Below are 263,896 nucleotides of genomic sequence, written 5' to 3'. Positions count from 1 at the left end.
CAGTCAAATTCTAAATGCAAACCAGACTGGAGTTTAGAACTCCTGCAGCGATTCAGGCTGAGATGATTGGCTGCCACCAATATCTGTGTGCTCGGTATCATCCGCAATCTTGCTAATCAGACCGCTATGTTTTCTTCCACGTCATTTATATATATTACAAACAGCAGAGGTCCCAGTACTGATCACTGCGGAACACCACTAGACCTCCATTCGGAAAAACACCCTTCTACTGCTACCCTCTGTCTTATATGGCCAAGCCAGTTCTGAATCCACCTAGCTAGTTCACCCCTGACCCCAAGTGATTTAATCTTTTGCACCAGTCTGCCATGAGGGACCTTGTCAAATGCTTTACAGCACTGCTGGCTAGAGAATCGAGTTCAAATTACCTAGCTAAGTAACTATTGACAGTTGGCCCGAGACTCAAAGAAACTTATCCTTAACAGTAAATCTTAGTTGTGTTCTAAATACGACCTAGACTAGATTTTAGAAAAAGATTAGTTCTTAAAATTTGAAGTTAAAATTTCCTCACTCACCAATTTTCCAAGCTCACATTCTGGATAGCTGCATTCAGTGACCCACTGCGCCCTCCGTGTTTGCTTACTTCATGCGCTTAGCAAGATGACCTCTACTTAGACTAACTAGCTGAAATTCGACAGAGGTGAGTCAACACTGCTGATGCGAGGATCTATTCAAACTAGCTACCAAGTTAACTAGCTGCAGTTGCCTCACCTGTGGAGAATTTATTAATCCCTCAGGCTGAAAGTAACTTTGACAGTAAATTGCAGTCAAATTCTAAATGCAAACCAGACTGGATTTTAGAACTCCTGCAGCGATTCAGGCTGAGATGATTGGCTGCCACCAATAACCTTCCTGTGTGCTCGGTATCATCCGCAATCTTGCTAATCAGACCGCTATGTTTTCTTCCACGTCATTTATATATATTACAAACAGCAGAGGTCCCAGTACTGATCACTGCGGAACACCACTAGACCTCCATTCGGAAAAACACCCTTCTACTGCTACCCTCTGTCTTATATGGCCAAGCCAGTTCTGAATCCACCTAGCTAGTTCACCCCTGACCCCATGTGATTTAATCTTTTGCACCAGTCTGCCATGAGGGACCTTGTCAAATGCTTTACAGCACTGCTGGCTAGAGAATCGAGTTCAAATTACCTAGCTAAGTAACTATTTACAGTTGGCCCGAGACTCAAAGAAACTTATCCTTAACAGTAAATCTTAGTTGTGTTCTAAATACGACCTAGACTAGATTTTAGAAAAAGATTAGTTCTTAAAATTTGAAGTTAAAATTTCCTCACTCACCAATTTTCCAAGCTCACATTCTGGATAGCTGCATTCAGTGACCCACTGCGCCCTCCGTGTTTGCTTACTTCATGCGCTTAGCAAGATGACCTCTACTTAGACTAACTAGCTGAAATTCGACAGAGGTGAGTCAACACTGCTGATGCGAGGATCTATTCAAACTAGCTACCAAGTTAACTAGCTGCAGTTGCCTCACCTGTGGAGAATTTATTAATCCCTCAGGCTGAAAGTAACTTTGACAGTAAATTACAGTCAAATTCTAAATGCAAACCAGACTGGATTTTAGAACTCCTGCAGCGATTCAGGCTGAGATGATTGGCTGCCACCAATAACCTTCCTGTGTGCTCGGTATCATCCGCAATCTTGCTAATCAGACCACTATGTTTTCTTCCACGTCATTTATATATATTACAAACAGCAGAGGTCCCAGTACTGATCACTGCGGAACACCACTAGACCTCCATTCGGAAAAACACCCTTCTACTGCTACCCTCTGTCTTATATGGCCAAGCCAGTTCTGAATCCATCTAGCTAGTTCACCCCTGACCCCATGTGATTTAATCTTTTGCACCAGTCTGCCATGAGGGACCTTGTCAAATGCTTTACTAAAGTCCATGTAGACAACATCCACAGCCCTTCCCTTATCAATCATTTTTGTCACCTCCTCACAAAACTCAATTAAATTAGTGAGACATGATCTCCCTCGTACAAAACCATGATGTCTGTTGCTAATAAGACCATCTCTGAGAATCTTTTTCAACAATTTCACTATCACTGACATCATGCTCACTGGCCATTAATTACCCGGTTTATCCTTGCTATCCTTCTTAAACAACGGGGCAACCTTGGCTATCCTCCAATCCTCTGGGATCTCACCTGTTGCCACCGAGGAAACAAAGATTTCTGCTAGAGGCGCTGCGATTTCATCTCTTGTCAACCTCAATAATCTGGGATTGATGCCATCTGGTCCTTGGGATTTGTCTACCGTAATGCTTTTTAACACACCTAACACTACTTTCCTTGTAATAACGACCTGTTCTAAAGTGTTTACACATCCCTTTGAGACACCACCAATCAACATGCCCCTCTTGTTTGTGAATACCGATGCAAAATACTAATTTAGTATCTCACCTACTTCCTTTGGTTCTGCACATAATTTCGCTCCTTTGTCCTTGAGTGGACCAACTCTTTCTCTAGCTACCCTCTTGTTCCTAATATACGTATAAAATGCCTTGGGATTCTCCTTAATCTAGTCTGCCAAGCACATTTTGTAACCCCTTTTTGCCCTCCTAACTCCCTGCTTGAGCTCTTTTCTACTTTCCTTGTATTCTTCAAGTGCTTCATCTGTTTTTAGTTGCCTAGACCTCACGTATACATCCTTTTTCTTTTTGACTCGACTCGCAATTTGCCTAGTCATCCACAGTTCCTGAATCCTGCCTTTCTTGTCTTCCCTTTTTCCCGGCACATGCCTGTCCTGCACTCCCATCAACTACTCCTTAAAGGACTGCCACATGCCAAATGTGGATTTACCCTCAAACAGTCTTTCCCAAACAACAGCCTTCAAATCCTGCCTAATCTGGTTGTAGTTAGCGTTCCCCCAATTTAGCACCTTAACCCTAGAACAACACTCGTCCTTTTTCATGAGTATCCAATAGCTTACGGAATTGTAGCCACTGTTCGCCACATGTGCCCCCACTGCAACTTTGATGACCTGGCCGGGCTCATTCCCTAGTACTAGATCCAGTATAGCCCTCTCTCTAGTCAGACTATCCACATATTGTCCCAAAAAACCTTCCAAGACACACTTCACAAATTCCTCACCATCTGGACCCCTAGCCCTGAGGGGATTTCCAGTCAAGGTGAGGAAAATTAAAGTCTCCCACTACAACAACCCTATTATTTCTACATCTATCCAGAATCTGCTTACATATCTGTTCCTCAACTTCCTGTGGGATGTTGGGATGCCTGTAGTACACCTCCATCATAGTGACTGCCCCTTCCTGTTTCTGAGTTCTACCTACAGTGCCTTGTTACTTGACTCTTCCAAGGTGTCCTCCTTCTGCACAGCTGTAATATGTTCACTAACCAGTATTGCAACCCCCCCCCCACCACCTCTTTTACCTCCCCCGCTATCTCGCCTAAAACACCTGTATCCCAGAATATTTAGCTGCTAGTCCTATCCCTTTTTTAACCAAATCTCCATTACCACAACCACACCCAGCTTCCACGCATGAATCAAGGCTCTAAGTTCATCTGTCTTACCTGTTATACTCCGTGCTTTGAAGCAGGTACACTCCAGACCTCCAGGCCCACTGAGTTTGACATTCAGCTTTACCTAACCATCATCCCTCTTGACCCATTCTGGCCTCAAAACTGCCATATTGTTTGTCCTTCGTGCAATAAAGGATGAGCTGAAATTTCTCCCGACAAAATATTGGGAAGACAGAAGGAAGTCCCCACCACAATCTCCATTCCCCAGCCATCGACTCCACCTGTCCCCCCAGCAACTGGTTGAGGCTGCACCAGACTGTTTGCAACCTTGGCGTTGCATTTGACCTTGAATGCTATTACTGAGACCGTCTATTTGCATAGCAGCATCGGCCAATTCTTCTGCTGCTAAAAAACCTCATCAATGCCTGTGCTACTTCTAGATTTTGATGATTCCAATGCACTCCTGGCTGGCCTCCCACATTCTACCCTCTGCAAACCCAAAGTCATCCAAACCTCTGCTATAACTTATTCAAATTCCCTTTACCCATCGCCCCTCTGCTCAATTGCTTACTCTGGCTCTGGGTTAAGCATCACCTTGATTTTAATGTTCTCATCCTTGTTTTCAAAGCCAATCATGGCCTCTGTCAGCTCCTTAGCTCTGCCATTTCCTCCAGTCCCATAATCCTGCAAAATGCCTGACCTCCTTCCTGATGTGAATGATTCCATGGCACTAGTTTGAAAAGCTTTCTCTCCAGTGCTTTGGTCGCCACAAGCAAGACCACTAAAAACATTACTTCACCATTGGTGACCGTGCTTCAGCTGCCAAGAGCCTAAGCGCTAGAATTTTCACCCTAAACCTCCTCACCTCTCTACCTCGCTTTCCACCTTCATGACACTCTTTGAAACCAACCTCTGACAAAGGTTTTGACCTTCTGCCCTAATATCTCCTGATGTGCCTCGGTGTCAATATATATTTTGACAATGCTCCTTTGAAACATTTTACTACATGAAATCCACTCTATTAACTTTATAAGTATAAACGTGCTGTTGTTATTGTACTATCTTGCCAGCATTCGCAATACAGAGTGGCCTGACCAGTCTCTAGGCCAGATGAAGATAGAACCATGGTGGAGAGCACCACCTCAGTGTTGGGGCTGGAGATAGGGAGAGTGGGGGGTTGCTGCCGGCAAATATGGTCAGATGTGGACAAGGACATGTGAGTAGTAGCAGCTGAGGCTGTATTTATGCAATCCACCCATCCTGGCTCCGCAATTAAAACAGAAATTTATATTTTCAGTTCCTCTTTGGGGCCTCTTCGATCTTTTCAGTACCATTGCCTCTTTAAACCTCTAATGTTGCTGTAAGCGGTAACGTCTTTGGGAAATATGCAGGGGCGAGGCATCCACGTCACTTTGAATTAAACTTCACAGTGAATCAATTGTCACAGCTTTCATACATCAATGTGACCCACCCTGGAGCACCAAGTAACATCCAATAATGGATTTGCGCAGTGATTTCAAATAAAGTGATGTTCTAAAGTCACATGGGTGAGATTTGCACTGATTCGAAATAACTTGTGAGGAGGCTGGTGAATTCACTGGTTTTCCATCATCCATATTAGCCAAATATCCTGGGAAATCCTTTCTCACTTGGCATTTGCCTACAATATCAAAATAAAATCAGCTACCATTATTATTTTTAAATTCTGTATAATTTAGACCACACTCTGTCTCCAACAGAGCGCCACAGACAATAATCTGATCTTGCGCTTCAGTTGCTGAAAAAAAACTTTCAAGCTTCTCTCTTGCGTTTTGTAATGTCCAAAGCCAGCAATTTGGAATTACGGTATAATCCCCTGTCAGACATCCAATATCCTCTGTGCGTATTTACATTATGTCTCTCTGATCTCCATCTTCAATATTAAATGTGAGTAACTTTATTGTTCAACGAACCTGGCCCTCCACTCTAGCTAGTCTCTACTAAATTGGGATAGTTTGAATCTTTGGCAAGGAGATATTTTAATCTTTCAACCACTGACAGGATTCTCCGTCCCGCCGCACCCGTTTTTGGTACGGCGTGCCCCCCCCCCCCCGCCAGCAGCGGGATCCTCCATCCCGCCAGCCAGCCATTGAGGGCGTGAGTGCACTGCTAGCGAAATGGAGGATCCTGAGGGCGGAGAATCCAGCTCCCCATCTCTGCATTTAATATAAATAGTTAACCTCTTTGCCAATTTCTGTGGAAGATTTGATTGCCTATTTATCTCTTTCAAATAAATAAACTTAGGTTTATTATCTCTTTTAAAGACCAACAGCATGACAATAAATTACAATTTTATTCTATTTGTACTGATTTCTTGGGCAAAAAGGAATCAACCTATCAAACTAAAGGTCTCATTGGTACATTGCTAATACTAATGTATTCCCTTTTCTTTGCTAATTTTAGTAAATTAATAGGATAGGTGAGTAAAAAGGGAATCAGTAGGATGTTGGTTGTAACGGGAGCTAAACATCCAAATGGGCAAGTTATCCAGATTCAGCACTGAACATTTCAACAATAAACTAACAAACTTAGTGAAAAGTGAGTTGAAAAAGTGTATTTATCATTTGATATGGCGGTTCGAAGGTTACAACATTGGATTAATAATCTTATGGTCGTAGGTGTGGTAAAATGGCTACTGGCCTGAATTTTGGGCCTGGTATACAATTGGACACTTTAAATTGAACATTTTGAATTGAACCACAGTCAAAACCACAGGCAGGCCTGATGGGAATTCGAACAGCCAAGTTCGAATATACTGAAGGGAGACAGAAAGCTGGGGCAACTGTGGGCCTGTCCTGTAAACAGGAGATCGGAAGATAATCGGTCCCATTCAAATGGATCGATTGTTGTGGCTTGCCCAGACTTTCTGGCACCTAGATTTTCTGCTGTCGCCTTACATGAGGTAAGGTTACGTGCAGATAATGCACCTGAAGGTGGACCCCTGGGGGTGGGTTCTTGGTGTCCTGCAGAGTTGCAATCGGCAACTCCATTGGGTATTGTCACCCCTGGCCTGAGGCCTCATTGGCCCTCAGCCAGAGAAACTTCTGGAAGGGTGCGAAGAGGGGGATAAGAAGAGACATTCAGAGATGCTTCCCAGCGAAGATTCGACATGAAGACAATGGAGAGGGCTCGACATCAGATCAGAGAACGGACGGAAGAGGGTTCGAGACTACCTTCGCAGAAGAGGGCTCTGAGATGACTGAAGCTCGATCAAGTTCATTGGCATGGGTAGTATTAAAATCTTGGGCAGATAATATTTGGGAGAATAACTATTTTATTGTGTTTGTCAATACATTTGGGTTGAATTGTGAACCTTTGTCAGTCCTTTGTAGATCTCGCAAATAGGGTGAGCAGGGTAAAAGGTTTGAATAATAAACTGGTCGAAGCATCTGGTAATTTACAAACAGCATAGGTTTAAATCCACTTGATTCAATAATGTCGTATAGAGAAAAGAATGTTCTACCCAATACGTCTTCTGGCCTGCATGTGATTCCAGTTCGATTGTAAATGCTAAACTCCCAAAGCATTCTGAAGCTGTCAACTCAATTGTAAAACAAGTGCTGCAAAATACAATTCACCATGACCCAGGCATCTGATGGTATCAGGATAGAACTCATGCTATGCCAACAAATTTAACTCTGTATAGTTTACTAGGTGATTATACATAAGTTGGGAGGGTGTTATTACTAACTAGTCAAGCAACAGACCAACAGAGTCCTACTTACAGAGTCCTACAGTGCCAGCATGGCACTGCCAGGGTGCCAGGCTGACAGTGCCAAGGTACTAGACTGGCAGTTCCAAGGTGCCATGGGTGCCACCATGCCCACTGCCCAACAACCCGGGGACCTCAACTCCCCAGCAAGACCCCCCCAAGGTGCCATCTTGACTGGTTCATGACTTTGTGAACCAGTACCAAATGGCGCGCGGTTGAGGCCTTGCTGCTGAGGCCAGTGAATCCCTGGCCCCAGGTGAATTGGGTGAACCCATATTTAAATGAACAGGCACACATATTTAAAGGTGGCCTGAAGTTTGTGTACGGACAAATGAGATGAGATTACGGAGATTTGGGTTGCACAGGGGAATGAGGCAGGGGTGTCCGCTGTCGCCATTGTTGTTCGCACTGGCGAGAGTGTCCTTATGGGGCCAGTGAAGTGGCAGGGGATCGGGAGGGGGAGTAGGGAACACCAGGTGTTGTTGTACGTGGACGACCTGTTGTTGTTTGCGTCGGACTTGCTGGAGAGTATGGGGAGGATCATGGAAATACTGGAGAGGTTTGGGGTCTTCTCGCGATACAAGTTCAATGTTGGGAAGAATGAGGTGTTCCTGGTGAATGTGGCGGTTGGCGAGCCAACCTGGGGGCATTGCCATTTAGGGTAGTGTTATAACCTGCCTGCTTACCATTGGCTGGGGACTAATGACAATCCCACAATCCTGTGGGAGTATGAGCTTCCCCAATGAGGGGGGGCGGAGAAATCATTAGCAGACTCCCTGTATAAATAAAGCTGGCCAGTTTGGAACCAGCAGGAAGGAGTGAGCAGCAAGCGAAGTTGCTGCTGCTGTTATGTACATATATGTTATTGTAAATAAATGTTATTTCTTTGTATCCTTAAAACTCGTGCTGGATTCTTCGTGGCCCTCACAAAACTGGCGACGAGGGTTAAAGTGAATAGCTATCTACACTGCTGAAGCCACCTCCCTGGATTTTTGTTGGATACAGGTTGGAAGTTGTTTTCTATTACACCATGCCTCTGGACGGACGTTTGGATGTTTTTGATGCTGCGCTGGAAAGCTGGAACCAGTACGCACAACGGATGCGTTACTATTTCCGGACAAACAATATCACCGAAAACGAGCGCCAGGTGGTCATATTGCTCACCGCCTGCGGCCCGCATATGTTTGGGGCGATTAGGAGCCTTACGTACCCAGCTGCGCCAGACACCAAAACGTTTGATGAATTTGTGAATTTAGTGGGGCAACATTTTAACCAACCCCGTCCACAATAGTCCAACTTTACCGGTTTAATACCGCTGAGAGGACCCCAGGAGAATCCCTTGCTGACTTTCTATCCAGGCTACGCAGGATTGCGGAGTATTGTGACTATGGTGAGGTCTTGTCAGAAATGTTACGCGACCATTTGGTTTGCGGTATTAACAATGCGGCCACCCAGAGAAAGTTGTTAGCTGAGCCAACATTGACTTTTCAACAGGCCATTCAAATAGTATTGTCCCGAGAGAGCACAAAACGAGGAGTGCAGGAGCTACAGGGAATGGAAGTGCATGCCTTGGGGCGCAGCCCCTTCCTTCCGAAAACGTCCCCTCGCACTCCGCACTGGGCGAGGTGACGTCCGGATCGACGCCAGTGGCCGTCGGACATTCCTCCCCGAAGGGAGCCTTCTCCATGCGTACTAAAAGACAAACGCATCTTCTCAATTGTTGCGCAGGACGTTGTGTCTGGCATCTTATGCACCTCTAGCCATTTAGACTGGGCGTCGATTAACAGAAGGAACATGGATCCTTGAAAAGGGCCGGTGAAATCTGCATGCAAGCGTGCCCAAGGCCACCCTGGCCATTCCCAGTGATGTAGGGACGCGGCCAGCGGAAGCTTCTGATGCTCCAGGCAAATGGAGCAGTTTTGGGCCACCTTCTCAATGTCGGTGTCAAGGCCTGGCCACCAGACATAACACCGGGCCAACATTTTCATTTTGGTCACACCTGGATGCCCATTGTGCAAGTCTCTTAGTATCAACTCCTGTCCTTTTTCCGGAACAATCACACGCGTCCCCCCCAAGAGGATGCCGTCTTCCACGCTGAATTCTGACAGCTTGGAGGAAAATGCCCGCAACTCGCCTTGGAGCTGTCTATGCTGCCCACCATACAGGACTATGTGCCGAACCTTTGACAGGACTGGCTCCGTCTGGGTCCATTCACGGATCTTTGATGCCGTGACAGGCAAAGTGTCCATAAAATTTAGGGTTGCAACCACCTCACCGGTCGTGGGGGTCGACATAGGGCCGGTCGATAAAGGCAATCAGCTCAGTGCGTCAGCATTCGCTATCTGCGTTCCTGGTTTGTGCTCCAGAGAATACTCGTATGCAGCGAGCAACAAAGCCCAGCGCTGGATCCGTGCGGAAGCAATGGGCGGTATTGGCTTATCCTCTCTGAAAAGTCCCAGCAGAGGCTTATGATCAGTCAAAATAGTGAAGTGGCGGCCATACACGTACTGGTGGAAACGTTTCACCGCAAAGACCACTGCCAGGCCCTCCTTCTCGTTCGGCGCGTACTTTTATCCGCTGGAGTCAATGTGCGGGAGGTGAAAGCTATCGGCCGCTTGGCGACAATTGTTGTTTTACCCGCTGGAAAGCGGTTTCTTGCGGCTGACCCCAATCCCAGGTGTGATTTTCTTTAGCAGAAGGTGCAACAGGGCCAGCGTAGTTGTCAGATTGGGGAGGAACTTCCCGGAATAGTTTACGAGGCCGAGAAAAGAACGAAGATGCGAAGTGTCAGTCGGGGCGAGGGCCTGTTGAATCGCGCGCACCTTCTCTGCGACGGGGTGCAAGCCTTCGCGGTCCACCCGATAACCCAGATGGACTACTTCCTTCGCCTGAAAGACACACTTTGTGTGACGTAAACGGACTCCAGCCTCCGAAAAGCGCCTCAGGACAGCCTCCAGATTTTCCAAATGTTCCTGCTCCGACATCCCTGTTCGCTTGTGCGGCGACTATAAACTTACGGTGAATACGGCTTCCCCACTCTTGCGAGGCATTGGATATCGGTCGAGTGGGGAAGCCGTATTCACCGTAAGTTTATAGTCGCCGCACAAGCGAACTGTGGCATCTGGCTTCATTACAGGTACAATCGGTGCTGCCCAGTCAGCGAAACGGACGAGCTTGATAATACCCAAAGTCTCCAATCGAGTGAGCTCCCTTTCTACCTTCTCGAGCAAGGCGTAAGGCACCGGGCGCACCCGGAAATCGCGTGTTGTGGCTCCTGGTTTGACTTGGATACGGGCTATGGCCCCTTTTATTTTCCCAAACCGGGCTGAAATACATCTGGGTATCATCCTAGCACCTCAGTCAACCCTCCAGAAACTGTTTGGAGGATGTGCTGCCACTGCAACTGCAAATGGCGCAACCAGTCCGGACCCAACAGGCTGGGTCCATGGCCGCGCACGACGATAAGTGGGAAACGCCCCTGCTGGCATCCATAAACAACAGGGGTCATCGTAGTTCTTGAAATGTCCAATGGTTCCCCCGTGTAGGTGGCCAACCTGGCCTGTGTGTCGGTTAATGTAAGGGTCTGTATACCCTGCTTGATGCGGTCGAATGTCCTCTGGGCGATCACGGAGACCGCTGCACCAGTGTCCAACTCCATCTCAAGCGGGTGACCATTGACCCGTACTGTCACCTTAATGGGGGCCACACGGGGAGCTGCCACATAATGCAGCTGCAGGCAGTCGTCCTCCGTCTCCATGTCCTCAGGAGTAGTCGCCGCAGGTTCATCCACATGGAAGGTACGGCCCCTGGGCTGGTCACAGTTTCGGTCGGAATGACGGCCTCCCCATGACCGGCGTCCGCGACGGGGTCGGCACCTACAAGTCTGACACGGACATGGCTCCTCATACATTGGTTCTGGAGAAGTCACACACAGGTTTTTAAATACACATAATGCAGTATATCCAAAATACCTACATTCATCACAAGACGATGTTTCCTCTTGTGGGAGAATCTCGAACCAGGAATCACTGTTTAAAAATAAGGGCTCTCCCATTTAAAACAAAGATCAGGCGAAATATTTTCACTGAGGGTTGTGAGTCTTTGAAACTCTCTTCTTTAAAAGGTGGTGGGTGCAGAGTCTTTGAGTATTTTAAAGCAGAGCTAAATAGATCTTTAATAAGCAATGATGTGGCGATGCTGGCGTTGGACTGGGGTGAGCACAGTACGAAGTCTTACAACACCAGGTTAAAGTCCAACAGGTTTGTTTCGATGTCACTAGCTTTCGGAGCGCTGCTCCTTCCTCAGGTGAATGAAGAGGTATGTTCCAGAAACAAATATATAGACAAATTCAAAGCTGCCAGACAATGCTTGGAATGTGAGCATTAGCAGGTGATTAAATCTTTACAGATCCAGAGATGGGGTAACCTCAGGTTAAAGAGGTGTGAATTGTGTCAAGCCAGGACAGTTGGTAGGATTTCGCAGGCCAGATGGTGGGGGATGAATGTAATGCGACATGAATCCCAGGTCCCGGTTGAGGCCGCACTCATGTGTGCGGAACTTGGCTATAAGTTTCTGCTCGACGATTCTGCGTTGTCGCGCGTCCTGAAGGCCGCCTTGGAGAACGCTTACCCGGAGATCAGAGGCTGAGTGCCCTTGACTGCTGAAGTGTTCCCCGACTGGAAGGGAACATTCCTGCCTGGTGATTGTCGGGCGATGTCCGTTCATTCGTTGTCGCAGCGTCTGCATGGTCTCGCCAATGTACCACGCTTCGGGACATCCTTTCCTGCAGCGTATGAGGTAGACAACGTTGGCCGAGTCGCACGAGTATGTACCGCGTACCTGGTGGGTGGTGTTCTCACGTGTAATGGTGGTATCCATGTCGATGATCTGGCACGTCTTGCAGAGATTGCCATGGCAGGGTTGTATGGTGTCGTGGTCACTGTTCTGAAGACTGGGTAGTTTGCTGCAAACAATGGTTTGTTTGAGGTTGTGAGGTTGTTTGAAGGCAAGTAGTGGGGGTGTGGGGATGACCTTGGCAAGATGTTCATCTTCATCAATGACGTGTTGAAGGCTGTGAAGAAGATGTCGTAGTTTCTCCGCTCCAGGGAAGTACTGGACGACGAAGGGTATTCTGTCGGTTGTGTCCCATGTTTGTCTTCTGAGGAGGTCGGTGCGGTTTTTCGCTGTGGCGCATTGGAACTGTCAATCGATGAGTCGAGTGCCATATCCCGTTCGTACAAGGGCATCTTTCAACGTCTGTAGATGTCTGTTACGCTCCTCCTCGTCTGAGCAGATCCTGTGTATACAGAGAGCTTGTCCATAGGGGATGGCTTCTTTAATGTGTTTAGGGTGGAAGCTGGAGAAGTGGAGCATCATGAGGTTATCCGTGGGTTTGCGCTAAAGCGAAGTGCTGAGGTGACCGTCCTTGATGGAGACGAGTGTGTCCAAGAATGCAACTGATTTTGGAGAGTAGTCTATGGTGAGTCTGATGGTTGGATGGAACTTATTAATGTCACCGTGTAGTCGTTTCAGTGATTCTTCGCCGTGGGTCCAAAGGAAAAAAATGTCATTGATGTATCTGGTGTATAACATCGGTCAAGGTCCTGTGCGGTGAGTAGGTCCTGTTCAAACTTGTGCATGAAGATGTTGGCGTATTGGGGTGCGAATTTGGTCCCCATGGCTGTTCCGTGCGTCTGGATGAAGAACTTGTTGTCGAAGGTGAAGACGTTGTGATCCAGAATGAAGCGGATGAGTTGCAGAATTGCGTCTGGAGATTGGCAGTTGTTGGTGTTGAGTACTGAGGCTGTTGCAGCAATGCCGTTGTCATGGGGGATGCTGGTGTAGAGTGCCGAGACGTCCATTGTGATGAGGAATGTTCCTGGTTCAACTGGTCCATGATTGCTGAGTTTCTGTAGGAAGTCAGTCGTGTCGCGACAGAAGCTGGGCGTACCTTGTACGATGGGTTTCAAGATGCCCTCGATGTAGCCAGAGAGGTTCTCACACAGGGTCCCATTGCCTGAAACGATAGGACGGCCTGGTGTGTTGGCCTTATGTATTTTCGGGAGGCAGTAGAGATCTCCAATTTGGGGAGTACGTGGGATGAGAGCACGTAGGGTGCTCTGAAGACCTGGATCCAAGGTCTTGATCAGTCTGTTAAGTTGGCGGATGTGTTCCTTGGTCGGATCTGCGGGTAACTGTCTGTAGTGTTCTTGGTTGTTCAGTTGTCGGTATACTTCTTTGCAGTAGTCCATTCTGTTCAGTATGACATTGGCCCCTCCTTTGTCTGCTGGTTTGATGACGATGCTGCGGTTGGTCTTGAGAGCGCGGATGGCATTGCGTTGTGCTTGGGTGACGTTCGGGGCTGTCTTGTGAATGCGACTGATGAATCTGGCATTGACGCGACTCCTGACGGCTTGAGCATACATGTCGAGTCTAGGGCAGCGGCCTTCCGGAGGGGTCCAATTCGACTCTTTCCTCTTCGGTTGCCGCACTGCAGATCTCTCGGTCTGCTGTTCCGGTTCATTGGTAGTCTGCTTGGGTTCGCCCTCAAAGTGCTGAGGACGGTCACATCAGCACTTCGCTTGACCGCAAACCCACGGATAATCTCACGATGCTCCACTTCTCCAGCTTCCACCCTAAACACATTAAAGAAGCCATCCCCTATGGACAAGCTCTCCGTATACACAGGATCTGCTCAGACGAGGAGGAGCGTAACAGACATCTACAGACGTTGAAAGATGCCCTCGTACGAACGGGATATGGCATTCGACTCATCGATCGACAGTTCCAATGCGCCACAGCGAAAAACCGCACCGATCTCCTCAGAAGACAAACATGGGACACAACCGACAGAATACCCTTCGTCGTCCAGTACTTCCCCGGAGCGGAGAAACTACGACATCTTCTTCACAGCCTTCAACACATCATTGATGAAGATGAACATCTTGCCAAGGTCATCCCCACACCCCCACTACTTGCCTTCAAACAACCGCGCAACCTCAAATAAACCATTGTTTGCAGCAAACTACCCAGCCTTCAGAACAGCGACTACGACACCACACAACCCTGCCATGGCAATCTCTGCAAGACGTGCCAGATCATCGACATGGATACCACCATTACACGTGAGAACACCACCCACCAGGTACGCGGTACATACCCGTGCGACTCGGCCAACGTTGTCTACCTCATACGCTGCAGGAAAGGATGTCCCGAAGCGTGGTACATTGGCGAGACCATGCAGACGCTGCGACAACGAATGAACGGACATCGCGCGACAATCACCAGGTAGGAATGTTCCCTTCCAGTCGGGGAACACTTCAGCAATCAAGGGCATTCAGCCTCTGATCTCCGGGTAAGCGTTCTCCAAGGCGGCCTTCAGGACGCGCGACAACGCAGAATCGCCGAGCAGAAACTTATAGCCAAGTTCCACACACATGAGTGCGGCCTCAACCGGGACCTTGGATTCATGTCGCATTACATTCATCCCCCACCATCTGGCCTGCGAAATCCTACCAACTGTCCTGGCTTGACACAATTCACACCTCTTTAACCTGGGGTTACCCCATCTCTGGATCTGTAAAGATTTAATCATCTGCTAATGCTCACATTCCAAGCATTGTCTGGCAGCTTTGAATTTGTCCATATATTTGTTTCTTTAATAAGCAAGGGGTTGAAAGGTTATCACGGGCCTTTGGGAAGGTGAAGTTGAGGTTACAATCAGATCAGCCATCATTTCATTGAATGGTGGAGCAGGCTCGTAGGACCGAGTGGCCTGCTCCTGCTCCTAATTCATGGCCTGAAGTTTTCAATTTCACACTCCCCCCACCCCTGCCCCCCCCCCCCCCCCCAAAAAAAAAAACAGCAGGGGGGAGTGTGAATTTCAAGCCCATATGTTCGTACGTGCATTTGTATATAACTCGATGGACCGGTATCCGAAATTCCTGAGCATAATCGATCTGATTGAAATTACTTTAGTCTTGGGGAAAAGCCCAGGGACATATCATTGCATCCACAATATCGGTAAGCCGTGGACACTGGATCACTGGAAACTCTTGATGTGGACTGGAAACAGAAGGGAAAATTCGGAGTACTAGGGGTATTATTTCCAGATTTCTGTGCTAAGCATAAGAAAGATTTGGGGTATTTGAAGGCGCAACCTGCACAGATACCAGGTTCCCCAACACTAAGCCAATATCCAATTAAGGCAGTGGCTCTGAGAGCTGTAGGCAATATAACAGAAGATCTAAAGGAACAGGGGTGGTGATGGAAACGGCCCCCTGTGCCAATTCACCTATTTGGCCAGTTAAAAAGCCATACGGATCATATTGGCAGACAGTCGATTACACCAGCATTGAACGCAGCCACGACACAAACTCACTCAATTGTGGCTAGCCCATCCACACTACGAACGTCCCTCCACCCCGAGCATAAGGATGGCGCAAGAGGGAGGGTTTCAAATTCCTGGGACATTGGGACCGGTTCTGGGGGAGGTGGGACCTGTACAAATCGGACGGTCTGCATCTGAGTGGGACCGGAACCAATGTTCTCGGGGGTGTGTTTGCTAGTGCAGTTGGGGAGGGTTTAAACTAATGTGGCAGGGGGATGGGAACCGATGTAGGAAGTCAGTGGGGACAGAAACAAAAGGCAGGAAGGGAGAGTGTGTAAAGCATGACCAGAGAAAGCAGGGCAGAGAGCAAGGAAGGTCTACATTAAACTGCATTTATTTCAATGCAAGGGGCCTGACGGGCAAAGCGGATGAACTCAGGGCATGGACGGGCTCATGGGACTGGGATATTATAGCTATGACTGAAACATGGCTAAGGGAGGGGCAGGACTGGCAGCTCAATGTTCCGGGGTACAGATGCTATCGAAAGGATAGAACAGGAGGTAAGAGAGGAGGGGGAGTGGTGTTTTTGATTAGGGAGAACATCACGGCAGTACTTAGAGGGGATATATCCGAGGGTTCGCCCACTGAGTCTATATGGGTGGAACTGAAAAATAAGAAGGGAGAGATCACCTTGGTAGGACTGTACTACAGGCCCCCGAATAGTCAGCGGGAAATTGAGGAGCAAATATGTAAGGAAATTACAGATAGCTGCAAGAATAATAGGGTGGTAGTAGTAGGGGACTTTAACTTTCCCAACATTGACTGGCACAGCCAGAGCATTAGGGGCTTGGATGGAGGGAAATTTGTTGAGTGTATTCAGGAGGAATTTCTCATTCAGTATGTGGATGGACCGACTAGAGAGGGGGCAAAACTTGACCTCGTCTTGGGAAATAAGGAAGGGCAAGTGACAGAAGTGCTAGTGAGAGATCACTTTGGGACAAGTGACCATAACTCCATTAGTTTTAAGATAGCTATGGAGAATGATAGGTCTGGCCCAAGAGTTAAAATTCTTAATTGGGGCAAGGCCAATTTTGATGGTATCAGACAGGAACTTGCAGAGGTAGATTGGGGGAGACTGTTGGCAGGCAAAGGGACGGCTGGTAAATGGGAGGCTTTTAAAAATGTGTTAACCAGGGTGCAGGGTAAGCACATTCCCTTTAGAGTGAAGGGTAAGGCTGGTAGAAGTAGGGAACCCTGGATGACTCGAGATATTGAGACTCTGGTCAAAAAGAAGAAGGAGGCATATGACGTACATAAGCAACTGGGATCAAGTGGATCCCTTGAAGAGTATAGAGATTGTCGAAATAGAGTTAAGAGGGAAATCAGGAGGGCAAAAAGGGGACATGAAATTGCTTTGGCAAATAATGCAAGGGAGAATCCAAAGAGATTCTACAAATACATAAAGGGGAAAAGAGTAACTAGGGACAGAGTAGGGCCTCTTAAGGATCAACAAGGGCATCTATGTGCAGAGCCACAAGAGTTGGGTGAGATCCTGAATGAATATTTCTCATCGGTATTCACGGTGGAGAAAGGCATGGATGTTAGGAAACTAAGGGAAATAAATAGTGATGTCTTGAGAAGTGTGCATATTACAGAGGAGGAGGTGCTGGAAGTCTTAAAGCGCATCAAGGTAGATAAATCCCCGGGACCTGATGAAATGTATCCCAGGGTGTTGTGGGAGGCCAGGGAGGAAATTGCGGGTCCCCTAACAGAGATATTTGAATCATCGGCAGCCACAGGTGAGGTGCCTGAAGATTGGAGAGTGGCGAATGTTGTGCCCTTGTTTAAGAAGGGCAGCAGGGAAAAGCCTGGGAACTACAGACCGGTGAGCCTAACGTCTGTAGTAGGTAAGTTGCTAGAAGGTATTCTGAGAGATAGGATCTACAAGCATTTAGAGAGGCAAGGACTGATTCGGGGCAGTCAGCATGGCTTTGTGCGTGGAAAATCATGTCTCACAAATTTGATTGAGTTTTTTGAGGGGGTGACCAAGAAGGTAGATGAGGGCAGTGCAGTAGACGTTGTCTACATGGACTTTAGCAAAGCCTTTGACAAGGTACCGCATGGTAGGTTGTTGCAGAAGGTTAATGCTCACGGGATCCAGGGTGAGGTTGCCAATTGGATTCAAAATTGGCTGGACGACAGAAGGCAGAGGGTGGTTGTAGAGGGTTGTTTTTCAAACTGGAGGCCTGTGACCAGTGGTGTGCCTCAGGGATCGGTGCTGGGTCCACTGTTATTTGCGATTTATATTAATGATTTGGATGAGAATTTAGGAGGCATGGTTAGTAAGTTTGCAGATGACACCAAGATTGGTGGCACAGTGGATAGTGAAGAATGTTATCTAGGATTGCAACGGGATCTTGATCAATTAGGCCAGTGGGCCGACGAATGGCAGATGGAGTTTCATTTAGATAAATGTGAGGTGATGCATTTTGGCAGATCGAATCAGGCCAGGACCTACTCAGTTAATGGTATGGCGTTGGGGAGAGTTATAGAACAAAGAGATCTAGGAGTACAGGTTCATAGCTCCTTGAAGGTGGAGTCGCAGGTGGACAGGGTGGTGAAGAAGGCATTCGGCATGCTTGGTTTCATTGGTCAGAACATTGAATACAGGAGTTGGGACGTCTTGTTGAAGTTGTACAAGACATTGGTACGGCCACACTTGGAATACCATGTGCAGTTCTGGTCACCCTATTATAGGAAGGATATTATTAAACTGGAAAGAGTGCAGAAAAGATTTACTAGGATGTTGCCGGGACTTGATGGTTTGAGTTATAAGGAGAGGCTGGATAGACTGGGACTTTTTTCCTTGGAGCGTAGGAGGCTTAGGGGTGATCTTATAGAGGTCTATAAAATAATGAGGGGCATAGATAAGGTAGATAGTCAACATCTTTTCCCAAAGGTAGGGGAGTCTAAAACTAGAGGGCATAGGTTTAAGGTGAGAGGGGAGAGATTCAGAAGGGCCCAGAGGGGCAATTTCTTCACTCAGAGGGTAGTGAGTGTCTGGAATGGGCTGCCAGAGGTAGTAGTAGAGGCGGGTACAATTGTGTCTTTTAAAAAACATTTAGATAGTTACATGAGTAAGATGGGTATAGAGGGTTATGGGCCAAGTGCGGGCAACTGGGACTAGCTTAATGGTAAAATCTGGGCGGCATGGACTGGTTGGGCCGAAGGGCCTGTTTCCATGCTGTAAACTTCTATGATTCTATGATAAGGTGTGCACGGTATTGAATATTTCATTCCCCTGGATCCTGATTCCCAATCCAAGTTTGCGTTTACTGTAAGGAATCAATAATACACCTGGACACGAGTCCCACAAGAGGTCGACAACAGCCCTGGTGTATTCCACCAGAACATGGCCAAGGCTATAGAGAAAATTGATTTGACTGAGACAGGAGGAGCCGGATTCTCCGTTCCTGAGACTAAGTGTTGGCGCCGGGGCAGGCTGAGTAGAATTTTACGCCAGCAAAACTGGCGTCGCACCTGGAACAATTCACCGACCGTTAGGTGACTAGCACGATCGATTCCAATGAAAAAAGGTGTCGGATTCGCCGGGGTCAGGATTGGCACTCGAGAGGCTGACAAGCTGCAGCCACAGATTAGCAGTCCACTCCCCACACACACTCATCCCAGCCAACAAGATGGCACTGGTTGCTCTGGAGTGCACCAATCCTGCTGATGGGTCAGCTGGGGCCAGAGGGCACCTAGTGGGGTGGCCTGGGGGGGGCACCTATATGACCCGTGGCCCGAAGTTCACAGTGGGCTGACAGCGGTGTACGCAGCTGCAAGTGTGCCCTTCCGGCTGCAGCAATGGTGTTCCACGCCCCTCCACCCCGACACCACAGCCCACCCCCTGCCCACCTCTGCTACTCCCCCCAGCCATGGCAGAAGTCCCCCGGCCAGCGGCACTACTGTCAGCACACTATGACGATATTGGACACTTGCCATCGCCCCTCTCTCTCCCTCAGCAGCCACGGCAACTGTTTCATGATTTTTAAAAGCACAAGAGAACCTCGCCGTCAGGAATCTGCCCCAGTGCAGGTGGAGAATTGTAGAGGCCCCAGAGAATACTGGGTTGGGGGCAATAATGATATGTAAATTGTGTTTACTGCAGAGTGGAACGCATTGACGTCACTGGCGAGACACTGGTGGCCACGATTTTGGTGTCAAACCGATTTTCCGCCCAATCGCCTTCCCCGATTTCAGCATTGGCCGAAGGAGAATCCTGCCGAGGTGTTTTACTGCAATATGTAGTTGAAAATCTGTTGACCCTCCATCCCATCAGCCGGCCAATGGGGTTTCCCATTGTGGGTACCTCACACCGTCGGGAAATCCGCAGGGGCGTGAGTGCGCTGCCGGCGAAGCGGAGGACCCCGCCGACAGAGAATCCAGCCCTGGGTGTCCCTACTTGCTGATGATTTGATGTTTTATTTTACGGGCCCGGTCCCCACTATGGGCGAAATAACAGAGCTATTGAGTAGTTTTGCTTCTTTTTCAGGATACAAGTTGCATATGGAAGAGAGCAAGTACTTTACGGATAATCCCAGTTATTCCCAGGGAAGGGAGCCAATTTAGGGATGATTCCTTTTCACCTGGCCAGCTCTGTCTTCAGTGTCTGGGTGTCCGGGTGGCCCATGGTTGGGCCCGGCTCCATAAATTGGACTACTCAAGTCTGGTGAATAAGGTTAAGTCCGATAACCTTCCCCTGTCCTTGGTGGGTAGAGTTGACTATATTAAAATAAATCCCAAGGTTTTTGTTTCTCTTTCAACGTCTTCCTCTTTTTCTCTCGAAACATTTTTTTGTGAGTGTTAATAGGTTGATCTCATATTTTATATGGATGGGCAAGAACCCAAGGATCCACAGGGTAGTTTTTCAAAGGGACAGACAGTCAGGGGGGGCCTAGATTTGCCAAATTTGTTTTTTATTATTGGGCAGCCAATGCTGAGAAGCCATGATGTGGAGATGCCGGCGTTGGACTGGGGTGAGCACAGTAAGAAGTGTTACAACACCAGGTTAAAGTCCAACAGGTTTGTTTCGATGTCACTAGCTTTCGGAGCGCTGCTCCTTCACCTGAGGAAGGAGCAGCGCTCCGAAAGCTAGTGACATCGAAACAAACCTGTTGGACTTTAACCTGGTGTTGTAACGCTTCTTATAATGCTGAGAAGGTTCTGGGATGGTGGAGTGACCCCGGTTCCATATGGGACAGATAGAGGCGAGGTCATGTAGGGGATCGAATCTGGGTGCACTGGTGATGGCCTCGCCTCCGCTTCCTCCGGCAAGATACTTCTTGAACCCGGTGGTCATGTCCATTTTAAGGATATGGAGACAATTCAGGCAGCATTTTAAGCTTGGGTCCGATTCGAGGATGGCCCCTGTTTGTGCCAATCACCTATATGAGCCATCAAGACTGGCCGTCACTATTGGGGAGTGGGGAGGGAAGGGACTTGAGAAATTCAGGGATTTGTTTGTGGAGGAGTGGTTTGTCAACTTGGAGGAATTGTTTTGGCGAAGTTTAGGCTTTCTGGGCCGAACTCGTTCAGGTACCTCCAGATAAGGGGAGGGATCCTCCGTAGCCCGACGCCAAAATCGTGTTTGGCGATCGGGCGGAGAACGGTCTTTCGCGCCAAAATTTGTTCTGGTGCCGGTTTGACGGCAATTTGCCATGCTCCGCCCACTCCAAACTGGCGCCATCGTGACGCGGCTGCAAGCCATTTCAACGGCATTGCCGCGTCATTGGCCGGCCAACCGCGATGGTCCACCCCGATGAGCCGAGTTCTCGACGGCGCGGGGCACGTGGGGTCCCAGCGGTCGGGAACCCGGCCTGCCAGCTGCAGACCTGTGCCCAGCGCAGCCACACTCAGCCGGGATCCGTGCCACTGGCCGGGGGGGGGTGGGGGGCTTCTGTGAGGCTAGGGGTTGGTCAGGGGGTGGGCTGTGGGGTCGCAGCTGGCGGGTTGGGTTCACGCACGGCCGGCGCCATGTTGTACAGGTCGCCAGCCGCGCATGCGCGGCCCGGGACCCGGCCATTTTTGGCGCGGGAGGCGGAGGTTTCACCTGGCGCCGGTGCTAGCCCCTCACTGGTGCCGGAATCGGTGAGGGCTTCACACCGATTTTTGGGTCGTAAAAGACCATACATGCTCCAATGGTGCCGGCACGCTACCGCTGAAATGGAGAATCCAGCCCAAGGAATTTTGTACGAAGGGCCTTCCCGACATTTCCCATGACACCACCAAAGTCTCTGATGGAGAGCATCCATTCGCTGGCGGGATTGGAGGAGGATAGCACTTCCCACGTTTACGGGCCGATTCTGTTGGAGGATTCGGATGAGTTGAAGGTGAAGTGGGGGAGGGAGCTTATAATGGGCGAGGAGGTGTGAAGTGAGGCCCTTCATAGGGTGAACTCCACGTGCGCGGCTTGTTCTGATCCAGCTTAAAGTGGTACATAGGGCACACCTGATCAAATCTAAAATGAGTGGCTTCTTTCAGAGATAGAGGACAGGACCGAGTGGTGTTCCAGGGGTCCAACCAACCACACACACACATATAGAACATAGAACATAGAACCGTACAGCACAGAACAGGCCCTTTGGCCCTCAATGTTGTGCCGAGCATTGTCCGAAACCAAGATCAAGCTACCATCCCTGTCATTCTGGTGTGCTCCATGTGCCTATCCAATAACCATTTCAAAGTTCCTAAAGTGTCCGACTCCACTATCACAGCAGGCAGTCCATTCCACAGCCTAACCACTCTCAGAGTAAAGAACCTACCTCGGACATCCCTCCTATATCTCTCACCCTGAATCTTATAGTTATGCCCCCTTGTAACAGCTACATCCATCCGTGGAAATAGTCTCTGAACGTCCACTCTATCTATCCCCTTCATTATCTTATAAACCTCTATTAAGTCGCCTCTCATCCTCCTCCGCTCCAAAGAGAAAAGCCCTAGCTCCCTCAACCTTCCCTCATAAGACCTATCCTGCAAACCAGGCAGCATCCTGGTAAATCTCCTTTGCACCCTTTCCAATGCTTCCACATCCTTCCTATAATGAGGTGACCAGAACTGCACACAAATGTGGTCTCACCGGGGTCATGTATAGTTGCAGCATAGCCCCGCGGCTCTTAAACTCAAGCCCCTGTTAATAAATGCTGACACACTATAAGCCTTCTTCACGGCTCTATCCACTTGAGTGGCAACTTTCAGAGATCTGTGGACATGAACCCAAAGATCTCTCTGTTCCTCCACATTCCTCAGAACCCTGCCGTTGACCCTGTAATCCGCATTCAAATTTTTTCTACCAAAATGAATCACCTCGCACTTATCAGGGTAAAACGCCATCTGCCATTTTTCAGCCCAGCTCTGCATCCTATCAATGTCTCTTTTGTTCTCGTCTTGTCCCAAACTGGGTCTCCTTCTTTAGCACCATGTCAGTGATTCTAAATACTGAGCATGGCAGCGTGGTAGCATAGTGGTTAGCACAATTGCTTCACAGCTCCAGGGTCCCAGGCTCGATTCCCGGCTTGGGTCACTGTCTGGGTCACAAGTGTGGAGTCTGCACGTTTTCCCCGTGTCTGCGTGGGTTTCCTACGGGTGCTCCGGTTTCCTCCCACAGTCCAAAGATGTGCGGGTTAGGTGGATTGGCCGTGCTAAATTGCCCTTAGTGTCCAAAAAAGTTAGGTGGGGGTTACTGCGTTACGGGGATAGGGTGGTGTGTGGACTTGGGTAGGGTGATCTTTCCAAGGGCCCGTACAGACTCAATGGGCCGAATGGCCTCCTTCTGCACTGTATACTCAATGATTCTATGAGTAGCGGCAAGGAAAATATGGGGCGTCATTCTCCGACCCCCCGCCGGGTCGGAGAATCGCCGGGGGCTGGCGTGAATCCCGCCCCCGCTGGTTGCCGAAGTCTCCGGCACTGGAGATTCGGTGGGGGCAGGAATCGCGCCGCGCCGGTTGGCGGGCCCCCCCCCGCTCGATTCTCCGGTCTGGGTGGGCAGAAGTCCCACCGATAAATTGCCTGTCCCGCTGGCGTGGATTAAACCACCTTTTGAACGGCGGGACAAGGCGGCGTGGGCGGGCTCCGGGGTCCTGGGGGGGCGCGGGGCGATCTGACCCCGGGGGGTGCCCCCACGGTGGCCTGGCCCGCGTTCGGGGCCCACCGATCCGCGGGCGGGCCTGTGCCGTGGGGGCACTCTTTCCCTTCCGCCTCCGCCACGGTCTCCACCATGGTGGAGGCGGAAGAGACTCCCTCCACTGCGCATGCGTGGGAAACTGTCAGCGGCCGCTGACGCTCCCGCGCATGCGCCGCCCGGGGATGTCATTTTTGCGCCAGCTGGCGGGGCAACAAAGGCCGTTTCCGCCAGCTGGCGGGGCGGAAATTCCTCCGGCGCCGGCCTAGCCCCTCAATGGAGCATTCCGCATCTTTGGGGCGGTGCGATGCCCGTCTGATTGGCGCCGTTCTGGGCGCCAGTCGGCGGACATCGCGCCGTTTCGGGAGAATTTCGCTGGACTGTATAATTTGAAGAGGTACTGTATGGACCATGATGCCTGCTTCCATCCGGCACAATATACACAGCTTCCAAGAGGAACAGTCGAAGAATGGATGAAGAAACCAAATATCTGGATCACTTACCAAATAACCACCCAGACACGTTGAACTAAAGTTTGGAGAGTGCAACATCACTGTGTACAAAGCCTGAACGAAGGGTATTGGCACCCCAGTTGTAACAGGGAAATACGTTTGGTAGCACCGGGACATCTAGTTAAATTGGCACAACGTTCGTGTGCCCTTGGGTGGAGCCCCATAGGATGAGTATTTAGTCTCAGCAGGGAACAAGCACCTCAAGTGCGAATTCTCTCTGATATATCCCAACACCAAAATCATCTTACTTTACCAATCAGCATGGACACTAGTAGGGGAATTACGATTACGGGAATATATGATAACATGACTGGGTTGGACTCATGGTACTGTGGGGGCCGACCCAACGATATGGAGGGCACTGAAGTTCATACCATAAATATTAGGCTGGTTGGACTGATCTACTACCCTTCGTTTGGGAACCAGGTCTGGATTGTCAGTATTGCCGGATAATGTGTAAACATGTAATGGATAGACCTGGTTGTTATAATACAAGATGTTATAACTTAGTACCTGTGGCTATCGGAAACCTACTCAATGTCCAGAAATGGTAGAACTCCCCCAAGGTGGATTAGCTAGGGTTGTGAGGGTAAAAATTCTACTACATGATGTGAAGATGGTGTCCTTCGGGGTAACTTATAATGTTTCAGGGCTGTTCGAAGTTTTGCATTCCAAGTGTCAATATCACCCCAATACCATTGAATGGGCTACAGTCCAGCTCATTGATGATTATATCTACAGAATTGATCCAAAGACCCGAATACGAAATAAAAGGAGCATATTGGGAGATATTGGGGGATTATTTGGAAGTGAAAAGTCGGTAGGCCATTGAGTGCAACTGTTTGAATTGGACAGCTACTTCTCTTGGGTTGTCACAGAATTTGGGAAGGGACTGCAGTATGGAAGTTATAGAACCGGGTATGCACTGACGGCTGTAGATTTACAGGGTGAGGGGCTTCTACAAACACTTAAGCAAGAAGCTAAAGGAATGATTAAGACTACTGAGACCCAAGCCAAAGGAAGGGCATGTCATAATCTGGCCCGGGACCTGATAGAGAGGGTTAGATCTGACATTGAGGATTTAAGATTTGGAACGATTCCCTGACATTTATTTGTTTCACTGTACAAACTACATTTTCTTAACATTCACCTGGATAGACATGCATTGGTGGTTACCCAACTGGGTGGGGGCTCGGTAAAAGGCACCATAAAATCACTGTCGTAATTCTATGATTCTCCATGAAAGGAAAATGATTGTGGCTGTTGGAGACCAAGTATCTCAGCAACAGGATACCACCTTGCTAGGGTTGGTGTGGTGTGGTCGTGTTTGAAGTACCTAGCACTCAAACATGTTGGGAATGTTGAATGAATGCAGGGATGTACGTGGCAGGTTTGCAGGTAAACATGAGCAACTTGGAGGAGATTGGAACCAAGCCTGAGGGACAAAAAGACAATTCCAAGGGGAAAAAAAGCTTTATCCTGGGGTCAATAAATTACCAATGGCCATTTCCTTAGACAACAAATTCAATTAAGCTGCAATGCTTTTTTGCTTGTGAAATATCCTGGCCACAACTGTTGCAGTATTATACCTTCAAATCGGCATAAAATTAAATCCGTTGTCTCTTGTTTTAATTTTTGTAATTCATTCAGATTTACTTTGGACTGAAACTCACTGTATCTATTCATTCAATGTTCCTGATTTTGCAGTGTTGATACAAAAGCAGATACGCCAGTTGTGTAGTGTGAAAGGCTCTTCAACTATATGAGCACAGCATTCGCAAAATAAACTAGCTTCTGGTTACTTACTTCGCATGGCGGAAACTTTACAACATGCCTACGAACAAAGTTGGATGTCATCACCAACACAGCTAAAGTTAAATGCTAACCAATCAATGTTTCATCGGATTGGATTGCAGTACGTTATCCGAAACACAATCTTAGGGAGCGATCTAAAGGAAAAGTTTTAAAGTGGGAAAGCGAGCGTGAATTGGCGGGTGACCTGCCGAGACTGCCTCCAGTATCCAACGGCAATTAGGATCGGTAATGATGCCCACGGGCTTCACGTCAGAAATGACTGTCCCGCCAGCTGATTCGCCTGGATCACACCCAGCAGCTCCCCACTAATGAGGGGGAGCAGCACTTAAACCAATCCCGCAGAGCAAACCCGGACAGCACGCAGTCATGCCACCCCGACCAGCTACAGGATGTTTGTTGGTTGCTGCCTCTGTGGTGTTGATGCCTCCAATGTTCGGATGCTGAACCCTTCACCCCCCCCCCCCCCCCCCAAACCGGGGCATCCCTCACCAATGGCAGCCGATCATCCTCCTACTGGGCCCGTCCTCCTCTGGAGGCTCCCCCACCCGCCCCGAGCACTAGGGCAGCAGCACCAGTGCCCCCAGGCTGATTACCAGATTTCAAAGCTGACTACTCACCTCATCTGATCCCCACAGGGACGTGTTCCAGACGTAGGTGGACATTGCCGAGGTGCCCAGAGCATGATCCAGTCACTGAGGAGCATCGCCAATGGCGTCAACACCATGGTGCAGACAACGGGGAGGCGCCAAGACTGGCAGAGCCAAATGGCGCAGAGGCCCCTGGAGTTCACTCCAGCTGCTCCTCCATCCCATGGAGACCCCAGGATCCTATGGACACCATCCGGGAGGAGTGAGCACTGGAGACTGACCTGGTGCCTGCCATCAGGGAAACAACGGTGGTCTCCACCACACCCGAATCCCCCCCTCCTGACACAGGCGCATCTCAAGGTCAGCGGGCAGAACAGAACTGGCGATGCCAGTGACACCGGTAAGTCACCTGGGGCCCTCTGGATCCAGGCCCCGCAGAGGACACTTGCCAAGGGCATCAAGCGCCACAGGGCACAAGAAGCAGCAGCTGCCCCCACCTCCAATGTGCATCCTGGGGACACACCTACACATAGCGGCAGAGCACAGAAGCTTAAGAAGATTGAGGATCACTGAGTGGGCACAGGGTGAGTGGGGGGGCGGGGGGGCACCTTCGGTAGCTAGGGACGATGGAAGTTCAAATATTCACCATCAAACATCTAAAGCCTGAAACATGTGAAACCTCTGCTCACATTATTCTGCATAGTGGCCTGGCTGTACTGCCCCCGCCTGCTGTCCTCCGCTACCTCCTACCCCTATCCCCTGGGCAGTGTGGTCCTATAGCAAGAGCCCCTGACTCAGACACCATGCGGGTGATGGGTGTACGCGCTCTGTCAGCAGAAAGACAGGAGTCAGACTTTGGCATTAACTGAGGAGCTTCAGAGTTAACCTCACAGCGCGTGATCATCACTCTCCTGCCTTGTGTAACAACCTCTGGGACAGCAGCTCCAGTGTCCTAGGCTGCATGCCGGAGATTGGAAATGGCTACTCACCTCCTCAGTTCCCCTCAGCCACTATTACGGCAACTTCCCATATATAAAAGGGAATGCTAAAAGACGCACGCGTGATCTTTCTCGGAGAGCCGGTTAGCTCCTGGGAAGCCGTTAGATTGCACTCACATCTTACGAATGAGATGGAGATTAGTCTTAATTGGGCTCAATTGGTGTCTCGCCGCGTCTGGGTGGTTTCCGGAACCCACCACAGGGAGCGGGACGGTTAGATCGCGGACCGATTTGTGCCCGGAACAGACCCTGATTTTGGGCTCTCCATTATTTAACCAGCACACCAGAATTGGTGCCAGGCGCAACGCAGCTGTTAAATCACGCCCAATGTCTAAAAGCATTAGAATTGTGCTTGAAGATATTCTCAAGAAACAAAGGCGGGAGAGGTTACTGAATTTGCATTTTCCTGTCTTCCCTCATCCAAAGTGTCAGTCACCGATCCACCCAGTGACACAGATAAAATTAATTCAAAATTAATATTTAATTCATAAATTTAAATAATGACACTCAGACATTAACTTCACTGTGCAAATGCACCTTTTTCATACATTAGATCAAACTCGATTTGAAAATATAAACACAAAGAAGTTGATTTGAAAGGTTTCTTTTTACTGTTTAAAAGTTGTCTGCCTATTCAGCATGCGTGGCGAATGGCTGGTGCCAGTTCACCAAAATGCCTGTTCCGCCTTTCCAACCAATCAGAAAGCTCCTCTGTGATCTCATGGTGATGCAAGTTGAGATGCCCGGGAGCAGAGCATGGGAATCTGGTGCGAGATTCTCCGACCCCCCACCGGGTCGGAGAATCGCCGGGGGCTGGCGTGAATCCCGCCCCCACCGGTTGCCGAATTCTCCGGCACCGGAGATTCGGCGGGGGCGGCAATCGCGCCGGTTGGCGGGCACCCCCCCCCCACCGCCGCAATTCTCCGGCCCGGATGGGCCGAAGTCCCGCTGCTAGAATGCCTGTCCCGCCAGCGTGGATTAAACTACCTACCTTACCGGCGGGACAAGGCGGCGCGGGCGGGCTCCGGGGTGCTGGGGGGGGGGGGGGGGGGGCGCCGGGCGATCTGGCCCCGGGGGGTGCCCCCACGGTGGCCTGGCCCGCGATCGGGGCCCACCGATCCACGGGCGGGCCTGTGCCGTGGGGGCACTCTTTTCCTTCCGCCTTCGCCACGGTCTCCACCATGGCGGAGGCGGAAGAGACTCCCTCCACAGCGCATGCGCGGGGATGCCGTGAGCGGCCGCTAACGTTCCCGCGCATGCGCCGCCCGGCAATGTCGTTTCCGCGCCAGCTGGCGGGGCGGAAATCAGTCCGGCGCGGGCCTAGCCCCTCAAGGTTAGGGCTCGGCCCCCCAAGATGCGGAGGATTCCGCACCTTTGGGGTGGCGCGATGCCCGACTGATTTGCGCCGATTTTGGCGCCGGTCGGCAGACATCGCGCCGATACCGGAGAATTTCGCCCCTGATGAACGATGCCAAGCGAACTTGGTGCCGTCAAACAATGGGAGGCTGAGAGTAGAGTGAGGGAAGGCCGCCATAAGTAACTCAACTCTGAAGGTTAACTGTGGGGAGTGGGGGAGGGCACTAAGCCGCAGGCTCGCCTAGGGCAGCAAATATCCTTGCACCTGCCCTGTGCATGGTTGCGATGCGTTCATCCTGATGAAGCCCTTCATCTGACTGACTGATTGTTGATATTTCCAAAATTAGTCCATAATTACAAGATACTACTTCAGAGCGTTACATTTCACCTGACACACAGACAAACTCGTACATTGAGCATTCCTTAAGGAAGCGATGAAACGTTGGATTTAGAGCAAGGTCAAAATTGCTACACATCGACATGTTTTGTACTTTATTAAGTATTTTCAGTTCATTTATCATTTCTGTCAATTCTAGCTGCAAGTTGTCATTGCCTCCAAAGCAGATACACTGGGTGAGGGCATGAGTAACTGAACTTAGATTCCAGCTTTATATGGTGATCTTTTAATAAGATGGACAATTCCTTTAGGGGGATTCAAAATTCCTAATAAAAATAATACATATTAAGGTAAGTAATTAAATTCCGTCAATAGCATTTGATGGCAATACGTGGAGAATACTAACACTTACAGAAATTATCTTCCTTTCTTTGAGTAATTCTTGTTCCCAAGACATTCAATGTATAATGTTCTGTACCACAATAAGAGGCTAAATTAATGCAAGTATTTTTGCACATTTATCATGGAATTTATCATAGAATTTACAGTGCAGAAGGAGGCCATTCGGCCCATCGAGCCTGCACCGGCTGGTGGAAAGAGCACCCTACCCAAGGTCAACACCTCCACCCTATCCCCATAACCCAGTAACCCCACCCAACACTAAGGGCAATTTTAGACACTAAGGGCAGTTTATCATGGCCAATCCACCTAACCTGCACATCTTTGGACTGTGGGAGGAAACCAGAGCACCCGGAGGAAACCCACGCACACACGGGGAGGATGTGCAGACTCCGCACAGACAGTGACCCAAGCCAGAATCAAACCTGGGACCCTGGAGCTGTGAAGCAATTGTGCTATCCACAATGCTACCGTGCTGCCCCCAAAATCTCAGGACTGTCTGGAGGGGTTTGCCTCTGCTTAAAATAGAGAGCAACCTGATTTCACCAAGGGGAAATGTTAGCAGGACCTTTACATTGTCCTTTAAGAAGAATAATTTATGTTGCTATTTCTCTTCCCACACTTAGTGGTGCACAAGGCAGACTTTCATAGAATCCCTACTGTGTAGAAAGAGGCCATTTGGCCCAGGAGCCTGCACCGACCCTCCGAAAGAGCACCCTATCTAGGTCTGTGCCTCCACCCCACCCCCGTAACCCCACCCAAACGTTTGGATGCTAAGGGGCAATTTAGAATGGGCAGTCCACCTAACCTCTACATCTTTGGACAGTGGGATGAAATCCACGCAGACACGGGGAGAATGTGCAACCTCCGCATAGTCACCCAAGGCCAGAATTGAACCCAGACTCCTGGAGCTGTGTAGCAGCAGGGAACTGTGCCACCGTTCCCATAGCAAGTTTTTACATGGAGCAGGTTGGTAGAGGTTTATAGCTTGAGGCGCACCATTCCACACCAAGCATGGCTGACCACGAGTCTCTCCCACTCTTACCACCTGCCATTATAAGGATTTTACAGGTTAATACTCAATCGATTCCAAAGCTTCAGGCTCAGAGGCAGGGACGCTACCCACTGTGCTACAAGACCGTCCCGCAAGAATAACTTATAGTTATTGTTTATTCCAGGTATGTCAGTAGCTATTACATCCATGAGAGATAATAACCTGAAAGCTCAGATGTTGGATAATGCTGCATAGATTTACAATCCCCTCCTAAATAGAAAGCATATGAATTCTGAGTGCAAAGCTGGTAACAGTTAGCCAGCACGGATAAGCAATTATGAACGTATTAAAATGATAGGGAGAAAAAGATCAGGGGCGAAATTCTCCCGAAACGGCGCGATGTCCGCCGACTGGCGCCCAAAACGGCGCCAATCAGATGGGCATCGCGCCGCCCCAAAGGTGCAGAATGCTCCGCATCTTTGAGGACCGAGCCCCAACATTGAGGGGCTAGGCCGACGCCGGAGGAATTTCCGCCCCGCCAGCTGGCGGAAACGGCCTTTGTTGCCCCGCCAGCTGGCGCGGAAATGACATCCCCGGGCGGCGCATGCGCGGGAGCGTCAGCGGCCGCTGACAGTTTCCCACGCATGCGCAGTGGAGGGAGTCTCTTCCGCCTCCGCCATGGTGGAGACCGTGGCGGAGGCGGAAGGGAAAGAGTGCCCCCACGGCACAGGCCCGCCCGCGGATCGGTGGGCCCCAATCGCGGGCCAAGCCACTGTGGGGGCACCCCCCCGGGGCCAGATCGCCCCGCGCCCCCCCCCCCCAGGACCCCGGAGCCCGCCCACGCCGCCTTGTCCCGCCGTTCAAAAGGTGGTTTAATCCACGCCGGCGGGACAGGCAATTTATCGGCGGGACTTCGGCCCATCCGGGCTGGAGAATCCAGCGGGGGGGCCCGCCAACCGGCGCGGCCCGATTCCCGCCCCCGCCTAATATCCGGTACCGGAGACTTCGGCAACCGGCGGGGGCGGGATTCACGGCAGCCCCCGGCGATTCTCCAACCCGCTGGGGGGTTGGAGAATGACGCCCCAGCTCCTTTTTCATCAAGTCTGCCTCATGCTCATGATGGCTGATGCATCACTACCAAACCCCTACCCCTCTGTCCCCTGACTCCCTCCTGTGCCCATGTAACCCCCTGGGAGAATCAACAAAAAAGAAAAAAGCCTAGAACCAATAAGGGGCAGAAATACTTTAGAAAATTCCTCTCTGACTCCCTCCAGTGTTCTTTTTGTGCCTATCTGAAGTTATACTTGACCTGAAAGTAATTGATGCTAACTAGGACAATTACAAAATGACACTTCTAATACAGCAACAAAGAAATCAAAAATTCTATCTATCCCCTGCAACAACGTATGAACTGAATAATTTGCATTGACCTAATTTTATGAATTTTTAAAATACTAATTTCCATGATTTTGTTCACGTCTAAGGCTAGAAAAGTGGGAGAATAATGGACCATCTTTTGAATGTTCACACCACTGTGTGCTCCCTGAATGGGAGCATTTAGATTTAAGATGAATGGATTGACACATCTGTTAAAATAGCAGACAGTGGAATGCCAATTAATTGTATCAAGCATTTGCTTGTATGTTATTCATGTGAACGGTAATTTCTAGATTGTACTTCATGGCACAGTACCTTACACAGGTTCTTAAGTCTATGCTTTTCTTTTGCTGATGACTGAAGTAAGGAGCCAAATAAACATGACAGTATAACAAGTTAGAAATTTGCCAAATATACACCAAACACCAGAGTCAATATTGTGCAGTACACATGACTAAGTTCAGCTATTTGCCACAGATTGTGATCATGGCCCTATTAGTGATTATTTCTCTTCCCATAAGCATTACAATCGTAATGCTTTCCAAAACTAAGTCTTGCGAGCTCTAACAGTTTTCAGATCTTCCAAACTTCAGTTAAATTCTGTTTTCTCCTCCCCACCCCACCCACTTTGACGATGTGGGTTTGACAATGGGATTGTATAGTTCTAATTTAACCCCTTCTCTTCCTCGGAATTCTACTTTTGTTTCATACTCTGTTCCATCCATTTTCAATACAAGTCTGTCGCAAATGTTTTTTTTCTACGATGTAAATAATACATCTTGTGATGAAGTAAAAGTTTTAAATCATTCAGAATTAAATTTTCACGCAGGCAAAATATTTTTTTGGTTCGGTTATAACTGACCTGTCTGCCAAGGGAAGAAGGTTTTATTAAGTCACCTTTCACTTTGAAGCTTATTCCTTCTACTGATATGTTCGAATGCTCAATTACAAAGCTAAGATTGTGTTTGAAGATTGAAGAGGTTTTTTCATCAGAAAGCTGTGTGAAAAACGGCACCGAAGACCCGAGCTCGATCCCAGCCCCCGGTCACTGTCCGTGTGGAGTTTGCACATTTTCTCCGTGTCTGCACGGGTCTCTCCCCACAACCCAAAGATGTACAGAGTAGATGGATTGGCCACGCTAAATTGTCCCTTTATATGGAAATATTTTATTAAAAAGTTTTTATAAAAAGAAAACTGTGTGAATTGAAGAAACTGATGGCACCCTTGATCAGAAGTGGGGTACATTTGACCTTTATGCTTGTTAATACTCGATAGGTTCAGAGTCTTGGCACACAATTTTGACTGGAAATTTGAGTGCTTCAAACTCAGGTTTTATTCAACATCTCTCAGCAACTCCAACGTGAGTGTTTTAATTAAGAAGTGCCCATTTTGTTCACAGAGCTAATTTAACATTTTCACAAACACGGGGCCGCAATAAAGTTGCAGCACACTGCCTCAAGAGTCATCCAAAACTTTTCATAAAATGGACACAATGTGCACCCCCAAAGGATTATGATAATTTCCTCAAGACCGCAGAGTTTGTGTCCCAGCCCCTCTCCAGTGAAGCCTGATCTATCGTGTTTCTAGGAAATACCGCATTTCAAAGAAAACGTAAAAAAAACCAGGGGCGTCATTCTCCGCCGGCGGGAGTCTCCGTTTTGCCGGCGCCCGGGGGTTTCCCGACGGCGTGGGGCTGCCCCACAATGGGAAACCCCATTGACCGGCCGGTGTTACGGAGACTCCCGCCGGCCGGTCGGGGCAGAAATGTGGCGGGGCGGGTAGGAGAATTTCGCCCCAGAAGACCATAATCTAGTGCTTTGCTTCAGCGCAATTTAATCCACACTGGTAGTGGAGAGCTTTAGAGCTCTTGGTCATCTGTCACACGTTGGGACAGATGAACAAGTTTCTTTACAGGAAATCATTCTTCGATGAATAAACCAACTGCCAGATGGCGATGTGTATAATACTTGACTGTAAAATAGTCAAAGACATTCTTTGGATGGCCCCTTGTGCATGTCAAACCTCAATTTTCAACTCCATTTGAACAATGATGTAGTTCTTAACAGCAGTCAAAGTGTTCTCAGAATTAAACAGCGGTATCTTATTTGATCAGAGCAAACAGCTAATGTAATCTGAAAAATCCACTTGTCTGGCATCTTCAGCGATCTTTTATGGAATTGGCAGCAGGAGGTAATTTTTTGACATTCAGTTTTTTTGTTGCATTTTTGCATGGTTGGTATCGCAAAATATGGGAAAGTAAAAATTCTCACATTCATCCTCATTCCAGCAGTGCCTGTCGTGTTATGTACTCTGGGATAACACAGGCTGCAACTGGATGCAGCTTTAACCAAAAGATACTCCAGCCCTTGAAGTTAGTTCAATCTGATTTATTGAACCAGTAGCACAGTTAGCACAGTTCTCTATGAGTTCGACTCTCTGCTAACCTAAGTGTGGTTAGTCTGTCTGACTGAAACACACTAGCTCTTAGCCACGTGCTGGAGGTGTGATACTGTACATACACCCTGATTCACTCTGTAGATGTTCATCAGTGGAAAGAGGCAGAGTGTGAGTGCCTCGTGCCTTTTATAGTGAGATACCACCCCTGAGTGTCCTGCCTGCTCATTGGTCATGTGCTGTTCTCTGTGTTCATTAGCTGCCTGTCTGTATATCATTATCTGCATGTCTGCATATCATGACAGTGCCCATTTGGAAGGTGGTTAGCAAAGCCAAGCAATTTCCCATGGAAAGTTGAGGGGACAAGGAAATGAGATATTGGGTGCACACTCAATACTGGTTTAGCACAGTGGACTAAACAGCTGGCTTGTAATGCAGAACAATGCCAGCAGCGCGGATTCAATTCCCGTACCGGCCTCCCCAAGCAGGTACCGGAATGTGGCGACCAGGAGCTTTTCACAGTAACTTCATTGAAGCCTACTTGTGACAATAAGCGGTTATTATTACTAGGGCCCTTCTAATATTTTGCACTTAGCAGCAGTTATAAAGGTTGTGAAGCCCATCTTAAACTCACAGTTAGCGCTATTAAAGCAACAGAGGAAAGTAACAGTCTTTCAAGTGGATCTTTTTACACTCTTAAACAATGATACAAGAAGCTCTGATATCAATAAGACCAAGAGGTAACCTGACGGAGATCTTTCTGAATTATGAAGGGGGTTCAATAGGGTAGGTGCAAAGAAGATGTTTCCACCTGTGAGGAGTCCAAAACTAGAGGCCAGAAATATAAGACTGTCACTAATACTGGAATTCGGGGGAAATTTCTGAGTGATCCAGAAAGTGAAACCGACTACCACATGGAGCAGTCAAGGTGAATAAGATAGATAGCTTTGAGGGGAAACTAGGTAAATACACGAGGGAGAAAGGAATAGAAGGATATGGAACATAACACTGACCTGATTTCTAAGTGAGTTTGACACTGCCCTGATTTCAAAGTGAGTTTGAGGGTCCCCTAAACCTCTCATCCACAGACAATGTCACCCTCTGCACACATGGGCATTACCCCATAACCCCCAAGTGAGGACACCCCGCTAAGGGGTTGTAGAGGGCCCCTTTCCAGGGCTCCCCACTCCCCCTTTCAGGCCCCCCCCCACCTTTTAAGACTCCCACCCATCACCCTCCCAACCTTTATGAGACCTTTTCATACCCACCCTTCCCCTCCCCCCTCCATTCTTCATACCTCCCTTATCCCCTCTTTCATGGACTTGGCCCCCTTAGATCCCAACCCTTGGCAGTGCCACCTGGACACCCTGGCAGTCCCCTGCCAACCTGATAGTGCCACCCAAATGCCCGGCACTGCCAAGGTGCCCAGGTGCCAGAAGAGCTAGGGTGCTATGCAGCCATGTCCCCGACCACCTAGGGGTCTCAAATGGCCTGAGAAATTCCCAGGTTATGTTACGCCTGGTCCATGTTTGCATGGACCAGTACTAAACGACACCTGGATGAGACCTTGCTAGGGAGACTGTTAGTTCCCGGGTGCTAGCGGAATCTGGTATATGCATACTTAAATGAGCCTAATGCTCATTTAAATATGCTGATCTGGATCTTGCCCAGTGCAGGTGAGGTCCAGATCGCGACATCTCGTGAGGTCCGTTTTTATCTCGCAAGATGCCTCGAGCATTGCAAAGCTCAAAAGAGGCCTCTCGTGAGATTCAACGGCCTCTTCATGCCACCAAGTAGAGCAGACGGGGCTGGTAAATCACGCCCATTTTTCTTCTTATTCTTTCTATCTCTTTCTCTCTCTCTCTTAATCTAATCTATATTTCCATCTCCTATCTTCTTTTTTTGAACTTAATTCGATTCTAATTAACTCGATTTCCTTCTCTGTCACTCCTGTTTCTTTTGCAACACTTTAACCCACTGGATAAGAAAATAAACTGTTGGTGCTGCCATTTGTGTAGGTCCCAGATGTCTGATTGCCCTCACTGTGCCAGCTTGCTCCCCCAGTAACATCCAGGGCAAATTGAGCTGAAGGATAAGGGGAAAGTTCTATCTGTGAGGACATGTAGTGAGAGACAGCAAAATGTGAGCTAACACTGATTCGCCAACTTTTCTCTGAGTTGATGGCTTTGAGCTTTTTTTAGGTTGATGTATATCAATTTACCCATTGCCAATTGAAACAACAATGGTTAATGATCAAGTTAGTTATTAGAAAATATCGGTTTGTTGTGTTAGTGGTTTAGTGGAGCTGAGTGTGGAAAGAAAGAGAAGGGGTCATCTGAATTCTGAGATCAATTGGTTAGAAGATGGTTTGAGGATTAAATACTAAATTCAAGCATTCATAGATTTGTAAAGTATTAGGATTATCATGCCATGCCTGTAAATATAATTGGACAGCGGACAGTGTAGTTTTAAAACAGACAAACAATCTGAATGATGGGGGCTGTACCTCTCAAAATTGTTCCCAGAAAGTCATGTGACTTCTGTTTGTGGCTTCTGGACAGACAGAGAAACAATGGGGTAAATGTTCTGTTCTCGTCTGTCCCTATGGGAATTGTCGAGGCTGGACGGACAATTTCACGGACTGTTTCAAGGTCCAATGAACTCAGGCGGCAATTTCCAGTCTCGGAGGAGGCACGGCAGAACAGCGCCAGGGTCCCAGGTTCGATTCCCACTTGTGCAGAGTCTGCACATCCTCCCCGTGTCTGCGTGGGCTTCCTCCGGGTGCTCCGCTTTCCTCCCACAGTCCAAAAATGTGCGAGTTAGGTGGATTGGTCACGCTAAATTGCCCCGTGGTGTCCAAAAGTTAGATGGGGTTGCTGGGTTACAGGGATAGGGTGGAGTCATGGGCTTAGGTAGGGTGCTCGTTCAGGGACCGGTGTAGCCTCGATGGGTGAAATGGCCTCCTTCTGCACTGTAAATTCTATGATCTATGATCAGAAAATCCCACCCAATATGTTTAGGAAGTTAATTAAAATGCGAATGGATTTTCCAGGAGATAAAGACTGCCCCTTACCATTTCAATGGAAGGGATTTAAAAGACAGTGACTACCAGATTTGTCGGTCCCATGAAGATGGGATATCAGATAAAGCCTTTTACAAAGGGAGCCTACAAGACCTGGAACCAGTAGCATATAGGGATCACATCTCAGTGGGAGAAAAGAGCCTCGTCTAAAACAGATCGTCAACTCATGTAGTGAGAAGTTCTAATTCATTTACCTGCAAGATTACATTTCTTCTCTACAGGAGCTCAGCCACAATTGTGTCTGAGGATTAACAAGGACATTGGCCACCTCCCCAGATAGGTTTGGTCATACAATGGGTGTATCAACAATCCCAGTGTCCATGTAATTGGCTGGAGCTGAGGTTATTGAGATATAATGAGGGACAATTGATAATCCATCAACATTCCAGTTATCACTAGTTCACAGAAAGCGGAGAACTTCCAATCTCCATTTGTCTTTAAAGAATGAAGCAAGTGAACTTTTGAGGCATCCAATGCTTTTCAACCTCCATTTTAAATGTTTAAAAGAAGTGGTTTGTTTCTCGTTATTCTATAAATAATCTAAGTGCACGTTATGTCTTTAGAACTCATTATTTCATGTGTGTATGTTTTCTTGTTTCGGGAGAGTTTGCTGCGTTTACATTTCAGGTTCTGTGAATGCTTATTGTTTCTTTTGATTTCATCTTACTAGAAAGCTTCTTTGTGTCGGTTCTTTTAAACCACAAAGAGGCTGAAACACTCGTTCTCAAATGTACATATCTTTGAAGTCAGACGAGAGGTGAGAAAAAGGGGAAAGTTATCTTACCACCTCTCCCTGTCTGTAACAGCATATAGCATAATAATGTATAATAATCGTTATTAGTGTCAAAAGTAGGCTTACATTAACACTGCAATGAAGTTAGCAACAATGATGAACCACACACTTAAATAATATCAAGCTTCACACAAACTGGTAAAATTTACCTTGGATTTATCCCCTGTTGAAGGCTCTTCCATATATGAGAACATTTGTGATATTTTGTTGATCCTTTTTTTATGGATCAAACTTTTAGGGAATGTTTTATTCTTATTCATATCATCTATCAATGAATCATCCATGGCCTTGTACAAATCTAATTGGAGGAAATACAATATTTTTGTAACAAAATGGTGGGTGAAACCCGGTGACATATTCAATCTTGGCCGGGATTCTCCCCTACCCGGCGGGGCGGGGGTCCCGGCGGGATGGAGTGGCGGGAACCACTCCGGCGTCGGCCTGCCCAAAAGGTGCAGAGGACCGCACCTTTAGGGGCCAAGCCCTCACCTTGAGGGGCTAGGCCCGCGCCGGAGTGGTTGGCGCGCCACCGGCCGGCGGGAAAGGCCTTTGTCGCCATGCCAGCCGGGGCCGAAAGGACTTCGCCGGCCAGCGGAAGTCCGCGCATGCGCAGGGCGGGTGTCTCTTACGCGTCGGCCATGGTGAAGGCTGTGGCCGAGGCGGAGGGAAAAGAGTGCCCCCACGGCACAGGCCCGCCCGCGGATCAGTGGGCCCCGATCGCGGGCCAGGCCACCGTGGGGGCACCCCCGGGGCCAGATCGCCCCGCGCCCCCCCCCCAGGACCCCGGGGTCCTCCCGCGCCGCCTTGTCCCGCCGGTAAGAGAGGTGGTTTGATTCTCGCCGGCGGGACAGGCATTCCAGCAACGGGACTTTGGCGATTCCCGCCCCCGCCAAATATCAGGTGCTGGAGAATTCAGCAACCGGCGGGGGCAGGATTCACGCCAGCCCCCTGGCAATTCTCCGACCCAGCGGGGTGTCGGAGAATACCGCCCCATGCCACTGACGATGAGGGTACTGAAAAGTAGATGCAAATGTTACTTATTTTAAAATAATAAAAACAGACTCTACTGTTTCATGTCAGACATTACCTGTAAGTATTAAAATGTCACAGATATGTTATTAACTTTGACTGCAGGAGCGAAGTGTAAGAACTCGATGGGCTGAATGGCCTCCTTCTGCACTGTAAAATCTTATGAAAATATGGGGCGAAATTTTCCGACCCCCCGCCGGGTCGGAGAATCGCCAGGGGCTGGCGTGAATCCCGTCCCCGCCGGATGCCGAAGTCTCCGGCACCTGAGATTCGGCGGGGGCGGGAATCACGCCGCGCCGGTTGGCGAGGCCCCCCCGCGCGATTCTCCGGCCCGCGCCGAAGTCCCGCCGCTAAAATGCCTGTCCCGCCGGCGTAAATTAAACCACCTACCTTACTGGTGGGACAAGGTGGTGCGGGCGGGATCCGGGGTCCTGGGGGGGGGTGCGGGCCGATCTGGCCCCAGGGGTGGCCCCACGGTGGCCTGGCCCGCGATCGGGCCCACCAATCCGCGGGCGGGCCTGTGCCGTGGGGGCACTCTTTTCCTTCCGCCTTCGCCATGGTCTCCACCATGGTGGAGGCGGAAGAGACCCCCTCCACTGCGCATGCGTGGGAATGCCGTCAGCGACCGCTGACGCTCCCGCGCATGCGCCGCCCGGAGATGTAATTTCCGCGCCAGCTGGCGGGGCACCAAAGGCCTTTTCCGCCAGCTGGCGGGGCGGAAATTCATCCGGCGCCGAACTAGCCCCTTAAGGTTGGGGCTTGGCCCCCAAAGATGCGGAGCATTCCGCACCTGTGGGGCGGCGCGATGCCAGTCTGATTGCGCCGTTTTGGGCGCCAGTCGGCGGACATCATGCCATTTCCGGAGAATTTCGCCCATGATTTTCATGTGCACACATGATTATTCCTTGCCAACAATACTTGTAGATAATATCTAAATTTATTGGGTGTAAAAGACAAGACTATTTCTTAATATGTAACAAAAGGAACAATCTCAACTTTTCCAAGCTTTTAATACATATTTTTAAGCAGTTTACTCCTATTCATGCTACCCAATGCAGAAATGGTAGCAGTTGCTTCACAGCTCCAGGGTCCCAGGTTTGATTCACGGCTGGGTCACGGTCTGTGCGGAGTCTGCCCGTTCTCCCCGCGTCTGCATGGGTTTCCTCCAGGTGCTCCGGCTTCCTCCCACAGTCCAAAGATGTGCGGGTTAGGTGGGTTGGCTATGCTAAATTACCCTTAGTGTCCAAAAAATGTTAAGTGGGGGTTACGGGGATAGGGTAGACACCTGGGCTTCAGTAGGGTGCTCTTTGTAAGGGCTGGTGAAGACTCGATGGGCCAAATTGTATCTTTCTGCACTGTAAATTCTACGATGATTCTATGAGGATGCTTTGATTTAAAAAATCTTTGAGAGGGGTGCCCCTTAATTTTGTTTTTACAACCTTTAATTTGGACCTGTATGTACCTGTCCTGAGATCTTATGGTGTAGTGGGTGGCGACCTTGTCTCTGAACCTGACGCACCAAGTTCAAGGCGCATCCCAAGGACTTGATGGCCACGGAAGATGCGTTCATAATGCAGCCAAACAGGTGGAGTATCACCCTGTAAAATCCATCCAAACACTTGGCAGGTGGGAAGGATAAGAGCTGGAAAGATTCCTGGGCAGCTATACTTGTTGTGGAATGGCGCCCCTCTGGCGACAGATCTGCTCCAGGGAAAAACTAGCTATGGTTTGCCCTGTGCCATGGTGCAAGAGCAAAGCTGGTCAATAAGAGGTGCAAAGATTGTATTTTTATTGCTTTGAATCAGATTGACCACAAGAGCAACCAAATTATTGCTTGCTTTTTCTCTAAAATGTCAAGAAAGCAGTGTTTGCAGTTTAAATTTTTGTCCTGAACATTGCACAATGAGAACTTCCCTGCTTTCCCGTAAATAGCACAAGATCTTTTTCATCCACCTGAGTGGACAGACTGGTCCTTGCTTTGTGTCTCATTTTTAGGTAACTCAGAGAAGTGAGGCTATGTTATTCTTCGACAGGATAGTCCTTTACCTGGTAAGGGGATCTTTATTTAAAACTGAGAAATTTCATTTATTACATTGTTAACCTTCTCTATAGTTAATTTTTAAAAATTGTTAATTGGGGTTCTAAAACTGCATTTCTCTACAATAGTTAGCTCTAACATACTTTTCAAACATAATTTCTTCATTTATGAATTCAATTTAACCAATCTGCAATCAATCATTTCATAAGCATCTTAGAAGAATATCTAATAGGTTTATTTTATCAAACTGAAAGACTTTGGGCTGGATTCTCCGATTTTGAGGCTACGTCCGGAGCTTGTGTCTAGTATTACGACCAAAATGTCGGCGCCCCCCACTGCACCGATGCTCCGCCCGGTGGGGATCTAGCTGCCGCACCAGTAAAGCCCCCGGCTTTCCATGCAGATACGGAAGGAGAACTGCCAGGTCATTGGACGCTCATGCGCACGGCAGCAACCTGCAGTGGTCGTGCCGTACAACATGGCGTTGGCCGCGCGTGGACCCAGCCTGCCAGACAGTGCCCTCCTGAAACCCCCCTCGCCACCCCCAGCCCTCGCCGAAGCCCCCCTGGCCAGCGGAGCGGCTCTCCCCACCCACTGTGGCGGCGCTGGACACAGTCCGCAGCCGCCACGCGAGGTTAACAAAACCTCAGGCCACAAATGATCCACGGCGTCGGGAAGTCGGCCCTTTGGGGGCGGAGCATCGGGGAAGAGCCGTCAGGTGACGTCCCAACAGCGTGCGGCGTACTCACCGACGACGCTGTTCTGGAGGGGGCGGAGCATCCGAAAACAGGCGCCGCCCCCGATTTCAGCTTCAATGGGTATTCTCTGGCCAATCGCCGAATGCGATTTCGGCGTCGGCTATCGGAGAATCCCGCCCTTAGTTTAAGAAAAAAATCCAATTTTTCACAATGTTTAAGTCTACAGTTAGGATGGTATTTGTTTTGGAAATGCATTGCAAGGAAAGGCATATCCATTGGTTATTGCTGCTGTGAATCTAGTATATCATACATTTTACAGCCACAGTGCCTAATATCAGCATCTTGGGGGGGTCACCACTGACCAAATGACCTGGACCAGCCACTTGAACTGTGCGATGAGTAGATCAATACCTGACCCTGACAAAATCTCCAATCAGGACAGTGGTGGAAGACTTGTTTGCATTTGCGACCGTCTGCTATGTCAGAAATGACCATTTGAATTTTGCAGATCTGGTGGGCCTGTTCCCAGCTCTCCTCTCTTCACTGATAGATATATCCTACATCCCAGCATGGTGGCACAGTGGTTAGCACTGCTGCCCCACAGCTCCAGGGACCCAGGTCCAATTCCGGCCTCGGGTGACTGTCTGTGTGGAGTTTGCATTTTCTCCCCGTGTCTGCGTGAGTTTCCTCCGGGTGTTCCGGTTTCCTCCCACAGTCCAAATATGTGCAGGTTAGGTTGATTGGCCCTTAGTGATCAATGGCCCCTTAGTGTACAAAAGGTGAGGTGGGGTTACTAGGTTTAAGGGGATAGGGTGGGGGCCTGACCCTGGGTAGGGTGCCCTTTCAGGGGGTCAGTGCAGACTAGATGAGCTGATTGGCCTCCTTCTGCACTGGTGATCCCTGGTGATTCCCGCCATTGGTAACTTTCAAGTGCCATTTTACCGTGCAGAAGGCAAAGAGAAGAATCTTTTGTGAATAGTTAACATGTTAGGAAATGGCATGCCACTTTAATGGTAATAAAATACCACAATAAAAACAGAATGAGGTAACAATGTTTTGCATTCGTCTTTATTTCAATACCTCAATAGCAACTTAATGTTTCTCAGTTTGTTCTCGATACATTTGAGTAGATAATGGGGCACCGAGCCTGCACCAACATTTGCACAAGTATGTCTAGTGTAGGTCTGGTAGTGTAGCAATCTGGTTGTCACATTTACTATCCTGTTTTCCCAGGTTTCTCAGAACTGACTTTCATTTGAATCTAGTTGAAAGTAAATATAGAATGATGATGCTCTGTGGTTTGGGCCAATAAATACTTTGAACTGCAAGGACAAGGCAATTTCCACAGACTGGGCTTCAGGTTCCTGGAAATAGGTAAGAGGCAGACAAGAAGGTTAAAGATGCACCACAAAGGCCATTTGTATGGACTTTAGTAACTGGCTTCATTGTGATGTTAGACGAGGGCTGAGAATTGCTTTATAGTCCTTGGGAAATGTAACAAGAGAATAATGACAAGGGCGGTGATGGGAATAATGAAAATAGGGAGAAAATGGGTAATATTTGCCTTTTTGATTAATGGGAACATTTTGGATTAACTGAGGACAGAAACGAGCATACATTCTCCTCTGGGAACCTGTGCCAGGATGCAGTTGAAGAAAATAGGATATTAAAAGTGCCTTCCCCGATCGACGGTAAGGAATGTGTATCATCTCTTCGGAATGTCATTAACCTAGCGTTCAGTAGATTTCACGCAAGGTTTAGAGTAGAGAGGGCAATTAGGGATGGGCAATAAATGCTGACCGAGCCAATGATGCCCACATCCTGTAAATGGATAAAAATAAACTATAACCGAGATCCTTACTGTTGCTCAAAGTCAGATGGTGCTTCGCGGAGCAAAGCAACTCTCTTCGAGCTCTCCCCCTCAGACCCTCTTCCTATATCTCTTATACATTGTGCATTTATGTATGTCCTATGCTTTTTCAGTATGGAATGATGTGTCTGGACTATACGCAGAACTATACTTTTCACTGTGCCTCGGTACACGCGACAATAAATCAAATCAGTGCGTCTGTCTCACGTTTTACTTCATCAGGGATGACTTGATGCAGCCGCTGGGTATTTTATTCTGTAACAAATGTTCCGTGCCTTGAGGAACTTAGCAAACCTCCCTGAATGAGCAAAAAAAACAAAACACTTTATGCATACTTACTGAGATTGGAAAGTGGCACAATTATTTGAACGATTCTACACTTCAGGGCGGCAAAACATGAATACTTCCGTCAAAAGTCTACAATTCTGTACCGTACAGTGGTAGTTCGACAGTGAGAAAACAGTTTCGGCTAAGAGTAAGAATGAATATATTTTTATTTGCAACTTTAAAAGATTAGCACGTGGAATGTAAAAACATCCTTGTAAAATGAAGACAGTCTTGACTGTTTATGCCAGGGCTCCCATTGGATCCCAAGCTGGAAGGACTCTGGGTTCCTGCTCCATTATTTTCAGAATCTCCGCTGACACATACTTCTTGTCCACAACCACCTCGAAGACGTATTCGGTGAACCAGTCGTCTGATAAAACTAGGTAACCTTTTTAAAAAAAAAAAGAAATGAATGAATGAATCTTCCGGCAGGGGAATATTGCTGCTCTGAAAACAGCCATGGAGAAACAAAGGAATTCTTGTAAAAATCTGTTATTCCTTTACCTGATAAGCGCATTCAAAATACAGAACATCTTGACCTTGTACATCTCCTCCTCATACTAAGGAATCTAATTACTCTTACCTCCTGCTGCTGGAATGCCAGTGATATTCCTTGATTTATATTTTTTCACCAGAGATATCAACTGATAGAGATTTTTGTTTAAAGAACTTGAAGTACATGTCCGTTTTGTTACTCTCAAGTCACTCACTACCCAGGCACACACACTGCGCCAAGAACTCCATTTATTTTTTCACCACTCTAAAACTATTATGGGCCAGGGTTTAGAGAACGCCAAAGTGTATCATGGAGTTCACCTGACCCACAACTTTGAATACATTTTGGTTATGGGGAGCACAAGGGCCCACTTTACAGGTGTGATGCAACAGAGATCTAAAGTATTTTTTAAACAAAAACAATGTTTATTCTATGAATCCAGTTAACATTTTATAAATACACAGTAAACATCTTATCAACTACCAACCCTGATACTCCCCCCAAAGATACAATACTCTATAGGTAACCCTTAGTAACTTTCCAAACAACATCCATAAGTCAAAAACCGTTTTTAACAAAGACAGTAGGTTTGTATTCCTTACAGAAACAGGTATTACTTTGAAATCATCAAGTGATCTGGAGACATTCTTTAGCCTGCAGAGAGAGAGACCCAAAATACACCTCCTTGGTTTGAATGCAACTCCTCAACTGAAAACGAAACTAAAACTCAGCTACAAAACAGCTTCCAGCTCAAAACGAAAGTAAAAAGCAGAGCTAGAGCCCAGCTCCACCCACACACTGACATCACTGCAGCCACTTGAGAAGACAAACATTTCTTAAAGTGACATTCCCATGACAAAACTAATCTGTCTTTTCCGGTAAGATTATCAAGTAGAATCATAATCAATTCCCTTTATTTCAGCAATTAATAAATTTGATGTGAAAATTCAACATTCCAATTAAAAAAAAAAAAATACAAGGTCCATCTTTAAAATGCTTGGGGAATTGTAATCTTTCATACCACATTCACATACTGTGGAATATAGTTACTGTTGTCTTCTGCTGGAAGCCGGCCAGTTTTGTTGCCTCGTTTTAGATTTTTTCACCTGACACTTGTCAATTTTAAACTTAAGGTAATGTGGTTCTCATGTCATTACTCAGATGCAAGTTACAGTTCAAATCTCCTCTACATGGCCAAAGTAAGGAAAACACCCCACAGCTGTTTCCCTGAGGTAAGTTCAGTTTAGTCTCTTCGCACACTGAACTAACCAAATCTGTTGTGCCAAAAATGAGCTGTTGCTGTTGGGTGAAATTCTACAGCTCCACCCCCCCCCCCCCCAAACGGGTTCCCCCACGGCTCGTCATTGGCATCATCCAGTCCCACTGAAGTCGATGGCCATCGTCGAGGAACCCACCAGCGGGCAGGGCTGGGGAATTCTGCCTTTTATTTCAATGTTTTCTAGAGACGATGCCTTATCACAAAAGGTAGAGATGTTATAATTGAGGTGGCAAGGTGGTTAGCACTGGTGCTTCACAGCGCCAGGGACCCAGGATCAATTCCGGCCTTGCAGTGACTGTGTGGAGTTTGTATGTTCTCCCCATGGCTGCATGGACTTCCTCCCAAACTCCAAAGGGTAGGTGGACTGGCCATGCAAAAATATTGCCCCTTTGTATCCAAAGATGTGCAGGTTAGGTGGGGTTTGAACAGGAGTCATCCTGGTTAAGGTGCTCTTTCAGAGGGGTTGGGTCTCCACTGTAGGGATTCTATGGCTTTCAGTCCTGAATTTCCTTAGAAGTGTTATTAAAATTAACCCTCCCACATTATCATAGTTTTATCAGATACTGACACTATTATTGGGCTTTGAAGTAACTTGGGGTTTTACATTTTCTTTCTGGGAATTTTTTTTCTATTGCCTGCTGAAGTATATGGGCTGATCTATGAAACAGAAGACACTGAACCCGCCTCAAGGTGCGTTGACAGCTTTCTCTTTTCTGAGGGACTTCCTGACGGGGTCTCTTTTCTGGAGGGGCTTCCTGACGGGGGTCGCTCTTCTGGGGGGGGGGGTCTTCCAGGAGGGGTCTCTGTTCTGGGGAGGTCTCGTTATTAATGAGGTCTGTGGGACGGTCTCTTTATTTAGGATCTCTCTTCTCTTTATTTAGGGGGTCTCTGGGGGGTGTGTCCTTATTTAGGCAGTCTCGGGAGGGGGGGGGGGTCTCTTTATTTACGGGGTCTCTGGACAGGGTCCCTGGAGGGTCTGGTGGGGGTGGAGTGGGCAGGTCTTGCTTTTTATGGTGGTGGGGGCCTGGAGAATAAGGTGCCTGGCAAGCTAAGTAGTCATTGAGGCTCAAGTCGTCATTAAGACCCATTTGCGCCTGGCTCTGATCCCATTTTCCTTCACAATGCCGGATTATCCGCCTCGTCGGTAACTCCACTACCAGCGGCGCGAGGGGGAGAATTTCACCGAATGGTTTGTTACTTTAGTCCTAGGACATGGTTAATATTTTTACACTATAGAGAAAATCTCACTTGATGAGGTTTTAAAAAGAAAAGAGAGTAGCTCTTGTCTGGAGTTGGCCTTTGGTAGGTTTGCCAATAATTGACAGCAGAGCAAGTCATGATTCTGAAGCTAGCATTCCTGCAACTGTTCCCTCAGGTTAATACTTCAGCTATGTAAATGGCACACACTCATTCCACAATAGGTGTCAGCTTTTACGGTGCAACGTGAACAAAAAATATTGTTCAATAAATTCTTCCAGTACTCCGACCGTTAAAGTTTATTCACACATAATTACTATTGTAACACAACATTCATCCAGAACAGGCTCTAGGGTTTCTTTTTGCAGCGCATTCCATTTATTGCATTGAATTAATCTATTTTTCTACTTGCAACACTCTTAATGCAAAGGGAGCATTTTCCAAGAATATACATTTTCAACTCTTTGGGCAGGATGTTTTGTGTCGATGGAGAAGGTTCACATTGGCCGCTGGTGAATCTTCCGCACCCGCTACACCACCGGTGAACCTGCTGTAGTGGTCACCATCTCATAGAGTCATAAAGGTCTACAGCGCCAGTCAATAATAACCACCTAACTATTCTAATCCCATTTTCCAGCAATTGGCCCATAGCCCTGAATGCCTTGGCATTACAAGTGCACATCTAAATACTTTTAAATGTTATGGGCGTCTCTGCCTCCACCAAACTTTCAGGCAGCATGTTTCAGACCCTCTCCACCTTCTGGGTGAAAATGTTTTTCCTCATATCCCCTCTAAACCTCCTGCCCCTTACCTTCAATCTATGCCCCTGGTCATTGATCCCTCCGCCAATGGGAATAAGTTCTTCTTGTGTACTCAATCTGTGCCCCTCATAATTTTATACATCTTAATCTTGTCCCCACTCAGTCTCCTCTGCTCCAAGGAAACCAACCCCAGTCTATCCAATCTTTCTTCATAACTAAAACTCTCCAGCCCAGGCAACACCCTGGTAAATCTCCTCTGCACCCTTTCCAGTGCTATCACATCCCTCATATAATGTGGATTCCAGAACTACACATAATACTCTAGCTGTGGCCTAACCAATATTTTATATAGTTCCAGCATAACCTCCCTGCTCTTAAACTCTATGCCTCGGCTAATAAAGGCAAGTACACCATATGCCTTCTTAATCGCTTTATCCACTTGTCCTCCGACCTTAAGGGACCTGTGTACATGCAAAGCAAAGTCCCTCCGATCCTCGGTGCTTCACAGGTTCTTGCCAATCATCATGTATCCCCTTGCCTTGTTTATCCTGCCCAAGAGCATAACCGTATACTTATCCGGATTGAATTGCATTTGCCACTGATCAGCCCATGTGACCACGCCGTCTATATCCTCCTGTAGTTGAAGGCAATCTTGAATCCAATAGAGTTATGATCACTGTTTGCAAAATGCTCCCCCACAGATAATTCAACCACTTGTCCAACTTTGTTACCTAAAAGTAAGTCCAGGACCTCTCTTGTCGGACCTTGTATTTAAATATAAAGGCTTATAAAGTTCTCCTGGACGCATTTTACAAATTCCGCTCCCCCTGAGCCTTTCACACTATGACTACCCAATTAATGTTAACCTTGGAAGATTCCGCCAGCAGAAAGGACCAGAAAATGCCATCCTTTATTGCAGCACGTGCTAAGCATTTGCTTAATGCACCCTTTACTGATAATTAACAATTGTTTTATTAAAAGAAACTTCTCTGTTCCAGAATGTAAAACCTGATTCCTCGATTAGGTCACTGATTTACTTTTCCCTCATTTGATGCTCATGTGATAGTTTGGGTGAAAAGTAGTTCAGAACAAACTCAGATGACACAGTTATAAGTATGCTGAGCTCTGGATTGCTGTCTATTGAGAGGAATTTGGAGAGGGAAGTTAGAGGTTTCAGCTGAAATAGGGGATTAATGAAAGAAGAAAAGAAAACTTTTGTTCATATAGCGCCCTTCATAACATCAGAATGACCTAAAACACTTTATAGCCAGTCTCGTGAAGTGTAGTCACTGTCGTAATGTAGGAAACATGACACACCGCAAAATCCCACCAACAGCAGTGTGACAATGACCACATCATCTGTATTAGTGTGTTCTTGATTGATGGAGGAATATTGGTCGAGAGTCCGGGAATAGACTCCCCCCCTTCAAATGCAGCCGTGGGATCTTTTGTTTTTACCTGAAAGTTGGCACCGCGACTGCACTGAAATGTCAGCATTTTGTGCTCAAACTCTCTGATAGGTCTTGAACCGATAGCCTTCTCACTCAGAGGTAAGAATGCCATCATCTGGGTCACAGCAGAAACCTAGAGCGAAACTCTCCGTTTTATTCCCTAAGTGAGGTGACGGGCGGTTCCAGGGCAGCCGTTCCTGCTGGCTGGAATGGCGTGAAACTGTGCCCAATTCAGTGCTTGGAGCCTCATTAATTATGCACGAGCAAGCATCTCTCCCAATCACCTGGCGGGTCGAGAGCGGATACGTCCACCCACCATTAGCAGGCGGGTTCGGAGGTCCCAGCGGCATATTTAAACGCCAATGCAACACACGCGTATCACTCTCTCCAGCCCACTTGTCTTCACAATCGTGCAGGATGTCAACAACCCAGAGGCAAACGGCTAGCAGCCTCAAGAGGTTTCAACAACCATGTTCTCGAGGCCTTGGACCGAGGCCTTTGGGCACAGAGGCATGTCCTCTATCCCAGGGATGGCTCGAGGAAGCACAGCAACATTCTTCTCCGGCCTGGGAGACCATTGTCCAGGAGATTAGTATGGCTGCCAACAGCACCAGAGGTGCCACATAGTGCGGGAAGCGGATGAATAACCTCAGCTGCTTCACCAGGATAAATCCTCTCTCAATTCACTCCAGCATCAAACTTCCAGCATGGCATCATGTACTCAAATGCCAAAACTTTAAATAAATATTATAACATTTCTCAAACTTGTGTAACAGTTTGGAACAACATACTTATTGGTTATCACTTTATGTCCTGCTGTTCATTGAATTCCAAAATTACTTAGAAGCAGCATTTTTATTTTGTCTTTTGCTTGGACTGTGAACCAGGAACCTGGTAAATATCCTCATGAAAAGTGGAGTTTTACAAAATTGCTACAGCATTTGGATGTCTTCCATATCGTAATCAGATAACTTCATGGAATAGCATTTTTCAGCTTTGAGGCTAATTATCCAAGCTACTGCAACACACAAATATTCAGAGCCCCAGACTAAACATCGGACTTCCTACTGGTCAGGATCTTCATTCAACAAATTATGACCCTTAATGAATAAGGCATCAGCCTAGGAGTCAAATTAATAGCTGTCATCAGTTATCTTACTTCCGGCATGCTACTAATTATTAATTAATTTGACAGAGGCTGATATGCATTAGGGACATATTTGTTACATTACAGGGCAGCAAAATCCTAATCAGTGGATAGTCTGGGGATTTGATTATTTGTGTGTTGGAATAGCTAATAGCTTGGACAGTTTGCGTTAAGATTAATCTAATGAGGCACATCTTAATATGAAAGGGAAAATTGCTTCTTGTCACAAGTAGGCTTCAAATGAAGTTACTGTGAAAAGACTTCCGGTTGCGGCGATGCACTGCTAAGCCGCACGTTTCGGCAGCTCCCGTTCTAACGGACTTTTGGGCTCTTTTGTGGAGCCCCAATGGAAATTTTTTCAGACCAAACCCAGTGTGGGGTGACGAAGGAAGATGTCCCCCGGGTGTGTATGGAAAGGACCAGTGGCAGTGGCCAGATTGCGATGGATCCTTTGGAGCAGCGGCAGAGACGAGAAGGAAGAAGCTAGATGGCGGCGGATGGAGCCCAGATGACATGGGGCCCGGACCAGCAGGAATTCCTTCGACGGTGTGTGGAGGAACTAAAGAAGGAGGTGCTGGCACCAATGTTATTGGCAATCGATGGGCTGAAGGAAACACAAAAGGTCCAGGCGATAGAGCTCCGTGGAGTGAAGGCAAAGGCAGCCGAAAATGAGGACGAGATACAGGGCCTGGTGGTAAAAACGGAGACGCATGAGGCGCTACATAAGAGGTGTATCGAAAGGCTGGAAGCCCTGGAGAACAGCTCGAGGAGGAAGAACCTACGGATTCTAGGTCTCCCCGAAGGAACAGAGGGAGCTGATGTTGGGGCTTATGTGAGCACGATGTTCCATACGTTAATGGGAGCTGAGGCCCCAACGGGCCCCCTGGAGGTGGAAGGAGCGCACCGGGTCCTTGTGAGAAGACCAAAGGCGGGAGAAATACCAAGGGCGATAGTGGTGAGATTTCACCGCTTCACGGACAGAGAGGCTGTTCAGAGCTGGGCCAAGAAGGTACGGAGTAGCAAGTGGGAGAATGCGGTGATACGAGTGTATCAGGACTGGAGTGTGGAGGTGGCGAGAAGGAGGGCGAGCTTCAATCGGGCCAAGGCGGTGCTTCACAGGAAGAAAATAAAATTTGGGATGCTGCAGCCGGCGCGATTGTGGGTCATGCATCAGGGCAAGCACTACTACTTCGAAACGGCAGAGGAGGCATGGACCTTCATCCAAGAAGAGAAACTGGACTAGAACTGAGAGTCTGATGTTGGGGGGGGGGGGGGAAACAACGAGGTTGTGGTACAGAAATGTAAATTGGGGAATGGGAGGTTTATATTATTGTACCGATAGATGGAGAATCTCTCTCCTCTCGATTGGGGGACACGGAGAAATGTGGGCGCCGGTGGAAAAAGGGACTGAGAGGGGGGATGGGGAATGAGGGAGCTGCGCATAGGGGGCGGGGCCAATAGGAAAGCGCGGGGTTTTTCCCGCGAGGGAGATGATGGCGGGAAGATAGGCGCAGGAAGGAAGAGAGCCCCACACGCAGGGGGGTCAAAGAGAGAACGGGGAAGCCGGGGTCAGTTAGAGTTGGCTGACTTTCGGAAGCATTATGAGGGGAGTAACCATGCTAGAGGGTGATCTAGCGGGGGGACACACACGACTAACTGGGTTGTTGCTACTGAGTGCAAGGGGGAGCTGGCAAGAGAAGAGGTGGTCGGGACGGGGGGATAGGTGGGTGCGCGGGTCCCGGACGGGGGGTTGGCCCAGAATAGGGGATGGCTAGTCGGCGGGGGGGGGCCCAATCCGGCTGATCACGTGGAATGTGAGAGGCCTAAATGGGCCGATTAAGAGGGCCCAGGTGTTCGCGCACTTAAAAAGACTGAAGGCGGACGTAGTCATGCTTCAAGAGACGCATCTGAAGGTGACGGATCAGGTTAGGTTAAGAAAAGGATGGGTGGGACAGGTGTTCCACTCAGGGTTGGACGTGAAAAATAGGGGGGTGGCGATACTGGTGGGGAAACGGGTGCTGTTCGAGGCTAAGAATATAGTGGTGGATAACGAGGGCAGATATGTGATGGTGAGTGGTAGTTTGCAGGGAGAGGCGGTCGTGCTGGTGAATGTATATGCCCCGAACTGGGATGATGCGGGATTTATGAAGCGGATGCTGGGACGTATCCCGGACCTGGAGGTAGGAAGCCTGGTAATGGGGGGGGGGGGGGGGGGACACACTTTAATATAGACCGGTCAAGATCCAGGACCGGAAGAAGGCCGGCAATGGCCAAGGTGGTCAGGGGGTTTATGGAACAAATGGGGGGAGTGGATCCGTGGAGATTTGCTAGGCCGTCGGCCAAAGAGTTCTCCTTTTTCTCCCATGTCCACAAGATATATTCCCGAATAGACTTTTTTGTTCTGAGTAGGGCACTGATCTCGAAGGTGGTAGGAACGGAGTACTCGGCCATAGCCGTTTCAGACCATGCCCCGCACTGGGTGGATCTGGAACTAGGAGAGGAGAGGGAGCAGCGCCCACTCTGGCGACTGGATGTGGGACTATTGGCGGATGAGGGGGTCTGTGGAAGGGTGCGGGGGTGTATTGAGAGATACCTGGAGGTCAATGACGATGGCGAGGTTCAGGTAGGGGTAGTATGGGAAGCGCTGAAGGCGGTGGTTAGGGGAGAGCTGATCTCCATTAGAGCCCACAAGGAGAAGCAAGAGGGCAAAGAAAGGGAGAGATTAGTGGGGGAGATTTTGAGGTTAACTCTACACAGACTTAATCTGACGCGGCTGGTGGAGCAAATGGAGGAGGATTTCAAGAGGTGGGATATGCTGCCGCTCTCATTGGCGGGCAGAGTGCAGGCAGTAAAAATGTTGGTTCTCCCGAGGTTCCTTTTCGTGTTTCAGTGTCTCCCCATTCTGATCACAAAGACCTTTTTCAAAAAAATAAACAGGAGCATTATGAGCTTTGTGTGGGCAGGGAAGACCCCGAGGGTAAAGAGGGGGTTCCTGCAGCGTAGCAGGGACCGAGGGGGACTGGCGTTGCCGAGCCTGAACGACTACTACTGGGCCGCCAATGTGGCGATGGTTTGTAAGTGGATGAGGGAGGGAGAGGGGGTGGCGTCGAAGAGGCTGGAGATGGCGTCCTGCAAAGGAACGAGCCTAAAGGCGCTGGTGACGGCGCCGCTGCCGCTCTCCCCGAAAAGGTATACCACAAACCCAGTGGTGGTGGCAACCTAAAGGATCTGGGGGCAGTTGAGGCGACACAAGGGGGTGACGGGTGCCTCGGTGTGGTCCCCGATCAGGATTAACCACAGGTTTGTCCCAGGAAGGAAGGATGGACGGGGGGGTTCCAGAGCTGGCAACGAGCAGGAATTAGGAAACTGAGGGACCTGTTTATAGACGGGTCGTTTGCGAGCCTGGGAGCGCTGGAGGAAAAGTATGAGTTGCCCCAGGGAATATCTTTAGATACATGCAAGTGAGGGCGTTTACGAGGCAACAGGTGAGGGAATTTCCGCTGCTCCCGACACAGGGGATCCAGGATAGAGTGATTTCGGGGGTCTGGGTCGGGGAGGGCAAAGTGTCCGAAATATATTACGAGATGAGAGACGAAGGGGAGGCGCTGGTAGAGGAGCTGAAAGGAAAATGGGAAGAAGAGCTGGGGGAGGAGATTGCGGAGGGGCTGTGGGCTGATGCCCTAAGTAGGGTAAATTCCTCGTCCTCATGTGCCAGGCTTAGCCAGATACAATTTAAGGTTCTACACAGAGCACATATGACGGGAGCAAGAATGAGCAGGTTCTTCGGAATGGAGAACAGGTGCGGGAGGTGCTTGGGAAGCCCGGCGAACCACACACACATGTTCTGGTCGTGTCCGGCACTGGATGAGTACTGGAGGGGGGTGGCAAAGGTGATTTCAAAGATGGTGAAGATCCGGGTCAAGCCAGGCTGGGGGTTAGCTATATTTGGGGTAGAGGAAGAGCCGGGAGTGCAGGAGGCGAAAGAGGCCAATATTCTGGCCTTTGCGTCCCTGATAGCCCGGCGAAGGATCCTACTTATGTGGAAGGAAGCGAAACCCCCCCGGCGTGGAGGCCTGGATAAACGATATGGCAGGGTTCATAAAGCTGGAACGAATGAAATTTGCGCTGAGAGGATCGGCTCAGGGGTTCTCCAGGCGGTGGCAGCCGTTCCTTGACTATCTCGCGGAACGTTAAGGGAAAATAGATCGACAGCAGCAGCAGCCCGGGGGGGGGGGGCACTATTTTTTACTTTGTTAGTTCACTATATTATTTAAATAATGTTATTTCTCAGTTATTGTATTACTTTTATGTTGATTTGTAAAGCGGAAAAAGTTTGTTTGAAAACTTTAATAAAATATATTTTTTTTAAAAAAGAAGTTACTGTGAAAAGCCCCTAGTCGCCACATTCCGGCACCTGTTCGGGGAGGCTGGTATGGGATATAGTTGGATTAACACTATTTGATGGTGTATTTGATATCAGCATTTTACACAGTTGAAACCAACAACTGTCCAAATGGGATTTGGTCATTTAGTCATTAACACAAGATGACTAAATGGTTGAAGAATTTTAATTTTTTTTTAAGCTGTTGACCGAGCTCGTTAAACATTCCATCCCGTGTACAGCTCTCTCCTTCCCAACAACAACTGCAACACTCCAGCATGGAAGTATAGAATGTAACATGGGTTTTTTGTTGCTTTCACTAAAGTACACTGTAGCCTAGGTTTTATGTCATGAAATCAAATGGGTTTTCCTGCCTCTGCCCACTTGCCAGGTACTATTCTTCCCACAAGTTTGAGAACTTTATAAAGATCCAATATAGTACTTGGCAAGTTTTATACCACAAAGGAACCTTACATTCACTTATTAAGAATTGAGGACTCAAACATTGCTGTTGTTGAAAAGAATCCAGAACTCTCCGAGAAACATGTTATATTAATACCTAGTTCAAAGAATTGGGCATAAAATAGCATCACACACCCAGACAAAATCTGACAAGAGGGAGAGGAGAACAAGGGTCGTCCCTCAGAAATATCGAAGGTGGTGGGGTTCCGTGTCCATGGGGTTATTCCTTCGTTTGATTTTATTTTTTAACATCGGGGCTCAGTTTCTAAAGATCTCTCAGGAGCCGAAGTTTCTGGCAGGGCAGGCTTTGAATCTCCTGGATTTTGCTTTTCCAAGAGAGTGTTCAAAAATTCAGCAGGAAACGCCAGCAGCACTGCCGGCGGGCTACACATCTCTTTTCCTGCCTGAATTAACACTCATTTCGGAGAAAAAAGGAGAAAATTTCATCCATTATGTCTGAACACCCTGGTCCAAATATGCCCTCCTTCACTTTCCCTTTTACTTGAAGGTTACACTTAGTCCTGACTCCCGAAATGCAACGCCTAAAGAGACGGAATTGTGATTTGTTGATCTTCTTATAGCAGCATGCACTTCCTGTCTACTTTTCATATTATAAGATTACTATTTATAATGGAAACTGGCTATATACAATTGTCATCCCATGAATAAACTCGTCATTGGAAACATTAGTGTCACTAATGGCAGAGGGTGTAAGTACAGAATGACAAGTTCATATAAACAGTTTCCATCATAAATGTGGCCAACAATTTATAATGGGACTGTAAAAATACACAATGTATAACTCTAAAGTGGGAACTAAATTGCATCTCCATAATCAGAGCTTAGTTAACTCAACCCATTAATCTTTCCTCACTTAAAGACTAACACATGGGGCACGATCTACTGGCCACATTATGCCGGAAAGACAGCGCAGCGCGACGCAGCCATTGATGCCAAGAGATCTCTCTTCCGGGATCTACTCGGTTCTCCACACCTCACAAGATGTCGCAATGAAATCACACCCAATGTGGGCAGATCACCTTTTAGGAAATCTGCATATTAGAGAGACAGCGAGTCTAACTCTAACATGCACTCCCGCGATCTAGCCCCTTCGCCCTATAGACCTCAGGCAAGCGCCGTTCAGTGCTGGACTCCACCAACAGAGACCAGATGCAATGGCACTTGTGGGGGTCTCCTGGGGACTGGAGGCCCCCAGGTGCTTGCCCTCAGGGCAGGGTGGCACCCTGGTACTGTTGGTGCCACCCTGGTGCCTTGGCAGTGCCACATGGGTGCCAGCCTGGCACTGCCCAGGTGACATTGCAGGCAGGGGCACTGCCAAGGTACTAAGCTGGCATTTTTCCCACAACGGGGATCGGAGGAACCCCTTATAGCTGAGTTATGGCTTTGGGGGGGGGGCTCGGTGCTCACGTTGGGTGGGGTTGAGTGATTGGGATGCCATTCCGACGAGCGGAGCTCCTCAGTGCAGAAAACAGGACTATGTGCGGCCTCGTTAGGGGGTTCCCCGCTGAAGCCCCGAATCTACCCCAACGGGAACAGAGTCCCATTCAATAGCGTGGGGATACTTGGCACTCCAAGTGCCGGGAAACCCCAGGCTAAATGCACCCGTTCGGAGACTCTGTTCCCATTCGGGAACCAACCAAATTGGTTGTTGTGTTTCCACGTTCTGGTGTAGTAACTATGCCTCAAAAGACATTAATTGGTTGTGAAATAATTTAGGATCTTCTCGGGCGATAAGGTGTGAAATTTTCTTTCAAAGTTTCTTTCTTTTGATGAGGGTCACCATTTCAATCGTTCAAACTACTAATGGTAGATCTACTGGGCACAGGAGAGGAGATGGAAGTCAGGGGAAAAATGATAGGACAGCAACATTACTTGACATTAGCACGATTCATAACAAACCAACCTCTTCACATGTAGAGCAATGTAAGCCAGTTCCCATTTAATGGGGTGTTTATAATTAACTTTTAGAGTTGGAAGAAATACAAATGATTTTGGATGCTTGTTCCAAATATTTACCATTCTATAAACTCTCGGATTACGAGTGTGTGCCTTGCTTGTGCAGTACTGTAGAAAATTTCACACCAAGACTGTAGAATGTTGAACTACATAGCCAAAACATCAGAATACAAGTCATGGGAGGTCATGGTCAAACTATACAGGACTCTAGTCAGACTGAAAACTTGAGTACTGTGTACAGTTCTGGTACTGTGTACAGTTCTGGTCACTGAGAAAAACAAGGAGATATTCAAGTGCTGGCAGAATTTCGAGGAAGAGTCATGAAGCTTATTCCTAGCAACGTGCCTGAGTTATGAGGAAAGATCGGGGAGACATGGGCTTTACACCCTGGCAAGCAAGCATCTGAGAAAGGATCTTTTGGTGTGGTAAACAGTCAATACTTTAAGCTCGGAGTGTAGGACAAAGAATCAAATTGGCCCATACCTCTGAGCTCCAGAGTATTCTACCTGCGGGTACACCAAAGGTATAGAATCATAGAATTTACAGTGCAGAAGGAGCCATTCAACTCATCGAGTCTGCACTGACTCTTGGAAAGAGCACCCCACCCAAGCTCATACCTCCACCCCATCCCCATAACCCAGTAACCCCACCCAACACTCAGGGCAATTTTGGACACTAAGGGCAATTTATCATGGCCAATCTACCTAACCTGCACATCTTTGGACTGTGGGAGGAAACCAGAGCACCCGGAGGAAACCCACGCAGACACGGGGAGAACGTGCAAACTCCGCACAGACAGTGACCCAAGCCGGGAATTAAACCTTGGTCCCTGGAGCTGTGAAGCAATTGTGCTAACAACTGTGCTACCGTGCTGCCCACGGTAAGGATGCATGGTAATTTCCTGGGAAGTTCAAACCTCCGATGGGCAATTTCCCTGCAATGGGAACCTTCTGAAAATCTGATTTAAATCGCAAACTTTGGATGATTCCGACTGTGTTATAGCAATAATTACTAAGTAACAGTTAGAAGAAATAAAACCACTTCTAGCTTTTGGGTAACGATTGTACTGACCTCTACCAGGACACCTACCACCCCGATTACATCCTACCCTCCTCTACACCCCCAAACCGAAAAAGGAGTAACCCTCATGGGACTCCCTCTGACCCCACACTCGAATCCACAATGGGATTATGCCCACGGGACTTCATGCCCTCGGCCCCTCAAGGATCTCCCATTAAACAACCCCACCCATACAGGACCTCACAACCGACAAATCCCCCACCCCCACGGGAACTTGCGACCAATGGCCTCCCCCAGACCTGCACAGGAGTTCTCGACCGCTAGCTTATCACCCCCCCACCCCCCCCCCCCCCCCCCTGACTAGCACTGGACATCCTGACCGACAACCCCCCGCATCTCCTCCGGTCTGCACGGGACCTCCAAATCATCGGAGCCCCCCACTCCCAAATGCCAGGGGCCTCCTGTCAATTATGCTCTTTCCACTCCGACTGACCCTCCTCCCCAGCGACGAATATTCTCCCATTGCAACAAATGCCCTCCGCTCCAAACCCCTCCCCTTCGACTGTCCCCTCCAATGACGAACCCTGTCCCCTCAGTCTGACTCTGTCCCTGACTGACCCCGCCCCCTCCCTAATACTGATCATCACACCCATGATTGGCCCATCCCCACCCTACCTACTTAGCTTCTCTCTGGCCTGGACCTTTAAACGTATTGACTTACTTAACTAATGCTCTTAAAATGGAGATGTGGCTTATTTGCCTTTGACTCTTACAAGCCTCGACGTTAGGCACTGCACGATCACACCCAGCCTGAGTTGGAAGGTTGGGCAAGACAGGAGTGCCTGCATTTGAATGTACCAAATTATGAGTAGAGTCATAGAATTCCTGAAATCATGTCTCAATGAGATAAATGTCCCAATGATCTGTTTGGTGATGTTAGGCGAGGGACAAATGTTAGTCAGGGCATTGGGCGAATTCTTCAAGCAGTCCAACTGGAATTTTTATTTCCACCCGAGAGGATAATTAAACAACTTATCCAGGAGATGATTCTTCTGAAATGTCAAACGCTGAAATGTCAACCTAGATTATTTGCTCAGACCAGGGGCTGGAGTGAACCCACACCCTCCTGACTCATAGACAATGTAATTGTGCCAAGACCTAAAAGTTGTTAAATACGAAATTACTTTTGAGGCCAACTGTAACTTAACCACAGGTTATTCAGCCATGTTCAAGTGACACTGCATATAGTTTCTGTTTATACTGGGAGTTAATTCTGAGTCTGTAAGCACCAAGTGTGTAAAGACTGACTACTATATCTGAATGGCATTAAATGGCATAATCTCAAAGAACTGTAGTACAATGTTATAAAAGATATATAAACTATTGAGTGATATTTTCAAGTTATTCAAATAACTAGATTATCTTCCGGTGAATAGTTTGGTATGCATGCAGGAGAAATCTGGGATACATTAAAGCAACTTGTCAAGTTTGAGTTGCCTTCAAGCGTCATAGTTTCACTAATATTTGTCTGCGGGTGGGAGTTTCCAGCCCTTCCCATTGGTGGGATTTTCCGATCCCAACAAAGGCAACCACCTATTGCAGATTCCCTGGCGGTGGGATTGGCGAGCCATGCAAAACGCCATTGACATGGAGGGAACTGAAGATCCCATCGGAGGCCAATGGCCCTTCACAGAGGAGCTGGAAAATCCTGGAGGATTTTCAGAGTCATGGAGACTCTGCACTTTATCCAAAATGGCACCAGGACCCTGGATCCAGAAGTTCCACCCCATACCATTTCCGTCAGTAAGGGTGTGATTTGCACATGGATGAAACCCAAAATCAACAGGGTCATTCGAACTCAGTGCTAATTTTAAAAAGTAGACATGAATAAACGGTGGATATGGTCTGTGGAACTTCAAATTATTTAAAACCCCTCCTCTTTAAATTAAAAAAAAAGCCTGCTTTGTCTCCAAGTTGAAAAAAAATGGTACATACTTTGGGAGATGTGCATTCAGACCTTGTGTAACTCCTGATATGCAGACATGAGTATGACCAAGAAATGTCTGCTGGGCTGACTGCCTGTTGTATGCAAATGTCTCCAACCCTAAGTTCAGGGTGGAGACTTGGGCTTAATACAAGGAATTTACCTTGAGAGTTACCCAGGAAAATGCTAGAGACATAGAACTTGGCCTAACATCTAGTTAACTCTACAAATGGCCGCAACCCCCACCTGATCTCCCAATTAAACCCCCCCCACCCAACAATCCTCCCAATTTGACCAATCACTGTGAGCAGATGCTTACCCCCCCCCCCCCCCCCCCAACCTGACCAGACTACCTCCGACCTAGCCTGACCACCCACCTGACTCTTCTACCTACCTCACCCATTCACTCACCCTCACTCATTCATTAGAAAATTGGACTGGACCTATCTGAATCTAGCAGCTAGTGCTCTCCTCTCCTATCCCCAACTCAGCTCTGCCGACAGCACTTTGATGGGAGATGCTGTGTTGCCCATTTCTCATTCAGCTGGGATTGGAAGATCCCTGAAGAAAATGGAATGGAATGGCCATATAATGTTTGTTGTGTGCCATCCTGGACTTTGTAGCATTCCCTTATTGTTTTCCTGTGCATTAATGGGAGGTGAAATGCTTCTGTGGAATGTAACATTTTAATGTCAAAACTCAGAACTCCCAGGTCATGTATAGTACAATAGGTAATGGAAACTACAGATCCCAATATATGTGCTATAATTATGACAACTGAAATGCGGTTATTCCAGTCCCGCCAACGGTGAACTCCATGGGCACGGGTGGATTCAATAGGAAATCCTATTGATGGCGGGGGGATCAGAAGATCACGGCACCGGCCAATGGTGGGCCGCTTCCCCTCGCCAAGAAACACACCATGGGGGGGGGAGGGAGGTGGAAAATCCCTGCCTGATGTCTCAAAGTTACTATTGATGTTGCCCACAATGTCTTTCTCTTCAACATTTAAACAATTCCACAATTTCTAAGCTTCAAACGTTAACCAATGCTTCCATTCCTCCTTTTTAAAAATAAATTTAGAGTACCCAATTAATTTTTTCCAATTAAGGGGCAATTTAGCTTAGCCAATCCACCTACCCTGCACATCTTTTGGGTTGTGGGGGTGAAACCCACGCAAACACAGGGAGAATGTGCAAACTCCGCACGGACAGTGACCCAGAGCCGGGATCGAACCTGGGTCCTCGGCGCCGTGAGGCAGCAGGACTAACCCACTGTGCCACCGTGCTGCCCCTATTGCTCCTTTTTGACGTGACCAACAAATCATTAATTCAATTTTGAACTCCTCTTTAAATTTCCCCAAAAGGCTGCTTTGTTATGTTCCCTCACTGTACTTTTAAAATTCTCATTGTTATTTCGAAATTAGTCTGTGACCTCCTCTCCCTAAACTCTGCCAGTCCCCGAGATCTGTGTTTCTGTAATTCTGGCTTTTTGAATATCCCTTGACAGTTAGCCAGGAAATGCTGACCATGCCTGATTGATGGTTTCACATATCTAGGCTTCACAGTCCCCAGCAATCTGTCACTCGAAGCTGAAATCAACACACACATTGTAAAAGCTGCAGCTGCCATGTCTGAGCTCAGTTGAGAAGAGTGTGACACAACAGCGACCTGACTGAGAACACTAAACTGAAAGTCCACCAAGCCTGCAGCCCCGCTACACTCCTTGACAGTGGCGAGACCTGGACACCTTATGCTCGTCAGGAGAAAAGACAGAACAGTTTCCACACACATATTGCTGAGCCGACAACATCTGTGCTGACTTGGCCACATTCACTGATAGTTGAAGATCCTATACCTAGAGACCTTCTGTACGTGAATGGGTCACTGGCTCACAACCACCTGAGTGTCCATATCTCTGCCTGAATGACACCTACAAGCAAGAGATGACGACACTGGACAATGGCACTGACAACTGGGAAACAGTTGCTCTGGAGGCTGATTGTTTGGAAGAGCATTCGAAGAGGTGGGCAGAAACAAACAAGTTAGCTGGCTGAGAAGAGGGCGCAGAAAAACAGAGACTAGCGAATTGTGCACCTTCGCAGCCCACTGCCTTCCCCTGCAGAAAAATGTAGTGGAGACGGTTGGGTTAGAGTGGGGCCCTGAACCACAGCAGGCAATGCTTAACACAGAGCTGACCTCCGCAGCGCAAACCATTGTCCTACAAGTCGGATGACTGACACTGGAAACCAGATATTTCACTCATGTTTTGTCACAGAATCACAAGCCAAAACTCAGCTTTCTCAAGAGCAGCTTTCAGGAACGCTCCACCTGGTGAAATGCGACGTGAGTCATGCTGGTAGTGAGACGGTGAATTCCTAATTTACAATTTGGTGCTCTGGGCATTAGGCAAGTAGAGTTCACGCACTGTCCTTTACTGACAATTCTGTTAAAACTACAGAAAACAAAAAAACTTTTAACACAGACATAATGGGCCAAAATGCAGCGTTGTGTGCTGTAAGATTATGAATAAGGGGTTTGGTATTTATATAGTGACTTTCAAAACTGCTAGACATATCGGAGTGCTTTACAGCCAATGGCGTGTTAGTCACTGTTATGATATGGCAATAGCGGCAGCCAATTGGCACACAGCAAGCTCCCATAAACAGCAACGTGGTAATGGCCAAGTAACTGTTGTTGTGATGTCGCTTGAGGGGTACATGTTTGGCAAATTTGAAATGGTGCCATTGGGTCTTTTACGTCCACCTCAGAGAGCACACAGGGACTTAGTTTAACATCTCCTCCAAAGGAAAACACTTCCGACAGGGCTGCACTCGCTCACACTGCACTGGAGGGTCAGCTTTGAACCTTGTGCTCAAGATCTGGAGTGGGACTTGAACTGGGAACCTTCTGATTTAGAGGTAAGGGTCCTACCAGCGAAGCCTTTAAATTTTCATTCAGATGCCCATTGATGCCAAAATAACCCCAGATCTTCCTTTTGTTTTCTTTCACTGGTGGCACAGTGGTTAGCACTGTTGCCTCACAGAGCCTGGGACCCGGGTTCAACTCTGGCCTCGGGTGACTGTCTGCGTGAAGTTTGCACGTTCTCCCACTGTCTGTGTGACTTTCCTCCGAGGGCTCCGGTTTCCTCCCACGGTCCAAAGATGCGCAGGTTAGGTGGATTGACCATGCTAAATTGCGCCTTAGTGTCAGGGATATGCAGGTTAGGTGAGGTTATGGGGATAGGGCGGGGAAGTGGGCCTAGGTAAAGTGCTCTACCGAAGGGTCAGTGCAGACTCGATGGACCGAATGGCCTCCTTCTGCACTGTACGAATTCTATGAATCCATGGATATTAGAAGAAAGAGAGAAATAGAGATCCAGCTCTGAAAATATCTGTTACGAACTCCATCCAATGAAGGCCAAGTAGAATGTGGCAATACCATGTCTGATGAGTCCAACAGCTTGAAGGAGGCAGAGGGGGAGGGACACGACCGAGGCCCTATGTTCCATTATAGCTGCAACTAATTCCACTGAAAAATCATAATCAACTATTTTTATTAGATTGACAAATCTTCCTGTGCTACGATAAATATTTGAACAGATTCCAAATCAAGTATCCAGCTTGGCATTTCACAGTATTGCAGAAATATCTATTGGCACACTCATCTCCACAAGTATAGTGGACACAGGAATGATTGCAAACCTCGAACCTGCCATGGTTTCAAATATCTGCCAGCCAATGATTGTTACTGATCAACATATCATCCTGCCGCTGACAAGAAATGTCCCGAGGCCCGAAACAGAAATACCTTCACTTGCAAGATTATTTACTACTGTGTGTAGATATTTCTCTTCATTTCCTACAAAAACAGGATGCCAGCGCGCAATCAGAAGGTTTTGAAATTGAAACAATAAACATTTTCCAAAATTGCAATTAAACCAGCAATGGGGGTGGGGGTGAAGACGGATGCCCGCATTCCCAACTCCAAGCGGCTGGCACTACATGCACATGTTGTGCTCTTCAAAACCGTTGTCCGATACAAGATCTTGCCAGTTTTGGGTTGGGTTGTTCCGTGCGGATCAGGCCGCATGGGCTCAAAGGTCGTTCGCAAGGCAGGAAAATTAATCAACAACTAGTTTGGTACAACATCACGCCAATGTAGTACCTAGCCGAACAAACTGTTTTATTCATTTGATAAAAATTAAAATTTGCACATGGCTGCTTATAAAAATGCGCGGGTTTCAGACAACTTCCAGTTATCATATTTAAAAAAAACATTGTACCTGTAATTCAATTTGCTTCTGCCTAAATTAAAGAGATGAAATTTTGCCTTACACTATGAATAAGTGGACCTTCAATATTTTCCCTTGTTACACCCTACATTTATAAAATGCCCCAAACCGAAGCGATTTGTTCTTTATCTTTCAAAATATATTCCTGTAGCAACAAGTTCCAATATCAACCACGGATCACATCCTTTCAACCTGATTAACAGCCAGCTACAAAAGCTTTTAGAGATACTTGGCATTGTGCTGTTTTGAACTAAACAACCAAAGCTTTGGGGGGGGGGGGGGGGCGGGGGGGGGGATGCTGGTTTGAATTTGAACAAAAGCTTGGTAGTTAACCGTTCCTTGGTTCATTCTCCATGGCAATGCCTTGATCAGGGTCCACTTGCCAACCAGTCGGCTCTCTCGTCTCATGCAGGGTAAATTGTTTCTCCCATTACTATTGCTATTCTTGCGAGCTGTCCTGTTGAGTGCGAGATGAAAAGCATTGACAGCATGTCTCATTTTTTCAGCAATACCCAAGCTCTGTACCACCAAACAACTGTTTTCTATCTCTTCCGAACAGAGTAGAGTTAACAGTTGACCATGTCATCAAATGAACATTGAAACTGCTCTTATCAAATTTGAGTCTCTCATTTAAATAAACTAGTTGACGTCTGCATTATGATTGTATTTGGCATTTTGCAATTGTTTAATTTTTGATGAACTCTTTGGACTACTGCTTAGTTCTTTTTGCAAATTTCAAGCCACTGGCACATTTTCTGCCCTGAGGCACCAGTGAAAATGGCCAAAGTTGATTTAAGAAGTGGAATTAAGTTTCTCATCTCGCAGGACAGGCACCCTAGTGACCTTGACATTGATCGTAATGAATTGGTTCGAGAGGTTGGCCATGAGGCACATCAACTCCCTACTCCCAGAATGCCGAGATCCAATTCGCATACCGCCACAACAGGCGCCATCTCCCTGGCCTTACACTCATCCCTGGAGCATCTCGACAACAAGGACTCCTACATCAGACTCTATTTATTGACTACAGCTCCGCCTTCAACATTATAATCCCAGCCAAGCTCATATCAAAGCTCCAAAACCTAGGTCTTGGCTCCTCACTCTGCAACTGGCTCCTCAACATTCTGACCCACAGACCACAATCAGTAAGAATAAACAACAACACCTCCTCCACAATAGTCCTCGATACCGGGGACCCGTAAGGCTGTGTATTTAGCCGCCTACTCTATTCCCTATACATACACGACTTCATAATTTGGCTCCAACTCCATCTACATGTTTGCACGGCCATAGTGGGTCGGATCTCGAACAACGACGATTCAGAATACAGGAGAGAGATAGAGAACTAGTGGAGTAGTGTAACAAGAATCTCTCCCTCAATGCCAGCAAAACTAAAGAGCTGGTCATTGACTTCAGAAAGCAAAGTACTGTACACACCCCAGTCTGCATCAACGGGGCTGAGGTGGAGATGGTCGACAGCTTCAAATTCCTAGGTGTGCACATCACCTAAAATTTGTCCTGGTTCACCCACGTCGACGCTACGACCAAGAAAGCACAACAGCGTCTGTACTTCCTCAGGAAATAAAGGAAATTCGGCATGTCCACATTAACTCTTACAACCCTTTACAGGTGCACCATAGAAAGCATCCTAACTGGCTGCATCACAGCCTGGTATGGCCACTGCTTGGCCCAAGACCACAAGAAACTTCAGAGAGTCGTGAACACCGCCCAGTCCATCACCCGAACCCGCCTCCCATCCACTGACTCTATCTACACGTCACGCTATCTTGGGAAAGCAGGCAGCATAATCAAAGACCCCTCCCACCTGGCGTACTCACTCTTCCAACTTCTTCCATTGGCAAGAGATACAAAAAGTCTGAGAACATGCACAGATTCAAAAACAGCTTCTGCCCCGCTGTTACCAGACTCCTAAACGACCCTCTTATGGACTGATCTGATGAATACTACACTCCTGTATGCTTCACCCGATGCCGGAGTTTATGTGTTTACATTGTGTATCTTGTGTTGCCCTCTTACATATTTTCTTTTCATGTACAAATGATCTGTTTGAGCTGCACGCAGGAAAATACTTTTCACTATCTCGGTACCCGTGACAATAAACAAATCCAATCCAATTGCGCCTGAACAAAGTGGCTTGCTTGGCCACTTCTGGGACACGCCTGGGAGACCTTGCAGGGCACTGCACCAGGCATAACAGTACCTTGGGGGGGGGGGGGGGGGGGGGGGTCCGAGGTCATTGGAGGACTGGGTGGTCGGGGACAGTGCAGGGTAGCACTCTGGCTCTCAGACAGCGCATTCCAGATCTTAACCACGCGGTGTGTGAGAAAGCCCGGTCTATCCTTAAATAAATATACATTTAGGTTTAAACTAGTTAATGGGCAGATGGAAATTGATATTGTCTTTATAAACATGGCAACAGAGAATAAACACACCAAGAATTTTATCTTTAATAGTGTGCTCCCTCAACATTCCACCAGCATGCCGAGCTCAATTCTTTCTAGAGGGTTTTTATTTATTGTGTCCATAAACACAAATTAACGGCAAATAGGTCTCATTCAGATAAGGAAAGCAAACGCACTGGTCACCACCTGGGCTTTCCCTTGACCTGTGTAGGCACCAACTTGAACCTTCTACTCTGTAGGTCTCCCCTCCTGCACCCAGATTCTTGCTCGAGTTCAGTTCTGCTGGTGCCAGTTCCTCTTTTTGGTACCCTGTCCGACTAGTCATAATTCACATGCAAGCCTTGGTGTCAAACATCCGCGGGTGAGTCAACTTCAGAGGTTTGCTAGTCAAACTGAATCCTGTTCGCCATACACATACGGACGTCAAGCAGAGATCAGGTTTAAACGATCCAGATCAGGATCCGCGCCTGGTCCTCTCCTCAATAATCCAGGGGGCAACTGCAGCACTTTTCCAGGCCCTTCTGTGGAGACCGCTTGACACACCAATTGGGGATCTGCCTAGTCTGTATTGCTCAGTTACTGGTACTAATGTTGTCTTTTATATTGAAAAGAATCCAAGAATGTGTTTTCAGCTTTTACCTAGCCTTCAGGTTGCTGGTATGAAAGACAGAGGCTTTTGTGGCTGTGGCACACATTAAATGCAAACATTTTTCATCCAACCTAAGAAAGCATGTGTTTGGAAAACCATCCAGCTAAAATTCCCTTTGCTTCAAAAATATTACCTGGAAAGAAGGTCTTTTTATTTAATCTGGTTAGCTCGGGATAGTCCAAAGATGTGCAGGTTAGGTGGATTAGCCATGCTAAAATTGCCCCTGAGGTTACAGGAATAGGCCCTAGGTAGGATGCTCTTTTGGAGGGTCGGTGCAGACCCGACGGGCCGAATGGCCTCCTTCTGCATTGTAGGGATTCTATGATTCTCTACCTGGCTCAGCAAGTTCACCCAGTCAATAATTGCTCGATACAGACCAGAGGCACCGTAGGAAGATGGAGCTGTAAAAAACACTCATGAGGCTACAGCTACAGGATAGTGTGTAGTTCTGGTCCCTGCACTATAGGAAGGAGGTGATTGTGCTCGAAGGGGTGCAGAGGAGATTCACCAGGATGTTGCCTGGGCTGCAGCATTTCAGCTGTGAAAAGAGACTGGATATGTTTGGGTTGTTTTCCTAAGCAGAGAAAACTGAGGGGAGGCCCTATTGAGGTGTACAAAATTATATTGGGCATAGATAGGGGAGATTTTAAAAATTAATTTAGTAGAGATGTCAATAACCAGGGGGCATAGATTTAAGGTGAGGGGCAGGAGGATTAGAGGGTACTTGCGGAAAAGCTTTCTCACCAGGGGGTAATGGGAGTCTGGAACTCAATGTCTGAAAGGATGGTGGAGGCGTGAACCTTCACAACATTTAAGAAACATTGAAATAAACTCTTGAAACGTTAAAGTATACCAGGCTACAGACCAAGTGCTGGAAAATGGGATTAGAATTGATGGCTGGTGCAGCCACGATGGGCTGGAGGCCTCTTTCTGTGCTGTAAAACTCTATGACACTCTGATACTCTGATATCAAATTATAGAAGATTCACTTGGTTTCAATCTCCATGTCATTGCGCCACCTTTGAACCTTCCTCAAAGGTAGCCATGTACTACTGCATATGAATAGGAAAGCAAATTTTATTGGAATCGGTTTTACTAGCTTCATGTAATCTAGCCAAACATTAAACTTTCCAAGTCTTGCTATTCAAAATCCCCGCACTCCAGCTGATCAGAAAACTAATTCTGCAGGTTTTATTTATGAAAAGTATTTACAAAGCTTAGGTTTACAACCTTCGAAAGAAATTAAATACTGATATATATTTGTCATGCGTGCAAATGAAGGTGTGCATTTACAAATCATATAATAAAACCATGGGCAAGATTTTACACTCTTCCTCTCTCCCCCCCCCCCACTCCCCCCCCCCCCCCCCCCCCCCCCCCCAAAAGGAACCCTGCCACCCAAAACCAGACACAATTTCACACTTGGGCAGGGCATTGGTGGCAAACCCACCCTTTCATCTATTAAGGTCCGTATGCGGCCACTTACTTTGCCCAGCCTCAATGTTTAGGCTAGGAGGAGTGGGTAGGGTGGGAAAGTGACATTAAAAATGTCTCCATCTTGGGGCGTGTATGCTCACTCTGAAGTGAGACTTGGGGTGCCCTCCTCTGGGACATTGGTGCTCCAGACCTCCAACCGGCCTACCCCATCCCCCACCCCAATAGCCCGATCGTCCCCCCTCCCAGGATTCTCCAGGAAGCACTGTTTCCACACAAAAGGTACTGTAAATCTGCAACATTTTCCCCCAAAAGCTACTGAGATTGAGTTAATTGAAAATTTCAAAACCCATATTGGTGCATTTTTGTTAGACAAGGGTACGAAGCGTTACCACCCAAGGCAGGTAAGTGAAGTTAAGATAGATAGTCATATTCTGATTTTATGAAGCATCAGGTTGAGGACTCCTGTTCCAATGCAACAAAAAATGAAGAGGAGGTAAATTTTGATACAAGTGGCTTCATCCAAATGTTAATGTTGAATCTTACTTCCATTATTCATTATTTTGTGTGTGATGTATAAATGTCACAAAAATAACAATTTGAAACTATTGAGTGCAGCATTCTGCAGAACCACATTCCTGATTGCAGCACAGATTATCCTGATCCACGCACAATATTTTTTTTGTTAACTATACTTTCACCGGGACTCAAATTGTGTGATATGTATCAATCTAGATATATATATTTTTCAAACTTACCTTTGTTCCCACTTTCCTCGCCCCATGAATTCTCCACTCTCCACTTTTCAAATTCAACATGATTTTCATCCTGTACGCAAGAATAAAATATCATCAATATTTTAGTTATATTATTCAATGGGAATTGATTTAATGAACAGGTAGTTTTGGAATAGTGTGGTGCAGTAATCTTGTCCACAGATTGTGAAGAATTCTCAATTACAGACAACACAAAACATACACACGCATACTGCACACGTGGAAATAGATTTTGGGGAGCTTTGCTCTCAACTGCTCAAGTTTTGCACGTCAACCTCAATCCTTTCCAGGTCTGTGAATACAACCTATATTCCTTCTGGATTTATGAGATTTGGTGTTTCAGTGGCCATGGTTAGCAATGACATTAAACACAATTTCAGTAGCAAATGAGTTTCAAATCCTTCTTAGGTTTTGTTTTTTGTACATTTAAAAATGCCACATCCCCCACCACAAGAGTAATTTTGGAATCGCTTATCGGCCTTTTGGCTAAGGTGAGCGTGGGATCAGGTGTAATGCCTGGATCTGGTATGTCTCCGTTGTGGGGACCATGAATTGGATTCAATTTGAATTGTTTTTTGGAGCAGGCAAGGAGCTGGCTTAGGTGCTTGCCCCTGTCCACACTCTGAGCTCTGGCTTGGTAACTCAGAAAAAGTAATATAAAAAAAAAAAGAGTAATTTTGGAGCAAAGTGGATAAAATACAATGGAAGATTAGAGAATCAAGCACTGCAACACAGAAAGAAAACAGCTAATTAGAAATGGATTTCAAACTGTATCAAATGTGAAGTATCAACTATCAAACAGCATATAAATAGAGAAGATAAATCATATCACTTTCAATGTATGCTACAAAATTAGCCTGAAAAGACATACATAAATGGCTATTCCTTCACTGTATCTGGGTTAAATTTGTGGATTGGATTGGATTTGTTTATTGTCACGTGTACCGAGGTACAGTGAAAAGTATTTTTCTGCGAGCAGCTCAACAGATCATTAAGTACATGGGAAGAAAAGGGAAGAAAAGAAAATACATAATAGGGCAACACAAGATATACAATGTAACTACATAAGCACCGGCATCGGATGAAGCATACAGGGTGCCGTGTTAATGAAGTCAGTCCAGGGTCATTTAAGAGTCTGGTGACAGTGGGGAAGAAGCTGTTTTTGAGTCTGTTCGTGCATGTTCTCAGACTTCTGTATCTCCTGCCCGATGGAAGAAGTTGGAAGAGTGAGTAAGCTGGGTGGGAGGGATCTTTGATTATGCTGCCCGCTTTCCCCAGGCAGCGGGAGGTGTAGACGGGGTCAATGGATGGGAGGCAGGTTCGTGTGATGGACTGGGCGGTGTTCACGACTCTCTGAAGTTTCTTGCGGTCCTGGGCCGAGCAGTTGCCGTACCAGGCTGTGATGCAGCCTGATAGGATGCTTTCTAGGTGCATCTGTAAAAGTTGGTAAAAGTCAATGTGGACATGTGGAACTCCTTCGCAGTTCTGTGGCAATATCTGCAAAATATGGGGTGGCTCTGCTACCACCACCTTCTCAAGGGGAGCTAGGGGTGGATAATAAATGCTGACCTTGTTGGTGATGCCGTATCATGAGAATGCATTTTGTAAAAATGGAAATGAGTGAAAACAGATTTAGAATAAATATTAAGAAACACCTACTTGACTGAAGAATGATTAAATATTCAGAATAAATTATCCAATGAAGTCACAGACAAGAAGAATGGGTTACTCAAAATGTAATTGCTCAACACAATGGAAGAGTTGATGTCCTAGTGGAATGAACATAGAATCATAGAATCCCCAAAGTGCAGAAGGGGGCCATTCAGCCCATCGAGTCTGCACCAACCCTGGGAAGGAGCGTTCTACCTAAGCCCACTCCCCTGTCCTATCCCCGTAACCCCACCTAACCTGCACATCTTGATACACTAAGCGACGATTGATCATGACCAATCCACCTAACCTGCGCACCATTGGCCCCTGGGAAGCAACCAGAGCACCCGGAGGAAACGCACGCAGACACGGGGAGAACGTGCAAGCTCCACACAGTCACCCGAGACTGGAATTGGTTATAAAAAATGATTTTGTTTTGCATCGCTGAGCATTATTTTGTCTATTTGAGCCACTGAGCTCAAATCAACAAAATGTACAATATAGGAACTTAAACATGAGATCAAGAGAACTGTGGGGAGATACTGGTGCTTCTTTCAAACATAGAGAAGATACCGAATAGCAGCCCATACAAGTGAACAATATTTTCCCCAATCAGTAACTGAACAAATCCTTGTAGGTCCAGAATTGACCAAATATTGTAAGTTTCACCAATTGTTTCCTAAGGAAGTTTGTGCATAACTGAGCAATACTGTTTAAAGCTGAAATGTTAATACATGCAAATTTCATTGCTCTATGATAAATCTTTGCGAGATCGCATACACAAGGCCTTTATTTTCTACAGTTCATAAGGAGGAGCTTAACTAATTGAAAACAAACAATTCTTACGGGGTTTAACAGGGAAAAGCTTCCCCCTGGCTGGGTAATGTAAATCTAGAGGTCCCAGTCTCAGAACTAGGGGTCAATCATTTAGGGTTGAAAGAAAATTTCTCTGTCAAAGGATTGTGAATCTTCAGGATTTTCTACATATCTTTGAGACCGAGATTGATTCTTTTTTGGATACTAAGGGAATCATAGTCATACAGTACAGAAGAGGCCCTTCCTATAGTCAGGCGACCAGAACGGTACAGAGTACTCCAGCTGTGGCCTGACCAAAGTTTTGTACAGCTCTAACAATATCCTCCCTGCTCTTGTAATCTATGCCACAACAGGTAAAGGCAAGTGTCACATATGCCTTCTTAATTACCCTATCAGCCTGCCCTGCCCCCTTAGGGATCTGTGTACAAGCACCCCAAGACCCCACTGTTTCTCTGAGCTTCCTAGTGTCCTACCATTCATTGAGCGCTCCCTTGTCTTGGTACTCCTTCCAAAGTGCATCACCTCACACTTTTCAGTGTTAAATTGTACCTGGCACTGATCTGCCCATCTGACTAACTCGTCTGTATCTTCCTGCAACCTAAGACCTTCTTCCTCACTATTAACCACCCTGCCAATCGGCCTCCAGTCACACAAACAACCTTCTACCACCAGCCTCTGCCTAAGCCAATTTTGGATCCAACTTGCCAAGTTACCCTGAATCCCATGTGCTTTTACCTTCTTTATCAATCTCTCATCTGGGAGCTTGGTGAGGTTTTGCTGAAATCCATATAAACTCCATCAACTGCACTAGCCTCATTAACACATCTGATCACCACCTTAAAGAAATCGTCAAATTGGTTAGGCATGACCTTCCTCTGACAAAGGCATGCCAACGATCCCTGATCAAACCTTGCCTTTCCAAGTGGAGATTGATTCTTTCCTTCAGAATTTTCTCCAATAGTTTCTCAACCCCTGATGTGAGATTCATTGGTCTGTAGCTCCCTGATTTGTCTCTACCACCTTTATTGAAAAGTTGAAGCACATTAGCTGCCCTCCAATCCTCTGGCACCTCTCCTATAGCCAGAGAGGGACTAAATATTTGGGTCAGAGCCCCTGTAATTTCCTCTCTGGCCTCCCACAGCTGCCTGGGATACAACTCTTCCAGACCTGGGGATTTGTCCACTTTTAAGCCTGCCAAAACCTCCAATACATCTTCTCTTCCTATTTAAAACTGTTCAAGAACCTCCCAGTCCCTCTCCCCGAATTCTGTACCTACATTCTCTTTCTCCCGAGGAAAGACTAATGTGAACTACTCGTTTAACACCCTACCAATGTCTTCCAGCTCCATGCACAGATTTCCCCTTTGGTCCCTAATGGGCCCTACTCTTTCCCTGGTTATTCTCTTCCCCTTAACATGCTGATAGAATATTTTGGGATTCTGCCTGATCTTACCCACCAGTGCTTTTGCAGGCCCCCTCTTTGCTCTCCTAATTGTTTTCTTAAGCTCCCCCTGCACATTCTATAGGCCACTAAGTCCTCCGCTGATTTGTTCCCTTTGTACCTGCTGAAAGCCTCTCTTTCTTAACCCGTCCTCAATATTCTGAGACATCCAGGGTGCTCTGAGTTTGTTGCTCCTATGTTTTACCCCAAAGGGAACATTTTGGTCTTGTACTCAACCCCATTTCCTTTGTGTACACCCCCCACTGCTATGTGGTGGATTTCCCCACAACAAGCTGTTCCCTGTCTACTTCCGCCAGATCTTGCCTTATTTTAATAAAATCTGCCTTCCCCCAATCCAAAACTGATTTTTGTCGACCACCTTTTTACTTTTCCATAACAACATAAATCGTACTGTGTTGTGGTCGCTATCACTAAAATACTCCCCCACTGCCACGTTGAACACCTGTCCAGCGTTGTTCACCAGAATTAGTTCCAGCACTGATCCATCCCTTGTTGGACCTTCTGCATATTAACATAAAAATGCTTTCCTGCATACATTTAAAGAAATCTGCCCCCTTTAAACCCTTTGCACCATGAGTATCCCAATTAATGTTGGGCGAAGTTGTAATCCCATAATATAATTACTCTATTATTATTTTTACGCACCTCAGTGACTTGTTTACATATTAGCTCATGTATTGCCCGCTGACTGTTTGATGGACTACGATACACTCCCAGCAATGTGACTGCCCCTTGTTATTCATAAGTTCTACTCAGCCTCATTTGAAGACCCTTCCAAGATATTGTCCCTCGTTAATGCGGTAATTGATTCCTGAATTCAACACCACCTTCTCTTTTACACCCTCCACTGTCTCGCCTGAAGATCCATACCACGGAATGTTGAATGCTAGTCCTACCCCTCTCTCAACCATGTCTCTGTAATGGCAAAATATCATAATTCCACATGTTAATCCATGCCCTAAAATCATAATACTCATAATACTCCCAGCATTAAAGTAGAGGCCATCCTGCCTTGCTTTATCCCTTGGAACTCAACATGGCTGAACTCCCTCTGTCTTGGTTTCTTTACTATTAAATGCTGTATTGTACTAACCCTCCTGTGTCCCCTCCCGCTGGCGAATTAGTTTGAATTCCTCCCAACAGCACTCGCAAACCAACCCGCAAGGATGTTGGCCCCATGTTGGTTCAGAACTCTGACTTATCATCGACCCCCTTTATGAAGATCGCGCTATTTCTCTCCACCGCGGGGGACCACGCCATCCACATCTACAACTTCCTTACGTTCGCTGACGGCGAAGACAAAATCAAAATCAAAATAGTCCTGCTGAAGTTTGACAGCTACTGCGACATTGAAGTGAATGAGCGCTTTGAACGGTACGTTTTCCAACATAGGCTTCAGGGTAAGGATGAACCTTTTCAGTCCTTCGTCACCCATCTCCGCATCCTAGCGCAGTCATGCAACTATGACTCGACGGCTGATTCCATGATCAGATCGTTTTCGGGGTCCACTCCGACTCCCTTCGGCAGCAGCTCCTGAAAGTCAAACAGTTGACCCTCTCTGTCGCTATCGAGACGTGCGTTGTCCATGAGCATGCTAAGAATCGTTACTCCCACATCAGGGCGGCAGAAACGGCAAAGCTGGCCTGCCACGAGGCGGAACGGGTGCAGGCCATTGCACAAATGCAGGGCCTGAGCATCGAGGAGAGTGGCCGTTTTGCACGCACTTTTGCATGCGCGCCACGACCGAGTGGACGACGAGTCCGATAACCCGACTGCGCAGGTGCGTACGCCGACCGACTGCACTGCACATGCGCGATGGCGCACGGAACGCACTGACGTCGGCGTCATGACGTGTCCAAATTGTGGCTCCGCCTACTTAAAGCGGCAAAGTCCGGCAAAAGGACGCCGATATCTACAATGTGGCAAGCTTGGCCACTACGCAGCCCTTTGCAAATCTGCTCCACCGCTCAGTAGCCAGCGATGCCAGTTGCGGCGCAGAAGGTGTCCGTTCAATACAGCAAGGCATGCCAGATTCCGATCCCGACAGCACAACAGACCCTGATGCTGAGTGCCTCAGGTCCCCATACCAGGGGGGCATCATAACTACACATGCGCTGCCTTCCACCACAACAGCGAAACGCCTCTCGATCCTCAGTGTGGACCCCGACGACGAGTGGTGTGCTGTCCTCACAGTTAACAAGGCTCGCATCCGATTTAAACTGGACACCGTCGCATCAGTGAATCTCATCTCAAAATCCGACCTCAACACCATCAGCGCCAGACCAAGCATTCTTCCACCGGGCTGCCAGCTCCTTGACTACAATGGCAATGCCATAGCTGTCATTGGCTCCTGTCAACTAGGGATATCCAACAAGGCGATCAAGGCAACACTGTGGTTTGAAATCGTCGGGCCTGACAGAGCGTCCCTGCTCGGTGCTCGAGCCTGCAAGCTCCTGAACCTGGTTCAGCGAGTCCACACCATGTCATCATCACCGGCAACGGCCTCGCCTGATGGAAACTTGCAAGCCGACATAAATGACATTATCACGCAGTACCACAGCGTATTCGATGGAATGGGCACGCTGCCATACTGATATAAAACCCTGCTCAAGCCGAACGCCACCCCTGTAATTCATGCACCACGCCGGGTGCTGGCACCCCTCAAGGATCGTCTGAAGAAGCAATTACAGGACCTCCAAGACCAGGGCATCATATCGAAGGTCACAGAGCCAACAGACTGGGTCAGCTCCATGGTCTGCGTAAAGAAGCCATCAGGGGAGCTTCGCATTTGCATTGACCCTAAGGATCTAAACCGCAACATCATGCGGGAGCATTACACGATACCAAAACGTGAAGAGTTGACCAGTGAGATGGCTCATGCCAAATTCTTTATTAAGCTGGACGCCTCCAAGGGTTTTTGGCAAATACAGCTGGATGTGTCCAGTCGCAAACTGTGCACGTTCAACACCCCGTTCGGTCGCTACTGCTACAACCGAATGCCTTTTGGGATCATATCTGCCTCTGAAGTATTTCACCGCATCATGGAGCAGATGATGGAGGCCATCGAGGGTGTGCGAGTATACGTTGATGACATAATAATCTGGTTCACAACGCCCCAGGAACACATCGCTCACCTCAAGAAGGTATTCCAGAGAATTCATGAACATGGTCTCCAGCTCAACAGGGCCAAGTGCTCATTTGGTCAATCGGATATTAAGTTCCTGGGTGACCACATCTCGCAGCAGGGCGTGCGGCCAGATGCCGACAAGGTCTCGGCGATCAACGCCATGAAGATCCCGTAGGACAAGAAGGCGGCCCTCCGCTTCCTCGGGATGGTCAACTTCCTCGGGAAATTCATTCCCAATATGGCATCCCACACCACAGCCCTCTGCCATCTCGTCAAGAAGTCGACGGAATTCCAGTGGCTGCCCGCGCATGACGAGGAATGGCGTGAGCTGAAAGCAAAGCTCACCACAGCCCGGGTTCTAGCGTTTTTCGACCCAACCAAGGAAACCAAGATATCGACTGATGCAAGCCAGGACGGCATTGGGGCGGTGCTCCTTCAGCGAGATGACTCCTCGTCCTGGGCTCCAGTGGCGTATGCCTCCAGGGCCATGATGCCCACTGAGCAACGATACGCTCACATTGAAAAGGAGTGTCTGGGCCTCCTGACAGGGATAGTCAAGTTTCACGACTACGTTTCCGGCCTGCCAAAATTCACGGTAGTAACGGACTACAGGCCTCTAGTCCATATAATCCAAATGACATGATACCTCGGTTACAACAAATTCTTCTTAAGCTACGCCGCTACGACTTCGAACTTGTCTACACGACAGGCAAAGAGCTGATCGCTACAGATGCCCAATCCAGGTCCATTACCACACCATGTGAACAAAGTGACTTCATCTGCCACATAGAAGCGCAAGTGCAGTTGTGTGCCACCAACCTTCCGGCCTCTGACGAACGGTGGTCCAAATTCGTGAGGAGACGGCCAAGGATCCTCTGCTGCAGCGTGTGATGCAGCACCTTACCAATGACTGGCAGAAGGGACAGTGTCCCCAGTTCTATAACATAAAAGACGACCTGACGGTGGTGGAGGGAATCCTTCTGAAACTCGACAGGATCGTAATTCCTCAGAGCATGCGGGCTATGGTGCTGGGCCAACTCCATGAGGGTCACCTTAGTGTCGAGAAATGACGACGCAGAGCTCGGGAGGCAGTCTATTGGCCGGGCATCAGCCAGGACATTGCCGACACAGTCCTCAACTGCCCTACCTGTCAGAAGTTTCAACCAGCTCAACCCAAGGAAACGCTGCAACAGCACGAGATCGTGACCTCTCCATGGTCCAAAGTAGGTGTAGACCTTTTCCACGCCAAGGGGCGTGACTACGTACTCTTGGTTGACTACTTCTCCAGTTACCCAGAACTGGTGAAACTGTCCGACCTCACGTCGAAGGCGGTAATCAAAGCCTGCAAAGAAACGTTCGCCAGGCACGGGATACCGCCCACGGTAATGAGCGACAATGGTCCTTGCTTTTACAGCCAGGAATGGTCTGATTTTGCACAGTCCTGCAACTTCCGTCACGTAACCTCCAGTCCCCACTACCCGCAGTCAAATGGGAAGGCCGAGAAAGGGGTCCATATTGTAAAGCGGTTGCTGTGCAAAGCTGCAGACTCAGGCTCTGACTTCAACCTGGCGATGTTGGCATATAGGGCAACCCCTCTGTCCACTGGGTTGTCTCCAGCGCAGATGCTCATGAATCGCACTCTGAGGACCACAGTTCCAGCCATCCATGTTCCAGACCTTGACCACCTTACGGTCTTACAGAAAATGCAGCAGTCACGGGCCCAACAGAAGGCCACATACGATGCTCATGCCATGGATCTACCCGAGCTGGCCCCAACTGATCATGTTCGTGTCCAGTTGCCTGAGGGCGGCTGGTCAGCCACAGCTGTTATGATCAAACAAGTGGCCCCAAGATCGTTCCTTGTCCGCATGGCTGATGGCTCCCTGCTACGGCGCAACAGACGGGCACTGCGAAGAGTTCCACGGCCACTATCTGACCGAAGTGCCCCGCCGCCTACGATGCTTCCTCCGGACGTACCCTGCCACGAGGCCACCGATCTACCAGCAATCCTGCCAGCCCATGCGACCACCGCGATGGCAGCGATCCCGCCTATCCACGTGCAGGCGGCTCCTGATCCACCTCTGCGGCGATCGACAAGAATTTGTCGCCCGCCACAAAGACTGAATCTGTAGACTGAACCTTTGTACATTTGGTGACTTCATCGATTTAACCTCTGTAAATATTGTTTCGTTTGCCATGTATCTGCACTATCGACACCTTCCTATGTATCTACGTTCATTTAGACACATTTTGTATATAGTCAGGCATATATATATATATATATATATACACACGCACACCTTAGTATTTATTTGTCTAAAAAAAATAAAAAGAGGTGGGGGGGGAGATGTCATAATATCCACTCATGTATATAATGAGATGCAGACAGGCAATGATTGACACACAGGATGATCAGTAAGCACACAACACAGTGCAGCCAATCACCAGACAGGACACTACCACTATAAAGCCAGAGGGCACTAGATTTCCCGCTCTCTCGGGACCCAGCCACTGAGACAGTCAGAGTCCACGAGCTAGCAAGTGCAAACACCATGCCGTAGCTAGTAAGTCTGGTCAGGCTACTACAAGGTCTCCAGTCAGTTCAGTATAGTGTCGACCCACAGCTGAATATGTATATCAGTTCTATCGTTGAATAAAACAGTGTTGGATCTTCTCCAGTGTTAGACGTCTGTTTCTAGCTTCCCTGCATCGAGTGCAGTCCACATCGAACCTACCTGCCTAACACATCAGGACGGGAGTTGCAAAGGCCAGGGTGAGAGGCAGCATGGGTTTTACTGGGTATAAAAGATGTCAAAAGTTGGTGCCAATGTGATCAGAGAGTGACAGTTTGCTGCAGAATCATGGTAAATGGAGGGCCAAAGGTTAAACAGTTTTGTGCCTTGATGCCGCAATATTTTCCGGATGCTCCCAATAGTTTTGCATTCTCTGAACCCAAACTTTAGGTAGCTTCATTTGCATTGCAGTCTACGATGCACGGTTCTAAGGGTCTAGATCGCCATTTTTCAGTCTGATCTGTAATCCAATCGACAATAAGGATCTCCATTTACACTCGGTCTGATGTGTGGCAGTGAAGCAATGATCGGTTTGCTTTAACTCTATAGTTGAAGTGCAAATGCACCCTGCAGAACCATGGGCGCAATTCTCTCATCGGGAGACTAAGTCCCAAAGCCGGAGTGAAAACCGGAGTGTTCCACTCCGGCGTCGGAGGCCGTGCCCAGCCCCCTATTCTCCCGCCTCTGGGGGGCTAGGAGCGGCACCGCGTCATTTACGCGCGGCGGGCCTTACGCGGCGCCGCGTAAATGACGTCACCCGTGCATGCGCATTTGCCGTCCTCCCCGCGGCCGCCCCGCAAGAAGATGGCGGATCGATCTTGCGGGGCAGCGGAGGAAAGGAGGTCCTCTTTCAGAGAGGCCGGCCCGCCGATCGGTGGGCACCGATCGTGGGCCAGACCCCTTTTGAGCCCCTCCCCGATGCAGGAACCCTCCTCGCCACCCCACAGGCCGCCCCCTCCCCAGCATTCCTGCGCTGTTCCCGCCGGCAGCGACCAGGTGTGGATGGCGCCGGCGGTAACCTGTCGCGTTGGGCAGGCCGCCCGGCTCATCCGGGCCGGAGAATCGCCGCTCGCCCATTACCAACGGCAAGCGGCGATTCTCCCAGCGGCCAGCCGTGATGTGCGCCGCGCCGGTTTGGCGGGGGTGGGAGAATCGCGTGCGGGCGTCAGGATGGCGTGGCGGGACTCGCGCGGCGCCGGACGATTCTCCCACCCGGCGTTGGGGGGGGGGAGGGGGGGAGAATTCCGCCCCATATTCCTTTCAAGAAAAATAATGTGGAATTGAAAGTCGATTGAAATTTAGTCCAACAGCTTTATCAATTTTATGGATGCCTCGAGAAGGTCATTGGGCCTTCTTGACACTGGTCAAAAACACATTACATTCCTGAGCCTGGCATCTAGTTCCTCAACTTGGACATTGGAAAGATCAGATTGTGACAGTCGGGGAAATGAAAACTTCCCAATGTGGCAGAATCGTTCCTCAATTGGAGGGCGAGGGGGCACAGTGCAGGAAGAAAAGGCCGAAATCTAGCAATGACCTAAATCTGTCCCACACTGTGACAGTTATATATCACTATTAAATGGGCTTTCTCTTGAATAATCACACACCCCCCATCAGCTTTCTTCACCACAAACGCAATTTAAAGGTTAGCAGTGATTAAAGGGGAAAAATAATTTCAGGAAGCCAGTCACCAAGTTCCATTTCAACTACTATTAGCAGTAGCGGGTCACATAATCTATTTATCTTCTGATTCCATTCAAATGGCTTACAACAATGTTTGCACGGAGCTCTGTCAGACTAATATTAAAGAGCAGATTCCCTTTAATTGAATGCAGATTTCACTCATGTTTATCTGTTATCCACTTAATTCCATTACAAATCTTAATTCCATTACAAATGTAACATAGATGATGGTCACGTCAGACAACGCCAACTGGAGCGTTACACAAAGAGGTTAGAGTGATTTCCCTGCTTTGTTTGCAACTAATACTTGCTAGTGTCCCCCCCCCCCCAAAGATTGGATAAACTTGGCTTGTTCTCACTGGAATGACAAGTGTGGGGAGGCAACCTGATAGAGGTCTACAAAATTATGAGGACATGGACAGAATGGCTAGTCAGAGGCTTTTCCCCAGGGTGCAAGAGTCAATTACGAGGCAACATAGGTTTAAGGTACGAGGGGCAAAGTTTAGAGGATATGTGCGAGGGAAGTTCTTAACACAGAGGGTAGTGGGTGCCTGGAGCTCACTGTCGGAAGAGGTGGTGGGAGCAGGTACGGCAGTGACGTTTAAGCGGCATCTTGACCAATACATGAATAGGATGGGAATAGAGGAATACAGACCCCGGAAGTGTAGAAAGTTTTAGGTGAGACGGGCAATATGGTCCAGGCAGGCTTGGTGGGCCGAAGGGTCTGCTCCTGTGCTGTACATTGTTCATTGAGTGCTGAATTAGAGCCACTTTTGAGCTGCAGGTGCCATGTCCACAGGGAACTAGAACATACAGTGCAGAAGGAGGCTATTTGGCCCATCGAGTCTGCACCGACCCACTTAAGCCCTCACTTCCACCCTTTCCCTGTAACCCAATAACCCCTCCTAACCTTTATGGTCACTAAGAACTATTTATCATGGCCAATCCACCTAATCTGCACATCTTTGGACTGTGGGAGGAAACCGGAGCACCCGGAGGAAACCCACGCAGACACGGGGAGAATGTGCAGAGTCCGCACAGACAGTGACCCAGCGGGGAATCGAACCTGGGACCCTGGCGCTGTGAAACCACTGTGCTAGCCACATGTGCTACTGTGCTGACCAACTCAACTGCCAAACTCATTTGCCATAGCACTGAGAAAGCCAGCAGAAAGAGAGGAGGTTCATCTCATTAATGCAGGCTAGATTTGAACCCAGGGCACAGAAATATTAGTGGCTCACTGACTGTGCTACTTAATTGTTCATGTGAACAATTAGTCTCATCTCATGTGATGAGCTAACAGTGATGTGCCTACTATTAGCGCCATCTGTAGCCACCTAAAATGGCTGATTCCCTATTAATTTGGCCAAAACCTGATGTAAAATGGCTAACCGAAAAGGCTGATGGGAAAAGCAGCCAACAGGACACAAACGGACAGCTGCAGACAGAATAGCATATTCGGCTCTGGGGAAGTCGGCCCAGATCGATACTCAAGACTATTAGCAGCACATCAACCCAGACATCTGCAGTTTAATCGGCTATCCCCGGGAACAATTGCAACATATTAGCAATTGAATGCCGGGCCAGTCCTGTCAGCGCCTGCAGTGGCCAAAACAAAGACAGGTGAACGACCACCCCCCGATCGAGGAATCGCCCCGTTATTGGACATATCGAACCCAGTGATTGGGAACAAGTCCAATCACTTGGGACTCAGGGTCAAGGGCCGCCCCGAGAGGCGGGAAGCCCCTGGGTCCTATAAAGTGAGGGGCCACGTTCAGATCTCTCTCTCTCTCTCTTCCTCACCTGCTCGCAGCCTTCGCAAGAACCTTCAGCAAAGAACCGTAAGTTTGACTCCAGCGATCGCTACCAGATAGAGATTCCTAGCCATCGACCCGTCTCAGCCTTTTGAATCCCGCATGCCAGATCCAATTCGATAAGCCATTCGTTTCCCTGATCTGGTGGGCCCTTCCTAAAGTTAAGTATTGGCCAGTAGTGGTAGGTTTCAATATAGATAGTAGGATTATTGTGTATTAGTTGTTGTATATAATAAATGACCGTTGATTTCAATCTTACTAAGCGGTGTGCTGACTTATTAATCATAACTTGAGCTTGAACCACGTGGCGGTATCAGAAAGATACCTGCCGACTCGTGAGCAAAGGTGACATAATCAGAGCTAATAAACTAAGGCTAAAAAGAGCAACATAATTGGCGACTCCGCGGGGACCCGACATAGAAGTGGAAAACCACTCTGGGAGAACCCCAGAAATTTGAATAGAATCCAATCGGAAGCATAAACAAAAAAAACCCCACAAGTGTTCAAGCGGTTCTGGTTAATAATTCACAATTCGGAAGTGTCTGTATGCATGCGTAACTAACAGGTTTATAAGGTAAAACTGATAGATTTTTGTTGCGTCAAAACTGTCGGAAGTCTGTATTTTCGGAAATGAGTGTAAGCCGTACCCGCATCTACGACACCACCTTAGCCCCCTGTTCCGAATTTGAACGTAGCGAGCAGATAAGAGAGATGGCCATGCAGGCAATGCAACGCCTCATGAACCCCGAAGAATTTGCGGTCGCACCGATCAGCAGCATTAAAGTAGGACAGTGTCCCATTTGGGAAGTGGAAATTCGCAAATTTCTACAGGGCAAAGGATGGCCCGTGTGGAGCGGTTTCTGTAATAATGACGACTCAGGTCCCAGAAGTATAGGGCATACTTGGTGGGAGAACATGAGTGAAATTCATAAGAAAAGCTTAGCGAAAGCGCGCAAGCCGATGGCAATCGTGTCCTGCATGGCACAATTGCGAGGCACAGAGGAGGTCGTCAGGACGCTCCAAAAAGAAATAGAAGGCATACATCGTATGAGTAAAATCGATGTATGCGAGATGGAAAAAGAGAACCTGGAATTGAAAAGGCAGTTAGAAGCCAAGGACGAAGAGGTGGCTGACGCCAAACGGGGTCACCAGTCTTGTCTGGCGCATTTAAGCAGTTTTCAATCCCAGTATGAGAAGGCTTATCAGGACACGCAGCGTGCAGTCCTGGTTAAGAAAGAGACAGAGAAGCAGGTGGAGACGCTACAGAAGCAATGTAGTGATCTCAAGGCAGCCTTGAGAGCGCTCCACGCTGCAACCACGGAACAAAGGCAGAGTACCTTAGACCATGCGAAGTGCCGAAAGCAAATTGCAGACCTGCAAGCAATGCTTTCTGTCCAAAAGGGATTCCAAGACACCTTTGGGGAAAGTTTAGAACAGGAAGACGGCCCTGATTGGGAAGAACTGCAAGAGACAGCGCAGATATATGTTCAGGGAACATGTGCGCAGGGAAAGCCCCAAAGGAGGAAAGCACCCCCACCCCCCACACAGCAGGTAATACAGGCTCCCATGAACCCTGTAACAACCCACCGCACCGCCACAGCAGACGAGGCGGAAGTCTTATATTCCACCCCCCTCACAGTGACCCAATTATGGGACGCGTGTGCTAAAATCACACCGTACCTCCCCGCTTCAGACCCACACCATTTCTTTGCCACCGTCAAACACCAGGCGACCTTGTACGGCCTGGATGAGAAAGAGCAGGTAAAGCTCACGGTCCTCAGCTTAGACCCATCGGTCGCAGCAGCCCTTCCCGACTCACAGAATGTAGGAGGAGGCACCCTTGCAGAAATGCATACCGCGATCCTGGATGCGATCGGGTATAACCGGGGCGACCCCGTAGATGGCCTAAATAAGTGCAGACAGAAAAAGTCTGAACACCCCACAGCGTTCGCAGGACGCTTGTGGATTCACTTTGAAGCCGTTTTCGGAAATGTAGACCGTGCCCATTTGTCCGCAGACAATATGGCCAAATGGACCCGCACCCTTATCTCCCATGCCATGGAAGCAGGACAGAATGCCTGTAGTAATTATGACCCCTTGGAGGAGGCTCATAATGAGAAGTGGGTGGTCAAAAGATTGTCCCGCGTTTGGGGACAAGCGGCTCACAGTAAACCCGCAGCTAGAACCCCTGAGGAAAAACAAGCCGCCGCAGACGTGCAGGCAGTAAGAACCACTCTTCACAACCCCGCCTGGGTAAACGAGGGAAAGAGAAGCCCCCCAGCAAAACCGCAAGAGTGCTTCAATTGTGGACAGTTGGGACATTTTGCCAAAGGATGCAAGGCCCCTAAAAAACCACAGAGAGCCCAACAGACAGGCACTCTCAATAAGAAAAAGGCAGAGCCCATACATAGCGTTAGCGCCCAGTCCGATCAGACAGACTTGACCGGAACGGACTGACGGTGTACAGGCTCCCCCAGCTGGGTCTGCGATACCCTTTGGGATAGGTCAGGATGACCCGTAGTCGCAGCAAAGGTTAGGGGACAGCCGATCGAGCTTCTCTGGGACACAGGAGGGTTCCGCACAACCTTAAATTCCTCCACACTTGGTAAGGACACGTGGCCCACCACAGCCACTATCACCCTCAGCGGCTTCACAGGCCACTCACAACAGGGACATATCACAACCCCTGTACCCATCCAAATCGGCACCATTAATACAAAACACCCCGTAGTGTTAGTCGACCTGCCCCCAACAGCAGAGCACATTTTGGGGATTGACTTCATGAATTCTCATCACCTCTCTTTCGATCCAGTCAACCAGTGTGTCTGGAAGATGGCAAAATCCGCTAGAGCCCCCGCAACGCTCAATATAGGGGATTATATGAACAAAATTAGCGCAGTAGGCGAGTTTTGGTTCAACCCCACCACACTCAGCACGGACCGACAGGTTAGGGCAGTCCTGCAAAAGAACAGGGCAGCATTCGCAACCCACAAACACGACTGTGGACGGATGACCAGTTCCGTACAAATAACAGGACCGGACCCTAGACCCCAAAAGCAGTACGGATTCCCCCTAGAAACAGAGGGAGAAATCCTCAAGGTTATAGAAAGTTTATTAGAGCAGGGCGTCCTAAGATCGGTAGCCTCAACTAATAATGCCCCGATTTGGCCAGTAAGGAAGCCCGACGGATCATGGCGCTTGACCATTGATTATCAAATATTAAGAAGTTACTGAACAGAGGTTAACATCCATAATAATGTAAGCAGCTCTGGATTTAGTTTCTGAGTGTTTTATTATAGAAGCCAGGTAGCTGATTACTGATTAGTGATATATAAATAAATAGCTTTTTTTAAATTTCACTATATATTTGAGTTGGTCACTTGAGCAGACAATTCAATTTATTGTCTTGAATGCAGTTTTCATATTCATAGAGTATCATTATCGAATTATCATAGAATTTACAATACAGAAGGAGGCCATTCGGCCCATCAAGCCTGCGCCGACCATGCTGCACGTCTCACCTAAAACTTTCTACACTTCCGGGGTCCGTATCCCTCTATTCCAATCCTATTCATGTATTGGTCAAGATGCCCCTTAAACGTCACTGTCATACCTGCTTCCACCACCTCCTCCGGCAGCGAGTTCCAGGCATCCACTACCCTCTGTGTTAAGAACTTCCCTCGCACATATCCTCTAAACTTTGCCCTGGAAAGAGCACCCCACCCAAGCTCACGCCCCCACCCCATCCCCGTAACCCAGCCTAACCCTTTTGGACACTAAGGGCAATTTATCAAGGCCAATCCACCTAGCCAACACATCTTTGGACTATGGGAGGAAACCGGAGCACCCGGAGGAAACCCACGCAGACACGGGGAGAACGTACAGACTCTGCACAGACAGTGACCCAAGTATGGAATTGGCATAGGAAGTGTCCATTTGGCCCACTGGGTCCATGCTGGATTGCATTCCTTTCATTCCGACCGATTGACTACATAAGACTTTTCTGAATAGTGCAACTGATGGAAGAAAGATTTCATTAAGTTCGCGCTGCTTGCACAAGCATGAGCAAGCAAAACTCAATTCTCCCTTCAGCACATCAGACCCACGAAAGGCGGTGTAGAATTTCACTATTTAAAAGAGGGACCTGTTTTTAGCCACATAGGAACCATCGATTTCCAAAGAAAACCTGGGGCGGGATTCTCCAGTCCGCCAGCCGCATTTTCCGGGGCGGCACACTCCCGCCGGCAGCGGGATACTCTGTCCCCGCAGCCAGCCAATGGGGTTTCCCATTGTGGCCACCTCACTCTGTCGGGAAACCCACGGCCGTGGGTACGCTGCCAATGGACTGGAGGATCCCGCCGATGGAGAATTCCGCTGCTGGTCTATAGAAGTGTCAAATATAAAAGTGCATTTGCAAAGTATTTGCAATGATGCCTATTGACGATTGCTTCAGAGATTAGGCCATTCACCTATGGGATCTCCTTAAATCAACTCAGGTTTGGTCTGAAGCATTTTGGGAGTGTTTGTGCATTTAAGTTGTGGCTACTTCAGATGAAGAAAATAAACTGGACTCTACTCTTGTCACAAGAATCAGGAACCAAAAAACTTTTTTGAAACGAAAGGAAGTTTTGGAAAGGCAGCAGCGTAAACATGCATGGCAGCCTCCTTATACCATTGAAAAATGGCACCACTTTTTACCCCTCTACACATAGGAAGGTAGAACCATACCCCAGGATTGTCCAGCCAGGTCTGCCAGCAGTCACTCACCACCCCGACTTGGAAATATATCGCTGCCCCTTCACTGTGGCTGTGGCAACATCCTGGAACTCCCTCCCTAACAGCACAGTGGGTGTACCTACACCTCAAGGACTGCTGCGGTTCAAAAAGGCAACTCACCACCACCTTCTGAAGGGCAACCAGGGATGGGCAATAAATACTGGCTTAACCATCCACGCCCACATCCCGCAAATTAATTTTTCTTGTCCTGCCGATGGCAACCCCCTGCCATGGGTTCCCCAAGGGCAGAGGGTGCGAACAACGATAAACCCCATTTACAGGGTGCGGCCAGAAGATCCCACCTCAGGTCAATGGCCGGCTTCCTCCACCACCACAAAACAAGCCATGGGGGGAGCAGAAAATCTGCCCCTAGATTGTGTCCTCCATGATCCATAGAGATGTCAAATATAAAAATACTTTTATAGCTTATTTACAATGATGCCTACAGCTGATTGACCCAGCAAAATATAACAAATTTACTAAATTTAAATTTTAACACGTTAAATTTTAAAATAAATGAGTAAGAAAACCTACTAAAATAGCTATTAGCAACATTTTATATTCAACATGATTCAAAGGGTAAAAGTGAGATTGATATTTCTTCATTGAATCTGATTTATGAATGGCCTTTGAGGTTTATTGTACACTTATAGTTGCATTAGTAACTTAATTGCATTGACTCACCGGGTCGTTTATTTTAGAAACATCTTTATGTTCTATTTTGCTCGCCCCTCTCCAATTCTGTTGCCAAGAGTCAGGCTGCATGAGCTTTACATGCACGCTACTTGGCAGTGTATTCTTGTGTCAGCAAGTAATATTAAATATTGTAATAAGGAGCTTACAGTTTCAATAGATTTCTTCGTAGTTCATTTGGTTCACGCAAACATTAGCAAAAGGGCATACAAGGCGCAATCAAAACAAAAAGTCACACTATTGACTGCAATGGTATTGAATTCAAATTCAATTGAAGGTTAAAAAAAGGAACAAAAAGTGCAAAATGCGATGATATGCTGAGGAATTGTGTATACGTTGGTAAAACTTATAAAAACACAGGACAGTCAATTGCACGCACACACACAAACACTCCCCGCCCCCTGCTTCTTTGAAGCTGAATGTGCACAGGGGTCAGACATCAAAACCAATGTATTCATGTTTTGCAGAACAATGTGCACTATTGTGAATGAAATAGTGGCTATACACTGTCGTCAACCCCCCCCCCCCCCCCCCCCCCCCCCCCCCCCCCCCAACTCTCTGCTCACCTGCGTAAACAAAGCCTGGGGGAAACAGTTAACCATTGAGTGCAAGTTACCTTTTCTGAGAAGCCAGTTAGAACCATAGCGTGAGTCATCAGTGATTCGCCGTACATCAGCCTATCTGCTTTGTCCAAGGTACTCAGCGAAACTCCAAATAACAGCTCCCGGTTAAGGCTGCAACAATTACAAAGCTTTGTGAATGGCTCGTACGTTTTGACTGTTAAGAAGCATTTACTTTAACTATCGTTCGGTCTTATTTTTATTATTTGGTTTGCCTTTAGCCTTTGCCATGTACCTTTGTCCTTAATCTCTGTAACAAGGCACACTTGTGTGCCCATGCAAAAATAAATAAGGACTATTTGTCTAGGCTGTTTGCTAGCAGGCAGGAGTGTTAGTCCACACCAGTTCTTGCATCAATGATCAAAATTTTTTAATATAAACCTTTCTGTTGCAGGACGTACATGAGGGCAGAGTACCATTAACCTGGTATATTTGTCACAGAAACAAATCTTATGCCTGTGTATTATTTCAGAAAAATAATACTAATCATAACATTGAAATTAGAAGCTGCACCTTTATACTAAAACTACTCTCATGCTTTTAAATTACTACTGGGATATACAGTACTTCTGCAAAGTATACGGTCCATATTTTCCTTGCCGCAACTGATAGAATCATTGAGTTTACAGTGCAGAAGGAGGGCATTCAGCCCATCGAGTCTGCACCGGCCCTTGGAAAGAGCACCCTATCTAAGCCCACACCTCCACCCTATCCCCGTAACCCAGTAACCCCACCTAACCTTTTGGACACCAAGGACAATTTAGCATGGCCAATCCACCTAACCTGCACATCTTTGGACTGTGGGAGGAAACCGGAGCACCCGGAGGAAACCCACGCAGACACGGGGAGAACGTGCAGACTCCGCACAGGCAGTGACCCAAGCTGGGAATCAAACCTGGGACCCTGGAGCTATGAAGCAACTGTGCTAACCACTGTGCTACCATGCTGCATACTGAATGAATGCTTCCAATAACAAGTACTTGATTATTACTTCCTGATACTTACTGCAGTAAGTCATCTCTTGGATATCTCAGAAATTGTAATCCATGTGGGCAACTGAATTTCAAATATCCCTTCCTATGATCAGGGCACTTCTGTAATTTCCTCTGCTCCCAGGAAGTTGCCTTCCTTAAAGCAAGCAGTGGTTTTGAGTGCATTCCATGGTGGGAGTCCGGCCACTCAATTTACCAGTTAAGGTGTAGGGGTCTACACTTGTGTACTTTACAATCGATCAGCGCCAACTCATTTATTCAGCTGTTAACCCTGCCTATACTTAACCACTCATGGCAACTGTGCATCTACTTCACAGCTTCTGATAGATTCAGTTGAGTGAAGCTTTGTCAGCACTGGAGTGCGGCTTTGGACTGCGGTAGAGTGCTTAAGTTGGAGTCTGGCGACTGAGGGAATTTAAAGGTTAAATTAAGGGTTAATTCAGTCTAGTCTTTTTTTAATTGCGCAATTAACTAAAAACTAATGTTTGGGTTGGAAAAAGGTATGCTTTAGTCAAACATCAAAACAGGACTTATTCAAGTTCTGATTGCAGCTGCAATTAGTTAGATAACTGGCTTAAACAGGTTTCCAGAGGTTAGATTCAGTTGAGTACAAAAGCAGGCTATCTTAACGTGCTGGTCTGCACTGGAGTGCAGCTTTGGACTGCAGGAGAATCTTCAAATTGGAGTTTGGTGACTGAGGGAGTTTGGTGACTGAGGGAGTTTGGTGACTGAGGGAGTTTGGTGACTGAGGGAGTTTGGTGACTGAGGGAGTTTGGTGACTGAGGGAGTTTGGTGACTGAGGGAGTTTGGTGACTGAGGGAGTTTGGTGACTGAGGGAGTTTGGTGACTGAGGGAGTTTGGTGACTGAGGGAGTTTGGTGACTGAGGGAGTTTGGTGACTGAGGGAGTTTGGTGAGGAGGGATCAGGGCGCCTTTTCTACCTCGCCTCAGAAAGAAGAGCATCAGCCTTGCTAAGTAGGACTTGGTGAGTAGTTCTATTGTCCTTAACATACCCTAAATGGGATGAAGTAAAGGGAAAGAATTAAGGGTAAGTCATGGGAGGGCAGCTTGGGAATTTTATTGTAAGAGAAACAGATAGACCTTTGTGTTTCTGCGGCTGCAGGCACCGCACCAGGGTGGTATGTTGCCTCCCTGGTGCCAGGGTTAGAGATGTCAATGAGTAGCTACGGGACATTCTGAAAGGTGAGGATTGACAACTAGAGGTTGTGGTCCAACGAAATAGGCAAGAAGAGGGGTGAGGTCTTGATAGCTGAATATAGGGGGCTAGGAAATGATTAAGAAGCAGGAACTCAAAGCTAGTATTCCCAGTACCACGTGCTAGTGAGTGCAGGAAAAGGAGAGTAGACCAGATGAACGGACAGCACGGTAGCATAGTGGTTAACACTATGGCTTCACAGTGCCAGGGTCCCAGGTTCGATTCCCGCTTGGGTCACTGCCTGTGCGGAGTCTGCACATTCTCCCCGTGTCTGCGTGGGTTTCCTCTGGGTGCTCCGGTTTCCTCCCACAGTCCAAAGATGTGCAGGTTAGGTGGATTTGCCATACCAAATTGCCCATGGGTTAGATGGGGTTGCAGGGTTACGGAGATATGGTGGAGGTGTGGGGGTCAAGTAGGGTGCTCTTTCCAAGAGCCGGTGCAGACTCGATGGGCCGAATGGCCTCCTTCTGCACTGTAAATTCTATGTGTGGCTGGACAGATGGTGCAGCAGGCTGGCAGGCCTGAGTGGCCTACGCCTGCTCCTATTTTCTATGTTTCTGGAGCTGAGTGAACACAAGAACACGTAGTACTTTTAATCTTAAAATCAGCGCTTTTTCTTTTGTAAACATTGCTGCACCTGGGCGAAACTGTGACACCGTCATTCGACTGGGGTCAAAGAAATGTGAAAGGTGCATGCCGAAATACTTGCATCGAGAAAATAATTTCATAACATTGGTAAGAAACAAACCAAGATCCTGTCTGATCAAAAAGAATTGGTATTCAAATTAAATCTTCTTCTCTTTTTTTTTTTGTTTCTTTTTCTAAAATTTCAACTTTGTGCAATCCACAGTAGTTCTATGGTTTATGATAGAAGTAACTCAGGAGTTCATAAAAGGAGTCTGGCCCTGATATTAAAACAGAGCTGGGTTATGGGCAAGAATAAGGGGGATGGGTTGAATTGCCTGTGCTGAATCTGGAAGGAACTGTAGCGGGTTGGAATATCAAATTTCAGCATGACTGTCTAATTATAATTTTACTTACAGGGTTTTGCGTCCCCAAGGTCGCGTTACTGCAAGGTATTGTCACGAGAGGGAGGGCATAATTTCCCCTGGCAATGGGGGAACGGACCAGTTTGTTCAGTTGGCTAGATGGTTAGCTGTACCATGGGGGTCGGTGAACAGTCTTTGAGGGGGGGGCATGTGTTAAGTGGGGCTATTATCTAGACAAAAAATATCTTACAATGTTTAGCAATGGTTTCTACTATTTTTAATCTCGACAGCACAACTTTATTTGTTTCATGGTTAGATACTTACATTTTGGGATCATTAATCCCCAGCTTGCTGCAAAATCCCTTTCCAACATCGCATCCAAACCAGACTGCCTAAATATTAAGTTAAGAACATTAGAAAGAAAGTTGGAAATTGCATTGTTATTGCAGTGGTCACAGCCTTGGGTTGGCCCAAAATGCAATTGCAACCAATGAGCTGCTTTTGAACTATAGTCAGTACCGTAATGTAGGAAACACAGCAGTCAGTTTCTGCACCGCAAGCTCCAACATGTAGCAATAAATAATCATTTAGATCATCTATTTTAGTGGTGCTGGATGAGGGAATAAATACTGACCATGGCACAGGGAGAACTCCCCTTGTCTTTATAATAGTATCACCGGGTCTGGTTCTTAAACCTGGGGTTTAACCTGCAAGGTAATGCACCGCTCCCTCAGTGCTGCACTGTGTCAGCCCAGACTTTGTGCTCAAGTCTCTGGAGCAAGACTTCAATCCGCCATCTTCTGGCTCAAAGACACAGTCCCACCATTGATCCCAGGCTGACGACACCTATCAGTATTTCGAGAGATCCATTACTCGTCTGCCATGTAAATAAAAGTGTCATGTTTGGTTGGCATTAGGTCACGGTGTTAGCAGAGACTGGCGTTATCTCTTGGTGTTATCAGGACCCTGCGCCAGAGACTTTACCCACAGGAGAGCCAGTACAGGGTTTAGTTTGCATGACAGAAATTGCGGTCAGAGGCGGGGCCAGAACAGAAGCTGCAGCTTTAGGTTGACGCATCTGCAAACCACTGAGCTTGGACTGGGAGAGCGCCTGCTACGGGAACAGCATGTGTCAGCACCAAGGGAATGAACAGCAAGGAAGATAATGAAGCGATAAACATGTACTGTAGTATAGAGTGGAGCTGGATTGGACGTGGCATGTCAGGTCCCACAGATGTTCACAGACTGTGAAAACGGGGCAATAGAACATGGAATCAAAGAAACGTCCTATCAATGTGTTATTTAAGAAAAAAAGACATTGCAAACCCATTGTAGTCATCAAGAAGAAGCAGCACAGAAATAGAAAGCCTCTTTTGTCATTAGACAAAAATCTCATTAACTTGAAACAATTTCAAAGCAATGTTCTAACATAACCTGAATGTGGTTTCATCGGAGTATGGAGGTGGTTTTGGAGTAGCTTTTTTGGAAGACAGAATGGTTGTGATGTTTTCAATCTCACAGAGCCATCTTCTGGTTTAGGAGGTGACTCCAAACGCAGGAGGGGAAGGAAGAGTTGGGACTGAGGTTGCTCTCTTTGTAAAAATTCAGTCAAGTGACGTGGGCCTTGCTGGCTAGACCAGCATTTTTATTGCCCAACCCACATTGCCCCTGAGAAGGTAGCGGAGAGCTGCCTGCTTGAACCGCCGCTGTCCATCCACTGCAGGTACAGCCGCAGTGCAGTTTGGGAGGGAGTTACAAGATTTTTGACGCAGCAATAGTGAAGAAATGGCGGCTTAGTTCCAAGTCAGAATGGTGTGTGGCTACGAGGGGAACTTGGGTGTTCCCACGCATCTGCTGCGGTGGTCTAGGCTTCAGGTTTGGAAGGTGTTGTCAGGAGCACTGGTGCATGTTGTAGATTGTACATACTGTTTCCGCTGTGTCAGTGGCGCAGTGAATGTTGAAGGTAGTGCCTGGGGTGCCAATCTCGTGAGCTGCTGTGTCCCGGATTGTGTAGAGCTTCTTGACTGTTGGTGCACCTGCACTCGGCCATGCAGGAGGGGAGGGTTACTCTCTGCAGAGGTCGGGATTTGTCCTGTTTCTTGTGTACAGGACATACCTGGCCAATTTCAATTTTCCACATTTGACGGGTAGATGCCAATGTTGTAGTTGTACTGGAACAGCTTGGCTAGGGGTGCCGTTATTTCTGGAGCACGTCTTCAGCCAGAATACCGTCAGGGCCCGTAGCCTTTACTGTATCCAATATTTCTTGATTTCATGTGAAATTTGAATTCAATAAAAATCTGGAATTAAAAGTCTAAAGGTGACAATGAAACCAATCTGGTTCACAAATGTCCTTTGGAAGGAAATCTGTTGTCCTTACCCCGTCTGGCCTACATATGACTCCAGATCCACAGCAATGTGGTTGACTCTTAAATGCCCTTGGGGATGGGCAAGAAATGCTGACCCAGCCAGCGACGCACACATCCCATGGACAAATATTTTTGTGAAGATGGAACTGTCTCCAATACGGTCAAAGACAGATACATCTGCGACTAGTAGATCGGTGACAGAGGTCAAAGAGGATTTTCCTCTTATTGGTTCCCTCACTACCTGCTGCAGACCCTGTCTAGCAATATGTCCTTTAGCGCTCAATCAGTAGGGGTGTTACCAAGACACTCTTGGATGTTGATGTCCCCCAGCCAGAGTACAATCTGCACTCTTGCCACCCTCCAAGTACTGTTCACCATGGTGGCGTACAGGTTCATCAGGTAAGATGGGGATCGTAGGTGGCAGTCAGCAGGAAGTTTCCTTGCTGATGCCTTGGCCTGATGCTATGCGACTTTATAAGGTCCAAAGTTGATGTTGAGAACTCGCAGGGAAACTCTCTCCCTACCATACCAGGTTTCCAGTTACAAAAACAATCTTTGATCATCACCCTCTGCCTTCTGCCACTAAGCTAATTTTGGGTCCAATTTGCCCTGGATCCAATGGGCCCTTACCTTCTTGACCAGTCTCCCATGCGGAACCTTGTCAAAATCCTTACTGACGTCCCATGTAGGCTACATCAACTGCACTGCCCTCATCTTCACACCCTAGTCACTTCCTCGCAAAATTCAATCACATTTTTAGACATAATCTCCCCGACAAAGCCATGCCGACTATCCTTCATTTAGTCTTGCCTCTCCAAGTGGAGATTAATTCTGTCCCTCAGAATTTATTCCAACAATTTCCCTATCACTTGACGTTACACTCACTGGCCTATAATTACCTGGTTTTTTTTTCCCCCTACTTCCTTTCTTGAATAATGGCACCACATTATCTGTCCTCTGGCACCTCTCCTGCGGTGAGAGAGGAGCTTCACTAGTCTGTGGGGCAGCTCTCCCAATGTTATTAGTAAGGAGGACTTTGCAAGGTGGACAGGGATGAGTTTGCCTTTGTCGGTTCCGGTGCCCAGGAAAATTCCGGGTGATTTGCCAAGTTTCATTCCGGTTAAGACTTCATAGAGGTTTGATACACCTGAGTGGCTTGCAGCATTTAAGAGTCAACTACACTGTTATAGGACTGAAGTCATATGTAAACCAGATGAGGCAAGGGTGGCATTTCCTTCCCTCGAAGACATTAAATGAACCAGGTGGGTTTTTATGATTTTATTATTGAAACTAGCTTTTGTAATTCCAGATTTATTAACTACATTTAAATAGTACCAGCTGCTGAGGCGGGATTTGAACCCCATGTCCCCACAGGAATAGACTGAGTCTCTCTATTACTAGTCCAACTACCGCCTCGGCCTTCAAAGGCAAAGACTCCTGCTTGACCTAGAAGGAGCAGACAAAATTCATTCACTGTGTGGCTTACAGACCCGAAGCCCAAGTCGGCAGCATGGTAGCACAAGTGGATAGTGCCAGGGTCCCAGGTTCCCCGCTGGGTCACTGTCTGTGCGGAGTCTGCACGTTCTCCCCATGCCTGCGTGGGTTTCCTCCGGGTGCTCCGGTTTCCTCCCACCATCCAAAGACGTGCAGGTTAGGTGGATTGTCCATGATAAATTGCCCTTTGTGACTAAAAACGTTAGGCGGGGTTATTGGGTTACGGGGATAGGATGGAAGTGAGGGCTTAAGTGGGTCGGTGCAGACTCGATGGGCCGAATGGCCTACTTTTGCACTATGTTCTATGTCTATGTATAAAGGTGTAACTCTTCCTCTTCTACTCCCCCCCCCCCCCACTATTGGTTAGAATTTCAGGGCAATCAGTTTATCTTTAAAAATTTGTGACATCTGTGTTAGAAACCCACTCCTATAATCTAACTGCATTGCAAATGGACCATTCCATTAATGACTTGGATGTAGTATATTCTTTTTTGATCTTCGGTAGTCCAATCTTCTTCCTCACTCCCAAGCTTGTTCACATCGCAGCCAAGAGGACAGACTGAAGATCTGCTCCGAGAGGAGACCAGGTTAAGCAAGAGTATCCCAGCGTGTCCAGTCTTCCAGTGGTTTCCTCTAGCCCTGGGAGATGCCAGGTGGAAATACGGTTTCCCAGGTTTCTACTCAAGCCTTCTAGATAACTGAATCATTGAAAGATATAGTGCAATACATTAAATAACGGAGGCACATTGGCCTGACTTTTCCCCCCTGGGCCATTAAACAGCACCTCCTTATAACCAACATTTAGAAACACTCTGACTTTGTAAAGGTTTGCAGATCAGGTACCTGCTCTTTGCCATTCCACAAGTTGCATTGTACTTTGGAGCAAAAAAGTTTAGATTTTACGACAAAATTATAGAGGTTAAGTGTAAGAATATGTAAACCTCTCCAGACTTGATGGAAGCAGCAGCCAAACGCTTTAACTCCTGAATGGGCTGGTTGATGTATAAAGTGCTCTTCGTATTTATCATGTTATTTAGGAAATCGACCGTGTACAGCTTGTCAAAGGGGTTGAACGTTCTCGGGTCATTAACCAGGCACACCTACAAAACATAGAGGAAAAAAAAAATCAGTCTTTAGCACATTGGTCAGCAATTGACCAAGTATTTAATCACCCAAATCTTATTAATTGAGTACAGCTACGATCTCATCTAGAACATACAGTGCAGAAGGAGGCCATTCGGCCCATCGAGTCTGCACCTACCCACTTAAGCCCTCACTTCCACCCTATCCCCGTAACCCACTAGCCCCTCACAACCCTTTTGGTCACTAAGGGCAATTTATCATGGACAATCCACCTAACTTGCATGCCTTTGGACTGTGGGAGGAGCATTTTTTTTTATGCTTGCTATCATTAGCACGGTAGCACAGTGATTAGCAGTTGCTTCACAGCTCCAGGGTCCCAGGTTCAATTCCTGACTTGGTTACTGTCTGTGTGGAGTCTGCACATTCTCCCTGTGTCTGCATGGGTTTCCTCCGGGTGCTCCGGTTTCCTCCCACAGTCCAAAGATGTGCAGGTTAGGTGGATTGGCTGTGCTAAATTCCCCTTAGTGTCAAAAGGTTCGGTGGGGTTATTGGGTTACGGGGATAGGGTGGAGGTGTGGGCATAGGTGGTGTGCTCTTTCCAAGGGCCAGTGCAGACTCGATGGGCTGAATGGCCTCCTTCTGCACTGTAAATTCTATGATCTATTAGCACTATTAAACGTGGACTATTTTCTGGTGTTAGCCTAACTAGCATCATGGCGCTTTAGGCAACGTTGAATGCCTCTCTGGTACACAATGCCTTTTAATTTTTCTGTAAGGAGTTTTCATTTTTATTTCCATCGGTGTAGAAGATATACTCAAGGATTGACTTCTTTGTGATGGCTAAAACTTTGCACCCTGGGGTAAGTAGGGACAGAGTATTCGCCGGTGGTTATTTCGAACCATGCGCCTGTTTGGTGGAGGAGTTGCGGGAAGATTTGGAGGCACTGCTGGGTTTGGACGAGGTGTGCACTGCTTAGGGGAAGATGTAGTCTGGGAAGGAACCGTGCCAGATGGATTCCCGGTAGAATTTTGTTGGCCCCATTGTTGCTGGAGATGTGTAAGGACTCACTGTCAGAGGGTTCCCTTCCGGAGATGTTGGGGCAAGCTTCTATCTCCCTCCTTTAAAGAAGGTTCAGGATCCGACGGAGTTTGGGTCGTATCGACCCATTTCTCCACTTAATGTGAATGCAAACTTCTAGCTAAGGTTGTGGCGTTAAGGTTGGAGCGGTGCCTCCCGGAGCTTGTGGGAGAGGACCAGACAGGCTTTGTAAAGAGCAGGAAGCTGTCGTCTAATGTGAGACAGCTACTCAACGCGGTTCTGTACTGGAAGTGGGGCCAGAGCCAGAGATAATTATGTCATTGGACGCAGAGAAGGCCTTCGATAGGGTTGAATGGAGATACTGGTTTACAGTTCTGGGGAAGTTTGGGACTGGGTTTGTGTCGTAGGTGCGGTTGTCGTATGAGGCTCCGTTGAGGGGTTGCCCGTTTTGTGCACTGGAACTAGTTTTCGCTATCTGGAGGTTCATGTGATGCTGGTCTGGACTGGGCACGGCTTCACAAGCTGAACTTTATTAGCTTGCCGAGTACGGGGAGGGCGGATTTGCAGAGATGGCACAGCCTTCCATGGTCTCTGGCGGGCTGGATGCAGGCAATTAAGATGAATATCTTGCCACGATTCGTGTTCTTGTTTTAGTGCCTTCCGGTCTTTCTGCTGAAAGCGTGCCTTCGGGGTCAGGAGCAGTGCCTTCGGGGTCAGGAGCAGCTCGTAACAGGGTTCAGGTAGGCGACCGTCTCGGATTCGGAGAGGGGTCTTGCATAGGGAGCGGTGTGGGGGGGGGGTGTGTGTGCTGGCACTGTCGAACTTGTTGTTGGGCAGCCAAGGTGTTGGGTTGGTTCGGGACATTGTCCGAGTACGAATGGAGTCAGGGTCATGTAAGGGGTCGTGTCTGGAGGAATTGGTGACGACCACTCTGTTGTTCGCTCCAGTGAAGTATTTGTCGAAGACGGTGGTCATCTCCATACGTCATGCTGCGCAGGGATAAGTTTGATTCAGCTCAAGGTGGTGTTCAGAGCGCATCTCACCAAGGCCAGAATGAGCTGTTTGAGGGGGTTGAGGATAGGTGTGAGCGGTATTTGAGGGGGCCTGCAAACCATACGCACATGTTCTGGTCTTGCCCCGACTTGGTGGGTTTTTGGGGGCCTTTTTTAAACACCATGGGCGAAATTCTCCGGTATCGGCACGATGTCCGCCGACTGGCGCCAAAAACGGCGCAAATCAGTCGGGCATTGCGCCGCCCCAAAGGTGCGGAATCCTCCGCATCTTGGGGGGCCGAGCCCTAACGTTGAAGGGCTAACGTTGAGGGGCTAGGCCCGCGCCGGACTGATTTCCACCCCGCCAGCTGGCAGAAGTGCCCCGCCAGCTGGCGAGGAAATGACATTGCCGGGCGGCGCATGCGCGGGAGCGTTAGCGGCTGCTCACGGCACCCCGCGCATGCGCAGTGGAGGAAGTCTCTTCCGCCTCCGCCATGGTGGAGACCGTGGCGAAGGTGGAAGGAAAAGAGTGCCCCTCACGGCACAGGCCCGCCCGCGGATCGGTGGGCCCCGATCGCGGGCCAGGCCACCGTGAGGGCACCCCCCGGGGCCAAATCGCCCCGCGCCCCCCCCCCAGGACCCGGGAGCCCGCCCGCGCCGCCTTGTCCCGCCGGTAAGAGAGGTGGTTTAATCCACGCCGGCTGGACAGGCATCCTAGCAGCGGGACTTTGGCCCATCCGGGCCGGAGAATCGCGGGGGGGGGGGGAGGCGACCGGCGCAGCGCGATTCCCGTCCCTGCCGAATATCCGGTGCCGGAAAATTTGGCAACCGGCGGGGGCGGGATTCACGCCAGCCCCCGGCGATTCTCCAACCCGGCGGGGGGTCGGAGAATCTCGCCCCTGATCGGCAATTTTAAATGTGGATTTGGAACCCTGCCTATTAGTCAGGATATTTGGGATGTCGGACGAGCGGAACGGAGGATAGGGGTGATGGCGGACGCTTTGGCTTTTGCCCGGGGGTGTATCCTGCTGAGTTGCAGACAGGCGACATTGCCGAGTGCTGCAGCATGGCTGGGTGACTTGATGGAGTTTTTTCCTCTCGAGAAGGTTAAGTTCACGATGAGGAGAGCGGTTGATGGATTCTATCGCAGATGACATCCCTTTTTATTGCATTTCAAGGATCTGGTCACTGTTAGTGGGGGGAGGGGGGAGTTCTATTGGGGAGAGGTAGTAAGGGTTGGGGATGGTTGGTTATACATGGTTTGTAATTTTGATTGTTAATTTGTATGAAATGTTTTTATTTTGTATGAAATGTTAAAAACTAATACAAATATTTTTTTAAAATAGAAATTGTCATGCCATATCCCCAGTCGCTTACTTCTGGAAAACTGATATGTCTTAAAATGATTTTACTTCTGGTCAAATCTTACAGAAAGGAGCTAGAGAAATACATGAGGGAGGAAGGCACAGATTGATATTATGATAGAATTGGGTGAAGAATGGTAGAAAGCTCAAGCGGAGCATAAATGCCAACTTCGACCAAATGGCCTGTTTTTTGCACTGTGAAGTCCATGGCTTACAGATCATTGGTTCTGACTGGTCAAGAAATGAGTTGGTGTTGGGCTGTCAAACAGGAGACGTTTTGTTAAAGTAACACCTTTAGCTGCAAGGACATCATGGAAGTAACAACTCCACAAAGTAATTTCTCCTACCTTGTCTTCCATATTGTAAAATGGCTTCACATGTTTTCTGTAAAATTGAAGAGGTGTCAGTGGCCCAATCTTCTTGTAATTCTTTTCTTTATCTCGGAATTCCCAGGTAAAAGTTTCCGGAGGGGTGCCCAGGCAAATATTAACTATTCTGAAGACCTGAAAAAGACGTCCAGCACCACTTCATTAGCAGGTAATGAAATCGCAGAAGCAACCTCTAAAACAGGAGGAAAATGTTCTTTTATTTTGGGACAAAATTTGGCAACAACATGGGTGAAGTGAGTTTGCAGAATGTGTAAGGATCCATCCATGGAGCTTAATGTGGAAAAATGTGAAATTATCCATTTTGGTGGGAAGAATTTACTTCCTGAAAAGGCAGTGGAAGCAGAGTCTCTGAATATTTTTAAGGAAGAGCTAGATATTGGGTGAAAGGTTATTTGGGGCAGGTGTTGAAGTTACAATCAGATCAGCCATGATCTTAGTGAATGGCGGGGCTGCTTCAAGGGGCCGAGTGACTTACTTCTAATTCGTACGCGTCACAAATCAGGTTGTTTAAATGTCCAAACTACCAACCAGTGGAAGTACCTAAAAATGCTTCCCCGGTGCAATCTTCTGCGGACATTCTGTCATGTTTTTCATCACATTTAGAGAGTCGGCCTAGGACCTCCTACCTATCACCACAGGGCCACCGTCACACACACACACACACACACACGTTGCCCCTAGCTCTCTACCCCTCTCCCCTGGCAATCCGGAGAGCCTGAATAAATAGGGCTTTCAGCTCTATAAAGTGTACGACCATACACAGATGCAGATGTAACCTGTGGCCACGAGCAGATTGAAGCTGAAGAAACAGTCAAACCTTGGAGGCTGAGTTCCAAACTACCGTTGACACATATTGGAGGCTATGAAAGAATAAGCCTCGGGCTAAAAATTTGGGAGACAAAAGGACCTCCACCAGACTGCTCCTGCAATGCAACACTGCCTGCCTGCTCCACCACCAAACCTCTCCACACCCACCAAGATCCTCGATGAGCCATTAGACAACGTGGATCATTTCTCATACCCTGGGAGCCACCTGTCAGCGAGGGAAAACACCAAGGATGAAACTCAACATCGCCTTCAGCGTGCCAGCGATGACAGAGACCTGAATTTTGGCACCAAACCCATGATGTACAAGGCTGAAGTCCTATCCACCTGCCTGTATGCTTCAGAGGTACTTGACAACATGCAGCAGACACCTTAAACCACTGGGGAAGGATCAGTGAAGTTGCCGCAAAATCCTGTAGGTAGTCCAATATCCGTGCCCTCTCTCAGGCCAACATCCCCGGTATCGAGCCACTGGCTATGGTTTATCAGCCATGTTGGGTGTGCCGGAGAGTCCACATGCCTGACACAAGAATCCCAAAGCAAGCTCTCGACTCTGAGCTTTGCCATGGCAAGCAGTTACCAGGAGGGCAGAGGAAACCTTTCAGTGACGTCCTCAAAACCTCCCAGAGAAAACTGCAACATCCCCACATTCTCGAACGTCCAAACTGGAGCAGAAGCATCGGTAAATGCGCCAACCATTTCAAACATCTCAGACAGGCCCCGGTGGAGGCCAAGTGCAAACAGCCCAAGGAGTGCACCGAAATCCAAGCACCCCACCCACCTCATTAAACACTAGCTGCGTCACCGGTGGAAGAGTGCGCGGGTCCAGCACTGGACACCTCAGGGACTCACAACCCCGGAGTTGGAAGAAAGTCCCCCTCAATCCAGAGGGACTGCATAAGAATGCTTCAGTGAGAATACAACCTTCTCAGGTCCAGCACGGTCGCACAAGTTGGGCAGCATTGTAGCACAAGTGGATAGCACTGTGGCTTCACAGCACCAGGGTCCCAGGTTAGATTCCCCGTTGGGTCACTGTCTGTGCGGAGTCTGCACGTTCTCCCCGTGTCTGCGTGGGTTTCCTCCGAGTGCTCCGGTTTCCTCCCACAGTCCAAAGACGTGCAGGTTCGGTGGATTGCCCATGATAAATTGCCCTTAGTGACTAAAAAAATTAGGCGGGGTTATTTGGTTACAGGGATAGAGTGGAAATGAGGGTTTGAGTGGGTCGGTGCAGACTCGATGGGCTGAATGGCCTCCTTCCGCACTGTATGTTCTAAGTAAAGATGGGAACGGAATTCAATTTAGCCAGTTGTGCTCATGTTCAGAGGGAAAAAATTCAATAAAAATTGGAAAATAAAAGCAACATGCTGCGAAAAATAAAAATATAAATTCAACAAGAATCTATTTTGAGAGTTTTTGTTACTGCAGTTTTGAAGTGTTAGCAGTGACCCTGGGTTTCTCACACCAGTTCTCTATAGCAACATTAGATGGTAATTTGCATGTATGTAATTGAGTAATTTGCATGTATGTAATCGGCGTCTACCAGTAATGTGAGACTGCACTGTACAAGCAGGCAGCTTGCTGGACAAAAAAAAAATCACCATTGCAGTGCACTGCCATGTTAGATGTTACACCAGTGACGACACACCAAAACCTCTTCATTGGTTACAAAGTGCTTTGGGAGAACTCAGGGACTCTAAGCAGCAGTGTCAATGCAAATTATTTCTGTCAAAAGGGAGCACGTTTCTGAGAGAACATTTCCAATTCTGGTAGATGGAAATTTGTGCGGCTATGGACTGCTAAAGGCTGCGATTTTTTTTGTTGTTGCTTTGTTAGAGAGCCGGAGAAGAATTTTGCATGAGATGTCTTTCTCAAATTATATATTTTTTAAATCTTTGCCTCAAGGATATCAATGATGTGTGGGGGTAGGCTGCTTCGATGGTTGATAATACATGCAAATCTCTTTGCCCATTGGCTCGGTTGTAATTTGAGTTAAATTTACCAGACTTTCCATAGAATTATATTGTATTCAATGTGACATCCAACTGCAAGGCTGCAGAATAAATAACAGAGCGGAATCCCCGGGCCTGCGTTTTGTGCTCTGGTGTCAAACGTCCTGCCACTGGCCAGCGGCAGGAGCTTCTGATCCCGCCGCTGTCGATGGGATTTCCTGTTGTTTGCACCCATCACCACCTGGGAACCCGTGACAGGGGATCGCCATCAGCAGGACCGGAAAATCCTGCCCGTACGGTCGATTTTCTAGATTACAGCCAGAGTGTAAAATTAGTGCGGATTTCAATGAAAAAATGAAATGAAATGAACTTGCAAGTGCTGGTGTTTCCCATGTATCTGCGGCCCTTATCCTTCTCAGTGGCAGAGGCCACAGGTTTGGAAGATGCTGTTGAAGGATGCTTGGTGAGTTACTGCAGTGTGTTTTGTAGATGGCACACACTGCCAATGTGCATTGGTGGTGGAGGGTGTGAATGTTTGTAGATGGGGTCCCAATCAAGCAGGCTGCTTTGTCCTGGATGGTGCCAAGCTTCTAAGTGGTGTTGGAGCTGCACTCATTCAGACAAGTGGTGGGTATTCCACATTTCTGACCTGTGCCTTATAGATGGTGGGCAGGCCTTGGCGATCAGGAGCTCCGAACTGCTCATGTAGCCACCGTATTTATATGGCTAGTCCAGTTCAGTTTCTGGTCAATGGTAACCCCCAAGGATACTGGTAGTGGGGGATTTAGTGATGGAAATGTTATTGAATGTCAAGGGGAGATGATTAGATTTTGTCTTGTTAGGGATGGTCATTGCCTGGCACTTGTGTGGCAGAAACGTTACTTGCCACTTGTCAGCCTAAGCCTGGATATTGTCCAGGTTTTGCTGCATTTGGATATGGACTGCTTCAGTCGCCCATGGTGCTGAACATTGTGCAGTCATCACGAACACCCCCACTTCTGACAGAGGGAAGGTCATTGATGAAGCAGCTGAAGATGGTTGGACCTAGGACATTAATTCAAACTCAGGAATGGAAAGTAGCTTTCTCGTGAAAACGTTTCTTAAATATATCTATAACAAAGTGAATAGTATTGTAGTAGACCCACTGGTACTTCTTTTCTAATCTCCTGCAATAGGCCTAATTATAGAAAAATGATCTTTAACATTTTAAGACTGATAAGGAGCAGACAGTTCTTTACCATGTCTTTAACTGTTTTATACAGGGAATTATTGCCAAGGGTTGCTTTACTATATCAGTCTTCAGCCCAGTCCACTGGTGATTCTGTAAGTCATAGCAAATTACAGGTAATAAAAATAATCCCCTTACAGGAAGTTGCAATTAACAATAATGATCTAGTGCACTTTATCCACAGTCATGGTATATAACTGGAATACTTTATGTTGCAGACTTTTACTCCAAGGGGAAGATTCTCATAAATTCATAGAACTGCAACTGTATCATCTTCTTGCAGATTAAAGGGGTGGAACGTTTGAGCTCCATGGGGCTGGAGAATCCTCCTAGGCAGCATTCAATTTATCAGAAAATGCAGAGGTCTTGACACTGATGAAGAAACATTACATGTGACTCTCCGATAAGCTGGCCACTGCTCCAGGGGCCCCAAATGTGCAGAGCTTTGGAAAGATCGATCACATGTCTCTAATAACCTGAAGCTTTCCTGAGAGAACGCAAGGAAAGTGCTTCTACAACATCCCAAATTCTCCCACAGGTTGATTTTTACAAAGCCTAAAGTGTGCTGTTTTAATTAGGAAACCTCGGCTGGAGATTTCTGTGAAGAGGCTCAACGAGGCTGGAGAAATATAGGGGACCAAAAAAAGGATTCATTTTATACAAAGCCATAATAGTATCTATGTAATTGCCCTATAGAGGGAGATCCTCTATGGAGGATTGATTATTGAAACAAACATAACTTTGTTGGAATAATAATCCTTAATAACTGACATTTTTCTTTTTGTTATATTCTTCCATGGGATGTGATTATTGACAAGGCCAGCAATTTGCCAGTCCCTAATTGCCTTTGCTAGGCCATTTCCGAGGGTGGTTAAGAGTCAACCACATTTCTGTGGGTGGCACAATGGTTAGCACAACTGCCTCAGCCTTGGTTGACTGCCTGTGTAGAGTTTGCACTCTCCCAGTGTCTGCTTGGGCCTCCTCTGGGTGCTCCAGTTTCCTTCCACAGTCCAAAGATGGTCATGCTAAATTGCTCCTTAGTGTCCAAAGAGGTGGGGTTATGGGGGGGATAGGGCGGGCAAGTGGGCCTAGGTATGGTGCTTTCAAAGGATTGGTTCAAATTTGGACTGTAGGAATTCTATGAACATGTCGGCCAGACTAGGTAAGGACGGCAGATTTCCTTCCCTAAAAAAAGGACACTAGTAAAGCAAATGGGTTTTTACAATAATCAATAATAGTTGGACTAATCACCAATATTGCGACCAGCCTTTTATTCTAGATATTCCAAATTCCTCCTCTGCCAGGGTGACCTATCCCGAATATAAGCCTGGACCTCTGGATTAATAGTCCAGTGACTTGTACACTACAGCACTGTCTCCCCCATTCAGTTCGAAGTGCTGAATTATTTCAAGAATACTCCAAGCCAACACAGAGCGTTCAGAACTCTGCCAATCACCATTTTCCAAATTTACTTATATGGACCAATTGCAGATATGGAATTTTTAGTTTAAAGCCAAGGCCATTCACACGAAGATCATAGCACATGGAGGTAAGTGACAAACATTGTTAGGAAAATGATAGGTGGCTTTAAGGGATTTATATTTGCATTGGTAAACATTTTTAAATGGGTTTAATTTAACGTTTGTGTGTCTGGTAAGGTAAAACCTATGGTTAGACTCCTGCTGGACAAAGGTGTTTCTATGTGTGGGGAGGGGGGTTGATTAAGTTCCAACTAAGCTTAGAGGGCTCCGGCGAGATGAATAGATAAAAGGCATAAGCATGTGGGGGCTGCTTAGCAACTGGGGTCTTGTAGTGCAGGTAAGCTAAATTTTAAGTTTTAGTTTAGCTAATTTCTTGGCAGTTGGAGACCGGACCTCGGGGAGTGAGCACCTCTCAACTGTCCCAGATGGAAGACTGGGCAGGACTTGACCTGAAAGAGGTAGGCTTCCTAACGTACAAGTTACAGTCTAGATTACCAGGGAATTGGGACAAAAGGAATGTTTTAAGATGACTGGAGTTAAGTGAACAGAGACCAAGATATTGTTCAAAAGAGGTCAAGGAAGAATAAATAAGTGTTTGGAGTTAAAGAGAGAATTGCAGTAGCCAGATTCACACAGCCTTCAAAAAGGCAAATGAAATGCCTGATGCCATTTTAATACAGTTTGGGAATCGAGAGTTAAAACAACTGAGCAGTTTGCACAGCAATCAAGACGAAGGAACCCTAAAGGGGTTGGTGTACAATCCTGGACTGGATTTGCTGCTAAAACAGAGCAAGCTTTGTTTAATAATAATAATATTATTTTTATTGTCACAAGTAGACTTACATTAACACTGCAATGAAGTTACAATGAAAAGCCCCAAGTCGCCACATTCCGGCACCTGTTCGCGTGCGCGGAGGAAGAATTCAGAATTCTCAGCTGGTACGGGAATTGAACCCGCGCTGCTGGCCTTGTTCTGCATTACAAACCAGCTGTCCAGCCTACTAAAAATGTCATTTGGAAAACATGGTCTGGATTTCAGAATGTAAACCAAGGGAAAGCATACTTATGGGAGATGATTTTTTTTTTTTTTTAAAAAGTGTTTTTTTGGGAGTGGGGCTTGGAAACTCTTGCATGACCAATCATCTGGGGGGATTCTGAGGAGACATCCATGAACATTCACTTGGGGTTCAAAGTGGAGCGTGTATTCAAATACAAAAGATGACTGAGCAAAAGAGACTGTGTTAATGAGGCCATGCAGATTAAGATGGATTTAGTAATCAGTGTTAATCCTAAAACCTGTGTGCAATTGTTAAACTGGGAGTAAAAATATATATCATAATCCCATTTCTTTTATACTTAACAATTTAATTTTCTTTGTTGTTATAACTAATTAGCAATCCTGTGACTCTGTTCCTCCACGTTTTATAGAAGTCAAGGTCTTTTGAGCCAGGGTTCCATTCTGGGATCGGATCGTTAACACTATGCCCATCCGTGGAGCATCCAAGTTTCTCTCTTCTTGCCCATTTTAGGATTAGAACAAGTTTTCTTGCAATAAAAACATGGCTAGCACAGTCCCTGCCCAAGTCATGTATGCTTCGAGCACATCATACCTCAAACCATTTCCGTTCTTACTGGATATTGATTCACACTTGCTTCGTAGCGGTCGTCCACGAAAACCCAGACTACATTTAATCTTCTTGCACCTAGCCCAGCAGCAGTGAGTGGTACCTCTGCTTCTCGCTGTTTGTCATTTGTGCGCGAGGTGTCGATCTAGCATTAACTTGCAGTCATTCATTTACAATAGTTCACCAACTATTCAGTCAACCATTCAGTCAACCCCTTGAAACTGTCAATCTTTATCATTTGTGGAAAGGTAACCGCCTACATTTTGTCAAACATTGAACTTGTGGTGAAGGGGGAAATAAAAGCTGCAATTTCCGAATGACAATAATACCTAACGAACAGTGCCTCCTTGTATGAAGGAATGTGCTCCTTCTTAAGGGAAATTCTATGAAATAACACGAGCCAAATGTGGTGTTTTTGTACGAAATAGTACAGTTGTTGAAGAAGGGATGTGTTTGTTCTTAAAGTAAACACCATTAGGTGACACCAGCCAAATGCGCATTTCTGATATTCAAAGGTATCTAGCAATGTTTCTTTGCGTTAGATTTTTTTTAAGGAAAGCATTCTTCACAATGTTACGCAAAACTAGTGCTTGAAGGGGTTACGTTCGCTGCCCACTTCCAGTTACCATTCCAAATACTATTCGGATGTTTTATTCAATACTATAAAATATAAAACTGATTTTGTTTTTCAAAAGAAGAATCTCTGCTGCAAGGAAAAGGGACAAGCCTAAATTGCACCTGTAAAAGTTTACAGGAGTAGAATTTAGTCATTATTGTACAGTTTCGTGGATAGAAAATGGAGGACAACAGTGGCCAATTTTACATGACCTGCAATAAAGAGGCTTGAAAAACATTCAGCAATATTTATTAAGGCCACGCTAGCATCAGTGCCTAAAACCAGTTTTGGGAATCTCTCAAGAAAACCAGAATGCCAAGGGGAGTAGATGTTGGAGATGTATATGGATACGGCCCGGCAATTGATTGCCGCTACAGAGATGAGCACTTTTTTTTCTAATGTCCTGTGGAGTCAGGTGGCGCATACTTGGTGATCGTGACCAGTCTTGTCCCACTGTCCTCCACCATCCCTCAACAAGATACTTAGCGGAGGGCTGCTGTTGGGAGGGGAAGTGCCCCTTCAGCTCCAGACAAATTCTGACCCCAATATTCACCAAATCTCAAAGACAGGATCTTCTGCAGCTCACCTTTCAGCCCATTTTGCTTCATCCTGCCAGAGTGCCGTCTTAAAATTCCAATGACACTCATCCTAGCAACCTGCTGATTACATTCTATGTAGCAAAATCATGGTATCGGCCCAAAAAGCAACAATTCCTGCATGAATCGTGTAATAAGAATCAGACACGATGACCCTGGCAGTTTACGGTGATCAAATGTACACAGACCAGTTGTGCCAGCATCATCAGTTTCTCTGACAATCAGCAATTAAACTTGGGTCATTCCTGCTCTCTCTGGCTCCAACTGTACACCCAAGTTACTGAGGGAGTCAATTTGACGTATGTCAATTTGTTGTACATGCAACCAAAATCAATTTGTCTCAAACTTAAAAATGCTGCTAAAGTTATAGTAACCAGTGAACTTGGAGGTGCCATCATTATGAATGATCTTTTTGCCATTCGGCTACCCAGTATATAGATGGTACTTTTGAAAGTGATTGCACGTCCAATGGGAAATGTACGGCATAATCCGAATAATGAAAACAAGGACTCAAAAATAGAATTAAAGTCAGCACAGCAGCAAAGATTCGCTAATAGTGTCTAACTAATGGGCAGATTTAAAACTACAGATTTATCTTAAAGCAAACAGCACAGAAAAATGTAACTCTGGGGAGTACAGAATGCTCCAGGCTATGCAAAGCAAGTTTGTGGAAATGCTTCAATAAAAGAAAGAGGTATAATAATTACCCGTTCTTTGACTAGTTATTGATCTCTACCACTGATCTAGGTATAAAAATTACCCACTGCACAATCTGCTTCTCCTTTCTTATCCGAGTGCACAGCCAGAGACACAAAACAAATGTCTTATTAATGTCATCCCAAATCTTGTTTTGACAAATAACATCAACCTATTTAGAAAAAATACACAGAAGTTAAACTATTCCAGAGGGTATTCTGGCATCAATTAATGTCATTCCTAATACTGACGTGAAATCACTGATCCCACTCATTTTTCACCCACGCAAATATGGGCTCAAAAGATAATCCTTTTACTCCTCAACGGTTCACTGCTTTCGTTTTATTTATTACAAATCCAGGGGAATCTAATTGTATGTGAGATTAAAAATTCAATTTTGGCTCTGCATGGAAAATATTGACTACAAAATGACAACGGCTGTAAAGTGGATATACAACAGGTCATTCAGGTCTACGGCAACATTTCTGGCTTTAATCCTCTAAACTCGTCACATTTTTGAGATGACCGATAATGGCTCCAATTAACATTTATTCACAGGTGGCGGGGCTACCCCAATAGCCCCAGTCAGTAACTCCACAGCTTAAGTGGAGCTAAGCTAAACAAACCAGAAAAATCGGAGTGTGATCCATTTTTCTTTAAAAACCACACACACAGAAAATGCCAGAGACATGTCAACAGCTACGGAGAAACCAGTTACGTCAGATGCAAAACCCTTCTTCAAAATCCATCGTTTTTGTCGAGCAAGCTGCTCTTTCCCCAGATGGCGCTGCAAATGGCCTGAGCAATGTGATAGTGGAAGGAATGGGTGAGGAAATCGAGCCTGCTTCCCTGCCCTTGGCTGTATATAGGAGCTACTGCTGGAGAATGTACATGCACAGACACTGGAGCGGGTCGACCGTGATGCATCCTCATTTATCCAGTCTCAGTGATGCCAAGCCACCTACTGAACCTCACCCCAGCACGAATTGGTGATGGATTGAAACAAGAAAACAAATGGTGATTTTGCAAAAATTACTTACTGGTAGAAAATGCGGTTGAATTATGAGGTCTTGGGCTGATTTTTCAATCTAACCACTAAACTGATGAATATGAAGTTACATAAGCAACTATCACATTGTTAGTTAGGTGGTGCCAAGTTGCTACTCAAGTAGTGGCCAACCCAACAGTTAATACTTAGGCTGTTTCATATCAAGTGCATAGAATATAGCTGCAGAATATTTTACAACAAATTTTGTTCCTGCTGGCTCTGCTGTTAAAGATGAAGCCTGCCACATGTTGGACCTGCGTGATGGGCTTTTTTCTTACAGCAGGAACTGCAATGAAGTCGCAAGAGGGTGTTTGTAGACATTAGACACTACACTGCAGTCACTTATAAAAAAAACTCTATATCCAGTATTTATTGGAGAAGTTAAACCCTTCAGTTCTGCCTGTGGGAAATAGTTTGCCAATTTATAAAAAGATACCACAAGGACACAATCGGTCAGCAGGGCCAGCTCTCAAGCAGGAACTAGCCAGGTGCTAACTCTCAAGGCCTGTATAACAATGTGGTTCAATCTGCCACTTGCTCTGGCTCCAGGACGTCTGTTGATAACGACATGGAGGGGCGATTGGTGGCATCCATACCGCGAGAGGAGCCATTGAAACAGCAGGGAGTATCACATGGATTGATAGCCACAGGTATCGGACCACCGATATCACTAATTACAAGTCAACATACGTGCCTTTGTATTGATTGGATAGTTTAATTAAGCATGTGGACCTCATGCTTGGGGCAGCAGGGTAGCATTGTGGATAGCACAATTACTTCACAGCTCCAGCGTCCCAGGTTCGATTCCGGCTTGGGCCACTGTCTGTGCGGAGTCTGCACATCCTCCCCGTGGGTGCGTGGGTTTCCTCCGGGTGCTCCCGTTTCCTCCCACAGTCCAAAGATGTGCAGGTTAGATGGATTGGCCATGATATATTGCCCTTAAGTGTCCAAAATTGCCCTTAGTGTTGGGTGGGGTTACTGGGTTATGGGGACAGGGTGGAGGTGTTGACCTTGGGTAGGGTGCTCTTTCCAAGAGCCGGTGCAGACTCGATGGGCCGAATGGCCTCCTTCTGCACTGTAAATTCTATGAAAATTCTCATATACTATGCATGATGTAAACCTAATCGATAATTATGATTGGACATAGATAACTAGTGACAAGTGATTGGTATATGCTCCTCTGTAACTTAATGTGAAGTATAATGATCTGTACAGGGCGGGAAGCAGAATGGTCTCATGTGCAAGCTACGTACACCACCAGCCCAGTTATAACAGTAATAAAGGCCTTGTTCAAACTCCTAGAGTCTTCGTTTGGTCTCTCCTGAGCGTGAGAGTGAAGTTACTACAGTCGAATAACTCTACAATTTTCCCCACTACAAAATATTTTAAATGTTGGCGGGAAAAGTACTGGAATAGGTAGAAGCCACACTGTGGAACACCTTTATTCTTGAAAAAAATATTTAGGGGTTGGCAGAAAATACCTCTAGCTAAAAACATTTAGTATAGACACCCCAAAAAAATGTTTTTTTTCTACCTGCTTATCTATGCGTGCTACTTTAACAGATTCTACAGTGTCCCAAGATGTGCAGGTTAGGTGGGGTTAAGGGGGAGTGGGTCTAGGGGTACTCTTTCAAATGTCGGTGCAACTTAATGTGGCAAATGGCCTCCTTCTGCACTATAGGGATTCTATGAAAGCTCCCACAAAAGATAACCAACTCCATCTAATTATTCATGTGATATTAAAAAAGGAAAATATAACCTGAATTGAATCCTAGTTTCCTAAAACTAAAAATGGTCATAGCTAAATCACATGAAATTTGTAAGTCATTTACCAACAAGGCGATCTTTCTTTCCTCCCCCTCTTGTCAAGGTACCTCACCACTATCACACACAAGTCTCCATTTTTCATACAATGCAGGGAGCATTCTGTCACCGTGGACAACATGTTTTCCTTTCACCTAATATCGGTACACTTTCCATAAAAGCTCTTTGCAAACATCACTCATGATTCTCCCCTCCTCAGTTGTTTATGTTGCACACCTTGACCCTGGAATCTTAGGGGAGGGGGGGGGGGGGGTTCCTGGGCTGGTTTAGCACAGGGCTAAAGAGCTGGCTTTTAAAGCAGACCAAGGCAGGCCAGAAGCACGGTTCAATTCCCGTACCAGCCTCCCCGAACAGGTGCCGGAATGTGGCGACTAGGGGCTTTTCACAGTAACTTCATTTGAAGCCTACTTGTGACTAAGCGATTTATTTCATTTTTATTTTTCATTTCATCCATCCTTTGATCATGAAAAACAGGACTTTGCAGTGTTTGCATCAATGACAGGGCATATCACGATTTCCCGTCAATTCCGTTGTGAAAACTAATGTAAACCTTCATTCAATATTGTATTACATAAATAATATCCTAGAACACCAGGAGTCTCAAGTCCTGGTATATCAGATAGTATTGTACAAAGCAGCTGCGATTGTCTGACTAACTGTGACTAGGCCCCTAAAGTAATAAAGGAAAACAATAAAAATGCAAAATTTTGCAGGTGTTGGAAAGCCAAAAGAAAAATAGGACCATAATGTGCGTCAAAGTACAAATGAGCTTATGTTTCGAACAAAGCCCCTTCTTCAAAACAATTCTGAGGAATGAACGGTATCCAAAGCATTGGCTTGTCTGTCCTCTCCACAGATGCTGACACAGCTAACAAGGCCAGTTCAAACGAACACCAGGATCTATTAATAGAGTTTTACTTCGCAGACTTTAAAAAAAAAAAAGAAAATCAAATGCCCAACTGTGGAAATCTGAAAAAACAAATATAAAATACTTGAAACAGAAGTGTGTATCAATGGAAAAAAAAGTTAAGTGGCAGTTAACAGAACAGCTGTTACATCTTGTAGATGTAACCCTGTTTGCATCACTTCAGTTGTATCGAATTTTAGTCCAATTTCCATGCAGCTTCAGTTACCCGTCTGCAATTTAAGAGATGGAATATTTTTCAGGCGATTTATGATAGCCATTGCAAATTAATCAAAGTTAGAAAGCCCAATAGCTGGCCAGCATGGTGGCGCAGTGGTTAGCACTGCTGCCTATGGCGCTGAGGACCTGGGTTCAATCCCGGCCCTGGATCACTGTCCGTGTGGAGTCTGCACGTTCTCCCAGTGTCTGTGTGGGTTTCACCCCCACAGCCCAAAGATGTGCTGGGTAGGTGGATTGGTCACCTAAATTGCCCCTTGATTGGAAAAAATAATTGGGTACTCTAAATTTATTTAAAAAAAGAAAGTCCAATTGCTCTCAAAAAAACAAATGGGTAATTGTAATGTAATTCACACTTCTTAAAAAGTCTCTCTGTCCATCCATCATCTTATGCTACAGGCTATATTATCTCCAGGCCACCACACTAATCTCTAAATTCACGTGTTTTACAGTGCTTTCACACCCAAATTCACTGTCAGTCTGAAGAGATCTTGGTTTTGCACAGGTGCTCAACTTGGGATGTGTAAACTGGGTGTGACAAAATCAGCCAAATCTAAACCGAAGCAGCTTGTTCAGGTTCAGCCAAGGTATTGAACTCTGTATGTACACAGCAACAATTGAAAGATTGGTGTGAAGTGAAATTGCTTCACACCAGTGTCATGTAAATTCATCATCTGATAACAGTTTTAAATCTGCCATTTATGGATCAATGCTTTCATTTAATCCTAGAGTTAACCACATGTTGTTTGCTGTTACATAATTACAAGACATTTAAAGAATGTCAAACTTCTTCCATTGCCCCTGCTGCAAGTAAAAATGTATGGATAAGCTCTCTCTTAAATCCATTTACAAGCAACATTAATGTGACTTCCATATGGATTCCACAGTTTCAGTTTAAATATAGCCGAAGCAACTTCGGCAATAATGTGCAGGAACAGGAATGGTTGGACATTTCTCAGGTTTTTCTTCAGGTCAGTGGTGGTCAAATACAGTTGTAAACATGGCTTTTAGTTTTCACTCACCGTATATCCAGGCTCAAAAAGCTTTGTTTCAGTATTTGCTGCAAAAGAACTACAATGCCAGCGGTTTTCAAACCGAGCAAGCTGGCCCTTCATTGAACAGACAGTGTAACAGATAACCTAGGGAGGCACGGTGGCATAGTGCTTAGTACTGCTGCCTCACAGCTCCAGGGACCTGGGTTCAATTCTTGCCTCGGGTGACAGTCTTGTGGAGTCTGCGCATTCTCCCCATGTCTGTGTGTATTTCCTTCGGGTGCTCCAGTTTCCTCCCACAGTCCAAACATGTGCAGGTTTAATGGATTGGCCATGATAAATTACCCCTTACTGTCCAAAAGGTGAGGTGGGGTTACGGGGATAGGGCGGAGGCGTGGGCTAAAGTAGGGTGCTCTGTCCTAGGGCTGGTGCAGACCTGATGGTTCGAATGGCCTCCTTCTGCACTGTAGGGATTCTAAGTATAATACAAAATTCCAACTGATTTTTCAATGTAGTTACACTTTACTTTTCAGATATAATTCTATATTTGAAATTCAGAACACAATTATTAATTCGATAGGCAGTAAATAAAAAAGGGTTCAAATGACAGCCAGTGGCACATCAGTTAAAATATCCCACAAGTGCCTGACCTTTGAATATTTTTTAAATATAAATTTAGAGTACCCAATTATTTTTTTCCAATTAAGGGGAAATTTAGTGTGACCAATCCACAGGGAGAATGTGCAAACTCCACACGGACAGTGACCCGGGACTGAACCCGAGTCCTCGGCACTGCTGTAAGCAATGATTCTGAGAAGACTGAAAATGCACGCATGCATTCCAAGAATTTAGTGGCTGGATTGTTCCACTGAAAGGCTTATGGCACCTCGGGACTAATCTTCAGCGGGCTTCTTGTGAAGAGCAATTGAGATGTTTAACATTCCTAATTATTTCCTTAAGTGTCCATTCAGTAAGAATCTCCTTAGTTTCCGGTCTCCAGTTTCAGGAGATCATAGAATCTCCACAGTGCAAAAAGGGGCCATTCGGCCCATTGGGTCTGCACCAACCCTCTGAAAGAGCACCCTACTTAGGCCCACTCCCCGCCCTATTCCTGTATCCCCACCTAACCTGCACATCATTGGACGCTAAGGGGCAATTTACCATGGCCAATCCACCTTACCTGTACCTCTTTGGACTGTGGGAGGAAACCGTAACACCCGGAGGTAACCCACATAGATACAGAGAGGACGAGCAAACTCCACACAGTCACCCAAGGCTGGAATTGAACCTGCGTCCCTGGTGCTGTGAGGCTGCAGTGCTAAACGCTGTGTCATCTGCCACCCTAAGTAGGCATTTAATTGCAAGAACAAGGGTAAATCAGGAAACTTCAAAACAAAAATAACTTTTTGGGACCCTATTTGGGACCTCTTGTTCCTTATTGCTGGGTACAAAAAGGTGGAGCCTGCATAATTGGCTACTGTACCTCAATTTTGCATTCGTAACCCTGACTCACATACCTAAACACCCTTGCACCTGTTTCAGGTGTGCCGATTAGTTTCCTATTTCAGAGGTCCCTCTGAATATTGCAGACATTGAATGTCTAAGGAGTGGCAAAGGCATCCTCTGACCAAGGTTCACTTAATGAAACATGGGTGAACGGCCATATAGCAAACCAGAAGGTACCAAGCAGTGCAACAAGCACGGAAAAAGAAAAATTAGAGGGAGCATTATGCCCTGGCTGCAATGTTCATCTGCTGGCCACTGTGTATTTTTCAGGCAAAGTGTTTGGTCACCCCTTCCAGTTGCCTCAGGATTTGTTTCCTCTCACACTTCTGTGAAACACTTTGGGACATTTTCCCCCATTTATAGGCACTATAAAAATGACAGTTGTTGTCTACCTAACCAACGATCTGCAGACAATACAATATGTTTGAGATGCCCAAATTAGGGCCCTCTTTGTGCAGCTTGCATACATCAAATAGGCTTTTATCTTCAGCAAAATTAATAATAATTATCACCTATATTGTCACAAGTAGGCTTATATTAACACTGCAATGAAGTTACTGTGAAAAGCCCCGAGTCGCCACATTCCGGCGCCTGTCCGGGTACACAGAGGGAGAATTCAGAATGTCCAATTCACCTAACAGCACGACTTTCGGGACTTGTGGGAGGAAACCGGAGCACCCGGAGGAAACCCTCGCAGACACGGGGAGAACGTGCAGACTCCAAACAGACAGTGACCCAAGCCAGGAATCGGGACCCCGGCACTGTGAAGCAACAGTGCTAACCACTGTGCTACCGTGCTGCCCCTTTCGAGAGCTCACCACGGCCAGAGAGATAGGATGACGGGGTTTCCCATGATCAATAACTGCCCACTTAAAAAGGTCTCAATTGGGGCAAGGATGGGCCGTGCCCCCTCTCTTTCTTCCCCCCGCCCCCCTCCACAAACCTGCCAGCGGGGGAGTGTGATCGTCATGTCCACATTTCTAAACAAAACAAAGGAGCGTTTTGTTGAATTTGGTGCTCAAGGTGATTGACACCAATGTTGGGAGTTTTTCCCACTTCAGATACAAATATGGAATAAATTTCTCTCTAACGCACCTCAGTTCCAAAGCAATCAGCACCTATTAAATGGGAACATAGGAACTACTGGATGAATAAAAAGCACTGTCCATATAATGCACCGTCTCCTGCCCTGTCCTTGTGGAGTTTGCACATTCTCCCCGTGTCTGCATGGGTCTCACCCTCACAACCCAAAGATGTGCAGGGTAGGTGGATTGACCACATTAAATTGCCCCTTAATTGGGAAAGAAAAAGATGGCGCATGGCTTGGAGGGGAACTTGCAGATAGTGCTGATCCCTGCATCTGCTGCCCTCGTCCTTCTAGGGGGCAAGAGGTCAGGGGTTTGGAAGCTGCTGTTGAAGGAGCCTTAGCACAGAATCAAACAATAATAGAGCTATAATTAATCATTGTAATCAATCTCTATCACGTAGACAAGGAAAACCCCAGTGGAAGTTTTGAGAATCATAGGTCTTTCTGCTCTTACCATGTCCCATCTCAAATTACTCATACTGTGCAGCAAAATATTAATATTCTGAAAAACTAATTTGCATTTACATTAATTATCTGCTTCCACTCTCTTCCAAGGGAGCTTGTACCGTAGATTTGACAGTCACTCACCAAATGTTTCTGCAGATTCGTTTTGGACTCACCCACTCAACTGCAGGCGATGTTCAATGGTTCTTCGGTCTGGATAAAGTCTGTGATATATATACATTACCCTGTCTTTATCTAATCATATCACTTCTCACAGAAATAAAAGTTAAGAACATGTCCAGATAAACACTCCTCATAATCCAATTTCTCCATCCTCTTAATAATAATGCTTGTCCTGGTTTGCTTCCTTCCAAAACCTCAAACATCCTCAAAAGCTCCAATATTCTCAATTATGACCAGAGCTGTGTACAGTATTCTTTTTAAAAAATATATATTTATTCAAGTTTTTCAACAAATTTTCAACAATACCCCCCCCCAAAAAAAGAAAGCAACAAGAACACAAGTAGAAATTATACATTGGATTTCCCCCATATACAGTAACCCCCCCATATAACAGTAAAAAGCACAAATAGGGGAAAAAAAACACCTTAACCCAAACACCACCCCGAGAGAACCCCCCCCCCCCCCCCCGCCCCCGCCCACTGGGCTGCTGCTGACCTCCTCCTAACGCTCCGCGAGATAGTCTAGGAACGGTTGCCACCGCCTGAGGAACCCTTGCACAGACCCTCGCAAGGCAAACTTTATCCTCTCCAGCTTGATGAACCCTGCCATGTCATTGATTCAAGCTTCCATACTGGGGGGCTTCGCATCCTTCCATAGTAGCAAAATCCTCCGCCGGGCTACCAGGGACGCAAAGGCCAGAATACTGGCCTCTTTTGCCTCCCGGCTCATCCGATACCCCAAATAATGACAATCCCCAGCTCGGCTTGACCTGGGCATTCACCACCTTGGACATAGTCCTCGCAAAACCGCTCCAAAACCCATCCATGCCAGGCACGACCAGAACATATGGGCGTGATTTGCCGGGTTCCCCGAGCACCTCCCACATCTGTTCTCCACTCCAAAGAACCTACTCAATCTCGCCCCTGTCATATGCGCTCTGTGAGTAACCTTGAACTGTATTAGGCTGAGCCTGGCACAAGAGGAGGAAGACTTCACCCTACTCAGGGCATTAACCCACAGACCCTCATCTATCTCCTCCCCAAGTTTTTCCTCCCTTTAACTCCTCCACCGAAGCCTCCTCCTCTTCCTGCAGCTCCTGATAAATCGGCGAAACCTTGCCTTCTCCAACCCATACACCCAAAATCACCCTTTGATTTCCCAGCGGGAATTCCCTCACCTGCCGCCTCACAAACGCCCTCACTTGCATGTACCTGAAAGTGTTTCCCGGGGGTAGCCCAAACTTCTCCTACAGCGCCCATAGGCTCGCAAACGTCCTATCAATAAACAGGTCCCCTATTCTTCTAAACCCTGCCCGATGCCAGCTCCGAAACCCCCCATCCATCCTTCCCGGGACGAACCGATGGTTCTCCCGGATCGGGGACCACACCGAGGCCCCCGCCTCGCCTCCACTGCCCCCAGATCTTCTGTGTCGCCGCCACCACCGGACACATGGTGTACCTTGTCGGCGAGAGCGGCAGCGGTGCCGTCACCAGCGCCCTCAGGCTTGTGCCCACACAAGATGCCATCTCTAACCTCTCCCTCCATTACCCACTTACGGATCATCGCCACATTGGCTGCCCAATAATAGCCACACAAATTTGTTAGCGCCAGCCCCCCCCCCCCTGTCCCTACTATGCTCCAGAAACACCCTCTTCACCCTCAGGGTCTTATTCGCCCACACAAATCCCATGATGCTCCTGCTTACCCGTTTGGAAAAGGCCTTGGGGATCAGAATGGGAAGGCACTGGAACACAAAGAGAAACCTCGGAAGGACCGTCATTTTTATCGACTGCACCCTACCCGCCAGTGAGTGTGGCAGCATATCCCATCTTTTTAAATCCTCCTCCGTGTACAGTATTCTAAGCGCAGTCGCACCAATTATTTATAAGGTGGAACAATGATCTCTTTATTTCAACTCAATGTTGCCCTTTTATTACCTCGGCATTTGATTTGGTTTCCTCATTTGCCACCACATATTATAGTGATAGCTTCAACTTATTGTCCATTAAACCCACTACATCTCTTACAGCTCCATAGAATCTTTCTGCATTTTTCTCCCCAAGTGAAGCCCTTTGTATTTCCCAACACCAAATCTCATCTCCAACCAGCCTGCCCAATTCTCAAGTAAATTCAGAACCAGCTCCCCGTCCCCGGTTCAGGTTTGCCTTGTATCATTTGCCAGTTTCGCTACAATGTTCATGACTTCGAGATCCAAAATCATTTTTGAAAAGGAGGAACCAAAATCCTCGTGGATTCTACAGGAAACGTTCTCCCAGATCGATGTCAAAATCCTTGTTACCACACCCAATGGAATTCCATCAGTCCACTGTAAAATATTTCCACTGATTCAACTTCAAATCAGCCTTTCCCAGAGGAACTGTATCAATAGCCTTCATTGAAATTCAATGCCACTGATGCCCGGTCTTACCACCATTAAGATTCTTTGGCACACCCTTAAAGAAAATGAGTAAATTAGATTGACAAGATCTCCCAGTCATGGACCCATTGCACCGGTGGACTTAGATAGACAAGACCTCCCAGTTATGGACCCATTACACCAGTGGCCGTTTCTCACTTTCTGCGAGGGTCCAGTGGCCTTGAGATAAAACTACTGATTAAAGCCTCCTTCATGCAGTGGTTCCAACTGTACTAACACGGATCTGAAGCTAACCAAGCTCATTCTGCTTAGAGCTCTGACAGGAAACAAAAGAGGCTTTCATCTCATCAGTCCCAGACTGGACTGTAAACCACATCTCCCCGATGAAAGGCCAGTGTGCAAACCCACTTTAAGACTATGTACAGAGTGTTTGAATCCAAAAGTACATTCTTAAAAGTACAGGTGCCAGTGCTTGAACACAGCAGGAAGATCCAAGGGGCCACATAAAATCCTGCTGTTTTACTACGTCAGCTGCTACACAGCTGTGTTTACCAAGTTTACAGTACAAACGCGGACAGAATGCAGGTCAACCACAAAGAAACCACAACCTGCAGTGCTTTATTTTTCCCTTTCAGGTCTAATTTTGCACTCTTAACAACGGAAACATTTCCTTTTGCCACCATCGATTCAAAGCTAAAAACAGAGTAACAATGCATCAACCCTAATTAAACATGTCCAGCATGGTTACTGGAGACCACCTCATAAAGAATGGTCAATTACCCCCTTGATATGAGCCCCAACCACCAGTAAACTGTTAGCAGCTTTCTGTTGCATAGTTGTAATATTTTCCTACCAGCAGTTGCTTGCTAATTAAGTTATGCATGAATTCTACATGGAAAATAATAAAACGGACAATTATTTTTTTACAAAAACAAACATGTGTCAACCACAGTAGCATTCTTGTCTTGGAAGCCATAAAGGTTGTGCCTACCAGCCCCCTTTCAGAAATTTTAAGTACAGGATCAGCACGGTAACACAGTAATTAGCACAGTTGCTTCACAGCTCCAGTGTCACTCCCGGCTTGGGTCACTGTCTGTGTGGAGTCTGCACATTCTCCCGGTGCCTGCGTGGGTTTCCTCCGGGTGCTCTGGTTTCCTCCCACAGTCCAACGATATGCGTTAGCTGGATTGGCCTTGATAAATTGGCCTTAGTGTCCAAAAAGATTAGGAAGGGTTACTGGGTTGCGGGAATAGGGTGGAGGTGTGGGCTTAAGTGGGGTGCTCTTCCAAGAGCCGGTGCAGACTCGATGGGCCAAATGGCCTCCTTCTGCACTGTAAATTCTATGATCACGGCTGGCATTTCAGTGCAGTACTGAGGGAATGCTGCACGGTGAGAGGTGCCATCTCTCGGATGACACATTAAACTGCGAGGAAGTCTGTCTTCGCAGGTGAAGGTAAAAGATACCATGGCACTATCTCAGAGAGAAGCCAGAGTGTCCGGCCGGTAATCTGGCCAATATTTCACACGCAAACCCAACACTAACAAAACAGATTATCTGGTCATACCAGTGGGATCTTGCTGTGCTCTGACTGGCTGCCATATTTCCCATATTACAACTGGAAAATTATTTTCTACTTTCATCACCCTCCTGTCATAATATGCACCCATGCACATCATGAGGTAATGACAGGCAGTGACAGACACCCAGGTTAGCCAATCAATACACAGGACAGAACACAACCAATTACCAGACAACACAATAGAGGGGGGTTCCTGCTATAAAACACACGAGGCATCAGCACTCTGCCTCTTTCCACTGGTGACAACTGTAGTGACAGTCAGGGTGTATATATCAGTCAACACCTTCTACACATGGACCAGAGCTAGTCTGGTCTAGTTAGTTAGAGTTAGTACACTTAGAGTAGTAGAGTGTCAACCCACAGACAGCTGTGTGCATTGTTACAGAAGTTCAATAAATCGTATTGAACCAACGTCTAAGTTTGGTATATGCTTTATCATCCAGTTGCAGTCTGTGTTACCCCAGGGTAGATAACACGACATGATACGAGGAGTCTACTTCATCCAAGTAATTTACCTTGAATAAATCCGTGACGACCAGCAAGTGCCTTCCAGCGGCATGGAGAAGATCCAGGCCCCTCCACTGCTTCGAATCTCCGGCAATCTCGGCGACAACTGGCGGGTCTTCAAGCAGAAATTCAGTCTCTACATTGAGGCCTCGGGCCTCGAGGATGTGTCCGTGCCAGAAAAATGGCGCTGCTCCTATCGACTGCGGGGGACCAGGCCATCCAAATCTTCAATTCGTTCACTTTTGCCGACAGCAAGGACAGGACCAAGTTCCAGACCGTGTTAGCCAAATTTGACAGTCACTGTGAAGTCGAAACGAACGAGAGCTTTGAGCGCTATGTCTTCCAGCAACACCTTCAGGGTAAGGGTGAGCCTTTCCAATCCTTTCTAACTCATCTCCGCATATTAGCGCAATCCTGCAACTATGGTGACACCGCTGATTCCCTCATCAGGGATCAGATCGTGTTCAGGGTCCACTCCGACACCCTGCGGGAGCAGCTCCTAAAAATAAAAAACATGACCCTGCCAGTCGCCATCGAGACGTGCAAGTGCATGGACAGGCGAAAAGTCGCTACTCCCGCCTTAAAATCGGCAGAACAGGACCAACTTGCCTGCCACGAGGCAGAGTGTACAGGCCATCGCCCGAATGCGGCGCCTTAGCATCGATGAAGGCGGCCATTTCACGCGCTTTTCTCAGGGCCCCACGCATGCGCACCACGGGCGGGAGAACAAAGCGGCCGAAGACCACACTGTGCATGTGCGACGACGCACGGAGCGTTACGACGTCAATGTCATGATGTGCCCGAACTGCGGCACCGCCCACTTAAAGCGGCAATGCCCTGCAAGATGCAGGAGATGTTTAAATTGTGGGAAGCCTGGACATTATGCAGCCTTGTGCAGGTCTGCACCACCGGTCGTGGGCCAGCGATCCCAGTTCCAACGCAAACGTGTGCGAAGTGTGCAGCAAGGGCTGCTGGATTCTGATACTGTGGGCACCACGGATCCAGAGGACGACTGCCTGGAGTCCCCATATCAAGTGGGCATCATTACTACGTGTGACAAGGCCTCCTCAAATTCAGCAACATGCCTATCTATCCTCAACGTGTATTCTGTGGACTCGGCTTCTGACTTTAACCTTGCGCTCCTGGCATACAGGGCAACCCCTCTGTCCACCGGTATGTCTCCAGCACAACTCATTATGAATCGAGACCTGTGGACGACTGTTCCGGACATTCATTTAACAGACCTGGATCACCTCCCAGTGCTGCAAAAGGTGCAGCAACTCAGAAACCGGCAAAAGCTGACGTACAATGCTCATGCTACTGATTTGCCTGTGCTCTCTCCGGATGATGCTGTTCGCATCAAGTTGCCTGGTGGAGGCTGGTCAGCTCCAGCTGTTGTTGTTCGACAGGCTGCTCCCAGGTCGCTCGTGGTTCGTATGGCTGATGGCTCCATTGTCAGGTGCAACAGAAGGGCACTACGCAAACTTGCCTGCCCACCACCAAATCTCATGTTTTCAGCTGTCGTTATGCCTTCTCCGGACACCTCGCTCCATGGGGCCACCAATCTGGCTGCAATCCCGCCTGTCGTCCCCACCTCCACCTCTCAGGTGATCGACAAGGATCCGACGCCAGCCCCAGAAATTGGACTTATAGACATTTCCTTTGTACATATTATTCTGTATCTGCACGCTAGACACCTTACATTTACATATGCATTCACTCGCCATTTGCTGTAAATAGTCCTATCTGTATATATGTCGTATATGCTCTAAGCAACCGATGATTTTTTTTTAAAAAAAGGGATGGATGTCATAATATGCACCCATGCACATCATGAGGTAAAGACAGGCAGTGACAGACACCCAGGTTAGCCAATCAACATACAGAACAGAACACAACCAACACCAGACAGAACACTAGAGGGGGGTTTCCTACTATAAAACACACGAGGCATCAGCACTCCGCCTCTTTCCACTGGTGACAACTGTAGTGACAGTCAGGGTGTATATATCAGTTAGCACCTTCTACACGTGGATCAGAGCTAGTCTGGTCTAGTTAGTTAGAGTTAGTACACTTAGAGTAGTAGAGTGTCAACCCACAGCCAGCTGTGTGCATTGTTACAGAAGTTCAATAAATCGTATTGAACCAACGTCTAAGTTTGGTATATGCTTTACAGTCTAACTGCATCCAGTTGCAGTCCGTGTTATCCCAGGGTAGATAACATGACACCTCCCACCAGATCATATGACAAGATCACAAGTGTCACAAAAGAGCAGCTGGTGAAGGCGGCTATTCATTCCACTGCCCTTCCATGGAGGCCTATAGGTCTCTACTCCCAAGATAGCATCTTGAATGAGTTAAAAGACACACACCTACTCAAGATACAAGAATGACAGTTTTGAAATGTGGAATTGGAATGAATAATTTCAGGAGGAATTGTGCCATTTGCCAAATTATGGCAGAATTTCACGAAAATTGAACCTTCACTTCATCCCAGCAAACGCACATCCAGAAATCTTGGGTTATTGTACTGGTCAGCCGTTCTTCCATCATTATAAAACTTGAACCGACTCCATGAACATTTCTAGGGCAATTCTGTAAACGAATAATTGCCAGCCACAAGGTAGCTGCAGGCCTCAGCCAGTACAGCAAGGTTTTGAAGTCTATCCCAACTCTTGCCAACTTGTAAACAGAGATTCTGTGAATCTCCAGGTTTCCAATGAGATGTTGGATTAGACTTCCTGTAATGGTTCCACTTACAGAAACTATAGCACTGATTGGAGAAATTGTGTGCCCCTGAATAAAGCCAAGCTGTATATATGTAACAAAATAACAACTTGGATTTCCAGAACACCTTTCACCACCTCAGAGATGTCCCCAAGTGCTTAACAACTACTTAGGTCCTTTTGAAGTGTCGTCACAGTTGTAAAGTAGGAAGTGCAGCAGCCAATTCTTTCCACAGCAAGGTGTTTGACGGCCGCTGTGCTCAATGTGGGAGACCAGCACTCTCTCTAGCAACTTTTACAATGGCCTTAATGTAATTTCCAATTGTTGTCACGTGTAAGTATCCTGGCTGAGATGCTCGAGAACTGCAGGTGAGAGCTGTGACTAATCCAAGCCAGTACTCCATTTTTACAAAGAACATTTGCTGAGGTCAATCTTAAAATATATTGATGTGGAGATGCCAAAGTTGGACTGGGGTGGGCACAGTAAGAAGTCTTACAACACCAGGTTAAAGTCCAACAGGTTTATTTTGAATCACTAGCCTTCGGAGCACAGCTCCTTCCTTCACCTGAGGAAGGAGCTGCGCTCCGAAAGCTGGTAATTCGAAACAAAACCTATTGGACTTCAACCTGGTGTTGTAAGACTTCTTCAAATATATTGCTTTCAATTTCAGAGGGAGGAGGTTTCCCACCACCAGTCACTGGACACCAAACATTGAGGTTGGGTGGGGGAAAGGCCCTTAAGTAGCCAGTTAAGAGAGGCATGGGCGGACTTCCTGTCTGAAGGCCTTGCCCACTCCACTGTAAAATTGTGTCTGGGATGGGACGGGCGGGTTCCCAGGGGGAATCTCGTCCATGCTATTTTACACTCCGCCCCGCACCTTGGTCAAGGGCGCAGGATTTTGGCCACGCAGATTTTAAGGAACACGGAGTCATAGAATTATATAGTACAGGAGGCAAATAGTCTGCTTATGGCAGTGGCCACTAGACAGTCTGCATGAGGAGATTGTTCAGAAAAAGCCCAAACCATAACATTAAACATACTCACCATGTCCGAAGCACTATACCACCAACAACGCAAGCTAATCCTACGGAGGACTGTTATAACATTGCTTCAATGCTAAAACGTTCTGAAAAAAGTTGATCATTCTACAGGTTTATTCCAACAAAATATATAAATGAACTCTTTGGCTCTGCATGCATCTCTAATTATCGGCTGAAAGCAGAAGAAACTACTTTGATAATGTCGGCTTTTGAAAACCGAAATGCCTTTCATTATTTCCAAATGAACAGGAACGTTCCTGTTGCTTTATTCACTGCTCACGCAAGCCATCCTTATTAGCCTCTCGGAATAAACTTGTCCAATTAGTGTCAAATTATGGGTGAGTTTGCACTGCATTGCTCATTCAAAGCCCTTTTGACTTGGGGTATTTCTTTTTTTTAATAGCTATTAAATAAAAGCTGTCTTTCATCCCATCAGCTAAAGTAGCTTCCAAGGCAAAAGTTACAGCTTCACTCTTCCCAGTCGGATATCATATGGAGACTTAAATTGTACTGTGAATTATTCCATCGTTAAAATAAATTGTTTTCTTCGATGACCAGCAAGTGTGCGGTGAGTTCATTGGGCTAACAGTCGCCAAGAAGCTGTAGTTCAATGGTCTGTGCCACTATTTATGGTTTAATTTCTCTATGCGGTTTATGCAGCAGAAGCAATTCTAAGCACTTTAACACACCAAGCACCATCTGTTCCTTTTTAGGATAGTAAAAACTTAAAACCATAATAGCACAGCACTCAGGTCTCAGTAGACCACACCAGACTTCCTCCATTCTCTCCAAGACACAGCAGAACTGGAAGTCAATCATTAGCGCCTTGAAATCCTGCGGCCGGTTTAAAGTTTACACCTTGACACATCACGATAAAAATATTTGCCATGAGTGTCTGGGTAATGCACAAAAGTACTTAACTAATTATTAAAGCTTTAATCTGGGGCTCTTTTACCTTCATTTGCTCTCGGGCAGGTGACGTTGGTGGGACTCATTCCTAGTTGTTCAGAGTAGGCAGTGAGCTAGTTTCTCATTTGAATAGCTTATCAGGCTACTCTGGGGAGACCCCATGATTCCATCATGTAGTGCAGGACCGCAGGTGGTGCTTGGGTGAAACCAGGTATTCCAGGACGAGTCGGGTTTTTACAACAACCCAGAAATGTTTCAGGTTCAATGACCCAAATTTGAAAAAGTTTGATGAAATTATCAGCTGGATGCAAATTCATGTCTTGCTTTAAGAGGTGGCAATCCAGCAAAATCAGTACGCTACCATGTTGCACAAACAATACTTTGGTATTACTTTGTCATTTAACATGTGATGATATACATCACTGTAAATACACACGGGGTTAATGTAAATACACTATGACTAAGTAAACACTAGAGGGAGCACCAGAGACGTCATGACATGCAGACATACAGCTAAAGAACACATAGAATAGGACATGACTAATGGGCAGTCAAGACGCCCAGAGGTGACACTATCACAAGGAGGCATTACACAACCCATATATAAAAGGACAGGGCACATATGCTCTGTCTCTTTCCACAGGCGACACTTAGAGAGTAGGACAGGGGCAGATCAGAAGCATCACACCCACCACGTGGCTTAGAGCAGACTGGTTAGTTAGACTGAGTTACCTATAGCAAGATTAGCAGGAGAGTCGAACTCACAGAGAACTGTGCTGATGGTTCAATAAATTACATTGATCTTTTGGTCAAAGCTGCATCGAGTTGCAGCCTGTGTTATCCCAGAGTACATAACACAACATAACATACCAAGATGACAGGAAGTGATGCAGTATAGCAGAGGGGGGGGGAGCAGTGCTTCTGATTACATACACATTCCATTCAGTGGAACCTGGACCAACCAGATTTACATTGGATGCACCGAGACTAAATGAACTCTGGCAATCTTCACCACACAGGCCTCAAATTGTACAGTAACACTCACAAACAATATTGTTTGAAGTCACGACCATTCTTCAGCACAGAGTGCCTCCTCGATTCCAGCATTTTTTTTACTACACCAAGCCAGACACTCCTCTCCGCACCCCCCCCCCCCCACCCCCCCCGCACCCCGCCCGCCACGCACACCTTGTTGGACAGTATTTGATTTGTAGGGTGTAGACAATACAGGAAATAACAATAATACAGGAAACAAACAGCTGGGGCAGTGAACTGTTAGGTGTGAAAAACGTAGATATAGGAACAGGAGTGGCCCTTTCAGCCCCTGGAGCTTGCAATCACCATCCAATGAAACCAGGATTAATCTGTAACTTACGGTCATCTCCTGAGCTCCACAACTCTTAGTGCACAAATGAGGAAAGAGGGTTTAATTGTTACAGAATGTACCCCCCCCCCCCCGGCGCCATTCCTATGGGAAATCCCTCATTTAAATTTTCACACTCTGTAATACTGAACAGTGATCACATTCATTATCTTACTCTGCCATCTACTGGTTAGTCCTGAAGACTACAGCAGTTAAAATAACCACATCACGGCCTATTGAGTGAAGGTCATCTATGCTGAATAACTAGAAGGTCTGACCCTAATTTTATTCCAAAACTTAAGAGTGTATTCAAATTTACCAGGTTGTGTTCACATTCTTGACTGGCTGTGTGTTTCAAATTCATACCCAGTACGGTAACAGTTATATATCCTCCGTCACTGTAAAACTACAAGTGCGCGGAGTGATTTCATGTCTGGATTACAATGCATTTCGTGACCATATAAAAAAAGTACGACATAGATACAAATAGAGAAAGGATTAAAGAAAGAAGAAAAGAACATTCCTTCCCCAAAATAACACCTCTGGTGGCCTTCATTATTAATTATCTCATTGTACAGCATCTTGCACAGAAAGGCAGCCGGTAAAAATTGAGCTCAACTTTGCGTCACTTAGGAGCGGGTGGAAGAATGCAAAATGAGAGGAGCCTTCAATATAAAGGTCACCGCAAACAAATGCGATAAGAGATTCAGTGGAAACCTCTTCAGAGGGTGTCAGAGTCGTTAGAAAGTGGAACTCGCAACCACAAACGAGAAGCTGAGGTGAGGAGTACAAATGCATCTTAAGAGCAACCTTAGTGTCGGAGGTAGAAAAGGAATGAAATGCTGATAGGGTTAGATAACGGAGGACGGGTACAGACTTAGGTGGAGCTTAAACCAGTTGGGCCAAATGGTCACAGACGCTGTATCATATAATAAACAAATAAAAAAATGGTACACAGGAGGATTTTTAATATAAAAAACAAAAAAGGTGATAAATATGGTGAACACTAAGAGCAAAAATTGTTAATGGGCTTAAGGAGGAACCAGACAGGTCTTTGCCCATAAATCTGGTGCAGGGTTATTAGAAACGCAGTGAACGAAGAGGTGGGTTAAATAGATCCAAGATCTTCTGCTTAAACTGGAGCTACATAGCCCAAATTTTGCAGTCTCTGGATTGTTAGACATAGGAGGCTGGTTGGAAGATAAATCCTGACTCACAGGCATACATGAAAATTTCCCCTCAAAGAGAAAGTTCAGAAAGGCATCATTGTCTATGTTCACAAAAGCTTGGATGGAAGAAGATGGTGGCAAGGTCCAGATAATTAATAATCTTTATTGTCACAAGTAGGCTTACATTAACACTGCAATGAGGTTACTGTGAAAAGCCCCTAGTCACCACATTCCGGTGCCTGTTCGAGTACACAGAGGGCGAATTCAGAATGTCCAATTCACCTAACAAGCACGTCTTTTGGGACTTGTGGGAGGAAACCAGAGCACCCGGAGGAAACCCACACAGACACGGGGAGAAAGTGCAAGATGGGAATCGAACCTGGGACCCTGGCGCTGTATAAAGCTACAGTGCTAACCACTGTGCTACCATGCCGCCCATCAAGTTAGTGTGGAATTTGAACAAGGAGGGCTATGCACAGAAAAAAAAAGTTTGCTTGCCTGGGACAAGTTCAAAACCCGCCTCACCAATGATGGAATGCTGGTAGATGCACCAACAGCAACGTGGCAGTTTGGTGGTCTTACTTGTGTTGTTCAATCCTTGTATGTGTTCGCGGGATGGCGGCTTCGCTGGCTAGGCCAGCATTTATTGCCCATTCCTAATTGCCATTGAGAAAGTGGTGATGAGCCGCCTTCTTGAACCTCTGCAGTCCACTGCGCTGTTAAGGAGGGTGGCAAAAGAAAAATCATTCCTTATGGGAAGAAACGCGTGAGTATTCTCACTAGCAACATTGGGCCAATGGATCATAGATGTGTGGAATGAACTGGATCCTAATATTGTTCAAACATAATTTCCGAAATGTTAAAAGTCCTGTCTTCAGCGGTAAAGAAGATGAAGCCAAAGTTACCAGTACTGCTGATGAAGATGAGGAAAATCCAGACGATGATGTTTTACAATCATGGATACTGGAACAAATCCAGGCAATTTGTTTTGGATTAAATGTACATAGTAATGTTATAAATGTAGCAGAGTTAATATGAATTCTCAAATGTTGTTGGTTTTTAATTTTATTCCATTGTGACGGTCATTTTTGGACCCAAGTTAAGCACCCGTCATCTGAACTGAGTGGGCCATTCAGCCCCTTAAGTCTACGCCACCATACAGTAAGATTGTGACCTCAGCTCTACATTCCTGTCTACCTTTGAAGCACTCGTCAGTGAAGAATCTATCTAACACAACTTTAAAAACATGCATTGACCTGGCTTCCGCTGCTTTCTGAGGAAAATAATTCCACAGCCTCACGACACCGGTTTCTCCCCATCTCCATGGGCGGCACGGTGCCACAGTGGTTAGCGCCGCTGCCTCACAATGCCAGGGACTCGAGGTCGATTCCGACTTCAGGTGGACTGTCTGTGTGGTGGTTGCACGTTCTCCCTGCATCTGCGTGGGTTTCCTCCGGGTGCTCCGGTTTTCTCCCAGAGTCCAAAGATTTTCAGGTGAGGTGGATTGGCCGTGCTAAATTGCACCTTAGTGTCCAACGGTTAGGTGCAGCTATAGGGGAGTGGGCTTGGGTAGGGTGCTCTTTCAAGGGATGTGTGCAGACTGGATGGGCCCAATGGCCTCCTTCTGTGTTAGGAATGGGTTAAGAGACATTCCAATTACATGACAAATAGATGTTAAGTATCCAATAATTGACACTGATGTGTAAAGGGGTTGCAGGTGGCATTTGGTTTGTGTGGCGTGGTGATAGAGTTTTGTACAGAGTGTGTTCAAGGAAAATAAAGGTGTTTGGGAGAGGAACAGAACTCTTGACTCTTTACTCAACAGCAGCCTGAAGCTAACATTCTGCACTGCAGGGATTCTATGAAATTAGAAACCCTTTGTTATTAAACTATGTCGCCTAGTTCTAGTCTCTCCCACAAGGGGAAAACATGCTTTCAGCACTCACCTAGCCAAATCCCATCAGGATCTTGTACATTTCAATAGGATCACCTAATTTCTTTGAAACTGAATTTTTCCTCACAAGTTAACTTGCCTCTTCCCAGTATCACTCAAACCAACATTCTCGGAACTGCTTCTAATGAAATTCTATCCTATGTAGGGAGACACAAACTGTACACAGTACTCCACTCGTGGTTTCCCCAACATCGGTGCGAATGCAGCAAAATTTCCCTCCCTGTAGATTCCTTTTCCCCCGCAATAAACAACAAAATTCCTGGGCGGCACAGTAGTTAGCACTGCGGCCTTGCAGTGCCGAGGACCCGGGTTTGATCCCGGCCCCGGGTCACTGTCCGTGTGGAGTTTGCACATTCTCCCCATGCCTGCATGGGTCTCACCCCCACAACCCAAAGATGTGCACATGAGGTGGATTGGCCACGCTAGATTGCCCCTTAATTGGAAAGAAAGAATTGGGTACTCTAAATATATTTTAACCCTCAAGAGCATTGTCAGTCAGAAATCTAGGTGTACAGGTCCACAGGTCACTGAAAGGGGCAACACAGGTGGAGAAGGTAGTCAAGAAGGCATACGGCATGCTTGCTTTCATTGGCCGGGACATTGAGTACAAGAATTGGTAAGACATGTTGCAGCTGTATAGAACCTTAGTTAGGCCACACTTGGAGTATAGTGTTCAATTCTGGACGCCACACTACCAGAAGGATGTGGAGGCTTTGGAGAGGGTGCAGAAGAGATTTACCAGAATGTTGCCTGGTATGGAGGGCATTAGCTATGAGGAACGGTTGAATAAACTTGGTTTGTTCTCACTGGAACGACGGAGCTCGAGGGGTGACCTGATAGAGATCTACAAAATTATGAGGGGCATAGACAGAGTGGATAGTCAGAGGCTTTTTCCCAGGGTAGAGAGGTCAATTACTACGGGGCATAGGTTTAAGGTGCGAGGGGCAAGGTTTAGAGGAGATGTACGAGGCAAGTTTTTTTACACAAAGGGTAGTGGCCTGGAACTCGCTGCCGGAGGAGGTGGTGGAGGCAGGGACGATAGTGACATTTAAGGGGCATCTTGACAAATACATGAATAGGATGGGAATAGAGGGATACGGACCCAGGAAGTGTAGAAGATTTTAGTTTAGACGGGCAGCATGGCCGGCACAGGCTTGGAGGGCCGAAGGGCCTGTTCCTGTGCTGTACGTTTCTTTGTTCGTTGTTCTTTAAGATTCTATTTTCCTTCCTAATCACTTGCTGTACCTCCACAAAATTGAGATTCCTATACCAGGACACCCAGATCCCTCTGTACTGCATTGTTCTGCGATCTCTCTCTATTTAAATAGTATACTGCATTTCTATTCTTCCTGCCAAGTGGACAAATCACATTTTTCCACATTGTACTCCATCTGTCAAGATTTTGCCAACTCACTCAACCTATCTATATCCCTTTGCAGACACCTCATGTCCTCTTCACAACTTACTCTCCCACTTATCTTTGTGTCAGCAGCAAATTTAGCTATCATACATTTGACCCCTTATTCCAAGATGTGGGGATACCGGCGTTGGATTGGGGTGAGCAAATAAGAAGTCTTACAACACCAGCTTAAAGTCCAACAGTTTTGTTTCAAATCACTAGCTTTCGGAGCACTGCTCCTTCCTCAGGTGAATGAAGAGGTGGGTTCCAGAAACATATATATAGACAAAGTCAAAGATGCCAAACAATACTTTGAATGCGAGCATTTGCAGGTAATTAAGTCTTTACAGATCCAGAGAGAGGGGTAACCCCAGGTTAAAGAGGTGCGAATTGTCTCAAGCCAGGGCAGTTGGTAGGATTGGTTGGGCTTGCAAAATCCTACACCCTCGGCTGCCCAAATCTCACCCCCCCTCACGCCCCTAGTAACAACACCCTGTAACCCAACCCCTTTACTAAACCAAACATATGCAGACCCCCCACTCCGCTTCCGAGAGCTAGCTCGCCCAGCTAGCTTGGTGGCCCCCATCCCCGGCGCCAGATAGTCTCACACCTATTGTCCCCCCCCGCTCATACAAACAAACTCCAACATCAAACAATCCCCACACAATTGCCCAACAGAAAAACACCAAGATCAAAACAAGCACACCTCCATCCCCCAACAGTGCAAATGAAAACCTTAACTCACTCAGCTCTACTGCTGGTCCCAAATCAATGCAAACGGTATCACTAACATCTTCCATGAAATGCAAAACGAGAAACATTTTACAAAAACAGAGAAACAAAAAGAAAAACAAGCTCCTTCTTTTAGTTTTACTTAACGAGACCTAGTCCTGATCCTTATCTTTGTCTTCGTCCATTACCCTGGAGATCCTTCTGGGACCTCTCCCTGGTTTGCAAACTGCACCCCCTCTCAACACCCCCCCGCCCCCCCCCCCCCCCAACCCATCTTACTGGGGCATCTAGAAGATAATGGCAATCCACATCAAGTCTTCTGGCCTGCTTTTTCACACTTTGCCCTTCCTTGATTCTGCACAGGACTGGTTCCTGGCTAGAAGAAGGTAACATGACCAAACTGCGCACGTACAACCATTTCCCGGCCAGTACTTGCGCCAAAGGAACAAGGCCGTGAGGGAACTGGAGTTGACAACCTCAGGTCAAGGCGAGTATTTGAATTTCATCACAATGGGACCAAGAGATACGCACACCGTAGGTGTTCGATTATGTTTGATGTTCATATGCAGTGGTGAACATCATGAATGGGGCAGTGATCCATGATTGCCACTGACCACAACACCTGGGCCAATGCTGGGTGCTTTATGGCTGCCCACGAACCGTTCACCGACTTGACGTGCTACCCATGTTCAGCCGCATCTTCCGGTCCTGGCTGAAGCAGAAATGGGCGGCACAGACTCTCCAGTGTAAATCCAGCGACCATAGGAAAGGTGGGGGTGGGGAGGGGGTGGGTGGGGGGAGAGGAGCGGACAAGCCCCCTTTTTATGACAGCAGCTGCTGTATTTAGGTGTTTTTAAAGGTCAAGTCTTTTCACGAATGAGTGTGCATAAGTGAACGGGCGAGGGAATGATCAGGTCGTGGGTTAATCAGTTGATCAGGGGAGGGGGTTGGAATGGTGTCACTTTGGCTGCTTTAACTTACGGTTCCAAATTCACTCCAACAGCTGCAAATTCAAAAATACATCGACTTTGCAACATTCACTAACAAAAGAAGCTCACCTCCTCAATCATATTGTCCTTTTCAGCCGAGAGTTCATCCTTGGATGATCCATTTTTCACCAGCTTTCTTAGGCGGCTACAATATTCTCGCAACTGGGCAGCAGAAAAGGAAGTAAAAGGATCAATTGCAACAGTTAACAAAGATCAATAAAAGAATGAGAATTGCATTTATATAATGCCTTTCAAGCCCACAAGGCATAGGCACTTTACAACCAGCTAATAGAGTACTTTTGGCAGCGTAGTCACTGCTGTAATGGCAGTCAGTTTACACACAGCAAGCTCCGCCAAACAAATGTGTGACAATGGCCAGGTGGTTTTCCCACCCACCAGCGGGATTTTCCTGTCCTGCCGACAGCTCGCCACAATTTCCGGTCCCACCACTGCCCTGACTGACAGAGCTGTAAAATTCCACCCCATGAATAGGAATAGGCCATTCAGCCCCTTTAATGTCTCCTCCTCCCTCCCAACCCCTTCCTGGTCTCTTCCCATTTGGTCACACATATATCAATATTACTCTTCTTTTCTTCCCCCATCCTCCAAATATCCTCCTGACTGTTGAGACCAAGACATTGCGATGTGGCAGACTGAGTGAAATCTTCCAGTAGTTTTCTGATCGCAATCATCGGCCACAGGGCGGAAATTTGCTCCCCTTCACAAGATTTCGGCTCGGAGTACGATTGTCGAAAACATGCAGGAAATATAGTTCAGCAATCATTTCAAGTTTATTCCTACCTTGTGATTCAGAACATCATCCATGGCCTTGCTGGCTTCTGAACTATGAGATTCAGGGAAGCACTTCTTTGGCATAAGTCCATGTTTCTCTACAAGGCAGAGAAGAGATTTGTTTTTCAATCCACATTCATTTTGCTTCCTCATTTTACTCCGTCAAGCTCAAAATGGAGGTCTCTTACTTAATTGATAATTAGAAGTTTTATTTCAGATTTTCAGCATCTGTAGCATCTCTCCCTACCTCTCAGCCCTTAATGTGTCAATCTAACAGTTTATGGAGATACAGTCACTTGCTCAATCCCAAAATTTCCCTCGCTGCATCTGCTCCCACTTTCAGCAACTTATAAGAACATGAGTCAGCCGTTCAATGGACATCATGAATGATCTGCAATCCAACTCCATACACCCACCTTTGTACCATTTCCCTTAATATCTTTAGTTATCAAATATCTACCACTAAGATTTTAAATTTACAATATAATCTAGCATCCATTGCTGTTGTGGAAGGGAGTTCCAAACTTCTACCACCCTTTACTGAGAGAAATGTTTCCCAATTTCACTTCGGAAAGGTGTGTTTCCAGTTTGTGGACTATGTCCCAGCCCTACAATCCCCAATCTGTGTGAAGATTTGCTCAATTCCCCTTAACTGTTCCCCGTAGTAGTTTGCAATGGAAAGTATCAGTTAATTTGCAAGTCTAACTAACAGTGGATACTGTTCATTACCAGATAATCATTTCAGTTTTAATACAACAAAAAATAATGGGTCTTACCAATGAGATTGACGAGCATACCCCACTGTCCTCCATCATTTGTGGGATTCGATAGCAGAAATTGCAAAAGTCTACCATCAACGGGTTCTTCTTCTTTGCCAGTCCTCTGGGCAATCTCAACGAACGCATTCAAGTAGTAATAGCAACGCTCAATCTGTGAAAAGGAAAACCATTGATGTTTTAAAATATTATACCTCAATATCACAGGTTTCCATGCTGGCAAAGATTATCACTATGGATACAGTGCCTTGAGCATTCCCTGTCTTTTCTGTATGGGGCAACATGGTGGTTAGCACAGCTGCTTCACAGTGCAAGATACTTGGGTGACTGTGTGGAGTTTGCACATTCTCCCAGTTTCTGCGTGCGTTTCTTCCGGGTGCTCCAATTTCCTCTCACAGTCCAAAGGTGTGATGGTTAGGTGGATCAATGCGCAGGGTTACGCTGATAGGGTGGGTGGGTGGAATATTGATTCAATATATTCAGGCATGTAAACAACCCGTTACACAAAGCTACATTCGCTCCTTAAATCAATCAGTTTATCCTGTCCCTTTCTAAGGTTTTTCACTAAAAACAATGAAATGTTTAAAAGATGCATGAAATAGTTTCATAATACCTTATCCCAGAAGAACAAGTAGGATTGACTGAACTCAAATTCTTCAATACAAAATTCCTTCATTAATGGAATGCGGATCGCATTGAGGCAGGAGAAAATCCAACATCGCCCTGGAAATATTTAATGTAAACAAAAAATTAATATGAATAATCATAGTCTTGAGCGGTGGTGGAGGGTAGATGGGAAGGCAAAGAGTGGAAAATTGCTCTATAATCATTAAGTGATTGTATGCACCTGTCCAACCACGATCCTATAGGGTGCATTCCATTTATCAAGGGTAGGGAGATATTAACAATAATCTTTACTATTGTCACACGTAGGCTTATATTAACACTGCAGTGAAGTTACTGTGAAAATCCCCTAGTCTCCACACTATGGCACCTGTTCGGGTACATTGAGGGAGAATTCAGAATGTCCAATTCACCGAACAAGCACGTCTTTTCGGGATTTGCGGGAGGAAACCGGAGCACCCGGAGGAAACCCACTCAGGCACGGGGAGAGCATGCAGACTCCGCACAGACAGTGACCCAAGCCGGGAATCAAATCCGGGTCCCTGGCGCTGCGAATTAACAGTGCTAACCACTGTGCTACCAACCCTGCTATTTCACATTCCACACAGGAAGTGGGGGATGGAATTCAAAATGAGAATCATTGACACCCCATCCCTGAATGGCCAGTTTCAAAATGTTTTTGGTAGGGGTTGAGTGCAACTCTATGTGTCTACCCTTCACAATTAAGTTCGACTGGGTTACAAGGAATTCAAGAAAGTGGGAGAGAACTTTATTAAAAAATAAAACGGAAGCCCCACACTTGGCAAGATTACTTTATTATCCAGAGAATTGCTTAATTAGACTTTAGTGACAAAAAGCATAATCTATTTTCTAGTTTCCTCCATAGAATCCTAGGATAGTGGGGCAGTCGTATGGAGCCCCAGCTTCAGGGTGACACTGGGCACTACAGTCAATGGGGCGTACTCTGCAACGAGTTTCATCAGCTTATATTAACACTGCAGTGAAGTTACGTTGAAAATCCCCTAGTCGCCACACTCTGGCGCCTGTTCGGGTACACTGAGGGAGAATTCAGAATGTCCAATTCACCTAACAAGCACGTCTTTCAGAACTTGTGGGAGGAAACCGGAGCACCTGGAGGAAATCCCGCAGACAGGGGGAGAATGTGCAGACTCTGCACAGACAGTGATCCAAGCTGGGAATTGAACCAGAGTCCCTGGTGCTGTGAAGCAACAGTGCTAACCACTGTGCTACCATGCCGTTGTGATCTTTCAATTCTCCAGAGGTCATCCAAAACTTGTGCCCTTTTATCATCCTGTTGGCTAGTATAAATAACCTTCCTCTATCTGCCACAATACAACCCCTTCTAATTTTGAAGAACGTCGACATTCTCCTCATCAGTTGCAAAGAAAAAGTGCTCTAATTTCTCACCTCACTTCATAAAGATAATCTCTCCGGTAGTAACCTCTCCTGTCAAGTAGCATCTGACAAAATGTTTTTTTTTAAACTTAGGGCACCCAATTCATTTTTTCCAATTATGGGGCAATTTTAACGTGGCCAATCCACCTAGCCTGCACATCATTTTTGTTGTGGGGGCGAAACCCATGCAAACACGGGGACAATGTGCAAACTCCACACGGACAGTGACACAGAGCCGGGACCGAACCTGGGACCTCGGCGCTGTGAGGTGTAGCCACCTGGGTTGGCCACTTCCCGACTTAAAATGGAGATCCACAAAGGCTGCAGGGAAATTCAGCCAACACAGTGTAGCCACCTGAGTTGGCCAAGTCCCGATTTAAAATGGCGAACGGCAAAGGCTGAAGGGAAATTCAGCCAACACAGGCAGAAACCAGCAGGTGCAGGTTTGCTGTGTATTTAACTCTGCAAAAGCCCAGGCAGCATCGATACCAGCGACCATCAGCATAATAATGTAGCGGCCATCTACATACTAATGAGCAATCCCCGGGAACAATAGCAACATTTGGGACGCACAAAACTAAGCCAGACTCCCCGGCGCCAGCAGGAGCCAACACAAAAGAGGTTAATGAACACCTCAAGACCGCCCATCGATCAGGGAACCGCTCCAGTATTGGAGAAATCGAACCAAGTAATTGGAACGAAGTCCAATCACCTAGAACCAGGTTCAGGGTCCGCCCCGAAAGGCGGGAAGCACCTGGGGACTATAAAATTAAGCCCCCAAGTTCAACTCGCTCTCTTCTTCCTGCCCGGGTCACCAGCAACTTCGAACCAACCTTGACCGTGACCGGTGCAGTGACTGCCAAAAGAAGTAAGTCTCAAGTCAAAGCTCGCTACGAGACAGGCGCTCCTAGCTACCAATCCGTGCCAACTTCGAATCCCACAGGCTCAGAACCCAAATGAAAGGCCATTTGTTCCCCTGACCTGGTGGGCCAGTCCGAAGTTAAGTATAGGCCTGTTAGTTGTAGAAGTAGCTTAGACGTAGAATTTGTGCATGAATAGCGATTACTGTGTATAATAAATGTGCTTTGATCTGAATCTTACTAATAGGTGTATTGAGTTATTGACCATTACTTGGACTTGAACCTCGTGGCGGTATCATAAAGATACCTGGCGACTCGAGAGCAAAGGTAATAAAACAGAGCAATTGAACCAACCGGAAAGTTAGCAACAACAGGCAAAAACTAGAAAGTGCAGAAATGGACATGGACATTTTTGGAACCCCGCCGAAAGCGCCCCAGTGAATGCAGTTCAGGTCTCACAGACTAATATCGAGGATTTAGTGCAGGCCCAGAAGCAAGATAGTAATCTCAGGGAGATTTTAAAAGGAAACTTTCCAGCCCCATACGATAGGTTTAAAAATGCACTGACCACTCATGACGGTGTGATCCTAAAAGACACCCTTTATGTGGTTCCTGAACAGGACAGGAATCAGCTCATTTGTTTGTTCCATGATAGTCATGGGCATCAGGGAATTGATCCCACTACAGCCCACCTCAGGCAGCTCTGTTGGTGGCCAAGTTTAAAAGATGACGTAACGCACTACGTTGAGAATTGCCTTATCTGTGCCCAGAACAATCCGGACAGATACGCCAAGAAAGCTCAACTTAGTCACACCCGCCCCGTTAACGGCCCCTGGACTAACCTCCAGATTGATTTTATAGGACCATTGCCCCCTAGCAGGAATGGTTACAAGTACATATTAGTCGTCATAGACACTTTTACGAAATGGGTAGAGGCATTCCCATCCAGAATGAACACAGCAAAGACCACCGCAAAGATCTTAACCCACCACATCTTTACGAGATGGGGACTCCCCCGCAGCATTGAATCCGACCACGGTTCCCATTTTACGGGACGTGTCATGAAGAACGTCCTCACAATATTTAGCATTACCCAAAAATTCCACATCGCATACCACCCCCAGTCAAGTGGTATAGTGGAGCGCATGAATCGGACCCTAAAAGCCACCCTCAGAAAAATGGTCCAACAAAACAACACCACTTGGGATTCAGTCCTCCCTTTTGCGCTGATGTTTTTGAGAAATGCAATTTCAACATCCACAGGTTACACCCCACACACTCTCATGACCGGACGCCCCATGAAAGGCACAGAATTTTTATTAGGATGGGACTTGACCAGCCCCGAAGTGACGGCCCTCACACACGACAACGCAGTCAAACAGTTAGATGAAAATGTGAAAACAGCTCAGCTAGCAGCCGCAGTAAGATTAGGCACAAGAAAGAAACAGAGCAAAGCCTGTTTCGACAAGACAGTGCATGCGACTGAGTTTGAGGTAGGACAGCAAGTCATGCTCTCCATCTATAACCCCAGCACATTCCTGTCACCTAAATATTCGGGTCTGTACTCCATTGCGGACAAAGTAAGCCCCTCTGTCTATAAAATTAAGTACCCCAACGGAAAGACTGCGTGGTTCCATATTAACCAGCTTAAGGCATATGGCCCACAGTCCAACCACGCACATCACGTCATGCTCGACGCAGCATACCACACCCCGCCCACAGCCAACGTATCGCTACCCTCCCCCAACACGTCCACCCCATCCACGGACTCACCCTCGACTCCACCCCTGAACTCTAGACTCCGCCCCGGAACGCCCACAGACAGCAGCAGCAGAGACAACGACTGTGACACAGACAATAGCCACAGCACGCCTCCCTACTATCCCCATGCAACAGGCCCCACACCCAGCGAATCAGAACACGATTTGAGTGATCCCTTCCTGATCACATTCCTCAACAAACCCCACCAAAGACCACCGCCCTACGATTACGACCCCGACTCCGTCCCCACAGAATTAGATAAAACGTTTTGGCACCGTGACAATTCATACAGGCTCGTCCGAAACGACGAGATGGACCCCAAATCGCACCATGCAGCCCTATCAGCCCTTGTACATTCGAGAGTATGGCATCTGGGAGAAGAGGATGACTTTGAGCCTGACTCCCAAAACGAGAACCCCTTTGCGACCCTGTTCGCAACTGATAACTGAGGTGACCAGGTGATGTTTTAAAAGGAACCGCTTGAAAAAAAAACGGTGTCCTTTCTGATGGAACATGCAGCATGTTGTTCAAGGTTTGTTTGTTACTGTTATGTGTTGTATGTGAGATCGGAATTTTTTTTTTCCACGGCCCCACGCCATATCTGTTGGCAGACAACAATCATAACTACTCTCCTGATTCGAAGGTAATCACGAGAGGCAGCCCCCACGACGACCACATTCTTACCTGTTCTTGCCGGTTACTCAGGCAGTAGAGAAACGGCATTGGTCTCCGCCCTGCCTGAGGACCCTCCCATGGTCAACTACGCTCGGGTAGAGCACATATGGCATTGATTAGCGTCCTACCCGGGGATTCCATCTAAATCTTACCCGCCGAGGCCCATACGCACCCCATTTTTGGCTCATTACGTTCAAAATTATTTTGTTTGGTTTAGCAACCCGTAGGATTGCTTCCCTATGCTATTTACATTCTCAAACACAAGGATGGTAAATGACACAGGCTGCGAGACGGCTCGCAGTACGGCAGTATTTTCTTAGATGTCTTGTCCAAACATTCGGTTTTTTTTTAAATGAGGGAGTCACACATGGTGACCAATTAAAAAGGGAAATTGGCACTAAAAGACAGACATGCTATCATTCAAGATATTACACAAGATAGTAACAGATATTATACTGTGTCCATAGAACTCCGGAACCTCAGGAACTCAAGAGGAAGAAAAAGAAGACCGAAAGATGAAGACAACCTTCATGTTCACCTGGATCTTAGCAGGATCCCTTCAGTTGCGCATGGATGCTACCCCCCTGACCCCTACCACACAGGCCGTGAATGATTCCCACCCCTACCATACACTACACCCTGACATAGTTAACCCCGACCTGGTTTCTAACCTGGTATTCACTATCATACGTAATTGAATCCCTCCTAGTATTGGCAATATTCTGCAGCATCGTGCAGACTATCCGCATGAGAAAATGGCGAAGGAGAGCCTACCGCTCTAGCACCCAGGTATACAGGATGAGATCCCCTATTTTCGGTCTACAATAAAGGACATTCGTTCGGCGTCATTTTGTTCAATAAAGAATGTAAACCTCTGTACTTGACTGCCAAGCCAGACAAACTTGTGTTGCTGCTATTTGTAAATTTAAAGTGTTGTAGATTATTTTTGATTGTTTGAGTGAGGATAGTTTATTGAGGATAGTTAGAGGTACCGTTTTTTAATGTTGTAATGCATGTCCCTGTTGTGACATAGCGCAACTTGGAATTGTTATTTAAAATTTTTCATACGTAGTTATGGTCAGTGTAGAGGCCATGGAAAAAGGGCTCGCTGGGTCAGGGAATGAAGACAACGCAGTTATGTGATCCTTCACGCTAGGGATCACAAGGAGGGAGTGTAACCACCTGGGTTGGCCACTTCCCGACTTAAAATGGAGATCCACAAATGCTGCAGGGAAATTCAGCCAACACAGGCAAAAACTAGCAAGTGCAGAAATCCTGTGTATTAGAACTTGAAAAAGCCCAGACAGCACTGAAACTCACAGCCATCTGCATACTAATGAGTGATCCCGGGAACAATCAAAACATTTGAGGTGAATAAGGCCAAGCCAAACACCTCGGCGCCAAGCAGGAGCCAAGACAAAGGAAGGCCAACGGACACACATGGGCCATCCAGCGATCAGGGAACAACTCCAGTATTGGAGAAATCGGTCCAAGTGATCGGAACGTAGTAACTTGGAACCAGGTACGGGGTCCGCCCCGAAGGGGCGGGAAGCCCCTGGGGACTATAAAATAGAGTCCCCAAGTTCAAATCGTTCTTCTTAGCAGGGTCACTCAGCAGCGCGAACCAACCCTTGACAGTGACCTGCCTAGCTGCCGCAACAACCAAGTAAGCCTCCAGTCAACGCTCGCTATGAGATAGGCGCTCCTAGCTACCAGTCCCTGCCAGCCTCCAGTCTCCAGTCAACGCTCGCTACGAGATAGGCGCTCCTAGCTACCAGTCCATACCAGCTTTTGAATCCTGCAGGCTCAGAATCGAACAAAAGGCCATTTGTTCCCCTGACCTGGTGGGCCAGTTCCAAGCTAAGTATCGGTCTTTTAGTGATAGAGAATAGTCTAGAAAGTAGAGTTTATGCATGAGTAGCGATTTACTGTGTATAATAAATGTGTTTTGATTTGAATCTTACTAATTGGTGTGTTGAGTTATTGATCCGTACTTGAACTTGAACCTCGTGGCGGTATCATAAAGATACCTGGCGGCTCTAGAGCAAAGGTTATAGAAACAGAGCAAATTCAGTAAAGACCCAACGGGCAACGAATTAAGAGCCAACCAAAGTTAGCAACAGAGGCAACAGGGCTAATCCACTGCGCCACCGTGCTGCCCAGCATCCTAGAAAATTGACCTTCCACTTTTTATTATAAACAAAAAGCCTTGTCATTGTTCCTCAGAAATGTCGCACATATACAGAGCACAGAACAGTGATGCTAATTGGCTCTTACATTCCTCAGAAATGTCGCACATATACAGAGCACAGAACAGTGATGCTAATTGGCTCTTACATTACAAACAGGGATGGCACAGTTTTGTAGGCAGAGCTGGGATTGGTCACTGAACACACTCATTTTCAAAACATCTACAAGAGGTTTCTCCCCACAAACAAGCCCAACCTTCTACAGGGGCTGGGTTTGAATATTCCACTTGGAACTTTGAAGCTGCAGATTTCTGGTTGCTCGGGCGCAGAAAAATAGGCCAAGTGCTTGATATAGTTTAAAGGTATGAAATAAAAAGTTCCTGTCTCGTTTACAGTGAGGATTTGATGCGTTTACGGAAACTGATTTTTGCAACTGAGGCTTCAAATTCTATATTTGCAAGATTCCTCGATTTTCACATCACACATTGGAGACAAAAATCAACCCATGGTCCTGGACAGGAGGAAATTACAAATTACTCAAGGTTATGCTCATTGGATGCATGACAAGGTAACTCTCATTTCACACACACGTATTGTACAACTCAGGCAACAAGATTAAGCGAGGGATGAACAAAGTTCATTCACACATGTTTCATAAGTATGGTAAGTACACATTATCACAAATCTAAAAAACAAAAGCAAATTACTGATGAAACGAAACAAATGCTACAAACACCCAGCAGGTTAGACTGCAAATTTGGAGAGAGAAATGGAGTTAATATTTCAGTTCAATTACCTTGCATTGGGTGCTGCTCGCAAATACAGATCATCTACTGTCAAACAGCACTGGATGCTGTGGGGTATAATCACTTCTTTCAGAACACCCATTCAAACCAAGACTGCAGAAAGTTTAATTGCTGACTAAGCATTTTTTGCCATCAACTGGGTAAATTGAAGCTGATCAAATTATAGTCACAATCCTGACTACGAAATAATTTCCCGCATTGTAAACAGGAACAGGGTGAATTGAAAGAATTATGGAGATTACAAGTGTTCGAAAGGATAACTGTATTATTAATTGGCCGACATATATCTAATGATGCAAGACATATTTACGGCAAATATCAAATCACGAGAATGACACGGAGTGGGATAGCTTGATCGTAGCTTCGGACAATGCTCGGCACAACATTGAGGGCCGAAGGGCCTGTTCTGTGCTGTACTGTTCTATGTTCTATTAGAAGGTTCTATACCCAAATTTGCAGATGACACAAAAATAGGTGGGACAGTAAGTTGCAATGAGGAAATAAGAACATTACAAATGGATTGGATTGGATTTGTTTTTTTGTCACGTGTACACAGTGAAAACAATTTTCCTGTGAGCAGCTCAACAGATCATTAAGTACATGAAAAGAAAAGGAAATAAAAGAAAATACATAATAGGGCAACACAAGGTACACAATGTAACTACAGAACAGCGGCATCGGGTGAATCATACAGGGGTGTAGTGTTGATGAGGTCAGTCCATAAAAGGGTCATTTAGGAGTCTGCTAACAGTAGGGAAGAAGCTGATTTGAGTCTGTTTGTGCGTGTTCTCAGACTTTTGTACCTCCTGCCTGATGGAAGAACTTGGAAGAGTGAGTAAGCCGGGTGGGAGGGGTCTTTGATTATGCTAGGATATAGGTAGGTTAGGAGAGTGGGCCAAAATGTGGTAGATGGAGTTTAACGTGGATAAATGTGAGGTCATGCATTTTGGTTGAACAAATGGAAAGACAACTTTGTACCTATGTGGGGAGAGACTTCTGGGTGCTCCAATGCAGAGGGATCTAGGTGTCCTCGTGCACGAGTCACAGAAAACAAGCATGGAGGTGCAGCAGATAATAAGGAAAGCAAATGTAATATTGGCATTTATAGCAAAAGGAATTGAGTATATAGGTAAATAAGTGTTGTTGCACCTATACAAGGCATTGGTAAGACTAAACCTGGAGTATTGTTCACAGTTTTGGTCCCCTTATTTGAGCAAAGATGAAGTGGCATTGGAGGCAGTTCAGAGGAGATTCATTAGATTGATTCCAGAGATGAGGGGTTTGTCGTATGAGGAGAGATTGAACAGTTTAGGCCTATTCTCTCTATAGTTTAGACGAATGAGGGGAGATCTAATTGAGGTGCACAAGATGCTAAAAGGTATGGATAAAGTAGACAAGGAGCTGATGCTTCCCCTTGTGGGACATTCTAAAATGAGAGGTTATAACCTTAGAATAAGAGGTAGCAAATTTAAAACAGATTTGAGGAAAAAATACTTCTCCCAAAAGTTGTCAATCTGTGGAATTTGCTACCCCAGAGTGCGGTGGATGCAGGGACAATGAGTAAATTTAAGGAGGAGTTAGACAGATTTTTAATGGGTAATGGGTTGAAGGGTTATGGAGAACGGGCAGGACAGTAGAGTTGAGGCCAGGATGGGATCAGCCATGATCACATTGAGGGTGTTAGGCTCGGGAGGCTAAATTGCCTACGCCAGCTCCTCGGTCATGTCTTCTAGGGAGGAGATGCTCTGGCTGATTTCGCAATCCAGATCTTGGTCTGTAACATTGTAGGGAGCAGATGAGGAACATATCAGCCATGATAGAATGGTGGAGCAGACTCAATGGGCCAAATGGCCTAATTCTGTTCCTATATCTTATGAACTTATTAATATAATATAATGAGGCATTTATTTGGCATAATATTAAATATTCAAAACTAAATGTTAGGGTCACTGGGTTTTCTTAATTCAGAGTAGTTCATTGGATGACAATTACCTGTATGTTTCTGGTTTGTTACTGGCTTTCCTTCTGCAGGAATGACATTCTTGAATACATGCGATGTTTCCTGAATAACTTGTCTCTGAAGGTAAGTTTGTAGAAGGTCACCACTGGTTGCCACATTCTGGGCAAGGTTGTAACGTGGCTCACCCTTGAATTTTTTGGTGAACGCTGCCGCCTTTTCTGGACAAAGACCTATAACAATAACCAAAAATGAAAGCCAAGTTTCATTGCATACAATTCCATTAAGTTTTCGCTCAAGATAACAAACATTCGTTCTTTATTGACTATCACTTAAATGTAGTTCTATGCTGGCTAAGACTGCGCAAGCTGCAATTTGGAACTGCCCTCAAGTAGCAATTAGGATGCTTCAATCGTCTTTGGGTAATCTTTTGCAATCTTAATCTTCTAGTAGCGACCCTTTTGCCTTCCTTTCCTACAGCTGTAGTTCCCAGATCCCACCATGGATGCATATTGGAAAGTTTAGATCAGGTCAGCGGATCGTGCAGGATTTTAAAACTGTACCAACACTTTTATTATTTGCTTCTGTCAAACAAAACACTCCCTCGAGTGACCTTATTTGTACCTCGAGATAGATCAATTCTATCTTGCATCTAATTTAACTCCTGCCAAACACCCGAATGCAACAGAACTGTCATGTGCAGAATGATACATCACTTGCTACCACATTAGAGTCAGCAACAATATAAGGAGCAACAATGTATCAGTCCACAGCACGGGGGGGGGGGGGGGGGGAGAGATCTGTGCAGTGCATTGGGAAGGAAGCTCCAAAACCTTGTCCCTAAAAGGGCGCTGGTTTCAAACCTTTGGGAACCGCACATCAATCATGTCAGTATAGCAAGTTCATTTGCTGCATTCAATGTATCTGGATGCCGGCGAGTTTGGGCTAGGTAGCACAGCTTCAGGAAGAGGAGAATGTCTAGGACAGCAACTTCTTCATGTCTGCATTCACTGATGTTGGCCTCACGGGTATTTAATGCAAAATCTGTAGAGCGTAGCGTTGAAGAGAGTGCTCCCTCGCTGCTGCCCTTTAACTCATAAGTTTGCCACCGGCATCCGACCAAATTCGTTAAGGTGCACAAGATACTGGCAATACAAAATGTTGCAAAGTGGCAATTTCTGAAGGGAGGGAACACTCCCGAGGTCCGGAAAAAAAATGTGTTCCCACCCCCCCTTTGTTAAACTCCTCTCAAGTTGCTTCTTCCTTCAGGTCAATAGCAGCGCCTGTTACAAAGATCCGAGCGGTGCAGCTGGAAAGAAGCAACAGGGCTTTGAGAATTCAACACAAAAGGGAGCCAGCGAATCCCCGCAGAAACGATGACTGCCTGCAGGCCTGAAGTCTTGATTCAGCGTTCACTGATCCCTGCACAAACCCCATTTAAACCACATTCAGCTTGGCCACTCAAATCAGCATTGTGGGGCGGGGGGAGCTGCAGTCACCCACATGGACATCTTTGCACACACAGCAGCAGCTGCTGCTGCTGCAACTGGGAGTCAAGCACAAAAGGATGGCTCAGCACAGTCTGTAACGCAGGAAGGCTCCGAGGAGGAGGAGGGGGGGGGGGGGGGGGGGGAGGGGGTTTGCAAAGGAGAATGTTCTTACCCGGCTTCATTCTGTAGCGAGAGAAAGAGGAGAGGGGAAGTTCCCTTCTTCCGGATTAGGCTAGAGGGAGATCTGCAACTTAAGGGTCTGCAGCGTCTTAGAGGAACCGCCGGAAACAGGAAACCGAGCCTCAACTTCAGGCAGTGGGGAGGATGACTGTGAGCCTGGGATCTGTCAGGGACAGAGTGTGGTGGCTGCGGCCGGGAGCTTATTTAAGAGCAGTGTCGGGACTACCTCCAACGCCTTTGCGAGTCCGGAGCCACCTTATCATTTGCTTAAACGGGCTAAAGGGGGGAAAAAAGCACACACACACTGTCTCTGCCACACCCTGGCAGCACGGTGTATTACACTGAAGGCTGCATCTGCACTTTCTCTATTGCCCGCGGGGAGCAAAAAAAACCACCTTCACTAATCGGGGAGATTTTGACAGATTAATCATCTGCCCCCCACAACGAATATTGCAAGATGGTCAAAAATACATGACTATTTAAACGTGTTTAATTCACAATCGCATGTTGGTGCCTACCAAAGCTTTACGTGTCTGGGGAGTGTCCTGGCCACTTCTCCGTATATACGAAAGGCAGAAGGCACATTCAGTGGCAGCTTCTACTTTCAAAACGCACTTTTGATAACCTTTCCACCTATTGTTCCCATCTCCTCACCCGAACAGGGTATAAAAAACAGCTCTGCATTCCCTCTCTGCCACCCACTGTTGTCAAACAGGGAAATGCTTATCCCAGGACTTGTGCTGAATTCGCTAAAGTGCAATTATGGGAGGAGCTGCAATTTTAAAAATAATAATCCTTACTGCCACAAGTAGGCTTACATTAACACTGCAATGAAGTTACTGTGGAAATTCCCCAGTCGCCACATTCCGCCGTCTGTTCGGGTACACAGAGGGAGAATTCAGAATATTCAATTCACCTAACAGCACGTCTTTCGGGACTTGTGGGAGGAAACCCAAGCACCCGGAGGAAACCCTCGCAGACACAGGGAGAATGTGCAGAATACACACAGACAGTGACCCAAGACAGGAATTGAACCTGGGACCCCGGTGCTGTGAAGCAGCTGTGCTACCCTCAGTGTTTGGGGGAAGAGGAAATAACCTTTTACTCCATAAGTCTTAGGTGGAAGTACATATGTATAGGCCAACGTTAAGATGAAGGCTGAAAATCTTCAAATGACCATACAACTTTGGAAAATATTACCGCACTGTTCATATCCAAAGATATGAAGGCTTCACAGTGCCAGGGTCCCGGGTTCGATTCCTGGCTGGTTGAGTTTTCTCTGGGTGCTCCAGTTTCCACCCACTAGTCCCGAAAGACGTGCTTTTAGGTAATTTGGACATTCTGAATTCTCTCTCTGTGTACCTGAACAGGCGCCGGAATGTGGCGACTAGGGGCTTTTCACAGTAACTTAATTGCAATGTAAGCCTACTTGTGACAATAACGTTTTTTTTAAATAAAAGAAAGAATTAAAAAACAATATTTTTTTGTTGGAAACCATTTTTGGTATTAGCAACCACAGTTTTCTGTACTGAATATGTTTATATGTTGATAGCTAGAGCTAAACTCTGGAGGGTAAGGATCAGGATTTGGGGCATATGTTCAAATGACATGGGGTGAGGAGAGGAACTAGCACGACCAGAGTTGTTTCAGAGGAACACGCCCATTCTCACTGCTTCGGTGATTTTCTTTCCACAACCTTCGGTCGCTGACTCAGTTTTTGTAAATTTATTAATCCACTTTACAGCAGCACTGGGTGTTTGCGAAGTTAGTCAAAGCAAAAACCGTTGGAAGAAGCAAAGGAATTTTGCATACAGCTTCCTTATTCTGCTGTTGTGAAACTCAAGTTCATGGTTCAAGTTTCAACTATTTGTCTTGGTATATAATATTTAATTTCAGGAATTAAAGTTTAACTGTAGAAGATGGAATAAATACAATTAAAGCAGCTCGCAGTCTATTGAACTTAAAACATTGGTGCCATGTTACTTTAAGTGGTTAGCAACTAGAAAGGCGAAGATCATAAAATAGCAGATGGGCTAACTTTGCTGGAGAACTGGAGATGTGACGTCTGCACTTCTTGCAAGTAAATACAATCCAGAAGAATGTTTTTCTTTTGGGACTGAGCACCAAGTTAGTTTAAAAACATTAAGTAAATCTTGAACAGTCGTAAAATCCATTTACTTCAGATTTTAAAAAACGTAATTGAGGAATAATTAAAGGTCAGTTTGAGGATATCTCATACAGTTTCTGTCAACATGGCGATAAGGTGGAGTTTAGAAAGGCTCTCTGGTTTAATTTATCTGGGTGTTTGCTGGGAGAGGTCTTTCATTGTAATTTGGACCTTGTGTGGTTTGCAGCTCATTGAAAGAACTTAACCAATTAGACACACCTGCACTGTAACAAGAGTAAAACACTAACTTTATCTCTGACCATGAAGAGGGTGTGTGAGGCCTAATCTCAGTTCAAACTTTGTGAGGAACAGGAGCTGGCAGATTGTCTAGTTTGAAGCTAATGGAAGAATCTACAGTGGGCCTCACAATGTCTTATTTCAAAACAAAATAACCAGTGGAAGTATTGAAAAGTAACCAGAACAAGGGACCGAGGCCTTCACAGTCAAGAGATGACAAATGAAAGTTTCCCGGCTGAGAGTAGCTGGTGCTGAGGGACATTCTCCAGAGGATTGTGGTATATTTATCGATGGTCCCTACAGAAGTATATAACTTTAATATTGTCATATAACAGAATTCTTGGAAGTGGGAAGTAGACTTGAGTGCATAACATATATAATTATAAACCAAATTGTTAACATAGAACATAGAACAGTACAGCACAGAACAGGCCCTTCGGCCCTCGATGTTGTGCCAAGCATTGTCCGAAACCAAGATCAAGCTATCCCACTACCTGTCATTCTGGTGTGCTCCGTGTGCCTATCCAATAACCACTTGAAAGTTCCTAAAGTGTCCGACTGCACTATCACAGCAGGCAGTCCATTCCACATCCTAACCACTCTCTGAGTAAAGAACCTACCTCGGACCTACCTCAAATCTAATAGTTATGGCCCCTTGTAACAGCTACATCCACCTGAGGAAATAGTCTCTGAACGTCCACTCTGTCTATCCCCCTCATTATCTTATAAAACTCTATTAAGTCACCTCTCATCCTCCTCTGCTCCAAAGAGAAAAGCCCGAGCTCCCTCAACCTTTCCTCATAAGACCTATCCAGCAAACCAGGCAGCATCCTGGTAAATCTCCTTTGCACCCTTTCCAATGCTTCCACATCCTATAATGAGGTGACCAGAACTGCACACAATACTCCAAATGTGGTCTCACCAGGGTCACGTATAGTTGCAGTATAACCCCACGGCTCTTAAACCCAAGCCCCCTGTTAATAAACGCTAACACACTATAAGCCTTCACGGCTCTATCCACTTGAGTGGCAACCTTCAGAGATATGTGGACACGAACCCCAAGATCTCTCTGTTCCTCCACAGAACCCTGCCGTTGACCCTGTAATCTGCATTCAAATTTTTACTACCAAAATGAATCACCTCGCACTTATCAGGGGTAAACTCCATCTGCCATTTTTCGGCCCAGCTCTGCATCCTATCAATGTCTCTTTGCAGCCTACAACAGCCCTCCACCTCATCCACTGCTCCACCAATCTTGGTGTCATCAGCAAATTTAGTGACCCACCCTTCAGCCCCCTCCTCCAAGTCATTGATAAAAATCACAAATAGCAGAGGACCCAGCACTGATCCCTGTGGTACACTGCTGGTAACTGGTCTCCAGTCTGAAAATTTTCCATCCACCACCACCCTGTCTTCTATGTGATAGCCAGTTACTTATCCAATTGGCCAAATTTCCCTCTATCCCACACCTCCTTCCTTTCTTCATGAGCCGACCATGGGGAACGCCTAACTAAAATCCATGTATAACGACATCAACTGCTCTACCTTCATCCACACACTTAGTTACCTCCTCAAAGAATTCAATCAAATTTGTGAGGCAAGACTTACCCTTCACAAATCCGTGTTGACTATCCCGGATTAAGCTGCATCTTTCCAAATGGTCATAAATCCTATCCTTCAGGACCTTTTCCATTATCCTACCGACCGAAGTAAGACTAACTGGTCTATAATTACCAGGGTCATTCCTATTCCCTTTCTTGAACAGAGGAACAACATTCGCCACTCTCCAGTCCTCTGGCACTATCCCCGTGGACAGTGAGGACCCAAAGATCAAAGCCAAAGGCTCTGCAATCTCATCCCTTGCCTCCCAAAGAATACTTGGATATATCCCATCTGGCCCAGGGGACTTGTCGACCCTCAGGTTTTTCAAAATTGCTAATACATCCTTCCTCAAAACATCTACCTCCTCCAGCCTACCCGCCTGTATCACATTCTCATCCTCAAAAACATGGCCCCTCTCCTTAGTGAACACTGAAGAAAAGTATTCATTCAACGCCTCTCCTATTTCTTCTGACTCCATGCACAAGTTCCCACTACTGTCCTTGACCGGCCCTACCCTCACCCTGGTCATTCTTTTATTTCTCACATAAGAGTAAAAAGCCTTGGGGTTTTCCTTGATCCGACCCATCAAGGACTTCTCATGCCCCCTCCTAGCTCTCCTAAGCCCTTTTTTGAGCTCATTCCTTGTAACCCTCAAGCGACCCTACTGAACCTTGTTTTCTCATCCTTACATACTCTTCCTTTTTCCTCTTGACAAGACATTCAACCTCTTTTGTGAACCATGGTTCCCTCACACGGCCATTTCCTCCCTGCCTATCAAGGTCACGCAGTATTTGTTCCTTGAACAAGCTCCACTTTTCATTTGTGCCTTTCCCTGACAGTTTCTGTTCTCATCTTATGCTCCCTAATTCTTGCCTAATCGCATCATAATTACCCCTCCCCCAATTATAAACCTTGCCCTGCCGTATGGCTCTATCCCTCTCCATTGCAATAGTGAAAGACACTGAATTGTGGTCACAATCTCCAAAGTTCTCTCCCACAAACAAATCTAACACTTGACCTGGTTCATTACCCAGTACCAAATCCAATGTGGCCCCCCCTCTTGTCGACCTATCCACATATTGTGTCAGGAAACCCTCCTGCACGCACTGTACAAAATCTGCCCCATCCGAACTGTTCGACCTATAGAGGTTCCAATTAATATTTAAGTTAAGTTAATAAATAGCGCTTGTTTTGTTTAAGTCTTTTATATGCAATAAAGTTTGTTTTGTTTAAAAAAAGATAAAAATCTTGCAGCAGAGTTCTGTTGGTTAAAATTAGGTATTCGGAATTCTTTTCAAATGTTAATGGTCCTTAACTAGATCATAACACTACCAATCATGAACAGATGGTTCCGAGATAGCGCTTTACATTTTTCTTAACATGCCATTTTTTTCTGCAATTTAAATATTACTTTTTAAAAATTGAGCACAAATGTGGTTTCAGTGTTTCTAGGTACGAATGCACAATTAAATGTTTCCAAATATTTATACAAGCTTAGATTTGTTGAACCATGTGTGTGTGTGTCATTCAGATTTATTGAGAAGCAAAGTCCCATGAATGGGAATGCAATTACTTTTACTTAAGTTAGTTATGATTTCACTCCTCCATAAATAACCTCTATAAAATGTACATCAATGCGTAAGGCTACGGACTTTAGGAAATGGTATTTATGTTCATTGAGCAGACCCAGAAATGTTTATAGACTTATTTCACCAAAGCTCCAAGTGTGTTTGTTCTAACTATGAGGGCATCAAGTATGAGCATTTAATGAAACGGGTTTAGAATTCCCCTTTCTAAATAATCCTTTGCCACGTCTGTTTGCTTATTATTGTCATTTTATCTTCATCTCGTAAATGTTGTGCTGTAAAGCAGTTATACACTTTTGAAAATGAACATTAGTTGGCTTGCCTTTAAGGAATCTGAAAAGGCTACATTTTCCATTAATTTATCCCAATGATCATAATTATAATACACCAGAGAATCATCATAAGTCAATTTTAAATATCACATTGTGAGGGCAGCACGGTAGCATAGGGTTAGCACAATTGCTTCACAGCTCCAGGGTCCCAGGTTCGATTCCTGGCTTGGGTCACTGTCTGTGCGGAGTCTGCACGTTCTCCCCGTCTGTGCGTGGGTTTCCTCCGGGTGCTCCGGTTTCCTCCCACAGTCCAAAGATGTGCAGGTTAGGTAGATTGGCCATGCTAAATTGCCCTTTGATCCCAAATTGCCCTTAGTGTTGGGTAGGGTTACTGGGTTATGGGGATAGGGTGGGGGTGTGGGCTTGGGTAGATGCTCTTTCCAAGGGCCGGTGCAGTCTCGATGGGCCGAATGGCCTCCTTCTGCACTGTAAATTCTATGATTGGAAGCGTATTTTGTTATTTTAAAATTCAGAACTCCTGCTGTGAGGCTCAAAGCATAAATTTGAGAGAGGTATGTAGAGAATATGGTGAAGCTGAAGAAATGGGGTACCTTTTTTGCATTTGAGTTGGTTTATTCTGATAGTGAATGCTTAAGAAGACAAGCAAAATATGATGCTTCACCAGGCAGCTCTCCCCTTTGAGAGCAGACGGGAGGTGATTGAACCTGAGGATCACCACACCTCAGGAGAGGGGCAAGGTTGAGAATAACCTTTATGAGTAACGTCAGCCAGTATGGGAATTAAACCCACATCATAAACCAGGCAGCCATCCAGCTAACTGAGTTAACCAACTCCCCTAAACTTAAAAATGAATGCATCCCAAAAGATGATTTAGCTTTCATTTATCGTACAATAAGCTTGTGCATTGCAGTCGACAATCAGGATATGGAACCAGTTGAGAAGGTATTTCAAGTTGGAAAGAATGTCGGTGTTGGCGCCAGTGTTTGGGAGCAAAAAGTTTAAGATGGGGGTGGGGGGGTGTTGCTCTCTTTATTTGGTTCTAAATATGGCGGTCAATATGGTCGCCTTCCTTAATCCTAATTACATTTGCATTAGAGTCGCCAGGTATATTTCGATACCTCCACAAGATTCAAACCCGAATACTGATCAAAGAGCCGATACACCAGTTAGTTAGTTCAAAGTCAATACTATTTATTTACACACACAGTAATATCTACTCATGCACGAAATACTACAGACTAAACTATCTCTAACGCTAACACCTATACTTAACTTTGGGCGCCCACTCAGTCAGAGGAACTATGGCCGTTGTTCGGATCTGAGGCTGCTGGGGTCGAAGTGGTACAAGGTTGTCCGTCTGGTAGCGAGCGTTGACCTTGGATTTACTTGCTTCTGGTGTAGCTGGTGGAAGGATCTCTCCGCTTTAAGAGCCGATTCCAAGAGAGCGATTCTCTCCTGGGGCCTTCTTCTTATACCTGAAAAGGCTTTGCGCACTTTTGGGCGGGCCTTGAACTTGGCCCCAATCAATTGGGCCGTATCTTGATCACTCGTATTGATCTTGATCAATAAAGGGGTGGGTGCCCTGGTGGCTGGGCGTGTCCTCTGTGGTCGTTGGCCTGGCTTTGTTTGTGCTTTCGGTTTGGGGAACTGGCGCCGTGAGGTCTGGAGCCAGATCTCCCCTTTGTTCCCAGAGATGGGAATGCTAATAGACATCAGTATGCTAATAGACCTACAGTTTCAGTCTCGCCTGGGAGCTGCGGTCCCAATACACGTACAGGCTCTGTGTCTGCTTGTTTTCTTAGCATTGTCCATAGTTCCCTACTATCTTTGCAAACATCCATTTTGTATTCTGGAAGTGGCCATCCCAGATGGCTACGGGGGGGGGGGGGGTGGGGGGTGGGGGGGATGTATTAGAAGTGGAGGGAGGCGGGGCTGGAGCAGGTTAGGGATATGTTCTCAGAGGGGAAGTTTTTCGGACCAGAAAGCTGCGGGAGAGGTTAGAGTGCCGAAGGGCTGAGTTTAGGTATATGCAGGTGCGGGACTTTGAACGTAAGGAGTGGCGGACGTTCCCCAAGCATCCGGAGTACACACCTTTGGAGCAACTGCTGCTTCCTGACGACTTGGGAGAGGGTAGGATTGGGGATATATACGGTTGGGGGTGCAGGGCGGGATGCAGGTGTTGAGGGTAAAGCGTAAATGGAAGGGGAGTTAGGGAGGGAAATAGGTTGGGGACTATGATGTGAGGCGATGCGGCGGGTGAACCCAACCTCTTCCTGTGCGAGGATGGGCTTGATACAGTTCGAGGTGATGCACAGGATACACATGCCTCAGGCGAGGATAAGTGGGTGCTTCCAGGTGATGACCGATGGGTGTGAGAAGTGCAGGCGGCGGCCAGCGAATCATGCTCAAATGGTCTGGGACTGTGAGAAGCAGGAGAGCTTTTGGGAGGCAGTGTTTGGGACGCTATCTAAGATAGTGAGGGTGGAGGTTAGGCCGGACCCTATGGTGGTGATCTTTGTGGTCTCGGAGGAGCCTGACCTGCTGGAGGGGAAGGGTGGCCTTCGCCTCTCTGGTTGTCCGGCAAAACATCCTCTTAAATTAGAGGTCGGACACACCACCGGGGTGGCAGCCTTGCAAGTGAACCTGTACACCTTTCTTCAGCTGGAGAAGATTAAGTTTGAGTTGAGGGGATCAGAGGAAGGTTTTGAGATGCGGTGGAGTCTGTTCATGACGTTATTTGAGTTGTTTGTCGGGGGGGGGGGGGGGCTGCGCGGGGGGGGGGGGGGGGGGTGCGCGGGGGGGGGGGAGTGGGGGGAGGGGGGAATAAAGGGAAAAAATTGTACAAACTGTGTGTTATGTTTTGATGGATTGTGCATTTTGTTGATGTCCATAAATAAATGCAATACTGAATTTCTGTATGATAATTTTTATTACTGAAAACATTCACAGTCTAATTCATACAAATCTAGAAGTGAAATGTCCTCTCCGAAAGAACTCCTTCAAATGCATGGGATCTTCTGAGCTTTTAAGAATCCCAGAGCAAATTCAATTTGCCATCTAATCAGCTATAATTAAGTAGTGAATTAACAGCGATTTGTGCATGTTACTTAACAGTGCTTTTCTGATCATCACAGAATCATAGATTCCCTGCAGTGCAGAAGGAGGCCATTCGGCCCATCGAATCTGCACCAGCCCTTGGAAAGAGCACCCACTTAAGCCCACGCCTCCATCCTATCCTTGTAACCCGACCTAATCTTTTGGACACCAAGGGTAATTTAGAGTGGTGAATCCACCTAACCTGCACATCTTTGGACTGTGGGAGGAAACAGGAGCACCCGGAGGAAACCCACGCAGGCACGGGGGAGAATTTGCAAAGACCACACAGACAGTCACCCAAAGCCGGAATTGAACCCATGTCCTGGGTCTCTGGAACTGTGAGCAGCAGTGCTAACCACTGTGCCACCGTGCCGCCCTCTAATATCTAAATCATCTCATAATATAAATTAGGACAGGCACATAATAAACTATAAGTAAAACTCCCTAACCGAGAAACCTAAATTGACATTTTGTTGTAGCAGTCTGGCTTGTTAGACCATTTTGGAGTTGAGAGTCAACCACATTGCTGTGAGCAGAAAGTCACATGTGGGCCAGACCGGGTAGCGGACGTCCTCTCCTGAAGGGCATTTGTGAACCAAATGGATTTTGAGTAAAATCCGGTAGTTTCATGACCATAATAAATGAGACGAGCATTTTATCTCCAATTTATTTATTCATTAAATTTAAATTCTTACAGCTGTCATGGTTGAAGTTTCACTCCTGTCTCTGGACTATTCCTCTGACAACCACGTTGTGCGCAGTTTCTATGTCGCGCTTAAAGCCATCCACGGTCCTACCCCACTGAGAGCCAGAAAGGGAGAGATGCTCATCAAAAACAGAGAGGCAACTGACGCCCACTGGAGAGAGAAGTTCGAGGACCTCCTCAATCAAGACACAGACCTTGACACATTTGCTCTCAAATCCATCCTGCAACACGCTACCCGCCACCATCTCAGGACAGCCCCAGCCCACCGTGAGGACGAAAAAAACATCCAACAGCTGAAAAACAACAAAGCCTCCAGCACAGACGGAATCCCAGCTGAAGTGTTAACATACGGTGGAGAGTCACTCCATGAATGCACAACCTCATCACCCTTGTCTTCAAGAGGGAGAGCATGCTGGGGGATCTCAGAGATGCCGTAATTGTATATGGCTTCCTTCAATCTTGCAAAGGCCTTCAACTCTGTCAACTGTGAGGGATTGTGGAATGTCCTCCTCAAATTCAGCTACCCACTGAAATTCGTCGCCATTTTCCGTCTGCTCCATCATGAGATGCAAGCCGTGATCACCAACGGATCCATCACAGGCCCAATACAATTACAAACTGGGGTCAAGCAAGGCTGTGTAATTGCACCAATGCTCTTCTCCCATCTTCCTAGCTGCAACACACCATCCCATTACCATGAAGCTCCCTGCTGGAGTGGAGCTAACCTACAGGACAAGTGGGAAACTGTTCAACCTCCAATGCCTGCAGGCCAGAACCATCCCAACTTCTGTCATCGAGCTGCGGTTCGCAGATGATGCCTGTGAATGCGTGCACTCAGAGGTTGAGCTACAAACCATCATTGGTGCATTCACCGAGACATATGAAAGAATGGGCCTCAGACTAAACATCCGTAAAACAAAGGTTCTCTACCAGCCTGCTCCTGCCACACAACACTGAAGTCTGAAGATCAAGATCCACAGTGAGCCCCTGGACAATATGGACCATTTCCCATACCCTGGAGCCCCCTCTCTGTTGCGAGCAGACATCAACAATGAAATCCAACAATGACTCCATTGCGCCAGGGCAGGCTTCGGATGCCTGAGGAACAAAGTTTTTGAAGACCGAGACCTCAAATCCTGCATCAAGCACTTGGTCTACAGAGGAGCCGTGGTCCCCGCCCTCTTGCAGGCATCAGAATCATGGGCAATGTACAGTGGACACCTCAAATCCCTGCAGAGGTATCACCAGCATTGCTTCCACAAAATCCTGCAACTCTATTGACAGGATAGGTGTAGCAATGTGAGTGTCCTCTCCAAGGCCAATATCTCCGGTATCGAGGCATGGTCATGCTTGACCAGTTGCAATGGGTGGGCCACATACTCCCCATGCTCAAACAGAAGACTCCGCAATGGCAAGCGATCACCAGGAGGCAGAGGAAACTCCAGAAGGGTATTCAAAAAGCCTCTCTAAATAAATACAACACCCCCAACGACATAGGGGAATTGCTTGCCCTAGAACACACAGACTGGAGAAGAAGCATCTGCAAAGACTCCAATCCCCTCGAGTCCCACCGAGTGGAGCACATGGAGGCTAAATGTAAACAACTGGAAGAGTGCACAGAATCCAGAATCCAGTCACCACCTGCCACAGTCTGCAGCTCCAGGATAGGTCCCTTCAGTCACCACAGAATCCACCCCCTGGGAGTGGAAACAAATCACCCTCGACCCTGAGGGACTGCCAAAAAAAGAAGAGTCTTGAATGTCAATAGGACAAGTGACAGATGAAGTTCAGAAAACTGTGAGGTGATTCATTTTGCGGGAAGAATGTAGAAAAACAATATAAAATAAAGGGATAAATCCTTGCGATGCAGGAACAACTGGACCTGTGTGTATAAGATATAAGTCATTGAAGGTAGCAGGGCATGTCAAGAGAGCAGTTAATAAAGCAGATAGTATTCTAGGTTTTATTAATAGGGGCATTGAGTACAAGAGTAAGGAGGTCATGTTAAACCTAAGTTCTAGGCAGCATAATTGAAGGATGTGAAGGTATTAGAGAGAACACAAAGGAGATACACAAGAATGATTCCCTCCATCCTGTATTTATCCCTCATCATCTTCCAGGTGTTGCCAACTGAGTGCTTTGTAGAGCTAAGATTGTCAGCAATTTTCTAAATGTGTAGCTCTGTTAAAGTTGTCTCCATGATGATGGCATGTACTGTATTTTTTAATGGCTCTGACAGATTTTCTCTTTGGTATCAATGAGGTCAGTAGAATGATAGTAGCAAAGTGATATTACTGAACTAATAACCCCCAAGGCCTGGACAAATGACCCAGCGATATGACTTCATAACCCACCAATGCAATTTTAAAAATCTGGAATTAAAATATAACGGTGAGCATGAAACTATGGGATTGTTGCAAATCTGTTGTCCTTATCCCGTCTGGCCTATGTAACTCCAGACCCACAGCAAGAGTAGTTGACTCTTAAATGTTCTCTGAAATGGCCCAGTAAGCACCCATGGTTTTGGCCCGCGAGTCACAGTTTGCCCGAAAAAGGGAGTCAAGGTCACAAACAGTTTAAAACAATTTATTAAGAAGCAATAGTTTTGATATGATACATAAGCTTGCAAAGCCACAGACAGAAAACTATATGACCCATAACAGGTGAGAATGGTTTACTGAGCGCAGATCTGATGAAAGGATGGATGAAGTAGTGAGTGTTGAACTCCGTAGCTGCAGGCAATAGCAGTCTCTTATAGCTCTTGGTCTTCTTAAGTTAATCAGGGTGTTCAGCCAAAGTCAACATGGATTCACCATAGTCTGATGTATCTTATCCTTCCCAAGTGCCCTTATTTTGAGGCAGCTCCTGGGTGTCCCATGTCGATCACACTTTCAATTGCATGTTTCCATCCAATTTTCCAGTCACTAAGGGACATACACCTGAAGTATACCCCTTCTATTGTAAACCCACAGCCCATGAAGTCATGGACTTCCAGAAGGTATTTGGTACGGTGCCACACAGGGGGTTAATACACAAGGTGCATTCCAACAGAGCTGGGGGTAATATATTAGCTTGGTGGAGGATTGGCTAACCAACAGAAAGCAGAGAGTGAAGATAAATGGGTCTTTTTCTGGTTGGCAAGCTGCCACAGGGTTCAGTCCTCAGGCTCAACTACTTACAATCCATATTAATGATGTGGATGCACGAGTAGAATGTACTATAGCCAAATTTGCAGATGGCACTAAAATAGGTGTGACAGCGAGGTGAAATGTGGAAATAAGAAATTTACAAATGGATTTGTGTAGGGTAGGTAAGGTTAATGGCCCAAATCTGGCAGATGGAATTTAATGCGGATCAGTGTGAGGTTATCCATTTTGACGAGGAATAAAAAGGAAACTTATGATCTAAATGGAGAGAAAATTCAAAATGCTCTGGGTGTCCTTGTGCATGAATTACAGAAAGTTAGTATGCAGGTGCAGCAGGTATTAAGGAAGGAAAATGGAATTTTGGCATTCATTGCCAATGGAATAGAGTATAAAAGTAAGGAAGTGCTATTGCATTGGTGATAATGCATCTGGAGTATTGTGCACAGTTCTGGTCCCCTTACTTGAGGAAGGACATAAATGCATTGGACTCAGTTCAGAGAAGGTTCACGAGATTGATTCCAGAGATGAAGGACTTGTATTATGAAGAGAGATTGAGCAGTTTAGGCCGATACTCACTGAAGTTTAGAAGAATGAGAGGAGATCTAATTGAGGTATACAAGATGTTAAAGGGGGTTTGACAGGGGAGGTGCAGAGCAGATGTTTCCCTTTGTTGGACATTCTAGAATAAGAGGCAATAGTTTTAGGCTAAGGGGTGGCAGATTATAACAGAAATGAGGATGAATTACTTCACTCAAAGGGTCGTGAATCTGTGGAAATCTCTACCCCTGAGTGCAGTGGATGCCAGAACACTAAACAAATTTAAGGAGGAGATGGATAGATTTTTAGTTAGTAACGGGGTGAAAGGTTATGAGAGCGGGCAGGAAGGTGGAGATGAGGCTGTGATGAGATCAGCCATGAATGGCGTAGCAGGCACAAGGGTTTGAATTGCCTACTCCTGCTCCTAGTTCTTATGTTCGTATTATCTCTTTGTAAGAATATCTTGTTAGTTCCACAAGACACTTTTTAGATAAGTGGGCATGAGATTCACCTGTGCCTTGTCCCTCCTCAATCTGAGGCTTTAGGTGGGTGTAGTACTGGTAACAGCCACCTTCTCCCTGGTTGAGCTGCTGAGCTGGCAACTAACAGTGGGCAGGAGCCAGGCCTTGATCCTGGGGGAAGGCCCTTTGCTGGCCCACCATGTGCCTGAGTGACACAAGAAGCATCGGGCCTTCCTAAAAAGAGGCAACGCGGGGGGGGGGGTCACTAGATCTCCAGCTGGGGGCAGAAACCCTCATCGCTGCCACAAGATTCTACCAGCAGCGTCCATTTTCTGTGCAGCATCGCAAAGAGTTGAATGATCAATTAACTTGCCTTTGGGTATGTAGGCAAAAGGAAGGAATTTTGTCAAGGTGATCAGGAGGATTCCCATTCTTCCCTTGGTGTCATAAAACGTTTAATGCCCATCTGATCAAAAAGGTTAAGTCTCAATTTAACTAATATATCACCCAAGGATGGTACTTCCAAAAGTACAACACTTGCTCAGTGTCAGCCTAGGTTATGCAAGAGGGAAAGGGGCTTAAACCTACAACTTGCTAGGCCAAAAGCAAAAATGCTACCACCTGATAGAAACTGGCATACAAAGCACATTACAGAAGATTTACGAGCTGGTTATGAGAAAAGTCAATCCGACCTTAATTATACATATGAAGGAATTGAATGAAATCAAAAACGATCAATTTAAAGAGGCGTAGAATATTTCATGAAACAGCAAATTAAATACTTGTCGGTATATTTTTCCCCAAGTATATTCTTGGCGTAGTTTTTAAAACAGCTTTGAAAATATTAAAATATTTTACTTCAGACACATGTACAAAATTTTGATTGGCGATGAGTAAAAAAATCAAATATCAAGTCAATGATTTAAAATGAAAATGAAAATCAGTGTTCACTAAAGAACAGTATCTTGTAAAAGTTGTGCCTTCTGAAAAACATTGTGAAAATTAAAGACTTTTAATTTATGTATGAAATGCCAAGGAGAAGTTTACAGATACATTCTATCTAATTAAATAACAAAGTACAAATTCAGCTGTTTGATGCCAATAATTGAAGTGGGAGAGAGGAAGTGAAATTCTACATGCACAAATGAAGATTAGACAAAATTGGCACCAGTATATTCCTTCTCCTTACTCTGCTTTATACTTTAAAGATTTTCTTCACTATTTTTGTCTTTGTTTCTTTGACATACTGCAAGGAAAAATAACTCTACATCCTGGATTCAGTCTCCTTTGAGGAATTTGGGGGTTTCCACCAGGCTACACTGTAATAAACGTGCAAAACATAATTAAAGTGTGTCCACAGCTTGTCTTTAATTAAATATGAAGCACAACAGAGGATGTTACTTACAATCTTGCTTTCCTATTGAGTATCATATTCAACAAATGTACTGGAGTTGGTTTTCTTTCTGCAGAGCTGAAAAAGAAATTCCATCGAGTGAAAGTTTTCTGAGAATTGAGCAATATTTTGCTCAGTAAATCTGCTAAGATGTTGCCCACAGCTCCACTGAAAGATCCCCCAAACACTAGCCAATATCTTGCAAACCGAGCATTGTGGTTAGATTCTTGTTTCGAGGGGAGGGCGGTGATGAAAGGTTATCGGGAGTAGACAGGAATGTGGCGTTGAGGTTAAAATCAAATCAGCCATGATCTTATTGAATGGTGGAACAGGCTGGAAGGGATGTGTGGCCTACACCTGCTCCTACATAATAAGAACATAAGAACTAGGAACGGGAGTAAGCCCCTTGAGCCTGCTCCGCCATTCAATAAGATCATGGCTGATCTTTTTGTGGCCTCAGCTCCACTTACCCGCCCACTCACCATAAACTTTTATTCCTTGACTGTTTTGGGGCTATGCTCAAAATTTGTAAAGAACCATAGAATTCCTATATAGCGCAGAAGGAGGCCTTTCGGCCCATCGGGTCTGCCTCAACTCTCTGAAAGAGCACCCTACCTAGACCCATTTCCTGGCCCTATCCCTGTAACTCCACCTAATCTTTGGACACTAAGGGACAGTTTAGCTTGGCCAATCCACCTAACCTGCAATTCTTTGGACTATGGGAGGAAACTGGAGCACCCAGTGGAAACCCACACAGAAACCCACGGGGAGAAAGTGCAAGCTCCACATAGTCACCTAAAGCCGGAATTGAACCAGGTCGCTCGCTCTGTGAGGCAGCAGTGCTAACCATTGTGTCAATGTGCCATCCTATGTTCGTAAGGTCCCACTTATCCTTTTAATAAAGCACAAGGCTCACCTTATATTAAAATTCTGGATTGTTTAGCAGTTTCCCCATTTTCCAACATTGAAAGTAACAGGAAAAATATTAACTGGTAGCATTTTGACTGATAGTCCTCAATACAAAGGGTGCGTACAAAGAACAAAGAACAAAGAAAAGTACAGCACAGGAACAGGCCCTTCGGCCCTCCAAGCCCGTGCCGACCATGCTGCCCGACTAAACTACAATCTTCTACACTTCCTGGGTCCGTATCCCTCTATTCCCATCCTATTCATGTATTTGTCAAGATGCCCCTTAAATGTCACTATCGTCCCTGCTTCTACCACCCCCTCCGGGTACTTAGCATCCTTTTATACTCCCGATACACACATGACTGTGTGGCAAAATCCGGCTCCAGTTCCAATTATACGTTTGCTGATGACACGACGGTAGTGGGTCAGATCTCAAACAACGATGAGTCAAAGTACAAGAGGGAGATAGAGAACCTAGTGGCGTGTGTAACGACAACGATCTCTCCCTCAACGTCAGTAAAACTGAAGAGCTGGTCATTGACTTCAGGAAGCAAAGTATCATGCACGCCTGTCAGCATCAATAGTGCCGAGGTGGAGATGGTTGACAGCTTCAATTTCCTGGGCCTACACATCACCAACACGTTGATGGTCCACCCATGTTGATGCTATGACCAAGAAAGCACGACAACGCCTATACTTCCTCAAGAAACTAAAACAATGGTGTGGCCTCATCAAGGCCCTGTATAATTGCAGCAAGATATCACTGCTCCTATACTCGAATCCTCTCGATATAAGGCCAAGATATAATTTGCCTTCTTTACTGTCTGATGCACCTGCATGCTTACCTTCAGTGACTGGTGTATGAGGAACGTTGGGCGAAATTCTCCGGAAACGGCGCGATGTCCGACTGGCGCCCAAAACGGCGCAAATCAGACGGGCATCGCGCCGCCCCAAAGGTGCGGAATGCTCCGCATCTTTGGGGGCCCAGCCCCAACATTGAGGGGCTAGGTCGGTGCCGGACGAATTTCCGCCCCGCCAGCTGGCGGAAAAGGCCTTTGGTGCCCCGCCAGCTGGCGCGGAAATGACATCTCCGGGCGGCGCATGCGCGGGAGTGTCAGCGGCCGCAGACGGCATTCCCGCGCATGCGCAGTGGAGGGAGTCTCTTCTGCCTCCGCCATGGTGGAGACCGTGGCGGAGGCGGAAGGGAAAGAGTGCCCCCACGGCACAGGCCCTCCCGCGGATCGGTGGGCCCCGATCGTGGGCCAGGCCACCGTGGGGGCACCCCCCCCGGGCCAGATCGCCCCGTGCCCCCCCCCCCCAGGACCCCGGAGCCCGCCCGCGCCGCCTTGTCCCGCCGGTAAGGTAGGTGGTTTAATTTACGCCGGTGGGACAGGCATTTTAGCGGCGGGACTTCGGCCCATCCGGGCCGGAGAATCGAGCGGGGGTGGCCCGCCAACCGGCGCGGCGTGATTCCCGCCCCCGCCGAATCTCTGGTGCCGGAGACTTCGGCAACCGGCGGGGGCGGGATTCACGCCAGCCCCCGGCGTTTCTCCGACCTGGTGGGGGGTCGGAGAATCTCGCCCCCTATGTCTCATTGCATATTGCCCTCTCCTAATTTATGGCTATTCAGTTAATAGTCTGCCTTCCTGTTTTTTGCTACCAAAGTGGATAAGCTCACATTTATCCAAATTTTACTGCGCCATGGACGGCAGGGTGGCACAGGGGTTAGCACTGCTGCCTCATAGATCTAGGGTCCTGGGTTCAATTCCGACCTCTGGTGGCTGTCTGTGTGGAGTTTGCACTTCCTCTCCATGTCTGCGTGGGTTTCTTCCAGATGCTCCAGTTTCCTCCCACAGTCCAAAGCTGTGCAGCTTAGGTGGATTGGCCATGCTAAATTTCCCCTCAGTGTCCAAAAGGTTAGGTGGGGATATTGTGTTATCGGGATGGAGTGGAGGTGCGGGCTTAACTAGGGTGCGCTTTTCAAGGGCCAGTGCAGACATGATGGGCCGAATGGCCTCCTCCACCACTGTAAATTCTATGAAATCTGCCATTCATTTGCCCACTCACTCAACTTGTCCAAATCACACTGAAGGATCTCTGCATCCTCCTCACAGCTCACCCTCCCAGCCAACTTTGTGTCATCTTCAAAATTAGAGATATTACATTTTGTTCCCTCATCCAAATCATTAATATATATCGTGAATTGCTGGGGTCCCAGCACCAATCCCTGCTGTACCCCAATAGTCACTGCCTGCTATTTCGGAAAAAAACGTTAATTCATGCTCTTTATTTCCTGTCTACCAACCAGTTTTCTATTCATCTCAATAGACTACTCGTAATCCTATGCACTTAAATTTTACATGCTAAACTCTTATGTAGGACATTGTCGAAAGCTTTCTGAAAGTCCAAATAAACCACATCCACTGGCTCCCTCTCATCAACTCTACTAGTTACATACTTGAAGAGGGATACAGTCCTTCTTTGAGTAAAAATGGGAGAATTCATATTTGTCAGTAACGAATAGCCCATTAACAAAGTTGTTCAAACATATTATTCTGAAGTGTGCAAGTTCTGAGGGTATAATTTTAGTATCTATACATTGATTGTGAAATTTAAAATCAGATTCACTTATTTTCCATTCAAACACAAATTTCCTTTTCATTCATCTCCTGTTGGATTTGGTACAGGGGAGTGAGAACTTTAGTCTTAATCTTCTTTGATAATTGCAATAAAAGTATCTTATTTCAACAGCTTTCAGCAGAATACGTGGGACATTTTGGCTGTGAGTTAATCTTGTTAGTTACATTTAACTGAAGAAGTGTATAATTAAGCAACTCTAGCCTCAGGTTCATGAACTTTCAGAGCATTGCTCAATACAATGCGTAACCCTATTGTTGGGAACGCACACATGATTTCCACCATCCTTAACAAAGTGAGGTGTAAAGTACGAGCCATTAATTCTATGTGTCATACTGAATGCAATAGTAAAATCATGTATTTGAATTTCTAATCTTTCCTGCAATTAATTAAGTGCATAGAGCTCAGAGAGCCTTTTTGCTGATGTTGCTGAATCAGTCTTCATCAGGACATACTAAATTCAGTTACTGCTTTTTTTCGCCCAGAAGTATTCCTTAAGTTCTCTTATGTTGAGAGCTTTATGGAACCATTCCAACTTGCACTGAAAGAAACATGGAATTCCAGGCTCTTAATTGACTTTTGAAAGATAGTCTCCTGAACAAATGCCAAACCTGTGGCAAAGGGGCGGAAATGATGTAAGTTTTAAGTAGCAATGAATAAAGTTCACTCCAACTGATGGTTTCAAATGCTCTGCACCTCTTTGTGTTTGAACCAGCGAGCACCTCGAGCATTATACATCAGGGCTTGGGGTACTATCTCTTAAGTACATTTGAGTGAGACATTTGTTCCTTCTTCAGCTTTGCCATTTTAAATCCCAAACCCAGTCCATTTTTCCCATCTTGACACCATACCAAATGGCACCATGTTGTTGATAACAAAACCACCCATGACTAGTGCTCCAAAATAAAGGTGGACAATAAGGAAAACATAAAAATACCACTCTTAAGATCATGTTTTAAGTATTAAACTGCAGCCACAGTACTGAATAATGAAGAAAATATTGAGAAACTTAAGGGGCGGGATTCTCCACTCCCGCGCCGAAGTGCCCACGCTATCGTGAATGCCGTCGAGGTTCACGACGGCGCGAAACGGCCCCGAACCCAACCGGTTCAGGCCCCGACAATGGGCTAGGATCGGGGCCGTGTCATCTACACGCGCCAGGGCTTGTCGCCGCGTAAAGGCGGCGCCGCATAGATGACGCGGCCGGCGCTGCATAACTGGCGTCACCCGCGCATGCGCGGGTTGGTCGGCGCCAACCTGCGCATGCGTGGTTGCCGTCCTCTCTGAGTCCGCCCCGCAAGAAGATGGCGGACGGATCTTGCGGGGCCGCGGAAGGAAGGAGGTCCTTCTTCAGAGAGGACAGCCCGACGATCGGTGGGCACCGATCGCGGGCCATGCCACATTTGAGGTACCCCCCGGTGCAGGATCCCCCTCCCCCCCCCCCCCGCAGGCCGCCCCCCCCCCCCCCCCAGTGTTCGCGCGCTGTTCCCGACGGCAGCGACCAGGTGGACTGAGAACAGCGGGGGTGCCGGAGAATCGCCATTTTGGGTGTCTCCGGCGATTCTCCGGCCTGCCGCCCGCGGAACTCGACGGGGCCGTTCCCGTCGCTTGGGAGAATCACGGGAGGGCGTCGGACCGGTGTCCCGGGAAATTTTGGCGGCCCAGGCGATTCTCCCAACCGGCGCGGGAGTGGAGAATCTCGCCCAAGGTATTTGGAACTGCAGGAATAGAATGTGCTTTCTTGCCATGTGTCACACTGAACAAAGGTGTCCTTCAATGTATAGAAAGTTTTCCCAACAGTCACTGATTGGTTTATCATAACTCCTGCCATAAAAAAGGACAAACAACATTGCGGGGATTTATAAGCCATGGCAAATGGTAGTATTCAATAGTATTTAAGCTACACCTCAGGTCTGATGGTCATAAGGCTTATTGAAAGTTATCCTGCTTTATTTCTTCTTAAAAAAATATTTTTATTAAGGTAGTTGAAAATATTTATAAAAATAACATTAACAATGACATCAACATGATATAATAAATATTTCCCCCCACACCCCAATCTTCACACACCCCAACCATAAAACAACAATCCGGCTCTCTCGCTCCCCCCCCCTTGGAATACTGCATCTACCGACATTTTAATTTTCCCCGAGAAATTCGACGAACGGCTGCCACCTCCAGGTGAACCCGACTTTTGACCCTCTTAAGGCGAACTTTATCTTCTCGAGACTGAGAAACCCAGCCATGTTACTAACCCAAGTCTCTACACTTGGGGGCTTCGAGTCTCTCCACATTAACAAGATCTGTCTCTGGGCTACCAGGGAGGCAAAGGCCAAGACGTCAGCCTCTTTCGCCCCCTGAACTCCCGGCTCTTCCGACACCCCAAAGATCGCCACCTCCTGACTCGACACCACCCCTGTTTTTAGTACCATGGACATTGCCTTAGCGAAACCCTGCCAAAACCCTCTAAGCTTTGGGCATGCCCAAAACATGTGGACATAATTTGCTGGGCTTCCCGCGCATCTCGCACGCCCATCCTCTACCCCGAAAAACGTACCCACCCTAGCCGCTGTCATGTGTGCACGGTGAACTACCTTAAATTGTATCAGGCTAAGCCTGGCACATGATGAGGAGGTATTATCCCTGCTTAGGGCGTCCGCCCATAGACCCAGCTCTATCTCCCCTCCTAGCTGGTCCTCCCACTTGCCCTTAAACTCCTCCACCGAGGTTCCTCCGCCTCCGAAAGCTCCCGGTTAATATCTGATACCTTCCCCTCTCCCACCCAGGTACTGGAGACTACTCTGTCCTGTATCCCTGTGGCGGCAGCAGCGGGAAGGTCAGAACCTGCTTTCTCAGGAAGTCTCGCATCTGCAAATACCTAAACCCGTTCCCTGCTGGCAATTCAAATTTATCCTCCAAGGCTTTCAAGCTGGGGAAGCTCCCGTCTATAAATAGATCCCTCATCCTCCTAATTCCTGCTCTTTGCCATCTCCGGAACCCACCATCCAGCCTACCCAGTACAAACCGATGATTATTATAAATCGGGGTCCAAACCGATGCTCCCTCCACTCTCTTATATCTCCTCCATTGCGCCCAGATTCTCAGAGCCACCACTACCACTGGACTTGTGGAGTATCAGGCCGGCAAGAATGGAAGAGGTGCCGTTATCAGTGCTCCCAAACTTGTGTCTTTACATGACACCGCCTCCATCCGCTCCCACACCGACCCCTCCCCCACTACCCACTTCCTAATCATGGCTATATTAGCCGCCCAGCAGTAATTGCAGATGTTCGGCAGCGCCAACCCACCCTCCCCCCAACTGCGCTCCAGCAACACTTTCTTCACTCGCGGGGTTTTACCCACCCACACAAAGCCCAAAATAAACTTATTCACCCGCTTGAAAAAGGCCTTTGGGGTGAAGATGGGGAGGCACTGAAAGACAAACAGAAATCTGGGGAGGACCGTCATTTTCATGGTCTGTACCCTCCCCTGTACCTGATAGCCCTGGTGGGGGTGGGGGGCAGGGGGAACGGACACCAGTGGGTGGGGGGGGGGAGGGATGAACTATAGGCGGTGAAGGGACAGATCGGGGCGGTCAGATCTTCAGGCGCGCAGCCAATTGGGGGGCCTACATTCTTCATCTGCCTCCGCTGGAGGCCGCCACCGTGTGCATGCGGGACTGAAACCGAAGTGTGGGGGCCCATATCCGCATCTAAAGCTGCGTGAACTACTCTGTGTCCCTGCTAGCCCCCTGCAAGTCAGTGAATCTGCTCATCTTTTTCCAAGAAATCTTGAGAGTGAAATGCCAGCGTTTACAGAGATGTATTGGGGTTGGGGACCAAGTGCAATGTGTCCAAGTTTGCAGACGACACTAAGATGAGTGGTAAAGCAAAAAGTGCCGAGGATACCGGAAGTCTGCAGAGGGATTTGGATAGGATAAGTGAATGGGCTAGGGTCTGGCAGATGGAATACAATGTTGACAAATGTGAGGTTATCCATTTTGGTAGGAATAACAGCAAAAGGGATTATTATTTAAATGGTAAAATATGAAAACATGCTGCTGTGCAGAGAGACCTGGGTGTGCTAGTGCATGAGTCGCAAAAAGTTGGTTTACAGGTGCAACAGGTGTTAAGAAGGCGAATGGAGTTTTGTCCTTCATTGCTAGAGAGATGGAGTTTTAGACTAGGGAGGTTATGCTGCAGTAGTGTAAGGTGTACAAGGGGCTGGTTTAGCACAGGACTAAATCGCTGGCTTTGAAAGCAGACCAAGCCAGGCCAGCAGCACGGTTCAATTCCCATACACTCCCCGAACAGGCACCGGAATGTGGCGACTAGGGGCTTTTCACAGCAACTTCATTTGAAGCCTACTTGTGACAATAAGCGATTTTCATTCAGGTGTTAGTGAGGCCTCACCTGGAGTATTGTGTTCAGTTTTGGTCTCCTTACCTGAGAAAGGACGTACTGGTGCTGGAGGGTGTGCAGAGGAGATTCACTAGGTTAATCCCAGAGCTGAAGGGGTTGGATTACGAGGAGAGGTTGAGTAGACTGGGACTGTACTCATTGGAATTTAGAAGGAAGCGGGGGGATCTTTTAGAAACATATAAGATTATGAAGGGAATAGATAGGATAGATGTGGGCAGGTTGTTTCCACTGGCGGGTGAAAGCAGAACTAGGGTCATAGGCTCAAAATAAGGGGAAGTAGATTTAGGACTGATCTTAGGAGGAACTTCTTCACCCAAAGGGTTGTGAATCTATGGAATTCCTTGCCCAGTGAAGCTGTTGAGGCTCCTTCATTAAATGTTTTTAAGATAAAGATAGATAGTTTTTTGAAGAATAAAGGAATTACGGGTTATGGTGTTCGGGCCGGAAAGTGGAGCTGAGACCACAAAAGATCAGCCATCATCTCATTGAATGGCGGAGCAGGCTCGAGGGACCAGATGGCCTACTCCTACTCCTAGTTCTTATGTTCTTATGTTTTTACACCCGCGTGGGGACATTGTCCCATTTTGGGAGATACCAGCCCAAGGAATGTGCCCATACATTGCACATTTTTCAACTAAACAAAAGCTTTGTGGACAGCCATTCCCTAGTTCATTCCCCATGGCAATCGTTGACTTGATTGATTTAAATTTGAACAGAAGCTTGGGAGTTTACTGCTCCCTGGTGCATTCTCCATGCCAATGCTTCTACCAATTAGTGTCCACTTGCCAACCAATCAGCACTTTATTCTCATGCTGAATAAATTGTTGTTCCTTTTACTAGTGGTATTCTTGCAATCTTTTCTGATGAGTGCAAGACTAAAAGCTTCAACAGCATATCTCCTTTTCAGTAATATTCAAGTTCTGTACGACCAAATGATTATTGTCTTGTAACACATTTTGTAAGCTAAGTGCAAAACATGGATTTACCATTCTGCTGTTGTCCTTACTTAAGCGTCCACTCATGTTACTTAATAAACTTGATTTATAATCCTTGTGTGACCGACAGTTCATTGAGCTTTCTAACTGCTCATCAATGTCAGAGGCCCAACATTACCATTTTTATTGTATACATTAACAGTCAATAAAGTTTTCCGGTGACCCCTCACAGCTCCTTGCAGATGTAAAATTTGGTTTAAGTTCATGGGTAAGTGTGTGTTTGTCTGTTGAAGTGGTTCTTTGTATTGGGCATGAGAAAAAGGTGGAATCTTTTAAGGTGTTACTTCTGGATGACTATTTACAGTAAGTAAAATAATAATACATTGAGTCAGTTGCTTGTGATTTGAACAATAGTCTCACTATATAGGTTATTGATTTCTCTATTTTTTTAAATCTGTCTCTCTCCATTTACCTGTACTGTGACCCATTCATTCCCCAGATGCTAGATAGACAAAAGCAGTCCAATTTGTTTCAATTTTTCTTTCCGGTTTGTGATGCTCTCCATTGAACACATTCACCTCAAAGCCATGGATAAGACTGAGAATCCACTTTCTTGGAATTCCGCACCATTAATCCGAGTGCTACAATTTTATCTCAGAACACTGCAAACTTGTGCTGCCCTTTGTTCGGATCCCGAACGAGAACCTAACTATTTTCAATTTGTAAAACTGTGAGGAAATGTTACTACACTGCAGGAGTGATAACACTGACCAATAAATATCTTTTATGTTAAATCAAACTTTAATTTAATCACAGAATTAACCACATTAGCAACATAGAGGTAGCTTTACAGTTAACAGTTACAACAGTTCTTAAGTAAAATAAGAAACATTAACTTACTTCCTAAACCTGCCACGATATTACAATTAAGCAAACCAATATATATTAAATACCACTCATAAAAAATGTTAACAACCACAGTTTTACTTGCCTTTCTCTGTGCAGAATCTTTAAGGACAAAACTGAAACACCTCGGTTCAGATTAGAGATCTCGGACCTACTGACTCTTCAGACAGACCTGGCTCCTCTCACTAAGTACATCATCTGTACCCAAAGCATAAGTCATTCTTTTGTGTCTCTTCTTACAAGATGTCCCTTCACTTGTTTAGCCAGGACCAAACACAATACCCTTCATAAATTATCTTCACTCCAAATGTCCTTCAAACCTAATAAATATTCCATTAGCTAGCTATCTGTAAAAAGCAAATGGTTCTCAAGCTCTATCAGCAGAACACTTCACCTGCAAATCAATGATTAGCTCACTTTTATGACACCTTAATTCTAGCAGTCATACTATCTGCATGTTTCTTACCCAGGTTTTAATACCATTACTGCAAAAAATATAACATTTAAAATATAAAATATAAAATATAAAATATGACAATTTCTTACATTAATCATAGTTTGTTCAAGTGCTATTCAATCCTTGTTCTAAATGTTTCCATTTTTCATACACTCACCTGCATAACTATTTTTCTCCGTGAAATAATTCCGAAAAGAACGGTCAGCACAACAACCACAAGCCCAGCAACAATTGGTTCGACTGGTATTTCATACGGTTTATCTGCCAAAGAACATAATAGCATTTTTTACAAGCTGTAGCAGTTTAAAAAAAAAATGTAAATTAAATATCGATTAATGAATAGATCATCTCAAAGCACTGTGCTGCAATGATATACTTTGAAAGTGTAAGCACTGTTGTAATGTTGGGAACGGGCAGCCAATTTGCACACAGTGAGCTCCCACAAACAACATTGTGATAATAACCAGATAATCCATTTTTGTGGTGTTGATTGAGGAACAGATATTTGCCAGGACACCGGGGATAACTTTCCTGTTCTTGTTCAAATTTTTTTTTACATCCACCTGAGGGCTTACAGGGTTATAATTTCTCTTACAGGGGAGGCAGGGGCGTTGTGGTGTTGGCACTGGACTGGTAAACCAGAAACCCAGGTTAATGCTCCGAGGACTCGGGTTCGAATCCCACCACTGCAGATGATGAAATTTGAATTTAATAAAAATCTGGAATTAAAAGTCTAATGGTGACCGTGAAACCATTGCTGATTGTCGGAAAAACCCATCTGGTTCACTGATGTCCTTTAGGGGCCAGCACGGTAGCACAGTGGTTAGCACAGTTGCTTCACAACTCCAGGGTCCCAGGTTCGATTCCCGGCTTGAGTCACTGTCTGTGCGGAGTCTGCACGTTCTCCCCATGTCTGTGTGGGTTTCCTTTGGGTGCTCCGGTTTCCACCCACAGTCCAAAGGTGTGCTGGTTAGGTGGATTGGCCATGCTAAATTGCCCTTAGTGTCCAAAAAGGTTAGGTGGGGTTACTGGGTTACGAGGATAGGGTGCAGCGTGGGCTTAGGTAGGTTCTTTCCCAGGGCCAGTGCAGACTCAGACTGAGTGGCCTCCTTCTGCACTGTAAATTCTTTGATTCTATGATCCTTACCTGGTCTGGCCTACATGTAACTTCAGATTCACAGTAATGTGGTTGACTATTAACTGCTCCCCTCAACGGTAATTAGGGATGGGCAATAAATGCTGGCCCAGCCAGTGACACCCACGTTCCATGAACAAATACATTTAAATACAAATCTGAATTATGGCACCTTTGACAGTGCCACACTCCCTCAGTACTGCAGTGAAGCATTCGACTAGATTTTCCTGCTCAAGTATTGGATTGAGACTCAAACCCATAATTATCAGATTCTGCTCGTGGTGGAGCTCAGCAACATCTTCATAGTTTGTAAACTAGAACTGGCAAGGGAGATGAACCAGCATTTGCCATTAGAACAAATCATTATTTGGACTGGAAAAGAACTCAGTACAATGCATACTAAAATGGTATAGAGAGTAATAAATAATTTTTGCTCATTTTAATTTAGCTGTTCCTCTAGGCTATGAAGTTTGGGTCTTCTTACCTTTCACGTTCAGGTGGAAGGACTGATTGCTGCTTCCAAGTGTGGAGTCTGCCACACAGACATATGTCCCACTTTCCATCTTTTGTACCTTCTTAATAGAAAGTCTAAAAACACCACTGTCCCAGTGCACACTGTGTTTTCCGGCCGCCATCTTCAAGGTATTGTTATCTTTATACCAGTACATCACAGCTGGTGGATTGGACTTCACATTGCATGTTATGGCCACATCATTTCCTGCAACCACTTCTATTTCATTATCACCATCACTACTCAGAATGGGGATAACTGCAACAATTTAAGCACAAATTACCCGATACAATTATAAAGCTATTTTAACTTGTTGCTTTTACGTACTATTTCTAAACATAAGAATATTAAAATTGCTATTCAAATAACCGCAGGTATACGAAACTGCTCTTCTGAATGTTAAAGAATGAAATGTTTGCACTGTTTCTAAGAAGCACATTGGACATTCCATAGAAAACAACAGTACATGACCTTCAAAGTGCCCCTTGGTGTTATTTTCTATAATTCGTTTGGCCAGCCTGAGCAACTTTGCTGGACCAGACAAATTTTGAGCCATAAATATCCATTGGCTAAATTATACTGAATTTGAATAAATAATTTCAGACAGTACGGTACCAAGGTGGTTAGCACTGCTGCCTCAAAGTGCTGAGGACCCGGGATCAATTCCGGCCTTGGTGGAGTTTGCACATTCTCCCCACGTCCGCGTGGGTTTCCTCTGGGTGCTCCGGTTTCCTCCCAGAGTCCAAATATGTGCAGATTAGGTGGATAGGCTATGCTAAAAGAATTGCCCCACAGTGCCGAGGTCCCAGGTTCGATCCCGACCGTGGGTCACTGTCCGTGTGGAGTTTACACATTCTCCCCATGTTTGCGTGGGTCTCACCCCCACAACCCAAAATAAATGTGCAGGGTAAGTGGATTGGCCACACTAAATTGCCCCTTAATTGGAAAAAATGAATTGGGTACTCTAAATTTATTTTTTTTAAACTTCCCGTACCCCCGCACTCACACCATTTTCCTTTCCTTCCTATTATAAAACGAATACCACACATTTTTATTCCCCATTGAATCAGGAATGTATCCATTTATGTCCAGAATGCTTCAACCAAAGTCTACATTCTGTGCTTCCGTAATGTGATGAGAAATCTATTGGGAACCTCTCTACCAGCTTTCCGATCTCCTACACCAATTCTGGAATTTTGGTGGGTGTAATTTAGTGGCATGTAAATAAGGGGAACATATAATCCAAAGTATTTCCTGCCATTTGTGCCCTACAATATCAGGGCGAAGAATATCCGTAACACTTCTGGCATCATTGCCAGTAACAAAAAAATTGATGGTCCTCTCTCTTTGCCATCTCAAACCAGCAAAGCATCAATATCAATGTGGGGCAATTTTTAAAAGGTGAAACTAGCCCGCACAATTGATTCCAGGATGAGCAACTTCATAAGCTAAAGCATTATTTTAAAACAGAATTTAATTTCAGGGCAATTCATTTGGCCACTCTGAGTTAATTGTTGAGGAGGCTCAAAGTTCCTAGACGGCTGCATGGACCTATTGGGATGTCCCAAATTGGGAGAGCTGGCACCATCACACTGTAACCTACCACAGACATTTGCTTCCCACTTCGTACCTGCAATGTAGACTGAGCCCTCGGTAGGCCCCTTGGGCCATGAAGTACTGCCATGACCAAAACTTGTTATCTCCTCCAAAACCTCGGGCCAAAATCTATCGGATGACTAAAACTAATTTCCAATCATGGTTTTCTGTTGCATAACGTATGATTAGCTCAAAATATCCTGACCTTCACCTATTTGTCCCCGAGCTGTTAGTTTTTCTAATGGTTTGAGAAAATATTCTCTCGCTATTCTGCCTAACAATTTCACTCACATCTTGAGATACCTTTGGCTTATATCTTCTCCCTTTCCCCCAGTTCTCTTTTCAATGAGAGTAAATTTTACTCAACTACTTATCATTCACAGCTAAGACCAGATCTCATTCCTGTTGGCTATTTTTGTACTTTGCCAATCTCAGATTTTAATAGTAAATACCAAAGGTGTCCTCCAGCCTAATCTTGACATTGTGTACGTGATGTCATGATTGTTTCATTGAATTTTCAATCTATTGATTTACTGATTTATCATGATTTTATAAAGGCCACAAAGAGTCCACATCGCGTTTGTAGAAACGCAAACTTACTTTATTTTACAACAACTATTATATACATCTCCAGTAGTTCCCTACTCTATTTATGCATAGCCATATCCCCATTATTGGGGGAGCTTGTAGTCTGTAAGGTCCAGGAGGTCGTTAATCATTCCCGCCCTATAAAAGACCCTTGTGAGTTACAACACATGCCATTGGATTTTTTTTCTTCATTGGTATATGGGATGTGGAAGCGCTGGCATTATTGCCGAATCCAAACTGAGTAGCCATTTCTGAGGACAGTTAAGAGTTAACCGCATTGCTGTGGGTTTGGAGTCACATGTTGGCCAGGCTGGGTAAAGATGGCAGATTTCTTTCCGCTAAAGGACATTAGTGAACCAGATGGGTTTTTATGACAATCGACAATTAGACTTTGTTAATTCCAGATTTTTATTGAATTCAAATTTCACCATCCGCCATGATGGGATTTGAAGCCAGGTCCCCAGAGCTGGGTCTCTGGATGACTAATTCAGTGGCAATACCACTACGCCACTGCTTTCTTACGCTAACAACTGCTGTCACATAATCCAACAGCACTGTCTGTATCAACATTTAGTCAACTCCAAATCGTTTCCCTGCTGCATGCTCTTCAATGGTATACTTCATTTTGTCATTCATTTGCTGCTAATTAATACTGTGACCGGATGAAAATTAGAAACTTTTCAATTTCTTCATTCGGACTATCCCCCTCCCTCGTAGGTTCCTCGTAACAATTTAGTCTTTTCAGCCAAGATCGGTAGGTTACTCACATTTGATGTCCAATCGCACAGTTGTATTAATGTTAGAATCTTTATTTAAACGGCAGCTGAAAGTAGCTTCATCATCATTTACTGTAATTGGGTCAACACAGACAGTGCTAACATTGATCCGATTCAGAGACTTCAAGTTAATTACTCTCTCTCCACGAATCCAGACTAACTCTTCATCCTGGGTGTTGTTGACTGCTGTGCACGTTAACGAAAGAGAATCTGAGAGATTCATGATGATTCCGTAGTTAGTCGTGATACCATTAATAGCGATACCTACACCTGGAAAAGGAAGAATAGCATTACTTTGCATACATGTAACAAGAAGAGTCAATTTAGGAAATAGTAAGCACAATAGCCAAAATTGTATGTTATCACATTTGTATTGTAGAATACAAACTGTCTCCAGAGGTGAATACAGAATCAGGGGCGTCATTCTCCGACCCCCCAGAGGGTGGGAGAATGGCCGTTGGCCGCCGTGAATCCCGCCCCCGCCGGTTGCCGAAGTCTCCGAAGGGAGAAAAGTCGGCGGGGCGTTAATGGCGCCGCTGCCGCGGAGAATGTCACGGGTCTGCGCAAGGCAGCCGATTTTCGGCCTGCCGATATTCTCCCTTCCGGATGGGCCGAAGTCCCGTCGACGTGATGACCGTTCACGTCGACGTAAATTAAACCTCCTTTTCATCGGCGTGACCCGGTGCTCCAGGCTCACGCCGACCAGCGTGGAGGTGAGTGACGGCCTGGGGGGTTGGCTCTGGGCAGGCAATGGCGTGGCCGCAGTCTGAATGCGTGAGGAGAGGTGTGTCTCGGGTTGTGTGTGTGTGTGTGCGGCGGGGGGGGGGGGGGGTGGTTAGAGTAGGCTGGGCTCCGGGGGAGTGCCGGGAGGGGGTCCGTGCCGGGGTGGAGGTTGGGGAGGGGGGGGTCCGTGCCGGGGTGGAGGTTGGGGGGGGGTCCATGCCAAGGAGGGGGATGGGAGGGCAAGTGAGTTGGTCCACCTGGCCAGGTGCCAGCCTCCAACAGTTGGACCCATGCGGTCCATGCCACCTGGCTGGGGGGAGGAGGGGATATGGGCAATGATGACATGTCGTCGTTCCCCTCCCCCCCACCAGGCCGTCATGTTTTCAGATCATCCAGCGATGTTGGCCGCCGTGGTGGCAGCCGCTCATGTCTAAGTTGCCCTGGATGAGGAGGAGGAGGAGGAGCGTGCCAGAGAGGCGGCGCAGGCTGCCGCAGAGGGGCAGGCGGCAGCCGCCCAGGCTGGAGGGACACCTGACCGACAGGACGAGGAGGGGGAGGAGGACGTCGCGGCCCCACGGCAACGGAGGCACCCAGGGGCGCCCCGTGTGTACCGGCCCCGGCAGTCATACCAGGACCTCACGGACCGGGAATGCAGGAGGAGACTCCGGATGAGCCGGGAAACCGTGGCACACATTTGCCACCTGCTGGCACACCTGTCACCGCGTGGCACTGGCGGGGGACACCCTCTCCCTGTGTCCGTCAAGGTTACGGTGGCCCTTTACTTTTATGCAACGGGGTCATTCCAGGCACCGAGTGGGGACCTGTCCGGCATATCGCAGACATCGGTGCACCGGTGCATCCGGGCAGTGACAGATGCCCTATATGCCATGGCGCACCGCTACATCCGCTTCCCCGTGGACCGGGCCAGCCAAGATGCCCGGGCCGTGGGCTTCTCTGCCGAGGCCGGGTTCCCCATGGTCCAGGGCGCGATCGATGGGATGCACGTCACCGTGCGGCCACCTGCAGATAACAGGGCCGTGTTCACTAATAGGAAGGGGACCTATTCGATGAACGTACAGGTGGTCTGCGACCACCGCATGATGATCCTGCACGTCTGCGCCCGTCACCCAGGCAGTGTACACGACTCATTCGTGTTGTCGCGGTCATCCATCCCCGGCATGTACGAGGGACGCCATCCCCGGCTGAGGGGCTGGTTGCTGGGCGACAGGGGCTACCCATTGCGATCGTGGCTGATGACGCCTATACGGAGGCCACGCAATGAGGCGGAGAACCGCTACAATGATGCCCATGTAGCGACAAGGGGAGTGATCGAGAGATGCTTTGGCGTGCTGAAGATGCGTTTCAGGTGCCTGGACCTCTCTGGGGGCGCCCTCCAGTATCGGTCAGATAGGGTCGGCCGCATCATTGTGGTGTGCTGCGTCCTGCACAACATAGCCCAGCAGAGGGACGATGTGCCGCAGGCAGAGGAGGGCGGAGTGGAGGAGCAGCAGGAAGAGGCACAGTCTTCCCCAGATGAGGGGGATGAGGGCAATGGTCAGGGCAGACGGGGTAGACACAGGCGGGTGGCTGTCCACCGTTACCGGCTGGCCCAGCGGGCACGGGACAGACTGATGGCCGCCCGCTTCACTGACTAGATGGGCGTGGGAATCGGGTAGTATGGCCACAGACCGCACACCATGGCAACAGCCGACCACCCACACCCCCCACCCATCCACCCACCCAGCACCCTCACCCCCCTCCCCAACCCCACCCACCCCACCCGCATGCACACCACCCCCCCCCCCCCATTGCCGATCCACCTGCGGCACAACGGGCCGGGCTCACACAATTGCGGGTGGACGCTTGTCTATCGCAGGCCATGGAGGATGATGACAACCCGCCCTGCAATGAGCTCCTGGCTCTACATCGTTGGACTATGTCTGACCCATGGCCACAGTACCACCATCCACCCGGACCATCCCTGCATGCGGCTGTGACACTGCAGCGCACGGTCCCGTCCTCTGCCCGGGGGATGTTGATGGCGGCCCAGGGGGAAGGGGGCAGACTCACCTGGGGCTGAGGTAAGACCACCCCTCACACATACACTTGCGCTCAACGTACATGACACCCCTGCACACTTTGGAAAGAGCACAAAGGCAGCTTCGGTAGGTGTAACATTGACTTTAATAACCAAATGAGTTCATGCACGTGCCCTAGCCCCTAAAACTCATCTGTGCCCTGCACCCGTGCCAACTTACTCAGTGTCTAATTGTTTGGCCTTACGGGCCCTTTGACTACGTCTACGTGGTTCCCCAGATGGTACAGCAGAACTGGAGGTGGGCTCCTGTGATTCCTGCCCTCTGACACTGGATCCCTTTGGCGGCCGTTTCCTGGCACGTCCTGGCCTAGATGGGCCAGGCTGCGGCCCGGGTGACTGGGATGGCGAGCTGCCAGCCTGTCCTGCCCATTGCCCACCCGATGCACCTGGGACGGAAGGGGGGGAGTCCGAGGTGTCGCGGTGTACCGGGACCTCCCCTACAGAGGGAGCCGGGACGGACCACACCACCTCCTCCTCCCTCGGGGTGCCCGATGGCCCCCAGGCCTCTACATGGGTGGGGGATGCGAACGGACTGGCCATCCGACGCCCCCCCGACATCTGGCGCTGCCAGTCCTGGAGGCCAGTGCTGGTATCGACAGGGGTCTGCAGGTTTGCAGCCATGGAGCCCAGGGGGTTGGCAAACCCTGTCTGTGACAGTGCGACACCGGCTCGCACATGGCCACTGGCGCCGATGCCCTCAGCGATGGCATGCAGAGACTGGGCCATGGCCTGCTGAGACTGGGCCATGGCCTGCAGAGACTGGGCTATGGCGTTGAGCGCCTCGGCCATCTGGCGCTGGCACTGGCTCATGGCCTCCTGTGAGAGGGCAGCCATTTCCTGGGCCACAGACGCCGCCTGCACGGAAGGCCCCAGGCCTCGCAAACCGTTCCCCATGTCTGACACCGTCGCACCCATTGCCTCCACCGCGGACGCCACCCGTGCGGTGTCGGCCTGGGTGGCACGCATGACCGGCACCACTCCCAGCTCCTGGACGCGGGTGGACTCCTCCACCTGCGACCGCAGCCGCCGCAAGCCGCCCGTCACCCTCTTCGCTCGTCTCCGGGTCGGTGGTTGCATCGGATCTATGTATGGGTGTGGTAACTGCAGGAACCCGGGATCCATCTGGGCGGCAGATGTTCGCTTGGGCTGGGCTGCCCTCCGACCGCCCGGTCCCTCTGCTGCTCCTACCTCCACCTGCTGTACCGGGACGGCTGTGTTGTGCGCACCAGTGAGTGTACCAGACGCCTCATCACTAAAGTGCCCAACCGTGGTGAGTGTTTCTGCGATGGTGGAGGGTGTTGGTGACAGCAGTGGCGTTGTGTCGTGCTCTTCGTCCCACTCTGAGTCCATGGCACTTTGGGGTGGGGGTTCGTCTCCACCCATCCACTCTGAGTCACTGTCCGGTATTTCGTCTTCCTGGGTAGTGCTGTCCCGGGTAGGGGTGTCCTGGGTAGTGGTGTCATGGGTAGTGGTGTCCTGGGTAGTGGTGTCCTGGGTAGTGGTGTCCTGGCTCGGATGTGACGGGGGCCTGTGGCTGCCCCCCTCATCGCTGGGTGGTCGCTCCCGCACGTGACAGGGGTGTCGTCTCCCTGTTGCTCCAGGTCTCTCCGCCTCCCGTGGTGTGCGAGGGGCATCCTGCGGGCGTCGCATGCTGGAGGGTCCGGGTCTCTCCGTCTCCCGTGGTCTCCGAGGGGCATCCTGCGGGCGTCGCATGCTGGAGGGTCCGGGTCTCTCCGTCTCCCGTGGTCTCCGAGGGGCATCCTGCGGGCGTCGCATGCTGGAGGGTCCGGGTCTCTCCGTCTCCCGCGGTCTCCGAGGGGCATCCTGCGGGCGTCGCATGCTGGAGGGTGCGGGTCTCTCCGTCTCCTGTGGTCTCCGAGGGGCATCCTGCGGGCGTCGCCTGCTGGAGGGTGCGGGTCTCTCCATCTCCTGTGGTCTCCGAGGGGCATCCTGCGGGCGGTCTGCATCTGCGGGGATGGGTGCCTGGACGTTTGGTCCTGCGATACACAATGAAGCATGCATGGTTAGACATCAGGCAGTGATCAGGTGATACGGGGGAGAGGGATATAGGGGAGGGGGGATATGGGGACGGGCACACTCGCTAGTACGCCCCCGACATCTGCATCAGCAACCTCCCGGTCCTCAGGTCCGCCAGCCAGTTCCAGGGCCCTTTCCTCGTGTACGGTCAGTGGCCTCTCATCAGCGGGCCCTCCTCCAGTCCTCACATGCTCCCTATTGTTGTGTGCGCGCTGCTCCTGTGGGGGGGGGGGGCAGGGGTAAAAGGCAACAGTGTTAGGCAGGTATATGAATGCACGCCATCGGTTGCGCGTGCATTGCAGAGGTTAAGGTTAGGGCTGGATTCACTTGGGGATATGGGGGATATGGGGGAGGGGGGGATATGGGGGAGGGGGGATATGGGGGAGGGGGGATATGGGGGATGGGGGGGATATGGGGGATGGGGGGATATGGGGGAGGGGGGATATGGGGGATATGGGGGAGGGGGGATATGGGGGAGGGGGGATATGGGGGAGGGGGGGATATGGGGGAGGGGGGATATGGGAGATATGGGGGAGGGGGGATATGGGAGATATGGGGATGGGGGGATATGGGGGAGGGGGGATATGAGGAGGGGGATATGGGGGAGGGGGGATATGGGGGAGGGGGGATATGGGGAGGCTCACCCTGCCTGCTCTGACGAGGTCGTTCACCTTCTTGTGGCACTGGGTGCCTGTCCGTGGTGTCAGGGCCACAGCGGTGACGGCCTCTGCCACTTCCCTCCACAGACGCCGGCTGTGGCGTGGGGCAACTCTGCGGCCGTGCCCGGGATACAGAGCGTCCCTCCTCTGCTCCACCGCGTCCAGGAGCGCCTCCACATCGCGTGACTCGAACCTCGGGGCTGAGCAACGGCCAGCCATCCAGTCGGGTGTTGCGGTCGGGTGTTCCGGTCGGGTGGGGGGGAGCAGCGCGGCCTTATGAGCCGTCACGCCGTGCAGCGCGTATGACGCTGCACGGCGTGAACCACTGCGCAAGCGCGGATCCCGTTACGTCGCTGCTAGCCCATTTCGGGCCGGAGACTATCGACCCATTTTTCCGACGTGACGCAAGTCGGATTTGCGCCGTTTTTTGCGCCATTCGGCGGACTTTCCGCCGATAACGGAGAATTTTGCCCAAGATTTCTACCACGAAGAGGACTATGAAAGTCTAGATTTTTGTGACAGGGCAAAAAAAATGTTGACTGTGGTTGGGGCTGCATTCATCGAGGCAGGTGGAAAGTATTTCATCACACTCTTGCGGCGGGATTCTCCGACCCCCCGCTGGGTCAGAGAATTGCCAGGGGCTGGTGTTAATCCCGCCCCCGCCGTGTCCCAAAGTCTCCGCCACCAGAGATTCGGCGGGGGCGGGAATTGCGCCGCGCCGGTCAGCGGGGGTGGGAATCGCGCCGCGCCGGTCGGCGGGTCCACCCCCACTGATTCTCCGCCCCGCAATGGGCCGAAGTCCCGCTGCTCGAATGCCTGTCCCGCCTGCGCGGATTAAACCACCTTTTGAACGGCGGGACAAGGCGGCGCGGGCGGGCTCCGGGGTCCTGGGGGGGGGGGGGGTGCGCGGGGCAATCTGGCCTGGGGGGTGCGCCACGGTGGCTTGGCTCGCGATCGGGGCCCACCGATCCGCGGGCGGGCCTGTGCTGTGGGGGCACTCTTTTTCTTCCACCTTCGCCATGGTCTTCATTATGGCGGAGGCAGAAGAGACCCCCTCCCCTGCGCATGCCGGGGATGAAGTCAGCAGCCGCTGGCGCTCCCACGCATGCGCGGACCCGTGTCGCCCGGCGAAGACCTTTCAGCCCCGGCTGGCATGGCGCCAAAGGCCTTTCCCGCCAGCCGGTGGAACGGAAACCACTCCGGCGCAGGTCTAGCCCCTCAAGGTGCGGGTTTGGCTCCTAAAGGTGCAGAGACTTCCGCACCTTTGGGGCGGCCCGACGACGGTGTGGTTCCCGCCACTCCATCACGCCGGGACCCCCCGTCCTGCCGGGTAGGGGAGAATCCCGCCCCTGATTTGTGCCTTTTAGATAGTAGACAAGCTTTGGCGAGTCAGGATGTGAGTTATGCCCCCCCCCAGAATATCAGCCTCTGATCCGATCTTGTAGCCACACTATTTATACTGTGGTCCAGATCAATTTCTGGTCACACTCAGGATGTCAAAACTGGGAAATTAAACAGTTGTAAAGCCACTGAATCTCTTTGTGGGGCGGAGTTCTCAGGTATCGGCGCGATGTCCGCCGACCAGCGCAAAAACGGCGCAAATCAGTCCGGCATGGTGCCGCCCCAAAGGTGCGGAATCCTCCACCCCTTGACCGGCCGAGTCCTAACCTTGAGGGGCTAGGCCCGCGCCGGACTGATTTCTGCCCCGCCAGCTGGCGGAAGTGCCCCGCCAGCTGGCGCGGAAATGACATTGCCAGGCGGCGCATCCGCGGGAGCGTTAGCAGCCGCTCACGGCATCCCCATGCATGCGCTGTGGAGGGAGTCTCTTCTGCCTCCGCCATGGTGGAGACCGTGGCGAAGGCGGAAGGAAAAGAGTGCCCCCACGGCACAGGCCCGCCCGCGGATTGGTGGGCCCCGATCGCGGGCCAGGCCACCGTGGGGGCACCCCCCGGGGCCAGATCGTCCTGCCCCCCCCCCCCCAGGACCCCGGAGCCCGCCCGCGCCTCCTTGTCCCGCCGATAAGAGAGGTGGTTTAATCCACGCCGGCGGGACAGGCATTCTAGCAGCGGGACTTCGGCCTATCCGGGCCGGAGAATCGCGGGGGGGGCCCGCCAACCGGCGCGGCGCGATTCCCGCCCCCGCCGAATCTCCGGTGCCGGAGAATTCGGCAACCGGCGGGGGCAGGATTCACGCCAGCCCCCGGCGATTCTCCGACCCGGCGGGGGGTCGGAGAATCTCGCCCCAGGTGCCAATGTCACTTGTTACTTATCAACCTAAGTCTGTATGTTGATCAAGTCTGGCTGCACATGGTAACAAACTGCTTCAGTAATGACGAATGGTGCTGAACATTGTGTAATCATCAGTGAACGTCTGACCTTATGATGAAGGGAAGGTTATTGATGATGCAGCTGAAGAGGGTGGGCCTAGGCCACTACCCTGAGGAACTCCAGAATTAAAATGATTGATCTCCAACAACCATATCCATCTTCTTTTGTGCTAGGTATGATTCCAACCAGTGGAGAGTTTTCCCCAGTTCCTATTGACTTCAACTTTGCCAGGGCTCCTTGATGCCAAACTCAGTGAAATGCTGCTTCGATGTCAAGGACAATCACTCTCACCTCGTATCTGGAAGTCAGCTCTTCTGTCCATGTTGGGAGCAAGGCTGTAATGAGCCGAGTGACTCTGGCAGAGCCCAAACTGAGCGTCAGTGAGAAGGTTATTGATGTGTAATTGTGACTTGACAGCCAAACTTTGACACCACCTTCCATCACTTTGCTGATGATTGAGAAGAGAGGAGGCTGATGAGGCGGTATAGGCCAGGTTGGATTTGTCCTGCCTTTTTGCGGGCAGGACATAACTGGATAATTTTTCACACATTGTTGCGTGGATGCCTGCAATGTAGCTGTTCTGGAACAGCTCAGCTAGGGGCCCAGCTACTTCTGGAGCACAAGTCTAATTAAATTACTCGTGACTTCCGGTTGCGGCTATGTGGAGCTAAGCCGCACATTCGGCGGCTCCCGCTAAAACGGACTTTTGGGCTCTTTTGAGGAGCCCCAACGGCAATTTTTTCGACAACCTCTAGTGTGGGAAGGCGAGCAAGGTCCCCCCCTCCATAGTATATGGATTGGACCAGGAGTGGAGCGGTCAAAAAGGCGTTTTTGGAGCAGCGAAAAGTGCGAGGGAGAAAAGACAAGATGGCGGCGGGCGGAGATCAAGCGGCATGGGTGCAGGAGCAGCAGGAGTTTCTCAAGCGCTGCTTTGAGGAGCTGAAGAAGGAGGTGCTGGCGCCAGTGCTGACGGCAATCGAGGGGTTAGTGGAGAGCCAGAAGGCCCAAGGGGCGGCGATCCAGGCGGTGCGGGAGAAAGCCTCGGAGAATGAGGATGAGATCTTGGGCCTGGCGGTGAAGGTGGAGGCGCACGAGGGGCTGCACAGGAGGTGGGCGGAAAGATTAGAGGACCTGGAGAACAGGTCGAGGAGGAAGAATCTTCGGATTCTGGGTCTCCCGGAAGGAGTGGAGGGGGCCGATGCTGGAGCATATGTGAACACGATGCTCAATTCGCTGATGGGTGTGGAGGCCTTTCCGCATCCCCTGGAGCTGAATGGGGCTCATTGGGTCCTGGCGAGGAGACCTAAGGCCAATGAGCCGCCACGGGCGGTGGTGGTGAGGTTTCACCGTCTCGTGGATAGAGAGTGCGTTTTGAGATGGGCCAAGAAGGAGCGGAGCAGCAGGTGGGAGAATGCGGAGATCCGAATCTACCAGGACTGGAGCACGGAGGTGGCAAAGAAGAGAGCTGGGTTTAATCGGGCAAAGTCTCCAGACGGAATTCGACCTGTTGACCACGGGGAAGGCAGAGGCACAGTGGAGGAAGGCACAAGGGGCGACGTACGAGTATGGGGAGAAGGCGAGTCGGATGCTGGCACATCAGCTCCGTAAGAGGATGGCAGAGAGGGAGATAGGTGGAGTCAAGGATAGCAGGGGAACTACGGTGCGGAGTGCGGTGAAAGTAAATGAGGCATTTAAGGACTTCTATGAGGAGCTGTACAGATCACAGCCCCCAGCGGGGGAAGAGGGGATGCAAAGGTTTCTTGATCAACACAGGTTCCCGAGAGTGGAAGAGCAGAAGGTGGCTGGTTTGGGGGGGCCAATCGGGTTGGAGGAGCTGGTTAAAGGACTGGGGAGCATGCAGGCGGGGAAGGCCCTGGGGCCAGATGGGTTCCCGGTTGAGTTTTACAGGAAGTATGCGGACCTGTTAACACCGTTGCTGGTGAGGACTTTCAATGAGGCAAGGGAGGGGGGGACCCTGCCCCCGACAATGTCCGGAGCGCTGATTTCTCTGATCCTGAAGCGGGACAAGGACCCACTGCAATGTGGGTCGTCTCGACCGATCTCGCTCCTCAACATGGACGCCATGCTGCTGGCAAAAGTGCTGGCCACGAGAATTGAGGACTGTGTCCCGGGGGTGATTCATGAGGACCAGACGGGATTTGTAAAGGGCACGTAGCTAAATACCAATGTGCGGAGGCTCCTAAATGTGATTATGATGCCATCGGTGGAGGGAGAGGCGGAGATAGTGGCAGCTATGGAAGCGGAGAAGGCCTTTGACCGGGTGGAGTGGGAGTATCTCTGGGAAGTGTTGCGGAGGTTTGGGTTTGGGGAGGGGTTTATTGGTTGGGTTAGGCTTCTCATGAATCGGCGGAGGTCGGAGTATTTTCGGCTGTATCGAGGGATGAGGCAGGGGTGCCCCCTGTCCCCCCTGTTTTTTGCATCAGCAATTGAGCCTTTGGCCATGGCATTAAGGGAGTACAGGAAATGGGGGGGGGTGGTCCGAGGGGGAGAGGAGCATCGGGTGTCGCTGTTTGCGGACGACCTGTTGCTGTATGTGGCAGATCCAGTGGAGGGGATGGCGGAGGTCATGCAGATCCTAAGGGAGTTTGGGGACTTCTCGGGCTGCAATCTCAATGTAGGGAAGAGTGAGCTCTTTGTGGTGCACCCGGGGAATCAGGGAAGAGGGATAGACGACCTACCGTTGAGGAGGGCGGAAAGGAGCTTTCGGTACTTGGGGATCCAGGTAGCTCGGAGCTGGGGGGCCCTGCACAAACTTAATTTGACGCAGTTGGTGGAGCAGATGGAGGAGGACTTCAAACGATGGGATGTGTTGCCACTCTCGCTAGCGGGCAGGGTGCAGTCGATTAAAATGACGGTCCTCCCGAGGTTTCTTTTCGTGTTCCAGTGCCTTCCTATTAGAATTACCAAGGCCTTTTTTAAGCGGGTAGGTAGGAGCATCATGGGCTTTGTGTGGGCAAACAAGACCCCGAGGGTAAGGAGGGGGTTTCTGGAGCGTAGTAGTGACAGGGAGGGCTGGCGTTGCCGAATCTGGAGCGCTATTATTGGGCAGCCAACGTGGGGATGATCCGTAAGTGGGTGATAGAGGGAGAGCGGGCGGCATGGAAGAGGCTGGAGATGGCGTCCTGCAAAGGAACGAGCCTGAGGGCGCTGGTGACGGCACCGCTGCCACTCTCGCCGACAAGGTACTCCATGAGTCCGGTAGTGGCGGAAACGCTAAAGATCTGGGGGCAGTGGAGACGACATAGGGGTGAGGTGGGAGCCTTGGTGTGGTCCCCGATCCGGGCGAACCACCGGTTCGTCCCAGGGAGGATGGATGAGGGGTTTCGGAGCTGGCATCGGGCAGGGATCAGAAGGATGGGGGACCTGTTTTTAGACGGGACGTTTGCGAGCCTCGGGCGCTGGAGGAGAAGTTCAGGTTACCCCTGGGAAATGCGTTCAGGTATATGCAAGTGAGGGCGTTTGTGAGGCGGCAGGTGAGGGAATTCCCATCGCTCCCGGCACAGCGGATCCAGGACAGGGTGCTTTCGGGTGTATGGGTAGGAGAGGGCAAGGTCTCGGCGATATATCAGGAGATGAAAGAAGAGGGGGAGGCTTTGGTGGAGGGGCTGAAGGGCAAGTGGGAGGAGGAGTTGGGGGAGGAGATTGAAGAGGGTCTGTGGGCGGATGCCCTGAGTAGGGTCAATTCCTCTTCCTCATGTGCCAGGCTCAGCCTGATACAGTTTAAGGTTGTTCACAGAGCGCATATGACGGGGGCGAGGCTGAGTAGGTTCTTTGGGGTGGAGGATAGATGTAGGAGGTGCTCGGGAAGCCCGGCGAATCACGTCCACATGTTCTGGTCGTGCCCGGCACTGGAAGGGTTCTGGAGGGGTTTCGCGAGGGCTATGTCCAAGGTGGTGAAAGTCCAGGTCAAACCAAGTTGGGGGCTGGCACTATTTGGGGTGGCGGACGAGCTGGGAGTGCAGGAGGCGAAAGAGGCCGGCATTCTGGCCTTTGCGTCCCTGGTAGCCCGGCGGAGGATCTTGCTATTATAGAAGGATGCGAAGACCCCCAGTGTGGAAGCCTAGATAAATGACATGGCAGGATTCATTAAGCTGGAGAGGATAAAGTTTGCCCTGTGAGGGTCTGCGCAGGGGTTCTTCAGGTGGTGACAACCGTTCCTTGACTATCTCGCGGAGCGCTAGAAGGAGCTCGGTCAGCAGCAGCAGCAACCCGGGGAGGGGGGGAGGGGGTGAGGGGGGGGGGGGGGGGGGGTGGTGAGGGGGGTATTTCTTTCGGGGGGGTGGGGGGATATTTGGGTGGGTGGGGGAGGTTTTTTTTCCCCAGGTAGTATTTGTACAAACATAGGGGAGGGTTAATATGTGTAGGAGAAACTCACTGTATGGGTTCTGTACTATGTTTGCTTGACATGTTTACGTTTTGTTTTGCTGTTTTATCTTTTTTCTTTTCTGTTGGGCGGGGGGGGGGGGGGGGGATGCTTAACTGGTTGAAAATTTTTGTTGGAAAAACTTTGAATAAACATATTTTTAAAAAAAAAGAGATGTAGCTGGTTTTGGACAGCACAGGGAGGGTTTTGAATTGGTGCTCCACTTAACTACCGAACAAAGATATGTAATTCGGAACACCTATTTTGAAGGGTGCAAACAAAAATATCAGGAGGAAGGATATGGGATTTAGAAAAATCAAATTTAAAATGTCAATAAATTGGAATGTAATATGACTGGCAAGTTTCAGAATTTGTCTACAAATTTCATGTCGCAAACTAGTAAATTTCAGTCATTGGACCATCAGAACGTGTAAAGGTCATTCAACCCCTCAAGCATGTTCCATCATTCAATTCAATCATGGCTGATCTGGATCTCAATTCCATTTAGCCACCTTTTATCGATATCCGTCAATTCCATTACCTAACAACAATCTGTCAATCGCAGTGTTGTTTACAGCATTCACAGTCTTTTAGAAGGAAGGAATTCTAGATTCCGATTAACAATTGAGTGAGAGTGTGTTTGCTGATTTCATTCCTGAATGGTTAGGTCTAATCTTTCGTTAAAATGTTCTGCATCCAGATCTTACGTTTGACAGATGTGGGGCGGGATTCTCCACTCCCGCGCCGGTTGGGAGAATCGCCTGGGTCGCCGAATTTTCCCGCGACGCCGGTCCGACGCCCTCCCACGATTCTCCCAAGTGGCGAGAACGGCCTCGTCGAGTTCCGCGCGGCGCAGGCCGGAGAATCGCCCGAGACACCCAAAATGGCGATTCTCCGGCACCCCTGCTATTCTCAGGCCCGGATGGGCCGAGCGGCCAGGCCAAAACGGCGGGTTCCCCCTCGGCGCCGTCCACACCTGGTCGCTGCCGGGAACAGCACGGGAACGCTGGGGGGGGGGGGGGGGGGGGCGGCCTGCGGGGGGTGGGTGGGGGTGGCGGGGGGATCCAGCACCGGGGGGGGGGCCTCAAATGGGGTCTGGCCCGCGATCGGTGCCCACCAATCGTCGGGCCGTCCTCTCTGAAGGAGGACCTCCTTTCTTCCGCAGCCCCGCAAGATCCGTCTGACATCTTCTTGCGGGGCGGACTCGGAGAGGACGGCAACCACGCATGCGCGGGTGACGCCAGTTATGCAGCGCCCTCCGCGTCATGTATGCGGCGCCTCCTTTACGTGGCGACAAGGCCTGGCCCATTATCGGGCCCTGAATCGGTTGGGATAGGGGCCGTTTCGCGCCGTCGTGAACCTCGACGGCGTTCACGACAGCGTGGGCACTTCAGCGCGGGAGTGGAGAATCCCGCCCGTGATGTCTGCCAATTTATTTCACACAAAATATAATTTCATTTGGGGCACAGGTTGATGAGTCACATTGGCAAATCATGGGACATTAATACCCAGTAATTAATTTGCTTGACTGTTTAATTCGGGAGGGTCAAAAATGCTCAGAATGTTGGAGAAAAAGTCTTTACTTGAAGCCAGATGATTATTTAGTACAATCTACAAGGCGAGGGAACGGAATCAAAGCATTTGGGCATTCAAAATGCAGCTGGAGTCCAGGCTGGCCGAGTATAGATGCTGGAAATATCAGTTTTATGGAGTGAATCGACTTTTTCATCGTTGAATTTTTCATATGCTCTCAGAAGTGAGTTGTTCTAGTCATTGTAAAAGTCATAGATTTCTAGGTGTTTCTTCAATATTCTGTTTATATCATAAAAATATCAACACATTTGTGCACAAGTAAATTTTGTGTTGCTAGTCTGTTAGCCAGAGATGTTTCTCAATGATGAGCAACCTGATCTGAAGTCATGAATTTGCTGTTATGTAGCATTGTTGCATAAAAATATACGAATCGCGCCAGGCCGCCCCGATGCCGGGACGTGATTCTCCGCAGAGCGGAAAATCGGCACCACTGGGGCCGGTGTGGTCAGTGCGGCGCCAGTCGGGGTATGCGCCGACTCTCCGGCCCGGGCTGGCACCGGCCCGCGGGCTGATTCTCCGGCCCACGTGGGCCGAGCAGCCGTCACCAAAAAGGCGATTCCCTCCAGCGCCATTTTAACATCCTGTGAGCTGGCGGGACCTCGGCGTTGAAGGGTCGGGGGGGGGCCTGTGGGGGGGGGATCCAACCCGGGGGGGGGGGGGGCCTCCGTAGTGGCCTGGCCCGCGATTGGGGCCCACCATTCGGTGAGCCGGCCTTTCTGTCGGGTGACATCCTTTTCTCCACGCCGGCTCCTGTAGCCCTGCGCCATTTAGAGTCGGGGCCGGCGGGGGGAAGAAGGCCACTGCGCATGCACTAGTTGGCGCCAGCCCAACTGTGCATGCGCGGACCCCATGGCGCCAGGTTCAGGCCGGGACCGGCAGCTGGAGCGACATGGGCCGCTCCAGGGCCGTGCTAGCCCCCTGTGGGCTGAAGAACGGGGTACCGGAACGGACACCGATGCCAGAGTAAAACATTCCCGTAACATGGTGCTGAGCCCAGAGAGGGTTAATGAAGTCTTCAGGGAGTTCTACGGGAGCTTATACGAGTCGTTATCCCCTGGGGAAGGGGAAGGGATGAGGCGGTTCACGGACCGGTTGAGGTTCCCAAGGGTGGAAGCAGAGCGGGTGCAGGGACTGGGGGCCCCGATTGGGTTGGAGGAGGTAGTCAGGGGACTGGCAGTCATGCAGACGGGCAAGGCCCCGGGCCCGGATAGCTTCCCCATAGAATTTTATAAGAAGTTCTCGGAACTGCTGAGCCCGCTCCTGATAAGAACCTTCAATGAGGCAAAGGAGAAAGGGACCCTCCCTCCGACAATGTCGCAGGCATTGATCTCACTTATCCTGAAGAAGGAGAAGGATCCACTTCAGTGTGGGTCCTACAGGCCGATATCGCTCCTGAACGTGGATGCCAAGCTGTTGGCATAAATTCTGGCCACCAGAATAGAGGACTGTGACCCGGGAGTGATTGGGGAGGACCAAACGGGTTTAGTTAAGGGCAGGTAGCTGAACACGAACGTGAGGAGGCTCCATTGAGCCATTGGCCATTGTGCTCAGGACTTTGGGGGATTGGAGGGGGCTGGTGCGCGGAGGGGGAGTGCACCGGGTCTCCCTCTACGCGGATGACCTGCTGTTGTATATTTCGGACCCGTTTGAGGGGATGGGGGAGGTCATGCGGATCCTGAGGGACTTTGGGAGCTTCTCGGGTTACAAATTAAACGTGGGGAAGAGTGAGCTGTTCGTGGTCCACGCTAGGGGCCAGGAGAAGAGACTGAGGGAGCTCCTGCTCAGGATAGTGGAGAGGAGCTTTCGGTACTTGGGGATACAAGTGGCCGGGAGCTGGGATGCCCTGCACAGGCTCAACTTAACCCGGCTCGTGGAGCAGATGGAGGGAGAGTTTAAAAGGTGGGATATGCTCCCGCTTTCCCTGGCGGGGCGGGTGCAGATTGTGAAGATGACGGTTCTCCCCAGGTTCCTCTTCGTGTTTCAGTGCCTCCCCATTTTCATCCCCAAGTCCTTCTTTCAGCGGGTGAATAGGATTGTTACGGGATTTGTGTGGGCGAATAAAACCCCGCGAGTCAAAAGGGTATTCTTGGAGCGTAGCCCGGGGGGGGGGGGGGCTGGCTCTGCCGAGCTTCTGCAGTTATTACTGGGCGGCCAATGTGGGGACGGTTGGAGGCGGTGTCATGTAGAGGCACCAGTCTAGGGGCACTTGTTACAGCACCGCTGCCGTTCTCGCCAGCGCGATACACCACTAGTCCAGTGGTGACGGCGGCACTGAGGATCTTTGGGCAGTGAAGGAGACACAGGGGAGAGGAGGGGGCCTCGGTGTGGACCCCGATACGGAATAACCGCAGATTTGCTCTGGGTAGGTTGGATGGGGGGGGTTCCAAGGCTGGTACAGGGCAGGTATTAGGAGGATGGGGGACCTGTTTATAGACGAGGTTTTCCCCAGCATACAGGCGCTGGAGAAGAGGTTCGGCCTGCCCCCGGGGAATGCATTCAGGTACCTTCAGGTTCGGGACTTCCCTAGAAAACAGGTGGGGACATTCCTGCGTCTGCCCCCACGTAGGATCCACGATAGGGTGGTGTCTGGCATCTGGGTAGGGGAGGGGAAGGTGTTGGACATATACCAGGAGCTGCAGGGGATGGAGGAAGCCTCAGTGGGGGAGTTGAAGGATAAGTGGGAGGAGGAGCTGGGTGAGGAGCTGGATGAGGGCCTGTGGGCCGATGCCCTGGGCAGGGTGAACTCCTCCTCATCATGTGCCAGGCTCAGATTAATCCAATTTAAGGTGGTGCATCGGGTGCATATAACGACGGCAAGAATGAGTAGGTTTTCTGGGGTGGAGGACAGGTGCCTGAGGTGTGCGGGGAGTCCGGCGAAGCATGCCCATATGTTTTGGGCATGCCCGGCACTTAAAGGATTCTGGCAGGGGTTTGCAAGGGTGATGTCTAGGGTTTTGGATACTCGGGTGAAGGCGAGCCCAGCGGTAGCGATATTTGGGGTGGCGGAGGATCCGGGAGTGCAGGAAGCGAAAGAGGCCGAGGTACTGGCCTTTGCCTCCCTGGTAGCCCGGAGACAGATTCTGTTAATGTGGAGGGACTCGAAGCCCCCGAGTGTGGAGACCTGGGTTAGCGACATGGCGCGGTTCCTCAGCCTGGAGCGAATAAAGTTCACCTTAAGAGGGTCCTTGATGGGGTTCTCCCGGCGGTGGCAACCTTTCCTTGACTTTCTAGGGGAGCAGTAAGTGTCAGCAGCAGTAGCATCCTGGGGGGGGAGGGGGGGGGTTCACGTGGGGGGGAGGGGCTGTTGATATAATGTGAGTTGGGCATGGAGACAAAACCCACCTTATTCGGTTTTTAAAAAGAAATTCTGTTGTGTAAGTAGTTTCATTGTAAGCTTTGGGCTGTTTATTGTTATTTTTTATTACTATCTGTATTTCTATTTTTGTTATGTAAAAATGCTCATTGGAAAAACTTTAATAAAACATTTATTTAAAAAAATAAAACACTCCCGTTTTTACGCCCGCCGGTGTCGGCACTTAGCCAGCCGATGGGAGAATCCCGCCCCAATGTATAATTTGTAAGCAACTAACGACATCACAGAATTAAAGAATCCCGAGAGTGCAGAAGGAGGCCATTCAGCTCCTCAAGTCTGCACCGACCCTCTGAAAAAGCATCCAGCCAAGGTCCATCCACCCGCAAACCGATAACCCCATCTAACCTTTGGACAGTAAGGGCAATTTAGCATGGCTAATCCACCTAACCTGCAGATCTTTGGGCTGTGGGAGGAGCCCGGAGCACCCGGAGGAAACTCACGCAGACACAGGAGAGAGTGCAAACTCCACACAGTCATCCAAGGCCGGAATCAAACCCTGGCGCTGTGAGACAGCAGTGCTAACCACTGTACCATAGTGCTGCCCTTATAAGTAGGCCATTCGGCCATTCGGCCCTCTGAAAGAGCACCCCACCTAGGCCCACTCCCTTGCCCTCTCCCCGTAACCCCACATAATTTGCTCATCCCTGGACACTAAGGGACAATTTTAGCATGGCTAAACCACCTAACCTGGACATCTTTGGACTGTGGGAAGAAACCGGAGCACCCAAAGGAAACCCACGCAGACACGGGAAGAACGTGCAAACTCCACACAGACAGTCACCCAAGGCTGGAATTGAACCGGGGTCCCTGGTGCTGTGAGGGAGCAGTGCTAACCACTGTGCCATCATGCCGTATCACTGTACTTATTGATTTTAATCAATAGTTTGGGGGAGAAGAAGTGATACAAATTCACAGTTTCAATAAACATATTAATCAAACTCTTGATAAGTCATTGAGTTACTGAAAGTGTACATTTGATACATGTCGACTTTTGAAAGGTGACTTTGTTGACATTCTACAAGCTAAAAGGAGTTTGTGCTTTCTTAACATATATTCAAACCAATAACAGAAGCAAAATTATTGTAATAAATTCTATTAATGTGATATGACTACGATACATTCAAAGCTTATATCGAGTTTAACATCAAGTTTAACACTGACTTCATCAAACTGTGCTGATAACGTTAATCCAAAATGTGATGAGCACCAAATGAACATATACCGAAATAAATAAAATGATTCAGCTGGTTCAGATGAGGTTAGGATATTTCCATTATACGTTCTGGTCAATTAAAACAAATTAATATATTGCATACATACCTGTGCATCCAGGAACAAAACACAATGGCACAATAAAACTTAGCCCCAAAATTAGATTCTCAAAAATACATGGAGCCATATTTCAGGGATAAATGAAGAATTAGTCAAATTCCTGAAGAAATTCCAAAGATGAACAAGGATCCCACAAAAAATAAGTGAATCTCTGAAGAATCACTTTAGTTGTTGAACTGACAGTTTTTCCTCAGCATATGTGCAGAGTAATATCTCAACAACACTGTACATTATGACATCAGAAATAGCCTTTAACAGCAAGATCTGATGCTTTCATCTTCAAAGTTAATAGATAATCCTGCAACATAAATGTTTATTGATCAATTTTTATAGCATCAGTAAAGTACATTTGAATTGCAAAGTTTTTATAAGTGAGAGTCAGTAAATGTTAACCATTGAGCAAGGTCATTAAGTTTACCTATAGTCAGACTAACCAAGGTTTTCAATGAGATATTGCAAAGACATATAGATGATTTGGAGTTGGGGACCAAGTGCAATGTGTTCAAGTTTGCAGACGACACTAAGATGAGTGGTGAAGGAAAAAGCATAGAGGATACTGGAAGTCTGCAGAGGGATTTGCATAGTTTGAGATGAAGATCGCTTACTGTCACAAGTAGGCTTCAAATGAGGTTACTGTGAAAAGCCCCTAGTCGCCACATTCCGGCACCTGTTCGGGAAGGCTGGTACGGGAATTGAATCGTGCTGCTGGCCTGCCTTGGTCTGCTTTAAAAGCCAGCTATTTAGCCCAGTGTGCTAAACCAGCCCCTGAATGGACTAGGGTCTGGCAGATGGAATACAATGTTGACAAATGTGAGGTTACCATTTTGGTAAGAATAACAGCAAAAAGGATTATGATTTAAATGATAAAATATTAAAACATGCTGCTGTGCAGAGGGACCTGGGTGTCCCAGTGCACGAGTCGCAGAAAGTTGGTTTACAGGTGCAACAGGTGATTAAGAAGGCGAATGGAGTTTTGTCCTTCTTTGCTAGAGAGATGGGGTTTAAGACTAGGGAGGTTATGCTGCAATTGTATAAGGCGTTAGTGAGGCCACATCTGGAGTATTGTGTTCAGTTTTGGTCTCCTTACCTGAAAAATGATGTACTGGTGCTGGAGGGTGTGCAGAGGAGATTCACTAGGTTAATCCCAGAGTTGAGGGGGTTGGATTACAAGGAGAGGTTGAGCAGACTGGGACTGTACTTGTTGGAATTTAGAAGGATGCGGGGGGGGGGGGGGGGGATATCTTATAGAAACATATACAATTATGAAGGGAATAGATAGGAAGATGGGGGAGGTTGTTTCCACTGGCGAGTGAAAGCAGAACTAGGGGGCATAGCCTCAAAATAAAGGGAAGTAGATTTAGGACTGAGTTTAGGAGGAGCTTCTTCACCCAAAGAGTTGTGAATCTATGGAATTCCCTGCCCAGTGAAGCAGTTGAGGCTCCTTCATTAAATGTTTTCAAGGTAAAGATAGATAGTTTTTTGAAGAATAAAGAAAAAAAAGGGTTATGGTGTTCGGGCGGGAAAGTGAAGCTGAGTCCACAAAAGGTCAGCCATGATCTCATTGAATGGCGGAGCAGGCTCGAAGGGCGAGATGGCCTACTCCAGCTCCTATTTCTTATGTTCTTATGACACAGATACATTTATTTTGATGAGATGAAATTGTCACTGAAAGTGATGACAGTGCCCTATCAATAAAATGTTGAAGTTTTTATTTGTATTAACATCTGCTGCTGTCTCCCTTGAAAAAAAAACCTTAAAGCATGTGAATTCCTTTAGCTGGAAGCAATTAATGGCGATGCATGTGGGTTACCTTTCTAATTACTGGAAGACCTTTTAAGCAATTAATAAAATCTTGAGGACATGGATTACATGACTAAACAAAAACTGGACTCTCTATATATAACTAAAAGTGTCGTCTCAGGACAAAAAATTATAGACATTTCAATCATATATTAAAGAATGTGGAATTAAATTGACTTTCGCCAGATTGGTATGTATGTGGCTGATTAAACATTAAAAGTCTTGGAATGAGCAGCATAAAAAGCTTGGATTGAGGAACAGCTAATTTGCCCTTTGAGGCCACTTCTCTTGAAGGACAATTTCCACTTACTTAATCTGAAGAGGAACATAAATAACCACGGGAATGGCATCTAGAATAAACTAAGATCTCTAGAATAAAACATAAAAGGAACATACTTATACATTCCCTTATAAACATCTCAAAATGTAACTTTTATGAAACTGAAAAGGCTGCAAATCGGAGGCCCCTCATTCCTGATAGGGACATGAGGAGAAATCTCTTAACTTCCTGAATTCAACTGAACCACCTTTTTGCATGCACTTTTCTCTAAATTAGTGAACTGAAATAATAATTGGCTAGAAATAGCATGAATTTTGATTTCAAAGAAGGAGCCCTCCAAATTGATAACAGGTAACATGTTCTCTTGTTGTGTATTCATTAACATATTGAGACATACAGGAGGGTTTACCCATAGGGGATCTTCTGGAAGCACCCCATATATCTCAATTTTGCCAAGGAGCAACATGTAATGCATCTGTGCTTCACCAATCAGACTAGCGGCAGCCACACTCGAGCCCTACAGGCCTGGAATAGAATGGCTGCAGTGCTGAAGGAAGCCATTCGGACCATCAAACCTTTACCGTCCCTCTGAAAGAGCACCCTACCTCGGCCTAATCCCCCACCCTGTCCTTGTAACCCCAGATCTTAGTACACTAAGTGGCAATTTAGCATGGCCAATCCACCTAACCTGCATATCTTTAGACTGTGGGATGAAACCGGAGCACCCGGAGAAAACCCACGCAGACACCCAAGGCCGGAATTGGACCCAGTCCTTGGTGCTGTGAGGCAGCAGTGCTAACCATTGTGCCACCATGCTGCCCACTGCATGGCAGAATTGCTGGTGGTGGTTGTCAAGGTCATTGGTCCTTAACATGCATCACAAGTCTGCTCCTGGCTATAGTAGCTAACATCAGTGACAGTTTGCAGTTTACCATTCACCACAATATTCGGGAGATGTCTGAGGCCCTCTATACCGGGAGGAACATTTGCACGACACTCCCCACTGACAGAGTGAAGCAGGGCAAGAGTGCACTATGCTTCACCCACTTTGGAGGTTGCCCCTCCAATCTTTGCACCTTGGATCATAGGATCCAAGGCGCATAGATTGCATCCATATTGCCTTGTGCGATTCCCCCCATCATCAGCCTGATATCCTTGGATATAGAAAGGGATACTACTTACTGACTGACTGTGCAACCCATTTGAAACCAGACAGCTTTTTGTTTAACTTAACTAATCATTGATTAGATTTGAACCAATCAGCAACTTAGTCAAATACTATAGAGAACCAAAAAATCTTCACTGTTGTAAAAATTATCAACAATCAGCCGTCATTCTAAAATTAATCAATTAAATTGTTCAATTGTTTCACAAATCAAAATTCATACTTCACTAAACACCGCAAATCTGATTTATCAAATTCTCCAAATAATTTTCTTAAAAACGTATAAGCTAATATTTTGTTTCCATTCATATTAACGGTAAGGCCAAAAGAAAGTTATTGCCTGTTTGAGTCAATCAGAATTTTGGCCTTATTCATTTACATAGCCTTTGTAGTGTGAATCCCTTCTGAGTTGTGACACTATAAATGGGCACTGGATTTAAGACTTTTAATTATTACGGTCTTTGCAGTTTAACGTTAAATATTTAATGGATATATTTGCACTTCTGAGACAGTACGGAAATAAAATTAGCGATAAAATTACAATGGATTTACAATGGAAATCTCATGCACTATTTTGTAAGGTTCCAGACTATCTGAATTTAAAATTTTCTTACCCAGATTTAATCAAAAACGAACATCTGTGACTCTTTCAAAATGTGAGCGATTTGTAGTATCTTCAGCTGATGAAAATAAATACAATTTTACGTAAATTTATTGCAAAGAAAATTAGATATGCAAAACAGAAACAGAGCCCATAAAAGATATTTTAGAAAATTCCCCATGGAAATAGAAAATAGCCAAATGGGGGCAGCCCTTTAAGAATGGTTTGCATCACGATTATCCAAAGATGCGTGTTCAATATAGCAATAAAATGTCCAACCACTCCTTTGGCAATCAGTAATTGACATTCCAATGGCAGTTCATCAAACTGACATCTTAAAGGGCCACTCCCATTTCAAAAATTGTTACAATTAGAGTCCTATAGGTTCCCTTAATTAATCATTAGTCAAAATGCTGGCAAGTGATGTGGTTATGTAATATGAACTGCATTGGAACTTGGAAACAGGAGGTGGCTATTTTGTCCTTCAAGCCTTTTCCGTTAATTCAATGAGATTGTGGCTGACATTTATCCCAACTCTATCAAATCTTCATTCATAACCCTTCTTAACATTTTGACTACCAAAATTCGGAACTTGGATTTAAAATTATAATTCACACTTTTTGTACGAGCATGCTTCACACTTCTGAGAAAATAAGCATTTCCTGATTTCTCTGCTGAATGACAAGGCTCTGATTTTCAGATTAGGCTTTGTTAAGTGGCAGCTGTAGGTCAATTGTAAGCACTGTCCCCTGCGAAGCAGAAGGCTCTGGTTTTTTGGGATACAGTCTTGTAAATAGGTTCCCCCCACAATACAAACAGCAAGGGGGATAAGGCACCCCTGTCTACATAGAACATAGAACAGTACAGCACAGTACAGGCCCTTCGGACCACGATGTTGTGCCGAACTAGTCTGAAACTAAGATCAAATCAACCTACTCCCAATCATTCTAGTGCACTCCATATGCCTATTCAATAACCGCTTGAAAGTTCCTAAAGTGTCCGACTCCACTACCATAGCTGGGAGTGCGTTCCACGCCCCAACCACTCTCTGAGTAAAGAACCTACCTCTGACATCCCTCTTATATCTTCCACCATGAACCTTATAGTTATGCCTCCTTGTATCAGCTACATCCACCCAAGGAAAAAGTCGCTGAACGTCCACTCTACCTATCCCTCTCATCATCTTATACACCTCAATTAAGTCACCTCTCATCCTCCTTCGCTCCAATGAGAAAAGCCCTAGCTCCCTCAACGTTTCCCCATAAGACCTACCCTCCAATCCAAGCAGTATCCTGGTAAATCTCCTTTGTGCCCTTTCCAATGCTTCCACATCCTTCATATAATGAGGTCTAGGCCCCAACTGAAGGCCAAAATTCTCAGATCTACAACCATCCATGAGCACCGCCACCAATAGCCTGTGATACAACACCTGAATCCATTTAACGTATTCCTCACCCAGCCCAGATCTCCGCAACTTATAAACCAAGACATTCCACTCCACCGTCAAAAGCTTTCTCTGTATCCAGGGAAACAACTAACCCATCCAGCGCCCGTTTTTGGAAAACTTGGATCACGTTCAATAACCACCTGACATTATTGCTGGAAAACCGACCTTTTATGAATGCAGTCTGCCCCCCCAAACTGATCAACGGGAGAATTCCCTCTTAAACGTCGCACCAACACTTTAGGCAATAATTTCAAATCAGCATTCAGAAGTGAAACTGGCCTGTAGGAAGCACACGCCAACGGGTTCTTGCCCGCCTTCAAAACCAGGGAAATATTTGCTTCCCGGAGCTTCGGTGGTAACAGACCTGCCTCAAATGAATGACAGTACATACGCATTAAAGATCTATTAACAGGTCATTAAATTCCCTGTAAAACTCACACCTAAAACCATCCGCCCCACGGGCCTAGCCAAGTTGGAGCTCCCTAATAGCCATTGACACCTCTCTTTAGAGATAGGAGCATTTAGGACCAATCATTGATCCTCTGAAGGCAGTGGAAGCTCGAGGGAAGAGAAGAAGAATTCCAAACGTGTCAATACATCTTCAGACTGGCCTGACAGTTCAGCACAAATATTCTTAAACGCCGTAGTAACATATTTGGTTTTAGTTTGTCTATTACCTCGAGAATCACGCGTGAAAGGGATACCTTAGAACCAGCCGTCTTCGTAGTCAGAAGAGCCAAGTATTTACTCGGCTTCTCCAAAACTCACACAATTCTTGCTTCGCAAACTTGAAACTCTTCTCGGTCTGCTGGGTCAGCGAGGAATTCGGAGCCACGACTGTTGCATTAAACTCCCTTAATAATTGCCAATTAGGGTTCCTCATGTATTCTTCCTCCACTTCAGCCAGTCTAGTCTCTAACCGGCACTGGCTTTCTAGCATTCTGCACCTTTTGTTACTGTATAAGAAGTAACCAATCCCCTAGCATGAACCTTGTAGATCTCCCACTAAATAGAGGCGGTCACATTAGAATGGAAATTGACTGAGTAAAAAAGCTCAAACTCTTTCTTAAAATTCATAGTGAAGCATTTATCCCTAAGAGGAGGGGAGGGGAGGGGGGGGGGTGCTCAAGGAACACAGGAACACAGATAGCAAAATGCTATCTCTAAAGCAGGAGGCATGTTCCCGACGGCGCAGTCCACGTGTGCTCTCAAGGGTCATGAACCTGGCGTGGTCGTTGCTGGGAGAGAGAGAGAGAGAGAGAGGACGTACAGACAATGTCCAGCACCACCACCAGTACTTCGCCAGTCGTGCCGCTGGCTGGGGGCTTCTGCCAGGGCTGGGCGGGGAGTAGTGGGGGGTGACCAGGAGGTGGGCTGTGGGGTCAGGGTGGATGAGTATGCAACGCCATTACCACAGTCGGCAAGGCACCCATCCGGCTGCGCATGCTGCTGACAGCCCGCTATAAACCTGGTGCCTTGGGTCATATAGGTGACCCACCTGGGGCACCCCCCCCCGGGTGCCCTAAATCCCAAGCCAACCCATCAGCGGTATGGGCAGTCGAGCACAAGCAGTGCCATCTTTCTGGCTGCAATCAGTGTGTGTGGTGTGGGGGGGTATAGTCTAAGCGCAGCTGCAGCTTGAAAACCCTGCGCGTGTCCATCATGGACCCGGCGATGCCTCCACAATTTTTTGTGTGTTCTACTGGTGTTTCCCGTGGCACCGGTGCTAGCCCCTCACCGGTAGCGGAATCGGTGCGGGTGTGGCGCCGATTGTTCCGACGTGGAACTCCACGGATCCTCCGTTGGCGTCAGCACTTAGACTCAGGAACGGAGAATCCAGCCCTTTATCTCTACGATGTAAAGTCCTCCACACATTTAGATATCCCACCTCCTCGCATACTGACACCAATGCACTCGCCTGTATGATGGGGGATGTCTGGTTACTGGAAGCTTATCCATCAAGGGATTCAAATAACAATTAAAGTCCCTGTCCACAAATGAATTGGCCAAAGCCAGCTCTGCAAAGTCCATAACAAACTGTGGGAAGTGATTTGGAGGGTCATACACATTCATTATCGAGACAGATTCTCCGCACAAGCCACTTAATAATGGCATGTTTCACCCCCTATCCTTCACATAATTCTCCACCTTGAAGTGAACATTTTTTGTTGACCAATTTTGCTACTCCCCTTTAGCTGGTGGAAAACGAGGTGAAGAAGACCTGCCCCACCCATTCCTGCTTTAACTTTGAGTGCTGTCTGTCATCCAAATGAGTGTCTTGTAACAAGGTTATGTCCACTTTCTCCTTCCTAAGAAAAGTCAGCAGGCGGGATTCTCCGTTGCTGAGACAAAGTGTTGACACCGGGGCAGATTTTGTGGAGTTCCACGACAGCAAAACTGGCGGCGAATCTGGACCGATTCAGCGACCGTTGATGGGCTAGCACCGGCGGCACGTGGAACACAATCGATTCCAATGAGAAACGGTGCGGGATTTGCCGGGTCCATGATTGACACACGGGAGGCTGACAAGCCGCAGCCCCATATTCACATTACAATCTCCACACACACTCATCCCAGCCACAAGGTGGCGCTGGTGCGCGCCCATCCGCTGAGGGTCGGCTGGATATGATGTGCCCTTTCCAACTTAGCTTTCACATCCAGCTTCAGGAAAAGTGGTAACCAGCTCTCAAAAAGATTAACTGAAGCCTTACTCTCCGTGTTTCTGGCAGACCAACAACCTTCGACATTCTTCCTTTCGTTCTCCAAATCTTCCAGGATTGGTGATATACCACATCGCTGGATTCCCAACGAATGAATGTGAGCTTCAGCCAAGGAAGCAACATTTTCGACATTCAGGATTCTTTCCTCCATTTCCTCAAGCCTTTTATTAGTGTTCTGCGGCTGGGTCTCATGTGCACTTGGATTCTGTGTCAACAAGCCGAGTTTATCGTCAAATACTCTGATATTGTTGATAATGTTTGGAGTCATCATTTGCAGCATCTTAGAAAGTGCCGGATCAACATCACGTTTGAGGATCAAGCCACCATATTATGAAGATGGCTGCAACCCCATTGCAGCCGTCTGCTCCCTTTTATTGCCAGATTTCTTTGAATTCCTTGCCTTTTTTCTGCAACACTCATCCAAACATCTTTGAGGAGCATACTACGGAGCACTAACTCCCGGATTAGGCAAGCGTGTGCCATGCAAACAGGATGAAAGAAGGATTACATTAAGAGTGGTGCCAGAGCTTGCGGGAAAGCTGCTATTCCCGCACCGTACCACATGGTCCCCCCTAATCAGTTTCTGGTCAATGGTAACGCCCAGGATATTGATAATGGGGGGATTCAGTTATGGTAATACCATTGAATGTCAAGAGTGATAGTCAGATTCTCACTTGTTTGAGATGGTCACTGCATGGCACTTGTGTGATATGAATGTTACTTGCCACTTGTCAGCCCAATACTGGATATTGTCCAGGTCTTGCTGTATTTGGACATGTTTCTGGAATCACGAATGGTGCTGGATATTTTGTAGTCATCAGCAAACATCCCCACTTTTGACCTTATGATGGAAGGAAGGTCTTGATGAAGCAGCGGAAGGTGGTTGGGCCTCGGACACTGCCCTGAGGAACTCCTGCAGTGATGTCCTGGAACTGCGATGAATGACCTCCAACCACCTCACATTGCTGTTTGTGAGGACTTTAAAATTGCCTGCTATGTTACCACAGTGATTATACTTCAAAGGTACTTCATTGGTGGTACAGAATTTTGAGATGTCGCGGAACGTTTCTCTCCATCTACCCGATCAATTCCTTCCAAAATTCTAGAAATTTCAGTTAAATCATCTTCTATATTCCAGGGTGCACAAGTCTTATAATCTCCCTTCAAGCTCTGGTAACATGCTGGTGAATCTGCACTGCAATTCTTCCATGGCCGTAATAACTATTGTAATGTAGTGTCCAGAACTGTACCCAGTTATCCAGATATGGTCTAACTAGGGCTTTATATAATCATCCCTTTATACAGTCATAGAGTTTTACAGCACAAGAAGAGGCTCTTTGACCCATCATGTTCCACTTAGACCTTAATTAAAAAGGTTAACATCGCTTTAGTCTTTTTGATTACTTTTTGCACCAGACTACTACATCTTAGTAATCTATGTACACAAACTCCTACATCTCGGGTGTGATTCAACCACCGCGCTGAGCCAGATGCAGATCTGAGCCCAGCGGGTAAATAGCGGGAAAGGCCAAAATCAAGATTTGCGCCAGACGCGAACCAAGTTTGCAATTCACCCAGCCGGCTCTCAATGGCGAGTTCCGGATCTTGCTCAAAGGTGGCAAGCATATCGTTAACACTCATTTGCATTCATTTCAATTTCATGAGCGAGATTGAAGTCGAATGCAGTGCCGTCCCGGGAATTACCCAACCCACCAGCGAGAAATCACACCGGGCGTCGTTTAGTCCTCCTTTTTAAAAACGTGAAGCTGGCACAATGGCTGCTGAGGGGAAGTGGGGAGGTGAGTAGCCACTTCCATTTTCCAGCATGCAGCTCAAGAGCACTGGAGCTGCTGCCCCAGTGCCTGGGGGAGGGGGGAGGGACCCCTCAGGGGGGTTGGGCATGGCTGGGGGCTCAAACATTCAAGATCGGGGGTTGCCCCCAACTGGGCCGGGGAGGGGGGTGGGGGTGATTGGCTTTGCGTCTGTGAGGACTTCAAACCATGTCTAAATATTATGAAAACCAATAACAGGAGCAAGCTGCAGCCTGCCTATCCCACCAAACACTTCCAGGATTGAGCCTTGCTGTGCCTTCAATGCTGACATTCAATTTCACTCCCTTTGACTGTGACCAGCCTCTAGCTGCACAGCTGAAGGCTACTGCAAATGATGAATTAACCTTGTTAGTTGTGAGAGCACTTCACAACTGCAAGTTGTGTTTGCTGCTTGCACCTGCTGGTGGCTGCAGATGCCTGGAGGCTGCTGTTGCTGTTTCCTTCCTTTTCTGTAGCCGGAAAGACAATTTTTCCTACGATAACTGGGTCCTGGAACACCCGGTTATGAGTCCTGAAGGCAATCCGGTTTGAAGCACGAAGATGCTGCGGGACCTGATGTGCGGTATTGTTCCAAATGGGTCAGCTGTTGACATTGTTAAAGAAATGCTTTCACAGGTTGCTGATGCCTTTGTAGCTGGTGTGGTGAGTGCTGCATGTAACTGGCAGGTTAAACACGCTGGAAGTTTAAAAATCACTCATGGGACACGGGTGTCGCTGATTGTCCCAGCATTTATTGTCCATCCCTAATTGCCATTGAGGGGCAGTTAAGAGTCAACCGCATTGTTGTGGGTCTGGTGTCACATGTAGGCCAGATCAGGTAAGGATGGCAGATGGGTTTTTCCGACAATGGTTTCATGGTCATTATTAGACTTTCTAATTCCAGATATTTTATTAAGTCTAAATTCCATCACCTGCTGTCGTGGGATTTGAACCCCGGTCCCCAGAAACTATCCTGGGTCTCTGGATTACTAGTCCAGCAACAATACCACTATGCCACTGCCTCCCCCAATGTCAAGTTACGGATGTTCAACTGCAACTTGAGCGCCAGTGGAATATGTGGATGCCAGGATTTGGTTCCGGTGAGATTAGGCCGTGTGGGAGGGCCTGCAAAGCTGCAGCTCCTGGACGGAGAATGACACTGAAACGTGGAACAAGTAACATATTGATGGACAGATCATTTCTATGACAAAGTTCTGGATATGATAATATCCCAGGCTTACCCCCCATTTCTGTGCAGAATGTTACGCAGTTGATTTTCCGATCTTTGTTACTGTTGACCATTTAATAAACAAAATATTCTCAACTCCCACGTGCCTACTCCAGGGTACATGTGCCATGCCTCAGAGGATGATTAATGCATAATATCTCAAGGAATCTTTGAGGCCTTAACATGGTGTCTGAACTCTTGGAGCGTCAGCACCATAGAGGCAGCTGCCAACAGTCAAACACGAAAGAGCTGGGCTTCAGCACTGAGGATCCTCGCGCGGCCAAAGGGTAAGTGTGTGGATCGGGGAGGGCACCTGAGCACTGTCTCCCTAATGTTCGCGGCAGAGGTCTGGGGTCTAGGGGCTCCTGATGTGGCTGGGGGTGATTGTGCAGAGGAGGGTTTGCCAGCACAACTGGCTCACTGGATGGCACTCTGAGAGAAGGCGGGACAGTCATGGTGGGGCTTGTGGGATTTGAGTGTCCTGGGATGGAAGCCTTAACAGATTGTCGGTCTCTCTTCTTCTTCAATTCCTTCCAGATTAAGACATGTTTGCTGGTGTAGAACCCGCAGAGGCTGCCCTCGTGTGGTTGGTGGCAGCCAAGGCATGCAAACACCAGAGAAGGCGGCAGCAGCAGCAACACTGGCTTGCAGGGGGCCGCCACACACCCTGAAGACCCTGCTGCCCATCAGGCTAAGGAGGAACCCGGGGGGGAGTCCAGCTACGATTCAAGGTGTACAGGCATCTTTGGTCTTTTGATGAGATGACGGACAGCATGTGCCATAGGAGATTCCGTCTCAACAACGAGACAGTGCAACATCTGTGCCACGTCCGCGCGGTCAGGGCACCCTCCGGAGGAGGAGGACACCCGCTCCCACTGGCCGTGAAGATGACCTGAGCCCTGAACCTGTATATAACCAGCTCATTCCAGGGCTTGAGCTGGATCCTTTGCAGCATTTCTCAAGCTACAGTGCACAGGTCCATCCGGGAGGTCACGGATACCCAGTATGCCCAGGCATCCATCTCCATCAACTTTGAGCTAGACCAGGCTCACCAAGATGGGGCTGGTTAGCACAGTGGGCTAAGCAGATGGCTTGTAATGCAGATCAATGCCAGCAGCGCGGATTCAATTCCCGTACCGGCCTCCCCGAACAGGTACCGGAATGTGGTGACTAGGGGCTTTTCACAGTAACTTCATTGAAGCCTTCTTGTGACAATAAGCAATTATTATTATCATATCTGGGACGCAGGATTCTCTGCTATCACTGGGGTGCCCCAGGTCCAGGGGGCAATGGATGGCACACATGTCGCTTTGCATGCACCAGGGCAACAGGGAGTTTCCTTTATTAACAGGAAATAGTCCCACCCCCTGAATGTTCAGATTGTGGCCGTATCTTGCACGAGTAAGCACACTACCCAGGGAGCGTGCATGACAGCTCCATCCTGGGGCACTCGGAGATCCCTGGCATCTTCGAGGACCACCCCAGGATGACGGGTTGGCTCTTGGGGAATAAGGAGTACCCACAGAGGTTCTGGCTGATGATGCTGTCGAGGCAGAGACCCGATATCATGAAGCCCATGCTGCCACCAGTGCTGTCATTGAGCAGTGCATCAGACGCCTCAAAATGCAATCCCAATGTAATGTAAGGACCTGGATCTCTGGGATTCCGCCCGCTGTCTTTGCCCTTTCCTGCTTATTATGGGCTATCTTCTCCTGCGGGAACAAAGAGAGGGCACTGTGAGCTGCATGCTTGATGGGTCGGGGGTCTATACTAGGTGGCATGTGTGGGCACTGCAACTGGACATGAAGGGGTTGTGCTGGTGTGTGCCAGTGGGGTCTGAGGAACAAGCGCAAGGATCGGTTGTGTAGAGGGGGCAAGGTGTCAGCCAATGATCTGTGGGGGAGTTGGGAATTTGATGGGTGGTAGGTGGAACTGATGCCAGGAGAGAGGTGGTAACTTACCCTTGCAGCTCGATGGAGGTCATTGGTCTTCCGTTTTTGGACAGGATGCTCCTGATCATGCTGCCCACACTGATAGCCACTGCCTCACAGGTGGCATTGCTGATCCTATTGCTGGACTTCCAGCCCCCTCGGGGGAACAGGGTGTGCCATCTTGCATTGACAGCGTAAGAGGACTGGCTAGGTTGGCATCCACAAAGCGAGGAGCAAGTCTGCACATTGCCATGCTTTTGTGTTGACTCGGAGTGTGATGAGGGAGTGCTTAAGAGCAGCTCCCCCTTGTTAGTGGCAAGGCGCTGAGGCATGAGCGAATCAGATGGCAAGACAGCCAGTAATGGCAAGATTCACATGGGGGCTCATATTGTCACTACGTGCCGTGATCTTGCCAACGCTGCCGTCTAGAAGCTCCCCGCCAAACGCGCCCAAAATGACACTTAGAAATATTTCCATTGAATTGTGCCTCTCATCTCTTTGTTGTTCCTTGTTTTTCACTGTAGCTCAGTGGGCTGGACAGCTGGTTTGTGATGCAGAACAAGGTCAGCAGCGCGGGTTCAATTCCCGTACCAGCTACTAAGAATTCTGAATTCTCCCTCTGTGTACCCGAACAGGCACTGCAATGTGGCAACTAGGGGCTTTTCACAGTAACTTCTTTGCAGTGTTAATGTAAGATTATGTAAGACAATAAAGATTATTTATTTTATTTTATTTATTTCAGAAATACCCTAATCTATCCTTTGGTGGACCAGAATGGATGGTTTCATATGTATATGCGTCAAAATCGATCCACCTCAGTTTTTCCAAAACAATTGACTATCAATGTGTCTTTGTAATCTACACCATGTACCATTGCACCAACCTTTATGTCATTGGAAAACTTCAATTAATGGGTTTCTATTGTGCTCTGAAAACATTAAAAATATAGCCAATATTTGAGACTCCAGAACAGGTCTTTGTGGCACTTAACGAGTCACTTCCTTCCAATTCAAGTACTTAACTATTATCCCGACTTTCTGTCTGCCGTGACCTATCCAATCTCCAAAAAGGTCAATAATTTGCCTTCAATTACGGAGCTTAAGTTTTAGCTAATAATCACTAATGTGGAATCAAATCAATGCCTTTGGAAGTTCACATAAATGATGTCTATAGGCACTTTGTTGTCTACTACTTTAGTTACATGCTCACAATATTCAATTAAGTTTGTTGAACATGACCTATCATTCACAAATTTTGGTTCTCTCTAATCAGCTCAAATTTCTCCAAGGTTTCAGTCACTCAGTCCTTAATTATAGATTCCAGTAACATATCCCCACAGCAGATGTTAGACTAACAGGTCTATAATTTCCTACTAGGGCAAATCTGATCACATTGGTTGTGCACATAACAGCACCATAATGAAGAACAGAAGCGAAATACCACAATACTGGAATTAAATCAAAATAGAAGATGTCAAAAATGCCCAGGTCTAGCAGCATTTATAATAATATAGGTTTTGTAAGGGGCAACAAGAGGAGTCCACACCAAGTTGTAGAGAAAAACAAAACTTATTTTATTTAAGACGTTAACGATTATGTACAGCTCCATTAGTTCTCTACAGGATCATCTCTAGTTGGTGCCTGACTAGCCTGCTTTATTTATACAAAAGCACATGAACTGTGTTAAGGATCCACTTCTCCCTTATCGGGGAAGCTCGTATTCTGCATGTTCCATGAGGTAGTGGATCATCCCTACCTATTAAGACCCGTGTAGGTTATAATAAGGAACAAAATTAACCTCAGGCCAATGACGGTCAGGAACGTTAGCTAATTCTCTCTCCACAGATGCTGTTTGGCCCTGCTGAGTATTTATTTTTTAATTTCAGGTTTCCATCGCAGACTCAATGAGAGCAAACAAACTCCACACAGTCACCCAAGGCCGGAATTGAACCCAGGTCCCTGGCGCTTGAGGCAGCAGTGTTCACCACTGTGCCGTCCTACACACCTTTGGGTTGTGGGGCGTGAGACCCATGCAGACACGGGAATTGGGTGGGATCTATATGATTGGGCGTGTGTCTTTTCTTTTTTATGATATTGTACTATGTAATATTCGCTTTCTGGTTTTGATGATGTCGTATTTGTTATAAATTAAAATTTTGAATAAAAATATTTTTAAAAAACAAATGCAGTAAAAAATTCCCTAGTCCTATACTCAAACCTCTCGCAATGAAGGTTAACATACCATTTGCCGCCTTTACTGCCTGCTGTACCTACCTGCTCGCTTACTTTCAGGGACTGATGCACGAGGAAACCAAGGTCTCACTAAGTATCTACCTCTCTCAATTTACACCCATTTGCTTTCCTCTTCCCTTTCTTCTGTCCCCATTTTAAAATGCATTTCTCTCATATCTTTAAATTTTAGCTAAGGACATATACCTCAAACATCAGTTCTCTCCACAGTTCTTGCCTGGCCTACTGAGTGTCTCCAGGGTTTACAATTTTGGTCGAAGATTTTCACCAACAGTGATATTTTAAGCGTCCTCTCTGTCCTGTTTATGTTGTGTCACTTTCACAATATCTGAATTCTGAGTATTCCAGACTAGGAAAACTATGGATTTCAAAGTTATTAAAATGGCTAAGGTCTCTCTGGATAGCAGGATTGCGAGCATTAGCCTGGAGATGTTACAGTAAACTGTTGTCTTGAGCTTTTCCTCAGGACCAGGGACTCTCCCTTCAAACCAGCTTGTCTTTAATAAACTTCAATTCGGAAATGGTGCAGATTTCAACTCCAAGAAAATGTTAGTGCCCATTCTTTGAGCTATTCAATGCATACAAATAGTGAGCACATTTAAGAATTACTTTGTCATTTCAAAAAGCAAATGCATTTCCACTATTTGAATTAATATTCATTTTTGTTTAAAAATGTCACTTGTTTCTCTGGATGTCTTTAGTTAAACTGAATAAGCTTCACATTTTGCCATCATCATCAATCCCACTCTTCATTGCTAATCCTCGTTGTTCATTCATAAAATAATACAAAGTATTATTTATTTTTTAAAAACTGCTTTAACCAAATTGAACACAAAAGGACCTGCTTGGCGTTTCTATTTTGTTGCCATTGCAGTTGTGATCCCAAATCTTGAGTTTGAAGGAAACTGCGTCGTCGGCATCTTGCCTGCAGTGATTTGTTTTGCCGCGGGGAGGTGCTGCGCCGCTTTAATGTTGTGCTGACTTCCTCTACCGTCAGAGCGAGCGACAGTTCCCGCAGGGGGAGGCAGCAATGGAGATAGATGGCGAAATGCAGTGGCAGACAGTCGAACTGAGAAAGTGCGGGGGGGACAACCTGTATTACAAAATGTATTGCGCCAAGATGGAGCAGTTTCCGGCAGACGTCCACCGGTTTTGTGACCCCCAGTTGCAGCATGGGCGAAGGAGAGAGCTGGTCCGGCTACTCAGGAATGTTGACGAACTGAGTTGCCAAAAGCTGCAAATATTATTTTCTTTTTCAGTTCCGAACGCGGAGGCAATCACCTTTATTTCAGATTTAAACCAGCCAGTGGTCTCAGCTGGCGCTGTAAGTAACAACCGAATTGCAACATGATCACATTGTTTGCCACTCCTGCTGGTACATCAACAAGGGCCTGGGCTCAGTGCTGTGGGTCATGTTGCCAATAATGTGTTGAGGCTCTATTTATGATATGATGTTATGTCCCAACAGCGTCCCCAATACTGTAGGTGTTTCTGTTTCTCTGACTGAACCACAAGGCTGTCTGGTATAGCGGTCAAATGACCACACAACCAGTTAGTTCAAGTTCAAAGATGGTTTATTTACACACAAGGGTTACTTTGACATGCAAGCACAATATACTACAAGTTAAACTACACCTATGAGCTACAATAACCTATACTTAACTTCAGGTGACCGGCGCTGGGCAAATTGATGAGGCCTTTATCTTGATCTCACGTGGCTGGTTTGAAGAAGTGGCTCTGTCTCTGCTGTGCTCATCCGTCCGGTAGCGATCGTTGGTCTTGAACTTGGCTGTCTGGTTGTTATGCTACAGTTAGGCTGGCACAGGCTGGATCCAAAAGAGGCTGGCACAGGCCGGGTCCAAAAGAGACCGAACACCTGGCTGTGTCTCTTTTTATCCCTCTGGGATTTCGCGCTCTTTGGGGCGGTCCTTAATCTTGGACCCAATAATTCGACAGGCTTCGGTCACTGCCTTTGATTTTGGCTAATAAAGGGGCGGGTGCCTTGGTGGCTGGGGGGTCCTTAGAGGTCATTGACCTTGGCGGTTGGGCTCTCTCAGTAAAGGGGGGGGGGGTGGCGCCGATCAGTCTGTGGCTGTATTGGTTTCTTGAGTGCAGTCCTATTGTTCTGGGGAAATGGGCCATTAGAGTGCAAATGAGCGGCGGTTTTGATCAGGTCTAGCTATCTGGGTTGGAAATTCACACAAGCTCTGTATCTGTCTGAGTCCTGGGTTGGCCAGAATTCCCATGGTCCTTTGCAGGTGGCCATCTCAGGTGGCTATCTCAGGTGGCTACTTCCCATCCTCTTGATCCTGAACGCGAAGCGTGGTGGATCACACTGTTAATCCCTTATCATCCTTGGTGTGCCGGTCACCCTTGGTCAAGGACAGGTTCTACACTACTCTGTCCTTTATTTTAGGGCATTTACCTAATTCTATTAACACATCACAAATTACTAATTTCTAATGGGTCATTATTAAACTTTTAACTTATCCACACAATTGAATCTCTAACTAACACTATCTAAACTACTCTTATGCTGCTGGTAAATATCAAAAAGAACGTATGTACAGTACAAAAATTTTTAAACACCAGCATTACATTTCTACTTAATCTAGCAACATTTACAGAGGTACATGGTTATATTTCTTACAGCAGGTAATTCAGTTTTGTTGAATGCTGAAAAAGGGGGCTCAAACTGTATATATCGGGGACCGGGAGGCTTTTGCTGGCCATTTACAGAGTCAAAGTGTCTGAATGACACTGCAGATTATTGCAATTACTAGAAGGGCCTCTACTGTGTATGAAAGGGGGTTCCAATTGGCAATGTTTTCGCATCAAGTTGGGGTGTCAGTGTCTCTCTATGTGTGGTGTAGTGTCCGGGCTAGGGGTGACCTGTTGTATGGTAGTGTTCGGGGCTGGTGTAGTATTCGCTACAAGAGACCGTTGCGCGCGCAGTTGCAGAAGTCCAGCAATTATCAAAACGCATGTCAGCAGTCCTTGCTTCATCCTGTCTTCCGTCTTCCGTGTATTCCTGGGGGTGCAAGCATAGTATCTGTTATTATCTTCGGTTAATATCTTGTTTTACTGTCCTTACTCTAATTATCCATTATGATCATCACCATGCGTGACTCCTTCATTTTAAAAAAAATAACGTTTTGAGAGACAAGAAATACCAATTTTCAAGTGCAGAGATTCTCGCAGCTTGTGGTTCATGCGGGGAGTGGCCGGACAATTTCTCCATCCAGTCTTTACTACAACCAGTGGTGGTTGAGGCTCATCTTAACTAGCTGAATTTTAGGGCGGCCCGTTTTATAAAGTTTCTTCGTCCCAGGGTCCAGAGGTAGTTCGCATGCAGCAGCATATGTGGCAACCAAGTGTGTCTTATGTGTAAATAGAAGGTGGGGAGCGGAAAGAGGGAGCGAGTGTACAGAGCGTGGCAAAGGGCATTCTTTAAACCACAATATAAGAGCAGAGAAGGGGAAGCTAAGACCTGCCAAAGATAGTGAAAAGAGTAAAGAACCATTCCAGAGTACTCAAAGTGACGGGAACATGAGGTGCGTGTGGGTCGCGACAGGGCAAGAATGGGTGGAATCCCTGGGTAGGGCGGTGATCAGTGCCGTTGCGCCACTACCCGAGCTTAACTGACCGAATGCATTTGGGGTCCTTGGGTAGGGCAGGGATTAGTACCGTGACTCCCTACCTGGGTGACCTAACAAGCGGTAAGAATTTGTAGTCATATGAGATCCAACAACTGTACCTTTAACGGCCATTGGTCAGTAAATTGCGTCTGTGTCTCTGTGAGAAGAGTAACTATGACTGTATCAAGAAATTGGGTGTCAGGCCGACATCAATTAAAACCATGTGACAAGAAAAAAAGAAGGAGGAAAAAGGCGGGCAGGCTCCATCAGAAAGTAGGGCACCGAATTCTTATGCAGCATCTTTTCTTCATCATCTGGACACCTCCGGGTTCTGTACCAAACAGTGTTGTAAAAGGATTACCGAAACGAGAGTCAGAATCTGAATCATCACCATCTCCCGGTTGCCAGACTCGTGTCTGCCGTTTTTGTGCCTTGGCCGTATGGGCTGTCGTTTGATCTGAATCGTCATGTCTTACCAGTCTACAAGAGTTGTCGCGGTGCCAAAGGGGGGTTCGTTTGTCGTGAGGAATAGGGGCGGTAGCAGTGAAGGGCAAGTTACTGCCGTCGGGCGGTGGCTGTGGAAGGGGAGGTAAGGGGGCGAAGATATCCTTGTCGTGGTTCCGGGGCCTGGGGTGACTAGGGGCAGAGAGATCGTACCATTGGTCATGGATAGCAATCAATTCGGGAAGGCTGTCGTTGTCATCGGACTCAAGCTCAAGGTGGAAGGTCGCAACTGTGGGCGGAGACAAGGTCGGGTCTGTGGATGTGCTGGCATAGCTGGGGGAGGGTTGGACTAGGTTGTCGATGGGCTGGGCGGAATCGTCTCTTATTGCCAGAGAGGTGTGGTGGGAGTGGCTACATTGGGTTCCATAGACTTTGAGTTGGTTGATGTGGAACCAACCAGTTTTACCATTGGGGTACGTTATCTTGTACACGGAGGGGCTCACTGTCCGAGATGGAGTAGGGTCCTGCAAATTTGGGGGAAGAGGAAAGAACTGGGGTGGTAGAGGGAAGCCATTACTTGCTGACCAACTGTGTACTCTATGGGGTGGACGGTTTTGTCAAAGCAGGCTTTACTCTGCTTTCTTCTAGCGCCTAGTCGGACAGCTGCAGCGAGCTGTGCTGCTTTAATATTCTCTGTGACTTGTTGGACTGCTTTTTCATGGGTGAGGGCGGTGACTGTGCGGCTTGCCAAATTGAGACCTAATAAATATTCAATTCCCTTCATGGGTCGTCAATCATGAGAGTGTGGGGGGTGAAACCTGTGGAACTGGAAATGGTGTTCCGAATAAACATGAGGGCGAATGGGAGAACTGTGTCCCATGTGGTGTTATTCTGTTGCACCATCTTTCTAATGGTCGCTTCTAAAGTGCGATTCATTCTCTCAAAAATGCCGCTGGATTGGGGGGTGATATGTGAAATTTTTGCTTGATTCCAAAAATTGTTAGAAATTTTGCATGACTCTGCGGTGAAGTGGGAACCTTGGTCTGACTCAATGCTGTGGGAGAGACCCCAGCGTGTGAATGTCTGTTGGGTCAAAATCTTAGCTGTGGCTTTCGCTGTGTTCGTTCGTGAGGGAAATGCTTCTACCCATTTTGTAAAGGTGTCTGTAACAACTAAGACGTATTTGAAACCATTTCTGCAAGGGGGGAGGGGGCCAATGAAGTCTAGTTGCACGTTTGTCGAGGGGCCATTAACAGGTCGGATGTGGCGTAATTGTCCTTTCTTTGTGTATCGTTCCGGATTGTTTTGTGCACAGATAAGACAATTCTCTACATAATGTGTTACATCGGTTTTTAAATCGGGTCACCAACACAATGGTCTTAAATGGGCAATGGTGTTGTCTATCCCCAGGTGTCCGTGTCCGTGATGAAACTGGTAAATTATCTGGTTTCTATCCTGGGTGGGGACCCCATAAATTCCATTTTTCAAAACTATGCCGTCCTGTACCGTCAGTGAGTCCTTCCATTTATCGTAGGAGGCTGGGAAGTTGCCGTCTTAAATCTGTTTGAGAGTGTCATCTGCCTTTTGGGCCTGGGCTAGATCCTCAATATCGATCTGGGAAACCTGCACTGCGTGTATCGGTTCGCTTTTGGGGGGCTGCCAAAAGTGACCATGGTGTGATCCTGCCTTGGCAAAGGCGTCTGCCTTTACATTACCGGGTGGGGACGAACGATGATGGCTTCTCACTTTAATTATACCGTATGTGCGGACTGAGGCTGTCCTAAGAATGTGTTTCAACAACGGGGCAGAGGGTAGGGGCTTTCCATCGGCTGAAACAAATCCTCTAGATTCCCACAGGGGCAGGAATTCTGTCAAGCTGTTGCACACATATAGACTGTCCAAATGTATGTCTGCGGGGATTGGGAAAGAATCTGGGTGTTGTACTACATATGCTATGGCTGCGAGTTCTGCTGCTTGTGAACCTAGGTGGCCGGGCAATTTTAAAGAGATTTCTAATGCACGTCCCTGCGCGTCTTCTACATAAATTCCACAACCAGTTATTCTCTTTCCATTGTCGATCGTGGAGGAACCGTCTACTTACATTTATAAAGCATTGCCTGTGGCCTGGGAATTCTGTGTTTTACTGCCTGCTCGTGGGTATAATGACTTTGGGATAAAAGGTCCTGTGTGATGTTGGGTTGCTGTGATCTGGCACTCATGTGGGGTCCCTGCATATTGGAGATTATCGGCCAGAAATGGGTGGGTCTTGGTGCGTTTGACTGTAATGTCCCTGCCTCGTAACAATAGTGTCCAGCGAGCTGCTCTGATTTGGCTGACTGAACCATCCTTTAATCTACCGTCTAGTAATAGTTGAGAGTGGGGGTGTGCTCGATCAAGATCGTGACTGGATTAAGGCCTGTGATGTATGCAAAATACTGTACTGCCCAGAAGACTGCAAGCAAGTGCTGTTCGCAGGTGAGAATCCTTGCTCTACGGGATCCAAAACTCTTGAGGCATAGGCTACGGGTCCTAAGCGATCATGTCGTTCTTGCAGGAGTACTGCTGATAGGGTTTGGTCGGTGGTTGCCACTTCGATGGCATAGGGCAAGTCTGGGTCTGAAACCTGTAAAGCCAGGGCTGTGCCTAGGGCACGTTTTAAATCTTCAATGGCGTCTGTGTGCTGCGGAAGCCATTCCCATGGGGCGTTTTTTTTAAGGAGTTCTGAGAGTGGGGCTGCTTTTGTGGCAAAACCATCTATATGACTGAGGCAATATCCTACTAAACCGAGGAATGACCGGAGTTCAGTGACGTTGTGGGGCAGGGGCAATTTAACGATTGATTTGATTCATTTGTGTTCAATTTCTCTCTTCCCGTGGGTGATAATGGTGTCTAAGAAAAGGACCTTTTCTTTTAAGATCTGGGCTTTTTGGGGGTTGATCTTGCATCCAATGGATTGCAAAAGACCTAGTAATTCCGAAAGGAGCTGTACATGCTCTTCTTTTGTGTCCGTCTGTAGGAGTAAGTCGTCCACCTACTGGATAAGGCATTCGGATCGGGAAAATTTGGAAAGTCCATTACCCAATTGTAGGTGGAAAATGGAGGGGGAGTTGTAGAATCCTTGTGGGAGGCATGTCCACGTGTACTGCTGCCCTTGAAATGTAAACGCAAACTTATATTGACAGGCCTTGTCTAACTGGATGGACCAAAAGCCATTGCTGATGTCCAGCACTGTGAAGTACTTTACCTGTACTCCCTGCTTGAGCATGGTCTCGGGACTCGTGGCAACGGTGGGGGCTGCTAAAGGGGTTATCTTGTTAAGTTCTCAGTCGTCGATCGTTAATCGCCATGAAATATCTGGCTTTTTTATGGGCCAAATTGGGGCATTATTTGTGGACGCTACGAGCCGAATAACTCCTTGGTCTAATAAACTATTGATAACTTTAGAAATCTCACCCTCGGCTTGCTGTGGGAAACCGTATTGCTTCTCTGGCTTTGGATCAGGACCTGAAATTGTGATCATACCTGGGATCTTCCCACAATCGTGTTTGTGTTGTGCGAACAAAGCTTTGCGTTTCACGAGGACCTCTCTAATTGTCTGGGTCTGCACTAATTGTTTGCGGATTAAACCAATAGTCTCCTACTGAGCAAATCCTGTTTTCCTAATCCTCTACTGTGAGCGTAGCGGGGGGCCTCGCTGCTTTGGGCATTCTCCATACACATTTGTTGACTGGGTCAAACGAAAGGTTATGGGAGCTCATAAAATCAATACCTAGAATGTGCTCGGCTGTTTGGGGTAAGTCAACTAAAACGACGGGGTGTTTGGCGCTAATGTTCCCTATCTGAATGGCTACGGGAGCTGTGATGTATTCTTGCTGTACGTGGCCGGTAAATCCACTCAGGCTGATGGTGTCTGTGGTGGGCCATTTTCACATTAGAACATGGTGGATGAGTTTAAAGTGGTGTGGGACCCTCCTGTGTCCCAGAGAAATTTGACTGGATGTCCCCGGGCTGTGTCTGTGACTACTGGTCTGCCTGATTTGTCCCAGAGTGTGCCGCACACCCAAGGTGGGGAGTCCGAACACCGTCAATCTGTGGAATTGACCGCTAAATCGCCTGAATGGGAGCTAACCGTATCCATGGGCCTAACATTGTTCCTCGGTGGGGCGTTTGGTTGTTGGTGTCGTTGCTGGTTCGGGGGGTTTTGACGGCAATCGCGGGCGTGATGTCCCATGTGGCTCAATTGTAGCAACCTCAATTGTGGTGCCTGTGCTCTGGGGTGCTGTCCCTCATGTCTACCCTCGTTAATCCATACTGGGTCCTGGTTAGTTCTAACTGGATGCATATTTGCTTCTATCTCTTCCTGATCTGTCTGTCTGTGTCGGGTTTGTTCCCATGCTCTGTAAAGTCGTTTTAATACCCACACTTCATTGTGTGTGTGGTCTGCGGGGTTGTAATTCACACAAGCCTTTTGACCTGCGTCTGTGGCATGCGAGACTAAGGTGCGGGACCATTTAGTGGTGTCGCCCTCATTTAAGTGTGTCAGGTTCAAATCCCCAAATACATCCTTAAAATGGATCCAAAGGTGACCTGCAAATGCGGTCGGATGCTCTCCCTTCTTTTGCCGACAACGGTTCAAACCCTCAACTGGATCTCCCTTGTTATACCCGATTGCATGTAAAATGGCCATTTTCATCTCCTGTACGGTTCCTCCTGCTACATTTTGGGGTTCTGGCAAAGCTGATCTTACGGACTGGCTAAGGCTCATAACTATTAGCTTCACTTCCTCTCTCTCGTCTCGACCGTACATAACTTTCTGTTGGCACACTTCCTCAAAGACGTTGTGCGGGTCTGCGGTGGGCTGAAATGGACTAATTTTCGTGCAAGCCTCTCTTAATTGGGTTATGGATAGTGGGGTGGCGTAAACGATATCGGGCTGATCCTGATCCGAGGACTTGCGCTGTGTGGTGACCGGATTCATGGGGGTGTGTGTTGCCTGTGCAGTCAGTGGAGCGGGTGCTTTCCCTTTTGGAGCATGGGGGGGCTCGATTCTGATTTCCTGTATCCTCAACAGATCTCTGGGCACTTTCATTTAATTCTTGCCAATCGGGGGCACCTTCCTCGTCTAACCTTTGTCCAAAGTATACCTAAGTCCATTCTGCACTGAAAGCAGTGACTGTAACTTCTCTATCTGTTGTCGGCATTTCGCGTGGTCCACTATACTCTGTCTCTGTTCTTTCGTGGAGCTGTGGAGCGCTCGCAAAGCTGCTTTTAAATCCACGCATTGACTCGTTAACTGTGCTACCTGCTGTTCTGTCTCTTCTCTTACCGGGACTGCGCGCTGTGAATCTTGGTAGGCTTTAATCGTACTGGGTCTGAAAGCTGCTAAGGTGAACTATTGGTGTGCACGTTTGACATCAGTCATCTCCTTATCTTTAGCTGCTAACTGTTCCCGGAGTTGCTCAATTATCTTTTCGCTTTCACTATTGTTTCCCTCGTTCTTCTCAACTAACTGCCTACGGAGCATCTTCGCGACCTCCTCTGAGCCTTGCAACAGTGCCAAACAGGACACTACTGCCATCGGCTTTCGGACCTTTGCTACGTTTTTCTTATGGACCTCGCTTAGATTGTCCCACCAAGTTTGTCCTATGCTTCCTGGACCTGACTCATCATTTGCACAAAAATTGGACCAAAGGGGCTATCCTTTCCCCTTTAAATACTTCCTCAATTCTTCCATATAGGGCATTGCTCTGCTCTGTTGGTCGCTGCGACCTCGTGTTCCTGTGGGTTCATTAAACGTTCCATCGCTTTAGTAGCCATTGCTTCTAATATCTCTTTTGCTCTACCTCTAACATCTCTTGCTCAACTTTTAACTTCTCTTTCCCTACCTTTAATTTGGGACAGGGGAATAAGGCGGTGATTCGAACATCGGGTATGGCCTAAGCTATTTTCCGGTTCACAATTCTCTCGACAGTTTTACACAATGCTAGCGAGTTTACCTTACTTTCCCTGTTAGGTATGCATGCGGGTTAGTACACACTTCCGAAGTTCGGTTATTTGGTCGATATGGGGCTTGCACTTGTGGTTCTTTCTCTTTCTCGCATTTGGATTCAAAGTTTGTGGGTTCTCTCGGAGTGACAAAGTCACTTCTAATCGAGTCCCGGCGGAGTTGCCAATAATGTGATGAGGCTCTATTTATGATATGATGTTATGTCCCAACAGCGTCGCCAATACTGTGGGTGTTTCTATTTCTCGTACTGAACCACAACGCTTTCCCGTATATCGGTCAAATGACCACACAGCCAGTTAGTCAGTTCAAGTTTAAAGATGGTTTATTCACACGCAAGGGTTACTTCGACTTGCAAGCACAATATACTACAAGTTAAACGACACCTATCAGCTACAATAACCTATACTTAACTTCAGGACGACTGGCGCTGTGCAGATTGATGAGGCCTTTATCTTGATCTCACGTGGCTGGTTTGAAGAAGTGGCTCTGTCTCTGCTGTGCTCATCCGTCCGGTAGCGATCGTTGGTCTTGAACTTGGCTGTCTGGTCGTTATGCTGCAGTTGGGCTGGCACAGGCTGGGTCCAAAAGAGACGGAACACATGGCTGTGTCTCGTTTTATCCCTCGGCTGCAAAGAGACATAGATAGGATGCAGAGCTGGGCTGAGAAGTGGCAGATGGAGTTTAACCCTGAAAAGTGTGAGGTTGTCCATTTTGGAAGGACAAATATGAATGCGGAATACAGGGTTAACGGTAGAGTTCTTGGCAATGTGGAGGAGCAGAGAGATCTTGGGGTCTATGTTCATACATCTTTGAAAGTTACCACTCAAGTGGATAGAGCTGTGAAGAAGGCCAATGGTGTGCTCGCGTTCATTAACAGAGGGATTGAATTTAAGAGCCGTGAGGTGATGATGCAGCTGTACAAAACTTTGGTAAGGCCACATTTGGAGTACTGTGTACAGTTCTGGTCACCTCATTTTAGGAAGGATGTGGAAACTTTGGAAACGGTGCAAAGGAGATTTACCAGGATGTTGCCTGAAATGGAGAGTAGGTCTTACGAGGAAAGGTTGAGGGTGCTAGGCCTTTTCTCATTAGAATGGAGAAGGATGAGGGGCGACTTAATAGAGGTTTATAAGATGATCAGGGGAATAGATAGAGTAGACAGTCAGAGACTTTTTCCCCGGGTGGAACAAACCATTAGAAGGGGACATAAATTTAAGGTGAATGGTGGAAGATATAGAGGGGATATCAGAGGTAGGTTCTTTACCCAGAGAGTAGTGGGGGCATGGAATGCACTGCCTGTGGAAGCAGTTGAGTCGGAAACATTAGGGACCTTCAAGCAGCTATTGGATAGGTACATGGATTACGGTACAATGATTTAGTGTACATTAATTTGTTCTTAAGGGCAACACGGTAGCATTGTGGATAGCACAATTGCTTCATAGCTCCAGGTTCCCAGGTTCGATTCCGGCTTGGGTCACTGTCTGTGCGGAGTCTGCACATCCTCCCCGTGTGTGCGTGGGTTTCCTCCGGGTGCTCCGGTTTCCTCCCACAGTCCAAAGATGTGCAGGTTAGGTGGATTGGCCATGATAAATTGCCCTTCGTGTCCAAAATTGCCCTTAGTGTTGGGTGGAGGTGTTGACCTTGGGTAGGGTGCGCTTTCCAGACTCAATGGGCCGAACGGCCTCCTTCTGCACTGTAAATTCAATGATAATCTATGATTAATCTAGGACAAAGGTTCGGCACAACATCGTGGGCCGAAGGGCCTGTTCTGTGCTGTATTTTTCTATGTTCTATTTTCTAGAGTTTCGCGCTCTTTGAGGCGGTCCTTAATCTTGGACCCAATAATTCAACAGTCTTCGATCTCTGCCTTTGATTTTGGCCAATAAAGGGGTGGGTGCCTTGGTGGCTGGGCGAGTCCTTAGGTGGATTGGCCATGCAAAATTGCGCCTTAATGTCCAAAAATGTCTAGGTTGGGTGGTGTTATGGGGATAGGATGGGGGAGTGGGCCGAGGTAAGGTGATCTTTCAGAGGATCAGTGCAGACTCGATGGGCTGAATGGCCTCCCCGCACTGTTGGAATTTTATAATTTAAAAAAAAACCTGAGATATAATATTTTGAGAAGATAATATCGCAAATTAGGAAGAAATGCATTTGACAGCATCTAGCTAAACTTCCAAAATGATAAAGTACCGCCTGTGTCTGGTACAAACCCAGGTGAGTCATGGATTTGGATTGAACAGAGTAAATGAGAGCAGGAGTCGGACGTATGGCTCCTCGAGGCAGCTCTGCACTTCAGTTGGAGCATGGCTGATCTTCTCCCTCAATGCCATTTTCCTGCACTATCCCCATATCCCTTATTTTTCCCATCTAGAAATCTATTGATCTATCTTGAACATACTCAATGACAGAGCCTCCACAACCCTGTGGGGTAGAGAATTCCAAGGATTTACCACCTTCAGAGTGAAGAAATTCCTCCTCATCTCAGTCCGAAATGACGTACCCTTTTTTCTGAGACTGTCCCCTGGATCCAGACGGCACCACACCCCAGCCAGGGGGAAACATCTTCCTGCATCTACCTTGTTGAGCCCAGTAAGATTTTTGCACGTTGCAATGAGAACAGGCTGCCAAGAGGGTTCTCAATTTTATGTCCTCTTTATTAATGCTCTGGAATCACAGTCATAATACAAGGTAGTTAGACTTGTGGATGAGCCATGCTGGGAAAGGGGGATGTGGGACTGCAAAGAATTAATAGAGCTTACACCTGGAGTGATAATTCCCGATGTAAAGCAGTATGGACGAAATGGTACTGTGTTTGGAATTAAAATTTGGAGCCAAAAGTATTTCATGTGTGGACAAAAACTTTCCAAGGGGAATGTTTAAAGGGACCTAGGTAGGTGTGCAAGCTGGCTGAAAAAGTGCAGTAAAAACAAATAAGTAACTAGAAAAACAGGGTTATCTTTTAAAGTCAGTTGAGTCCAGATCATCCAAAATTGAAGGTGGTTCAGAGGAGGTTTACTAGATTGATACCAGGAATGAGCGGGTTGTCTTATGAGGAAAGGCTTTGTTTCAGCTGGAGTTTACAAAAGATGTTTAGAAGAGTGAGGTGTGACTTAATTGAAGTATGGAGGATCTTGAACAGTCTTGACAAGGCGGACGTGGAAAGGATGTTTCCTCTTATGAGTTAGTGCAGTACTCGGGGAGGGGAGGGGGGGTGGTGGGCAGAGGCAGGGGGTGGGGGGAGGCAGGGGGGGCGGGCAGAGGCGGGGGGTGGGGGGGGGCGGACAGAGGCGGGGGGGCGGAGGCGGGGGGGTGGAGGGGTGGGGGGGGCGGAAAGAGGCGGGGGGGCGGAGGCGGGGGGGTGGAGGGGGGGGCACTGTTTTAAAATGAGGGGATTTTAAGATGGGAGTTGAGGAGGAAATCTCTCTCCGTGAGTTTTGCGACTTTGGCACTCTCTGCCTCAGAAGGCAGTGGAGATGGGAGTCGGTAAATACTTTTAAGGTGGAGATAGGTAGATTCCTGTTAGACGAGGGACTCAAAGGTTATCAGGGTAAATGCAAATGTGCAATTCGAAACTCAAACAGACCAGCCATGACCTTATTGAATGGCGGAGCAGGCTGGAGGGACCGAATGGCCTACTTCAGCCCCTGATTCGTACGGTCGCAAAGTCAAGCTGAGGTTATACATTGCCCTGGGCACAGGCTATAATCCGGATTACTGATACATTCCTGATCACTTTGAAATAAGGGCTCCAACCAGCCTTGGGAATCAACACCGAGCTGAGCAAGGGAGGAAATCTGTGATGTTTTCGAGGGGAGTATGGAGGAGACCTTGATAATCTTGAGCTCTTCAGCCTTGAAAAGTGAAGGCTGAGGGGGAATTTTATAGACCTATAGGACGCATAGAATAGAGAAAGTAAGTCCAGACAATACTTTCAGGGAAGGGCACCACAGATCCAGAACTGTAAATGGCAAGATGTCAGCAAGTGTTTCAACAGTTCTTGGTGGTTCACTGTTAGAACACAGCGTGTTAGGAATGATGGCTGCGGTCAGAATACTGTGTTCATTTCAGGAAAAACATCCTCCTCAAAAGGTAACAATGTAGTCAGAAAGGATTACATCAAATAATTGATCATCAGTTGTGATTCTAACATACCATGTTTAATCTTGCTTATTTTTTTATGTTAGGGAACAGGATATTGGGAGTATCTGCTGAAGAGCCACGGAGTAGATCTGATAGCATTTGACAAAAATATTGTTTATCCGCCAGAAATGCGATATTCAGAGATTGTGGTACGTACAAGACTTTTACAGAGTAACTTGAGTTGTGTGTGAGGTGGGAACTTCTATCTGTCACTTTGCGTGTGGTTCCACTAAATAACATGATATATTTATAGAAAACTTTGCATTTCCTTTTCTATTTTGCTTCATTTGCCTTAAATTTTAAAACTGCAACAACTCTACCTTTGTTTTACCTTTAATTTAGTTCAAAAGAAAAGGGCTGATTTTGCAATAACTCAGCTGTGAAAAAAATAAATCGAAGGTTGATGCATCATAACAGCAATCTGCATCTACCTAGCACCTTTCATGTAGTATACTGTCTTGACGTGCTTTCAAAGACCAAACAATGGTAGAAGAATTTAGGAGAGGAACAGAGGCTTGCAAAAATGGTATGCCTTAAGGTGTGAAAGCAGGGGGTTGTGAGGGAGAATTTTACAGTTCGGAGTTTAGACAGCCCAAGACTGTGCTATTGAAGGTGAAACAGCAGGGAAGTATCGAAAGAGAGCCAGAGTCAAAAGAGCAAGGACTTGGAAGAGGTTACAGCATTGGGAAGGGATAAGTCAGGGAAATGAATTATGGAATGAAGACCCTTTCTCCATTATGTGTGGCATGAGCCATTAGAGGCCGGTGAGGACAGTGATGATAGAGGAATGAGAATTTTTAAAAAATTAATTCATGGGTTGTGGGAGTCACTGAATAATCCAGCATTTATTGCCCATCCTGAATTACCCTTGAGAAGGTGGCGGCGAGCTGCCTTCTTGAACCGCTGCAGTCCATAGGGTGCAGGTACACCCACAGTGCTGTTAGGAAGGAAATACAGGATTTTGACCCAGCGACAGTGGAGGAACGGTGATATTTGTCCAAGTCAGGATGGTGAGTGACTTGGAGGAGAACCTCCAGGTGGTGGGGTGGTGGGGTTCCCAGGTATCTGCTGCCCTTGTCCTTCTAGGAGGTAGTGGTCGTGGATTTGGAAGCGCTGCCTAAGGTGCCTTGGTGTGTTGCTGCAGTGCATTTTATAGATGGAACACATGGCTGCCACTGTGCGGCAGTGGTAACAGGATGCGGTCAACACGTTTTCGACTGGTAAATAACAAAGCAGCTACATCAGTCTAAAGACGGCTAGCTTTCTAGGATATATTTACACTTTTTTTTCCCCTGTATAGTCAGCAAACCTTTTTCTCTTCCTTCTAAATTCTTAATTTGTATCCAATAGTAAAGGGATGTGAAATTAGGCATCACAAGTTCCCCAGGATCTCCAAGATCGCATCTGTGGTATATGTGAATAGTGTGATGTGAATTGCACCAGATGCGATATTGGTGCAAGCAATAGCATGTGCATTGATTGTTTGTATAAATATGGAGAACAGGTAGACCACATCATCAGTTGGCATGTAATGCTGGTTTGACGCCAGTATCTGTCATTTTAGAGCTCAACAGTCTCGCCATCATCCTGTCTTACTGAACATAAGCAAAAGGACCAAGACCATTCCAGCCTCCTGTCCCACACCACTATTTGAAGGGATCATCAGGTTAGTTCCTGGTTGATTTCTCCTGCTGGTTGCGACAATTTTACAAGTGTCTGCTACTTTCTGTAGTTGTTTCAAGTTGCAACGGTCTACATGGAACAGTATGGTAGGATGATGCAAGATGTTTTGCTGATTTTAAGGCTTTTGCGCCAACGCTCTGTTCCCAAGCTTGGCTACATTAGGAGGCATTCTCTTTGGAATGAAGCATGACTTTGAAAATGAACAGTGGCCACAAATACCTTTTTGCACACCTTGTAATAGTAAATGTAGTATAATGAAAGATCAGTAATAAAATCACCCAGAAAATGGGTAATTTCTGTTCTTGGAGCAAACTCCCTGTCAAATCTTTAACAAGGGACTCACTGTTCAGTCTTGCAGCGTTCCAACAAGCTGGAGTACAAGAATAAGGAGCTATTGCTACCTTTGTATAGGGCTTTGATGAAAACACACAATGTTGTGTACAGTTTTGCTCTCCATCTCCAAAGAAAGATATATTTCCATTCCATAGAATCCCAACAGTGCAGAAGGAGGCCATCTGGCCCATTGAGTCTACACAAACCCTAAGAGCACTTACCTAGGCCCACTCCCCCACCCTTTTCCCTAAACCCACGCATTGATCATGGCCAATCCACCTAATCTGCACATCTTTGGACTATGGGAGGAAACCGGAGCACCCGGAGGAAACCCACACAGACTCAGGGAGAATGTGTAAACACCACACAGACAATTATGCAAGGCTGGAATTGAACCTGAGTCCCTGGGGATGTGAGGTAGCAGTGCTAACCATTGTGCCACCCAGCAGGTAACCCACCTCCTGATTTCCCAAAGTTTTCCACAAAGTCAGGCACAAGTCAGGAGTGTGATGGATGGTGTAATTGAGGAGGTATAGTGATCGTTCACTTATTGTTTCTTATGACAGAGTCAATTGGATATATTCTCCCTGAAATTCAGAAAAATGAGAGGTGATCTCATTGAAACATAGAAGGGTGTGAAGTATCTTGACAAGGTAAGCATGGAGAGGATGTTTCCCCTGGTTGGAAAATCTAGAACATGTGGGGATGGTTTTAGAATAAGAGGTCGATCATTTGGGATTGGGGTGATGAGAAATTTCTTCTCTCAAAGTGTTGTGAATGTTTGGACTTGTGTTACCGAGAAGGATGTCGATGCTCCATTGTGGAGAGTGTTTAATGCTGAGATAGACAAAATCTTGGTGTCCCAGAGAATCAAGGGATAGGGGAAGTGGGCGGGAAAGTGGAGCTGAGGCAGGAGATGAGCTGGGATCAAGGGGGTGCCTGACCTATTCCTGTGTATGATTCTTATGTTCAGGTTCCGTATGGCTAATTGCTCGCTGTTATCTTTGACGCGTGCAACTTGAACCATATACCCCCTTGCAGCTTGATCCAAATTTTAATTGGGGGAAATAGGATTGCTGACCATAGAAATGTTGCATAAAATTGTATATTGATAAAGTTTGTTGTTTGTTTTCAGTTACTTCGAAATCTCCTGTTCTGGCCTCACCGAATTTTCACAGAAACCTTTCTGCAGCTAATGTATGCAGACATTTATATTGACATTTATATTATATAGTGGACAGCACTATTCAAGTCACACCCCGCTTCTCAACCGGAATATAACTGGCTCTGAACAGAGCATGGTGTTGGATTCTAAAACGGTGCAAAATATAATTTTTTTGCACAGTCAACTTGAAGCTGAAGTTCTAATGAATAATGAGCAGTAGAAACTAACATTGTAACAAGCTGGGGAGCTGTCTTACACATAAGCAAGATGAGATGAGCGATTAACATTTTCCAAAAAACGAGTACACTCCAAAGTGTGATTCATTGCTTTGAGATGCCCTAAGAGCATGAATGGTATAAATTCAGCGCTACATTTCAAATTTATTTAAGATCCTGGAACTCCCTCCCTAAAAGCACAGTGGATGTACCTACACCACATGGACTGCAGCAGTTCAATCAGCTCACCACCACCTTCTCAAGGGTAATTAGGGATGGGCAACAAACGCTGACCTACCCAGCGAAGCCCACATCCCGTAGAAATGAAAAAAAAAAGCAATGTATCACCATGAATTATGATCATCTGAATAAGTAAATATGTTATGAAGTATATATTAAATTTCAATCAATATGGATATTCAGTACTGTATATTAAATGTAGTTGAATTGTACAAATTACATACTCTTCTTATTCGTTCACGGTATGTGGCCATCCCTAATTGCTCTCGTGAAAGTGGTAGTGAGGGGTCACCTTGAACCATTGCAGTTCATATGAACACCCACAGTGTTGTTAGGAAGGGAGTTCTAGGATTTTGATGAAGCAACAGTGAAGGAACTGCGCTATAGTTCCACGTTAGGATGGTGTGTGGTTTTCAGGGGAACTTGCACGTGGCGGTGTTTCCATGCATCCGCTGCCATTGTTCTTCTAAGTGGTAGAGGCCGTAGGTTTGGAAGGTGCTGTCGAAGGAGTCTTGGTGAGTTTCTGTAGTGCGTCTTGTAGATGGTAAACACTGCTGTCACCGTGCACCAGTGGTGGGGGGAGTGGATGTTGAAGGTGGTGGATGGGTTGCCATTCGAGCCAGATACGTTGTCTTGAATGGTGTCGAGCTTCTCGAGTATTGTTGAAGCTCACTCGTTAAAATGGTAAGTGGAGTATCCCATCACATACCTGACTTGTACCTTGCAGATGGTGGACAGGCTTTGGGGAGTCAGGAGGTGGGTTACTTGCTGTAGAATTCCCAGTCTCTGACTCGTTCCTGCAGTCACAGTATTTATATGGCTGGTAAAGTTTAATTTCAGGTCAATGGAAACTCCCAGGGTGTTGATAGTGCCATTGCCATTCAGCAATGGCAATGCCATTTGAACATCAAGGACATGGTTAGATTCTCTCCTGTTGGAGATGGTCATTGCCTGACATTTGAGTGGCACAAGTTTTACTTGCTATTTATCAGCCTAAGAATGTTGCCCAGATCTTACTGCATATGGATGCTGATTGCTTCAATATCTGAGGAGTTGCAAATGGTGCTGAACATTGTGCAATCATCATTGAACTTCTCCACTTTTGACCTAAGTTGGAGGGAAGGTCATTGATGAAGCAGCTGCAGTTGCTCGCATCCAGGACATTATACCCTGCGGAATCCCTGCAGTGATACCCTGAAACTCCAACCACCAGAACAGTCATCCTTTGTACTTTGAAGAAGTAACAAGCAATGAGGATAGAGGAAGACTTGTAGATGTGGTGTACCTGGATTTCGAGAAGACATTTAACAGGGTGCCACATCAAAGGTTACTACACAAAACAAGAGCTCATGGTGTAGAGCACAACATATTAGCGTGGATACAGGATTGACCAGCTAACAGGAAACAGAGAGTAGGCATAAATAGGTTATTTACTAGTTGGCAAGGTGTTAGCAAGTGGAGTGCCTCAAGGATCAATGCTGGGGCCTAAACTAATTACAATCTATATCAATGACTTTGATGAAGGGACCAAATGTGTGGTTGTTAACTTTTCTTTTCACAGGTGGCACAGGGGTTAGCGCTGCTGCCTCATGGCACTGAGGACCTGGGTTTGATCCTGGCCCTGGGTTACTGTCTGTGTGAAGTTTGTGCATTCTCCCCGTGTCTGCTTGGGTCTCATCCTCACAACGCAACAATATGCAGGGTAGGTGGATTGGCCATGCTAAATTGCCCCTTAACTGGAAATAGAATAATTGAGTACTTTAAAGTTTAAAAAAAAACTTTCGTGTTGACACGAGATAGGTAGGAAACTAACTTGTGAAGAGCACATGAGTCTGCAAAGGGATATAGACAGGTTAAGTGGATGGGCAAATATTTGGCAGATGGATATCAAGTGGGAAAATGTGAACTTGTCCATTTTTATAGGAAGAATGGAAATGCAGAATATTAATTAGATGGAGAGAGATTGCAGAACTCTGCAGTGCAGAGGGATCTGATATCCCTGGTACACAGACACACATGCAGCTAGTCAGTAGGAAGGCCAATGGAATGTTGATGTTTATTGAAGGGGAATGGAATATAAATGTAGGGAAGTCTTGCTAAAAGGATTGGTGACATCACATCTAGATTACTGAATATAGTTTTGGTCTCCTTATTTAAGAAATAATTGCATTAAAAACTATACAGAGAATGGTCACTCGACTGATTCTGGGATAAGGATCTTATGAGGAAAGGTTAGACAGGTTGAGCCTGTGTATATTGGAGATTAGAAGAATGAGAGGTGATCTTATTGAAACGTCCTTAAAGGTTCTGCGGTGTCTCAACAGATGGATGCCAAGAGGATATTTACCTTTGAGGGGGGGGGAGAGACACTAGAAGTAGGGGCACAGTTTAAGAATAACAGGTCTCCCATTTAAGTCCAAGATGAGCAGAAATGTTTTCTCACAGAGGGTCATGAATCATGAATTCTCTTCCCCACAGAGCAGTGGAGGCAGAGTCATTGAATATTTTTAAGGCAGAGATAGATAGATTCTTGACCAACAAGGGAGTCAAAAGGTGTAGGGGATAGGCAGGAGAGTGGAGTTGAGACCATATTAAATCAGCCATAATCTTACCAAATGACAAAGCAGGCTTGAGGGGCTGAATGGCCTACCCCTGCTCCTAATTCATATATTTGTATGTTCCTACTTTGAAATGACTCCAACCAGTGGAGAATTCTCCCCTGAGAACTTTCCTAGGGCTCCTTGGTGCTAAACTCAGTCAGGTGCTACCTTGATGACAAGGACAGTCACTCCCACTTCACCTCTGGAGTTCAGCTCTTTTGTACGTGTTTGGACTAAAGCTGTAATAATGCCAGGAGCAGAGTGGCCCTGGCGGAACCCAAACTGAGCATCAGTGGGCACGTTATTTCTGAGTAAGTGCTGCGTTGTAGCACCGTTGATGTCACCTTCCACCATTTTGCGAATGATCGAGTGTAGACTTGTGGAGTGGTAATTTGTCAGGTTGGATTTGCCATTTTCTTGCGGCAGGACATACCTGGATAATTTTCCACATTGCGGGTAGATACCAGTGGGTAGCTGTACTGGAACAGCATGGCTAGGGACATGGCTAGTTCTGGAGCACCAGTCTTCAGTACTACTGCCAGAGTATTGTCAGGGCCTAAAGCGTTTGCAATATCCAGTGCCTTCAGTCCTTCATATCACGAGGAGTGAATTGGATTGGCTGAAGACTGACATCTGTGATGCTGGGGACCTGAAGAGTCGCTAGCGATGGACCATTCAATCGGCCCTTTTGGGTGGAGATGATTGCAAATGCTCCAACCTCATCTTTTATTCTGATGTGCTGGGCTCCCCTATCATTGAGGCTGAGGATATTTATGAAGCTTCCTTTCCTGTTAGTTATTTAATTGTCCATCACCATTCACAACTGGATGTGGCAGGACTGCATAACTTAGGTGTGATCCGTTGGTTGTGGGATCGCTTAGTTCTGTCTTATCACATGCTGCTTCTACTCTTTGGCACGCAAGTAGTCCTGTGTTGTAGCTTCACCAAATTGGCACCTCATTTTTAGGTATGCCTGGTACTTCTCATGACATGCCCTCTTTCATGCTTCATTGAACCAGGGTTGATGGTTATGGTAGAGTGGGGGCTAATCCGGGCCAGGAGGTTACAGATTGTGATCGAGTACAATTCTGCTGCTGCTGATGTGTTGGATCGCCAACTATCGTTTGACTAATTTGACAGTATTGATCAAAATTATAGATGTTTTTTTAAATTGTTGCCTGGTGACCGAAGTCTTTACAAATAGTTGACTTAAATCTAAGATAGGGCAGAAAGTATTGATTGCTACATTTTCTTTTTGTAACTTTAGACCAGTGGCCCTGAAATCTTGGAGCAGTTTCCTGACAGAGTGCTTTTTCTGGCCTGGCCAGACATAGATGGTAAGAAAGAAGGGCTTACACTCGCATTCTGGGGGAAACTTTCTCTGGCTCAAAGTAATTATTATTCTTTCCCAATGGCATGCTGAGAAAAGTGACATAACCAGATGTGCAATATTTAAACAAAGTTCAAGTGGGATTTGGTTGGTACATTGCTGGAATTCATGGCTTAATTGAAGTTAAAAGATTTAGAAAATAGCCAGATGGAACGTCTTTGCAATACGCATTTTACTAATCAAGAAGTTTAGCAGTGAGATTATATCTTTTGTTGCACAATTTATTTAAATTTAAATGCCAATAAGATTATCTGAAAGTTAAGGTAGTAGTTTGTTTAATACATCCAATTGCATTGCTTTTAACATTTCGCATTGTAGCAAATTATTAAAGTAACTTCGCAATTGCCTGTAATTTGGGCAGAAAAACATTTAACGGCAGTAAATGGCTAGAGTGGTTGAAGGTCGTGACCACATCTGTAAGTATGGAAACTGTTCTGCATTTTTAATAAACATTTGATAACATTGTTTATCTTCTGCAGAGTCTTCAACATTTTCTCTTGATTGCTTGAGCGATTTCAAAGGGGATATCATCCTTCATGTTGGGGAGTTACTGGGTGAAACATTGTCAGCCAATCACTGGGGACAGTCAACATCTCGTAGTTTCCAGCTGGCACTCGCTGAAGAGTTCTGCTGTCTGAGCAGAATTAAACTACCAAACTGGCCAGGCCACTTAGACTCCTTAACCATGTGGAAAAGAAAGAGCGCTCAACCGGTTGTGTGCGATGGAGCAAATTTTCATTACGTGAACACTAAGTGCAGAGTGTATTTATAGTGTTTGGTTTCGATAATTTAGTCCATAAATCAGCCCCCCCCTGAGAAATGCCATCTCTCATGGTAACGTTTAAGCTGCCATTTTGATTTACTTTGAAGCAGATGGATGTATAAAAGTTTTAGTTGGACTCTTACCGAAAAGCAAAACATAAATCGAATACAGACTGGCTCAGATGTTTGTGAGAATGAACACAGCCCACTCGTGGGTTGATGTGCTCTGAGCCTCATTTCTCTCTCTGTTGTTTCCCAGAATTCAACAGCCTGCTATGCTGGCCTGCTCATGTGCAACTTGAGACAAAGGGAAAGAAACATTTTTATAACTTTATTTGAATATTTCAATAGCCCAAGTAATCGTGATGTGATGTTAAATCGATCACAGTACAGAAGTTGTTGTTCTACAACAGAATGCAGTACCAATTATACCTATAGATTTCCTCTGCAGCCCCCCCTCCGATGCTCTATTGATGTGTTACTTTACTCCTGAATGCGGCGGAGTGACTGGATCTGGAAGGTCTGAGCATGAGATCCCCATTCTCTCCAATGCTTGTATTCTCCAGCATGACGATCACATTCCATGATGTACTGGAAGCCACGGTATCCTGGGTACTGGTAACACACCCACCTGGGGTTGAAAAAGAGCATGCCTTATGTAAATGAACTTTGAATACATGTTAAGTTTCATAAATAGGAATCGGGGCATATCGCTGCAAATGGGATCAAGTGCCAGGGCTTCCAGGACTGAATTGCAAAGTCTCAGGAACTGCAGGTGGCCCAGCTTGGACATCCCACTTTGGTTACTTGTGAACTCGTTGGAATTGGTAAAATAGGTTATTTTCAGTCCTCGGGTAAACTATTATTTTAGGTGTAGCAAGTGATCAACATCCTCAGATGTGCAAGACTTTGCTGGATCCAGCTAAGTTTTCTTCCTTAAACTGCAACAACATGACTTCATTGTTTTTTAAACATGAAAAAGCACAACTTACGCGCCAGCTTGAATCTTCATGGATCCAACTTCGTTGTTGCACCAGCCCATGGCTTGCAAAGAGGGATAGTCATCACACATCTCCCACTGTCTTCCAATGAAGTTTTCCTTCTCAAAAATTACGATTTTGGATTCTTTATGGTGCTAAAGAAAAATTTTATATATATATATATGTCTATATACACACTGAGTATGTTTGTAGATGCTGTAATACATTTGCGAGTGAACAAAACAAAGTCTGTATTGGAGAATTAATGGGAGTATATCTCTACCATTTAACATCTTGTGTGAAACATACACTTCTGTACCCTGTCCTTATACTGCTTCACTTTAAACCTGGGATTAAACTTGTCCCTGTGCCCTTTAAAATTAAATTATATATTTTTGGAGCACGGTGACTGCCTCCAAATACAATGTTGCTTTTGTGGTCCAAGAAGTGCTTTGTAAAGCTTTAACATAATTGTCACAGACTTTTGTTCTCGATGTTTTTCTCAGCACAAGGAGGAGTTTTCAGTTTTCGAGTTGAGTTGCAAGTCCAGATATTGACAATGGCACGACTCTCCCATTGCTCCCAGATCACTTTCCAGGTCTCTTTGTGCTGGTGGACACAAAGGCATCTAGAATTCTCAGCTTTTTAAGTGGGAGACACAGAGTGCACAAACAAGGAAGTGGGTTGGGCCTTTACAAAGCACTGGTTCGACCTCATCCAACTGAAGCAAAAAGATAGATTGGAGAAGTTGGGATTAGAGGAGAGAAAGTTGAGAGGAAATTCATAGAACTTATAGTGCAGAAGGAGGCCATTCGGCCCATCGAGTCTGCACCGGTCCTTGGAAAGAACACCCTATCTAAGCCCACAGTCTCCACCCTGTCTCTAAAACCTGACCTAACCATTTGGACATTATAATGGGGTTATATGGGGAGAATGTCATTCCCGTCTGCAAAAGCATCTGGAACCAGATTGATTTGAGATGATCGGGGTAGAACCAATATGAGGAAGAAACTTTTTTTAATGCAGTGGGTGGTTAGGATCTGGAAAGCACTGCCAGTTGTGGCTTTCAAAAGGGAATGAAATAAGTGCCTGAAGAGAGAAATATTGCAGAGATACAGGGAAAGGGTAGGGGGCGAGACTAGCTGAAATGCTCTTGCAGAGAACCAGATGGACACGATAGGCTGAATGGATTCGCCTGTGCTGTTATCAGTCTATGAATTTATGTTAATGCAGTTTATTAAAAAAATAGCCTCAAAGAGATTAATCATAGAAGCCGTAATGTGTAATGTAACCTTATTTGGTGACATATGTTGCACTGTGGAGCATATGCTAAGCTAGTTTCAAGCCCGACAGATATTTAACAGTGAACTGACTTACAGCAGAGCAAAGGGGGCGGAAGGACATGAGTCTCTCAGTGTGGTAAGCATTGCTGCCGCTCCAGGCATCCCAGCGAGGGTACTCTCCTTTCTCCAGGATAAATTGTTGCCCGAAGAAGCTGGAATGTTCATAACCGGCCCACCTACAAGAAGAAAATTGCTCTCAGATCAGCTTTGACTTTTTTTTTTCTTTGTAAATTTAGAGTACCCAATTAATTTTTTCCAATTAAGGGGCAATTTAGCGTGGCCAATCCACCTAGCCTGCACATCTTTTGAGTTGTGGGGGGCGAAACCCACGCAAACACGGGGAGAATGTGCAAACTCCACACGGACAGTGACCCAGAGCCGGGATCGAACCTGGGACCTCGGCGCCGTGAGGCAGCAGGGCTAACCCACTGTGCCACCGTGCTGCCCTTGATCAGCTTTTACAATAGATACGCTCTGCCCTGGTTTAAAATTGGGAAAATTAACTCCCAACTTATTATCTATCAGCAATATCAGAACAGCCACTGCACCTACATAACACTGCAGCAAATATAAGCAAGGTGCAGTCCAATTTCTATCTGCAGCAAAAGGTAAAATGAGACCATTAAACTATCCAAAATGGATGGGGTTTTTCCTTGATGAATAAACTCGGGGTTACAGACTTGTTCCCAAAAAACTCCTTAAAAATACTTGAATTTGCAGTCTTGAACCTTGTGTGACGGCCAGTGCTCCCTGCTATCCAGAATATGAATCACCTGCTTCTGCCTTATAGAATCCCTATATAGAATCCCAACAGTGCAGAAGGAGGCCATTTGGTCCATTGAGTGCACCGAACCACTCCGTCCTATACCCCCAACCTCATAACCTAACCTGCACATTCCTGGACATTTAAGGGCAATTTATCATGGCCAATCCACCTAACCTGCACATCTTTGGACTGTGGGAGGAAACCGGAGCACCCGGAAGAAACCCACGCGGACACGGGGAGAAAGTGCAAGCTCCACATCGACAGTTACCTGAGGCCGGAATTGAACCCGGGTCCCTGGCGCTGTGAGGCAGCAGTGCTAACCACTGTGCTGCTGAAAACATTACCAATTTAGCCCGACAGTTGTAATTACCAAGACCTGCCCAGTAATGTGGCAGTACTTGTACTACAGAATATACAATATGCATAAATTCCCTCCTTTCCATCAAATCCTACATCTGTACAAATTTCGCCCACAAAATTGGCTGCGTCCCCAACTCTCAAATGCAAGTAACCTCCAATTGTGCCTGTTTGATGGCAGGAGGGGATTCAAGCATGGCGGACCACATTTTGAATCACAGCAGAAACAAAAGTTATTTGTTTAATTGCAATTCTTGAATACTTTAAGAAAAAAATATCCTCACTGAGGCCTGATCCATATTTTCTGTTTTGATGTAAATTTATGACCAAGTATAAATAATTTCAAAAATTCCCCAATTCAGGTTTTAGGCTGAGCTTGGATGTGCTTGAATAATGGTTCAACGAATTAAAATATCCTGATGTGGGTTTAGCATTGCCTTGGGTCTCAATTGTTTCTGATGTTTTATGCCAATTCATGGAAATTTGAACGCACTCTAATGAAATTGGGAGGGTTCTAGAGGGGGGTAACCTGATGTTGGCAAAATGGGCACAACACTGGGTACGTTTTTGTGTCTATCTTTTGGGTTGCACTCAAGTAGGAAATTCGAGGCCATCCTATCCTGAGATCAAGACAAGTGAAGTGTATGTTCAGCGAGTTGCTAGAACAGAGTCAACTGCCACTTTACTCTATTACATTTATTTGGACATTAGAAAACCAGTTTTAGGCTCCAACACATAACATCTACAGTAGATGTGTGCGTTTTATGCAGAAGAGTTTGAAAATCTGATGTACTTCATACAGAAGGCAAAAAACAAGTCACGGGAAGTAAATTGATTTTTGGGATTCCTGACGTCCAACTATAACCCCAAACTAGCTGGAGCTATATTGTCACCTGGCCATTGCAGAATGAACGTGAAACGCCAACCCGAGGTTTTTACTCCCCCTGTACCACTGCCATGTGGAAGCTACTTTGCATTGGACCAGAAGTAACAGCGGAACTGCACCCTAAATATATTGATACTTGCTTTAGATCAATAATACGCGTGCACAACTAACATCTAATTCCCTCCTATGTTATAAGTGTCTAAATCAACCAAGCTGTGTTTAGAGAAAATAACAGCAATGCCGATTTGTATGGATATACACAAGGGTAAAATAATACATTTCAGTGAATTGATTACTTTGATTTACAAATGACAATGGAATTTAAAATAAATCAATAATTGCATTTTAATTAAGCCTGACGCGGTTTAATTGGAATATTTTTGACAGCAATGGTAAGGGCTGTGCTTTATTTAAAGAAAATATGTAAAGGCTGTTCGACTCACGCTCCACAATCAATTTTGAGGGATCGAATATTGTCAAAACCACAATCCATAATATTCTTGCAGGATGCAGTAAATTCCATCCTCTTGCCCTGGAAATTTTCTTGATCATAAACAGTGATCTGCAATAATAAACATCATTCTTTCCGTGATATTCAGATTTTTTAAAAAAAAGATCAGTGAATCAAAGCAAATATTTCAATTCTGATTAATTATCCTGGAGAAATAGTCAGTACCTTGAAAACTCCTGCTGGGTTTGTTTGTGCCATGTTTATAGTTTGGAGTTTATGATCCTAAAAACAAAGAATCAAATGGCATCATTTCTCTTCACAAGGCAACAGCTTTTCGAAATTTATACATACTCAATGCATTAAAATCTGTGCAATGTGACATTGTATCTGGCTAAATTGCTACTACGGAGTGAATTACAAAGCAGGAATAAACATAAAACAGGCCAAGGCCAATTAGAGGAATTTGAGGTTAAAATGGGATGAAATAAAAACGAGAAACACCCAACTTACCAGAGCAGAACTGTATGGGGTAGGTTCCAAAAGCGATTCTGTGTTCAGCTTCACCTCTGCTATTTATAGTCAACCATTCAATAGAAAGTGAGAAGTGAGCGAGTCTGATTTGTGGTCCAGTGAGCAGATAGCGAACGCCAACATCTCATTGTTTGTGACTGATCCCATGGATTTCTGTTCCAACTCTGTGCCGGGGTAGGAGCAGAAAGATTAAAATCTGCATGTCCGGTGTATGCGTGAATAACCTTTGGCCAAAAATGTGCTGTTTGTTAATGGGGAAAAAAGCTCCGAACAAAATGTGTTTTATTTGAAAAGAATGACGTTGAAATTATACCATGGGGATGCTAACAAACTATTGCTAACATTAGTTTGAAAATCTCTGCTATTTCAGTTATCTCATTTAGTTATTGATGGCAGTAATATAGAGCAGAGGTAGGAATATCAGGCAAAAATGGATAATTCTTTGACTGCTATTGTACCATGGCTAATATACTTGAAAAGGAATAACACAAAATTAGGGGCTTGGATTTTTACTGAGTATGTACATAAGGCTGGATGTAATTATATATCATTTTATATAATTAGAATACACACATGCATAGAATTCTGCCCCTGGACAATAGGTTTCAAGAGTCTGGAATGTACACAATTTGTAAATTTATGAAATCCCAAGTCAACGTACTATACAACAATATTTAACTCGCTGCACTAGAGGTATTTTAGAATCACCTCAAACACTGAATTATCAGGGTTTTTACTGATGTAAATAAGCAATTGGTTAGCTATCATAATATCAGCAATTTCAATTCAATTAGAAATAACCTTATTTTAATGAAAGTAAAAAATAATGGTGAGGCTATCAGTGTTCGTCACTAATAAAGTATAATTTGGACCGCAACTTCCGGTGATGGCACGTGTGCATTTAAAGGTGGAAATCAGGAAGTTGCTGTCCGAATTGCCTCTTCTCCCTGAAGCTTTGCTGTACTCAGTATCTCACAAAGAGAATTGACATTATAACACTTGGAAGGACATAGTTGTGATAAGTATGCAATAGATCAGTGGTGGGCAACCCATGGACCATGGACTACACCTGGGTTCTGAGTGCGACCCACTAGACATTTTGTTGACTATATACAGGAGGCGGGATTCTCCACTCCCGCGCCGAAGTGGCCGCGCTGTCGTGAACGGCTTCGAGGTTCACGATGGCGCGAAACGGCCCCGATCCCGACCGATTCAGGCCCTGACAATGGGCTAGGATCGGGGCTGCGTCATCTACACGCGCCAGCCTTGTCGCCCGCGTAAAGGCGGCGCTGCATAAATGATGCGGCCGGCGCCGCATAACTGGCGTCATCCGCGCATGCGTGGTTGCCGTCCTCTCTAAGTCCGCCCCGCAAGAAGATGGCGGACGGATCTTGCGGGGCCGCGGAAGAAAGGAGGTCCTCCTTCAGAGAGGATGGCCCGACGATCGGTGGGCACTGATCGCGGGCCACCCCATATTTCAGGTACCCCCCGGTGCAGGATCCCCCCTCGCCCCCCCCGCAGGCCGCCCCCCACCAGCGTTCGCACGCTGTTCCCGACGGCAGCGACCAGGTGTGGACGGCGCCGGGGGGAACCCGCCGTTTTGGCCTGGCCGCTTGGCCCATCCGGGCCTAAGAATAGCAGGGGTGCCGGAGAATCGCCATTTTGGGTGTCTCCAGCGATTCTCCGGCCCGCGGAACTCAACCGGGCCGTTCCCGCCGCTTGTGAGAATCGCGGGAGGGCGTCGGACCAGCGTCCCGGGAAATTGTGGCGGCCCAGGCGATTCACCCAACCGGCGCGGGAGTGGAAAATCTCACCCAGGGTTACTAGATTCCGCTGGGTTTCAGCTCCGTAGCTTCTTTCCTACTGGTGTGTCTAAAGTGATTCGCAACCTACTCTTCCTGGTTCAAAGTCAGCGGGCGCAATTCTCCCAAAAGATTTCTAAGGGCGCGATTCTCCCAAAAGGGAACAAAGTCCCCTAGCGTGCGTTGAATAAAGGGTCTGAACGGGGAACGTGCGGCCGAGGCCACACACAGCCTCGTTTTGCACAGTGGGGAGCTCTGCTCGCCGGAACTCCCCATCGTAATGAGAGATCGGTGGTGTCCCGATCTCCGAGACTCCCGAATCAATGCCCCCCCCCCCAGTCCGAACGCAATATGGGAAGGTCCCCCGCACCCACCCAACACACATGCTGGGCAACCCCAGCCCGATCACGCACGCAAAATGCCAGCTTGGCACCTTGGCAGTGCCAACCTGGCAATGTCACCTGGACACTGTGGCAGTGCCAGGCTGGCACCCAGGTGGCATTGCCAGGGTACCAGGTGGCACCAGCTGTGCCAGGGCATCACCTTGCCCAAAGGGCATGCAGCTGGGGGGGGCCCTGATCCCCTAAGAGACCCGTCGTAAGCTTCATCTTTATCATAGAAAAATGATCCGGTGTGGTGCACAGAGGTATAACCAGATAACAATCAACATTTTGGCTAAACGTTAGATTTAAGGAGAGCCTTCGAGGACAAGAGGGAGGTGGAAAGGAGAAAGACTCAAGCGGGAATTCCAACAGTTAGGGCAGCTGGAGCTATGGTTTTTTTAGTGGAGGAAGGCCGGAGTTGGGAGAATGCAGAGTCGTTGGAGGGTAAAGGAAGACGATAATGGATTTTAAACCCTGAATCTAATATGCACCGCAGAAACAGATCATTCAACGCTACGGGCTCATGCTCATGTTATGCTCCACATGAGCCTATCTCCATCCTTATTCATCTAACTCAACAGCACAACATATTATTTTCTTCCTCGTGTGTTTATTTAGTTTCTTATATGGATCATGTAATACATAACAATTACCATCTTTGTAATAAACCATATATTCTGATGACTCAACATGTGCTCAAAATAACTTCATCCACAAAGGGATTCTTTTGGGGTGGTTTCTGTATAATGCTAGTTTTGAAACCTTTATTCCAAACCATGTGAAGGATACCGATGATCAATGCTGTCAATTCACTATCTGTTCCTTGTACTGAGGTTGCGGATTCTCCACCAGGCATTTCTTCATAAACTAGCAGCAGATGTGTGTCTTGAGGTCCTCCTCTACCACAAAGTTCAAGGCAACCTGGGGTTAGCTGCATACCAACTCCTTGTCCCCTGAACACATCTGGCACTGTTACGCTCTTCAAATCACTCATTCTCTTTCCAATATAATTATAACATGAATACTTAACAATTAAGACAACCATGAGCTAATGTCAACCAGCAAGCAAAGGGGTAATGGGTGAGTGGGACTCGGTCAGAATAAGTTATGGGCAGTAGAGTTTTGGCTGAGTCGAAATATGGAAAAAGGGATTCTGGCCTGGAGTGCATTGGACCAATTGAGCTTAGGATGTGGCCAAAGGGTTTTGGCAGCAGATGGACCAAAGCAAGGACTGAGACAGATAATATTTCGAAGGTACAAGTTGGTTGTATTTTTGATTGACAGAATACAAGGTTCGAAGTTCAGCTCTGGGTCAAAAATGACTAGTTGCGAACACTCTGGTTCAACAGAGACGGAAACTGGCAAGAAGAGTGGAATCAATGGCACAGGAATAGGATTTGTAGCTGGGCCACATGATGATGGCTTTGGCCTTCCCTTTGTTTAGCTTGAAGGAAGTTGTGGCATATCTGGCACTGAATATCAGAGTATCAGTCTGACAACACAGAAGCAATAATGGAGAGGATGAGCTGGATGCCACCAGCAGACATGAAAAAGCTAACTCCATGTTTTCAGAAGATGTTTGCCAGGGGCAGAATGTTGATGAATTGAAGGGCCTGAGATTCAATCCTCGAAGGACTCTTGAGGGAATGGTCCAGAGGTTGAAAGATTTCTGGAGTTTCTCTGGCAACAGTTGGATAATGATAGTTAAACTGTGCAATGAGAATTCCATTGAGCAGGATAATGTGAAACGGCATAGGAGGAAGATGCTGTAGTTGACAATGTGAAAGGCTGCAGAGCTGAGCAGAGCTAATCCACCATAATCATAGCGGATGTCATTTGTGACTTTGGGTTATTTCAGGGCAGTTAGGGGGTGAACGTCTTATTGGAGAGATACAAACATGGAGTTGGCAGAAAAAAGGCATATATTTGGGAGGAGACACATGTTTAAGGCCTTCAGCGAGGAAAGCAAAGTTTGAGATGGGGCATCAAAGCAGGAAGTGCTGGAAATTCCAGCAGGCAGGACAGCATATGTGGAGAGAGAAACATTAACGGAGTTAACATTTTGAGTCCGTATGAGAAGAGGAATATTGGACGCGAAACTTTAACTCTGTTTCTTTCTCCACAGATGCTGTCCGACCTGCTGGGTTTTTACTGCATTCCGGTTTTTATTTCCGATTTCCAGCATCTCCAGAATTTAGCTTTTATTTGAGATGGGGCAGTAGTTTATAACGATAAAGGGGTTGGGGGTGGGTCCTTTGAGGAGGAGGGAGGATGACAATAGTGGCGGGGAACTACCGGAGAAGGAACAATTTAAAATGTGGTCAGCTTTTTAATGGAATCAAGAGCGAAAGATGTGCGTCCTGTGGATAAGTTAAGCTTAGAGGGGGTGTGGTAAACCACTGTGTTCCTATATTAAGGGTTGTACGGTAGAACCTGCACAACAGGTTCACCTAGGCCCCTGCATGCTAGCTCCGCCCAGGAGCCAGGTTATAAATATGCGTGGCCTTCAGCTAGCAGCCATTTTGTCAGCTGCTGTTGGAGGCCACACTTCAGATACTAATAAAGCCTCAGTTTGAATTCAACTTCGTCTCCAGCCAAATTGATCGTGCCTCAGGGGGCATGAGGAAAGAAATCAGAAAAATGATCAAAGCTCAGGCAAGGGCAGGGGAAACCGTGGAGCAGGTTTGATCAAGAGGGGAAGTTATGGTAGAGTGATATGACAGACGCAGTTGAATGGATGGTCTCAGTCTAAGTGATAAAGAAGCAAAAGAACACTCAATTATTATTGGAGATTTGGGAGGAGGAGGCAAAGAAGAGGGTTTAGGGAAACAATTGGTAGTGGAGAAGAGAAGTGGAAGTTATCTTTGTTGTTCAGGGATGAACATTGAGTAATAGATTGCTTTGGCACAGGCGGACAGGCCCTATCCTGACTGCTGTAAGCCAATCAGATCTGACAATGGATGGTTGTATTCGTTTGTACTCCAGGTATGCTTAAATCTCTGCCCCTTGGACTTAAAAGAAGCAGAAATCGGGAAACCATTAAGCTTACAAAGAGAAAGGGGATGAGGGCACGTAGGTAAATGTGAGGAAGTGGTTGATCAACAACTGAAGAACAGGGTTCAAAACACATGGGACATGGCAGATGAATTTGCTCTTGAAACACCACCTGCAAAAAAAAGTAAAGGTGGAGGCGAAAGATTCAAGAAAAGTCGCCGCTGTACAATACTATCTTACATTATAGCTCCTCCATGGTCCAAACAGGGCAAGAACAATTTCTATTGCTTGAGCTCCTCCAATCACAGGTTTCCTCCCTCTCATTCTTGCTGCTACTCCAGAGACAGAATCTATGATTGGAGCAGCGGCAAGGACAGGAGGGAGCGAACCTGTGATTAGGAGCAGTTATTCAGCGTGATCAGCCTGACCCATTCGTCTGTGGAACTTTGACATTATCTGGGATGCTAAGGAGAAGAAATAGAAAGAGATAAAAGAGGGTGGAGGACACATTTGGAAACTCAATAATGATCACGACACCCGGGATTCAAGAATGTCTTCGAGGGCAATTGCGAGCGGAGAGAAGGGGCGGGTTTCTCCGACTCTCTGTGCCGAAATCGCGCTCAGCGCGGGGGCGGAGAATCACCCAAATTACATGTCTCACACGGTGGAATCTTGGCGTTCTAGCTGCGAAGGACGTCCTGGTTGGGGGGGGTGGGGCGGGGGGATCCAACTCCAGGGGGGGCCTCCACAGTGGCCAGGCGCTAACGATCGGCGGACGCACTCATGTGCGTAACGGCAGGGCCGCACCGGCAGCCGGAGCTGCGGGACGCACGCCGGGGCCTTGTGGCTCCCTTGAAGACGGAGAATCACTCCGAACTTTCTAGGAAAAAGTACGGAGTTATTCCCGCTGGTTTTCCGGTGGGCTTGTTGACTGAGTCCCCAGAAGGGAGAATCCCGACCCTTCATCTATTTGATGTTAACTTCTGTGTAATGTGGTGGATGCGAATGCAATGAGATATGAGAAAAAAAGCCCCACCAATTTTGAATTTCTTCCCACAATTAAGTTCCCGTGCTGGGACAGGGTCTGTACAGCACCAGAGGGATAAAATATCTAAACTGATTCCTGTTGGTACTGCGCAAGTTAAAGTGACTACACCGGACCCATGGAGATAGAGCCTATTCATGGTAGTAGATGGATTGATGGTCATCAGTTATCATGAGGTTTCTCAGATGCTCAACCCTCGACCCCATATTTGAGGAGAAAGGATTCATAGATCTTGGGCTGGATTCTGCGTCAGTGGGATGCTCAGTTTTGCCGGAAGCCCGGGGGTTTCCGACGGTGTAGGGCCAGCCCAAATTTGGAAACCCCATTGACAAGCTGGCGTAACGGAGCATCCCGCCGGTGGGGTGAAACAGAAATGAGGTGCGGTGGGGCGGAGAATCCAGCCCCCTCTCTGTCTCAAGGGAGTGGGTCCTGACCTGGGAGACTGAGACATTGTCCGCATCTGTCACCACAATCAGTGTCTGACCTTCTTTGTCTGTAGGCAATTTAAGCTAAACATGTTTATCAGCCTTTTGGCCACACACAAGGCACTTGCAGATCTTCCAGATCTTCCTTACCATCCTAACTGTTCGCTAGCTCGAACCTGGTCAGAGCCACCCTTCATAATAAAAAGGTTTCTGTAGAAGGTTATTACTTTACAGAAGACTGATGTCTTGCCATTAAAGTTAATCTGTACTGTCTGGTCCTACACATTTTGTCTGAATCTCTCTGACAGTCAAAAATGAAAGTTGAAACAAGGTGATGTTGCATGGTTGAAAAATGACTCCAAACTGGTTGCATTTAATAATAATAATCGTTATTATTATTAGGGAGAGCTAACGTTTCGAGTCCAGGTGACCACCATTGACAAAGGATCATCTGGACTCGAAACGTTAGCTCTTTTCTCTCCCTACAGATGCTACCAGACCTGCTGAGATTTTCGAGCATTTTCTCTTTTGGTTTCAGTGTTAACCGCTGTGCTACCATGAACTTTAAAAATAAATTAGACCAGAGATATCCATTTCATAAGTTTCTGCAGCACAAATGGAGAACATTTGGCCCATTGCATCCATGCTAACTCTTCTGAAGGTGTTATCCAATTCTGAAGGAGTTATCCAATTAGTTCTAGCCTTACAACTGTTTTCCCCTTCAAATATTTACCTCATACCTTTGTGAAGGTTTATATTGAACCTTCTTCAAACAACTTGAGGAATACAAGATTTAATAATACATATGTACAGTCTTGGTATTTGTGCTAACCCTAAAAAACGCAACACAAATGCAGAAGTAATGATACTACGTGAGTGCATCACCTATTAACGTAATTAGCGAGAATGAGAAACGGGACTCTTTTTTACGCGTTAAATCGTCCCTCTTGTGTCCATGCCCAAGGAATTCTTAGCCCAGCTCTGACCGTGACGAGGGGTGGGGACAGAGGCTTGATATCATCCCACTTGCACACTTAAAATACAGGCTGCAGATTTTAAATAATTAAGGCATTGCAAGTGCGAACGGTGAAATTTTGTCAGTTTGAACAATACATACTCTCCAAAGCATCAGCTTGTGTTCTTTGCTAAAGATAAAACTTTTTCTGATACTTGCAGCATAAATTAAACAAAGGCTGCACAAAGCCGTCTACCAGGTCAGCTCTTTGTTTTAGGCGCACTTGTGTCTACTGTAGACTGTGCTTTTTGCTGATCTGTGTGGTGTTGCCAAGTGAAACAAAGCAAAGAGCTTGCGTCAGCTTCTCCTGCTTCAGTGCAATGTCGTTTTGTTTTGTTTATCCCTCTATGATCTAACCTGGTTGATAGGGCGGGGGGGGGGGGGGGAAGCACCAAGCAAAATCCACTGGACATATAAATAGGATGAGCTGAGGTTCAAACATCACTTTCCATATTTTCTCTTGTCTGGCAAAAGACTGAGCTGTTTTTAGGTGAGCCATTGGAATACTTTCAAAGTATTAAAAACTTATCAGCTGGGTGCAAAAATGTCATAAAATAGGAAATTTGGCAGTGGGTGGGGGGGGGGGGGGGGGGGCGGTGGGAAACAAGTTCATCAACTATGTATAAAATATATTTCTCAACCAAACCAAATACATTTGTTATATCTTGATTATTATTTTAGCAGTTGCCACAATGTCTCACAGTGGAACTCAGGGTAGCATTGGAAGCCATTCTGCATCAGGTCTTCGCAGTAACAGGGTAGGTGTATTGTTATGCTTTTATTTACATACTATTAATAACCTATTATTCGTGTTGGGGAAGATGAGTGCAAATGAACACTTGCTGTTTAGCAAAAGCTCCTGTTTGTAGAGGCATCTTAAAGTGAGCTAACTTGCGGGAAGTGAATCGAGAATTTGCTGTAGGTATGACCCAGTGTCAGTCAATTTCTTGATCGTGCCGACATGGCATGCACAGTCTGATCTTGCAATTATTTAGCATTATTATGATGAAATATTCTTTGTTGTACTTAACTATTTTGCTTTACTTTGGAAGCATCACAGTATTCATTTGTCCCAAATAATTTTGATGTGGAGATGCTGGCATTGGACTGGGGTGGGCACAGTAAGAAGTCTTACAGCACCAGGTTAAAGTCCAACAGGTTTGTTTCAAATCACTAGCTTTCGCAGCTGAGGAAGGCTTCTTCCTTGAGGAAGAATAAGGCAGCATTCACCTGAGGAAGGAGCTGCGCTCTGGAAGCTAGTGATTCGAAACAAAATAACAAAAATTTTAGCAGACTTCCATTTCCTGTACATGGTATCAAGTTTGAAAAAGGCATCAAGTAAAATATCATGTCTTAAATATTGTTTTCTCTTCCCTCTTATTGAGTTATGTGTTTGGGAAAGAGATCCCAATTCTAAATTTCTCATGTAATCACAAGTGTTCATTCTACGCTGGGGATCTGAGACAGCATGCAGCAGGAGACTATTTCACTATGAAGTACTTTGCAGACAAAAGCATTCTGTCCTTAATGATATCCACAAATGAGCACTTACCAGCAGCAGTCATTGGATAACAACTGGGAGTGGGAATCCTGTCTAATTCCTCCTTGCTTCTTCATCCAAGCACTCAGCTAACTTAGCACATACTGTCGTTTGAATACAAGTGACTCATGACTCCATGCCCCACTAGTTGTCACATACCCATTGAACCATTATGGTTGCTGTACACCTTTTTTGATTTAACGATACAAAATTAGGTTTTAAGCATGTGATTTGCACTCCACCTTCAGTTGTATATTAATTGAGGTACTCTCGTGCCTCTTTTGTTCTTAGATGGTCATCTACGAGTATGAAAACTTCCAAGGTCGCAGAATGGACATCAGTACAGAATGTAGAAACATCTGTGATCGGGGATTCGATAAAGTGGGGTCCATCCGTGTTGAATGTGGACCGTAAGTCTTTCCCATGAGAATCTATTTGTGTCTTTGGAGTTCAGCCGTACATTAACTTTTCTGATGCAGGAGAATTTCTCCCAGCTTTTCCAGGGCCAAACCGTTGTTTGTTTCTAAAAAAATCAATTGCGTCCTAACGACTTGTGATTCAGCCCAGATATAGTGAGCTAATGGTAAGTTAGGATGAGACATATTTCCTTTAGGGTGCATTCATGGTGCTATACATATGGGAATCAACAGCTTCTACAGTTTACAAATTTCCATCCCATGGTAGAAGTGAATGGCAGCAGATGTAACATGTGTCACAGGATTGTAATCCCCAAATAAAAAGTGCACAGCATACTTAACTATCGCAACATATTACATTTTTGAGGATGAGAGGCTTACTTTTTGATTGCACATAAATTAACATAGGTAATACCATCTTTTACAACTGCGTTCTCAGTTCATACTACAGTATGATTGCATATGGAACTGTAGCCTTCTGGTAGCTTACCAAAGTGATTATCCCATTTACCATTAAATGCTAACAGAATATTTGTGCCACAGTAATAACATTTTTATGTGGCAGCACGGTAGCACAGTGGTTAGCACAGTTGCTTCACAGCTCCAGGGTCCCAGGTTCGATTCCCGGCTTGGGTCACTGCCTGTGCGGAGTCTGCACATTCTCCCCATGTCTGCATGGGTTTCCTCCGGGTCCTCTGGTTTCCTCCCACAGTCCAAAGATGTGCAGGCTAGGTGGATTGGCCATCATAAAATTGCCCTCCGTGTCCAAAAAGGTTAGGTGGGGTTACTGGGTTACAGAGATAGGGTGGAGGTGTGGACTTAAGTGGTGTGGTCTTTTCAAGGGCCGGTGCAGACTCGATGAGCTGAATGGCCTCCTTCTGCACTGAAAATTCTATGATTATGCAACTCTGCTTACAAATTGTGGAACAAATCTTAACTACTTTAAATGGTATTCACTCAAACATTGTGAACTTTTAGAATTCGCCACCCCAGTCAATGACACCCCAGCCAAGGCAGTTAGGAAGGCAAATACAATGTTAGCATTCATGTCGAGAGGGCTGGAATACAAGAACAGGGATGTACTTCTGAGGCTATATAACGCTCTGGTCAGACCCCATTTGGAGTATTGTGAGTAGTTTTGGGCCCCGTATCTAAGGAAGGATGTGCTGGCCTTGAAAAGGACCCAGAGGAGGTTCACAAGAATGATACATGGAATGAAGAGCTTGTCGTATGAGGAACGGTTGAAGACTCTGGGTCTGTACTCGTTGGAGTTTAGAAGGATGAGGGGGGATCTTATTGAAACTTACAGGATACTGTGAGGCCTGGATAGAGTGGACATAGAGAGGATGTTTCCACTTGTAGGAAAAACTAGAACCAGAGGACACAATCTCAGACTAAAGGGATGATCCTTTAAAACAGAGATGAGGAGGAATTTCTTCAGCTAGAGGGTGGTGAATCTGTGGAACTCTTTGCCGCAGAAGGCTGTGGAGGCCAAATCACTGAGTGTCTTTAAGACAGAGATAGATAGGTTCTTGATTAATAAGGGGATCAGGGGTTATGGGGAGAAGGCAGGAGAATGGGGATGAGAAAAATATCAGCCATGATTGAATGGCGGAGCAGACCCGATCAGCCGAGTGGCCTAATTCCGCTCCTATGTCTTATGGTCTTATGGACTGATTCCTTAGTGCCCTAAAGGTAATGGCTTCAGAGTGGGAAAGTGGCCCTCATGTAGAAATTCTGTCATGATCTTACTGAATGGTCAAGCAGGCTTGATGGGCCATCTGGCATACTCCTGCTCTTCTTTCTTTCATTCTTACATTCTAGAGATTTAGCAACATTGTAGAATTGATTGTGATCTCATTAAAACAATACCCATCTCAACTGATGACCACCTCTCTGAAACCCTACAATGTCTCTAATTTGTCACACTACTTGTCCGAGTTCCAGTCATGGATGAGCAGAATTTTTTTTCAACTAAACGTTGTAAAGATCAAAGTCAGTGCCTTCAATCCCAACAACAAACCCCTTGTCCCAGCCACTAACTCCACCCATCTCCATGACTATTGTCGGAGGTTGAATAGACATATTGGTGTCATGCCTCCTACTCCTGCCAACAGAGTATAAGGAGGCAGGAGTCTTGTGTATCCCCCACATGGAGTGTAAGGAGGCTGTGAACTGTTTATTCCCTCCCACCTTGACCTCCCCATGGCCCTCCAACCAAGTGCATAATGAGGCTGGTGTCTGTGTTTTCCCATGCCACACCGAGTGGAAGGAGGCTGGGATCTGAGGTCAGATTTGAGGTTGCTATCAGATCAGCCATGATCTTATTCAACATTGGAGCCAACTTGAGGGGCCATATGGCCTGCTTTGGCTCCTTGTTCATATCTGTATATTCTACCAACATAGAAAGACAAGGAAGCCGGGGTCAGCATATCCACCTCCCAACCCTGTGTCATATTTGACTCCTGCTGTATTATCTATGTTCTATGTTCTATGTTCTATACCTTCCCCATTACCAAATCACCTACTTCCACCTCCATATCAACTGTTTCCACCCCTGCCTCTGCTAAACTTCTGCTGAAACCCTCATTCTTGCCTTTGTTTTCTCTAGACGTGCCTATTCCAATGCTTTTCCTGCCAGCCTCCTGTATTCCACGCTCTATAAACCTGAATTCAGTAAAAGCCCTGCTGCCAGTATTCTAATCTGCTTCAAGACACATTTACGCATCACCCCTGAGCTTACTGACCTATATTGAATCCCAGTCTAACGGTGCATCGATTCTAAAACTCTCAATCCCTCCATGTCCTCACCCTCTTCTATTTCTGTGACCTCCTCCATCCCTGAAAACCTTCAAGATCTCTGCTTTCTTTTCGTGCTGGGTTCTTGTGCATCGTCAGTGTTAATCACGCCATCATTGGTGGCCATGCTTTCAGCTGCCCAGCATCTAAACTCTGGTGTTCTCTCTGTATATCTCTCTACCTCTCTCTCCTCTCTCTCGATATCCTTTCCACCCAGCCTTTTTGACTAAGCTTTTGATTATCTGCACCAAATCTCCAAATTTCCTGATCTGATTCAAATTTTGTTTGCTCATGTTCCTATGAAGCACCTTGGGTCATTTTACTAAGGTGAAGGTGCTATAGAAATTCAGGTTGTTGATATAAAGTTGAATGCAGAACAAAAATCATCACATGAAATAAGGAAGATATTCAAATTTGAATTTATAAATTAAAAAATTAATCCATAGATAAAAAAAGTATACCATGCTTGCTTTATTAGATGCCATTATATCTGCTATAGTATTAAAGGTCTTTAAATGTAGGGTTAACATGGGCCTGAATACAGTACTACCCACACAGTGATGTAAGAGAGCACATGGTCCACACGCTGGGCCAGTTGAGTGTCGGACAAAGCAGTGTGTACCAGCAAGCATGGAGACAGCTTTCAGCTTGTACACTTTACCATATATTTTTTAATTGTTCTAAGAGTCGATAAAGACTTAGTTATCCAACATATGACTCCATAGACTTCTTCAATTCTACTGAGTTATAACCAGCACCCTGCAATATGATGGCAGCTTATGTAAAAACCTCAAACCTTTCAGAAAACAGAGAAAAATGCAAAGTGCAGGAAGATGAGAAAAAATTTAGTAAAGCAGTCTGATCTGACAAGATGCTCTAGAAGCACAGGTGCAGAGGATAAATCGCCAAGAAAATACTCCAAAGAAAGGCTTGGAAGCTGAAGGAAGAGATTTAAAATTCCTTGCTGTAGCAGAAGACTTCATGGTATCTCCTTTACAAGTCTACCTTTAAATCCCAGAACACAGACTCACTAGACCTAGCAAAAGCGTGTGAAGTCGTTTAAAATTCCAGGCTACAGCAAGTCCTGAGAAATCTTAAAATATTTTCGAGTCAGAAGTGCGATTTCAAAAAAGCTGTTGATAAAAACCTAATCTCTGCGCCAATGCCTTAACATGTGGTTTTCCAGCCCACTCTGAAAACATTTATTAAAAAATAAGTTAATACTCCAGGAGAATCATAACTTTTCAAACCCAACTAAAGGCAAGCAAAACTCATGATTTGACAAATTCATGACTTTAAACAAACGCTAAGCAACATAAATGTGCAGGCAACCATTCCAGGCAGCCATTGTTGAGAATGCTTTTTATTCAAACTGACAGCGATCACCATAATAGCAGAGCCCACCAAGACAGGCCAGCGGGGATATCTCTTTGTCTCCAAGCAATGCCATTTTTAAATTCAGAAATCTCTTAAAGCAAAATCTACACCAGAATTCGTCTCACCCACAACATTTGGAATTGTCCAAGAGCCACATCTGATGAGAAATTTGGGGTCCTTGAGAAGAGAACTTTTAAACTACCGCATCAGGTTTTAAGTAGAAAAAAATCAGCAAAAGTCCAGATTAATACCTTTTCATACTGGATTGGTGAACTTGGGGAAGAAGTAATCCTAATTCAGGACATCAATAAATCCTCAACCAGCTTTGATGAAATATTAAAAGCCCTTGATGATTATTTTAGTCTTCAAGTTATGGAATGCACAGAGCTTTAAAAAAAGAAGAATATAAAACTTCCCAGTCAAGCAGTTACCAGAGCAAACTACACAATGGCACCTTATAGGCCAAGAGCTTTCAAAAATCCGCAAAATATATATTTTTGTGAAGCCCGACGCATTACCCGAACTTCAGCAGCAAGTGACAGTTCAGCTGACTGCAAATGAAGGAAAGTGAAGTCCAAAATACAAAAACCCTGCAAAAGGAAAATGAAATAAGGTTGGAAAATGTTTGCATCAAAGTTGAATTGGAAGGTGTCAAACACCAAATGCAGTCTGAGTACATACCTTTGAAAATGCACAATAAACTAAAGTCTTCAATGAACCACACTGTTTGAGATCAGGGGCGAGATTCTACGACCCCCCGCCGGGTCGGAGAATCGCCGGGGACTGGCGTGAATCCCGCCCCCGCCGGTTGCCGAATTCTCAACCACCGGATATTTGGCGGGGGCGGGAATCCCGCCGCGCCGGTTGGCGGGCCCCCCCCCCCCCCCCCCCCCCCCCCCCCCCCGCGATTCTCTGTGCGGACTGTCTGTGTGGAGTCTGCACATCCTCCCCGTGTGTGCGTGGGTTTCCTCCGAGTGCTCCGGTTTCCTCCCACAGTCCAAAGTTGTGCAGGTTAGGTGGATTGGCCATGATAAATCGCCCTTAGTGTCCAAAATTGCCCTTAGTGTTGGGTGGGATTTATGGGTTATGGGGATAGGGTGGAGGTGTTGACCTTGGGTAGGGTGCTCTTTCCAAGAGCCGGTGCAGACTCGATGGGCCGAATGGCCTCCTTCTGCACTGTAAATTCTATGATATTCTCTGGCCCCGATGGGCCGAAGTCCCGCCGCTAAAATGCCTGTCCCGCCAGCGTAGATTAAACCACCTACCTTACCGGCGGGACAAGGCGGCGCGGACGGGCTCCGGGGTCCTGGGGGGGGGCACGGGGTGATCTGGCCCCAGGGGGTGCCCCCACGGTGGCCTGGCCCGCGATCGGGGCCCACCGATCCGCGGGCGGGCCTGTGCCGTGGGGGCACTCTTTTCCTTCCGCCTTCGCCACGGTCTCCACCATGGCGGAGGCGGAAGAGACTCCCTCCACTGCGCATGCGCGGGAATGACGTCAGCGGCCGCTGACGCTCCCGTGCATGCGCCGCCCGGAGATGTCATTTCCGCGCCAGCTGGCGGGGCACCAAAGGCCTTTTCCGTCAGCTGGCGGGGCGGAAATTCGTCCGGCGCCGGCCTAGCCCCTTAAGGTTGGGGCTCGGCCCCCCAAGATGCGGAGCATTACGCACCTTTGGGGCGACGCGATGCCCGACTGATTTCCGCCATTTTGGGCGCCAGTCGGCGGACATCGCGCCCTTTCCGGAGAATTTCGCCCCAGAACAAAATAAATTCTGAGGTTGTCACAAAGGTACCGGAGCAGTAACAAATCTGAATTCCATTGTTTGAAGTCAAAGCGGCAGGCCGGAAAACCAAACCAGACACAACAGCGGGCAGAAACTGCACTCAACGAAGCCCTGATAAACTCTTTGAAGAACCAATAAGCGCCCTTGGGAAAACACGAGTAATTAAAACAGAAGTTGAATACTACTTCAGAAAAGGCTGCATTAGGACAACCAGTAGTGGCAAAGCAATGCACTGAAGTACAGAGTGAGAAAGCAAGGACTCAACAGGGCAACAAATAATTGAAAGAACAGCTAACTGCTTGTAAATGAAATTCAAAACAGGACATAAACTTCAGCAGCATGAATGAATAAAAGGTACATTGAATAGCAGAATGGAGTAACAGTGGAACAAACTGGATGCGACTGTTAAATTACAAGAAAACTCAAGACCAGGTAATTGCGCTTTGTAAAGTAAAAGAAAACCTTCCAAAGGACCTTCAGATGATACTAGGATCCCTCGGGTCAGAGATTATTCCTCTGGAAAATTAGGAAACAAAGTGAATTTAATGTCACTCTGAAGGAAGTGACAAACCAGTTGGCAGAGAAGACTCCGGAATATTTTATATTCCAGGAGGAAGCCAATAGGTATGAGATAGAGACTGCCGTGGTAAAGAAAATGGAAGGAAACATGGAAAAACATTACATTTCCAAAAAGATGTATGAAGAAATGGAAACCAAGAACCTGAAATCGCAAAAGAAAGTGTAACTTTCAGCGTAGAGGACCGACATGCATGTACGCAGAGGGCAGCACGGTGGTGCATTGGTTAGCACTGCTGCCTCACGGCGCCTAGGTCCCAGGTTCGATCCCGGCTCTGGGTCATTGTCCGTGTGGAGTTTGCACATTCTCCCCATGTTTGCGTGGGTTTCGCCCCACAACCCAAAGATGTGCAGGGTAAGTGGATTGGCCACACTAAATTGGCACTTAATTGGAAAAAAAGTAATTGGGTACACAAAAAATGTCCATGTACACAGCATCCATGTACACAGGATGGGCTTGTAAGGAAAAACGATATCTGAAAAACTGAGAGCACTGAATGTCACTCAAAGGAAGTAGAACACTTGAAAGAGGACTGAAAACGTATAAATGGCAAACTTGTAGAAGCACATCCATTAAAGATAGATTTTCAATTAGAACTTGATGAACCTCCAGCTTCAGAAGTCTAGAATAAGCATCATTCAAAATGCCTGGAACAGGAGAAAGAATTTCTGATGCACCACAACAATTGCTTGAAAGCAGAATTAACAACCAAAACTGATAACATTCTTGAACTTTGGTCCAATCTGAACAACATAAAGGTGGAGATACACAACATGGAAGAGCAAAGCCAGACAAAGCAGATCAGATACATTTTATGAAACGGATTGACAATCTAACGAGTGAATTGAAAGAGTCCAAAGAGCATTCAGTGACCAAGATACCAAACCGCACTGAATGCCCAGATGAAATTATCAAACTTAGTTCCACAAATAACTTTGAGACAAAAGATAACTCAACTCCGCAGAGTAGTTGTCAAGATGAATGAAACGTTTAAAAGCTCAAAAAACAACTGGAAAAGAAACAAAGGATAAAATTGTGAAACAAGTGGGAACAAGGATTCAATTTTTGAAATGTTAGCTTCCACATCTGTCACGATGATCCAGATGAGGGAAGAAGTGAAGGAAACAACAAGGAGACAAATACACTGCTCGTCCAACCTGAAAGAAACGAGTTAGGGTATCAACCACCGACCAGCGCAACAGGCAAACTGACCAAGTGCCGTTCAGCATGAAACAATGGAAACAAAGGATGGAAACATACCCAAATGCCAGAACCATCTCCAAATCTACAGGAATAACCAGTAGCGACAAAGCCCATCACTCCACTGACAGAAGTGTAAATGTGACATGGAATGATCATAAGGTCTTCAGACCCCCTGAACTTTTGAATACAAGGACTTGACAGAAGGGTAATGTAGTAATGAGGTGTAGTATAAGGTTGTGTCACATATAGTATTAATCTGGGACTGGATACAGTAAAGCCCTCACAGTGGTGTAAGAGAGCACATGATCTGCACCCAGGATTAGTCGAATGCTGGACTGAGCCATGCATGCCAACAAGCATGAAGACAGCTCCTAGCTTGTACCCTTTTCTCTTTATTTGTAAATAGTTCTAAGAGTCAATAAATACAGTTAACCTACATATGACTACAAAGACTTCTTCAGACCTACTGAATGATAACCAACACCCTACAACAGAACTATACATTTTGTCCAGGACAGGTGGGTTGGCCACATTAAATTGCCCCATAATTGGAAAAGAAGAATTGGGTACTCTAAATTTATTTAAAAATAAGAAAATGGAGCACTTCAGAATCAGAATTTTGAATTATTTCCTAGATCTAGGTCATGATCTACCTGAATGGTAACAGAATCCTGTCATGTGTGTGATTAGCCAGGTGTTTCCCAACGCTCGGAGTGCCGAGAAACACCACCCTCTTGACCATCCATTCAGGTAGTTGGGGGCCTCAGCGGGAAACACGTAGCTGAAGCTGCGCTTAGTCCTGTTTTCTGCACTGAGGACATCTGCTTGCCAAAATTCCTCAATGTAGGATGAGTGGCGTCCCGATCTCTCGATCCCCCGACGTGACCCCCGAAGCCCACCACCAAAGCCTCAACTCATCTATAAGGGAGGGGGGGTCCTCAAGCCCCTCCGCAACCCTCTCTCATTGGGTTGCCTGGGCCTAATCCGCTGTGCAGGAAAAATGCCAGTTTGGCACGTTGGCAGTGCCAGCCTGGTACCCAGGTGGCAGTGCCAGGGTGCCAGGCTGGCACTGCCAGGGTTCCAGACTGACAGTGCCACAGTGCCCAGCTGGCACCAGTAGCGCCAGCATGCGATTCTGCCCAGAGTTCAAGGCGGAGGCCCACTGCATCATGACCATCTCCCAGGGTAAGACCTACTCGTCCCAGGTACAGAGAGGAGGCATCAAGCTGTACCTCGAACTCCATGATCTGGTCCATCCAGCGCCTGGGGGGAGTGGGGGGGGGGGAAGAGTGACCCCCCTTCCCTGACCTCCCCCAATCTCCTGGGAGACCCCCATGAGTGCCATTCTGTCTGGTCCCCGTTTGTGGAGACCAGCACTGAACGGCCCTCGTCGTGGGCAGCACGGTAGCATTGTGGATAGCACAATTGCTTCACAGCTCCAGGGTCCCAGGTTCGATTCCGGCTTGGGTCACTGTCTGTGCGGAGTCTGCACATCCTCCCCGTGTGTGCGTGGGTTTCGTCCGGGTGCTCCGGTTTCCTCCCATAGTCCAAAGATGTGCAGGTTAGGTGGCTTGGCCATGATGAATTGCCCTTAGTGTCCAAAATTACCCTTAGTGTTGGGTGAGGTTACTGGGTTATGGGGCTAGGGTGGAGGTGTTGACCTTGGGTAGGGTGCTCTTTCCAAGAGCTGGTGTAGACTCGATGGGCCGAACGGCCTCCTTCTGCACTATAAGTTCTATGAAAAGATCTCTAAGGCGAAGGGGTCAGATTCCACGCCTTGGGTTGATCATGGGAAAGCATATCAGAGTGAGATTAGAGTATCTTAGAGGCATGGCAAAATGGTTAGAGGAATCTACCGGCATCTGCTGGCTGTGTCGCGCTGCCTTTCGGGTGCAACGCGACCAGTAGATCTCGCCCCTAATATTTTTGCATTTCAAACTTGTTTTAAAATGTCATTATTCAGTCTGCTGTGCTGTCAATGATCAATGACAAGTCGCATATTTCTAATTTTTCCATGTAAAACCTTTAACATGCAAAATATTTTACAAAGCATTTGGTTTTTAAGGCATTAGGTTAGTTTTATTTTGTTATGAAGAGACATTGTTTTATTGCATTGACCTTCTATTCCCATTTTCAGATGGGTGGGCTATGAACAGCAGAACTTCTGTGGTGAGATGTTCATGTTGGAGAAGGGAGAATATCCTCGTTGGGATTCCTGGTCCAATAGCTATCGCACTGACTGCATGATGTCTTTCAGACCTGTCAGAATGGTAAGAAGAGATTTACTGCTTGATTTTCTATTATATTTCTGCAATTAATTCCATTAAAAAGGCGAGAACTGATCCCCTTTCATGGGCATAGCTATCCTCAATCCATGACCCTTGGCACTGGCACCCTAGCCAATGTCTGGGTGAACCAAACTCAAACGCGTATGAATGCAATGGCCCATCAGCAATTTGGCCAAAATGACCATTGTTGTGGCTTAAGGCGGTGTCTGGTAGCAAATAAGGAATTGCGCCAGACGAGTCTCCCAGGACCCTGAGGCCTGCTTTCTCATTCTGCTTTTGAACGTCCAGTATTCCGTGTGTGCTACAAGATTGCTGCAGTCTATCGATGGTGGCTTGAGCTGTCGTACTTATATTTTATGGACCTCCATCCACTTTGAGCCGATGTGTACGACGATGAGGGACATTGCTCCCTGGAACAGTCCCATAAAATCTATGTGGAGGTGGATCTAAGGGCAGCCTGGCCAATCCCACCTTGTCGCCAGTGTAGAATCCACTAAAGTAGCGCGCATTGACCAAGCAGGTAGAAAACGAAGGTTAGGTTTATTTACGATATACAAGATCTCCACTCATCGAAGGGTCTCCCTCCATGACCTGCACACGGTGGGAGGGTTTTATACTAATGATCAAATCCTGTTAAGGGGAAGCCCCACCCCCTTGTCACCAGGAAGCTTGTATTCAGTGGAGGTCATGGGGAATCTGATAGTCCTGGTGCAGTCCACGAGGGTTATAACACAAGTGAAGGGAGAAATATATAAGTAAAAAACAGAATCATGTTAATGGAGGAATTTAACTGCTACCACATAAACTGACAGGAAGAGGGAGTGAAAGGACAGAAGAGATACTCGGTATACAAGATTTTTCACTCAGTAATGTCGGAAACCCAACAAGGGAGAAAGCAATGCTTATGATGGGTAATGAACCCAAACTGGAAGAGGTGTATGCATGAGAGAACAACTTGGGATTTATGATCACAATGCAAGGTTTAAGATCTACTTTAAATGAAGCCAGAAAACAGAAACTGCCCGTTTTTGGTAAATAATGCAATGAAATCACTTAGAATTCTTAAAACTGCAAAATTATAGGATGGCCAGGACCACAAAATATGTCTTCATGAATGTGCCAACTTTGATGGAAGAAAAATGGAGATCTGTGACGAGGACATTCCCAGCCTTTGGGCCTATGGTTTCCAAGACAGAGTTGCTAGTATTAAAGTCATTGGTGGAACGTGAGTAACAATCCTTTCCTCATTTTTAAAAATTGGATCATCTGTCTGGAAAATTTGGGGGAAAAAACTGAAAGTATCTTTGGTATCACAAATAAATCATTAGTTTTATGGCATACAAGAAGAATAGGTCAGAACACTGCCAAAAGGAAAAGAGGAAGATGCAAAACAGGAGATGGGAAAGATGTGGGAAGGAAACAAAGGCAGGGCCAAGGAGATTGTTTTTAAAGGGAGGGAAAGAAATTGCGAGGCAAGTTGGATTTAGCTCAAGGCTTCAGTAGAGCAGCCATACAGAGAGGCTGAAAGATCTGCCTTTGCTGATTGCGTGAAGGGACTTGTAGATAAGGAGCAATCCTGAGGGAAGACTGTGAACTGGGGCATATATATGAGTCATCAGGTGGGAGTAAGACCTTGAGGAATTCAGAACGAATGAAGGATCTTGAAGGAAAGAGGTGACAGGGTGCACAACCTGCAGGACTGTCGCAGCTGAAGGGTGTCATGGCAAGTGGAGGATGAACTCTTGAGAAATAATGCTTTTATTAATACAATGAAACAGTTCAATTCCAACATTTAAAAAAATACATACTTTATCAGAACAGATTTACCTGGTTTTGATGATCATTTTAAAGGGACCATGAAATAATAGTTTAAACAGGAAACAAAATATTTAGAACGGGTCTTTGTACATTTTGTAATAGGCCACAAGTACACAATTCATGAAAGATCATCTTTTTTCTTTCAGAATGCATTCACTCTATTTGGGTAAAAAGTAGTAACTTTTACCTGTTTATTGTTTGAATGAACATGACTTTGTTCCAATTTTCCTGTTGTTTCTCCACTCTCACATTGTTCCCCTCTAGCTTTGAGCGTTAGTCTACAAGATTATGAGTGGCATGGACAAAGTGGATAGTCAGATACTCTTTCCTAGGGTAGGAGAGTCGAGAACGAGGGGACATCGGTTTAAAGTGCGCGGAGAAAGCTTTAGAACAGATGTGCAAGGCAAGTTTTTTTACACAGAGGGTGGTAAATATATTGAACGCGCTGCCTGGCGAGGTGGTGGGAGCAGATACGATAGCGGCATTTAAGGGGCATCTAGACAAATATATGAATAGGGTGGGAATGGAAGGATACGGACTCCGTAAGTGCATACCGTTTTGGTTTAGGCAGGCACCATGGTCGGCGAATGCTTGGAGGGCCGAAGGACCTGTTCCTGTGCTGTATTGTTCTTTGTTCATTCATTGAAGACTATAATCCATTATTCTGTTCTTTTGCACTTTATAGATGGGTTGGCTATGAATATCCAGGCTACAGAGGATATCAATATGTGCTAGAGTGTGGATCATACAAACACTGGAATGAATGGGGTGCCCAACAACCTTTGATTCAGTCCATGCGCCGAGTGAAGGACCAGCAATGGTACAAAAGGGGATGCTTTGAGTTTATAAACTAAAATAAATCATGCGTTTAGACAGCCAAGGGAATAATTTTATTGTTCTCATATCAGGCCCACAGAAATGAAGAATCACCCTCCCAGTAAGAAGTACTGTTATATATTATTCCCCATTTTTAAATTATCATGTCATTTTAAAGCCCCCATGGCATTATTCTCTTTTGCTGACAACAAATTTCAATTACTCTTGAAGAGTCATTAAAAAACAATGACATCTAGGTTTTAGTCCAGCGTATGTTTCTCAGCTCTCTGCCTTCAGAGAGCATTCATATTTTTTTGTGGCCCTGAATATGATTTTGGGAAAACGGGGAACGGATGACCTCCTGCAGTGTGGAAAACTCTCTGCTGTGTCTTACTCAGGGATGCAGACATCTTCAGCAAACCTCACATGCACACCACAGCATTCAGTTTTTGTCTCTTTTTCATTTCCATTCATTTCAATATTTGTAACTCATGTCATTCCTTTTATCAATAAAAGTAATCTCTGCTGTCTTACAGAGATAATAAAATTGAAACATACTTGTTGCCGCTCAGGAGTCTCAATGAAACTTACCTGTAAGTTGTCAGTCTACAGAAACTTGCATTTCAACGTGTTTATTTTAAAACAAAACATTCAAATTTAGTTACTTGTAAATTCCACGACTGACCCACACCAACCAATTCAAAGAAACATTGGTGTAGCGTTTGGGCTTTAACGTCTGATTGTTAAGCATCACTTGGAAGAGTGCAGGAAGGAAGATCTGGCAATGGATTGTTCACAGAACATGCCCCATTTTCTTTCCATTCTTTGCAAGTAGAAGGAAATTCAGGACTGCTCATTTTGCTGCCTGAGATCCAACCCATCAGTACAATTTTGACGTACACATTTCAGGGCAGTTCCAACTGGACTCTTACGATTGACTCTTTGATGAACATAATGTGGCCAATCCGCTTCAAGGACCTCCGTCCCACTGCAAAAGTGGAGATATCAAGAATCATATAGAGTGGATGCTTCCTCTTGCAGGGAAAAACATA

At 46.9% G+C, this 263,896-nt stretch overlaps 4 protein-coding genes across 8 annotated transcripts; 1 reads left to right on the top strand and 3 right to left on the bottom strand.

The window, feature by feature from the left end:
- Nucleotides 1-43,254: 43,254 nt before the first annotated feature.
- blmh (bleomycin hydrolase) lies at nt 43,255-149,058 on the bottom strand. The gene is made up of 12 exons (XM_072469601.1): nt 148,774-149,058; nt 147,147-147,344; nt 137,437-137,546; nt 136,824-136,977; nt 136,057-136,145; nt 135,325-135,417; nt 101,227-101,382; nt 97,343-97,501; nt 92,863-92,930; nt 89,339-89,456; nt 70,112-70,181; nt 43,255-44,787 (listed from the first exon to the last, which is right to left on the bottom strand). Exons 1-12 carry the CDS (start codon nt 148,781-148,783, stop codon nt 44,639-44,641), a joined length of 1,374 nt encoding a protein of 457 aa, XP_072325702.1. The 5' UTR covers nt 148,784-149,058; the 3' UTR covers nt 43,255-44,638.
- crybb1l3 (crystallin, beta B1, like 3) lies at nt 145,953-263,401 on the top strand. Of its 5 annotated transcripts, none has more exons than XM_072469605.1 (8): nt 145,953-145,985; nt 226,908-227,012; nt 234,367-234,436; nt 248,911-248,987; nt 250,061-250,179; nt 260,060-260,192; nt 261,293-261,435; nt 262,714-263,401. In XM_072469605.1, the coding sequence occupies exons 1-8, from the start codon at nt 145,968-145,970 to the stop codon at nt 262,880-262,882; spliced, it is 834 nt and encodes a 277-aa protein (XP_072325706.1). In that variant the 5' UTR covers nt 145,953-145,967; the 3' UTR covers nt 262,883-263,401. The 5 variants fall into 5 exon arrangements, with proteins under 5 accessions (XP_072325706.1, XP_072325704.1, XP_072325705.1 ...); XM_072469603.1 differs by lacking the exon at nt 145,953-145,985 and adding an exon at nt 213,695-213,958; XM_072469604.1 differs by lacking the exons at nt 145,953-145,985; nt 226,908-227,012 and adding an exon at nt 213,700-213,958.
- LOC140386845 (transmembrane and immunoglobulin domain-containing protein 1-like) lies at nt 161,041-197,580 on the bottom strand. Its single transcript, XM_072469600.1, has 6 exons — nt 197,391-197,580; nt 178,868-179,146; nt 175,890-176,174; nt 174,428-174,531; nt 164,018-164,083; nt 161,041-163,931 (listed from the first exon to the last, which is right to left on the bottom strand). The coding sequence occupies exons 1-5, from the start codon at nt 197,467-197,469 to the stop codon at nt 164,030-164,032; spliced, it is 801 nt and encodes a 266-aa protein (XP_072325701.1). The 5' UTR covers nt 197,470-197,580; the 3' UTR covers nt 161,041-163,931; nt 164,018-164,029.
- Nucleotides 235,570-240,641, bottom strand: LOC140386848 (beta-crystallin A1). The gene is made up of 6 exons (XM_072469608.1): nt 240,545-240,641; nt 240,260-240,316; nt 240,027-240,145; nt 237,609-237,750; nt 236,244-236,386; nt 235,570-235,882 (listed from the first exon to the last, which is right to left on the bottom strand). Exons 2-6 carry the CDS (start codon nt 240,290-240,292, stop codon nt 235,735-235,737), a joined length of 585 nt encoding a protein of 194 aa, XP_072325709.1. The 5' UTR covers nt 240,293-240,316; nt 240,545-240,641; the 3' UTR covers nt 235,570-235,734.
- Nucleotides 263,402-263,896: the final 495 nt, after the last annotated feature.

Source organism: Scyliorhinus torazame, chromosome 12, assembly GCF_047496885.1.
Source record: "Scyliorhinus torazame isolate Kashiwa2021f chromosome 12, sScyTor2.1, whole genome shotgun sequence".
Taxonomy (NCBI): domain Eukaryota; kingdom Metazoa; phylum Chordata; class Chondrichthyes; order Carcharhiniformes; family Scyliorhinidae; genus Scyliorhinus; species Scyliorhinus torazame.
This window is presented reverse-complemented; position numbering and strand designations above follow the sequence as displayed.

Bases quoted from the DNA above. Each gene is read 5' to 3' on its own strand.
- blmh (XM_072469601.1), bottom strand. The intron at 101,383-135,324 runs GTGAGCTTCTTT...CGTCTTTTTCAG, and splicing joins AGGACAATATGATTGAGGAG to GTCTTCAGAATAGTTAATAT. The intron at 70,182-89,338 runs GTAACTTGCACT...TCTTGCGTACAG, and splicing joins TAACTGGCTTCTCAGAAAAG to GATGAAAATCATGTTGAATT.
- LOC140386845 (XM_072469600.1), bottom strand. From the start codon at position 197,469: ATGGCTCCATGTATTTTTGAGAATCTAATTTTGGGGCTAAGTTTTATT. The intron at 179,147-197,390 runs GTATGTATGCAA...TTCCTTTTCCAG, and splicing joins TTTTGTTCCTGGATGCACAG to GTGTAGGTATCGCTATTAAT. The intron at 174,532-175,889 runs GTAAGAAGACCC...GTTCTTTGGCAG, and splicing joins CTTCCACCTGAACGTGAAAG to ATAAACCGTATGAAATACCA.
- crybb1l3 (XM_072469603.1), top strand. From the start codon at position 213,740: ATGTATTGCGCCAAGATGGAGCAGTTTCCGGCAGACGTCCACCGGTTT. The intron at 213,959-226,907 runs GTAAGTAACAAC...TTTTTATGTTAG, and splicing joins CAGTGGTCTCAGCTGGCGCT to GGAACAGGATATTGGGAGTA. The intron at 261,436-262,713 runs GTGAGTAACAAT...TGCACTTTATAG, and splicing joins ATTAAAGTCATTGGTGGAAC to ATGGGTTGGCTATGAATATC.
- LOC140386848 (XM_072469608.1), bottom strand. From the start codon at position 240,292: ATGGCACAAACAAACCCAGCAGGAGTTTTCAAG. The intron at 237,751-240,026 runs GTGAGTCGAACA...TTCTTCTTGTAG, and splicing joins CTCAAAATTGATTGTGGAGC to GTGGGCCGGTTATGAACATT. The intron at 235,883-236,243 runs GTAAGTTGTGCT...TTTCAACCCCAG, and splicing joins ATGAAGATTCAAGCTGGCGC to GTGGGTGTGTTACCAGTACC.